We start from the raw sequence: 246,414 nt of genomic DNA on the forward strand, positions 1-246,414 counted from the left end.
AGTTTTCCTAGCACAAGCAGGAGGGAAAAGTAGTGCTGAACTAAAGCTTTCTTCCCCTTTCCTTCCAGCAATTAGCAGCTCTAACCAATAGTGACAGCAAATTAAAATGCGACTTCTCACCGAGATGAAAGAGCAGGCAACTTTCTTCCATTAGAAAGAAAATAAAAGAACTCATCTTCAAAATTTCCAAGAGTTCGGTCTAGATCCCAGACGACTCAGTAACCCTAAGCAGGTTAAAGTATTAAAAAACCAAGTCAGAGCAGACAAAATCAAATCAAACTGACCCCCTATTTTAGCTGGCTGACTGCCAAACCAGAGCAAAATCCAATTAACCAAAAGAGCTTCATGAAGATATAAGTGAGTGCAGAAGGGGCAAAAGGAGAACTTTTTTAAGAGTTCAACAATCCAGAAACAGCTCATCCAAGTGCCTGGTTTTACAAACGAAGAAGTTAAATAAGCTCACGATGAAAAAGAGACCGACAACAGTGACAGAGCTGAAAAACAAAAAATACAGAGCTGAGTGTAGAGGCCCCACCTCCAAAATGGCAGGACACACCATCACAAAGCCATCTTCTTCTCTTCACGACCAGTGACCTCTCCAACAGACTAGATTTCCAGAAGCCCACGAGCTTATAAACTTAAGTCATTCATCATGCCCCAAAAGGATACTCCCTGGAAATAGAAATGGTTTCAGAAAGGATTTGGGCAAACCTGTGAATGACAGAGCAGCCATAAATAGCTATTAAGAGAAGTTGGGTTCCACCTGACCTTTAGGATTGACGTCAAGGAACAGAGCTGTAGCCTCCAATGGTGGTATCTTAGGGATGGTGTTGGCACCCAAAGACTAGGTCAGATGGATCTGACCCAGGAGAGCAATGCCATGTGCTTATATGGCCTTATATGGCGGAGCACCCAGGACTGTGAATTAGAAGGCAAGCCAAGCTCCTGGCTCTAGCCATTTATAGCTATGTGACCTTGGGCATGTCACTCACTCAAAGCTCATTTTCCTCATCTGTAAGTTGGGGCTGATAACAGTGACAATCCCTTACCCAAAACCCTTGGGGGCTTCAGAAATCCAAACTGTTCAGATTTTAGAAAGGAACTATGGGGACTGTAATGTTCACCAGTCCCAGAGGAGTCCAGGGAAGCACTCTGTAATCAAACACATTAATATTTTTGCAGCAAAACATATGAATATTCAAAATAGGCAGGATAAATATAGCCTCACATCAGTTCAGATCAGGTTTTGCCACTAAATGAGTTTGCTGCAAACTTACACAAAGCCTTTTAGCTTTCAGAGCTTTTCAGACTACATCAACACAGATATGGAATGAGGGACCTGCACCCCCTGAGGGGAGGCTGTGAGGTTAAGAGAGATAAAGTCATGAAAGCTGCTTTGCAAAGGAAAAAGTAGAACCACCAATAAGAGGCATTATTAATATTCCTGCTGTTGCTATCATTATCCCACTGCATACTCTTTTCCAAATAGAATCTCATTTGACCTCAGAGGTGCCTAAAGCTGGCAGAATGATGAGAGAGGACCAAGAGTTCAGGGTAGCTTCTAAATTCCCCGAGTGGCCTAAGCCAAGGTCAACGGCTATTGATCCTCTACATGGTCAACCACTGAAAACCGAGCAGCTGGCCACCTGAAAGAGGTCAAGGCAAAGGGCCAGGCAGAACCCTGACGTCTCAGCGATGCGGCTCAGGCACCCTAGGGCTGGCCCTGGGAAGCCTCTGAGAAGGGCTGCACACCTGAGTGGGGGAGGAAGGCTGAGCCCACCCACGTGGTTCCTGAGCATCCCTGCAAGAACCAGGCAAGAGTTCCTACTGTGTGTGTGCAGGATACACACTGTAGCTGATCCAAGGGCTTGTCTGTAAAAGATCCAGAGGCTCCTGGGAAAGCAGATCCCACTCTGATTCTGCAGCACTAAATTCAGAAACATATTAAGAGCAAGCTATATGAGCCTGGGGAGACTGAGGACCATGAGGGCTGTGTTGACACTTAAGTCAACCACAGATCCCTGTGATCTTATCACATGTATATAACTCTAAGGAGAAGGTGCACCTGGCCTGGTAGAGCTGGTCCCTAGATCAGATCCAGACAAGGCTCCACGCAGAACAGGCCCAGCCTTTCAGGGAGAGAGAGACAGAACAGAGACTGAGTCTAGGGAAGGAGAGTCCAATCTTCCTGATGTGACCCTCCCTCCCTCAGACACTACCCTCTGTAACATAGGCCCGCTGGGATGGTTTTAGGGTCCAGCACTTACTCCTGCATCTGCCTGGATAGATCTGCTCATCTAGCAGGACTTCTGATTGTTCTGACTGCCTTCTGGATCCTTTAGGCAGGTAAGCCCTGTGTGATTTACCCAGAGAGCATCTCTGTGGGCTTTCCGTTAATCCATGGCTACATGTGACATTGCTTTTACATCTCACCATGCACTGCAGGGACCACAACTTTATAAAGTTTCATTCAAACTGTCTGTCGGGCCAGCAGGCTCCCCTCTCACCAGCTTGGGACCAAGTCGTGAGGAAAGCTACTGATGGTTTGTTGGGGAATCAAACCCTCCTTCCTGCATCCCTTCCTAACACTCTCTCCTGCCTTCCTCTCCATGCCCTTCTCTCCCCCCACCAAGAAGAAAGACAACGATAACTAGCAAGTACCTAACCTTTACCTACCAGCCTACTGGCTTAACAACAAAGTAAAATAAATCCTGTAGCCTGTTATTTCATCATGTTCATCACTGTCATATTCACAGCCAATTCCACAGCCTCCTGACATCACATCTCCCACTCCGATGGCTCTGTCTTGTTTTTTGTGTGTGTGCTACGCTGGGACTTGTGATGTGGGGGAAGGAACAGAGAGCAGTAGGAAATCGGGAAGTCTCTGCTTGTCTCTCAGACCTTAATCCTGGAGGTCTGAGAGACAGGGAGAGAGGAAAAGTCTCCCCCAAAAAAGCACACCTGATCAGGAGCCAGGGGCTGCCCATCAGAGCGAGGGCGGAGTGCACACGGGAACATTCTCTCCACCCTTGACTTCCTGAGACCTCACAGCTCTCCATCCAGGGCACAGCCCCAGGCTCCAGCTTCTTGGGCTGCAGCAGCCTACTTTCCACCCTCAGTCAAAAGCACAGTCTCCGTGTCAGCAGCCCACAGCGTGATGCCAAGGACGCCAGGACTGGCGGCTTGCCATCACAAGCTCACAAGGACGGGGATATCCTCAGCACTGCCTCACAGCCAACTCAACCCATCGATGGCAGTGCTGTGGACACTACACACTAGAACACAGAGCCAGGTGGGGTGATGCAGAGATGAGACCCAGGCGAGATGAAAGTCTCAGGGTCCCTTCCTCACCCTCCTGGTTACTAAGTGCCAGTCACAGCTCCAGGGATTTCTGGATGTTACTTCGTTAATTCAGCATCCCACCCTACAGACCACCTGCCTTTTAAAGAGGCTAAAGAAGGCTACGTAACATTGCCAAGCCCTCCCTGCTCTATATGGCTAGTTCTGCCACCCACGCTCTGACGGGGTAGACCACAGCCAGCCCTCCACCTCTCCCCAGAGGAACAAGGGTCCCACAGAATGGGAACTTGGAACCCCTGGGAGAGTAATAGCTTTTGCAGCCCTCTCAGGTAAAAAGAAGCAAGCAAGACCCAACGAGAAGCCAGAAAAAAAACCTGCTTTCCAGGGAACAGGGGCTGGGAGAAATGGGTGAAGGTAATCAAAAGGTACAAATTTCCAGTTATAAAATAAATAAGCCCTGGGGATATAACACACAACATGATGACTACAGTTAACAATACTGAAGTACATATATGAAAGTTGCTAAGAGAGCAGATCTTAAAAAAGTGCTCAAGGAAAAAAAATTCCTATGTACGGTGATGGATTTTAACTAAGTCGTCTTATCATAGTGATCATTTCATAAAATATACAAATATCAAATCATTACATTGTATACCTGAAGCTGTTACATGTCAATTATACCTCAATTTTAAAAATTACTTTCCTGGGACTTCCCTGGTGGTCCAGTGGCTAAGACTCCACGCTCCCAATGTAGGGGGCCTGGGTTCAGCCCCTGGTCAGGGAACTAGATCCCACATGCCACAACTAAGAGTTCGCATGCTGCAACTAAAGATCCCGCATGCCTCAACTAAGACCCAACACAGCCAAATAAATACACAAATAAATAAATATTTTTAATTACTTTCCACTGTACCCCATTTCTCATAGCACATAACTGAAATAATTCACATCCGGAGAAGATGATCATCTATCTGGTCAAGTTTGGGGAGAGGGTTTCCTCTTTAGGAAAGTTTGAGCAAAAACAAACACAACCTCGGTCTATTTCTGAGCAGTACAAGCATCACGAAGACACACCTTAGTGGCGGTTACTTTTCGTACCCGACCGGAAAAGGATCGGCTATGTTTAGCTCAGCAGTACTTTCCACAAGGTAAGTCTCAGAGCCCCCCCATGAAGCGGTGTTGGAGCAGGTTCCAGCTCAGCTTGGAGTAATCAGATGACCGCCAAATGCCTCCACCTCCATGCCCCCAACCCCTCTCCTTCACACCCCCTCCTGAATGGCCAACAGAAGAATGGGGGGAGGGTAGAAGAGGGCAAAAGTGAAGAATCCACCCAAGATCAGGAAAACAGCAGGCAAGAGGGTGTGCAGGGAAATGTTATCACAGATGGCAAGAGAAACTGGACTTCTTGACACCATTCGCCCGACCCAGGAACCCAGGGTAATGTGATGGGTATATCCTTACGACAGATGCAGATGAACACCAAACTCACTACAGGTTCCCTCTGTGCTTGCTCCACTTCTGATAAGCAATTTTCAAAACCCTCTGTTCTGTAGATACGATCCTCTTCGGGACCGATGACTCCAAGAGGCAGCCAAGAGGGTTAAGACCTGAATCTGAATCCAGCTCTGCCTCAGTGTCTATATGACCCTGGGAAAAGGTCTTAGTACCTTCCTACGTAAGAACGTCATCCACCTGGAAAAACTGCTGTAACAAAAACGTGACTCCATGAAAAGCACTTGAACCAGGCATGTCATGAAAGCTATTTCACAGAGAAAGAAACAGAAGCCAGAGGGAAGCCAATGCTGGCCCAAAGTGGTATTTAATTCAATGTGAGAAGGGAGGGTTAAGAATAAGGCTGCACGCTGCAAAACAATGTGTCTCCTACCCATCCTTCCCCCTTGAATTTAAATCAACTCCCTCGAAATGTGTTTACAGGGACAGAGAATGAGAAGGGAGAGGAAGCAATGTTCCTGGTGATGAATGTTCACCAGGAATGACGTTTGGAACCTGCAGCTGCTCTTGTGATCTAAGCAGCCTCCAGCCCCTCCCATCCTCCAGAGCTGCAGACAGGCTGCCTTGGCAGGAACCACCACATGGGAACTCAGGTACCTGAAACCTGGCTACGTGGCCAGATCCAGGCCATGGGCCCTTCCTCCTCACCCCACTTCTCCCTCCCTCCACTTGATGAGTCACCCCAGGCAAAGGACAACAGACCCAACAGCAGGAAAAGCAAAATGGGAGCCCAAAGGCAAAAAAGAGACGAAACAGCACAGGGAATGCCCTGGCAGTCCAGTGGCTAGGACTCTGCACTTTCACTGCTGAGGGCGTGGGGTTCAGTCCCTGGTCGGGGAAGTAAGATCCTGCAAGCTGCTTATGGTTTCCTTTGCTGTGCAAAAGCTTTTAAGTTTCATTAGGTCCCATTTGTTTATTTTTGTTTTTATTTCCATTTCTCTAGGCTGCACAGCGTGCCCAAAAAAAACAAACCAATAAAATAAAATCATATTTTTTAAAAAAGAAACTGGGCGCGTAAGTTCCCCAGTGCTTAGGAAAGACCGAGGACCCCTCGCCACACCTGAAAAGTGTCCCCCTACAAGTTGTTTTTTCGCAAATAGCAAAGACAACAGAGGAGCCAGGCCCCAGGCCTCGGGAATGGCTGCGTATGGAGGCAGGGTCAAGGCCAGAAATTCAGGGTCAGGGGGATGGGTACAGAGGGGCCTACCTGTGCTGCTCCACGGCCTCGTTGTCAGGAAGCTCCACCCCGCAGACGCTGCACTGTTCCCCGACAGTGCGGCTCTCTGCCTTCATGCCCACCGCCAGCTCCCCCAGCTTGCTGAACAGCTCCCTCTGGATGAAGCCCTGGGGCAGCAGACCCCCGTAGGTGCTGAAGTCCATGGAGACGGCCAGGGTGGGCTGCACGTGGAGGCCCGAGGTCACCGAAGACGGCATGCTCAACACGGCATCGGCCTTGTGGTTGGGCAGCACGGAATAGATGCCCAGGTGTTTCTCAGCGGGGGGCGCGGGGCGCTCCGGTCGGCCTGGGGGACCCTGGCCAACCTCGGTCAGAGGCGGCAGCTGCTCGGCGCTCTCTTCACGTCCGTAGTGCAGCTCTCTCGCGCTGGTGATGACGCTGCTCCGAGTTGGGGTCCCGGGTCCCTCCTTGCCCCTTTCCTCAACCTTGTCCCCCATCCCGGCTGAGACGCTAGACTCGGCTGCCCCAGGGCTGTCCTGGCCGGGCACCTCATCCACCTGCATCATCTCCGGCTTCACCTCGGCCACCGCAGGGTGCCGCCCAACCCCAGCCAGAGTCGGCTCCTCAGGCCTGGCAGGCAGCTGAAGAGCCCCCTGCAAGAGAGACTGTCCTATGGTCATCAAACTGTCCACTGCCGCCTTGGTGGGGCTCATGGCGGAAAGGCCAAACGAGGTGGAGACGGAAGGGCTCTGGTCCACCATGGGCCCAGGGAGGCTCTGAGCAGCTACGCTGGCGTAGCCACTCTCCTCGCTGGAATGCTTCGAGATGAAGATGTTCTTGAGGTACCGAGCCTTCCGGTCCTCTTCCTCCTCGGCCCCACCGTCCGCCATGGTTGCCTCCGTGTCATTGTCGTCTGAGGCCTGGATGGTCTCCAGGATCTTCAGGCACTGCTCCTCCAGGTACTCAATCTCCAGGATCTCAGCTGCGTAGAGCAGGTCATCCAGGTCCTCCGCCTTGGCCTGCAGCGTGGCCGTGTACGCATACTCCAGAATCTGCTGGAAGGTCTTTGGAGAGAGGAAGTCCAGAGTATAGTGCTGGCTATTGCGGTGGAAGAGGATCTCAAACATCTTGCTGGTGCAGGCCAGCACAGTCCGGTGGGCGTGGAACTCCTGGCTGTCCACCATGATGACCACATCGCACAGCGTCCCGGCCAGCCGCATCTGGTTGGCCTTGCAAAGGAGCCCCGTGGGGTGGCTGGGGTTCTGCAGCTGGATCATGCCCATCTTTGTCAGATCCATGGTGCTCCCCGAGGCTTAGGCATGAGGCTCTCTTTCCTTCCTGGCTCTGCGTGGCAGGGCAGGCTGGGTTTCCTGGGCCAGTGGACAGGGCTAAAGGGGAAGAGGGGGAAAGAGGCAAAAGAGATGCAAGAACAAAAGGAAGATTAGTTAGTGTCCCGAAAAGTAAGAATTCAAACACTAGCACCTCCCCCAAACCGGCAGCAAGACAGTCTTGGAGATTTTAATGGAGGGGAAGTGGCTTCCAGGCCCAGGGATGATGAGAGTCAAGAGAAGGGCCTGCTACAGCACATGCCTAACTCACTGCTCTACGACATCTGTTAGATGAAGTAAAATGAAAATTACAATAGAGTCTTGTGAGTCTTGGGCTTTCTTTAAGTCTGAGGATGGGGGACTCCCATGCAAAGCCAACACTGATTATGAGAAGTTGCCCAGCACTTAATTTAAAAGAATAAGAATTTAACCCCTTCCTCTAGTCAGTGTAAGCACTCAGTTTCACTCTCAACACCCTGTGCAGCAAACCTCATCTTGGAAACAAAGTTTTTCTAAATCCTGCCTCACCAGTGGTAGCCCCAAGAGCAAAACCCAGCCTAGCTGGGGCTGGCAGCCTAGAGTCGCAGCCCACAGAAATCTAAGGGCAAGGTTCTCCTCCTCCAGCCCACCTCCTCACCCTCAGCCAATGCCTTCCTGGACCTCTGTCCTTCCACTCTTCTAAGAGCTGCACAGGATTGATGAACCCATGCCCTGACCACCTCCTTAGGCACTAAGAGAAAGACACACACATGACCCATGTACTAGCTTGGCTCACTTCTGCCCACTGCCCATGGGCACCTCAGAGTGATTGTGTGTGTAATCCAAAATCTCGACTGTGTGTGCATGTACCAGCCAGAAGGGGAGAGAGAGTTAATACATGTGCACACTTATATAATATGGCACACTTATCCCCTGCCCACAAGTGCCCAGTAGTCAGGAGGATCTGTAATATGTAGGCTAGGTCATGAAGGACCTATAGAGAGGTCCTAGGAAACATGCAGCCCTAAAGCCAGGAGTGCACATGCTGGGAACATGAACTCCAAGTGTACCCCACAGGCTCCCAAGAGTGGGCAAGTCCTGTAACCCGGAGCAGTAAGTGATACTGTTAATGGCTTGGAGGTGCGAGAAGTGATATTGGCACCAGCATCTATGATGTGAGTTACATTGAATATGAAGGGAAAACAGGGCTGGAGACAAAGGACTCTCCCAAAGCGCTGTTTGGGATCGGTAACAGGGCTCTGAGACTCACAGACCTGTCTAAAGAGTGTCAGAAAGACCTCACAGGCCCAGGTCCCTCCCAGCCTCTGCCTAGCTGTGGCCAATATTGCAGTGAAATGAACTGGGAACAACGCAGAGCAAGGGCTTTTGCTCGCTCTTGGAACACTGCTGGCCTCCGCCCCCAAAAGGAACCCTATTGGCTCCAGAGCCACACATCTTACTCGGAAAGGGTTAATAGGACGACTAATCAGGACACTTTTGCTCCCACCCTGGGGTGGGAACTGAGGCCATGGGGTGGGGGTGGGGCAAGGGGTGGGAGCGGTGACCATTCACCCGCGCCTTGCCACCATGCGCTTCCCCACAGACTTCGTGGTTTCAGAGAACTAGGAGGGAGCAATCGGAAGAATGTAAGCTGGGCTACCCGAATATCTCCCCCAAAACAAGCTCCGTGGGTCCTGAAGGAAATCAGGGTGCCCTGGTCAGCCGTCCCCGCCACCCGCGGCTCGGCGCCCGCGATCCGGCTGGCGCTGACTGCAGCGCCCAGCCCCGCGGCGCGGGAGAAAGCCGGCGCTAACCCGCTCGAGCTCCGGCGATCGATCGCGCTCTCACACTGCCCCCCACCCCGCGCCCCGTTCCCAGCCGTCCCCACGGAGGCTTGGAGACGACTTCAGCAAACTTGGGGAAGCAACTTTTCCGGGGAAGCCAAACGGCAAAGAGAAAGGGAGCCGGGCTAGGGAAGAGGGAAAGCGAAAGAGACCCGGACGAAAGGCAAGAGTCCGGGCGGGCCGGACGCCTGGGCGAGAGCGGCGAGAAGGCGGACCCGCCTCGCGGAGAAGTGGAAGCACAAAAGCCCGACAGCGAGTTGTGGGAGGAAAAGCGAGAAGGGATCCGCTGGCCCTCCCTCTCCGACCCTGGGCCATGACCCCAGAGAGCGACGGGCAAGGTCCCCGGCCTCAAGTTGGTGGCGCCAGCAGCCGGCGCGCCCGGCCCAGGCACGTTGCTAGCGTCCCGGGGAGCAGGCGAGCGAGTCGGTGCCGAGCGCGTCTGTGCGTCCCAGTGGGTCCGCGGGCCGGCGAGATAGTGCGCATTTCGAGCGCGTGTTCCAGGGACTGTGCGAGCGAGCTGCCGGCGCGCCGGGGTGGGAAAGGCATCCCGAACGCATCAGGTGCAGAGCCGAGCACCCACCGAGCGCGGCCGGGAGCGCACAGCGAGCTCCGGCGCCACGGCCGGTCCAGCCGAGAGCCGAGGAGGGCCCGGAGCGCTGGAGACACTCCAGCGCTCCGCCACGGAGCCCCTCCCTCCAAAACCGGGGGGATTAAGTCCAATCAAGAAAAAAGAGTCCACCAGGTTTTTCAAAGAGAAACAAAACCCAAGTGACTCCCAGTCCTGCTCCCCTGGCACCCAGATCCACTCCTCGGATCCTCCGATTCTAGCTTCCCAGCCGATGGGCGAATAAACACACAAATAAACCACAGCCCTATCTCGCGCCCGCGCACCGGTCGGCATACATATGAGCACCCACCGGCTGCCGGCTCCTCCACCGGCCCCTGGTGGTACAAAGCCTCCTGATTCCCAACCCTCTGCTTGCGCCCTCAGGCCCCGCAGACCGCTCTGCCTCCCACCTCTCACCCCGACCGTGCCCTGGAGCGGAAGGGCTGGGGAGGCAGCTGCGCCCAAGCTGACAGCCGGGGCTCCCCCTTCTAGCCGACCCCCAACCGCCGCTGGCGACGGCTGCGGCAGCAGGAAGGGAACAAGCCGAACAAAATAAGGCACAAGCCCAGCGGCCGAGTGGCCGAAGCGAGCGCGCCCCTCAGACCTCTCCAGCCCCGGGGCGCCCCGGCGCGCTGCTATCGCTGGGCGGTGGGCCCCTCCCCGGCCCCCCACTCACCACTGCCGAGCCGGGCGCCGTGGGGTGGGTGTGCGTGCCTCTTGGGGGGGGGGTGTGCCTGTGTCGGGGAGGGGTGTTGCTGGGGAACTGTTGCTCTCGGTATCACGGCGGCAGCGGCGGCATCGCCCGGCAGTTCGCAGTACCCGCTCTCATCGCCCTCAACTCCTCTGTGCTGCGAGGTTAGCAAATCACCACCGGCTGCGGCGCCTCCGCCGCGTCCCACGTCAACGCCGAGCCCCCTCCCCTACGAGGCCCCGGCGCCTCTCCATCTTTAGTGCTGGCGGCCGAGCCCGGCTCCCTGCCCACAGCTGCCCCTCTTCCCTCCTCCCTCCCCAGCCCTCCCGCGCTGTCCCCGGGCTCAGCCCGCCCACCCCCCGCACTGGCCGAGCCGGCGCGCGCTCCCCGCCCCACCCCTCCCCTCCCCTCCCCTTCCCTCGGCTTCCCTTCCCTCCCCTTTTCTCCCCTCTCTTCACCGCGCGTCGCGCTCCAGGCTTCGCCTGACATCTAGCTGCTGCTGGGGCGCTGGCGGCCGCCGCTCACCGGCCAAGCCGAGAGGAAAGAAGGAGCTCGTGGAGAGGAGTGCCAGGGACTCGGAACCCTTAGTGGGGGCAGTGGAGGCGAGGGGCGAGGAGCAGCCCCCACCTGCAACCCCAGTTTTTTAATTTCCACTGGAAACGGGTTTTCTTTTCCCCTGCTGCTCCAGACGCGGAGTTTGGTCTCCGGCTCCAATGTTTGCCCCATTCAGTGAGTGTCATCTCTCCTTTAACTTTTTCTCCGGGCTCCGGACGGCATCCCCTGTACCCCGACATCGGTTGTAAAAGGTCGCTTTCCCGGGCCCCAAGCCCAGGCCTTTTGTGCCTCCGGGCCTTCTGAGCATCCAGGTTAGCCTCCAAGTGCAGAGTTCGCGGGCCCGGGTGAACCCGGTGCCAGCGGGTGTGCGGGGATCTATGGTCAAGGGGAGACTCCCATTTTAGCTGTCACGACCCCTGGAGGCCAAGGTCGAGTCCCGAGGGAAACTTTTCTCCCTCTCAGTCTTGGGCATTTCCTGGGCTTCGCACCCCACCCCCCGCCCCCCCTCCCGGAACCTGGCTGGAAACAGTTCCCGAGAACTGCGGTCAGTCAGTTCAGGGCAAAGTCTTCAGAGGGCGAGTGAAAGCTTGAAAAAGCTTCAGGCCCCCCAAGTGCCTCCTCTCGGCCGGCCGCTCCACTTAAGAGGGTGGAGTTGAGGTCAGTAAGCCCAGGGTAGAGCAAGCAGAAGCAATGTGCCCTTCCGCGGGCTGCGGAGAGTGCCCCTTCTCTGCCCTTTCCCTGGAGCTTGGCAAAGGTAGGAGACAAGAGGTGGGAAACGCTCTTCTGGACACAAACCTTGACTGCCGGCTAAGGGCAGTCAAGGTTTGGTGGAAAGCGCCCTCCCTGGGTCTCCGGACAGTCAGCCCTGGAGGTCGTACAGTCTTAGCAACCCGGGTGCGTCTTCAGGCACTGAGTCCTGAGTCCCCTCCGTCAGTCCCTGACACGCGGGGTGGTTCAGAAGTTTCCCGCAAGACTCACGTATGATCGCATCCCGCTGTGCGCCTCTGGCACTTGCCCCAGACCAAGAGTCAGGCCCCAAGAACTGAAGGGTCATGGAAGGTGGCAGAAGCCAACTAGAGGCAAAAAGCCACTTCCAGCCTCACAAGGCCAGTTGGCTGGAGTTTACATGAGAACTGATACGTTTCACAAGAGCTGCTAATGGGGTTCGTCCCAAAGACAGGCGATTCCATCCCAGCAAACATCGCCCGTCTCCTGCTCGCAGGGAAAGTGCTCAGACCTGCAGGAGTCATGGGAGAGAGGAAGACCCGTGAGAAGCCACTTGAAAGTGAAGGGAGGGAGTTAGTTATCCTCTGATAGAAGAGAATACAGCAACGTCTAACAGGTGCCTGGGAACACCCAGTCCCTGGGTATTAGATTAACAATAAAGTGCAATCTATGAAAGGACTATTTTTCTAGCTAAGGTCTACAGTCTGTAAGAGGAAAGGAATTTAAAGAAAGTTAAGAAAGAACTGGTCTGGTAGTTGAGCAGTTAAGACTCTGCGCTTCCAATGCAGGAGATGCAGGTTTGATCCCTGGTCAGGGAACTAAGATCCCACGGGCAGTGCGGCACAGCCAAATACAAAAAATAATAATAATAACTTAAAAAGAAGAAAGAACTGATCTGATAAACAGCAAGGACTTACTGTGTAGCAGAGGGGATTACAGTCAATATCTTGTAATAACCCATAATAGGAAAAATCTAAATATACATATATGTATAACTGAATCACTTCGCTGTACACCTGAAACTAATACAATATTGTAAATCAACTATACTTCAATTTTAAAAAAAGAAAGGACCGGTCTGCAAGGAGAGCAAAAGGAGAGAGATATAAGGAGAGAAGACAGTCCTAGAGCCTCACCAGGGAAATGAAAAGAAGAAAGAATCATTAAACTGTTGCGCTTCTGCCTAGATGGTACCTGCTAAAGGTTGCTGCCTCGCTGCCCACATCCACCTACCGGCCCCTCCTGAGTGCAGTAGCAAAAGCACACAATTAACCCCTGATCTAATCTCCTATTAATCCTCAAATCAGAGAAAGGGAGACTCTCTGGAAACAATGGGAAAGAAAGAACCATCCCTACATGGCCCTGGACCGCCCCCCTCCACCTCCATGCCATATTCACGCTATGTGAAAATCTCCCTTGCTTCATAAACTCAGCCCATTACAAAGCCCAGCCCTTGTTCGTAAGTGTTAAAGAGAGATTAATGCCCGAATTTAAGAGGTGGAGAAGGTAACAAATAGGAGGAAGGCAGGCAAGGCTATGGGCTGAGTGCCAGCATGGAGCTCCATGCATTTCCACTTAGCGCTGAAGGCTGGCTGCACAGCAGTTTGATAAGGTTTATTGGGCCCAGATAAGGCGGCAGCAGCTCCCCCACCAAAAGCTATGTCCTTGGGCCCCCGGAAGGCTGATGAGAATCCACAGTTCAGAGATTTCATACGGCAGCACTTAAACCCACAGGATGGAAAATTACAACAGAAAAATGCTCTCTCTCTCATGTTTATATGTTTGTAGTAGATTTTTTGGGTTTTGGGGTTTTGTTTTTTACTTTTTTTCCTGAAGGGTGTGGTAAGAGAAGGTGGGACATTAGTTTTGACAGATCCTAAAAATAGGATTTCAGTCTTACAGAGAGGTCATCTTGGAGACAGAAGGAGAGATGAGTTGACCTTTGGGTGGAATTCCATTGCTAAATCTTATTCCCTCATCTCCTCCTTTACTCATATACCTCCAGCTGGAAGCGGCCCTTCAGTACCCAGGTTGTGGAAGAGGAGGGTATGTCAGGTCTAAAGCGATCTTACAGGAAAGAGACAGTGGGGATAATACCTCATTCTGAGCACTGACTGTGAATCTTAACACATTACCTATATTGTTTTATTTAATCCTCATAACTCTCATAATGCAGGTACATCTTTCCCCCATTTCTGTGGATGGGAAACCTGGGGCTCAAAGAGGTTAAGTACCTTACCCAAGACTGTAGAGCTATTAAATATCAGAGCTGAGACTTTAAATCAGACCATTCCAACTGCAAAACTCAATGATCTTAACTTCTAGATTATACAGCCTCCAGTGGGATGGAGAAAAGGAAACAAGGGCTTTTAATTTCCCTTCTCCTCTTACTCTACAGAGGCCAAGGTCTCTGTAGCAGCCAGCCAAGCTGGGAACCAAACAGTTCTCCATTGAATCAGGCCACCAGGTAAGCAGACTTAGATGCCCGGATCTCTGCACTTTCTTTCCTCCTCAAAAATCTCAGGCAAGGTAGTCCCCTGGCGGCCCAGTGGTTAGGACTCCATACTTCCACTGCGGTGTTTGGGGGGGCATGTTTGCTCCCTGGTCGGGGAACCTGCAAACCGTGTGGCGTGGCCTAAAAAAAAAAAAAAAAAAAAAAAAAAAAAAACCTCAGGCAAAAGTTGAGGAGGGAGTTTTGAATTACAGTAAAACTCCAATTAAGTAGGTGCCCAGGAAGAAGGTGATTGTGCTGTTTTGAGTACTCTGCTTGAGGGTTAGGAAAATGTTACAAATCATTTTGTTCCACCTCCTTAGTTGGAAAATAGTTTTAAAATTGAAAGGTAAACTTTCCTATCATGATAAATAAAATCAAGGACTCCTACCTTTGGGGGAGAAGAAGCTACTGTGCATTTCTCAAAACCTTGTGATGGAGAAAGAATGAAGCATTTAGAGGGAGGAATGCAGGCAGTGAAGCCCCTGAATGGAAAAAAGTAGTCTCCTCCACAATGGAGAACTCCAGGTTGCCACCAGAAGATGCACCAGGTTGTCACATGTACTCTCAGACCTTTACCCCACTGGTGACTTGGGGAGAAGACATAGCAAGCCTATTGTGTCCATTTTTGGAGTCAAAGTATCTTATAATGTTGCAAGGTCATCACTGAGATATCTTCTAGGTAGATACAGATGATGTAAAAAACTAAGCAGAGTCAGGAATTCCCTGGCAGTCCAGTGGTTAGGACTCCATGCTTCCACTGCAGGGGGCCTGGAATCCATCCCTGGATCCCTGGTGAGGGAACTAAGATCCTGCAAACCACGAGGCTCGGCCAGAAAAAAAAAACCTAAGCAGAGTCAAATTTGCCCTCAGTACATATGTTGATAGTTTTCTTAGGTTTGTCTTTTTTTTTTTTTTAACTAAATTCTTCCATGTCACTTCCTTTCATGCCGCCTCCAAACAACAGAAGGGGAAATAAACAGGTGATGTGTGGGTTCTGGTTAGTTGAAGCCCAGAAAACCAAATAAAAATATGGCTTCTTGGATTATAATTGCCATCCTTTTCCCCGGTGGACACCTGGTTAGTGATGTTTACGCCTGGGCATCTCTTCCAGGTACTAAGTATGCCCTTCTCCTCTGTAAGGCAGAGAGTGACATTTCAAAGGGAGAAGATGAGGGGTTATTTCTTTTAGCCCGAGGGGCCTTGGGTCACTGTGACCCCAAGATCTTTGTGATTGAGAAAGAGAAAGCTTTTTTCTTCTTTCTTTCTCTCCCCAACATCTTGCAAATGGTATTGGGACCTAATGTTGTCAACTCAAATAGCAAACCTGAGTTGTTGTTAGTGCAAAGATCCCCTGAGGGGGTAGGCAATATGGGTGAAATCTGCAATGGATGTTATGGGGAAGTGTGTTTATAATTATAATGGGATTTAATGTACACTGGGACCAGATGATGGTAGCCATTTAAAAAAGAGATGCTTAATAAGAGAGGTCCCTTAATGACAGGCGGCAGGGCTGAGGTTATTATGGAGAAGCACAGTGTTTCACTTGGTGTCACGAACCGTGTGCCAGGTTTTATGGGGTTCCTAACAAAGCTTTGGGGTGAGACACAGCAACCATGGATGTCAGCTGTTGGGCATAATGTTTTAATGCTGTTGTCTGTGAAGAGGGCATTTGCACTCAAGAGAAAGACATTTTCTCCCTTTCAGATATACACAAGCAGAAACACACAGGCCCCAGACCAACACCGAGTCGTTTGGGCGTTTTCTTGCAATCTGATTTTTTCTGAGAAAGACGGCCTCAGTTTCAAAATTCAAATCTTGTGGCTGTCGAGGGGTGCATAGAGTGTGCATGAAATGAAGCAGTGTGACTCCCATTGCAAGGGACAGGAGTCCCACAGTGAAATCCCCAGGCACCACGCTGAAGATTAACCCCCAAGTCCTCATCAGAAACCGGGGTGGGGGGGGGGGGTGGGGGGGGGGTGGTTAACACTTTGGTATTTCTTTGTGGGGAGGCCAGAAGGAAGGGAAGTATGTAACATTTTCTTATGCTGTGTAAATAGCCAACTGTTTAACTTGTGAGGTGGTTAATGTTGCAGATTTGAATCCAGGGCAGCTGTTTTACAACAGGAAGCAGTTATGTACACAACCTGGAAGGGGCTGCAGGGTGAGGGTCACACTCCTTGAAGGTATCCCCAGAAGCACCACCGTCCGGAAATACAACTCATGTCCGAGTTGCACCATTCTGTATATATCTCACCTGACTCGAGAGAAGTACCTGAAAACTAGTGTGTTTATCTAATATAAGCTTCATCCATGGTTACTGTGTTGTATATTCACATATGGCTAGTCTCAGAGTCCTTAAAGCAGAATCTTTCCTTTATCCTGACAAAGAGAAGGGATAAAATAAGTGAATACTGAACTTCCAGTCCCATGCTCTCAGAAGTGGAATTTCTGGAGAAGTTACTCTTCAAATAAAAGTGGTATGTCGGGGGTACACAAGCCACAAGATGAAATGATTTTACTCAGTGACAGGTAATCTAAGCCAATTACGTTAAAATTATTACAGCAAAACAAACGTTGGTATCCTGTGGAGTGGAGTTCAAAATTTGTATGAATTTTTAAGATAAAATGAGAGACTGCCTTGGAGTTCTCCCTTGAGGAAAGCTCACTGCCTTTTTCCCATTAGGGCTGAGTGGGTGGGAGACTGGGGGATGCCCTGTGGGTGAAGGTGGCTATGGGCTCTGGGCCAGACGCTTTGACTCAGGCTCCCTCACCAGGGCAGGTTCATTCATCTCTTTGGGAAGTTCATTGTTGGATCTTTGATGTAATCTTCTCCACCCCACCCTCCAGTCAGAATTAATGTCTCCCTCCTCCATAAGTCCGTTCACACTGTTTAAACATTTATCATAGTGTTGACCACCATCTGCCTTGTATCTGACTGAGCTATGTGCATTCTGACCACCCCCTCCATTGTGAGTTTCTGGAAGGCTTGGTCTCAGTCTTTTTCAGCTTGGTATCCCCACTCCCAGTCCTCAGAGCCAGCACACTGTCAAGCAGAGTAGGTCTCAATAAATGTTCATGAATGAACTAATTGAATGAATGCATACATGCATGAATAAATGAATGGACATAGACACCAAGGGTTTGAGGAATTTGGGAGAGGAGGGACCATTCTGTACCCTAACGTTTAGGGCAGAATTCTTTGTCCCTATGGGTTTTTCACCTGCCTTTGAAAAATCAAAGGGATATAGGTAAGGGTTGAGGATAGCTCTTGCATTTAATTGTATACAGCTCCTTGAGGGTATAACTGGGTTCTAGTTCAGTTTATGTCTCCCTCAGCGGCCTAGAACCAAGCTTTTCTCAGTATCCTAGGAGCACTAATAAATATTTATTAACTTGCATTGAATTGAAATGAATTGATATGAATCCATACTACCTATTACTCTCACAATGGCCCTGTACTCCCAATCTCAAATGGCTGTTACTTAACCAGTCCAGGGCTGAGAAGAAGCATCTGATCTCCTGCTAGGGACCTCAGTGAGTGGAGAACTGCTGCCTGAGTCCAGAACTAGCACAGGAGATTAGGCACCAGTACAGGAAGTATTATCCAGTATGGCAGAGACTGGCTAGCTCTTCTCCAAATGTCTTCCTGAGCACACACTGGATTACATTTTTCAGCTTACCCTGCTGCTAGGTACGGGCCATGTGATTGAGTTATGGCCAATGAATGGATTGTGATCAGAAGTCCATCGTGCCACTACTGGGAATGCCCCATAAACATTCCCATGTGGAAATCTCCAAGCCCTTTCCCCTTCTGTGACGTGACCCCACGAGCCTATAGAAACCTTGAAAGCTGAGTGATGAAGATGGTGGAGCCAAGATGGAAGGAGCCTGGATCCCTGAACCACAACTTGGAGGGTGGCTACCTGTCTACTGAGAGCTCCCATTGTGGACTTTATATAAACAAGAAATAAACCGTTGATGTCTTGAGTAGGCTTGCCAAATAAAATGCAAGACACCCAGTTAAATTTGAATTCCAGATAAATAATGAATAATTTTAATATAAGTATGTCCCCAATATTGCACAGAACATAGTTATACTAAAATTATTTGAAATTCAAATTTCAATTGATGTCTTTGTTTTTACTCCATCTAGCCATCTTTAGCTATTATATACTTTAGAGTTTGTTGATTATAGTAGCTAGCATTACCTTAATTAGTGCACTTAGTTTCATTTGTCAGAAGCAGCAGGGCCATGGCGCCCGAACTGGGATTCTGGTCTGGGACAAGGGGCTAACTCCAGGTCCTCTTGACAATTATGTTACATGTAGGGCAGGTCCAATGAGAACGGAGCATCCTGTGTGGACAGGACCAAGGGGAAAACTAGGAAAGATCCCAACAGCTCCTTGTTCACCCTTTTTCCTATAAACTTAGTTTTCTTTAGCTACCTTTCCCACTAGACTGTAAGTTTGGGGAGAAAGATGATTGTGGGCTTTACCTGTGTATCTGCAGTACTTGGCAAGTGGTAGAGTTGAGTTCTTATTTGTGATGGAAAAGCTTCATGGCTGGTGGGGAAGGGCCGATGGGAAGGCATCATAATGTGTACCTATCCAAGCATTTGAGAAATAAAACTAGGACTAGCTGAGAACACTGTTAAGCCAATGATTGTGTCTTCCTCCACTTCCTCCTTTGTCCAATAAATACCCAGTGTAGCAAAAAGGCTGAGAACTTGGGCTCTGATTTACTTACATGGGTCTGTTTTCAAATACCACCTTCCATTTCCTAGGTCCTGGATGATTTGGGGTTCGTTATTTAAACTCCCTGAGTTGCAATGTCCTCACCTGTAAACTGGGGACAATAATGGTACCCACCTCACTAAAGTTGCTAGGAAGATGCACAAGGGGTGCCTGGCCACAATAAAAGTTCTGAAAATGTTAGCTATTATTAGCAGTGATGTCAGGTTCTCTTTCTTTTCACTCTCCCCCTTACAAACTGCCTTATTATAAATATTTGGTATAAGGTCTGTGAGAAATAAACTTTAAATCTCTTGAAAAGAATGAAGGGTGATCTGTGATTATTGACATACCGGTAGCTGCGAGCATCTGTTTGTAGCCCTGTTCTCCCAGTCTTGTCCCATCTATTCGGTTAGGATGAGGCAAGAAGGCAAAGGGAGAGCGAAGTGGGGAGTGCAGGGGGAGGTGTGAATTTTCACCTCGGAGCATGACGTGTTGATTAGTGTTTATTAGCGTGTACGTACCCTAAGTGCAGCAGTTCGGTTTCCTTGAGTTAAATAGCAGTCATGCCCAACCGGCTCTCCATGTACCATTACTCCAAGTGATTGAGCCAATTTCTCCCTCCGCCATAAGTTCAAGTTGTAAACCTCTGAGCCAGACAGGGAGGCAATGATGGGCTGCCTGTTGTGATTATTATGAAGCTTTAGGATTGCGCTCGCAAGACCAGGGGGTCTGCAGAGGAGCCCAGGATGAGGCAGGTGCCAACTGCAGACGCCCACCCACCTACCTCTGCCTAGTCCGGTTGTGCTGTTCACTTTGGCCTTGCAAAGAGGCTCAGGTCCACCAGGCTGGGGTGAGTAATCTCTTGTGCTGCGGAAATGGTGAAATGGCAGGGTGTCGTCTGTTGCATTTGGCTGGAGATAGGAAGGGACATTGTGGGAAATCTGGAAAAGAGTTGTTCTAGAGGTGCCATCGTATTCAGATTTTTTCTGTTGGCCATATATTTATTAGTCAGACGCTAAGTTATCCAGCTGTTACCTGCCGGGACAGTTGCTGGCTGGTTTACCCAGACCATGTCTATTTAGCGTAATTGTACTGGAGACCAAGCGTCGCAGAGGGTGGCAGGCCTGGAGGAAAGTGATAAACAAGCTCTCTCTCTTCCAGTCCATATTTCTTTTCTTTTTCTTAAAGGAACCTTCTTCCTTGTTGATTAATCAGGAATTGGCAGGGATGGCAGATCCCCGAATGTGGGCAGCTTGCTTTGCTTTTCTGAACAATTTCGTCTCTGCAAAATCTCTAAGAAGAAAGGATGCCACCCCGGAGACTTGAGGTGTTTGCGTTGCTTCTTTGTTCAAAATCCAAGCGTACCTGTGATCCCTTACTGGGTGAAGTATGCAGCCAGAGAAAAACTATTTCTGCCCTCAGACGGTTACAGTGTAATAAGCAAGGCTGGAATCAAAAAGGAGAGGTGCAGGGGCTGGGGGCAGGCGGTGTTGTAGCAGTGTGCTTTTTTTTTTTTTTTTTTTTCCAAAATAAAAGTGGATGGTGTGAGGGAGGCATTTGAGTAGACAAGCATCCTGCAAAACCTGCTTATGAGCAAAGATAACAGAGTAACCAATGAAGCGCAAATCTGACCTCTCCACTTCCTCTGATTTTGTTAAGCCCCTTCCCCCAGTCTCCTGGAGAGGGCCCTGCCAACAGGATGATAAACTCTGCAGTTTATGTAGAATGAATATTACAGTATTTGATAGGCTTAAACAAATTTAAGTCAGGCCTTCAATTTATTTTTGCCATGACACGTATCAAATACTGCCTGCAAGGTAATAACCATGGGGAATAAGCAGGGGCGCTGACCCCCGTCACAGGCCGTCTCCTTTACTCCCTCAGGTTATCCCGTGAGGTGGTACTGTTGTTATTCCCATTTTACAGCTAAAGAAACTAAGTTGGAGAGAGAAGGCAGCCTCCCTTTGGCCACACAGCTAACAAGAGGAGGCAGCCAGCTCCCAGCCTCCAGAAGCCACGTTTGGAACCACTGCCATGTACTCCTCCTCTCTGGGTTAATTTCCATTCCTGGTGGCAGAGTCTTTTGGTCTTTCATCAACAGAAGGGAAGGAGGTGGACTGAGCAGATTTGTACACCACAGAGCTTTTCCAATCTAACCACCAGGCCACTAGAAGTAGTGGGGGGAGTCTGTTTCTCAGAGACCCTCACCCACTTGCTGGGGAATAAGAGTGCAGGTCTGTCAACAAGCTTTCCCCGTGATCTGACTTTCTTTACAATTCCCTACAAACAATTAGGGAAAAGTAATTTTCCAGCATAAGCCATTGGGGAAGCAGAAGAGGAAACACTGGGGTAGAGCTTTACCAAGGAGCATCCTTAGCTGTGAGAGAGTTCAGGGAAAGATTCACGCAGCTAGCGTAACAGTGCAGGAAGCAAGAGAAGGGAGCCCAGGTCCCTGAAGGAAGTAGTTAAAGGACTGTGAAGGTGCTGCTTGTAAGGAGATGGTGCATCCTGATCTTTTTCTTTTGCAGTCTGTGTCCTCTAGGGTTAAGGGAGGAAATGAGGCAGTGGGCTAAGAGGAAAAATGGGTAGTCTGGTGGAGCTGTTGCATTTATTTCCGAATGAGGATCCACGAGGTCCTCCTGCCCGTTCATATGCATTAGGCATGACTAGAAGACAAGACAGTTAACTTTTTGATGAGCATTCTAGAGCTCAGACAACCAAATAATGGCTGCCCTCTGCAAAATGCCCGATAGACTCAAACCTGAAAGGGATTTAAAACATCACCTAGTCCAGTCTCATCATTTTACAAGAGAGGACGCAGAGCAGAGATGCAGAGCAATGCTCCCAAAGCCATGCGGTCAGTTAGAGCCAGGACTTGGGACCAGAGCCCTTTCGGGGGCCATCATGAGAATGTCATTGGAGCCATTCAATCATTCTTGGAAATTCTGTGAAATTACCTTCAAAGTCTCTCAGTTTCTGAGCTGTAAAATGGGAATCACATTTATTCCCAGCTGTCAAATGGGAATAACAACAGTACCCACCTCATGGGGATTCATAGCAGTCATCTTCTGAGCCTTCGGTTATGGCATAACTTGCCCATAAGAGTGAAGATTTGATTTTCCAAAAAGCTCAAGAAGCTGATGAAGCTGGAGAAGAAAATTTGAGGTCAGAACTAGTGGGATTGGAGGGCAGTGAAGACTGAGATTCTCCTGTGGCTCATGACCCAGCAATAATAGCCATATAGTTGTAAGAAATACATCATCTTTCCCAATGTGACCAGTTAAAAGCACATAATATACATTTGGAGATACATTATCTATCTATCTCTGTGTGTGTGTGTGTACATACATATACATACATATATATCCATTCTGACATACCAGTTTAAAACTGAATGTTATTTGATAGTCATGTTTCCTATATGCACAATCCATGAATGTGGTCCTATGGAGAATGGTGAAAACCTTATGGAGAAGCAGCATGCCACACCATCTGGGCTTTGGAATCAGACTATGTGGGTCTCAAACTCAGATCTGTCATTTAATAGTGATATAAAATTTGGCAGATTTCTTGACTCAAGTCTCGGTTTCCTCATCCATATAATGAGGATACCTAAGGTCTCTGTAACCTCAAAGAAGTTAAGGAGTTTGGCCATGATCCCACAATTTGTCAGGGACAGAGCTGGGATGTAAACCTAGGTCTATTGGATTCCCCAAACTGCCTCTTTCCTGGACGCCGCTTTGCCTGCACCGCATGCTTAGGGAAGCAGAAGGCAATTTCCTATGAGTAAGATTGGAGAGGAGGTCTGTACCCTGCCCAGTCCTGTCTTTTCAAAGCCATCTCTTACACCTGTATGAAAGAAGCAAATGGGTTAAGATCACATATGATTCTAATGATGTATATGTTAGACTTCAGTTTAAAAAAAAAAAGGCCTCTCCCACTCCCTCACCCATGTCTAAAATTAAAATGCCAAAAATATTACCAGGAAGAGAAATTTGGTGAAAAGCAGGAAAGACTATAAATTGACTGCAGAGTCTACTGCAAGACATGGATTTTTCTGATTTATTAAAGCCCCATTCTATAGGAGCTCCTTTCAAGGAGAAGCCCTCAAATAAACTGCACCAATATTTGACTGTGTGGAAGCTCTTTTCAAAGACTTAATATCCTATCTTCCCAGAAAGAGAATTTTCCTTCTTTTGAGTTTACTGCCTATTGAGTGCCCTCAGTAACAAAGAAAAAAGTAATCATGAAGAATGGTACATTTTCTTCTCCCCTAATACTTCTTTGGAACATTCTGGAATGTTTCCTTGTTGATTTTTTTTTGGTGAGGCAGATTGAAGAGAGCATGGTGAAATTACAAGAACAATGATTTCAAGTCAGAAGACCTGAATTCAACACCAGCTTTGCCAAACACTTCCTGTGTAACCCTAGGCAAGGCGTTTACCCTCTCTGTGCTTCAATATTTCCCTCTGCAAGAATAGAGATATTATATGGAAAATGTCTCTGACCATTTAAAGTGCTTGCCCAGTTCTTTGAGAAGATCCCTAAGACCTGTCCCTAATTTACTGTCTGACTTTGAGCAAGTTACTTCCCCCACCTTGGGGCCTCAGTTTCCTTGTGGAAAACATGAAAATTGCCAGCTCGAGCTATGAAATCCGATAATACTCTGTGAACTCTATCAGAAATTCGGTGCCAGCACCCTCTGATTAAGAGAAGGAATGATGTGGGCGTGTTTAAGGGCAGAAGTCTCTCTTAATCATAACTTCGATTCCCAGCATGAGGGAACCCAGGTGTTGGGGAGTCTTCTACCTCCACAAAGGAGCAGGCAAAGCGGAGGAGGGTGAGCTGGGCTTCGGCTTGGGCAGGAAATGGTAAGGTGCTTCTGTCGGTGATGGCTGTCTGTGGTTCTAGAAAGGAAAGGAAATAGCAGTCGTGAAGCCATAGCCAGGTCATAGAGGAAGGAGTGGGGGAGGAGGACAGGGCAACTTTAGTTACGGGAGGGTTCAACTGTGACCCAAATAAGGTGTCCTTGGTACAGAGAGGGGGATGGAGAATTCGATCTAGATACAGACACAGATATGCTACTTCGAATCAGGTCTAGAAACACATTTGTTCCTCTCTTGTTCAGAAATTTTGCCCAAACCATATACGCCTGACTCAAAGCAGATGACATAACTAAAGGTTGCTAGTTCCCACCTCAGGGCCTTTGCACTTGATGTCTCCCCTCCATCCACGCACCCCAACCCCCACCATCTGCCGCCCCCCCCTGCAAACCTTCCTCCCATCACACAATACACTGTTTCCAAGGTAAGAACTCAAACAGCTCCTCCGCAAAGAAATCCTCCCTACAGCTGCCTTATCTGGAGCTGCCTCCTGCCCCTGGGCCCTCTGCCCTGCTTTACTGTTTCCACAGCACTACCGGAAATAGGAAATCGTTTCCTTTGTTTATATTACAGCTTGTTTATTTCCTGGCTCCCCTCCCAATCCTCCCTAGAGCTCCCTTCTACTTAATGTAAGCTTCCTGAGGGCAGAGGGCTGGACTCTCTTTCAGGTTGCTATATCCAGAGCACCAGGACAATGCTGGTATAGTAGGCTCCTAACAAATATTTGTTCAAAGAGTGAAAGAACAAAACAAGAAATGTGCTTTTTTTCCCCCTCTCCCCAGGAAGACTTTTTTAAACAAACAGGCAACATGTTCTTGAGAGTGCGAGATTTCAGGCCCAAATCATTAACAGCCAGGGAAGTAAGAGGATACTGTCCTTCCACAGGCTCTGAGGTAGCAAGGCTGCTGGGGCCGCAGTTAGTTTTACTGATACTGCTTCCAAAAGAAAACTTCATGCATCCTGATGTCCCCATTCTCTGAGGCTGTGCCAGCCAAGGAGAAGGCGGGATGAGTGGAATTCATTCCAGGAACGCCTGGAATGTGTACAGCCCTGTCCCCAGGACTTTCACATCATTTTGCCATTTCATAAACGGGGACACCCAAGCTCATAAGACTCAACAACTTGACTGAGATCAAGTCTAGAGTCAGGACTTGGATCCAGGTCTGCACCCGGTGCTCTTGCCTCTGCATTTCAATTTCTACAGATGAACACAGGCTGGCTGGCTCCCCATACCCACCCCCGATGCAGAGATCATGAGCACCCGCCTACAGATGGGGCCAGTAATAATAAGCTCCTTAGCAGGGCCAGGACCAGAGGAGGCAGGTGAGGCACGGAGAACAGGTACAGAGTTTAAGGAGGCATCACTCACCAGGCTCTTACATGATTCTGAGAAACGCCTGGTTAAATTTTGCACCCCGTGTGTACCTCTTGCTTCATCTGGTCCTGGCCCTGCTCACTGGCGTTTTCTTTAAGTTTTCTGCCCTTTTCTCTCACGTTATATAATACTTCTTTGTCTAGAAATACCACCAAAATGACTAGAGGGTAGATTGCTCTTTGGGAAGGATTCCGCTCACTTTGCCAACTAGCTTCTAGCCGCCACTTGGCAACCTCCCCTCCAGTTGGCCACTGGAATGATTTTTCTAAGGGATCGATCTGTCACTCCCCCACTGCAAACGCTCCAGTGCCTCTTCTCATGCCTACATTGTTTTACGGCCTAAACTACTTGGCATGGCCTTTAAGACCTTTATACGCTGGCACCATTCTGCCTCCTGAATGTTACCATGCGTCCACAGCTTTGGACAGGCTGTGCCTTCTGCCCAGGGGACCCCTGCCCGGTCTGTCTGGGCCAACATCATTTACCCTTCAAAGTCTGACTCCAAGGTCACTTACATTCAAGATGGCCCAAGACTTGGAGCAGGGACTTCCCTGGCGGTCCAGTGGTTAAGACTCTGCCCTTCCACTGCAGGGGATACGGGTTCGATCCCTGGTTGGGGAACTAGGATCCCGCATGCCACGCAGTGTGGCCAAATAAATTAATTAAATTCAATAATTTTTAAAAAAATCTTAAGAAAAAAAGACTTGGAGCAAAGCTGATGTGAAGTCAGCTCACCACTAGTGGCCAGAGGGTACCTGATCTAGGAGATGAGTGCAAAGCAGAGGGCTGAGATCCATCAAGCCAGGTGGTCAGGGCCTCCCAGGACCCCTTCCCACAGTCTCTGCTCAAACAGGGGCTGTACCAGGAAGGCTGTCTCCAACCCTCAGCCTGGGCAGTGCTAACTTCATAGCCACGCTCAGTGTGACTCCAGCCTTTGAACTAACTTTATATTTTCCTGTGATAATGTGGATCCCAGTTGTTGGCAATGAAATGAAGCCAGGCTCCCAAGTACCCCGGAACCTCCCCATTCACCCAGGGCCTATTTTTCGATTTTGCCCTTTGGCATCCAGCTTCCCAAGCTGTCGGGGTCAGGGATGTTTAACTAGTTTGCAGCTTTGATACGTGGGCACTGCAAAGCCCAGCCTTCTGCCTGGCTCCCCCCACCCCCACTTATTGTCTAAGTTTTCATCTATTTGTTTTCCTTCCTCCTCTGTGTCTAACTTTTCTGTCTTCTTTGCATGATCTTGAGAATCAATCCAAAGTCAGGCTGACATTTTGGCCCAGTCTGCCCAAGTAGCTCAGATCTGAGATTTATTTTCCTGGAAAGAAAGTAAACGCATGTGTTGCTTTGGGAGAGGCTTAGAGAAGAAAGGATATCCATGCAGGCTGGATAATAACAACTATAGTAATAATAAATAACAATGATACCTACATTTGCTGAGCACTAACTACATAATAACTGTGCTGAGTGATTTTTTAATGCTTTTTCTCATTTAATCTCCTAGGTATGATTGCTATATACCCATTTTAAAGATGGTTACTATTACACCCATTTCCAAATGAGAAGGCTGAGGCTCAGAGAGTTGCATAAGTAGCCTGAGGTCAAACAGCTAGTAAGGAGGGCTGGTGTCTAGGTTGGCCCTACAGCCTTTAGCTCTTACTATTTGGGAGACCCTGAACAGGTCACTTCACTGCTCTGCATCTCAGTTAAATTGCATCTGTGACAGAGAAATAAGGAGAGCTAGTCCTCCTTACTTTATAAGCTGGTTAGGATGGCTGAACGGGTTAAGGAATATGAGGTGCTAGGTAAGTGTTAGTAATTATTTTTATGAAATCCGAGACCCCCTAGATCTGGGATAGAACAGAATTACATAAGACACTGGGAATTCTTTTTCACATATGAAAATTATTTATATGGTCCTTGCTCTGATGTGAACCTGTATCTCCTATTTTGAGAGATAAATCATCCTTTACAAGCCAGGCTCTTTGGATAGACTAGGGGACTTCATGCTTTTGCTTTTCAAACGATGGTTTTATTTGAGCCTGATGACTATTGGGGAGTTACACGGGACAAATATATATCCCCGTTCTGCAGGCAGGAAAACGGAAATCAGAGTGGCTATCAGGAGATGGCTCAGAGCAGGATCTCCTGCCGTCTACTCTGGTCCTCTCTGCGTTCCTTCCATTTCTATCCCAGGAGCCTGGGCAGGTGACAGTGTTGAGAGATGGGTAGGGCCTGGCAGGTCGGGGAGAAGGTTTTGGGGGGTGTGGGAGACAGCCCCTGGGCTCTCCTCCTTTAGGACATTAGAATATTCATAGGCCCTCATAAACATCATTTGTGTAAAACTCTACCCGGAATGTGAGCTGTGGTTACCTACTGTTATTTTGTCGTCCTTTAAGTAAGTGTTTTTAAACATTTAAAGTTTGTCATTTTCCTTTTGTGTTTAGGCGTCAGTGCAGGGTTTTGGGTGTCATGCAGGTGCTGAACTTTGATGGCCCTGGACACTTGGCCTGGAAGCCTCTGCACAAACAGCCTGGGCAGAGTAACCAGAGGCTCTACCTTGATTTTTTAATTTAATTTAATTTTTTGAGGTGGAGCTTTGGAGCTCTGGCCCAGACACATCTGGGTTTAGATCCTGTATCTGCCACTTACTGGAAATTATTAAAACTCTCAGTGTCATCTGTAAAATGGAGAGAGTGCTGCATATGTGTGGCTACTCTTCAATGTTGTTATGAGTTTTACTATAATGTATAGTAAGGTGCCTAGTCCAATGTAGTAAGTGTCTAATATTGTAGCTGTTTTTATTATAGTTTCTTGTTTTTCCCTAACCTAGTTGGACTCACGGTGATGGCTCCCTGCAGGGTGGTCCCTCTGACAGTGTTTTTCTGAGAAGGGAGAATGGGCTGTAGAACTCATCCTGATTATGTCTCTTGAGTGGTCATGAAGAGGGTTTTGGTAGAGCTCCAGGCAGTGGCCAGGTGGGCCCAGGTTAAACTCTAGGCCCTCAGACTCCTCTTGCCTCTGACTGCCCTAAATCCTTTCATTCCATTAAGGTCCAGGTTGAGACCCAGAACCACATCCACAAGGGCCCCAAATGTAGTTTTCCAGGACCCCCCACCATTACCCCATAATGGGACGGGGGCCTGGCATGTTTGTCCTTCCCCTGCTGCTGGGGTTAGTAAGGGAATCCAAGGAAATGGACTGTATAAAATAGGAGGAGGAAAGAAAGAAACTGCACTGTTGAGAGTGAACAGACCAGGTGGAAGAGAAAAGAGTATCTGAGGTTCTCTCTGCTGATGAGGAGGGCACTCCACAGCTCTCCCTGCTGGCTGGATGGAAGACTGAAGTCCCTGTGGGAGCATAAAACCCACCCTGGACCAGCCTGAAGTCAAGGTTGGGTAAAGACCCCAGCCAGGAGCTGGGGGGATGGGAGGAGGGAAGGACTTATCCGCCTGACAACTTCAAACCCTGAGGCTTTTGTCAAAAGTACGTGTCCCCGTGCTTCCCTGGTGGCGCAGTGGTTGAGAGTCCGCCTGCCAATGCAGGGGACATGGGTTCGTGCCCCGGTCTGGGAAGATCCCACATGCCGCAGAGTGGCTGGGCCCATGAGCCATGGCTGCTGAGCCTGTGCGTCTGGAGCCTGTGCTCCGCGACGGGAGAGGCCACAACAGTGAGAGGCCCGCGTACTGCAAAAAAAAAAAAAAAAAAGTACATGTCCCTGAACTCCACCCAAAAACCTGCTCAGTTATTGTTTCTTAGGGGCATGAGGCTCAGGAACCTGTACTCTTGACAGATTTCCCCCGAACATTTGAGGGTCTTTAGGGCTGAACAGAAAAGGATCTAGAACATTTTCCCTGTGGGTTGATTTTAAATACCATGCAAGTTAGACTGAAGACAAGTTTGGCAACAAACATTTTGGCTTGACAAATGTTTATCGTACACCTACCATGTGCTAGGAATGTATTCTGCCGTCGGGCTGCCTCTCAGTTTCGAGGGCTGGGTGGACTTTGTAAAGAGCCATCACCCCACCGACTTGTGGGCAGCCTAGGAGCACGCATGTGCAGTGTGCCAAGGGGCGTCTGGGAGCTGCAACTGGGAACAGGAAGGAGGAACTGGAAGCGGAGCACGGGGGCCTCTGCAGTTTTCATTTTTTGAGATCCAGTATTGCCGACAGAAGGTGGGTTACCCTGGCTTTCTTTCCCCTAGACTGAAATGTGGGGAAGCCTCCTTTCTGCCCACCCTTGACATTATACTTCTTGGACATGATGAAAGGAGAGTGAACCACGGGTTTACGTCTATTTGCTTATCTGAAATTTGGGCCCTGTGCGGTTCTGCGTACTACATCTTAGCCAAAGTAAAGGGACTTTCTGCTTTACTCTTCTCCAGCAAAAACAACAGTGAGTCAAAATAAACAACCTCTGGAATCCAAACGCTGGCTCCTCCTACCAAAAAGGCAAAATATTTCTCCTTTTATTGACGGAGGCCCTTGGTGTGCAGGGCACGGCTGTGCCCACCTTCAGCGCGCACCCACCTGCATCAGAGCGCGCTGGTGACCAGGTGGAGAAATCCTGGTGCCGAGACGCGCTCGCTGCGGGAGGCCTGGATTGAGAGCTTTTAATCAGGGATACTTTTTTTAAAATCTTGTAAGTTAAGTTGACTTTCTGTGGCTCACAGGCCCTGATCCAGCCAACAGTCCGCCTCCGCCCCCTCGCGGTGTCAGGTCTTAGTCGGGGGCCGGACCTCCATCCGCTCCAGGCCGCGGGGTGGGGCGAGAAGGCTGGACCTCTGCGCCATAGAGAGCCCAGATCCCGGAGCCGGGCGGGGTTTGTCCGGCCACTTCCTCCAAGCCCTGCTGACCTCTAGTGGTCACGCGATGGAACTGACAGGACGCTGGGCCAGAGTGGAAAGCCAGGGTTTGTCTGGAACCTCCGCGTTCTCGCCCTTGCTTTTGCACAGTAGAATCACTTGGGACCTTTGAAAATACCCCTGGGTGTCCTGTGAGTGAGCGTGTGGCTGCATGGGGTGAGAGACCTGGCTGGAACTCAGACCCTAGGAAAAGACTCAAGAAGCAAAGGGGGGCTTCCCTGATGGCACAGTGGTTAAGAATCCACCTGCCAATGCAGGGGACACGGGTTGGATCCCACATGCCACAGAGCAACCAAGCCCGTGCGCCACAACTACTGAGCCTGCGCTCTAGAGCCTGCGTGCCTCAACTACTGAGCCCGCGTGCCTAGAGCCCGTGCTCCACAACAAGAGAAGCCACCGCAATGAGAAGTCCGCGCACCCCAACGAAGAGTAGCCCCCGCTCGCTGAAACTAGAGAAAGCCTGCACGCAGCAACGAAGACCCAGCGCAGCCATAAATAAATAAATAAATAAATAAATACATAAATACATAGATAGATAGATAGATAAATAAATAAATGAATGAATGAGCGAGCAAAGGGTCCTGTCAATTTGTCCTTGAGAGTCAGAGACGATCGTTTACAGCCTTTTCTGTGCTCACAGAGTTCACACTCTTTGCTCTTAGGAAGTTCTTCCTGTTGTCTCACCTCAGTTCCCTCTCAAGAAGAGATAAATCTCAAATGAAAAAATGCCAGTTTACCTATCAGCTCTGGTAGCACTGCAGGGTAGGTAAGTCGGCCTGGGGCTGCAGTATCCACAGCTGCCTGGATGCGCCCGGCCGATATCTCCGGGCTCCGCGCTGCATCAGGCCCTCGATGAAATGGGTTGGAAGGGAGAAGAACCAACACCAGCACAATTAAATTAATTTCCAGCAGCTGCATGGGATTAAAATTACCCACTTCTCGCCGGACTCTGTTTAATGTTCCTGAAAACCATCTCCTGATCCTCCACTTCCACTCTTTTCTCTTCCTCATAGGCTCAGCTTTTGGTAAATTTACTCCTGTTGCTCTGCCCTTCCTCCCTGTGGCTGGAGGGCACAGCCCTGGTGAGACCCACCCTTCCCAGACTTGCCCAGGGAGCTGGGCAGGGGCAACATCGGGGGCAGCATGACCCTCAGGAGTGGGACAGTCTCTGTGGGTGGCTCAGCCCTCACAGAGTCCCAGGGAAGTGGAGCCTTGCACGCCCCATGCCTGTCCTTCCAGGCAGCAGAGGGAAGGCAATAGCCTACGTTAGAACAGGCGCCAGATGGGCGGAGGATGTGGGCTCACGTGCTGTGCTCGCCTTCACCAGCTCATCTCCCCTCTGAGCCTTAGTCACGTCCTCCGTAGAGAAGAGACTGTTCTCTTTACAGGTTGCTGTGAAGACTGAATTAGATAATACGTAGACAAAACGTATGTATATAACATATAGATATATAATGGATAGAACCCGACCCAGTAGATGATCATACATAATGTTGATTATAGTAATAGCTATATAAATACATAATAAATAGCACTGGTTGAGGGCACATTACAGGACCGTGTTTTAAGCTTTTTACATGTATTGTTTAATCATCACAGCAGTGTGCTGAGGCGAATCCTTTTATTATCCCCATTTACAAATGAGGAAAACAAGGTAAAGAGGTATTGGGAGACATGACCAAAGGCACACAGTTAGTAAGTGGGGGACTGATCACATGTCCTGGGAGAATGTATCACTGGGCTGTGCCCATACTGAGGCATAGTTCTTGCTTGTCTCTGTGCATGTGGGAGTGTGTGTGCACACACACACACATGTACACATACACATAAACACACACACATGCACACGCATGCACATGCATGCACACACCCAACACACATATACACATGCACACATAACGCATGTGTACATACACATATACACATACATGTATATACACACTCACATGCAAACATATACACTCACACATCCACATACATCCACACACACATACACACGTACATACACCCATGCACACATATACACACATGCACACATACAGACACATCCTTGCACATTGTCACCGTGTAACCGAAGACCCTGCACCCTTCCTCCTAGAAGAGTTTCCCTAAGGGGGCCACCTCCTGGAGAAGCAAAGGGGAAACAAATTAGTCACTGCAACTAGTAGGAGAAAACTAGCAGGAAGGGAAACCAAGTGCCTTTGGACAGAGGGAGAAATTCCCGAGGAACCAGCTGGGCCAACAGGGTCGGGCAGTCAGCCACCCACACCTCAAATTGTGAAGCAGACTCGTGAGAATAGGAACAGGCTTCCTGTGACACTGTCCTTGCCTGGATTAGCCTGTTTCTTTCTAGGGACCCCGGGACCCAGCTGTTTAGCATGAGGGGCAGTGCTCCTGATGCTGCCATGCTGCAGCCAGCTCATCCCAAAGCTTCATCCAGGGATTCCAACAAGGGGCCAGATCCTTTCTGTGTTTTTCGTGTAATTGACACTTAAGGAAATTTGTTCAATTTCGAGTTCTCCTCTGCTGCACTCTGTTCCCTTCCTCGCTGATCTGCCGAATGGAGCTGGGGGTGGGGATTTAGACTAGGGACTTGCTTCCGCCCTTTCCTAGCTGACAGCCGTGGCCACATCATTACCTTCTCTGATCAGCTCTAAGGTCCCATCCGGCCTGACATTCTCAGTCTAAGATTCTAATCAGGTCTCATCAGCCACGGCCCACTGTGGCTGGTAGGTAACTTGGGTAGTGTGTGCAGGGGGGTCATTGCATTTGTGAGCCTCAGATGACAGTGTGTCATCACAGCAGAGGAAATGGTGTGTGAACGGGGGCATATGTCATCCTGACACTACCCCTGCCCACATGGCTTGATCTCAGAGTCAGAATCAGGTTTGCAGATAATGCAATGTCGTCATGGAGTAACCTTCCCCAAATACGTCAAAGGGATAAAAGGAAATATCAGAGCAAAGAAAAGGGATAACCCAAGAGAGTGGTTCTGAATCACAGCTGCCCCCTGCATAGCACTGCGAAGTGCCAGCTACTGTCCTAGATCTTTAAGGACCAACTCATTTAGTTTTTGGAACAACGCTGCAGGGGTGAGTACTAATATAACCCCCATTTTACAGATGAAGACACTGAGCCATAAAAGGTTACACAGCTGGTAGGTGGCAATGCTAGGATTCAAAATTATAAACCAGTGTTTATAGTTTTAACCATTAAATTATGCTGCTTCCCAAGGAAAATCTCTGTCCAGGTGGAAGGAGCCTCTTGGGAGAAGGTAAATTTCCAAGTTGTCTCTGGAACCCGGACTGGATACTGCCCGTTTCAGAGGAAGATCGTGACCGGGAAGAGGGGAGCCCCTCGCAGCCAGAGCACTTGCTTTTTGCACACTAAAGAATCGACAGGGAGTTCCTCCTCTATTTAATTTTTGCTTGTAGCCCCCAGGCATATGCCTGGCACTCCCGCATCCAGAGCATAAGCAACAGCGGGATGCTTTGCCCTCTCGAGATGACATTCCCAGACTGGCCCTCTGAGACACATCTCTCCTATCCTCCTGAGGTTTCACTTCCTGCTCTGGCCACCCCCGTGCCCACCTTCCCTGTGGGAGGACTGGCAAGGCCCGGGCAGCAGAATGTCTTTGCATCATGGGCCAACCCTGGCGCCTGCGTCACTTCCCTATTTCTGCTGAAAACACACGCCGAAGATAGAACTGGGAGGCGAAGCCCCAAGACGGGTTCGAGCAGAGAAGGCAGCTGCACCCAGGTGGCTGAGCTGCGATAGAGCGTGAGAGCCGGTGAATCATGGGAGAATCCCGAGTACAGCCCTCACCGCACGGGCAGTTCACCTCCTCTCCTTGGGTGGTGCTGGCTGGAGCTGGCCTCATGCCATGGAAGTAGAGAAGGAAGAGGGGCATCACGGAAGTGAAAACAACACCAAAAGAGAGTGGAGAGGAAGATGAGTGAAAGTCCTAGCTGATGCAAATATTGACTTAACCATTACGGGAGTAAATAAAACTCCCATTTATGTTATGCAAGTGCTATATTCTTTGAATACTTCTGCTGGAGGAATGTTTTATTTCACCATAGAAGAAAAATGTTTTCATATTCTCTCCCGCCGCTCAGACCAAAAACCCAGTGAGGCCTTGTGCCCCCGAGAGCCATAATATTATTTGTTAACATTTTTATGATGCCAAATGGTCTGTAGGAGAACGGGCGCAATTCTTTAGCTGGGAAACCATATGGCACGACGAGTAATAAATAAGGTATTGTGATAGTTAATGAACCTAATTGCCAGCAAAGGCTTTAATACAGAGACTGTGCTGCTGAGAATTTAGTACCACATCAGGGATGCTGCGGAGCTCCCCTGACTTCTGAGGCTTAATTTAAGTTCTATATTGCAAACTCCAGAAAATAATTCCAAACCCTCCTGCTGGAACAGCAACCTGCTGGTAGACTGTGATTATACCGAATTACTAAAATCACAATCAATTTTATACACACAGTTAACCCTTGCCAGGAAGGACTCACAGGGAGGAGAGGGATCAAGATTGCAACCCAGGGCTTCCCTGGTGGCGCAGTGGTTGAGAGTCCGCCTTCCGATGCAGGGGACATGGGTTCGTGCCCCGGTCCAGGAAGATCCCACATGCCGCGGAGCGGCTGGGCCAGTGAGCCATGGCTGCTGAGCCTGCGCGTCCGGAGCCTGTGCTCCGCAACGGGAGAGGCCACAACAGTGAGAGGCCCGCGTACCGCAAAAAAAAAAAAAAAAGATTGCAACCCATTCTACCTGTGGCTCTGGATGGAGGAGGACAGTGAGAGGCAGGAAAGGGGTGGTGCCTGAAGAAAGGGACCGGAGCCAGGGGTCCTGGTCTGCAAAGAGAGGAAGTGAGAGAGATGCTGATAGGAGACCTAGGCACAGGCACGGTGTGTTGGATTTCTCTAGTCCTGCAGGGTCCCTTTCCCTGTGGGACAAGATGACAGAGGGTCTTGGAGACAGGGGTCTGTGCTCACCCATCACTGCCAGCAGCAGAAAACCTGGCAGAAAAAGGAACTTTGCCATTGCTGCTATTATTCCATAAGTCAAGGTTATTAACTAGAGAAGATCAAATCGTGGCAGTCAAATAACCTCGCACTGTGGAAAATGTAAATGCCAAACAGCTGCCGCTGAACTTTCAGTGGTGTCTGGTCCCTGGGCAAGAGAGGCACACGGCAACAAGGAGAGGATCCCACCCCCTTTTGGAGCCTGCAATAGCCTCGCCCACCCACCAGCCCTGGCCTGGATGGAGGAGAAGGGTCAGCCGTAGAAAGAGAGTCTACCGTAGCAGGTCAAGCCAGGCGTGGAGGGAGAGAATGCTTTGAGGCTGCGGCACCCCCTCCACAGCCCAAGGTCCATGGCAGTGCCCAGGCTGTGGTTTGGAGAGCTGCTCAGAAATGTCCTTTCCAGAGAGCACTGTGAAAGAGAGGGGAAACCTAGCACAGCTCTGTGTGCTAGGCCCTCCTGCATTCAGAGAGGGCAAGTGCGGCAGGTTGAGAGGTGAGAGTGGTTACTGGAAATAGGAATCTTCCCATAAATCAAGAAGACAGTGGAAGAAGCTCAGGTTGGAGAAGCTGGTAAAACCAAAAATGTACAGAAGAATCTGGAAGGTCATTAGAACCAGGTAGGAGGCAGAGGCAGGCCTGGCCTCAGGTATGAGACCCGTGAGGGGTGACCACATATGGCCATATGGCTCCTTCCCAGGAAGCTTAGGACAAAGCCCATTTCCTGCTGTCAACTAAGGTAGATTCAGCCTCATCTGGGATGCTGGGTGCGCTCTGGAGTCCCAGAAGTAGGGTTTATGGGACAGGCCTTACGAGCTGTGGCATCAGGTGTGAGAGGTAGGATGAGGCATTACCGTAGGTGTAAGCTTCCTGAGGGCAAGAAAACTGACCTTGGCAGCCAGCCTTCGCACACTTAGGAAGTTGAACGAGCTGAATCTCAGAGGACTAAACTCCACAGTGGACCAGAAGAGGAAGCACGTGTATCGATCCAACCAGCCGGGCGGTCGGTGTGGGTGACAGGTCCTCCAGGCAGCACTGGCAGGGTCTAAGACCCTCACGGTCTGCTAGAGAGGGTAGGACCAGCCTCACACTCAGCCCTTCTCTTGGTGCAAGACACTCCCTGCTGCCCTGGCTTGTCTTGGGTCTGTGGTGCTCAGCCGTGGGTGTGGCCCTGAAGTGGATGCTGTCAGCTGCCTTGTCTATAAATCCTGCCTCCCGAGCTTGGTGATAGAAGCTGAGACCCTAAAGTCTTTCCCAGACCCTGCCTATGGGGGTGGGGAGTTGAGAAAGGGTCGCAGGGCTCCCACAGACCCTCTCTAACCCTGATGGAACTTCAGAATCAACTGGGGAGCCCCACCCCCAAAGACTCTAATCCAGCAGATCTAAGAGTAGGTGTTTAAAGTTACACAGGTGATCTGGACACAGTACTAGATAGAAAACTATTTCTCTGCATCGTTCCTCAGCCTGACCTCACCCTCACTCTACCTTCCCCACTCAGCTCCAGACTGTGGAAGGAGAAATACATACGCTCTCCCTGGTAAGCCACTGACAGAGCACAGAGGTTCTGCTTAAACAGCGAGCGAGATGGAGGAGCAAAAGGAAGGCATTCTTAACTCCAGGGTGGTTAACCAACCCCTCGGTCAAGGGCACAGGTAAGGTTGTTGAATCTCCACATCTGGTGGCCTTTCCAGTTAGATAGATACACATCTGGAGACAGAGGGATGACCATGGCCTTCAGGTCTTTGTTGTTTGTAATTTGATGGTCTTTCCGTATTTATAGATGAGGAAAATGAAGGCCAGAGAGGTTCTGTGATTCCTACTCAGAAGGACGGTATGGAAACGGACTAGAACCCAGGTGTCTTGACTCTAAGTGTGTGCTCTTTCTAGAACAGTTTGCTTTTTCTTCCTTCAAATTGTGTACTCTGGGCCCTGGGAAGATAAAACGAGCAGAAGAAGATCTAGGATTCATGTTCATATATTGGATATGAAGGGGAAGAGAGGGTTCCCAGAGGAGGAAAATGTAAGATGCTGCAGGAGCTCACCATCTAGTTGGAGAGATTCTTACAAAATCGTAAAGCTGTTTATTAAAGTTAAGATAGTGTAGGGCTTATGGGAGGAAGGACCTTATCAGAGAATGCTTCCTAGAAAAGGACTCAGAAGTGACAAGTGATTACTGTTAATTGTGAGTTGATCACCCAGCTCTGTGCTAGAGGCTTTGGGAAAAACAAGGATATTGTGTCTGTCCACAGGGAGATTTCAGTCAAGTTAGAGAAGTAATGTGTACCTGAGAGGCATGGAGAATGCCAAGGCAAGCAGGCCCCTGAGCCTTAGCGGTGGGACCCAGACTCTCAAGTGCTGTGGTCTCCCAGTGAAACTTATTTTCTCCAGATTCTGAGAAGTGGAGAAAGATGGACCAAGTTGGACCAAGACTCCCAGTGGCAAAGGGGGTTCCGTGGGGATCCTGGGTGAAGAGTCCACAGGCCCTGGGGAAGAACTGCTTCCTCAGGGTCAGGGGGTGCAACTGGAATAAGCTCTTGCCTGGCTTCTCCATTCCCCCGGGGCCAGAGGGCAGAGCCCAGGGCCTCAATGACTCCAGCTCTCCCTCTCTCAAACAGAAGGTGGTAGGAACCCACCATGGGCCCTGAGCCCTGTCAGATCCAGCAAGTCCTGAGATGAAGAGCTGCCAGGTGTGGATTTAATACTGTACATAAATACACTTTCCAATCACAGGGAAGGCTTATTACTTTGAGGAGACCATCGAATATGTTATAGTGATGCAGATCCAGTGAGAAAAAGGAGAATAAATAAAAGGAAAGATAATTATTTGATGGATTATTATTTGATGGATATGCCACAGCAGGGAATACCTGCAAAGAATGCAGATTTCTAGAGAGACTCAGCTACTCAGGCATCAAACTAACCTTTACATTGTCCGAAGCGAGGATGGGAGGAAAGGAATGGGAGCGATCTGGGTGCACATCATGCCATCAGTACTGGGTCCCTCACTCCACCTTGCTGGCAGCAGTCTCTGTGTGCCAGCCAAAGCACAATCCCACAGAAGGGAGACGGCACCTAATAAATGTCTCTGGAAAATTACGACTGTACTGCTACAGTAAAAAGATGGCGCCATTTATCTCAGCACCATCTGCACAGGCTCATTTGTTGCTCCCGAGGCAACCCACACGCACCCAGCAAGTTTGCAACCACTTGAAGTGCTTTCCTCATGAGGATGCTCTGAGGCCTGGGGTGCTAATTCCTCTTCTGTCTCTGGGCAGTCAGCAGGAGAGAAGCTGGAAGAGGCCTGCAAATGAATGCTGCAACATCAGACCTGGACCTTGGAGTGGAGACCAGGAGCCCGGCACCCTTCCCACGCAGGTGAAGAGGAACACAGAGCATTGTTCATTATTCATTCATTCATTCATTCATTCATTCATCTATTCAACCAACTCTACGGAGGGTCTGCTACTTGCCAGGTGCTGTGATGGACATTGGGGCCACCTGGGTAGTTTGCTTGCACTTCCTGAAGGATTGGATTCAAATGTCATCTTCTCCATGAGGTCTTCCCTAGGCCCCCCCATCTAATATGGCAGCTCCCCCTTTGTAGCAGACTCCCACCCCACTGGGAGTCGCCTTTAACCAATGATTGATGGACACAAACCTCTGAACCCTCTGACACCTTTGCCCCCCAATGGCTACCACATTGTGATGTGTTTGGTGCTGTTGAAACATAAAATCTTGAGGAGGGAGTAGGTGGCTATAAAGCTAGGAATATGCACCTGCTGTGTTCACGGGATCTGTGGGCATTTAAAGCATCTGCGTTGAGCTGGTTCCATTGACAGGTTGGAGGTGGCATTGCTGAAAGCTGGTGAATGAAAGGGACAATACACCGGTGTGGAGGGATGTGGCCATGGTCTTTGCTTGGACCCCGCTCCTTTTTTTCATCCACCTGGAAGACACAGGCTGCTCTGGCACCTTTGGGAATCTCAGCACAGCAGCAGCCAAGCCCATCAAGACCATGATCCTGAGAAGGCTTGAGATGCCTCCCTTCTCCCCTTCAGGGTCCTCTGTCGATACTGAAATGGAAACCCCTCTCTTCTCCCTCTTCCCTCCCCTCCTCTCTCTGCACACAGCCCAAGACCCTCAAGTTCACATGTAATAACCCTCCTTCACTGTCTTCAGGAAAAAGAAGCACTGTTCTTTCTGTCATGTGCAGAAGCACTTGTCAGACTTTGCTTTGGGACTCAGTGAAATCACTGGTGGGGAGTTGAAGCTGGGGAAATAGGGACCAGAGTATGACGATGCTTGCTTGAGTTTTTTTCAGTGGGCAATGCAGATACCGGTGATGGTGTGAATCAGGGGCTAGAGTGAATCAGAGCTGCCCAGTGTGGACAATGAACTAGCTGGAGCCCATTCCCGAGGTGGCGAGTCCAAGGAAGGGGGTCCCTGGAATAATCGGGGTGATTGTGTAGTGTGGGTGATGGTGCTACAATGCAGGAGCCTTGAAAGCAGCACCAGAGAGGAGGGAATTGATGACAGATATTCAGGAAGTTTAATTAACAGAATTCAGTGACTGATTAGGTGTTTACGTGTGGGGAGGAGAGCAGATTTTTGTGGGAAGGAGAAATGAAGGACAGAGACAGAGGTTGAGAAAGGGAAGTGGACAGAGAGGAAAGGTAAAGAGATATTAACAGGATTATAGAAAGGGTAGAGAATGACAGAAGTCAAAAGAGAGATGGAAAAGAAGCAGTCAGAAAGAGTCAATGAAACTCCTAGTGAGACTTCCTAATTTTTTTTAACTTCTTATTTCCAATGAATTTTAGACTTACAGAAAAGTTGAAAAAACAATACAGAGACTTCCCACATACCGCTCACCCAGCTTCCTCTAATGTTAACCTTTTATACAACCATGGCACAGCTATCAAGCCCAGGACATTAACATTGGTACAATACTGATCGCTAAGCTGTAGACTTTATTGGAATTTCACCAATTTCCTACTGAGATCTGGAGAGGGAGAAGCATAAACACACAGAACCAGAGAGGGAGATGGGTTTAGACAAAAGAACTCAAGGTCCTCTTCATGGAAAAAGTTTAGAAGGTGGCCCCATCAGATCTCAAAGGCATGGACTATCTTAGGGACGTATGTTTGGTACCTCATAAGTGGTTATTTAATAAATGAATAGATTCAAGTGCTCCAGTCACAGACCAGTCATTGTAACTAGTATCCACACAACCAACCACAGTCATCAGTCTTTTTGAAGCTTCTACAGTGCACAGTGTCCAGGATCTGTGGCTTACACTGTAGGCATTTTTAAGGGGCCAAATGCCGAGGGCTTCTTCTAATGTCAGGTTCCCAGCTTCATCCTCCAGAGGGAGGTTCCTCTACTAATGCCCTCTGCTGACCTCTCTCCTTAAGTGTCTCCATGGGCGCACAGTCATGGCAGCCAGGATCTCAATCCCACTCCCTTTGAATGCATAATTTAGGGACTGAGGGAAGTTTATTACTGTCATGGAGTGAAGAAAGGAGCCTTTTACCCATCATTTGGGGTCCTCAGTAAACTCACCCTCTTCATTTAGGAGCCAGGCAGCCTAGGGATGGGTGGCTATCAATCACCAGGAGGTTCATTAGTTCTCCCCTTCTGGTTTCCTCAGGCATGGAGGGATGCCAGCCACAGCAGAGAGCAGCTGTGTGAAATGGCAACCCAAATGGGGCTCCCAGCAACCCCTTCTCTGGCCAACTTCAAAAGCCTGTGAAACTGCCCATGGCCAAACCAGCCTGCTTTCATAACAATGGCACATTTGAAGTCTTCTCTAAAAGACCCATTACTGTAGTTCTTTGTTGCATTATGGGGGAGAAATCTGCCATGTTGTCTCCTCTTGATTAAATGTCAAGAGTCCCTTGAAGAGGTTGTCCACTCTCACCACTATTATTTAACATAGTTTTTGAAGCTTTAGCCACAGCAATCAGAGCAGAAAAAGAAATAAAAGGAATCCAAATAGGAAAAGAAGAAGTGAAGCTGTCACTGTTTGCAAATGACATGATACCATACATAGAGAATCCTAAAGATGCTAACAGAAAACTACTAGAGCTAACGATGAATTTGGTAAAGTAGCAGGATACAATATTAATGCACAGAAATCTCTTGCATTCCTATACACTAATGATGAAAAATCTGAAAGAGAAATTAAGGAAACACTCCCATGTACCACTGCAACAAAAAGAATAAAATATCTAGGAATAAACCTACCTAAGACCTGTATGCAGAAAACTATAAGACACTGTTGAAAGAAATTGAAGATGATACAAACAGATGGAGAGATATACCATGTTCTTGGACTAGAAGAATCAACGTTGTGAAAATGATTATACTACCCAAAGCAATCTACAGATTCAGTGCAATCCCTATCAAACTACCAATGGCATTTTTCACAGAACTAGAACAAAAAATTTCATAATTTGTATGGAAATAAAAAAGACCCCGAATAGCCAAAGCAATCTTGAGAAAGAAGAATGGAGCTGGAGGAATCAGGCTCCCTGACTTCAGACTATACTACAAAGCTAGAGTAATCAAGGCAGTATGGAACTGGCACAAAAACAGAAATATAGATCAATGGAACAGATTAGAAAGCCCAGAGATAAACCCACCCATATGGTCACCTTATCTTTGATAAAGGAGGCAAGAATATACAATGGAGAAAAGACAGCCTCTTCAGTAAATGGTGCTGGAAAAACTGAACAGCTACATGTAAAAGAATGAAATTAGAACACTCCCTAACACCATACACAAAAATAAACTCAAGATGGATTAAAGACCCAAATGTAAGGCCAGACACTATAAAACTCTTAGAGGAAAACATAGGCAGAACACTCTATGACATAAATCACAGCAAGATCCTTTTTGACCCACTTCCTAGGGAAATGGAAATAAAGACAAAAATAAACACATGGGACCTAATGAAACTTAAAAGCTTTTGCACAGCAAAGGAAACCATAAACAAGACCAAAAGACAACCCTCAGAATGGGAGAAAATATTTGCTAATGAAGCAACTGACAAAGGATTAATCTCCAAAATTTATAAGCAGCTCATGCAGCTCAATATCAAAAAAAAAACCCAATCCAAAAATGGGCAGAAGACCTAAATAGACATTTCTCCAAAGAAGATATACAGATTGCCAACAAACACTTGAAAGGATGCTGAACATCACTAATCATTAGAGAAATGCAAATCAAAACTACAGTGAGGCATCATTTCACACCAGTCAGAATGGCCATCATCAAAAAATCTACAAAAAATAAATGCTGGAGAGGGTGTGGAGAAAAGGGAACCCTCTTGCACTGTTGGTGGGAATGTAAATTGAGGTTCCTTAAAAAGCTAAAAATAGAACTACCATATGACCCAACAATCCCACTACTGGGCATATACCCTGAGAAAACCATAATTCAAAAAGAGTCATGTACCACAATGTTCATTGCAGCTCTATTTACAATAGCCAGGACATGGAAGCAACCTAAGTGTCCATCAACAAATGAATGGATAAAGAAGATATAGCACATATATACAATGGAATATTACTCAGCCAAAGAAAGAAATGAAAATGACTTATTTGTAGTGAGGTAGATGGACTTAGAGTCTGTCATACAGAGTGAAGTAAGTCAGAAAGAGAAAAACAAATACCGTATGCTAGCACATATATATGGAATCTAAAAAAAAAAAAAAAAAGTCTGAAGAACCTAGGGGCAGGACAGCAATAAAGACACAGATGTAGAGAATGGACTTGAGGACACGGGGAGGGGGAAGGGTAAGCTGGGACGAAGTGAGAGAGTGGCATGGACATATATACCCTACCAAATGTAAAATAGATAGCTAGTGGGAAGCAGCCGCATAGCACAGGGAGATCAGCTGGGTGCTTTGTGACCACCTAGAGGGGTGGGATAGGGAGCGTGGGAGGGAGATGCAAGAGGGAGGAGATATGGGGATATATGTATATGTATAGCTGCTTCACTTTGTTATAAAGCAGAAACTAACACACCATTGTAAAGCAATTATACTCCAATAAAGATGTTAAAAAAAAAAAAAAATTCCGTTTGAAGGCTAAGGTCAGTCCTAGGGGGTTGTGCCAGAGGAAAGAGAACATAAAACTTGGATAAGCAGTAGACAGTAGGGAAAGCTGTCACTTGTCTCCACCAAGGGACCAGTGATTCCAGGCCAGTATAGATGGCCCCTGTGGAACTCTTAGTCCTAGTCTTTCTTTTCCTTTCTTTCTTTCTTTCTTTCTTTCTTTCTTTCTTCCTTCCTTCCTTCCTTCCTTCCTTCCTTTCTTTCTTTCTTTCGTTCTTTCGTTCTTTCGTTCTTTCCCAGGATATGGGAAAGGAAGGGACTGGGAACACCCATTAGTTGAGGGATTCTTAGATAAACTTAAATAAAATTACATCTCACACACCTCCAGACACTAGGAGTGTGCCCTGTATATGATCCTCTCATCCTTGCCCTTGAAGACCTTCCCATGATCCCCCCTTCTCTTCTTAGATAACTCTGATCTTTCTCTCAACCCGGTGGAGAGATGCATGGAGCAACAAACAAGAAAGAATTAAGGGCCTGAAACAATTTTTTTCAGATTTGTCATGTTCCCATATTTGACTCAACCCTCCCCAAATAATCACTTGTTGATCAGCTTGCATCTTTTTCCCTAATAGCAAGGATAAGCAAGAGTTGGCTTATATAGAAATAGAAGAAATTCCGTTTAGCTGTACTGCTGGCACAGTGCTTGACATAAAGCAGATACTCAAAAATATATGTTAACTGAATGAATTAATGAGTGGTAATACAGGGAAAACCTTTATATCTGACCAATATGGTGGAAAGAGCATTGGAAGTAGAGAGAACCAGGTTAAAACTCCTGCTCCTTCCCATGTGCCCTCAGGCAGGTTACATGACCTCTCTCAGCTTTCTCACTAAGAAAAACAAAAATGACTAGCTCCACGCTTCAGTGTTATGGTAAAAACAACAGATAATGTGTATGCAAGACAATGCACGTAGCTTACTCGGTCTCTCTGATGGTTGGTGAGATGAGGTCTGGCTTTAGAATCCCTTAGCACCACGGCCGAGTGAGAGGCTACTTCCTGCATGGAGGAGTACCCTGCGCTCTCAGCCCTCTAGCAGCAGCACTCTGGGCACCTTCTATGTGACAAGGTGATGCTTTCTGTCACATACTGCAGTCTCATTAAATACAACAACCCTGCAAAACAGATGTCTTCTCCCCATTTTCCAGATGAGGAAAGTGAGTCTCAGGGGAAATGACTTGACAGTGGTTGGAGCCTCAGCGAGCACCAGCGTCACCTGGAGAGCTTGTTAAAACTCAGATGTCTGGGTTCCAGCTTAAGTCTCTGATTCAGTGAGTCTGAAGTGGGGCCTGATAACTGGCATTTCAACAAGTTCCTAAGCGACACTGATGCTGCTGCTCAGAGACCAGAGTTTGAGGACCACTGACTTCCAGGGTTGTGGCTAGGAAGTGACAGGCCAGGCATTGAAACCCAAGGTTTCTGATCCCAAGGCTCTCCTTCCCTGTCCACCTCAGCTGGTGCCCTCTGCACAGTGTCTGGGTAGGAACTCCATCAATGCCCTGAAATCTCTCTACCTGGAAGTCGAGTAGACTGGCTGGGGCCACCGTAAATCTACAAGGCTCCCAGGGAAATGGGGTAAAGCAAAAGCAAGCTCCCGTGAAAGGGAGAAGGTCTGAGGACAGGACGTGGCCCCAGTTATGATCCTAGCTCACTGGCCCCTGGAGCTTCTTTTACAGGGTGTTTTATGAGCCAGTTTTCAGTGCCAGCATCAGGCTGTGGGGAGAGCCCAGGCCCACCAAGAGTAAACAGCAGCCTGGGCAGGCGGGCAGGGTTCACAGAGGGGCCCCCAGCACAGGGTGGTTTTAAATTGCTCCCGTATTTAATTGTTAGCCCAGGTCCTTCACTGGTTGAGTGATGGGAGAAGGGAGAGGCAGGCAGGGCCCAGAACGAGCTGTGAGAAGCTGTATTTCTCTCCATTTGGGGCTCACTGGGGATTCTGTACAAAGCAGCGCCTTGGGGCTCAGCACTGGAGTTTATGTCAACCCCTATGCTTGATGGGTTCAAGATTCGTGCCTCCTGGTGGGACCCAGGAGGCTGGGGAACCCAGCTGCTCCTGGCACGCATCTCGCCATTCCTGCAGGCAGGGACTGACTTTGACCTCTGTTGGTCCTGAAATAGAAGTCACAGCTAGTATGAGGCACCATAAAGCCTTTTGGCAGCCACATGCTGTCACCTGGCTCTTCAAGGCCTTGTCCTAGCAGAGGAAATACAAAAAAGCTGTCTGGAGGCAGAGGGATGGCCACAGAGATCTCTCCAGGGCATTGCCAGCCTGAAATCCCAAGGATCTTGTGTCTCCTGAAACTTCCTGGCCCTAAGGTGAGGGCAGGCATCATTACCCCTGAGATCAGTGCATAGTCCAGACACCTATCCATCTTTGCCTATTTCCCTCCTACTATCTTCTAACAGGAATCTAGAACCACTCCTGCCTCAGAGCAATTTAACCCAACTGAGCAGGGAGACTATTAGACTGAGGAAACCTCATCACTAGAAAATGATAGTAATGATAATTATTGCTATCACCCATTCACGGCATACTAAATGCTGGCCACTGTTCACGTACTGATGTATTTAATCGACTCAATAAACAGTGACCTGGGTACGGTTATTATCACCATTTTACAGATGGGAAAACTGAGGCACTAAGGGGTTGAGTAGCTTGGCCAAGACCACACAGCTAGAGAATGAGTGAGCCTGCAGGGCAGGAAGGGCATTTGGGGCAGGTTGAGCAAAGGCCTAGGGAGGAGGTGGCAAGGCCCTTTTGAAGGTCAACTAGGAGTTCAGTGAGGCTGGAGTGTGTGTGTTGGGGCAAAGAGGTAAGAGAAGGTATGGCGAAGTAGGGAAGGGATTAATCAGGAAGGATTTTGAATAGACGCTAAAGAGGTTAATTTTATCCTGGAGGCAATGAGAAGTCACTGAAGAAAGCTAAATATGTAAAAGACTACTTAGATTATGTTTTGGGAAAATCACTCTGAAAGTAGTGTGGAAGGTCAAAGAGGCATGGAGACTGTTCAGGGGGCTATTTCAGTAATCCAAGTTCTCCAGAGACTTGCACTCTTTTTCTATATATAAAGAGATTGATATATTTGTTTATTTTTTGCCAAGCTGGAGACCCAGAAGAGCCGATGTGTAGTTCTAGTTGGAAAGCCAGCAGACTGGAGATCTAGGAATAGCTGATGCTTCAGTATGAGTCTGAAGATCAGAAAAAAAAATGTCCCAGCTCATGCAATCAGGCAGGAGGCATTCCCCCTTACTCACAAAAATGTCAGCCCTTTGTTCTATTCAAACCTTCAACAGATTGGCTGAGGCCCACCCCCATCAGGGAGGGCAATCTACTTTACCCAGCCTGACAATTCAGAAGTTAATCTCATCCAGAAACACCCTCACAGACGCACCCAGAATAATGTTTGCCCAAATGTGTGGACACCCTGTGGCCCAGTCAACTGACACATAAAATTAACCATCACACAAAGGAGAAATGATAGTGGCTTGGATGAGAACAGTGGCCACAGCAATACAGAGGAAATTACAGATTAGAAAATTGTTAACAAGTTGAACAGGATTTGGTGACCAGTCAGTCTTGAAAGATGGGGGAGAGAGTCCATGATAACACCTGGGTTTTGGTTTGGGGAGACTAAGTGAAAGGTGGTTCTTTTTACTGGGAGAGTGTCATCTTGTTGTCCCTTAGCTTCACCAGTTTATGGGGACAAATGCTATCACATTAACAGTTAAATATCAATTTTACTGGCTCAAAGCCCCACCTGCAGATCCTTGCAAAGTTTTCTCAAAGAACTCTTGGCATCTTAAAAAGTCTTACCCACGTTCATGAATCCATCTGAGTCATCAGTCATGGGCGCCACCTCTGCAGAACAAGGATCCACTGGGCGCCCCCTCTCATTGGCACCAGCAGCCTAGTGGAGCTCTGCCCAGGTGTGCAGAAGCTGTAGGCTGTGCACATGTGTGCGGCCACCTGCTGGGAGGTCAGAGCGGGGGAGTTCCTTCCCTCTGGCAATGAGGCTGTCGTAGACCATACAGCTTTTACAATGAGATTCTTAGTTTCACCCTTGGAGCCCTTGTTCCTGAGGTGCATACCTGCCATCCCCTAGGTTCTGGGGGTTCGTCCATACCAGCTGCCCTGCAAAACCTAGATCGGTACCTAGATCACTGCCCTCCTATTACCACTGGGCACTTTTGGCGGATGTCCCTTATCATACTAGATGTCTCCATTTGTGGTGAATTCTCTCCTGGAGGCCTGGAAGTTCTTATGATTTGGCCTCTTCCAGCTACCCCCCGCCTCACACTCCACCCCTCCCACTACACCTGACGTGCCTTTATGAGCCTGGAAACCAAATGCAGATCGAGTCTCTGTCCCCACACACCAATGGTCCTCAACCTGATGGATCAGTACACAGAGATAGATGCTCAAGGACATGAGTATTGTTCAAATCTTGGGGTGGTATTTTTTGGCCTAGATTTTTTGTTTGTTTGCTTGCTTTGTTGTGGTTGTTCACTCTTTGATTTTGCTTTGGATCCTAGGTATGGAGGGTTGAGGTAACCGTAGTCCTTATTCCATGTTACAGCCACCAGATCTGTGCAAGTTCTCCCTCTTATTTATTTCTTCTTATTATTTCCATACCTAGAGCGACTGTATGTTTATTATACAAGAAAGAACACATTTGAGAAGAAAAAGAGGCATTTTAATAATCGTTATGCTGGGATCACAGCCGTAATCCAGGACAGCCGCAGGCAAACCAGGACATATGGTCCCTGTTTATTCCTGTGTCGATTTCTGTGTCCCTCTAACAACCATTCTATTTTGTCTAATTAGTGCATTTCATTTTTAAATATTTTTATAAAATGTGTATTTTTGTTTTATGCATATGTATTGTTATATAAATGATACTTTGCTATAGATCTATTTCTGTTTCTTACCTTTTTCATTAAGCACTGTTCATGTTTACATCGAATCTGTTCCTTCTAGTGAATGCATAATAAATACTCCGTGTCGTGCAACAACCACAGACATGGATGCGCCCACTTGGTGATGGACACCCAGGTGCCCAGCCTCACCCCATCATGGATCATGCTGTCGTGATTCTCCTTGTTCAGGGAGCCTCAAGAGCTGCTGGGAGAATTACTTTGGGATCTCAGGAGCAGAATTGCCAGGTTGTTATTTAAGTAAGCAGTACCAGATTGCTTTCCAAAATTTGCCTGACTCTTCGTGACTAATGTATACATTTCAGCTCCAGCCCAGCTGGGACACCCGGGGAAGAGAAGGTTGAGAACAGAAACCGAGGAAGCACCAGAGTTTTGAGAATGATCAGAGGGGGTGGATATGATGGTGGAGACTGTGGCCAAAGCTGTCATAAAGGCAGGAGGAAAAAAACAAAAAAGGCTGTAGCAAGATGAGACATGGCAGCGCAGAGCTCTGGCTCTGAGGGAGATACACCTGCACTTGACCTCAGCTCAGCCCCCAGCTAGTTATGTGACTTTAGGTTTCTTATGTGCCCTCAGCCTTGGTTTCCTCACGAGTCAACTGGGTATAACAAGTCCCTGCTTTGATAGGTTGTAATTTAGTTCTGTATCTGGCATATAAGTATCCAATAAATGTTAGGAATTTGATCCTCTAACAGTTTTTCATTCAAGCACTTATCAGAGTTTGTGTTTATTTTGTCATTTGTAGGATTATTTGATTAATATCTGTATCTTCCACTAAGTTGTATGCTGCTTTGGAACTGGACCCTGTCTACTTGATGACGACTTTATCCTTAGCACCTACTACAGTGCCTGGCACAGAGGAGACACAACAGATATTTATTGCATTAACCACTGTAAGTAAAATACAGAGGATAATTACTGGTTGTGGTAAGTGCTCTGAAGGAAAAGACATCATGAAGTAATTGAGAATAATTGAGCTGAGGGAAGAACACAGGTAGGTCTGCAGGGAAGGCTTCTCTGGGGAGGTGACATGAACTGAGACAGAAAGGTAGAGAATGGACAGTCCATATGGAGCGTTGAGTGTTTCAGGCAGAAGGACAGCATGTTCAAAGGCCCTGAGGCAGGTCAGGGCTTGACATGTCATGGGAAGTCAATGAGGGATCTTAATAGGGAAAGTAACATAATAAATGAACACAGAGAAAACAGTTAGGAAGCTGTTGCCTTTGAAAGATTATGATGACTTGTATCGTGAATAGATGAAAAAGAGAGGGTGGGCTTGGGGTACATTTTGGAAGTGGAAGATAGGACATGCTGAATGATCAGGTGTAGGACAGAAGGAAAATATGTAAATTAAGGTTGACTTGGGCAATTGTGTGAGTAGTGGAACCATTTACCAGGACCAGAAAACCTGGGAAGAAATAGGATTGGTGGTAGGGTGGGAGATTGAGACTAGAGAACTCAGATTTCAACACATTAAGCTTGAGATAACTTCAGATCACTAAAGGGAGATATTGAATAAGCAGTTAGATAGAGAAGTCTGAGACTAATTGGGAGAGGTCCTAGTTTATTTGGAGTCATCAGCGCATGAGAGGGTAAAGTCATGAGATAGGATGGGATAAACTCCCAAAGGAACAACGTATTGATAGAGGTGATAAGAAGGCCCTGCACAGAGCCTTGGGCCCTCCAGCATTTAGAGGCTGTTGGAAGGGGAGGAGCCAGCCAAGGAGACTGAGCAGGTGTGGCTAGTGAGGTGGCAGAACCTGGAGTGATGTCAGGAAAGGCAAGAGAGAGGAGGGAGTGGGCAACTGTTAGGCTGCTGGGAAGTGTGGAAGAGTGGGATAGGGAGACGAGGCCTTTGGAATTGGCAACATGAAGGCTGCTGATGTGTTTTTTTAATGACTTGTTAAAACAACAGGTTTATCGAGATACAATTCCCATGCCACAAAAATTGGCCCATTTTCAGTATACGGTACAGATTTTTCGTATATTCACAGAATGGAGCAACTGCCACCACGGTCTAATTTTAGAACACTTCCATCATACTTGTTAACAGTACTCGCCTTTCCCCTTCCCACCCCCTACCCAATCCCAGCTCCAGGCAGCTACTAATCTACTTTATGTCACTATAGATTTGCCTATTCTGGACATTTCATAGAAATGGAATCATACAATATGTGGTCTTTGCCTCTGGCTTCTTTCACTTAGTGTAATGTTTCCAGGTTTCCTCCATATTGTAGCACGTGTCAGTACTTCATTCCTTTTATGACTGACTATTATTCCCTTGTACGGATATGCCACCTTTACTGATCATGCATCAGTTGATTACAGTTTGGATAATTTCCACTTTTTTGCTATTATGAATAATGCTGCTGTGAACATTGTGTACTAACTTTTCTATGGACGTATGTTTTCATTTCTCTTGGGTAGATACCTAGAGTGGAATTGCTAGGTCATGTTAAACATGTCATTCTATGTTTAACATCTTGAGAAATTACCAAACTGTTTTCCAAAGTGGCTGCTCCATTTTATATCCTCACCAGCAATGTATGAGGGCTCTAATTTTGCCACATCCTCACCATCACTTGTTATTGTCTGTCTTTTACTTTAGCCATCCTAGTGGATGTGAAATGGTATCTCATTGTGGTTTCGATTTGCATTTCCCTCATGACTATTTCACGTGCTTATTGGCCATTTGTATATAGCTACTGGTAAATTCCACAAGGACAGATTCAAGGGAATCTGTTAAAACCAGACGAAGTTAAAAAAGAATTGAAGATGAGGAATTGGGACAAGCAAATATAAAAACTATTTGAGAAGTTCCCCTTTGGAACAGTTTCAAGGGAAGTTTCTTTGTGCTTTCTTAATAATAGGAGACACTAAAATATGTTTGTTCATGAGGATGGTCTAGCAGATCTGGTTGCTAGGTGATGCAGAGGAAAGGGAAAATAACCTCAAAAGCAAAAGTTCTTGAGCAAGACTCAGAGCATGTGAGATGGGGTTGCCTTTGAAATGATCCCCTTTTCCTGCATCTTAACCTGTGAGAATTTGGGTACAGGTATGGTCCATCTGTGGATTTGCTGGTCAGAAGATGAGGGGGTTCCTTTCTGATGGCTCAGTGAATGAAAGAATGAGGTCATCAACAAGAAGCAGAGTGGAATAGGTGTGGGAGGTTGGGGGAAAAAAACAGAATAATATAATAATTATTTGGAGAGTAAGAACTCAAACTTAAAAGAGAAATATAGGCTTGCTGGGGGTGGAGAGGGCGGTCATTCAGTGCCCATTATAGTTTGAAGCCATGGATTTATAGTAAATCCAGTCAGCTCAGTTTGATTTTCTCCAAGAATATTCAACTACTCAGATGTGGGAGCAGAGAATGTGGCTGGCTGGACTCAGCTAGGGTTGTGGCTTCACCAGGTGAATGAAGATTCATTTCTTTCCCATGTGGACACCGCATGTATTAGACAGGGAGCTGAGTGGAGGGTTGAGGATGTAAACAAAGTAGTAATTATAATAAGGGCCATGGCAGTGGTTCTCAAGGTGTGATTACTAGATCAGCGGCATCTACATCACCCAGAAACTTGTTAGATATGCAATTTGGGAGCCCCACCCCAGAACTACATAAGAGGCTAGTGTCCTCAAAGGTTGGAAGTGAAGATGGAAGGGAGTCAGCTGCTTCTAAATTGGAAGCTCCAGAGGGGAGATGAAATGGGTTAGTTTAGGAGATACGACCAGCAGTTTGGGGACCAGTGATCCACTGATAATGGATGACCCAGGAAGCCTGGACTTCTAGAGATTCCTAAAATAAGCAGGGATGTGAGGTGTGATCGGATTTACCGTGAAGAGCCCTAGAAGAAAGTGGGTGATAGTTCATTCCAGGGTCCTGAATCCTTAGCTGAGTTCTGGATGACAGCTCCTCCTGAGGCTGGGAACGGGCATCAAATCACTTCAACCACATTCTACTGATTATTCATAAAGTCACAAACCCAGTTCACATTTAAGGGGAAGGGTCTACACAAAGGCATGAATACAGTCAGGTATGGCTCATTGAGGACCACCAATGTATCAGACCACCACAACTGTTAATGCTTTTTATGTCCAGCTTAAAAAATCATTGACTGCTACAAGATCATTACGTTATTTTATGTTGTATTTTTAAAGCTTTCTGCTTTACTTTTTTTTTTTTTTTTTTTTTTTTTTGCTGCACAGCACGGACATGCAGGATCTTAGTTCCCCAACCAGGGATCGAACCCGTGCCCCCTGCAGTGGAAGCACGGAGTCTTAACCACTGAACCGCCAGGGAAGTCCCTGTTTTCCCTTTCACATTTAGATCTACCATCCATCCGGAGTGGATGTTTGTGATCGATGTGAAGTAGGAGTCAAGATTCATTTCTTTCCCATGTGGACACCCAATGTATTAAGAAGACCATCCTTGTACCATTGCTATACAGTGCCATCTTTGTCATAAATTAAGTATCCATATATGTTTGTGTTTATTTCTGAATTTTCTATTTTGTTTCATTAGTATATGTACTGTGGCTGCCCCTATTCCAGTCTGTCTTGATTACTGCAGTTATGTGAAGAGTCTTGATAACCAGTCATGGAAGTCTTACAATTTTGTTCTTCTTTGTATAAGATTTTCTTGGCTTTTAGCATTTTTACAAGTGCATTAAAATATAATAAGATAGGGCTTCCCTGGTGGCGCAGTGGTTGAGAGTCCACCTGCCAATGCAGGGGACACGGGTTCATGCCCCAATCCGGGAAGATCCCACATGCCGCGGAGCGGCTGGTCCAGTGAGCCATGGCCGCTGAGCCTGTGCGTCCGGAGCCTGTGCTCTGCAGCGGGAGAGGCTACAACAGTGAGAGGCTCGCGTACCGCAAATAAAAGAAAAAAGATAATAAAAGGATAATGAGATTGCTGTGGATTGAATTGTGCCCCCTGAAAAGATATGTGTAAGTCCTAACTCTCAGTGCCTCAGGATGTGACCTTATTTAGAAATAGGGGGACTTCCGGGTAAGATGGCGGAAGAGTAAGATGCGGAGGTCACCTTCCTTCCCATGGATACACCAGAAATACAGCTACACGTGGAACAACTCCTACAGAACACCTACTGAACGCTGGCAAAAGACCCCAGACCTCCCAAAAGGCAATAAACTCCCCACATACCTGGGTAGGGCAAAGCGGAGAGATTCCCGCACAGAGGAGCGGTGCCGAGCGGCACTCACCAGCCCGAGAGGCTTGTCTGCTCGCCCGCCGGGGCGGGCGGCACTGGAAGCTGAGGCTCGGGCTTCGGTCAGAGCGCAGGGAGAGGACTGGGGCTGGCGGCGAGAACTCAGCCTGAAGGGGACTAATGTGCCACAGCTAGCCGGGAGGGAGTCCGGGAAAACTCTGGAGCTGCCGAAGAGGCAAGAGACTTTTTCTTCCCTCTTGGTTTCCTGGTGCGCGAGGAGAGGGGATTAAGAGCGCTGCTTAAAGGGGCTCCACAGACGGGCGCGAGTCACGACTGAAAGCGCGGAGCCCAGTGACGGGCGTGGGACGCTGGGGCTGCTGCTGCCGCCGCCAAGAAGCCTGTGTGCGAGCGCAGGTCACTGTCCACACCGCCCTTCCGGGAGCCTGTGCAGCCCGCCACTGCCGGGGTCCCGGGATCGAGGGGCGGCTTCCCTGGGAGAGCGCACGGCGCGCCTCGGGCTGCTGCAACGTCACGCCGACCTCTGCCGCTGCAGGCTCGCCCCGCACTCCGTGCCCCTCCCTCCCGCCCGGCCTGAGTGAGCCAGAGTCCCCGAAGAGGCTGCTCCTTTAACCCTGTCCTGTCTGAGCGAAGAACAGACGCCCTCCGGCGACCTACACGCAGAGGCGGGGCCAAATCCAAAGCTGAGACCCAGGAGCTGTGAGAACAAAGAAGAGAAAGGGAAACCTCTCCCAGCAGCCTCAGAAGCTGCGGATTAAAGCTCCACAATCGACTTGATGTACCCTGCATCTGTGGAATACATGAATAGACAACAAATCATCCCAAATTGAGGAGCCAGGAGTCAGTGCTGTGCCTCTGAGGTGGGAGAGCCAACTTCAGGACACTGGTCCACAAGAGACCTCCCAGCTCCACATAATATCAAACGGCGAAAATCTTCCAGAGATCTCCATCTCAACACCAGCACCCAGCTTCACTCAACGACCAGCAAGCTACAGTGCTGGACACCCTATGCCAAACAACTAGCAAGACAGTAACACAACGCCACCCATTAGCAGAGAGGTGGCCTAAAATCATAAAAAGTCCGCAGACACCCCAAAACACACCACCAGACGTGGACCTGCCCACCAGAAAGACAAGATCCAGCCTCATCCACCAGAACACAGGCACTAGTCCCCTCCACCAGGAAGCCTACACAACCCACTAAACCAACCTTAGCCACTGGGGACAGACACCAAAAACAACGGGAACTACGAACCTGCAGCCTGCAAAAAGGAGACCCCAAACACAGTAACATAAGCAAAATGAGAAGACAGAAAAACACACAGCAGGAGAAGGAGCAAGATAAAAACCCACCAGACCTAACAAATGAAGAGGTAATAGGCAGTCTACCTGAAAAAAATTCAGAATAATGATGGTAAAGATGATCCAAGATTCTATTTCCAAGATCCCAAATCTTGGAAATAGAGTAGACAAAATGCAAGAAACAGTTAACAAGGACCTAGAAGAACTAAAGATGAATCAAGCATCGATTAAAAACACAATAAATGAAATAAAAAATACTCTAGATGGGATCAATAGCAGAATAACTGAGGCAGAAGAACGGATAAGTGAGGTGGAAGATAAAATAGTGGAAATAACTGCTGCAGAGCAAAATAAAGAAAAAAGAATGAAAAGAACAGAGGACAGTCTCAGAGACCTCTGGGACAACATTAAACGCACCAACATTCGAATTATAGGGGTTCCAGAAGAAGACGAGAAAAAGAAAGGGACTGAGAAAATATTTGAAGAGATTATAGTTGAAAACTTCCCTAATATGGGAAAGGAAATAGTTAATCAAGTCCAGGAGGCACAGAGAGTCCCATACAGAATAAATCCAAGGAGAAATACACCAAGACACATATTAATCAAACTGTCAAAAATTAAACACAAAGAAATCATATGAAAAGCAGCAAGGGAAAAACAACAAATAACACACAAGGGAATCCCCATCAGGATAACAGCTGATCTCTCAGCAGAAACTCTACAAGCCAGAAGGGAGTGGCAGGACATAATTAAAGTGATGAAGGAGAAAAACCTGCAACCAAGATTAATCTACCCAGCAAGGATATCATTCAGATTTGATGGAGAAATTAAAACCTTTACAGACAAGCAAAAGCTGAGAGAGTTCAGCACCACCAAACCAGCTTTACAACAAATGCTAAAGGAACTTCTCTAGGCAAGAAACACAGCAGAAGGAAAAGACCTACAATAACGAACCCCAAACAATTAAGAAAACGGGAATAGGAACATACATATCAATAATTACCTTAAATGTAAATGGACTAAATGCTCCCACCAAAAGACACAGAGTGGCTGAATGGATACAAAAACAAGACCCATATATATGCTGTCTACAAGAGACCCACTTCAGACCTAGAGACACATACAGACTGAAAGTAAGGGGATGGAAAAAGATATTCCATGCAAATGGAAACCAAAAGAAAGCTGGAGTAGCAATTCTCATATCAGACAAAATAGACTTTAAAATAAAGACTATTGGAAGAGACAAAGAAGGACACTACATAATGATCAAGGGATCGATCCAAGAAGAAGATATAACAATTGTAAATATTTATGCCCCCAACATAGGAGCACCTCAATACATAAGGCAAATACTAACAGCCATAAAAGGAGAAATCGACAGTAACACAATCATAGTAGGGGACTTTAACACCCCACTTTCACCAATGGACAGATCATCCAAAATGAAAATAAATAAGGAAACACAAGCTTTAAATGATACATTAAACAAGATGGACTTCATTGATATTTATAGGACATTCCATCCAAAAACAACAGAATACACATTTTTCTCAAGTGCTCATGGAACATTCTCCAGGATAGATCATATCTTGGGTCACAAATCAAGCCTTGGTAAATTTAAGAAAATTGAAATTGTATCAAGTATCTTTTCCGACCACAATGCTATGAGACTAGATATCAATTACAGGAAAAGAGCTGTAAAAAATACAAACACATGGAGGCTAAACAATACACTACTTAGTAACGAAGTGATCACTGAAGAAATCAAAGAGGAAATTAAAAAATACCTAGAAACAAATGACAATGGAGACACAACGACCCAAAACCTATGGGATGCAGCAAAAGCAGTTCTAAAAGGGAAGTTTATAGCAATACAATCCCACCTTAAGAAACAGGAAACATCTCGAATAAACAACCTAACCTTGCACCTAAAGCAATTAGAGAAAGAAGAACAAAAACATCCCAAAGTTAGCAGAAGGAAAGAAATCATAAAAATCAGATCAGAAATAAATGAAAAAGAAATGAAGGAAACGATAGCAAAGATCAATAAAACTAAAAGCTGGTTCTTTGAGAAGATAAACAAAATTGGTAAACCATTAACCAGACTCATCAAGAAAAAAAGGGAGAAGACTCAAATCAATAGAATTAGAAATGAAAAAGGAGAAGTAACAACTGACACTGCAGAAATACAAAAGATCATGAGAGATTACTATAAGCAACTCTATGCCAATAAAATGGACAACCTGGAAGAAATGGACAAATTCTTAGAAATGCACAACGTGCCAAGACTGAATCAGGAAGAAATAGAAAATATGAACAGACCAATCACAAGCACTGAAATTGAAACTGTGATTAAAAATCTTCCAACAAACAAAAGCCCAGGACCAGATGGCTTCACAGGCGAATTCTATCAAGCATTTAGAGAAGAGCTAACACCTATCCTTCTCAAACTCTTCCAAAATACAGCAGAGGGAGGAACACTCCCAAACTCATTCTACGAGGCCACCATCACCTTGATACCAAAACCAGACAAGGATGTCACAAAGAAAGAAAACTACAGGCCAATATCACTGATGAACATAGATGCAAAAATCCTCAACAAAATACTAGCAAACAGAATCCAACAGCACATTAAAAGGATCATACACCATGATCAAGTGAGGTTTATTCCAGGAATGCAAGGATTCTTCAATATACGCAAATCAATCAACGTGATACACCATATTAACAAATTGAAGGAGAAAAACCATATGATCATCTCAATAGATGCAGAGAAAGCTTTTGACAAAATTCAACACCCATTTATGATAAAAACCCTGCAGAAAATAGGCATAGAGGGAACTTTCCTCAACATAATAAAGGCCATATATGACAAACCCACAGCATCGTCCTCAATGGTGAAAAACTGAAACCATTTCCACTAAGATCAGGAACAAGACAAGGATGCCCACTCTCACCACTCTTATTCAACATAGTTTTGGAAGTTTTAGCCACAGCAATCAGAGAATAAAAGGAAATAAAAGGAATCCAAATCGGAAAAGAAGAAGTAAAGCTGTCACTGTTTGCAGATGACATGATACTATACATAGAGAATCCTAAAGATGCTACCAGAAAACTACTAGAGCTAATCAATGAATTTGGTAAAGTAGCAGGATACAAAATTAATGCACAGAAATCTCTGGCATTTCAATATACTAATGATGAAAAATCTGAAAGTGAAATCAAGGAAACACTCCCATTTACCATTGCAACAAAAAGAATAAAATATCTAGGAATAAACCTACCTAAGGAGACAAAAGACCTGTATGCAGAAAATTATAAGACACTGATGAAAGAAATTAAAGATGATACAAATAGATGGAGAGATGTACCATGTTCTTGGATTGGAAGAATCAACATTGTGAAAATGACTCTACCACCCAAAGCAATCTACAGATTCAATGCAATCCCTATCAAACTACCACTGGCATTTTTCACAGAACCAGAGCAAAAAATTTCACAATTTGTATGGAAACACAAAAGACCCCGAATAGCCAAAGCAATCTTGAGAACGAAAAACGGAACTGGAGGAATCAGGCTCCCTGACTTCAGACTATACTACAAAGCTACAGTAATCAAGACAGTATGGTACTGGCACAAAAACAGAAAGATAGATCAATGGAACAGGATAGAAAGCCCAGAGATAAACCCACGGTCATATGGTCACCTTATCTTTGATAAAGGAGGCAGGAATGTACAGTGGAGAAAGGACAGTCTCTTCAATAAGTGGTGCTGGGAAAACTGGATAGGGACATGTAAAAGTATGAGATTAGATCACTCCCTAACACCATACACAAAAATAAGCTCAAAATGGATTAAAGACCTAAATGTAAGGCCAGACACTATCAAACTCTTAGAGGAAAACATAGGTAGAACACTTTATGACATAAATCACAGCAAGATCCTTTTTGACCCACCTCCTAGAGAAATGGAAATAAAGACAAAAATAAACACATGGGACCTAATGAAACTTCAAAGCTTTTGCACAGCAAAGGAAACCATAAACAAGACCAAAAGACAACCCTCAGAATGGGAGAAAATATTTGCAAATGAAGCAACTGACAAAGGATTAATCTCCAAAATTTATAAGCAGCTCATGCAGCTCAATAACAAAAAAACAAACAACCCAATCCAAAAATGGGCAGAAGACCTAAATAGACATTTCTCCACAGAAGATATACAGACTGCCAACAAACACATGAAAGGATGCTCAACATCTTTACTCATTAGAGAAATGCAAATCAAAACTACAATGAGATATCATCTCACACCAGTCAGAATGGCCATCATCAAAAAATCTAGAAACAATAAATGCTGGAGAGGGTGTGGAAAAAAGGGAACCCTCTTGCACTGCTGGTGGGAATGTGAATTGGTACAGCCACTATGGAGAACGGTATGGAGGTTCCTTAAAAAACTACAAATAGAACTACCATATGACCCAGCAATCCCACTACTGGGCATATACCCTGAGAAAACTATAATTCAAAAAGAGACATGTACCAAAATGTTCATAGCAGCCCTATTTACAATAGCCCGGAGATGGAAACAACCTAAGTGTCCATCATCGGATGAATGGGTAAAGAAGATGTGGCACATATATACAATGGAATATTACTCAGCCATAAAAAGAAATGAAACTGAGCTATTTGTAATGAGGTGGATGGACCTAGAGTCTGTCATACAGAGTGAAGTAAGTCAGAAAGAGAAAGACAAATACTGTATGCTGACACATATATATGGAATTTAAGAAAAAAAAATGTCATGAAGAACATAGGGGTAAGACAGGAATAAAGACACAGACCTACTAGAGAATAGACTTGAGGATATGGGGAGGGGGAAGGGTAAGCTGTGACAAAGTGAAAGAGCCGCATGGACATATATACACTACCAAACGTAAGGTAGATAGCTAGTGGGAAGCAGCCGCATAGCACAGGGAGATCAGCTCGGTGCTTTGTGACCGCCTGGAGGGGTGGGATAGGGAGGGTGGGAGGGAGACGCAAAAGGGAGGGGATATGGGAACATATGTATATGTATAACTGATTAAATTTGTTATAAAGCAAAAAATTAAAAAATTAAAAAATTAAAAAAAAAAAAAGAAATAGGGTATTTGCAGATGTAATCAGTTAAGCTAAGGTCAGATTGGAGTAGGGTGGCCCAATACGTAGGGTGGGTCATACTCCAATATGAGTGGGGTTCTTATAAGAAGAGGAGAAAGCAGATACACAGAATGGGAAGGCCATGTGGCAACGGAGGCAGAGAGATTGGAGGGTTGCAGTGGCAAGCCAAGGGACATCAAAGGGTGATGACCACCACAAGTTAGGAAGGGGCAAGAGAGGATCCTCCCCTATAGGTTTCAGAGGCAGCGTGGACCCGGTGACATCTTGATTTCCAACTTCTAGCCTCCAGACTGTGAGCTAGTACATTTCTTTTGTTTTAAGCCGCCCATTTTGTGAGATTTTGGTACAGTAGCCCCAGGAAACTAATACAAAGATGTTACAACAAATAACTTTATTCTAATAAATTCAAAAATTTAAATGAAATAGACAAATTCCTGGGGCAACACACTGACAAAATTGACACAAAAAGAAATAAACATTTTGAAATCCTGTATCTATTAAAGAAGCTGAATCTGTAATTTAAAACAAGTTTGTCCACAAAGAAAACTATAGGCCCAGATGACGATTTTACCAAACTTTAAGAGATGCATTTTAAATCGTCAGTAATGTGGAGAATTGCTCAAGGTTAGAGTACAAGATCCCAGGCAAAAATGATGTGGACTTAACATTCTTTCAGTGAACATGGGTATGGTAAAGAGAGGATGGATAGCAGAGAGATTAGGGAGAGGAGGCAGAATCAATAGAATGTGTGGATGTTCTAGACTCGAAGGAAAGATGATGGAGTGACATCCTTGCTCAGGTGTCTTGCTTGGACACCTAGGTCAGTAGTTGTGACATTCACTGAAACAGAGAGCATGGAAAGTACAGCTAAAGGAGGGGATTGATAGGAATTGAAATTTGACCTCTTGAATTTGAGGGGACGCTCCAAGGGCAGATGTTAGATAGATACTGGATCTGTAGTTCAGGAGTGCAGTGTGGCTTGGGGATACACACTTAAGGGTTAGGGGCCCACTGAGTGATGTTTGAAGCTATGAGAGTGGCTGAGATCCCCCTAGGAAGGAGCGTTGTCAGAAGAGAAGAGGCCAAGGACAGAAGCCTGAGGAACATAAAGACCTATCGGTTGTCAGTCTGAAAGCTATTACAATTAAAAAACAAAACCAAGGAACTTCCCTGGTGGTGCAGTTGTTAAGAATCTGCCTGCCAGTGCAGGGGACACGGGTTTGAGCCCTGATCTGGGAAAATCCTACACGCCGTGGAGCAACTGGGCCTGTGAGCCACAACTACTGAGCCGGCACGCCACAACTACTGAAGCCTGCGCACCCTAGAGCCCATGCACCTCAACGAAGAGTAACCCCCGCTCGCCGCAACTAGAGAAAGCCCGCGCACAGCAACAAAAACCCAACGCAGGCAAAAATAAATAAAATTAAAAAAATTAAAAAAAACAAAGCCGAAAACAGAACAAAACAAAACCGCTATCCAACTAGATCGAATGATAAAGAAAAATTGTTATTATGCATAACAAGTGGTCTCAAGGTAGGGGGACTGTAGGGTTGGTTGATAGGTGAAAAGGATCCTATATTCATTTCCTAGGGTTGTCATAACCAAGTCGCACACATTGGATGGCTTCAAACAACAGAAACTTGTCTTACAGTTCTGGAGGCTAGACGTCTAAAATCAGCTGTCATCAGGGCCACAGTCCCTCCCACATTAAAAGATCAGTGGCTGCCAGGGCTTGTGGAGGGATGGGGGGGATGAACAGGCAGAGCACAGAGGATTTTTAGGGCAGTGAAACGACTTTGTAGGACACGATAGTGATGGATACTCCTGTCCAAACCCCTAGAATGTACAACAGCAAGAGTGAAGCCTGACGCAAACTATGGGCTCTGGGTATGGGATGTGCCAAAGTAAGTTCATCGATTGTAACAAATGTACCACTCTGTTGGGGGATGTTGATGATGGGGAAGGTAATGTGTGGGGCGGGTAGAGGGGTACAGGGGAAATCTCTGTACCTTCCACTTAATTTTTCTGTGAATCTAAAACTGCTCTAAAATAACTCTTCTTTTAAAAAAGTATATTTATAGCCATTGACTTATACCCACCTACACGTCTATACTTGGAGATACACTTGCTTCTAGCATTGCATATGAACATACACACACCTTTCTTCCTGTCTACATGTCTTTCTAGCAGCTACTGCATAAACAACAGGGAGGCACAGAATCTCTATCGGCGACACTGATGTATACAACTTTCTCTCCTTATGTAAGTGAGAGGTGTGCTAGTCCAGGTCCTCTGAGAATCAGATGCCAATATGGGATTAAATGTGCAAGGATTTTACTAGGGGGAATGCCCGTGAGGGGAACTGGGGAGGGAGACAGGGATGGCGGGGAGAGCTGTCAGACTGCTCGGTAAGTAAGTCTGGTCTGAGTGAAGGAGAGAGGGAAGGAATGAGGGAAGGAGTCTTCCTGGACTGCCAGGCAGCAGAGGAAAGGTTTGGCAAGGCTGTCGGGGAGTCCTCCAGCCCCTTGTTCATCAGAGGAATCCCCACCTCCCAGGAACGGGCTTCTCTTAGCATCCCTGCCACTCTCAGTCCCGGCCAGGGGCAGCCCTTGGGAGGCGTGGCCTTGGCACCAACACTGCTTTCAGAGCAGCACCTGGAGCCCTTGATCAATTACCCTCAGCGTAGTTGGCAGTCCAGGGGCAGGGCGTTCTTATGGCTACTGTAAGAGGTGCCCTTTTTTTTTGCACTTAATCTAATCACTCCAGATTAAAAAAACAGAAAAACAGGTCATAGTTGGAGAATTCACCTAGAGACAGAATCGCCTGTGTGGTCCTCTCTGTCACCGTGGCTTTTCGAGATGGAGCCTCTGCTCAGAGAGGCCCTTCAGGTTGGCGCCTCAGGAGGGCCAGGGCTGCCCAAGAACTTGGCTTGTGTTCTAGTCCAGGCATGCCTTGGGGAGCTCTGGCTAAGCTTATTGCTGCTGCTTCCTGGCTGCTTTCAGGGAAGATTTCCCTGCTCAAGCACAGGAGAGTTCAGGACACTCTTGGCTGGTGTCTTCGGGGACACAAACCTCAGATCAGGGACAGAGTGAGTGGGGATGCCCACTCAGGGATTCCCCATCATGTCTCCCTCTCCCTGGGGTCCGGTCCATGACCTTTGTGGCAGAGCTGTCGGTCCAGCCCTCATCAGAGGACAAGGAACGGAGGGCAGCCAACCAGGCCAATGGCTCAGTGTGAATCACCTTGTGTCCAAGGCTGAGTTCCACTGATGAAACGGCAGGGAGCCACAGTGGCCCAAGCCCAGTACTGTACAGATGAAAGTCTTATTTATGCGAAAGATATATCTACAGAGGGAGCAATAAACTGCAAAGCAAAGTATGAAGGTTTGCAGCAAATGCTGTAAAGTTTTATATTCCCGAAAACTAGGGATAAAAGATATAACCATTTAAAGCAAAGTGGATAAAAGGGGCTTCCATACGATTGTAAAACAGCCTTATAATAGTTAATTGCTAGTTGCTTATTACAGCGGAGAGAATCAAAATAGCCTTTAAAATACCCGTGGTTGGAAAGTGGGAGGGAGAGAGGACAAGGACAGGAGGGAGTGACCTGCCAGAAAGGGTTTGGGGCCCAGTCCCCAAGTGGTCTCAGAGGAGAGACCACTGTCATCCCTGCAAGGCAGTCCTGTCCCCAGTACTGAGGGCCTGAGGGCCTGTCCAACATTCCCATTCACTACCTCAGAGACCTTGAGCGACTGTGGACAAGTCATCTCGCCGCCCTGGGCCACAGCATCTTCTTAACCCGGAAGAGAGTGCACGATGACCTTGCAGGTGCTTCCAGCTCCAGTACTGTCACCACTGTCCACCCGGTGCCTCCACATTCCAGGCACTGTGTTAGGAAGGTGGCGGGGAGGACGGCTAAGATTCTGAGAATGGTGGAGAAGATCATTGAAATTCCATGTAGTATGTTGGGGAACAGAGGTATGCGTGGGTGTGATGGATGCTCTAAGAGCTCTCAGAGGAGATGACATCTGAGCTGCCTTTTGGGGTTGAGTAGGAACTTGCCAGAATGACGTACTAGGCAGAGGGACTGGCATGTGTAAAGGCCCATGACCAGAGCTTCCTGAGTGGTACACATTGGGGTCCGTGTAAATGGTGCCCCTGGGTTTATACAGTACACAACCTGTGCAGCCTGACGCAGGCACCTTATGAAGCTGGGGCCCAGGTGCATGCAGGGGGTGGTGAGGTTGGTCCCCAGCCCCAGCAGGCACTGCAGTAGACCTTCAGCTTTGGACCTCTCAACCCACCGCCATTTCCCACCGCCTCCCTTATATCAGGCCCCTCAGGGTGCTACTGCTTAAGTGTGGCCTGGCCCCAGGGGATTTCTGTTCCACTCCCAAACTCTGGGGAACCCCCAGGGAACTATGAGGAAACTAGGGAGAGGCCCAAATCCTTCCCCCTTCAGCAATACAATTGCTCTTTCTCTTTACTCTGCAGGAGGACATATGGGTTTCCTCCTCCACAAACGGGATGATTAACGAAAAGTAATCTTTTAAGGCAGTGGTTTACCCCGGGATTCCTTGTCAATCCAGCCCCATTTAGCCAACTTCCAACCCCATGGGGCACATCCCCTGCCAGCAGCGCTCCCTCCACACTGCACCCTACCCCACATATAGGCACCAGGCATCATCTCCTGCTTCGGGGGTGGAGGGGGTCCCCAGGACCTGCCCTTCAGCTCTTCAGATGGCGGAGATGGGGACCCTTGGAGCCCCTCCCGGGCTGCCTCTGCCTGCCCAGCACCGCTTCCTGCTCCAGAGTCAGCCCCTCCTTCCTGGGGGCAGAAGGGCAGAGGCCGAGCTAGGACTCGACATAGCTTTGCTGAGGACATGCGGCATTTGACCCGTGACCCTACAGGAAATCCTTCCAACCTCTGAGGCAAACCTCAGGAGGAAAACCATGACCCCAGAGTGGACAAAGGGCAGCGCTGTGCCTCTCCTCCCCTCCCCCAGCCCAAGATGGCTCAACTCTGGAACATGCAGGAGTGAAAGCATTCGCCGCCAACCAGCCCGGGTCAGGTCTCAGCCATGGAAGGGGGCCAGGGAATCCATAAAGAGGTAAGGGGCATGCATGCATCCTGCTTGCCCGGGACAGTCCATGTGTAATTAATAATAGCGCCTCCATTTCCAGGACAGAAATGCTCTGGTCTGGCTGATAATTACAGGATCATCCTAGCAGAAAGGGACTCACATAGAATCCACACCACCACCCCCTTCATTCATTCAGATATTGAGCTTCCGCCCTGAGCCTGGCACAGGTCTGGCCCTGGAGATGGAGAGGCAGGCAGTCCTGGCTGTGGGAACTCACGGATTTTGGCAGCTACAGCGCCAAACCAGCTATGGCACAATGTGGAAGTTCTGGGGTCAAGTGATTCATTCTCTTAAAGGATCTGAGAAGGTTCACCGAAGAAGTGACATCAGGGGCTTCAATGGCCAATCAGCCTCCTTAAGGCCACTCCCCCCAGATTCTCCCACGCGCTTTAGGCTGCCTGGGTCTCTCTTATGCCTTACTCCCTGCGCCTCACCCAAACTGGCAGTGATGGGAGAGGTAAAGGGTAGATTAGGGAAGGGATTGCAGGTCAGAGCTCCCTTCTGCACAGCAGATGTCTGTTTCCCCCACCGCAGCTCATCCACTCATTTGCCCGCTAAATGCCAAGCGTGGACTACATGCCAGCTGAGTGTGAGTGGTGAACGGCACGAGAAATACCGGCCTTTGGGGACTTACAGGCTGGGAGCCAAGATAAATGCTAAACAAATCACCCGACGATAAAGAAATGCATCACAGTTCTTGGGAGGGTGAAGAAATGGAGGGGATGGGGGGTTAGCAATGGGAGAAACATGTCTCTCACCTTCACGAGACTTTTGAGGGGTGAACCTTTCGTGGAAATTTTAAGCCCAATGACAAACCCATCTGGCAGATAGATTTGAGTTTCATTAGTGAGAGCCAGAAAAATGAGTCTTTGGGTGAAAAGGGCAGGGGGTGGATACATCAGCAAAGAGAAAAGGATAGAGCACAGAGCTGGAGCCTCGGGCCAAGATGAAGTGTCACCCAGATGGAAAGGCAGGATTTCCTGGACCCTAACCTGGGAAGGTCCTCCAGAGTTTATTCTCTCCATCCCCCTGCCTGTACTGCTTTCTCAAAGAGGGTGGATCAGGAGAAGGGGGTGGGTGTCTCTGTTGAAGTCTTCTGAGGGAGATGATTCTGCACCCCTTTCTGGGTTTAACACCTCTTGCCTCAAGAAGCCCCAGGGGGCTTCCCTGGTGGCGCAGTGGTTGAGAGTCCGCCTGCTGATGCAGGGGACACGGGTTCGTGCCCCGGTCCGGGAAGATCCCACATGCCGCGGAGCGGCTGGGCCCGTGAGCCATGGCCGCTGAGCCTGTGCGTCCGGAGCCTGTGCTCCGCAACGGGAGAGGCTGCAGCAGTGAGGGGCCCGCGTACAGCAAAAAAAAAAAAAAAAAAAAAAAAAAAAGAAGCCCCAGGATGATGAGAAAGCTCTGGGAGTTGCGGGCGTTGGGGAAGGTGCTGCCTTGGCCTGATCCTATATCTCCTACCAGGCTGGGGTCCTGGATTCATTGCTTTCATATCCCCTTCCCCTAAGGTCATAAAATAGCTCAAACTCATCACCATAAAGCTATTGAACAAATGAACGCTGCCTAATGGAGAGTATTATTTCTTATATAGTGTTAATTAAATAGGTCTGAAATGGACCACACCTCATTTTTCCTGTGCCAGGGCCTGGGCAGGAGGCTTCTAGATTTACGCATAAAAGCAATAAGAATACTGTAGTTAAAATTTATCAAGCACTTTCTTTGCGCTGGACCCTTTACTTGCATTGCTTCTTTTACTCCTCCCCCAAATCCCATAAGGTAGGTATTGTTAGTGTGTCTATTTTACAGTTGAGGAAACTGAGGCACAGAGAAGCTAAGCAACTTTGCCCAAGATCTCACAGGGTAGTAGGCAGAATGATGGCCCCCCTCAGAGATAACTACTTCCTAATACCCAGAATCTGTGATTATGTTGCATTACAAAGCAAAAGGGTCTTTGCAGTTGGGATTAATTTAAAGATCTTGAGATGGGGCTTTATTCTGGATCATCTGGGTGGGTCCATTGTATTCACAAAGGTCTTTATAAGGGAAAGAGGGAGGCAAAAGGGACAGAGAAGGAGATGTGGTGAAGCAGAGAGATCTGAAGCTCCTGGCTTCAAAGCTGGGGGAAGGGGCCATGAGCCAAGGAATACAAGCAACCTCTAGAATCTAGGAAAGGCAAGGAAACAGATTCTCCCCTAGAGCTTCCAGAAAGAGCAGAGCCCTGCCGATGCATTTTGGACTTCTGACCTCCAGAACTGCAGGATAATAAATTTGTGTTTTTAAATTGGTAATTTGTTACAGCAGCAGCAGAAAACTAATACGCACAGCTAGCATGGGGCAACAGCAAAGTTATGGGTGTTGCCCTAGGATGGGTAAAGAAATCATGTCATTAACCCTATTTGGGACCGACATCATCTCTTCAGTCCTTACCCCAGAGCTACTGGACGAGTGTCTCCCAGGGTCCCGCCTTCCTCATCTAACTACTCACCCCCATGCCCACCCCTACACACACCTCCCCGGCTCCTGCCCTGGGCAGCCCCTTACTCTCACTCTCCTTTTCCTAGGACAATTGAGGACCATCTCAGAGCCAGTGTGAAGGGCGGTGGAGTTGGGGCCCTAGAGACGTGGGCAGAAGAGAAAGGTGGAGAGTCATCCATGGAACTTACATGTATGGGTTTTGGGTAAAACAACGTCTTCACCATCAGGCATCAATATCTTCATCACATAAGCAGAAAGGGGAAAATAAACTGAGTGTGCAGCTTAGTGTGGGGTCCAGGCCTGAGCACAGAAACAAGAGGGGCCGTTCGTTGTTCAGGGATCAGTACTGGCACAGCCTCCACCCAGAGCATCAGAACAGGGCACCAAGCAGTCGGAAACATGATCCTTAGAGCTGGCCAAAAGGAAGGGGCTGGCCTTGAGAAAAGGGGACTCAGAGGCTCCTGAGGAGGGTTGGGGCATTTGGGGGGGACGGGGGGGAGAGAAGGGGGCAAAAAAAGGTTGCCTAATCCCCTGGATAGAATAGCTGGACTTTGCTGCCACCTTGTGGAAAGAATTTAGAAGGACCGGGTTGTGACTGTCCTTGGCCCAAGTTTGATGTCTTATTCTGGGCCTTACAGGATGGTACTTCTTTCTGAGTCTTGAGTGGGGGGTTCGCCCGGGCACATGGAAGTGAGTCCTAGGCTCCCATGGTCCTGGACGTCATATTCATGATGTGTCCCTCTGCCAGGAATTTAGGTCTCTTTGCAGACAGGGACACAGGAGGTGGAATTGAATAGGAGAGACCCAGCCAGGAGGAGGATGAGCCCCCCCAAGTTGTGCCCACTATTCACATGCTTTCCCAGAGGAGGAACTCAAAGCTGTAGTTTTAGGGAGGAACTCTGTACAAAGGAGCCCGGGAATGCACGGGGCGAGGCCGAGTGGGTAGTAATAGGAGGAAAAGGTACAGGAAGGTATGGGACATAGAGATATGAATTCAGCCTGGTGTGGACACAACTTTATCCCCTGCTGGCCTTATAGTGAATGACCAGCTCACTTCACCCTGCCCATCTCTAAAATGGAGCCAACAAGGAAAAGGGAGACGTTCCCACCCATTCAGAATGTGATGTGAGCAGACCAAGGAAGGCCCCTAAGCCACTAGACATCCCTCTACTCCAGCCTCATGACTTCCCTGGGCTTTGGCCCCATACTGGGAGTGTGGTGCCCCACAGCACCTATGAGCAGGTACTAATGTGTGCCCATTTTTCAGACGAGAAGGTTGAGGCACAGAGGAATTATGTGCTTGTCCAAGGTTTCACAGCTAGCATGTGATGGGGCCAAAATTCAAATTTGGGGTGGCCCACTCCACATGGCACTCTGATATTGTACCCAATAAATGCATTGCAGAAGGAATGGGAGTGGCCATGCTTCTGGTGTCCTAGCTCTGGTTCCCTCCCAACTTGAGCTTTGACAGTGGAAATTGAGGCAGATCTTCTCCCTGCTCTTCCCCTTCCCAACCTAGATAAAAGTTTCTCCTTCTTTTTTTTTTTTTTGTGGTACCCAGGCCTCTCACTGCTGTGGCCTCTCCGATTGCGGAGCACAGGCTCCGGACGCGCAGGCTCAGCGGCCATGGCTCACAGGCCCAGCCGCTCCGCGGCATGTGGGATCTTCCCAGACCGGGGCACGAACCTGTGTCTCCTGCATCGGCAGGCGGACTCCCAACCACTGCGCCACCAAGGAAGCCCTAAAAGTCTCTCTTTAAAGGCTTCTAGGAACTGAGTTCCATTCCTTCCCTTTCAGACTCCCAATCTCATTCATGTCAGGAATATGGCTCTCAGGAAGTTCTTCTTGAGTCTAACCTCCCACCCCTCTTCCTGCAGGTCAAGCCCAGATATAAGGTCCCAGATAGGAGAGAGGATGCGAAGCAGGCTTCTGTTTCCGAGAAGGGTATTCTTGGTCTCTAAAAGAAGGGTTTCATTCTCTAGCCGTGACAGTCAGGGCTGGCCAATCACAGGCCTTAATGGGAGAGCTTAAATTATAGAGGACCAAGTTAGAGGAAAGAAGAAGAAAAAAAAAACCCCACCCAACTCCCAACCCCTGGTACTGCAGCTGATAGGTAATTATCTGCAGTTTGTGTGTGCTGTTCGGGCTCCAGCCCTGACTGCTCAGGACGGACAGTGCGGTCTGGGGAGAAGCCCACTGAGTTAGTGTCAGGTCAAGGCAATTGAGAGGGGCCCTGGCCAGACCGTTTGCGACTTATTCCCCCCCTCTTCCACCCCTCCACTCCCCTCCAATCAGGGGAGGAGCTGCCCTCTCTTGCCTGCCACCCGCCCCCCAACACTCGGAGGAGAGAGGGAGTGATTAGCATGGGGCATTGCCCTTGGATAATGGGCCCCAGCTGCCGCTTGAAAGAAGAGACAAAGCGCCGGACCGCTCCACAAGCATTATCCCCTCGTTAAATCTCTGTTATTAGATTAGATTCAAAACGTACTGATTCAGAGGCTGGAGGGAAGTGAGGGAGGGAAGGAGGGGAATCTGGCTGGGGAATGTTGAACCGTACCTCTCCACTGACTCGCCCTCCCCCCTACCCCACCAGGCAAGTTTCCCTCCTATTCTCTCAGTGAAATCTCCCCTAAGCCCACATCCTGACTCTGAGCTCAGCTATTCTCCCTAGACCCTCCCAAGAGCCGCAGAATGTCCACTCTTGTGAGGGGCCCTGGGGTCGTTGAGCAGAGATGGCCATTGCCTAGGAGGAGAGGCAGCCTCCCTGGGATGGTGGCGGTGGACTCCACAGCTTGGAGCACCATACAGGGCGGTTCAGGCTGGGCACTTTCAAGATCTTTAAGGGAGTCTTTTGAGGGGAAATGACAGGTTTGGAAAGCTGCGTGGATGGGAAAGAAGGTGAGAACTGGGACTATTCGTAGGTGAATGGAGAAGGCTGCAGGAGAGGAGTGGAGATGAGATAGAGAGAAGCAGGATGCTTCCCAGAAGCACTGGTAAAGACATGGGTGGTTTCTGGTTTTCTCTCTCTGCCTAGGACACAAGGAGAGGGAAGGAGCTGAAGTGGCAGGAGGAAGGAAGCAAGTAAGTTCTGGGAGAGATAACAGGTGAGAGGGAGCTTCTGGGTGTTCTCATATCCCAGACTGGGTAAAGGTCTCCTTGGGAGGAGCCCAAGATCAATACTGACGGACAGGGGTTAGTACACCGGGGGATCCTCTGGCCCTGGGTCTCAGTTTCCCATCCCTGGGCAGCGCAGCCTGGATGCTGCATTGATGAGCTGATTGGCTGTGGCTAGTGGAGCGGAAGATGTTACATGTGGTGGCTCACTCTCGAGGAGGCTGATTGGCTGCCTCAATGCTGGGCTTGTTACCCCATTGATTGTGGGTGAAGATTGGGGAGGGGGAGATGGGGAATCAATAGGTTGATTAGTATCTTACTAGCTCTCTGGTTGGACACTTTGTCAATAGCCACCCACTTACTGATCAGTGGTACATCGACAGTTCCAGACTGTCCAGCTTTCTCTCTCTCTCTGGCCTGAGACATGAGAATCACCCAGCAGCATGACTGGCCCAGCAGGGCCAAGTGGAGAGTGGAGTGGGACAGCTTTGATCCCAAGACCAGGCTCTCAAGTATGGGCTGCCAGGACCATCTTGAGAGAGTTGGGATGAGCAATCCTCATCTTTAGCCCAACCTGCGCTTAGCAGGAGACAACAATTGTGAATGGGAGCCAATCTCCAGCTCCACGGTCTCCTGCTTTTTGTTGGGAAACCCTGATACCTATCCATCAGCAAAACAAACAAAAATCCTTAACTAATATCAAGAGCACATATGTCTGAGGTGGAAGTAGCAGATGAAACCTCATTCCAGGTCAATTTAGGAACCAGCAGCCGGTTAGATAATATTTAATGAGTTCTTTCGGCATGCTGGAGAAACTGGGGTGAGAAGAAGAAACTCAGAGAAGCTAAACCAGACGAGCCTGCTTCCTCAGCCTCTAGGCTTCTTCAGACATGAAGCTCTCAAGGGCCTAAGGTTCTGCCCTCCATCCAGCTTCACCGGATGGTCTACAAACTAGAGCTGCAGAGTTTGGGATCAGGGAAAGTATAGGTTCGGGTGATCCATACTGAATTCCTTGTAGTTGACCAGCCTGAAACAACTCATCCCAGGTATTTTGGGGGGTCCTTTTCTTTCAGCCTGGTAGAATTCAGTCCCTAAGAGACAGGCACCCCAAGATAGGGAAAGAGATAAAGCTGGACTGAGAAAGGGAGAACCAGAGAAAGCCTCAAGCAAACATGGCAAACATGAAGTCATCATTCCTGGTGGTTCTGGCATTCCTTTCCTCTGAATGCTTGTTAGGTGGATGGAGTGATAGAGCTGGGATGCTCCTTAGCATGTCTTAAATCCTGGTGTGTGGGAGAGGGACCAGGATCTGAGATGCAAGATCACAGACCATGCCCGGCCTCTGCCTCCGTCATGGTCCTGCTTTCTGGTGGACGTGCCAGGGGCCGGCTGCTGAGAGTTCCCAAAGGAGAAACATAAACTCAAGACTTAGCAGTTTCTGCTTTCAAACACCAAACCAGTGGGTGCTGGCTGTGGTGCTGATGTTCTTGCAGGGAGAGAGCTGGCTTCCAGCTTCACCAAGACACCGTGAGCCCAGAATGATAACAGGACTCTGTAGACCCTTCCAGCATCTTTCCAGGAGGTCACAGAACTGAGCATCCTCCTCCCCACCTCCGCACTGTTAAGTGTTCATGGTCCTGACCCTCACACCTTGAATCCCACCTCCTGTTGTTTCTTTTTCAGAACAGCCACTGTTTGGTCACTTCTTAATTCCTTGGGGCAGAGAGCATCATACATCTGAAACCACAGATAATTCCCCAACCTCATTTCCACCAGCAACTTCAGACCTCGTCTTCCACCCACCCAGCTGCTGACAAATGGTCAAGAAGAGAGTTTAGGGCTTCATAGCATTTTATTACACCCCCCACCCCCATCTGATGGATGTTCAGGGAAGTGGCCAGAGGTGAAGCGAATAGAGAGACATTAGGGTTGGATAAACCTAATGCAGAGTTCTCAGGCCCGAGTGGTAGAGAGCTGGTTTAACTTGCATCTCAAAACAAGGCTGAAGGAGTGAGCAGAATTGCAAAGTGCTAATTCAGGGGAGTGCCAAGGGGGAAATTGAGGCTTGATGCTGAGACAGAGTGAAGTCAGGGCATGCGTGGGTTTCTTCTCATCTAAGATAGTGAGTTTTAAAGCCATAATGGGCCTGTAGGAGAGTGGAGGAGGATGTAAGAGCCTTAAAGTTCTTAGGGGAAGGGTTAAGGCCCTGGTTCGGGATTGCTGAGAGACTTGGCATTGGAAACAGGCATGGAACTGTTTATGTGTTTTGAGAACGTCCCTGGCATCCCCTGGGCCCTGAAATTCCCCCATCCCCATCCTAACCAGCCTCATTACCCACCCCCTACTGGGCTGGACCCACTCAGGAATACTGCCAGATGGACCAGAGCGTGACCAGGGTGACGCTGTAGGCCAGCACGGCCAGCAGGTAGATGCGGAAGAGCAGCCTGTCCAGCACGGAGCCCACGTGCAGCCAGTCCTGGGCCACCTCTCGGCACTCCTCCTGTTTTTCCAGGAAGTGCCGGATGGAGGTCAGCTCCTGCAGCAGCCCACGCACCGCCAGGGAGGCCTCCCGCAGCGGTGGGGGAGGGCTGCCGCTGCCCCTCGGGGTCTTCTCCAAGTCCCGGGATCCCCCCAAATGGCTGCAGTGGTTTGCCATGTCTAGAAGAAGGGCACAGCATTGGCAAAGGAGGGAGGCCCAGCAGCCTTGCTTGAACACTGACCTTTATGTTTTTAAGGCCTCAGACAGTTTTATTACGTATAATCTCAGACCAAAAAAGTATAGCGAATAACTTACGTATTTGTGTACCCACCATCCAACTTAAACAAATAAAGTAAGCCAGTACAGGGACTTCCCTGGTGGCGCAGTGGTTAAGAACCCACCTGCCAATGCAGGGGACACAGGTTCGAGCCCTGGTCCGGGAAGATCCCACATGCCACAGAGTAACTAAGCCCATGCTCCACAACTATAGAGCCTGTGCTCTAGAGCCCACAAGCCACAACTACTGAACCTGTGCACCACAACTACTGAGCCCACATGCCACAACTACTGAAATCCTCACACCTAGAGCCCGTGCTCCACAGCAAGAGAAGCCACCGCAATGAGAAGTCCACGCACCACAACGAAGAGGAGCCCCTGCTCACCATAGCTAGAGGAAAGCCCATGCACAGCAACGAAGACCCAATGCAGCCAAAAATTAATTAATTAATTAATTAAAATAAATAAATAAATAAAGTATGGTTCATTAAAAAAAGAAAAAAGAAAGCCAGTGCAGTGGAAGATCCATGTATACCTCTCCTGAGTCACATCCTTCATTCCCTCCCCACATCACCAAGATCATGAATTTGATATTTATCCTTCCCTGCATTTTTTTAACCCATGGGCTTTCCCCAGCAATTTGATATCCATTATTTCATTTGAGCCTCCCAGCAGCCCCACAGAGAGACAGGGTAAGAATAATTACCAACCACACTCTTCACATGAAGATGCTAAAGCTTAGAGAGGTTGTGACTAGCCCATGGTGACACAGTTGGAGCATCATTTAAAGGGGAGGCCACCAAGGCCCAGGTATCTGGACTCCAAATCCACTGCTCTGTCCACTACATCATATTGCCTCACTGCCCTCCTCTCCATGACTTCGAATCCTTCTAGACCAGAAAATACACCTTCAGATCACTAGCTTCCCCAGGTGAGCAGTTGAATTAGGTATTAGGCTGTTGCACAAGCTCATGATGAGATGGTCTTTGATTAACCAAACATCTTCTGTATAAGGCCTGGCCCCAGCCAGGAAGAAGACACATAAGAGGGGAGTGGGGTGGAGGGTTTAAAACACCAGGTTAGAGTCAGGGGGACTTGGGTTCAAATTATGGGTTCACCACGTCCTGGCTCTGTGACTTAGGGCAAGCTATTTGGCTTCTCTATGCTTCTGTTTGCTGTTTGAAAAATTAGAGTGAAGATCCTATTGAGTTGCCATGAGAATCACCTGTGATAATGCACGGACAATGCTTTGCAAACACCTGGTAAAGTGCTCAAGAAATAAACCAGCAAACCACCCACCACCACCACCAACAGCAAGGATGACAAATTCCTCAGGGGCATGAGGAATTTAGTGTCCCTCTGTGCCCTGTCTTTCTGCCTCATAGGTGTTTGAAATTCTAATGGACCTGGTCTTTGGTTGATTTGGTTGAGAGAGTGTTAGGAACCCGGGTGCAGTGCTGAACCACATGAGACTAGACTAGCTGTCGCATAAGTGCCTGAGAGGCATCCATTTGACCCCCGCCTCGGGATCCATCTCAGGAGAGGCCACCCTCAACCCAGAGGTCTCAGCTCCTGATCTGCTCAGCCTCTGGGACTCCTAACCCCTCTCCGTCCCCACCTGGGATGATGCGCGAATACAAAGGTGAGGAAAGGGTTTGATTGATGCCTTTGGCTGAAGTCCACCGTGGGTTCACTGTGCAGGATGGTACCCACTTCCCGGGGCCTGCCCAGGCTCTCTGGCCCGGCTAGCCCTCCAGAGAATCCCTCCCATGTCCCTGCATCCAGGCCAGAAGTTCCCTCTCTCACCTGAGCAGTCATCGGTCTTGGCGGCTTGGGAGGTGGCTGGGGGCCTCCAGGAAGCCGACTGTTCCCCTAGGCAGAGGAGCGGGGCGACTCTCTCCAGGACCAGGTGCTGCAACCAGGCAGGCACTGGCTGCTGCAGGTCCTGCTTGTGTACCAGCCGCACGATGAGGATGGTCTCGGCCAAGCTGATCACCAGAAGAGCCATGCACACGACAAAGTAGACACCTGCGCACCCCGGGGTGGGGCGGGAGTGGGGGACACACACGGGAGGTAGCAGAGGGCTGGTTCCTCCATTCCTCGGTCGCCCTGAGCTCTTCCCCGGGAGCGGGCCTTACCGATGAGGGGCGTGCCGATGGCCGTAGGCGGCAGCGTGTCGGACACAATGATCAGGAAGACCGAGTAGCCCAGGAAGAGCGTGATCTTGAAGGAGACCCTCTCGCCACTGTCCGGGGGCAGGTAGAAGCCTACGATGTCCATGACCATGAGGAAAATACTGGGCAGCAGCAGGCTGACCGCATAGAATAGGGGCCGCCGGCGAATGACCACCTGGGACCAAGAGAGGAGCTCTGGGGAAGCCGGGAGCAGACGGGTCCTGCACCCAGGAACCACCACCCCATCCCAGACCACCCTGCTTCGTGGGGCTTGCAGCCTGGATTGCTCGGAGAAGGAGACGGGGCAGACCCCATATTCCACCTCCAGATCCAGGCTTGCGGCTGTTCAGAGGAAAAGTAAAGGACAATTCAGTTGCGTTTCCCCACCTACTTCACTGAGCGAAGAGTGTGAGCTGGGAAAAGGGCTATGCCTCCTTAAGTCTACCTGGGTGTGACTTTATTCATTGTTTTACCCACATCCGCTTCCTGTCCGACTCACATAGAACTTCATCTCTGCGTAACAGTCGCTGCTTTCTATATTGAACTCCTGAAACTGGGTCAGCACCCCCAGCAGCTCCCACTCGCCCTGGTTCATGAAGATGCTCCTGTCCAATTTCACCTTTTCCGGCAGGCGCCACAGGGAGATGTTGATGTCCTGGACTGAGAGAGGAGAAATCAGGCAGTGTTGGAGTCTGGGCCAGGGGTGTGCCTGTGAGGGTGGGGCAGCACCCACGTGGTGTGGCTCAAGCCTCAGCTCTTAATCTTCAACCTCAGTTTTCTCAGCTATACAATGAGTTAATAGTGCACACTGTACCTGTCTGTGAAGTGGGGCTGTAACAAGGGAGACGAAGTCTTGGGTGGAAACACAGCAAAATGCGAAGAACCAGCGAACCATTTATTAGGAAGCTCTCTTCTCTCTGTTTCTGTTTCTGTCTTTGTCTCTGTCTCTATCTGTCTTTCTCTCTCTGTTTATCTCTGTGTCTGTCTGTCTGTCTCTCTCTCACACACACACACACACACACAGCCCTTCAAGCACCTTTCTAGGTTTCCTGTTAGAATTTCTCATTTAGACGATAAGCAAGAGTCAACTTTCCTCACCTTTGCCTTGATAGAGCTGCCTGTCTTTAAAGGTGAATTAGGAAAATAAGCAAAACCCTCACTTATAGAACAGCAGTTATACTGCTCTGGATCAATACTAGAGAAACAGATATACATATGCACAAAAGGACAGGAGCATCCATTGCAGCAAAATATTGGGAAAGATCTAAATGGCTACCAATCAGGAAAATGCTTAATAAGGTATTATGCAGTTCAAATCATAAGCTATTCTACAGCAGTCAAAATTTATCAGGCAGAGCTAAATCTGCAGTAACTTGGAAAAATGTCCAAGACCTGTTGTTGAGTAAAAAGGCTCAGATACCAGTATATAATAGAACATGAAGTATTTCACATTTATGTAAAATAAAAACCTATAAGACAATTTCCAGGCACTTTCCATAGATGTGTATGTATGTGTATATATTCAAAGGATAGAGTAGGATCTGGAAGAACATATTGTGTGACGTTTATACGGATAAAAATTGTTAAGTCTTGGTGTGGGGAGTTGTTGGTAAGAGTTTGGGACTGAGAGTATAGGTCAAAGATCAAAGATTATTTGTAATTACGGCTTTAAAAAAAATTTTTTTTTGCTGCGCTGCGTGGCATGCAGGATCTTCGTTCCCCGACCAGGAATCGAACCCCTGCAGTGGAAGGGCAGAATCTTAGCCACTGGACCGCTAGGGAAGTCCCTGTAATTATGGCTTTTGTTCAAGGGAGTTAGGTATTACCTTTGCCATTTACAGTGAATGCAACAAAATCAGGATAGAACTGGAGGATGCCTTTTTGCAGTAGGGCAATTCTCACTTCACTAGACCATACTGGGCACCTAGCATTTGTCCACTCAATAAAAGTTTACCGAGGATCTTCCTTTGGGCCGGCACTGCCCTGGGGATCTAATGGTGGATAGAAATCATGTCGCTGCCCTCTCTAAGTTTCTATCTGGAGGAGTAGACATTGAACAAGTCCTTACAAGTGACTAGAACTGGGGAGAACAGGAGACTATGAAGTTGAGTGCTGGGGGTGCGTCGTCTGGGGGATGAGAGGGGGTTTCCCTGGGGCACGGACGGGGACACTGTGATTAGGAGGACTGTAGAGGAGTTGGCCCAGCTGGTGGGGGGCAGTGGGGCAGAAAGGGGAAAGAGGGAGGGAGGGGGAGGGGCACGTTGGCCTGGGGGAGGGGCACGTTGGCCTGGGAGAGGAAGCAGCACGTGAGTAAAAGAAAGAACAAGGGGCTCTGGGGCCCAGGAAGGCAGGCAGCTGGGCTGGGGAGCGCACACCAGGTGAGGCCGGAGGGGTGGCCACACTTTGTAGGGGCCTCTCAGCCAGGTAAGAGATTTGGATTGTGTCTCAGGGAAGCAGACAGTGATGTGATCAGATCTGCATTTTAATGAGACCTCCCTGGCTGCTGTGAGGAGCCTGAATGGGGAGGAGGAAGGAAGAATGAATGGGTGGGGACAGCTAGGAGGCTACTGCAACAACCTGGGCAGGAGATGAGGGTTGCTTGCACTGGGGGGAGGGTCCACCAGTGGAGGAGTGGCTGGATTTGAAAGACATTTCGTGCCAGATCCTACTTGTGATTTTGGGAAAGAATTGTCCCTGAGCATCTTGCCCTCAGTTTACACTGTCTCATTCAATCCTTATGACAACTGAGGGAGGCGTCAAGGGCAACAATGGGAGTGCCATTTTGGAAGATAAGGAAACAGAGGCTCAGCAACATTAAAAAGCAAGGGGTGGGCTTCCCTGGTGGCGCAGTGGTTGAGAGTCTGCCTGCCGATGCAGGGGACACGGGTTCGTGCCCCGGTCCAGGAAGATCCCACATGCCGCGGAGCGGCTGGGGCCGTGAGCCATGGCCGCTGAGCCTGCGCATCTGGAGCCTGTGCTCCGTGACGGGAGAGGCCACAGCAGTGAGAGGCCCGTGTACAGCAAAAAAAAAAACCCAAAAAAACAAGGGGTGATCAAGTTGGAGGAGGGAGACTGCATCCTAGGGTGTGCTCCTCAAGCGGGCACCCCGGGCGCCCGCAACATGTGCTCCTACCTCCCGAAGCCCACAGACTCACTGGTGTGCAGCCAGCTGGTGAAGGTCAGCGAGCAGTTCTGTACATCGAAGGGGAAGTTGTAGATGTCGAGGCTACAGGCGGTCACCACCTGGAGGGGCTTGTAGTTCTGGACCTCTCCATGATGCCAGACATACACGTACGGGATATTTGGAGACTTCCCCACGTCCACACTGGCCAGGGAAGAGGGGTCGGTTTGGGACTCAAGAAGCAGGTCAAGCCGTGGGAGTCTGAAGGTCTCTGAGCTACTCAGCAGGGTAGGCAACAAGACAACCTGGCAGTTTTGTCTGGCCTCCGTTTTTCCAAGCTTCTTATCTATCTTAGGCCTCCCCACCTGCCATTGCCAAGGCCACTTTCCAAGCAGTAAAGGGCATTTCTCATTTATTCCCCTGGCAACGTCACCACAAGAGGCAGGCCAGGAGTCCATGGACCCCCAAGACACGGGCTGTAAGGAGAATGCCCAGCTGTCCCCATGCGCCCCCCACCCGGACTGGGCAGACCTCAGCCCCCAGGATCGCCAGCCCGATGGTGACGGGCAGGCTTGGTGGGAGAGCAGGACCTTGGGTTCCATCCCTAGAAGTCCTGTGAAATGAAAACCGTCATTTCCGGGGTGGGGCAGAGGGGAAGGAACTGGCAAAATCAGTGAGAAGAAGTGGAACAAAACAGCAAAGTCCTGCAAACTCCATCCCGTTCTATCAGCCAACCCCGGGCCGGGCTCTCCCAAGCAACCACTGTGGCTGAGCCTCGGATCCTGAGCCTGCAGCCTTCTGTGACATCAGGTTGAGAGATGAGAAGTCAAGACCAAGGTCACTGTTTAAGCTGGAGATCCAGCCAGAAACTGGGGCTCCCCAATCCCTCCAGCCTGAACTATGCAAGGCTGGGGCTCTGAGTCAGCTGCCTCCCCAGATAACAAGATGAATGGCATCCCCTGGAATTGGGTGTTGCCGGGGGTACTGGGTGGAGGGCAACTGGCCCGCGCCACCTTCTCCTTCTGTGCATCTCCCCAGCCATCTTCCCAGACCTTGGATTCAGAAACCCAAGCAGTGGAGCCTGAAGAATGGGGAGAAGGAATATTGGTGGCTAGGAATAAAGGCTGGTGGGACTCGCTTCATATCGGGGGTGCAATGTGTGGCCAGTGAGGCACATGTGTGACTTGAAATTTTGAGTGTCTCCCGGCCCCAAATCTCCTTCGTGACCAGGAGCAGTAACCACCGCTAGCACTTCATTCCTTTCAGTAATGTAACTGTCCCTTTTAAAAACGCAGCCGTTCCTCATTAGACTCTTATGATTCAGTGTGGATTTATTCACTGGCCTCCCTTCCCGGGGAAGGGGGCCCTTGGACCAAGAAGTGCAGAGTTTTAACCTCAGACATAGAAAAAGAGGAGTTTTCTAAAAAGAAAAGAAAGGGAGAAACAAGACAAAGGGGAATTGGGGCCCGATTCAACTTTACCTATGGCTCCCCAGGTCTAGTGGGGCATCTCAAATGCAACAGCAGTGATCCTGTCTCCCACCCCCTGGCTGCCCAGCATCTGATGACAGTACTCACAACTCATTGATGAGGATGTCTGGGACCCAGATGCTGTCCGTGGGGATGGACAACTTGGTGATGTTGTCAAAGTCCTCAGGGTTCCACTGGAGAAACTCATCAGTCCAGTACTAGGGGAGGAACAGGAACGGTCACAGGCTACCCCGTCCGTCTCAGGCCGAGTCGTCCGCAACTCAGGCCAACTTCACCACTTGTAGCCCAGGCAACAGGTGGGCATCTTCTTGGGAGAATCTGGGTGTCAGTGGCACCCAGACCACTCAGTGGTACCCAGAAGTCCCCCCACCTCTGTACTCACACATCCCTACATGCGAATACAACACAGACAGATGCAGCCTCTCCCTGGGAAGGTATTCAATCATTTCTAATGTTATAAACCCCCTAGCCACCAACTGAGGGATCTTAGACAAATTGCTTCTTGGGTCTTGATCGGCACATATGTAAACAGGGATAATAGCGTGCACCTCACAGGGTAGAGACAGTTATTACTAAATTTTGATCAATGCCTCCTCCACTATCCTGCCAGAATGCCTGATCTAAAATGTAAATTTCATCATGTCACTCCTTTGCTTAAAACTCTTCAGTGGTGCCCCACTGCCATTAGGATCATGGACTACAAAGGTCCACCTGATCTGGTCTCCGCCTATCTCTCCAGCCTCATTTTTCTTGCCATGGCTCTCTGTGGAGTCTACACTCCAGCCACATGGAATTAAACATTGTCAAAACCTCTGTATCGCTGCATATCCTGCCCCCGCGCATACTGCAGTCCTGTCTTCTTTATCGAGGTGAGTCTGACTCATCCTTCCAGATGGAACCAAGGAATCTGTCTGTTGCCTTCTCCAGGAGCCTCCCATGACCCCCACACCCCAGACTGAGTTTAGTGCCTCTTCTTTGCTCCCACAATTGGCATCTTTTCTTTGCTGCATAGGAGGGGCTATCTTGCGGTGTTGCATTGTCTGTTCACATGTCTGTGGCCTCCACTAGTCTGTGAGCTCATTGTGGGCGGGATCTGAGTCTAATTTGGTACCTTAGCACAGCTTCTGGTACATAGTAGATTGACATCTCCTACTGCCGAAGCAGACAAGTGACCCTAGAGGTCCAGAGGTGGGACTTAAGCCAAATGTCCTGGGAAAGGAGCCCCAGAATGACTGTTCTGGCTTGGGTCCCTCTCTTGAGGCAGGTGTGCTGTGTATTAAGAGATTTCTCTAAGGCAGAAAGGGAGCAGGATGTCAGGAATCAGCATTCTGGCTTCTTCCTCCACCCCACTCCCTGTCCCATGAGGAGCAGGAGGGATTTAACAGAGACCCATATACACCAGGTGTGTCCTCAGAGCCTCTCTCAGATTTGACTTCTAGGAACTGTCCCCCGCCTCCTGCTGACCTCTCTTCAGCCACTTTGGTGTCCCCTCCTGCTCTGATGTCTTCCCCACAGCCTCAGGGGCTGCCAGAGCAGGACCAGCCTGTGGACGGCAGCCCGCACTGTCTCCTGCCCTCCCCCGCCAGCCCCAAGCCAGAAATGCTGCCAAGGCCTCACAGCCCTCCACACACCAATGCCTGAGTGACGTCCATCAGAAGCTGGAAGAGCGGGCAAATGGCCGGGGGTGGGAAGACTAAGTGGGTGGAATCATCCTGTTTCAATCACCCAATTTGGTTGTCGTCCAATTTGGCTTTAATAGAAGGAAGAACTTTCTAGCAATTAGAACTGTTTGAAAGCAAAGTGACTGCCTTCTGAGCTACCAGTCACTGAGGTGTTTGAGCAACAGAGGTGGGAAAAGCACTTGTTTGCGAGGCTGTGAAAAACTTCAGAAACCAGAAGGGTGTGGAGGATTTCTCCTCCACCAATCTTTAAGCCGCCTTCTATTCCCAGTTCTGAGGTCAGAGGGGTCCAGATCCAGGAGATCCTGGATCTCGTGAGTAGGCCTCCCACCTCTTCCCTCCCCTCCCCAAGGCCTCTGAGATCCTGACTCCTTTGAGATGTAGGAGCCCCTCCAGGAAGGGAAAGTCCCAGTCCGAGGAAATGGGGTGGGGGAGGGGCAGGGGCTGGTCAGCTCACCTGCCGGTACCAGATGTACGTGGTCAGCACCTGATTCTTCTCATCCTGTGGAAAGAACGGGAGCTCAGCGTAGGTGGCCCTGTGGGCTGCGGGGCCCTTGCGCACACCAACCCCAGCAGGAGCTGCTGCTCTGTGTCTCTGTTCCCTTGGGAAGTGAGAGTGAGGAAATGAGGTGGAGGAAAAGGGGTGAGCCAGGAAGAGTCGGTCTTTTACTAGGACACACCTAGAAAGAAGTTCAGTGATTTCTTTTTTAACATCATGCGTGTGTGTGTGTATCTTCTATTATCTTCTATTCTGTTGTGTATATTTCACATATACATGTATAATAACACAATAGAAGATAATGATAGAAGACATATAACAGTATCATATAGATGTATATCTGTACATTTATAAAGCGTAAACTGTTTATTTATTTATTTATTTATTTATCTTTGGCTGTGTTGGGTCTTTGTTTCTGTGCGAGGGCTTTCTCTAGTTGCGGCGAGCGGGGGCTGCTCTTCATCGTGGTACGCGGGCTTCTCACTGTCGCGGCCTCTCTTGTTGCGGAGCACAGGCTCCGGACGGGCAGGCTCAGTGGCCATGGCTCACGGGCCTAGTTGCTCCGTGGCACGTGGGATCTTCCCGGACCGGGGCACGAACCCGTGTCCCCTGCATTGGCAGACAGACTCTCAACCACTGCACCACCAGGGAAGCCCTGTACGTTTATATATATGTACCTATCTCCTACTCTAGCATGAAGTCAAGCTGTACAAAACCACACAGAATGAAAAATCCATCACTATCCCTCTCTTCGATCCAATTCCCAATTTACCTTCCTGAAACAGCCAACTGACTCCAGTAGAGACAGCCAGAGAAGTCCATTCCACCCATCCTACCCCAGTGCAGTGCCCTGAGTCTTGCAATTGCCCTCTCATTTATCTCTGCCCAATGTCCGACCTCCTCGGCTGGGCAGTGCACCCCACCCTACTTCAGTAACTGATTAATTGATTTATTTATGATTAATTCTTCAACAATGATTTAGTAACACCCGCCATGTACCAAGGACATGTGTAAGACAGCAAGGGTGTAGAGACGAATAGGACGGTCTGAACCCTCACACAGCTCACACAGGTAGGTACGATTGTGAAAACCGCATGCACTGAGTGACCCCCTGGCTGTAGGGTACAGGAGAGGCAGCCATGAAGGTGACCGCAGTTTTCTGGTTTGGGCAGCTGTCCTGTGCCGTGGTGCCAGAGCACAGGTACTGTGGGCACTTGAATGCCCACCGTGTTGCCTGGGGGTGACTTGGTCTCACATGGTCTCCCACCCAGAAGGTCCACCTCTGAGCCGGGCAGTGGGGACAGGCGCTCACCACGCTGAGGATGGCGTAGACGATGACATCAATGGACACCGTGGTCGGCGTCCTCCAGTCCCGCACAGGCCGTACACCCTTCTTGTAGTTTGCCAGGAGGTGATCTGACAGCCGCAGCAGAGCTGGCCTGGAGGCGTTCTGGGCCTGGGGGCCCCGCCTGTGCTTGGCTGGGAAGGAGAACAGTTCAAGTCAGACAGCAGAGCCTGAGTCTCCCCCAGTTCTCTGGCCCTGGTTTGAAAGCTATTAAAAGGAAAGTGTCCCCACCCTTCCCAGATACTACCACAGACTGAAATTCCCATCACTAGAGCATTTGATCTGCAGAGATTCCTGCCCAAATCCAAAGATATTGTCTCCTAAGGGTAACCTAGGCACCCATTTACATGAGAAGGGAAGCTGGGCTGTGAAAGCAGGTGCCCCAGACAGGTGAGGTCTCAAGTAGGCCAAGGGCTGAGAAGGGTTGAGAGAAGCTGCCTGCCCAGAGGAGGTGGGCCCATGGGGCCCTGCATGCGGGGCTCTGGGAGATAAAGGGGAGCTGACCCTCGGGTGTGATACTGGAAAGTGTGGCCCCAAGTGCACAATTTCTAAGCCCAATGGTCTGCCGAGGGTCAGCCTCAGCCAAGGTCACATCTCAGCGTCTGCATAGCTCATTGTCCCCTTGACCCCAGCCCGCAATTGGTAAGGAGAAAAGGGTGGGCATTCCTTCTCCCTCCTGCAAAATCTACCCCGAGGAGATCCCTGCCCCCTCTCCACACTCACAGAAACTCCTGGGGAGGGTTTGCCAGGCCTCCGTCTAGGGTAGCTTTATGGGCAGGTTTGATGGGGTTAGGAGGAGGGCTGGGCTGAGGTGTGGAGGAAGCAAGGAGAAACCAAACGGTCCCCAGAGCAGGAGGCCTGCAAAGATAAAACAGTGCAACCCCAACCCCTAGGCCCTAGCCCCGCTCTCTGGGGATTTCATGAGCGCCTCAGTTGTCCATCTGGGAAACAGTAGAAGCACCTGTTGAAAGGTGCCAGAAACATGAAGGTGAAAGACGGGATCGGAGAAGGGAGCAACTTGGAGGACCAGGGCACAGGCTGCAAGGCCGTGAGGGGCTGGCAGAGGGAGACCAGAGTCTTTCACAGACCAGGGGCCAGCAGGCCTGGCTTTCTCTCGACAAGGCTGCTTCTTCTCCCATCTCATCGATCACGTGTGGACCTCTACAGCAAGTTGGTCCTGCAGACCCTCCTTCCTGCCCCTGACCCACCTGCCGCTGAGAAACTTTCGGCTTCCCCCAGAAAGGCAGAGGAGAGCAGAGAGAGAGGAAGACAAGAGGACATTTACTGAGTGTCCCCTTTGAAAAAATATCAATGAACACATTGTTCATTTCAGTCTTAGGAGAGCCCACTGGTGTGAGTATCAAGACACCCTATTTATAGATAAAGAAGGTAAGGCTCAGAAGCCTTGGTGAGGCTCCCCAAGGCTCAGAAAGATGCGTACCGTGCCCTGCAAGGGAAGGAACTGAAATTCAAACCCAGGTCCCTGTGTGTCTTCACTACACGGCAGCTCAGATCCTATTGTCTGGGTCTCTGATCACTTTGGACAGAACAAGTCTGGGCCCTGCAGGCCTCAGAGCATAGGACCAATGCTGGGAGGGACAGAGCTTCTCTTCAGCCAAGGAAAGTCCAGACCACAGTCTAACTTGCAGCCCAGGCCTACACATCCCACTGAGTTTCCCCAAACGACAGCTCATGGGAGGAAAACCATTGTGCCCGGAAGCCCTTCAGATCCGTCCAGTTAAGCACATCCTAACTGTGCCCCAGCCCCAGCTTCAACCCTGCTCTGGATGGAGAGAAAACCTTCCCGAATGGGGAACGAATATCGTCTGCAGCAAAAGGAAATGGATCCTTTTGTGACCAAAACGCCCTGTGTCCCCAGGAGGCGGAAAGGGATGGGTGGGGGAATGCAGAGAGAAGTTTGGTGCTATTAGAGGTTAGCCCTGGAAGGAACTTTAGAGAAGCCATGCAACGAAAGCAGTGAAGTTGGGGAACCATGATGACATTCATTCTGGTCTCCACTCTCCTGCTAAGGAGCTGTGTGACCTTGAGTGAATTACTCCCCGTCTCTGGTCCACAGCACTCCCATTTATAACAAGAAAGGGCGGACCAAATGAGCTCAAAGTTCCCTTGCAGCTGCCCTTTGATGAGTTTGGGGGCAGGGCAAAAAGAGAGGAGCCCCTGTCCCAGGCCCGTCTAAGCATTTCCCACACGGCTCAGGGCCCCTCTCTGCAAGCCCTGCTCTCACCCGACGTTCAACATCCCCAATCTCTAGCTGGATCCCAGTGTGTTAAAATCCTCTCACGCTCATACGCAGTAAGATCCCCCACTTTCCTGTAGCCCCACCCACTCCCAAACCCTCTTTCCCTCAACTTTTGGAGGGGCCAAGCGTCCCCTCTCCCACCTCTGTAGCCGCCAGCCAGGTCCTGCGTGCTTTCCCACGGTCTCCTTACCTTCTCCCCGGGCCAGGAGTGTGGGAAGAAGCAAGGCAAGCAGCGCCCGCGGCCCCCACAGCAGCATGGCGAGCTTCTCGCGGGGTCGGATGCCTCGAGTGGCCTTCAGGGTGAGCCCTGCTGAGGACCAGCCTGCCTGCGCTCTGCCAGCCTCACGTCCCAGCCTGCCTGCCTCTCCCAGCTGGCTGCTCCCTGCACCTTCGGAGGCTGCAGCCTCGCACTGCCCCGGCCACCAGGGCTGGGAAGCCGCCAAGTTTTCCTGCCATCAATCCTTCAGCTGGATCAGGTTTCAGGGCGGGGAAGGAAGAAGAGGGAGCCAGTGAGAGGGGAGCCCTCCCGCCTGATGTCATGCGGCCAGAGCTCAGTCCACCCATTCAGCCAGGTGGCCTGGCCAAGTTCCCCAAGGAGCAACTTGGTGTCAGGGGGCTGCAGGAGCTCCTGGAGCAAGGGTGCAGCCCGTTCTCTGGGAGGTGCTTTAGGCTGCTGCCTTCACTTATGCCCGTCGGTAGCATCGGGCTGGGGCAGGGTAGGGTGGGGTCCGAGAAGCAGGAGGACCATGCTTTAACTCCACAGGTGACACAGTGCCCCTAGCTAAACAGGTGACTGGGCATTATTATTAAAGGGCAAATACACATTTAACTGCTCCTCTGCCACACACACACACACACACACAAGGATACAGAATGTCCCATTCTGTATCCTTGGGGCTCCCGGTGTGTAAACATGAGGCACCCCCCGCCCTGCTGTATTTTGCTCCAAGCCCAGGCCAACATGGCCTGGGGCCCATTCCTTCCACTGAGCCAAATCCTCCAGAGACAGAGAGCCAGGAAGGAGCATTAGACACTGACCTTGATCTAAAAGGGGCAGCACCAAAGTTGGAGGAAAAAAAGGGACAAGAGGAAGATGAAAAGAAACAGAAGGTAAACTATAAAAGGGGGGATCTGGAGAAGGAGAAGGGGAGAGGTAAAAAAGTAAAAGGAGGGCTTCCCTGGTGGCGCAGTGGTTGAGAGTCCGCCTGCCGATGCAGGGGACACGGGTTCGTGCCCCAGTCCGGGAGGATCCCATATGCTGCGGAGCGGCTGGGCCCGTGAGCCATGGCCGCTGAGCCTGCGCGTCCAGAGCTGTGCTCCGCAACGGGAGAGGCCACAACAGTGAGAAGCCCGTGTACCGCAAAAAAAAAAAAAAAAGTAAAAAGAAGCAGAAAAGGAAGACGAGAAGAGAAAGAATAATTGGTAGGAAACTGAGAAGGAAGAGGAAAATAGAAGTAAAAGGCAAGGAAGGAGGGGGACAAATAGAGGCAAAGAAGGAGGAAAAGAAGAGAAGGAAAAGGAGGGGAAAGGATGAAGCAGAGGCAGCAGGAAGAGGCTGAGCCGTGAACCCCAGGTGGCCTGAATGTGGCTGACCGCCCCCCCACCGAATGGGACTCTGGGCAATGGGCTCTCCATGCTGCGGTGGACCATCTCAGGGACAGTAAGGAAGCCTGGAGACCCTGTGCCACCGACCCCAAGCTTTCATTCCTGCAGTGGCTCCTGGGACCCTCTGGCACTGCCCAATTGTGTTAGGGAGGGAAGAGGATGTCTTCTGCCCAGCGTGTGCATTAGAGAATTAGCTTCTTAGGTAACAGAATTAGAGCGAGTCGGGCAGGCCACGGCCTCCAATGGAGATGTATTGCCTGTGCGTCTCTCTGATGGAGCAGCAATCAAGTTTCCCTTGAAGAAATTAATGGACTTGATGGCACAACAGACAAGGGGAGTTGGAGCCGTGGCCAGTGGCGGGGTGTAAATTGCCTCCGATGAAACTGTGGAGTCACTTTTGCCCCTTTAAAACAAGATAAGAATTAGTGTGAGGCCTTGATGAACTCTCCTTGGCCAGTGGGGATGAGGGAAAAGCAGAGGCCTGGCTAATTTGATTCCCGAGCTCTGCCTGCAGACGGCCAGGCTCCTCCCAGGGAGGCAGACACACAGATGGCAGCCATCCAGTGTGGCTAATGAAATGCTCGGAGGCTGTAGGGCCTGTAGGCCTTCCTTTGTGTCCAGATGCTCCCAGAACCATGGGAAGGAGGACTGTGTTCACGTGTGCGCTTGGAGCTTTCCACCCATTCATGATGCTGTCCCATGACATAGTCCTTTACCACTTTTCTTGCTCCCATTTTCCAGGTTAAAACACAGAGCCCAGAGAGCCTCCAGGACTTGCCTCAGTTCCCAAAGCTACTTATGCATGGAGCTGAGCTCCTCCAGACGCTTGGTTCCAGCCCTTCCCATTACAGCTGTGTGCTTCCCATCTCCACCAGTAGATTTTTACTGGTCTGTAAAACTTTTACCACTAAAGAACCTGATCTTTTAAAACCTACAAACCTATAAAAATTCTGCAACCTGTAGTAACATCTGGCCCCACTAGAGGCCCACTGCCTAGAGGAGGGCTGGGGGAAGCATATGGTTTCTCATTATGGTGCTAAATGGGAGATAGAGCTTTATCTTCCCCCAACACCTTGAGGAGAGAGATTCACGAAGCCCATTGGTTGGACACCCAGGCTTGGTTCTCACTCACGAGGCCCCTGTGAGACCCACCTCTCTTTGCTCTGGGGGTGGCATGGGGGCAGCCTTTCTACCACCCAGTTCCAGGGACCTGACACATCCTGGCCTGGAGGCTGAACAACTTAGGGGTTGTCTATTCATGGAGAGGGTGGAAACCAGGAGGATCAGTTTTCCTAGTTCCCCTGCCCAAAGGGGCAGCAGTGGCCTTTATAGGAAGGAGAGAAGAGGAACAGTGTCTTCAGACACTGGAGGGTCTCTTCTCTCTGGGTTTTTCTTTCCTCGATGTCCCATCAGGTCTCATCACGACCTGTTCTCTAATAAGGCACCGGTCCTTGGAATGGCTTGGTTCCACATGACTCCACCAACAGTACCTGCTATTTATCAAGCATACTATGTGCCAGGCACTGTGCTAAGCTCTTTATCATATTTAATCCTTACTTCCTATGAAGAAGATATTATTCCCATATTGCCGGTGAGGAAATTGAGGCACAGAGAAGTTAAGCAACCTTACATAGCCAATAAGTGGAGAACATGGTATTAAGTCTTATAGACTCGGAAGCCTGGGCTTTTAACCACCTGATTGCACTGAATCCCAGAGCATCTCTGGATTTAGACCCAGGCTGATTGGACTCTGGCTCCAATCCTGGGAATGCATGGGGGTCCACATTCTTGCCTTGATTGGTTTTGTTGAAAGGGTAGGCTCACAAGCCTGCTGATTAAAGATATTTTTATTGAGGCATGTCATAAGTAGAATATATGATAACTTAATGGACTGTTAAGTGTACTATTTTCCCCACTACAAAATGGATTCAGAAACACCGCACTCTACCATCCTGGTCCCAGCAAAGCTCTGTAAATGTCAGGTATGGGCTGCACAGTAAATGTGGAACTGGTGAACTCTGTAGCCCCTCCTCATGGTATGGACGTGATGCTAGAGTTTTTGGAGTCTGATATTACTCTGTAGAATCTGGGTGCATGAGGTGGGGCTTCATTAGAAGGATGGGGTTATTTCTTGTCTTGCCACCTGAGGAAAAGGCTTTTTTCTAGCCCTCCAACCAGACAGGATGGAGATTCTGAAGTAAGTGATACATTGGGGCTTTTTCTCTCAATATTGACTCCCAAAGGTCAAGATGACCAAGGGTTTGTTCCTAGGAAGTGGCTGCTTATATTGCCACCTTCCACATGCAGACAGGCAAGAAGTAGGAATGAAGACACCCAGGCAAGGGGCCTGTGAAGTTATGCTGTTCTTTTTGGGACTCTATGAAGCTATTTTGGGACACTAGGTCGAGGAGGAATGAGTGCCCTGTGCCCTACAAGACGGACTGTCTCAGTCTTCATGTATCCCTTTGCTTACTTCCCTCGTCTCTTCCCTTAATATGTACTCAATATGAAATGCCCCACCTTCATCCTCCATGCTAAGGGGAGGAGAAGGAAGGGGAATTTACTACTGATTAGGCCAGTGTGGTGGCAGCAGAGACGGTCTGAGAGAGAAGCACTGAGAACAGTGAAACCCAAGGGACCACGATGGGCTGCTTGGTCCCACTGCCTTGCCTGCATGGCCATCTTCCTGCTGCTAAACTTCAGAGATCAGGGACTTGTTTTCACAAGGGAGCTGGCAATCCTTCACACAGTCCATGGTGGTGGTGGTGGGGTCATGGGTGTGAGAAACAGCAGAACAGGCAGGGTCCTTCTGGCAAAGAAGGATGGAGATCTCACTCAAGTCCTAGCAAAGATCCAAGAAGGGGGTATTCCAGCCTCTTGAATATGTCTCCTTCCTAAGGATGAAATTTTTCCCCTTCCCTTTCCCCTAAATTTCCATCAAATTCTAGCTTTTTCAGCTCCTTGAGATGGAATCTCTTCTTCTGTGCCCCCCAAAACAGAGAAACGTCTCCAAGGTAGAAGGTCCTGGAAAGTGCATCTAGAATTAGCAAGCTAGTAACAAAGGCCAGGCCTTAATGGGGCTGGTTATGGGTCAGTCCATCTGGTCACCCGAGATCTAGATCTGGGGACAGAAAGTCATTTGGCTTAAATTTCTCTCTCACTCAAAAGAATTACTAAATTCCAGGGAGGAAGGGACCAGAGAGGACACCTTATTCCTAGTGAGTGCCCATTAATCCATCTGGACACCCCAGAGCTGGGCCTGGGGACGGAGATGTTTTGGCTTAAATTTCTCTCTTACTTGAATTCTAATTCCTATCAAGGAAGGAACTGGAGTGGCCTTTTTATCCATCCTCTTGTTTCCGGGAAGATTAGAGTCTTAATATATTGTTATTAGTATTTTCTGAGAAATTATCTTTTTTTTTAACATCTTTATTGGAGTATAATTGCTTTACATTGTTGTGTTAGTTTCTGTTGTATAACAGAGTGAATCAGCTATACTTACACTTATATCCCCATATCCCCTCCCTCTGGCGTCTCCCTCCCACCCTCCCTATCCCACCCTTCTAGGCGGTCACAGAGCACCGAGCTGATCTCCCTGTGCTATGCGGCTGCTTCCCACTAGCTATCTGTTTTACATTTGGTAGTGTATATATGTCAATGCCACTCTCTCACTTCGTCCCAGCTTACCCTTCCCCCTCCCCGAGTCCTTAAGTCCATTCTCTACGACTGCGTCTTTATTCCTGTCCCGCCCCTACCTTCTTCAGAACCTTTTTTTTTTTTTTTTTTTTAGATTCCATGTATATGTGTTAGCTTACGGTATTTGTTTTTCTCTTTCTGACTTACTTCACTCTGTATGACAAGTCCATCCACATCACTACAAATAACTCAATTTCATTTCTTTTTATGGCTGAGTAATATTCCATTGTATATATGTGCCACATCTTCTTTATCCATTCATCTGTTGATGGACATTTAGGTTGCTTTCATGTCCTGGCTATTGTAAAGAGTGCTGCAATGAGCATTTTGGTACATGACTCTTTTTGAATTATGGTTTTCTCAGGGTATATGCCCAGGAGTGGGATTGCTGGGTCGTATGGTAGTTCTATTTGTAGTTTTTTAAGGAACTTCCATACTGTTCTCCATAGTGGTTGTATCAATTGACATTCCCACCAACAGTGCAACAAGGTTCCCTTTTCTCCACACCCTCTCCAGCATTTATTGTTTGTAGATTTTTTGGTGATGGCCATTCTGACCGGTGTGAGGTGATACCTCATTGTGGTTTTGATTTACATTTCTCTAGCAAATTACCAATGGCATTTTTCGCAGAAGTATCCATATTTTACAGATGGGTAAACTGAGGCTCAGAGAATTATTTAACTTTTCTGAGGTCACAGAGTCATTAAGTGATGGAGCCAGGATTTGAATTTAGCCCTAGATGACTCTCTCCCCATCATCTTCTTTATTTTCTTTGAAAGAGAAGGCTCCCAGCCCTGGGCACCCCTAAGCCCTGCACCCTCTACTCCAGCCCCAACTAGTTCCAACACTTCCCCAGAGCAGCACGGCTTGTCACACCACAATGCCAGCCTTCTTAGCCTCCTCCTTAAATCTGGACCTGGCCCATCCTGACTTGACCTGCAGTAGCCCAGCCCCATATCTGACCCCTTCCTCTACCCTTCCCACCAGCTTCTCTTCAACCTGGGCAGGGGAGCACAGGGGGTCCTCAGGATTCTAGTCCAGGACGGTGTGTGCATCTTCTAACATGACGACAGGGGGGCAGGGCCTCTCTCCCAGCAGGGTTAACCTCGGGGAGACGCACTGCATTGGGAAACAGAAGACCCCAGCTCTCCTCTGGCCTCTGCACTTGAGAATAATAACCCCTCATGTTTGCAGCTTCCACCCCCTCAGGAGCTGAGTTAACTCTGCCACAGCTCCCTGCGACAGGGAGGGCCCCGGTTATCATCAACACCTCCCTAAACTCTAGAGATACTAGATGCACCTAGATACTGACATCTAGATACTCAAGCTAATAGGTGTTAAGTCAGATAATCCTGAGCTCAAATTCTACTCTTTCTCTTACTCACTGTGATGTTAAGCAAGTTATTTAACCTCTCTGGGCCTCTGTTTCTGTATCTGTAAATTTATCCGACCCTGTAAGATTATCAGGAGGACTAACTTATGTGCAATATGGGAAGTTCTCACGTTTAGTGAGTATCCCATAGGTGGTAGCTGTCAGTAATCAGTATCATTACCATCATCTTTATCACTATCTCTGGTTTATTGTTATTTTCTCCCAGCCTCATCTACAAAATGAGAGCTTTGAACGAGATGGTCTAATTCCCTTCCAAATTTGAGTGACTCCCTCAAACTCACACACACACACACACACACACACACACACACACACACCCTGCTGCTCAAAGAGGCAGCGCAGGGGACCCCAGATTTACAAAGCCACAGTGACAAGCCTCAGCTCTGCTCAGTTACCCTCAAGGGTCAAGTTCAGGCAGTAGGCAGAGTGTCATGGCGGCTGAAAGACAAGAGGGCAGAGGGTGAGGGAGAAACAGGCCAAATGCCCAGAAGGATTAGCAGGGTGCAGGGAGACCTAAGGTCTTGGAGTGCAGCCCCAGAGCCATCACTTGGAATCAGTGCCCCATAAAACCTAATGGGTGTTTGAACTATCACCAGCCAGGGAAGGTCTGGGAGTTGGAGAGAGCTTTCATCCCCCGCCGCAACTGGGGCTGAGACATGGTGGCAGGGAGACCTGGGTGGGGAGGCAGAGCTTCATCTCCACTTGAGCGTCACCTCCTCCCAGAACTGGCACCTCTGGAAGGCAGGCAATGAGCGGTGACTGCAGTACGGCGCACCTTGTCACCTGGGGCTCTTCCCGTCCCCACCCCCGGGGCCCGGCGCTTTGATACAAGATGGCAGCAAAGCGCTTGCCCCACCGCAGCTTGACCAGCTGCCTTCTGGGGAAACTGGAGCACATGTTCCTTCATCCAGAACTCCCAGTGCCCTACTCTGTGCGGGCCTGTGATTACATGCCAGATACGGTTAGGGCGACTGCAGCTCTGGTCGCAGGTGTTCTGAGGCGCCAAGCTCTGGGGAGTGGCGAGGATTTGGGTGAACAAACCTGCTCCATCTGTCAGAGGCCAATCCGTTAGAGGAAGCCCCTCCTGTGAGGGGAAGGATTCACACAATGGAGGTCCTTGGAGATACTGTGGCCATGACCTGGCCGGCAGGAGGGCTCAGGAGTTTGCTGCATTGAGTTTGCTCCACGGCGAGTGGGCTCTGGGGGAAAGGGGCCACCTGATGGTTGGTATCGGCCGCTTGGTTCTCCAAAAAAGAGGGTGTCTGCTGTCAGAGGAAGGAGGACAGTGGAAGGGGCTTTCTCTTCCCTTCACTGCCCTCTCTCTTTGGACAGCATACACAGAGTCCTCTCCGGCATCGGCCCACAGCCTGTAATTCAGCCACCCAGCTGCACTGAGTGCTTGGCTGCTCTGGTTGTGGGGAGGGCAGATTACCGAGTGGAGTGCAGTGATTGGCAGGTGCCTGGGGGGCCCGGCTGCCCTGGTAGCAGAGGCAGGCTCCACGTGACGCTGTACTGCCCGAGAAGCCCCAGCTCCCGGGACGCCTGTGTGTCCCCTTCCCAAAACTCAGACCATCCCCCTTTCCCTTCATCATTCTTTAGATCCACGCTTCTCCAACTGTTATAAGCAAGTGAATCATCTGGGATCTGGTTAGAGTTCAGATTCCAATTTAGAGCCCAAGATTCTGTATTTCTAACCAGTTCTCGGTACTGTTGCTGCTGCTGCTGCTGCAGGGACAATGCTCTGAGTAGGACATCTTTAGGATTTTCATAGCATTATTATGTATATGATCTCTGCTCTCATAACAGCCCTGTGGAAAGATTAATAATAATAATAATAAAAATAATAATAGTAGTAGCATATATCATTCTCATTGCCTCCAATGCAAGACACTGAACCCCGAATTTCATAAATCCTATTTCAATCTTCACAGCACCTCAGCAAAAGAGCTCTTTCTCAGAATTTACAGATGAGAAAAAAGTTGACATTCTGAGATAACTTGCCGAGGTCATGAACCCAATGAGCGGTGGAGTTGGAATTCAAACGTCCAACTTCTAACACTGGTCCTTCCTCTATTTATATATAAGGTTGGCAAATTTAAGCTTCTTTTAAAAAGTAATGGCCAAGGGTGTAAGCTCTGGAGCCAGAGTGTGTCTGACTTTAGCAGAGAGCCCAAGAATCTGGACCCAGACTCTTAAGATTTGAATGCTAGCTTTGTCACTTGCTAGCTTAATGATCTTGGGCAACTTACTTAACCTCTCTGTGCTTCAGTTTCTTTAACTGAAATGGGAATGATAATACTAGGGTTATTATGAGGATTATACAGTCAGCCTTCTGTATCTATGGATGTGGAACCTGCAGATACAGAGGACTGACTGTAAGACACTTGAGCATTTACAGATTTTGGTATCCAAGGGGGTAGGGTCCTGGAACCAATCCCCCTCAGATACCGAGGGACATTGTAGATACTATCTCATTATATATGCATCTCATAATATATATAATCCTCATAATAACCGTAGTATTATCTATCTATCTATCATTGACCTTAAACAAATAGACAGTTATTTCTTCAGCAGTACATGGGTTTATTCAGGATCAGCAAAGAATTGTAATTTGGGGTCTGCAAGCATGGTGAGCCATGTATAAGTCTTGTGCAACAAAGAGAGGAGAACTCTTCTATAGAGGGGGAAAGGAAGCTGGGAGGGCTATAGTAAACTTGGAATCCATTGGAGGAATTGAGAGTTCAAAGCATAGTGGCTTTTCATTGGCTGAGCTCCTGCCAGCCTAGAAGAGAAAGTTTTTCTTCTTCCTGTAGGGCTCTGCTATCATTCACGGTGTGAGAACTCCTCCTTCGGACTTCCCAACTCGATTTTCATTGAGGTCTCTGTTTATTCATTTTTATATTATCTGTCCAATGAGATTATAGACAGAGAGCACTTAGAAAAGTGTCTGGCACAAATATCAGTGATATGATTACTTGTGAAATGGGGATATTGATACTAAAGATAAAGACTTTCATTCAATCAAAGACTTTGCAAGTGTCAGACACTTTTCTACATGTAGTAACTCATTTATTTCTCATAATAATTCTATAAGCTAGGTTTAATATTAATCACATTGTATAGATGAGGAAACTGAGGCACAGAGTTTAAATGACTTGCCCCAAATCACATAACTAATAAGTGACAGAGCCGGAATTTGAACCCAGTGTGGTTCATGCAACACGTATTGACATATTGATTGAGCGTTTACAGTGTGCCAGGCACTGCTGTAGGCACTGGAAATACAGCAGTGAACACAATAAACCCCCTGCTCTCTAGGGGTCCTAGACTAATACCTCCTAAGCACTCAGCACAGTGCTTGGCACATGGTCCTAGACTAATACCTCCTAAACCCCCTGCTCTCTAGGGGTCCTAGACTAATACCTCCTAAGCACTCAGCACAGTGCTTGGCACATGGCAAAACCCTCAATGAACACTAGCTCTGCTTGTCCTCTTACCCTTCTCTTGCCTGTGGCAGACATCACTAATTGATCACAGCATTCTTTCCCGCAGAGCCTGCCTCTGTCCAAAAAACCTGTCTCAAGACAGCACTCCAGGCAGCCTCTGTCTGCACTGAGACCAAAGCTAATGTCAGCCCTGAGTAACCATGCTATCGTGGAACAACTGAACATTTCTGACCTCAAAGCCTGTGGTGTCAGCACCCAGGAGGAGGCAGATGGGACAGAGACAGAGGGAGGTTCATATGGGGAAGAGCTGAGAAGCCAAGATTGACCAGGGAGGTGGGGAGGGAAAGCACTACCAACAGCTGCTCAACTCCCTTGCTCTCGGCCTGGAGCTTTCCAAAGAGGATGAGCAAGAAGACTGGGCGGGGGTCTGGCCATCCCCATGCAGGTCTGTCCCTAGTGACACCAATTAGGGCTGATAATCCTGCTAGGCCCTCGTGGGCCCCAGGTCTTTGGAGCCTGGCACTAGGCTTGGGGAGAGGTGGAAGGTGAGGTAAAGGGCGAGCAAAGGGCTCCCCACCCCCGCTCTACTGCCTGCTATCGAGCCCACCTACTGCCCAGCAGTCCCCTCCTGCCCAGCAGAAAGCCTGGCTGCAATTCCCACGTTATGGCCTCTGCCAAATGAAGCACAAACTTAACTACATCACCCCCCTGACAGGACAGGGAGGGGCTGGAGTGGAACGCTGGGCGGCTTCAGCCCCTAATCTAATCACTGGCATGGGTCATTTCAATTCTGCATGCCAACGGAGTGTGCTGGGGGCGTGGCAGCTCCCAAAAGCCTCCATGCTGGTGCTCAGCTAATTGTGAATCTCTTACTGTCTCCCAGGTGAATAACTCAGGACTAAGAGCTTCTGGCTGCTGAGATGGAGTGTGAGCTGGGGAACCGGACAGGGCAACACCTGAGATGGGCCCTGGGGCACAGATGGGGTTGCAGGGAGGGAGGCACAGCCTTCCTGGACGGGACACAGGAACTGCTGTCCCTGCCCTGGGGCGACCACCCACCATCTGGGAACTGGTCTTAAAACCCAAGACCTAGAAACAGACTCACAGACACAGAGATCAGACCTGTGGTTGCCAAGGGGGAGGGGGAGGGGGGAGGGAGAGGGATGCACTGGGAGTTTTGGGTTGGCAGATGCAAAGTATTACATTCACAATGGATAAACAACAAGGTCCCGCCGTAGAGCACAGGGGACTATATCCAATCTCCTGGGATAAATCATAATGGAAAAGGATATTTTAAAAAAGAAAGTCTATATATGTATAACTTTGCTGTACAGCAGAGATTGGTACAACATTGTAAATCAACTATACTTCGATTAAAAAAAAAAAAAAAAAAAGAAAGAAGGAAAAAAGAAAACCCAAGACCTGAAGTTTTCTGGAACCTCAGAGCCACAGGGTAGGGTAAAAATTTAAGTTCCACCCCTTCCTACTAACCTTGCCTTTAAATATATAATTAGATCCCTGAGAAGTGAGAGGGCCCTGGAAGCCTTGGGACTTTACCGAGGGGAGAGCTAATGCCTTCGCGCAGCTTCAGGCTGGCTGCCTGCAGGACGGCTCTTTGGTTCATTTATGGGTCTGGCCCATAGAGGCTTAAAGCTGGACCCCGGGAGACTGGCTGAGTCATGGAGATGTAAGAGGTGAGGGGCTCAGCATCCTTAACCACACAGCTCCTCTCCTCTAGGACAACTGGAGAAGGAGGTGGGGATGTCTTGGGAGGAAAGTGAGACCTCTACCATCGAATTATTGGCCATCCAACAGGCTGCAGAGACTGTGGGAGATTGTAGCAGCAGCCCTTGGAAGTTTTTCTGGATATAATGACAAATAGAGGGCTGCCTGTCTAGCCAGGGGCTGTGCTTAACTAACTCTTTATTCTAGATGTTAGTGAAGTCCCCAGAACTGGAGCTGTGATTTCTTGGTGAGTGCTGAAACTACCTGAGATTCTGGGAAACAGCAGATGGAGGAGCATTCACAGCTGGGAAAATCCCATTTTTGCTCTGTTCCTCAGTTTCCTCCCTTTATGAAATGGGAACCATGAAAGGTATAAACACTTGCAGAGGCTGAACTAACGCTGCTCTGTAAGTAAGGGCTGCTGGTGCCCTATCTTCGTCCCACTGCCGAGGGACACTATTCCAGGAGGAGGGCTCTAGTGCCATTCGCTAATGATAGCTTTGCTTCAGGATGCAGACCTGACCCAGGGCTTAGACTGAGTCCCTGGCTGCCATGTTGACATCAGGGCCACTTGGCACTTGGACAGAGGAGGTCCACACACTGGGGCCTGGCTCAGCAGTCAGGCTTCACTCCTGAAGGCCTGCTGACATAGAGAGGCTGGGAGATATTCCCCAAGGAGGAAGCCAAGGTGAGCTGCATGGGAAGTGAAATGGGAAGTCCCTTGGGCAGCACCCACCCCCACCCCTTGCCCGGCCCGCAGCCCAAGTCCCTGACAAGGAGGCATATGGTGGCTTCAGTCCTTGACCTTTGGATTCTAGAATAAAGGCCCTTCTGGGGAATCCAGTCCATAAATGGATTCTGATAGAGGTAGCTGGAAGAGGACCTCACAGCAAAGACTAAAGAATGGAATCCGTCTGTTGATAGCAGGCAGGTCTTTTTATTTCACGATATATGATTTACTTTTCCAAGTACTCTTGAATACATTGCTTCATTCTGATCCTCAAAATTCTGTGATATGGGTAGAATAAGTATAAGCAGCCCCGATGTCAAACAGGGTAAGCTGAAGCTCTGAGAGGTCAGTCTCAAGGTCCCCTGGCTAGGTAGTGATGGAGCCAGGAGCAAAGTCAGGTGCTTTCTCCAAGACAGAGGTGGAAAGGAAGGAGACTGTAGTGGGGACCTCACCGCAGATCTTTTCCTTTTCTAATAACCGAGACAGTGAAGAAAGATTTGGGATCAATTTAGAGGCTAACTGAGCCGGTCGAGGCAGAGGAGACCAGGAGCAGGAAGTAGGAAGCGAGGAGGGAAACAGGTGGACATTTGCATGGACACTTCCTGTTCACAAACTTCTTACGCTCCTCATTTCATTAACAGCAGCAGCGGAATTTCATGGACAATTGGCGTTGAGCACTAACTGGGAGGTAATGAGAGAGGGAGGATGCGGGTAAAGGCTGTTTGAATTTAAATTCTTTTCCTTTGGGGGGATGGGAGGGCAGATTTTTTTAAAGGCAATTTTAGTGCTGGAAAAAGTTCCCAGCAAACAGCAGTCCTCTGTAAGCAGTGTTAGGAGTAATGCCTTACCCTCAGCACACTGTGTTCTTCTACCCACCAAATCCTGATGGTTGTCCTGAGTGAGGGATGCTGAGGGACTGGGTGTCTGACCCTGGGCAGATTCAGTCCCTCAGACTTGGGGAAACACACTGGTAGATGGTAGAAATGTGTCTACCATCAGCCATGAGCTAGAATGAGTTTCTCTGCAATAGTTATGGCAGAATCACCATGAAAAAAACTCTGTATGGACCTGGGCAGAGATGAGGATGACTTATAAATAGAAAACAAGATTTCTGTTTTAGGAGTGTGCAATCTAGTTGACAAGCGATACACACACACACAGAGCCACGAAACATTCAAGGGGAGAAGGATAGGAGATAATGTAAGTCTGAAGTTAGAGGAGAGGGGACGGAGTTATGGGGTGATCAGGTGGTAAGGGTGGGGATGGAAGACTGTTCTTTGAGCCAGGTCCTTAGACAGGGACCTACAGATTGGTGAAACAGAAGAAGACTGTGCCAACTAGAAATAGAGGCTTAGATGGAAATGAACCCCTTCCTGAGCAGGATGGTAGGCAGGCTGGCTTGGCTAGATTGAAGGCTCTGTAATAGAAAGCAATGAGAAACGAAGAAAGTTAAATATAAGGGGAGGGAAACTTTATGGAAGGCTTGAATTCTAACCTTAGGATTCAGGTTATGAGGCCACAGGAACTGCCATAAGATAGGATAATCAGTACAGAATTGGCCACTGAGGAGAATGAACCAGAAGTTGATTAGTTACCCGAGTGCAAGGTGATCAGGGCTCTTCTATCTGGACAGATGGCTGTGGGCACAGATGGGAAGCTAAGGGGCCATCGGGACTCTGATGGCTAACTTTGTGTGTCAACTTGGCTGGGCCACAGATATTTCTTCAAACATTATTCTTGATGTTTCTGTGAAGGTATCTCTTAGATGTTTAAAGTCTTTAAACCAGTAGACTTTGTGTAAAACAGATTGTCCTCCAGAATGTGGGTGGGCTTCATCCAATCATTTGAAGGCCCTAATAGAAAAAGACCAACCTCTCCAGAAGAAGAGAAAATCCAGCCAGCAGACCGCCTCTGAACACAAACTGCAATTCTTTCCTGAGTCTCTAGCCTGCCAGAATACCCTACAGAGTATGGATTTGTCAAGCCTCCACAATCATGTGAGTGTTATGGGCTGAACTGTGTCCCCCCAGAATTCATATGTTGAAGTCCTAACCCCCAATACGACACAGTGGGACTGTATTTAGAAACGGGGCCTTTAAAGAAGTAGTTAGGGTTACATGAGTTCATTAGGGTGGACCCTGGTCCAGTGTGACTAGTGTCCTTAGAAGAAGAGGAAATTTGGACACATATGTGCCCAGAAGAGAACCACAGGAAGAAGGCAGCTATCTACAAGCCAGGGAGAGAGGCCTCAGAAGAAACCAACCTTACCAACACCTTGATCTTGGACTTCCAGCCTTCAGAACTGTGAGAAAATCAATCTCTGTTTAAGCCACCCAGTCTGTGGTATTTTGTTATGGCAGCCAGAGCAGACAAATACAAGGATAGCAGATTATAATAAACTCCTTGAACCCAAGGGCCATGCATTATGCCTATCCCCCAGCTCAGTGCCTTACACATGGTGCGTGTTGATGAAATGTTGTGCTAGATCTGGATCCCCTCCAATAGGAATGCACTGCTGAGAAGGCACAGGGGAAGATAGACTCACCTGGGATTAAGGGAACAAGAGCTCCAGGATATAGATAAGGTGGGAACTTTGTGTTCTGGTTGGAACAAGGTTCCTCAGGGATCAAGTCAAGTGAAGAACGATCTGAAACGGACTTATTTTGTACTCTCTGGTGTGCCTAACACAAGGCCTAGGACTTAATCAACACTCAATACAAGTTTTGTTGAACGACTGACTGAATAAGTGACCAAGACAGGACTGGGAGATGGAGTGCTCTTACACCTTTTAAAAAACTGTTTAAACACACATGTATGCTTGAATGTGCTAGAAATTTTCTGAAAGAGGTTGCTAACGGTGGTTACTTCTGGGGAGCAAACTGGGTAAAAAGGCAGGATTACTTTTCACTGGATACCTCGTACTGTTTATGCATTTTCATCATGAATGCATTACTCCTGGGTCATTCAATAGCTAATTCGATGATGTGCATCCCTGGGCTGAATGAAAAGAGGCAACGGGGGCTGGAGAACTTTTTACCCCATCATTTGTCCCCTTCCAATATCCCCATAAAAACTTTTCAGCCTTCCCCAAGTGCCATGCAAACACATTGATGGAGACCAGCAAACTTGGGTCTTCATAAGCCACTCCACAGCACCCAGAGGGAACACAGGGTGATAGTGTAGAACCCCAGCAAAACAAGATAGCTTTGGAAGAGCAATCAGTCAAAGCGTTCCAGGAGGGCCAGCCACCCAGCCTCCTGTCGGTCCGCCTGGTCCTGGGTCTGGAAGTAGCTGCTGATAGATTGAAGCTGGGACCAGACTTTCCTCAGGGTCCGTGGCTGGGCCTGGTGCTCCTGACAGATGGGGGGCTCTACATGAGAGGAAAACACTCTAGGTGAGCCAGGGGCTACCAAGGCTCCCCCGGCCTTCCCATTGAAGCCGATGGCCTCAACCTTCAAGAAAGGTGGTGGGCAAAACTGGGCAGTGGGTTAGTTAGGATTGGGGACACTCTCCCTACCTGCTGAGGGGAGGCAAGACTGCGCTGAAGGAACCCCTGGAGAACACAGCAAGTAGGGTGTTGTGTAAGTAGGGTGTCGAAGCTACATCTATCCGGGAGATTTTTCTGAGCTAGCAGCCAGCCCACATTGACTTAGAGCTTTAGGGGCTGGAATGGTTCTTTTTTTTTTTTTTTTTTTTTTTTTGATTGAGGTATAATTGACATATTATATTAGTTTCAAGCATACAACATTATGATTCAATGTTTGTATATATTGTGAAATGCTCACCACAATAGGCCTAGGTAATATCCATCACCACACAGTTACAAATTTTTGTTCTTGTGATGAGAACTTTTGGAATGTACTCTCTTGGCAACTTTCAATGATACAGTGAAAATATGGACTGCTTCATGACTTTGCATGTTATCCTTGCACAGGGGCCATGATAACGTCTGTATCATTCCAGTGTTAGTATATGTGTTGCCAAAGGGAACACTGGGATGATTTGTATACTTTTGCACATTAAGCGATCAGATCCCAAATGTATACAAACTATTTGTGTGTGTGTGTGTGTGTGTGTGTGCGCGTGTGCACGTGTACGCACTCTGCTATTCTGGAGTCAATGGCTCCAAACTGGAAAATAAAACAAGCTAAGGGGACTGAGGCCCTGATCTCTAGGCTGACACGTGGCTTTCTGGGAAGCCAGCAGGAGACGGTCTTCAGTCTCCAGGGAGGTAATGTAATATGCAGGGCGAGGTTAAGAAGCAGGTGTTTCCATTTTTTTATACAGCTAACTCAAGACGGCCTGGTGCTCCACCCATGGGAACTAAGGCTGAGGGTGATAAAGCAGAACCAGGCAGGGACCTCAAGGCTTCTCACAAACCTGTTACCCCAATGAGCTGGGCCCAGGGATCCATTCTAGGCCCTTCCACATCGGTGCCCCCTCGAAGGCACAGGAAGGTCCACTCCCGCCGGCTGCACTGCTCATCATGGAGGAATTTGACCAACAGGATGGACTTGGATAAGCTGAGGACCAAGAAGGCCATGCAGACCGTGAAGAAGACCCCTGAGGGAAGGAGCCAGAGGAGGTGGAGTTAGCAAGGGTCTCTGGGCCTCTTCCTTCCCCATCTGAAAGGCAACATCAGATCTTGGACAGAAGTAGTGCAAGACAGGTACCTAGCGACCCCAGAGCTGCTTACCAATTAGAGGGGTGGTCACTGTGCTCTTCGGCACCTCATCAGACATGTTAACCCTGAAGACGGTGTAGCCCACCAGCACGCTGGTCTTGAACACAATCCTGGCGTGGAAGGTGGGTGGGAGATAGAAGCTCCCCAGGTCCACGAGCATTAGGAAGATGCTGGGAATCAGCAGGCTCACAACATAGACCAGTGGGCGCCTGCGAGTCACCACCTGGACAGGGATGAGGAATCTGTTGACAAGAGGGTCTAAGCCAATGGACAAATGTTTGGCCAAACCCCTAGCCAAGAACACTTTCTGCCATCCCAACATTTCTGCATAATATGAGAAGTCTATGTAGTTTAGAATAGGAGATTATCTTGCGGTTTAGAAAATAGAAAAAAATCCTTTAAGCTTTTACATAGAACTAATATTAATATTATTAATCATTATAAGAAGAAGCTACCATTTATTTAGCACTTGCTCTATGCCAGGCACTGGAATAAGTGTTTCATATGATTTGTCTTATTTAATCCTCACAACAACTCTGAGGGCTGCTCTGAGGGCTGGGTATTATTATTTTTTTTTTTTAACGATTTTATTGGAGTATAATTGCTTTACAATGGTGTGTTAGTTTCTGCTTTTTAACGAAGTGAATCAGTTATACATATACATATATCCCCATATCTCTTCCCTCTTGCATCTCCCTCCCTCCCACCCTCCCTATCCCACCCTTCTAGCTGGTCACATAGCACCGAGCTGATCTCCCTGTGCTATGTGCCGGCTTCCCACTAACTATCTATTTTACATTTGGTACTGTATATATGTCCATATATATACTACCACTCTCTCACAGGGCTGGGTATTATTATTTCCATTTTACAAACCGGGAAACTGAGATTCCTAGAGATTAAATTGCTTGTCCAAATTCACATAACTGGTAAAGAGAAACTGTTTTAAAACCAGGTTTTACACCATAATCTTTCTTTTTAAACCATTTAGTTTGCAATATATTGTATTGGTTTTGGTTTAGTCTCTCTTCTTACCTGGAACGCAAACACTTTAGTACCTGCGTATCTGTCAGAGTCCGGTTAGGAACAAATAGCACAGTTAAACTGGGAAAGTAGAGAGAGCTTGACAAAGTGTGGGCAGGACATAGAGAAACCACAAGGAAGAGGACAGTGCCCCAGGGATTTGGGGGACTGCGTCAGCTGTTCCTACCCTTAGGCCTGAAGGACCAAAGACCAGGAATGTGGTTAGAACTTGAGGGGACAGAAAGCTGGTTGGACTTGTGGCTTCCTCTTAGGAGCACAGCCAGCTGGTGGGGACACCGTGGGGTGGGGAGAAATGGAGAGATAAATGCCCCACTCACTCTCCCCCTCCTTCCAGTCTCCTGCCACTGTCTCCCCTGCCTGCTATTGGCCAAACATGACCAGGAGTCCCAACTCTACAGGCCGTAGACCAGCCTCCAGGAGCAAAAGTAGATGTGAGGTGGGGGCAACTGCAGATACCCAGCAGGACCTGCAGCATGGCTGGGCAGAGAGCTGCTGAGCAGGTTTTTTAGCTGGTAATTTAAGACTCATAAAATTACAATGATTGCTGTTGCCATTTTGTTATACCTAGCTTCTCTGGGATGGGAATAGGAGATGTCTGTAATTAACAGAAAATCTATTCTCATCTTTCCTGGAGAGAAACTATGATATGACAGGGCTGTTTCCCCCATCAGACACTTACTGCTTTGCAATGACCGTTTGAGGGTGAAAATGGCATGTTTTTAATCCTTCATGGGGCCAGAAATAATACCTATCTTACAGTGGGTATTCGATAAATGTTTACTGAACAAGTGAATGTTCTGGGCCATGTTGCTGTTAGATTTGGAGAAAAATAATGTCTGAAATCTCCCATTTCTCTGATTCACCAAACAGCTGAATGATTTCTATGTGTCAGATAGTGTGCTAGACACTTTTTCACATAGGATGTGATTTATTTACTCTTCACTGTCCGTTTGTTGGGAGGTAATAGAGCATCCCCACTTTATAGATCTTTAAAAATAAAGCTCAGCCCCCTAAGTAAGCTGAGTAAGTGGCAGAGCTGGGATGTGCTCCCACATCTTCTGGTTCCAAGCCCTGTGCTCTTTCCCATACAGCCTACTCTTGGTCTCATCAGACCTCTGAGCTGAGTTCAGGGTCTTCTCTCTCACCTCTGCCTCCCTCTCTGGATGAGGATCCCATAGACGGGAGCCAGGGCAGAGACCAGGGAAAGAGCAGAAGGTGGTGGGCGAAGAGTCTGGCTGGGTGAGACCAGATGTCACCTTGCTGGTGAGAGCAGGGCCTCCCCCGCCTTTGGGTCTGGAAGCATGTCCTGACTCAGTGGAGTTCTGCAGACCAGAGCCAGTCGGTGGATTGTAGTCTGGTTATTGTCTTTCACATGAGACATAACTGGCTGCAAATAGTTAAACCAGAGTGACACTCACTGCTTTGCAATCATTTGGTTAAAATACATTTTTACCCAAGTGCAGTCAACACGGAAGACCATGACCTGTCACCAACCTGCACCTTTCTACTCCCTTCATTGTGCTGTGACGGACATAGCCGTGGCTAGGAGGTACAGGGGGAAGGGAGTCGAGGGGCCAGAGTCCACAGGGGCTCTTGTGTTGCGAGCCCCGCCTGGGCTGTTGGTGATCTGGCCATATGGGGAGATGGGGCCCCCCAAGACTGCTGTCTCTGGAGGGTAGAGGTGGGAACAGCACCAGAGGCTTCATGGTGGACAGTACGGAGAGGAAGAAGAACACCACCCCAAAGGGAAGTACCAGTAGGCATGTTGGTGAAGCAGAAAGAGCTCAGGCTTAGAGTCAAAGGAACAGCAGAGTTTCCAAGCCTCTCAATTTGAGGTGCTGGTTTAAGTGATTCTGGATGGTATCGAACCTCTCCATGCCTTGATTTTTCCCTTTTTAAAAAAACAGGTTACTTTTGCCTTGCCAAGCATCTTGGGTACAATTGAGATTAGCGGTTGTACTCTTTAAATAAAGTGTCTGTGTAAATAGCACATGCTGAGATGACTCTTCTCCACCCAGAGGCTGATGCAGAGAGTGAATGGAAATCTGGGACAGAACCAAAGATGGGCAGTGTGGCTCCTTAGGGTCCCTGGTTCCTAGGAAAGTGCAGTTTCACCAAACCTCATGCTCCCCAAGGTGCCAGGGGAGAGGCGTGGCAAGAGCTAAGAGGCTGAGAGGCAGGCCAGCTTCATGCAGTCACAAGGAGTCCTGCACTGAGATGGGCCCATGCTTGGCTTTGTGCCATTTTGAGATTCTTAATAATTTTTAAACAAGGGGCACTGCATTTTCACTTTGCAGGAGGCCCCACAAAGCATGTAGCCTGTCCTGTTGTGAGGATACTCCTCACTGGCTATCAACAATAGCTGAAAGTAAACAGGTAGGTACAGGGGTGGACAATTAGCTTGGGCTGTGACATAAAGCAGAAAGCTCTATGTCTATGTTTGGCTTGTAAAATCGTAAAACTAGATAGACCCTCCAGAACTACCTTAGCCATTTTTCTGCCTTTTAGCAAGGATGTTCCAATTCCGAAGACAGATCAAATAATTCCTACAGTTTTGGTTTTCTTCAAGCACAAAGGACCCACCTTTTCCTTTAAGTTGATCTGGGGGCAATGTTACCTATGGACTAGACTAATTTTCTCTACAAGCCCAATGCAGCCTAAAGAAACTCTGATTTTATCCCACAGTTTTCAGAAATGTTTTGTTTTCATGATCTCCTTTGATCCTCAAAGCCCTTTGTTCCCCCGATCAAGAAACATGAATTGAGCATGAACAGAGTATCAGGCACTATCCTAAATGATAGAGTTAGACCTGGTGACAGGACAGGTCTCTACTCTTGCCCCCCAAACCCCCAACCCACGTCTTATCGGATCACGAACCAGATTCTGATGGGTAGATATTTCACAAGTCTGCAGATCGAAGTTTGCCCCAGAATGGACCATACCAAGGGTCTATACTTGATTTGATGACAAGATTTGGGACTTTCTGAGTTTATGTTTAGGTGATATTCTGGTCTTAGAATCAGTACTGGAATGGGTTAAGACATTTGGGGATGTTGGGATAGGGCGTCTATATTTTGCACATGGGACAGACATGAATTTGGGGGAGTCAGAGGGTGGCAGATGGTACTGGGTTGAATAATGCCCCCCAAAATTCGTGTCCTTCCAGAAGCTCAGGATATGACCTTATTTGGAAATGGGATCATTGCAGATGAAATTAGTTAAGGTGAGGTCATATGGAATAGGGTGGGCCCTTAACCCAATATGACTGATGTCCTTGTAAGAAGAAGAAAAAATGGATATCCTTTGTATCCATACAAAGGATAATGCCATGTAAAGATAGAGGCAGGCATTGGAGCAATATGTCTACAAGCCAAGGAAAGCCAAAGATTGCTAGCAACCACCAAAAGCTAAGGGAGAGGCATGGAGCAGTCTCTCCCTCAGAGTGCCCAGAAGGAACCAACACTGCCAACATCTTGATGTCAGATTTCTGACCTCCAGAACTGTGAGAGAAGAAATTTCTACTGTTTTAAAGTGGTACTTTGTTATAGCAGCCCTAAGAAACTAATACAGGTGACTTGGCCAGTAACACACAGTGGAAGGATGCCACAGACCGGACTGGGATATTACTGCTTATCTTTAGTTGTGTGTCACCATCATATAGGATTAGGCACATAGTTTCTGGAGTCAAGTCCAGGCTCCACCAGTCACCCTATAACTTTGGTTAAGATATTTAACTTCTCTGCACCCCAGTTCAAACACTTGTAAAAATGTGGATCCTTAGAGGCTGCATCTCATGGAGATGTGAGGGTTACAGTATGACCTCTTAAAACAGTGCCTGATTTGGAGTCAGTGCTTGGTTTTGTGGTTACTGTTACCATGTCTCCCTGGGTAGATTTTGAGGCCCTTGATAGGAACCAAGAGTCTTGTTTTATTCATGCTTGTGTCCTCAGTGCTCAGCACTGAGCTTGGTGCATAATAAGAGCACAAAAGGTGTTCAGTGAGCTGTATTAGAGTCTGTTAATAATGCTTCTTTTAGCTCCAGTAGGGTGGGAGAGTGGAGTGAGCCCAAAGGGGGGCTCTTGTCTTAAGGTCAGTGTTCTGAGGGTCACCTAGAGAGGTAGGTCATGTCAGGCAGTGACCCCTGTATGCCAGGGGACAGTATGTCACCAGCTCAGTGAGACACCACTCTCTGCAGAACTGCCCCTGCCTAGAGCCCATCATTTCTAATGGACTAAAGGAGCTGGTGCCTTTAAATTCCACAGAAGGGGAAGAAAAAGCACTTTGGTTTCAGTCCGTATTCTCCATTAGACACCCTTCAGGTGTTAGCAATATTATGCCACAATTTCATTATCCATTAAAGCCAGGTAATAATAAGTACACAAAGGTATTTGGAGCCTATTGATGTTAATGAAAGAGATCAATCTAATTCAGAATGTGTATGTGGAGAGCTCCTTGGAGATGGAATAGGCCCCAAGGTTAGCCTCTAATTGCCTCCTTGATGGTAGACCTCACCAGTACTCAATTTTGCATGACCATCTTTATAACATAGTTGGAATTTTGACGCCCAGACTCAAGCTTCATACAGAAGCCCATTTTCCTCCTCTCCCAAGCCCCTCCTAACATTTCCAATTCAGAAAGAATAGGAAAGTTGCGGCCATTTAAGTAAGATCCTTGCACAAGAGTGAGAGTTTCTTGGATCTAGACCATGGGTCGGGTTGTATTAGCAGAAAGTCTGTGATTCCAGGGTTACTTGAGTGACCCTGGAAAGGTTTCTAGGGGTCTAAATTCTCTCTCTCTCTTTCTCTACCTATCTATCTATCTATCTATCTATCTATGTGTGTGTTGTCTCTCTCCTCTCTTTCTCTCTCTCTCTGGAGTGACCTAATAGAGCTTAGAAGGATCTTCTATCAAGTTTCTGAGCTGCATTCAATAGATATCTCAACGAAATTAATCTACCCTATCTAGAAAGGAAAATTATATCTGAAAATGAGGGTAAACAAGGCGCCTTTCTTTCCCAGATGCCCCTCTGCATTTTTCTAGGAGTCCCCTGTGGGCCTCCCAATTCTGACCGCATGAACATTTAGTCAGTGAGAGGACATCTGTGGTCGGGCTCACTTTAGTTCCCACAACGGTCCGCCCTTTTCTATCCAGCGTGAGTTCTCAAATTTTATTTCTACCGCCTCTCACTTCTACCCTCATTCTTTAACAAACAAAAAAGAAACAAAACACTACCATATAGAAATCAAATGTTCATCCTGCTGTTTCTGGGAACCAGCACCTCTGACAATGTATTGGAGGAAACCTTCCCTCCTATGGCTGCTGGATGGGGTGCGAGGCTGCACACAGACATCCTGGTAGGCAGAGGTGCCTGTGCTCTGGGCCCCCTATGGAATGCAGCCTGACTCCAAAGTGTCAGCGGTGTCCTCTGATCAACAATACATATCCTGGAGCTGCAGACAGGATTTCACGTTAGCCGTAACTAATGGGGCACCCGGAGCCTTTGGTTCAGTATCAATGGCAGCATGTACATCAGGCCCAGGCTGATGACATACTTAGAATAGATCTTTGTTCCTCCTGCCTGCCCCACCTAGCCTGGACTTGGACATAGGAGGTGATTAGATCAAGAGGGAGCTGGCCCTTTGCTGTCAGGACCCTGGCAGCCCATTGTTGGCATGGAACTGGGCTCTGAATTTCACATTATTGGCTAAAGGTCGTTGAAGGACACCAGGGTGACTTGATTGCTAAATTCAGAGTAGGATGTCTGGCACAGAGTAGGAGAACATGAGCAGACACGGTGCACATAGTGGGAATAGGGAGTCAGGGAGGCTGAAAGAGGTCAAGGGGGACAAAGAACTGAACTGGAGAGTCATTCAATCTACTTTGTCTTCCAAAGTTGCAGGAATGCTCCTGAGTCTGGCTCCCTGCCTTACCAAACACGATCTGTGTCTCTTCTCAGGATTCTTTCCCTACTCTGTTCCCGAGGGCCAGGGTGGAAGCCAGCCTGCTAGATAACCAACCTTAACCCCCAGGGCAAAGGTCCCCAGGGAGAAGTTCCAAGAGCATGAAATCTCGCATCGATGTCCCCTCCAGCCCCACTCAATGTAAACACTGAATGGAAAAGAAGGGTGGCAGTGAAAACAACAAAGGAATGGGACCTTGGTCCCTGAGATCCAGGGAGGAGATCGTCTCCTCCCTTTAACAATCTTTTACACCTCTGTTCATCATATTTAACACGGAGCTAGGACATAGCAAACCTCTTGCCAGGACTTCCCTGGTGGCGTAGTGGTTAAGAATCCGCTTGCCAATGCAGGGCACATGGGTTTGAGCCCTGGTCCGGGAAGATCCCACATGCTGCGGAGCAACTAAGCCCGTGCACGAGCTACAACTACTGAGCCCATGTGCCACAACTACTGAAGCCCGCACACCTAGAGCCCGTGCTCTGCAACAAGAGAAGCCACCACAATGAGAAGCCCACGTGCAGCAACAAAGAGTAGCCTTCACTCGATGCAACTAGAGAAAAGCCTGCGCACAGCAACAAGGACCCAACACAGCCAAAAACAAACAAACAAACAAATAAATAAATAAAGTAAAAAAAGAAAACCTCTTGCCACTGTTGAGAAGACAATTAATATTTAGGGTAAAGGGTGACATGTAACTACAAATAATGGCTGCTCTATGGAGAGAATGAGTTTGTGCGCACGGGAACACACACTCCTGTTTACCTGCCCTGTCTCCCATCTTTGTCTCCTCCGTGCAGTGTAGGTAATGGTGTGTGCAGCGTTCTCCAGAGTGCTTGATAGGTGACTGTGTTCCACCTTGCATGTGCTACTCCCTCACATTTCCCTTTAATGCTCTCCATTATTCGGGCTGCATTAATAATGTTTGCGGGCTGATATCTTTAAAATTAATGAGGTGTTTACTCTTAGCCAAGAAACTCATTGAAATTAAAAAAGCTTTCTTTTCCCCCTCCCTTTCTCTTGGTAAAAAAGTGGACAAACAAGCCACAATGAAAGCTTTAATAAAAACCAAGCAGGATAGGCAAGAACCCAAGCCCTACCTCAAGGAAGGTATGAATTGGGATTAGCTCGTGCCCGGCGTTATACATTAGTCAGGTTCAAATCACAGCTGTGTCTAAGAGGCCTTGATTTAACAAGAGCATTGCTAGAAAGCTGCATACCACACCTTTTAACCAATGGAGGACTTCTGTGCCCTTAATAATCGCTTATTTCATCCCCACCACTCCCCTTAGCATGTGATTATCCATGGTAACCATAGCACCTTAGTCTAGTCTGACTTTTCCTTCCTATTCAAAAGGTTTGTTTCCAGGAGACTTCATCTGTGTGAATTCACCTGTGCAATCCTGACCTGTCTGTAGTCTCTACTTTTCAATCAGATTACCTGGCATGAAAGACCTTCCCACTGCCCCCAGCTCCCACCACCAGCTGACTTTGTGCAGAAAAGCAGGGCTGAATACTAATGACAAGTCTGCCGGCTGCAGAAACTTGCTGCAAAGTATCAGGCTTCACTGTCCTGCTCCAACTGCCTCCCAGGTGTCTGCTGGACAAATTTCCCCAGGAACAGTGCAGCCAAGGGCATTCCCGGTGGCACATCTGAGAAGTTCCTGTTCTTATCACGTCGTTCTAGAGTAGTTGTTCTCTCTGATCCAGAAACCACCAGTGGTCTCTGTGGATCCTGCAGATGATTTGTTAGCTAATCCCTCAAGATACTCAAGTTAATAATATGATAATTTTATGCATTTGAGTCTGGGATTAATTAGTAATTTACTCAATTGCAAACAGGACATTCATGTTGAAGAGACACTCTTCTCCCAATTTTTTGTTGCTGTTGTTTGTGGGGTTTTTTTTCTCTCTCTTTCAGTAGCAATTAAAAGTGAGGACGTTACATGTGTTGAAGGGCTTGAAGATTCCTGCTGTAGTGGCTGGTTCAGGTCTCTGTCTGAAAACCCTTCTCTTTATATTCACATATGGAATAGCTACAGCAGGAGTCCAGGATCTATGGCTGAATCTCTGGTCTCTGAAATGCCAAAATGCAATTTGATGTTGGAACCATTGGAATCTCCTGTACTTAGGTGGTAATGAATGAGAAGATGCAGGAGAGAGACTACTCAGCCCAATAGAGAAGGTGAAAGACTGCAGAGAAGTGGGCAACAGGGACAGGAAGGGGGAGGACTTACATTCAACTGAATCTGTGCAAAATCTCCAGCGCTGCTCTGCAGGATGTTGTACGTTGAGGACACAGAAGGAAGTTCCCACTCATTGTCATTCAAAAATGCTTTTTGGTCATGTGTAATGCCTTCTCTGCTTCTCAGGAAGGCCAGGTCTACATCTTCCACTGAAAACAACAGAAACAGTTGACTTCCCATGGAGAGAGGCACCAATATTAAACCACTTTTCCAACTCGCAATTCAAATCCTTCCTTTTTACTCCTGTCCCCACATGGACAGTCTTATGGAGATGGGGTTCAATATACCATTTTGAATTAGGGGTAGGGATGGGGGATAAAAACTTTCTGGTCATGAAAAAAAGCAGCTATGAACTGAGGGTTTGTACTCCATTGTCTATAGAATGAGACTTCTATAACATTCTCAATGGCAGTAGAGGCCTAATATTGTATTTTCAAACCAACAGCAGCAAAGGGCAATATCTCTGGGCACAATACTGTACTTAGTCTGAATTACAGCGGGAGCCAAATAACTGCAAGAAGAGATTTAGATTTATAAAAAGTCAATTATGTGCAAGAATAAAATAGACCTGAGGGACAGCATAATATAATAATTTCACCTATGTGTGCCAACCCAGCACAAGTGTGTTTGCCCACTAGCAGGCTACACCTCTCATGGCTTACCTGTGTGCAGAATGCTATTGAAGGTTAGGCTGCAATTCTGGATATCGAATGGAAAAGCGTATGTCTCTAAACTGCATGCAGTGACTAGTTGGATGGGCTTAGAGTGCTTAATGGTCCCAGATGAGTTCACGTAAACATAGGGAAGATCAGGTGATCTTTCAATGTCCACACTATATGAAACACAAAAGATCTTTGTTACAGAAAGGGCTTTAGTCATTCCAATACACAAGCAGAACTGATTATGAGATGATAGTGACCGTAACACCCAAGACTAGCCTAGAAGTGCAAAGACAGAATCACACTTTACATGAGATAGCCACCCTGGCAAAGGTGGGTTCAGCAATGACAGCCTTATAAGTCAACTCACTTGCTAATGCTAAAACACAGACATAGGACTTCCCTGGTGGTGCAGTTGTTAAGAATCCGTCTGCCAATGCAGTGCACACGGGTTCGAGCCCCGGTCCGGGAAGATCCCACAGGCTGTGGAGCAACTAAGCCTGTGTGCCACAACTACTGAGCCTGCATGCCACAACTACAGAAGCCCACATGCCTAGAGCCCGTGCTCTGCAACAAGAGAAGCCACTGCAATGAGAGAAGCTCATGCACCGCAACGAAGAGTAGCCCCCGCTCCCCTCAACTAGAGAAAGCCCACGCGCAACAACAAAGACCCAATGAAGCCAAAAATAAAAAATATAAATAAATAAGTAAATGTATAAAACAAACACACACACACACACACACACACACACACACAGAGACATAATCCATGAGTAACATCAAGCATTAGCAATCAAATCTGTATCTTAAATGATGTCAACTCATGGTACTTCTAACCTGAATATTCCCAACAGTATGCCCTTCTTCAAGTTGAGAAACAAAAAATAGTAACAATGACTTAAAGGAAGCAGCAACCAGCCTGAATATTCTAAGCAGTCTAAACCCCACAGAAACACACCCCAGCACACTTACAACTCATTTATGATGATATCAGGAGCCCAGACGGCACTTAGGGGTAGGGAGATCTCTCTAATCTCATCAAACATGCTGGAGTTCCAGGATAAAAACTCATCATCCCAAACCTGTAGCCAAAAAGGAAACATCACAAAGGGGCAATGTCAATCTCATCAAAGAACTGGAGAGGGATTCGGATGAATAACTCAATTGATCAGCCCATTGGTTCTATCTGTCAGGGAAGAAGACTTTCCATTCAACTCCTAAAGAGAGTTGCCCCAACCAGAAACCACAGCCATGTATCTTACTCAGATTCTAATAAATCAGGTCTGCTGCAGACATAAAGAACTAGAAACACAAGATAGTATCTAGTTCTTCGAATAATTACATCTTGCAACAGATCGAATTCAGGAGTCCAGCATGCATGGAAGAAAACATAATCTTTTACCTCACGATACCATACACTTGTCTTTAATTTTTGATTCTGTGCATCCTGCAAAGCAAAAAGAACATCCACACCAAATCTTAGAGTGTCACTAAGTCAAAGCCCAATTCAACAGTATGACAATTCAGAGGAAGAAAATCAAATCCAATGAAATAATGCTGATTTTAGAAACATTAACTTGGCTCTTCAATATCTGAGTATTTTCAGTTCTTATTTGTTACATACACCTGTCGCTATGAGCTTTACTATATTATCTATGATAAAATGACACACTAACTGCACTTGACATCTTAAATGATTTGCTAATCTCTTTCCTACTCTAATTGTTACTCTGCCATTAATCAGACTAAAAGATGATATGTAGTCGTAGCCAATTTTGGACTAAAAAGATGAGACCACGCTTTTATTTGTAATCAAGATGTTATTCATAATCTTTCAATGAGTGTTATCTCAACTGCCATTGGCAGCCATTCCTGTTGTTACCTTATGCTTGGATTTCTCTGCTTATAAAACAGACTGAATGAGCTTAATCCAAGTGAGGTATATTTTTGGTGATATAAATAGATGTGGCTTCCCACGTCTGCAATGAGTCAGTGATTAAAAAAAAAAAGATCTCCCCAAACAAACAAAAAAACCCACTTTACTATTTTTTTTTCATATTGAATCTAGTAAAAACATGCTAAAATGATTGTGTTCTTAGGGATTAAAAGAAAAGGAATATCTCATACCATATACAAGCATTAACTCAAAATGGATCATAAACCAAAATGTAAGAGCTAAAACTATAAAACTCTTAGAACAAAACATAGGAGTAAACGTCATGACTTTGAATTAGGCAATAATTTCTTAGATATGACACCACAAGCACAAGCAGCAAAAGAAAAAGTAAACGGGACTTCATCAAAAGTTAAAACTTTTGTGTTTGAAAGGACATCATCAGGAAGTCAAATGACAACCCACAGTATGGGAGAAAATATCTGCAAATCATATACCTAGTAAGGGGCTTGTATCCAGAATATATAAAGAACTCTTACAACTCAACAATAAAAAGATAAATAACCCAATTTAAAAATGAGCATCAAAGGACACAGTCAGGGCTTCCCTGGTGGTGCAGTAGTTGAGAGTCCGCCTGCTGATGCAGGGGACACGGGTTCGTGCCCCGGTCCAGGATGATCCCACATGCCGTGGAGCGGCTGGGCCTGTGAGCCATGGCCGTTGAGCCTGCGTGTCCGGAGCCTGTGCTCCGCAATGGGAGAGGCCACAACAATGAGAGGCCCATATACCACACAAAAAAAACAAAAACAAAAACAAAAAAAACCCACAGTCAACAGAGTGAGAAGGCAACTCATGGAATGGAAGAAAACATTTGTGGATCCTATATCTGATAAAGGGTTATTATCCTGAATATTAAAAAACTTCTACAGCTCAAAACAAAACCAATATCCTTATTTAAGAGTGGACAAAAGACTTGGATACACATTTGTCCAAAGTAGATATACAAATGGCCAATAAATACATGAAAATATGCTCAACATCACAGTTATGGACCAAACTGTGTTCTTCCAAAATTCATATGTGACTGTATTTGGAGATACGACTTTTAGGAGATAATTAAGGTTAAATGAAGTCAAAAGGGTGGGGCTATCATCCAATAGGATTGGTGACCTTAGAAAGAGAGGAAGAGAGAATGATCTCTCTTTCTCCTCCCTGTGAGGACACAGTGAGAAGGCAGCCATCTGCAAGCCAGGAGGAGAGCTCTTACTAGGAACCAAATTGGCTGGAACTTTGATCTTGAACTGCCCAGCCTGCAGAACTGTGAGAAATAAATTTCTGTTGTTTAAGCCACCCAGTCTATGGTATTTGTTATGGCAGTCGGAGCTGGCTGATGTAATCTCTAATCATTAGGGAAATATAAACCAAAACCACAATGAAATACCATTTCACTCTCATTAGGATGGCTACTATTTTTTTTTAAAGCAGAAAATAAGTGTTGGTGAGGATAATTGGAATTCTTGTGCACTATTGTTGGGAATGTAAAATGGTGCAGCTGCTATGGAAAACAGTATGGCAGTTCCTAAAAACTTAAAAATAGAATTACTACATGGTCCAAAAATTCCTCTCCTCGGCATTTACCCAAAAGAATTGAAAGCAGGGACTTGGACAGATATTTGTACATCCATGTTCATTATTCACAATAGCCAAGGGGTGGAAGCAACCCAAGTGTCCCTCAGTGGATGAATGGATGAACAAAATGTGGTATTATATATGCAATGTAATATTATTTAGTCTTTAAAAGGAAGGAAATTCTGACACATGCTACAACATGGATGAACCTTGAAGACACTATGCAAAGTCACAAATAAGCCAGTCACAAAAGGACAAATAGGGCTTCCCTGGTGGCGCAGTGGTTGAGAGTCCACCTGCTGATGCAGGGGACACGGGTTCATGCCCCGGTCTGGGAAGATCCCACATGCCATGGAGTGGCTGGGCCCGTGAGTCATGGCCACTGGGCCTGCGCATCCGGAGCCTGTGCTCCTCAACGGGAGAGGCCACAACAGTGAGAGGCCCGTGTACTGCCAAAAAAAAAAAGGACAAATATTTTATGATTCCACTATATGTAGTCTAAGTACCTAGACTAGTCAAATTCATAGAGACAGAAAGTAGAATGATGGTTGCCAGGGGCTGGGGAATGGGAAATGGGGAGCTGGTGTTTAATGACTGTAGGGTTTCAGTTTTGGAAGATGAAGAGTTCTGGAGATGGACAGTGGTGATGTTTGTACAACAATGAGCATGTACTTAATGCCATTGAACTGTACACTTAAAAAAGGTTAAGATGGAAATGTTAAATTATGTGTAGTTTACCACAAGCAAAATTAATAATTTTAAAATAAGCAAAGGACTTGAATAGATATTTCTCCAAGGGAGATATATAAATGTGGCCATTTAACACTTGAAAAGATGCTCGACATCATTAGTTATTAGGGAAATGCAAATCAAAACCACAATGAGATACCAATTCACCCCACTAGGATGGATAAAATTAAAAAGACAGAAAATAAGTGTTGGGAAAATGTAGAAAAATTAGAGCTCCCCTACATTACTAGTGGGATTATAAAATGGTGCAGCCACTTTGCAAAACAGTATGGTAGTTCCTCAGAATGTTAAATATAGAGTTACCATAGGACCTAGCAACTGCACTCCTAAGTGAATAACCAAGACTCTTGAAAACAGAAGTACACACACACACACAGTGTGTACAGGAAAAAAAGCAAACTTGTACAGGACTGTTCATAGCAGCCAAAAAGTAGAAATAACCCAATGTCCATCAACTGATGAATGGATAAACAAAATGTGGTACATATCCATTCAATAGAATATTTTTCAGCACTAAAAAGTAGCAAGTTCATACATGCTGCAACATGGATGAAACTTGAAGACATTACGCTAAATGAAAGAATTCAATCACAAGAGGCCATTTATTGTATGATATCATTTATATGAAATGTCTGGAATAGGCAAATCTATAGAGATAAAAAGTAGATTAGTGGGACCTCCCTGGCAGTCCAGTGGTTAAGACTTCACCTTCCAATGCAGGGAGTGAAGGTCTGATCCCTGGTTGGGTAGCTAAGATCCCACATGCCTTGCAGCCAAAAATAAAAAAACTACAAAACATAGAACAGAAGCAATATTGTGACAAATTCAATGAAGACTTTTTAAAAAATGGTCCACATCAAAAGAAAACTTAAAAAGTAGATTAGTGTTTGCCTAGGGCCGGTGGGGGTGGGGTGCAGGATGCGGCTGCTAATGGTATGAAATCTTTGGAAGTGACGAAATGCTCTGAAATTAGATAGTGGTGATGGTTGCACAGCTCTGTGAGTATACTGCAACCACTGAATTATACACTTTATTTGTTTTGTTTTTTTGTTTTTTGCGGTACACAGGCCTCTCACTGTTGTGGCCTCTCCCGTTGAGGAGCACAGGCTCCGGACGCGCAGGCTCAGCGGCCATGGCTCATGGGCCCAGCCACTCCGCGGCATGTGGGATCTTCCCGGACCGGGGCACGAACCCGTGTCCCCTGCATCGGCAGGCGGACTCTCAACAACTGCGCCACCAGGGAAGCCCTGAATTATACACTTTAAATGGATGAGTTTTGTGATATCTCAATAGAACTGCCATTTAAAAAGTGTATTAATAAAGAAAAAGAAAATCATTATTTTTTGGCCACACCATGTGGCATGCAGGATTTTATTTCCCTGATTGGGGATCGAACCCATGCCCCCAGTAGTGGAAGCATGGAAGCTTAACAATTGGACTGCCAGGGTAGTCCCAGGAAACCATTTTTGAAGATGTTTCAGGGAATGTATAAGTAAGAAGGCTGGTACAAACTACTGATGAAACCATTCCTTTCCAATTGTATCCTTCAAAGAGAATAAGAGGCATGAAAAATCCAAGATGAAAACATGTGAAATAAAATGTGTAAAACACTTCCTTACTGATTTTGGTTCAAAGCTAAGGAGTCATTTAAATAACATTTGTATTTCTGTAATATTAAGTATAATACCAATTTCAGTAAAATAATAGAATTGGGGAGTTATGGCATGAAAGCAATAACAGCTCCATTTTCCTCCCCAGAACAAAGTATATTAAATTAATTATCCAGTCAGTTATCCAATCACATCAAAAATATATAATCTTTGTGCATAGGGTCAAGACTACCACTCTCTTCAATCCAGGTTGGGTGGGGGGTAGGGAGGAGCCATTGATATTTACTTCTTGTGGGGGGTGCACCTGGAATTGTGTAGTGCTCAGACTATACAGGTGTACACAGGATGGCATCATTTGAAAGAGAAACAATACACTTTTTAAAGTTCCCCCTTTTTGCAATCAAAAAAGCAAGTTGTTATTGAATAAACATTTCTAGGTACCTTGAGAAAAAAGGGATTGTGCACAGATACAGAGGGACTCTACTTCCGTGGTTCAGCAAAGGTTAGTCTGAGTGAACTTGCTCTGCAGATTTTTATGAACTTCAAATAGATACTTGAGAAAGGCAGGTTTTAAAATGGTATACAGTTGTCCCTCAGTATCCATGCGGGATTGGCTCCAGAACCCCCTCAGATACCAAAATCTATAGATGCTCAAGACCCTTATGTATAAAATGGAGAAGTATTTGCATATAACCTACACACATCCTCCAGTATACTTTAAATCATCTCTAGATTACTCATAATACCCAATACAATGAAATGCTACGTAAATAGTTGTTGAAGCATGGTAAATTCAAGTTTTGCTTTTTGGAACTTTCTGGAATTTTTAAAAATAAATTTATTTATTTTATTTATTTATTTTTGGCTGCCTTGGGTCTTTGTTGCTGCGTGCGGGCTTTCTCTAGTTGCAGAGAGCAGGGGCTACTCTTTGTTGTGGTGCCCAGGCTTCTCAATGCAGTGGCTTTTCTTGTTGCAGACCGCGGGCTCTAGGCACGTGGGCTTCAGTAACTGTGGCACATGGGCTCAATAGTTGCGGCACACGGGCTTAGTTGCTCCACAGCATGTGGAATCTTCCCGGACCAGGGATCGAACCCTTGTCCCCTGCATTGGCTGGTGGATTCTTAACCACTGAGCCACCAGGGAAGTCTCTGGAATTTTTTTAAAAATATATTTTCGAGGCACAGTTGGTTCAATCTGCAAATACAAAACGGATATGGAGGACTGACTGTACAAAATGAAAACACTGAATTCACAAGTATTTCCCCAAGAAACAGCTTGGAGGAGGTACAGAGAGGACTCCCAGCCAAGATTGGCTCTGAGGGGCTCAGGGCAGTTAAAAAAAGACCTCTACTGAGAGCCCAAGATTGGGTGACACCACTTTCTTCCAAGTTTTACTGGCTGAGAGAGCCTGAAATAGATCATATCTCACCCACTAGCACACAAAAGGCACAGTTCTAGGCTTAGCTGCAATCAAAGAGGGTCCCCCCTTAACAGGGGAAAAAGTACAAAATGTTGTTTCTATTACTGAGAAATATAGCTTTTAGCTACTCTTTCATAACAAATATACTTTTACATCTATGAAATGTCCCAACCAGTTTCTTTATCACTGTCATGTCAAGTTGTGAACATAACTCGTTGACTCAGTCATGTGGCTGGGGAGGAAGGTCTCTACGTATTAACGTTTCATTTTCACTGTCATTTTATCTAGTTGGTTCTTATTAACTGCCATGTTGATGCCTTCGCTTGTTTTTCTCCTCCTGCCAAGCTCTTTGTCATGTTACACGTAACAATAATGTTAAGAATTTTTTCCCTAATATCTTACGTGGGTGTCTGGGAGGATTTGTCATTCAGCCCTAAAGAACACAATGTCAAAAAGAAGTTTGAGGCTAAAACTGAAGTTTTTTTTTTTTTGTCAAGGGAAACAAGTTTCTCAATGCCAGCTGGTGAACATAATTGGTTCTCTGGTGGCATTATTCGCAGCTTTTCCCTCTGTGCATCTCTTTCTTTTATTTTTTTCTTTAGATGCCTTCCATCTTGCTTGTTAAAAGCAAAGGATATTTCAGAGAATTGGAATTCATTAGTCTACCTAACAGAGGGAGTCTATTTAGATCTAAATTGGTGGTTAGCAAATATACAGATAATTCCCACACATTCTTATTTATCTTTCCCAGTTCCAAAGGCTATAGAAACAGATGCCTCAACGTCTGGCTGGGAGGCTCTAGTCAATGGACTGGAATACAAAGGAATCTTGGATTCAGAATTGACAAAACTCAATAGAAACAAATGGAAACTCTTCCCTGTTAGTAGATTATCTCTGTAATCAGATTTCCCTAAGGTACACATAATACCCAGAAATTCTAAGACAAGACTGTAGTCTTTCATGTAAACAGAACAGGAGGCAAAACATAACGGAAGGGAGGTGCACTGATGAAAGCTGGGCTGAAAGCTCTTCACTCCAAACAAAAGTTGCCAGCAGTTCAGCTGCTGGTAGATGCATCCAACAAGTTATCTATTCACATTGGGAGTGTCCTTGTCTGAGCAGAATTTGTGAGCAATTTTCATCAAGTCCTTCAAACCAGCCCTGCCTCTGGAACAAACTTTAGGAACAGCCCACCTGAATGTAATAGAGACATTTGCAAAGTATATTAGACTGAGTCATTCATAAAGACAACCCTAGAATTTTACTCACATATCTTAATTAATTGGTTAGACAAATATCTACCCAGTAGCTTTGAAGTAAGATATACTATGCTGCATATTGTGGGAAATAGGATTATGAGTTAGAAAATCCTTCCCTCAAGTAGCTATTAGTGTATGTGACATTTTAACAATTAACTATGGGCATTAAGAAATATACATACTTCGTTGGATTCAAAAGAGGGAGACATTGCTGTCAGTTTGGAGAATTGAGGAAAATTTCTCTTAGGAGCTAGATTTGAGGACTATAATATTTGATAGATGGCAAATGAAGAGGAAAACACATTCAGTGGAGGAAATAGCAGAATTAACAGCATATAGGCAGGAAACAAAAAGTTCAGGTTCATTGTAGCATTGAGTACATGTAGAAGATAAAGTTAAGACAGTAGATAGGGATAAAATTAGAGGGATGGAATATAAGATTTTTCCATATTTCTGAAGGCAAGTTTTCCATATCCAATAAAATATGTCTAACATATTCTTGTAAAAAATTAGTATATTTCACAACAGCGGAGAAAATCATATCTTTGAAAAAATAATGGTGTTCTCCTTACCCACCATAAGGGATATAATTTTATTTTCTTTTATTGGGGTAAGAAGAAAGAGTTAGATTAAAACTTTCAATTTGATGCAGTTGTTCCAAGGGAATTAGTAATATAAAGACTTTATTCCTTTTCTTTATCTCCAAATAAGCCTCTAAAGGAAAGCCTGAGCCGTTCTACTTCACTTTCACCAATATGAAGTCAGAAAGTACAAGAATGAGGAGAGACCTAGAAATCTGTCTTCAGCTCTTAACTCAAGGCTGATTCTATCTCTTCCCTGGAGTTTCATATAACATAGTTCATATCGTGTCTTTATTCAAATCAAGCTTTTCCCATTGGACAATGTCCGATAAACAATATAGACGTAATAACCCACTGACAACTAAATAGCAAGGACTAATATCTCTTAAGTAAGTGAAGATGCAGCCCCAGAAAATTGTCTCCAAAATTCTAGTTCAACATCCAAATAGAAAAGACATTTAAAGGAGTTTTCTACTGAAGGTTTGTGTAAGACTAGGTCTTTTGGAGAGTAAGGGTGGGTGTTTTCTGGCATTTAATTAAACAGTATTTTCTAGGATCTTAGATATAGTACTTTTACTAGTGTGAGTGGGAAAATAAAGCTGAGAAAAGTGAAATTGTGTGTTAAAAGGAGGATTTTTTGTGTTTCATTTAAATGTACCTACTTATGGCCACATAGCACAGGGAGATCAGCTCCGTGCTTTGTGTCCACCTAGAGGGGTACGATAGGGAGGGTGGGAGGGAGATGCAAGAGGGAGGAGATATGGGGATGTATGTATATGTATAGCTGATTCACTTTGTTATACAGCAGAAACGAACGCACCATTGTAAAGCAATTATACTCCAATAAAGATGTTAAAAATAAATAAATAAATATACATGCTTATGAAGAAATAATGAGTAGGGGTTTATCTAAGCTCGAGGAAAATTATGCTAAAATAACTTCATTGGATAAAAAATAATTTAAACCGTGTTATAACAGAAAATTTATACTTTCAGTTTTAAAGTATTTTTCATCAATTTCAATACCTGAGTCTCAGTCAAAAAATCAGAGTCTATGATTCATGGTGCAGCACTAAGATATTAACATAGAGAAGCACCTCCATTAAAATAAATTAAAATTATTGAATTATTTTTTAAGTACATTAAAATAACATTGTATTGTAGGGCGTATTATGTATGTAAATGTAAGGGGAACAGGTAACTAGAGTTTTACTGTTGTAAGATTTGTACATTTTATATGAAGCGTAATAACATTAATTCTAAGTACATTGTATTAAGTTAATGATGGGTATGGAAATCCCTAAAATAACATCTAAAAACAATACACAGAGGGATTGCAAAAAAGCTAATTTTATTTTAGAGGAACTAAAATCAAATATTAAAAAATATTTAATTTATCCAAAATAAGGCAGGATAAGAAGAGCAGAAAACAGAAAACAGATGAGACAGCTAGAAAACAAATAGCAAGATGGTATTGGTAAATGGACAAAACACTTCCATTAAAATGCATAGATTGACAGGTTAAAATAGCAATACCCTGGAATACTACTCAGCAACAAAAAAGAGTGAACTATTGATACACACAACAACTTGGATGAACTTGAAGGGAATCACACTGAATGAAAGAAGCCAACCTCAAAGGTAAGATACTACATGATTCCATTTATATAATATTCTTGAGATAACAGAATTATAAAGATAGAGAAGGGATTTATTGGTTGCCAGGGGCTAAGGGTTAGAGGGGAGAAAGGATTGCGGCTGTAAAGGAACAGTACCAGGGAGCCCTGTGATGATGATTGTGTAGCTTGATGTGGTGGTAGTGGTGGTTACACAAAGCTACACATATGATAAAATTATAGAGGAACATACACACACATGCACTGGAGAAATTTGAATAAGCACCAAAGTCCATTTTCTAGTACTGATACTGTACTGTATTTATGCAAGATGTTAACATTGGGGGGCAATGGGTGAAGGGTGCACAGAACCTCCCTATAAATTTATTAGCAACTCCCTGTAAATTTATAGTTATTTCAAAATAAAAAGTTTAACAAAATGAAAGACCAAACTATATGCTCTAAGAGATTACTTTGAGTACCACAGAAATTGAAAATAAAAAGATGGCAAAATACATACCATGCAAAAAGTAAGCAAGGAAAAAACTTCAAGAAAAAGAATATTACCAGAGATAAAGAAGGGTGTTTTATAATGGCAAAAGGTTCTGTTTGTTAAGAAGACATACGATCTTAAATGCATATGCATCTAATAACAGGGCAGAGAAATAGACAAACCACAATTATAATTGGGGATTGTTATACCCCTCTCTATGAAATTAATAGAACAACTGGACAAAAAAATTGTTATAGGAGATTTTAACAATACTATAAACACATTTATTGAATTTACATTTATAAAAGAATGCACCCTTCTATTCAACATTGCACTAGAGGTTCGAGTCAGGGCGGTAGGCAATAAAAGGAAAGAAAAGCTATAAAGATTGGAAAGAAAGATAACAGCTTTCATTATTCGCAGACAACATGATCTTCTACAGAGAAAATTTGAAAGAATCTACAAAGAAGACTCAAAAATTAATGAGATGGCAGGGTCACAAGATCAAGGCCAATATATACAAATCAGTTATATTTTTGTATGCTAGCAAGTAACAGAGACCCAAAATTAAAATACATTTATATTATTAAAATTTTAATTCTTTCTTATCAAAAAATATCATTTATAATAGCATCAAAAATGTGAAATACTTAGGGATAAATTTAACCAGATATGTGCAGAACACTGAAAAACACTAAACATTATGCAAAGAAATTAAAGAACTAAACAAATGGAGAGATACACTATTGTCATGGATTGGAAGCTTATTGTTAAGATGTTGATTCTCCTTAAATTGATCTATAGATTTAATGCAATCTCAGCAAAAATCTGATAGTCTTTAAAATAGAAATTGATGAATTTTCTTACGTTTATATGGAAATGCAAAGTGCCTAGAAGAGTCAAAACAATTTTAAAACAGAGGAATATGTTTGGAAGACTCACACTATCTGATTTCAAGACTTCTGTAATGCACAGTAATTGACAGTGTATTGGTGTAAGGAGAAATATATTGATTAGTTGGACAGACTAGAATCCAAAAATAGACCAAAACTATATAAAGAACTTCTGTAACTCAATAATAAGGTAATAAACAACACTATTTTTTAAAAAGTAAAAGATTTGAGTGAATACTCTATTTTAAAAGATATACAGTTGACAAGTAAGCTCCTGGAAAGATGTTCAACATCATTAGTTTTTAGTGAAATGAAAGTTTAAAACCACATCGAGATATCACAAATTTACTTTGTGGTGACAAATCTACTAGAATGGTTAAAATTTAAAGAGATTGACAATATCAAATGTTGGCAATCATGTGGAGGAACTGAAACTCTCAGACATTGCAGGTGGAATGCAAAATAACACAGCCACTTTGGAAAACAGTTTAGCAGTTTCTTATAAAGTTAAACATAGACTTATACAACACAGCAATCCCACACCTAAGTATTTATCCAACAGAAGTGAAAACATATGCAAATGTTTATAGTGACTTTATTCATAATTGCTCCAAGTTGGAAACAACCCACATCACATGTCCAACTGGTAAATAAGTAAACAAATTGCAGTACATTTGTACAATAGAATACTACTACTGATATATGCAACAACACAACACTGATAGCTCTCAAAGGCATTATTCTAAGTGAAAGAAGCCAAAAACAAAGAATAAAATACAATATGATTCCATTTATATGACATTCTAGAAAGGCAAAACTACAGGGAGAAAAAAGAAAATCTGTGGTTGCCAGAGACTGGGGCTAGGGGGAGGGGACTGTCTTAAAACAGATGAGTTTCAGGGACTTCCCTGGTGGTAAAGGAGTAAAGAATCCCCCTTACATTGCAGGGGATGCAGGTTTGGTCCCTGGTCAGGGAACTAAAACCCCACATGCCGCAGGGTAACTAAGACCATGAACCACAACTACAGAGCCCAGGCACCCTGGAGCCCATGCAGCACAACTAGAGAAGTGAAAACCCACATGCCACAACTAGAGAGAAGCCCACACACTGCAACAAAAGATCCTGCATGCCTCTATGAAGATCCGCATGCCGCAACTAAGACCTGATGCAGCCAAAAATAAATAAAATAAATAATAAATAAATCTTTTTAAAAAAGATGAGTTTCAGTCTATATAATTTATACCTCAAATTGTAAAATGCATCAAAATTTCATAGGATGCAGTTAAATTAGTGCTTGGGGGAAAACTTATAACTTTAAATGCTAAAATTATAAAAGAAAAAAGGTTTAAAATCAATGATATAACTTTCCACTTTAGGAAACAAGAGAAAGAAGAACAAATTAAGTACACAGTAAGTAGAAGAAAGGAAATAAAGATAAGAGTGGATATCAGTGAAATAGAAAACAATAATGAAAATTCAAAACCAATATTTGGTTCTTTAAAGAAATAAATTGATAAACATTTGGCAATATTGGTCAAGGGAAAATAAGAGAAAACACAAATTACCAATATGAGGAATGAAAGAGGCAGTATCACTGGAGATCCTTTGGACATTAAAAGAATTAAAAGAGAATATTATGAACAAATAAATTTGCAACTTTGATGAAATAGACAAATTCCTTGAAAAATACAAATTACCAAAATGGACACAAGAAGAAATAGAAAATTTGAATATTCCTATATATATTAATGAAATTGAATTTATATTTAAATACCTTCCCACAAAGAAAACTCCAGTCCCAGATAGTTTTACTGGTGAATTTTATCAAACATTAGGGAAGGAAATTATCCATGTTACACAATTCCTTCAGGAAACTGAGGAGGGAACACTTTTCAACTAGTTTTATAAGGCCAGCATAACCCTGACACCAAAACCAGACAAATACCTTACAAGAAATAAAACTATAGCCCAATACTCCTCATTAACAGAGATGCAACCTACAATAAGTAGGAATTCAAATCCAGAAATATATAAAAAGGATAATATATCAAGATCAAGTGGAGTTTACTCTAGGAATGCAGGGGTGGTTTAACATTTGAAAATCAATCAAAAATAATTTACCATATTAACTGCATAAAACAAAAAAATCATATGATCATTCAAATTGAGAAAAACTTTGATGTAATTTAGTATCATTCATGATTTTTAAAATATCTCTCAGCACATAGAAAATAGGAGGGGACTTTTTCAATCTGATAAAGATCATCTATGAAAAATCTATAGCTAACATCAAACTTAATGGTGAAAGATTTTTCTGTAAGAATGGAAACAAATAAAAATGTCTGCTCTCACCACTTCCATTAACACTGTAGTAGAGGTCTTAGGCAATGCAATAAGACAAGAAGAATAAAGGGCACACAGATTAAAAAAGAAAGAAGTAAAACTATTTGCAGATGAAATGATTGTATATGTAGAAAATATTAATCTGAAAAACTACTAGAATTAGTAAGTGAATTTTGCAAGGTTACAGGACACAAAGTCAACATACAAAATGAATCTTATTTCTTTATAATGACAACAAATAACTGGAACATTTAAATTTTTAAGTAATATTTATAGCCACATCAAAAATACTTTGGGATAACTTTAACGGAAATATGTATAAAACTTCTACATTTAAAATTATAAAACACTGCTGAAGACCCAAATAAATGGAGAGACATACCATATTCAAAGACTGGAAAACTCAGTATTGGTAAATGTCAATTCTCCCCTAAATTTCTCTGTGGGTCCTACAGCATGCCAAGCAAACTCCCAGCAGTTTTTTTTTTTAATGAAGTGTGACAAAATGAATATAAAATTTATGTAGAAGTACAAAGGTTCTAAAAAGCCAAACTATCTTAAAAATGAAGAACAAAGTTCAAGGACTTACACTATCTGATTTCAAGATAACAGATAGTCTGACACTTATAAGTTAACTTCCTTTTCAGCCAAGACATCAAAGCAATTCAACGGGGAAAGGAAAGACTTTTGAAAAAATGGTGTTGGAAAAAATCCTTTCTAAATGCAAAACCAAAAACAAAACAAAACAAAACACAAAACAACAGCAAAAAACTTTGAACTATGCCTCACACCATTACAAAAATTAATTCTCAAGATCACAGAACTAAATCTAAGGAACTAAAAACTATAAATCTTCTGAAAGAAAATATAGGAAAATATTTTGGTAAACTTGTAGTAGCAAAGATTTCTTAGACAGTACCCAGAAAACACTAACCATAAATAAAGAACTGGTAAAAAAATAGACTTCATTAAATTTAAAAATTTCTGTCCATCATAAGACCCATTAGGAAAATGAGTAAGCAAGCCACAGACTGAGAATAAACATTTGCAATACATAGATGACAAAGGACTTGTGTCCAGAATATATAAGCAATCCCTATAAATCTATAATAAAAATACAACCAACACAATAAAAAATAGGAAAAGACTTAAACGGGTACTTCACAAAGAAAGATGTGTAAGTGGCCAATAAACACATAAAAAAAAGAGCCCCTAATTATTAGCCATGGGAAGTATAAAGAAAAACCATAATGAAATATCCCTACACACTTACCAGAATGGCTAAAATTAAAAAGACTGATAACACCTAATGTTGGTGAAGATGTGGGGAAATGGGAACTCTGATAGCTGATAGGCGGGAGTATACAATGTACAACCACTTTGTAAATCAGTCTGGCAGTTTCTCATTAAATGTACATCTATCCTATGAGAAGTGGCAGTTATTCCACTTCTAGGTTTTACTGAAGAGAAATAAAAACATATATACACCAAAATACTTGTACAGAAATGTTCACAGCAGCTTTATTCATAATACACTAAAACTGGAAACAACCCATATGCCTATCAACAGGAGAATGGATAAACAAGTCATGGTATAGCCATAAACAAATACTACTTATCAATAAAAAAGAAAAACTACTGATATGCACAACAACATGAATGGAGCCCAAAAGCATTATGCTGAGTGAAAAATCCAGGCACAGTAGGGTACATACAGTAAAAGTTCATTCTTATGAAGTTCTAGAACTGGCAAAAATAATCTATGATGAAAGAAATCAGAACAGTGGTTGTCCTTGTGGATGGAGGGGATGATGATTGACTGGGAAGGAAATGGGGGATCTTTCTGGGGTGATGGAAATGTTTGACGTATTGATAGGGATATGGATTATGTGGGTGCATGCAATTATCAAAACTCATACTGTGCATTTCAATATCTGTATATTATACCTCAATTGGAAAAAAAGTTTTGAGAAGTAAATTGAAAAACAATTATTAAACTACTTTAACAAACAAGCTCAGTAAAGTCTGCTTTTAAAAGAAATCAAAAGAAATTTGGGATCTATTGATATGGAAGACTTTGTAATTAAGAAAAAGGAGAAAGAAGAAGCAGAGATAATTATACGGGCCATCACTGAGGGTTTCCTAAGACCTCTGCTAACTGCTTTACATGCACTTTCTCATTTAATACCCACAACAACCCATTTTTCAGACATAGTAGGAAAGATGCGCTTTAATAAACAAATCTTCCCACTACCCTTAGCAAATATCTTAGGCATAAATTCCTGTAAAAACTCAGGATAGCAAGGCACTTTTTTCCCTCTTTTAAAATTTCAGGCAGTAAGTTGTAGAAGTTGTTTCATAAACCTACTACTATCACTAAGAAATGTGAACCATAGAAAATAATACCTATTGCCATTTTTGGTTTCAGCAATGCTCATAAAATATGTTCTGTGACCTATGACCACAATTCTTAAAACATCTTATTTCTGTGAAATTCCTATTTCTAGACTATCTGCCCTTACAATGTAAGTTGGGGGCTAGAAAGCATGATTTGCCTAATAAATATCTACCCCAGGCTCACTGCTGAGTCTAGCACAACTTCTCTATCAGCTCAACGAGAGTTTCAAGAATAAAACTTCTCCTAGACCCCTGCATAAACAGCAGGTAGTTTTACAAAAGAATGATGGGACTAGGAGATGGTAAGATGGTCCTTACCACATCCAACACGGCGTGGACAAACACATCCAGGTATACTGTGGTGGCCTGGGTCCAGTTGTGAACTGGCCTCACTTCCTTGCGATATTTCTGTAATAGCTGCTTGGTGAGATGATGCAGAGCAGAACTCCTGGGATGAGGGGTATCTATGGCCAGGATTCCTGAAAAAGAAAACTATCATCGTTTTCATCATTTATGAAAATAAAAGGAACTTAGCATCTTTAGGACACTTCAGACTGCTCAGGACTCAGTGGCTCCTAGCAGGATATGGTGTTCAGCTCATCCAAACTGCTTAAGTTCACAGCCAACTAGCAGGCTTATTGGCAGACACTTATTTAAAGTAAGCTGATGACATAGAAAATAAACTTATGGTTACCAAACTGGAAAGAGGGGGAAGGGATAAATTAGAAATTTGGGATTAACAGATACACACTACTGTATATAAAATAAACAACAAGGACCTACGGCATAGCACAGGGAACTATATTCAATATCTTATAATAACCTACAATGAAAAAGAATCTGAAAAAGAATACATGTGTGTGTGTGTGTTTGTGTCTATAACTGAATCACTTTGCTGTACACCTGAAACACTGTAAATGAACTATACTTCAATTAAAAAGCAAAAAAAAAGAAAAAAGCAAAAAAGCAAAGTAAGCTGATGGTCTAAGTGCCCAATGGAGAAATCTCATTGTAAAGATAAATAAATCAACCCCATCTCTGAGGATGCAAACTTTCACCTACAGTTCCATTTTTACAACAATCTTGCATATTGGAGACAACATCCTTTCTTTTTTCCTGTATCACCCCCTCCTGGTACATAGGAGAAAGCTTCCTATGCACTTAGCCAACATTTAACTTCCTCTTTGGATTTTTCTTTTGATTTTCCACTCGTAATTCAAAATCACATAGAAAGCCCAAGCAGAAACATGGACAAAACAGTTGAACACAAAGATTTGTGTGGATTTCTGAATAATGGGATTAGTGAGATTCCAATTCATATTTTTCTCCTCAAAAATATATCTGTTCTCTCACTCTGCCTTAAAATGCACTTGTCAGAAAATGAGATCTTCATTTTGGGAAAATTCTCTGTGGTTCCAGGGAACAACCATTTCCTACGACCCAGGAATCTTGATTTGTAGGGGAGCCGTGATTGGTGTTGAGGCCAGGAAGGCCAGGGGAAAGCAAGCAAGAGAAATGAGCACCAGCAATTGGAAGTGACGAATCTGTGAGGGCTTTCTCAGAATTGCAAAGATATTTTGTTCACCAGCTTTGCCGGCCCCTGGGGGATTCAAAGCTTCGCTAAGTCATTGGACTGAAGCAAATTGCACACCTCCCGCCAACAGCACCTGAGTGAAATCTATCTGTAGTGTCCTGCACGTGAATTCACCTCGGCTCTCAGCGGTTTTGATGGTTATTTTGATGAGCTGCTGAAGGTACGCGGGATCCAGCAGGAAACTGTAAATGAGATATCCTCTCCCCATGCGACAATCCTGTTTATACCCATCTCTTTATGAATGATGCTGTGTCACTTGCTGCCGCAGGCAGCAATTTCTATATTTATCAATGTCAGTGTGACCAAAATGCTAACAACGGTGCTGGAGGTGCAATTCTAGACTCATTGTGGGCAGTGGAATATTCACTTTCATTACCATCTGAACTGGGAATCTAATTAGCATTTTAACTCCCTAACTATTCACCCGACAAGACGCCAGAAGTGGCAACAGCTATTCTGGCGTGCGGGACTAAGGTGGGTGGCTCGCATCAGGCATCATCTTTAGTTTTTGTGAACTGAGGGCCTCAAAAAATGTGCTGTGAATCTCTCTACCTGAGACTGTTTCTTGCTGGCGGACGCTGTGGGGAGAGATTTCTGGAGCCCAAAGCAAAGCTGGTCTGGTGCTTTTCCTGAGAACTTCGCTTCGGACAAGTTCACTCTTACCTCCCTTGGAAGCTCCCAATTCAAGCCCCAGTCGCGGAACCATTGAAATGTGCCTGTTTGAATACAGGAAACCACTTGAGACAGAGTTAAGACATAATTCTGAGAAGTGAATATGTGTTCCCTATACCCTCTGTTCATGGAGATTCAAATTCCCCTCTGATACCTTTTCTAGGAAACAATCCATAGGTCCCCTATGGATAAACACATACTTTCTAGAACGTGTCAAAGTCTTTGGGTAAAAAGAGAATGTTCTGGAAGCTGGAAATAGGAACAAAAGCGAAGCAGGCAATGATTGGAGAAAAATCAGAAGCGAATGGAAGTATGCTTAAATAAACTACAGAGGGAAAGAGTTCTTTGTTTAAAATGGGAAGAAATAATAAATTACATTTCTACTATGAGTGCAAATTTGCCTGAGGAGAAAGATCAATTAGAGGAGAGAGATTAAGGATTTAAGTGACCATTAATTAACAGTAAATTATGCCCCTTGAAAGCTAATGTGACATTCACACAAGCACTAAATGACTCACAGTTCAGTGATGTTTCAACAGACACTGATGGAAACTATCAACAGACCCAGGAAAGATTCCTCACTAGCTCTGCCTCCTTGAATGCTAATAATCAGCTTCAAATAATTCACCTATGAAACTTCTGGAAAGTAGAATGTGTTAGGAACTGAGCTGTGAAGCACTTTTGGTGAAGAGAGATTTAGAAAAGATAAGAATACAATAGAATTATTCCATTGTTTTCCTTATTTCAACGAGTTACACACACGCCTATCTTAGAATGTTCTGGGCACTTTGATGAAAAGAGCTCTTTTTGCTTTAGTAAGTATACCACCTTTAGGATTATAAGAGAATGATACTGAGACAGGCTGGGACCTGGGACCTAGGACCCTTTGTTGCAATGCTTACACCTGGACAAACGTCTCTTTAAGAAGCAAAATACAAAGAAATTAAAGGGACTAAAAATAACTGCGTGCATGTGCAGTTAGGGCAAATTATGGACAACAAGATACAAAAAGACCAAAAAAACCCAACTGCCACTTCTGAAGAGCAGGGAGCAAAAGCAGGGTACTGCACATGCCCCTGCACACAGCACCACCAAGGGGGTGGGCAGACCACCTAAGCCTCCCCTCTGGCTGGACCCCTGGACACACCCCTACCCTCACCCCATGTAAGGAACCAGCTCGTCCCACCTCAAGGAGCAAGCAAGGGAACCTGTTACTTGTTTTTGCCCCTCCCTGCTATAGTAGGGGTCCCAATAGAGCCTTGCCTGAACTTCTTGTCTGGCCTCTTATCAATTTCTATTGATTAAGGAAGGCCAAGAAACCTGGTTGGTAGCAATACATATATCTGAGATGTTACAAGGAAACAGAGGTTTGGGGGCATGGTACTACTGAATACCTAATACTGATTAAATAATTTGCTGTGTGCCAGGCACTGGGCTAAGAGCCCTTTACATGAATTATCTCATTTAACTTCTACAAGAATAGGTACTCTACAGCCCCGTGAAGGGTCACTTACAGGTGAGGGACTCTAGGCCTAGTGAGGTTAGGACCACTGAAGATCACACAGCTTGTAAGTGAGGAGGCCGGAATTTAAACAAGACTGATCTGGATGCAAAGGTCAAGCTCTTACTCTGGCACTACCCTGAACTGGTTCCCTGAGAATACTAGGAACAGCCGTGAGTAACCCTTCAAAAGGAAGAGTTGTGGGCTTCCCTGGTGGTGCAGTGGTTGAGAGTCCGCCTGCCGATGCAGGGGATACGGGTTCATGCCCCGGTCCGGGAAGATCCCACATGCTGCAGAGCGGCTGGGCCCGTGAGCCATGGCCACTGAGCCTGCACGTCCAGAGCCTGTGTTCCACAACGGGAGAGGCCACAACAGTGAGAGACCTGGGTACCGAAAAAAAAAGGAAGAGTTGCATGTTGTACATTTTTGGACAGAAACAGCTCATTGTTATTTTCTGTGTTTGTGGGTTTTTAAAAAATATTTATTTATTTGGCCGTGCCGGGGCTTAGTTGCGGCACTCGGGACCTTTTAGTTGCATCACGTGAACCCTTAGTTGCTGCCTGTGGGATTTGTTCCCTGACCAGGGACCGAACCTGGGTCCCCTGCATTGGGAGCACGGAGTCTTAGCCACTGGACCGCCATTTGTGTGTTTTCAGGTCAGTGATATCTTATATTTGCATTGCACCTTACAATTTCATAATGCTATCTTATTCGGTCTTCATGAATACACAAAATAAACAGTTAACTTACAGGGAAACAGAGTCTCTAAGAGGTTAATTGACCTGCCCGGGGTCACATGGCTGGTGAGTAGAGTGGCAGGAACTAGATGCTTCTAATCCAGGCCTCCTACCTTACAACACTGTCTCCTGGGTGCAGCGGTGAATTGGTGGTTGGTTCAGGGCTTTAATGTTTACAAATCATCTTGATATTAAACCAGTAAAAATTCCAAAGCATGAATTTTTCTGCAACAAATGTTCTCAGTATGATTTATGGTCAAGCACTGATTACGAGACACTATTAAAACACTTTCTCTGCCACAGTTAGAGCAAAAATCAAGCATAATGCAAAACATTAGAAAGAGAAATCATTAAGAAGAATTTCTTCTGTTTTCAAACCTTCATTTTTCTATTTTATCTTACTTAGTTTAATGTTCACAATTATTTTCTGCTAAGAAACCCATTTGACATGTAATGAAATTCCCTCTGTTTTCATTTTTATAATTAAGATATGCTTTTATCCTTTAAGTTCAACACCCAGCATTTTTATACTTTAATGATAAGTGGCTATTTTTCTTCTCTACCCAATAAAAAAATCATTGCCAGCTGCTTGGCTACCAAATTCCTTCCTCGTCTCCATAATTGACTCATTCCACTTTCAGTTATATTTTAAGACATGGAAATTCAGATAGGAACTCTAGAAGAACCCTCAAGAAAATGGGGTGTTGGGAAACACCAGCATAAACATAAATTTTTGATTTGTGTATACTTTCTAAGAACCAATTGTATCCTATTCAAATGGCTCAATTCAGTAGAGTTAATACTGGCACTATGGAATTTTAGTTTCAGAAATTTAGGGAAAGAAAACATATATATATATATATATATATATATATATATATATATATATATATACACATATTAGTTTCTAAAGTATTTTTAAGGGGAATTGTAGACTCAAAACATGCAAGTTTATAGAGCTCGTCTTTAGAGAAACACTCATCACCTACACAGACTTTGTACAGCTGGATGTAAAGCCCCTAATACCAAAATGACATCTGTAGCTATGATGGATCCAAGGGACTCTCTCCCTGGGCTACTAAAAGCCAAGACTACTTTGGATAATAAAAATATACTATTCAGACATAAAAGTAAATCTGAAAGAGAATACCCCAAACTCTTAATGTCAATTGTTGTAAAGAAAGCTTGATTTCTAAGGAAGCAGAAATTTATCAGACAATTATAACATTTCAGAGCATATTTTCAGCCATGTGTAAAGCCCCACTGTGTGATCCTATGTGTATATACATCTATAACTGTAGGAGCAAAGTTGTAACAAATTGTTGGTCTCCACGTAGCTTCACAGGACTGACATTTTACAGATGGTAAATAAAAACAAACACTTGTGATGAGTTATACAGCACAACGTAGAAAACCATGTCTCTAGCTTCTAGGCGTTAATATTCAAAGCCTAGTAATATCATTAAAGGATTCACCTGAGGCGGCCACCAGGACCAAGGGCCACAGAGGGGCCATTGAACTTGCCAGTGTTCCCCAGGCACTTCCAGAAGATGAGAAACACAAACTTGCCTATTGGATGGAATGCCACTCAATCTTTCCTAAAAGACCTCCTTTCCATTCCGTTCTTCTCTGTTTGCCAGTTTATGCTGTCCTTGCTGGTGCTATTTTGTAAACACTAAATGGGACCAAAGGCAGTACCAGCACCACACAAATGTTTTGGAATTGATGCCATTGCAATACCTCTTAACTTCTCCATTTGGTTCTGCCCCAGGATCAGATCTTGGCCAACATTTCAATTTCCCTGACAGGAGATAGCTAAGTGAATAATGTAATCTAAGAGGAGCCCCTAAGGAGGGGAAATTCCACACTAATGTGATTTCCTTTACAGCCTTTACCTAAGGCAGTGGTCTTGCTGACATTTAGGACACTAATTTCATTAATAACTGAGATCCAAATAGCTGATCTAAATCAGACTTATGCAGTAACATCTTCAGCATTTGACTATGATCATTGGACTCTTGAATTACACTAAGCTAATGGAAACCTGGTATTGTCAAATGAAGAGCAACTGCTAACAGTACAGTGGGAAGAGTGCCTTTTGTTTCTCCTAAGCCCCTTTCATTAAAAGAAACATTGATTTTTGATAAATAGAAATGCTTCTTAAATTCTCACTGCCCACAATTCAGAAAGTAACTACATAAGAGAGAATGCGTCTAGGCTTACTGAAGATGAAAACTACTAAAGTTTAACATCGCTCAATAAAAACTGTTTTTTTTTTCACTTTTTGATTGAGCCCCATTCACTTTTCATTATTAAGGAAAAAGATGCATCATTCCACATAACTCTATCTTGCATTGGTAGACCCCTAGATGCTCTAGAAACAAAAATTAAATTTCATACCATTTCCGACATCTGCCCGCTTTTTACTATAGATGGAATGTAGAGGTACAGGTTTGAGATAAGTTTTCACAGAACAAACTGAGGGGGAGGAAGTATACACCTGATACCTGTTCTCCTAATCATTTGGTCCCTTTGTTTAGAATCCATGAAGCTCTCTTTTTAATTTTCATCTACCAGTAAAATATAGATGTTAGTGAAAGCAGTTACAAATATGGAAAGGGAGAAAACTAGGATGAACCCTGTAGTGTTGAGTTGGTTTTGGAAGTATCAGGGTGAACTCTTGGTTTTCGATACATGTAGCTAAATATAGAAATACATACAAATGTAAGTGTGTGAGTACATGTGTTCATACATGCATATGTTCCTAGCTCTATCCACTAGAGCGCCTGAGAGCAGGAACAGCCCAACAAAAATGAGTACACCTAACACCCAGATCTTGGTCTCTAAATAGCATACATACCTACAAGGAAGAAATGGAGAAATGCGTGATGCCAGGGCCAGGGCAGGAAAGTAGAAAAAGAGCCTAGAATGCCTCCTTGTATCACAAAGTAAAGAAGTGCTAAAAGAATCATGGGGACAGGATAAAAGGACAGAGTCAGCTTGAAGGGGCTCCCACTGGCCAAATCTGTGATGATTCAAGCATCAAAATCAATAATGATGGCAAAGAATTATAACTCATGAAGTAGAATAACAATCCATGAGTCCATCCTGATTTAAATAAAGAGATGAATGGGAAGAAGAGGAAACTTTTCCCTTAAATTAGAATTGCCAACTAATAAATGTAGAAGAAATAATGGAATCTTTATAGTGATAATTAGTTCACAAAAGAAACATCAATGGGTGATAAAAACTAGTTGGCAAAAGTTTGATGAGGAACAGGACATTAACACAAAATACTTATTAAATACAAAGATTTTAAAAAATCTTTCAGGACTTCCCTGGTGGTGCAGTGGTTAAGAATCCACCTGCCAATGTAGAGGACACAGGTTCAAACCTTGGTCCAGGAAGATCCCACATGCCACGGAGCAACTAAGCTCGTGTGCCACAACTACTGAGCCCGCATGCCACAATTACTAAAGCCCGCACACCTAGAGCCCATGCTTTGCAACAAGAGAAGCCACCGCAATGAGAAGCCCGCGCACCGCAACAAAGAGTAGCCCCCGCTCGCTGCAACTGAGAAGACCCAACGCAGCCAAAAATTAATTAATTAATTAATTTAAAAAAATCTTTCAGTGGAGAAGTCTGGCAGACAACACCTTAATCAAATGATGAAAATTAGCATCACCAGTTATGGGAGTTGTGCACCATGAGATTTGAGAAGACGCAGCAGCCCTTCTGTTATCATCCTGCCAAAAATTCATAACTTGAATCTATCCAGTAGGAAACCCCATATTGTGGGACATTCTACAAAACAGCAGGCGTGTAATCTTCAGAAGTGTCAAGGATATGAAAGTTAAAGAAACTGTATCAAACAAAAGGAGATTAAAGAGGCATGACAACTCAGTGCAATGTGTGATTCTGCAGTGGATCCTTTTGTCATAAGAATATTTTGGAGAGAACTGGTGAAACTCAAATGGGGTCTGTGGATTAGATGGTGGTAATATAGCAATGTTGAATTCCTAATTTTGATTGTATTGAGATTATGTAAAATAATGTCCTTGTTTGTAAGAATAATGCTCTAAGTAATCACAGGTGAAGGGTCATCATGTTGGCAACAAACTCTCACATGGCTGGTGGGGGTGGACAGTTCTTTCTACTTCCTGTGCTTCCAGTTTTGCTGGGCATTTGAAAATACTTTTACTTTTTCAGAAGAAAAAGTAAAAAAAGAAATATAACCTGGTAGAGGAAATTGGATACAGAGTTATGGAAAGTTTGAGAAATACCATTGAGATAGGGTAGAAAAATAAATAGGGCTTCATCAAGAGGTAAGATCATGAAGGACTGACTCCGCCATCAAAATCCCATCAATGCTTTGAATTGTTGGCTTCTACCTATGAGATGAATTAGGACAGGAGAAAGGCAAGCTGCAGGCAGCAGACCATTTTTCTTTGTGGGCAGGTAACACAGAAGCTTGCCTTTATGCAAAGGTTTAATTGAGATGGTAATCAACATTATCTTCTTGCCACACATTTTAGTAAGCCATGACTCTAAGTCAAACCTCCTGGGACACGCTTGCCCTCCCTTCCGGCTCACTTTCTCATATACCCATCTGTAACTGGAAGGCCACTGCTAATGACGTGTAATACAGGTACGTTACGACCTTCATTAGCTAATTTAACAATAGTCTGGTGATCCTGCCCATTACAGCTCTTTATTGGCTGATGAATTTTGCAAAGACAAGAAAGGTTTGTGTGAGTGACTTGTCTTCAAAGTAGTTTATATACAGATCTTGATCGCCCTGCTCTGCACAACCAGATGACTCAGAGCTTTCTTTTCCCAACCTTACTGTCCTGTCTAGGTTTAGTTTATATACTCAGTGCCTTTACATTTGGTGTCTGTCCCTTGCTCAACCTTTAATTTTCCATGAAAACCATCTCTTCACAACTCCTTAAATTCAATACTGTTTACTCACATTATTTCTTGCAATCTATTAGTCAAAGATTTCATCCCCCTTAGACATCTCTTTAGGAAGGATGAATGCAGGGTGGACCCTGTTCAGACCCTTCAAACAGATCAGGGTATTAAAGTAAGGAAAATGGAGTTGTCAGGGGATAAGCATTCAGGCTTCTTAAATATCACCTGGGAAAAAAAAGACTTATTAATCTGAAGTTTGAATCTGCCGTTCTCTGAGAGCAGTTCAGGCCAGGCCTAACATTAAGAGAGTACCTAGAAATATATTTATTTCAGAAGTCCACTCTCTACATTCCCATGAGCCCTTGCACTTTGTTTTTCCATTATTTCCAAGTAAGATATGACACCTCTTGGACCAGTTTTTTGGAAGAAGCATGGGGAGAGTGTTTATTATGCAAACATAATAAGGAAGTGTTTATTATGCAAACAGCAACTGAGTTATGTGTCCTTTAAGACTACTAAATAGTTTTTAATTACCGCTATATCAGTAAATCCCATAAATATGCAAATGCAATTAGTTGACAAAATAGGCCTTAAATATCTTTTTTCCTCTCCAACAAAGTTCTTTGAAGTTAATCGCTAACTCTCTTTGTTCACTCCCTTGGCAGTAGTGCTAAAATTGACAGGAATTTTGACAGATGTACATATTCAGGGAGAACCAAATTTTCTGAGCACATCTGGTCAGGCTGGAGGAGAAAAGCAGAAATGGACACTCTAGCCAAACTCAAATATTTAATGAGTAGAGTCCCATATGAAATTTCTTTTATTTAATGAGTAGAGTCCCATATGAAATATCTTTTATTCCATAGCATTGTCTTCTGAAATAAATATCAAGGTAACCACTTGGGTACCACTTCAAGTTCAAAGCTACATTGAACATTTGCTTTTTTTTCTGGCACAGGATTTCATTTTTTAGTAATAATGCATATTTTCTGGTCCCTAAAAATAAACAAAGAAATATGGTCCGCCATGACCCTGGCCTTTCGTGGTTATGTGACATTGTTTTCCATGAGAATATAGGAGCTAAGGTTCCAGGCTTTGGAGTCAGACAAACCTCATTTTGCCTCCCAGCTCCATCACTTGCTAGATGCTCATGGCCTTGGTCAAATTGCTTACTGTTTCTAAGCCTCAGTTTTCACAACTGTAAAAAGGGTATAATAGGCTCTGTTTAGTTTTCTATGGTTGCATAACAAATTGTCACACACTTAGCAGCTTAAAACAAAGCTCATTTGTGAGCTCAAAGTTCTGTAGGTCAGAAGCCCAGGCACAGCAGGGATAAATTCTCTGCTCAGGATCTCACAAGGCAGAAATCATGGTGGTATGCTGGAGCTGGCTCTTACTGCATCAAAAAAGGCCAACTGTGGGGACTTCCCTGGTGGTACAGTGGTTAGGACTCTGCGCTTCCACTGCAGGGGGCACAGGTTCAGGGAACTAAGATCCAAAAGGCAGCCCTGCACAGCCAAAAAAAAAAAAAAAGGGTGGGGGTGGGGGTGGGGGTGGGGGTGGGGGGCGCAACTGTGTACATCCCTTCCCAACTCTGTGTTCAGGTTAGTAGCTTGAAATCAGCCATGACGGAAGTATCTGCCACACGGGAACCAGCAAATACTAAAAATCAGGTCTCCTCTGACCAGCTGGTTACTAAACACCCACTAGCACCCCAGGGCCCACTCCCTTGAACTTACAGGGCTTCATAGACACCTCCATTATGGCACTTAATTCAAGTGTATTATGACTACTTGTTTACTTTCCTATCTCTTCCAGAATTCTGTGGATTCCTTGAAGGCAGAGCACTGTATCCTATTCATCCTTCTATCTCCAGCACAGAGCCTGGTACCTAGTGAGTGTTCATTAAATGTCTGAGAAGGATGGAAAGAGGAGAGGAAGGAAGGAATTAACAAACAGGCAGAAAAGAATTTTGGTTTATGCAGGAAAGATGGCACCAAGGGCCTAGCTTTTTCACAACCACATATAATATGCTATCCTTTCACTACCCATCTCAAAAGGATGGTGAGAACAATGACTTGGGTTCAGATCAAGATTGCTTTTATTTAGTTTGCTCCAGAACTGGTCAGCAAGCCGTGAGAAGGATAAACATGGGACACAAATGCAGGAAGTTCATGCCTCTCTTTGAGTCTCTCAGAGGGTACCTAAAATTCGGGGGTCTTGTGATCACCAGGAGTGAGATGTCCCCCCAGAAGCCAGAGGAATGTAGACCTGGGGGCTTGTTGCTTCTGTGTATTCCTCCAACGACAGCAGTTCCAGGAAGCTGCTTAGACTGCTGTGTAAAGCAAATAGTCTGACTCACGATGCCATGCTGGTCAGGCCTTCTGTACAGATCATGAGCCTTCAAGTCTTGCTGTGCCAGCACTAGGGAATCTCTTGTGACCAGTGGCTCACCGCAGAGCCCAGGACTTTTCCATTTAGGTTCATTTAGGAGTCTTCTGTGGAGAGGCCTGGATACGGTCAATCACAGAAACCAGTAAGATATTCTGGTTTGGTCTAAATTTCTGGATATTTCTTTTTTCTTTTTTGCATTACGCGGGCCTCTCACTGTTGTGGCATCTCCCGTTGCGGAGCACAGGCTCCGGATGCGCAGGCCCAGTGGCCATGGCTCACGGGCCCAGCCGCTCCGCGGCATGTGGGATCTTCCCGGACCGGGGCACAAACCCGTGTCCCCCGCATCGGCAGGCGGACTCGCAACCACTGCGCCACCAGGGAAGCCCTGGATATTTCTGTCTCTGCTGTGGACTCAAGATGGCAAGGGCTTTGATCTTTTAGAGCTTGCTTTATTCATTCATTCATTCACTCTGTGGAGAATTGTGGTAGACACTGGGGATATAAAGATAAGGGAGTTCAAGGAAATTGGGGTGGAGGTAATAGGTAAGAAACACCTAGAATACAATGAGATAAATGCCAGCAGATGAGTGAAGTGGGGGAAAATAGAAGTAAAAAAAAAAAATGGAGCCCAGATTTGGGGTGAGGTGAGGAGAGGCTTTTCACAAGTGACATTTGTGCTGGGTAAAGATAGGTAGGTGAGGAGAGAACTAGGAGAGCAGAAGGAATAGCATATGAAAAGGCTGGATGGTGAGATGAAAGAGCATGATAGAATGAAATAATGCAATTTCAGCAACATGGATGGACCTAGAGATGATCATACTAAGTGAAGTAAGTCAGACAGAGAAAGACAAATATCATATGATATCACTTATATGTGGAATCTAAAAAAGTGATACAAATGAACTTATTTACAAAACAGAAATAGAGTCACAGACATAGAAATCAAACTTATGGTTAACCAAAGGGGAAAGGTCAGGGGGGAGGGATAAACTGGGAGTTTGGGATTGACATGTACACACTACTATATATAAAATAGATAACTAATAAGGACCTACTGTATAGCACAGGGAACTCAATACACTGTAATGACCTATATGGGAAAAGAATCTAAAAAAAGAGTAGGTATATGTATATGTATAACTGATTCACTTTGCTGTAACTAACACAACATTGTAAATCAATTATACTCCAATAAAAACTAAAAGAAAAGAAAGAGCATGGTACTTTCCAGGGAGCTGCAAGCCTCACTGTAAAATTGGGAGGCAGATAATTCCAGATTCACGTGAGTTGAGTGGATTAATAAGTTCGTGTTAAAAAGCGTTGAGGAGAGAATAAAACGGAAAAGTGAAATACTGTATAAGTCTGTATAAGGGCTGTTGTTATAAAGCTGTCTCCAAATGGCCTGTACCAATTATTCTAAAATGCACAACAGTTGTATTTGTCCCCTTTCTGCCATTGCTGAAATTTACACTGTCATTGCGGCAGGAGGAAGGCTTGGCACTAATTATAGGCTGGCTGACTATGGCTGGAGTGTGACAGACCTCTAGTCAGAGCCCTTAAAGACTGCAGAGTGGGAAAAGGGAAAGCTACTTGGAAGTCAAAGTGAATGTAATCAGAGCGCTGCCTTGTGGCAGCTGTCATACCTGCAGCCCCAGAAAATGCCAAGCTGTTTTCTATTTTATTACACAGTGCACTTTTACGTGACTTGAAAGTCACGTCCCGCCTCTATTCGTGTCACCACTCTTTTTTCTTTGTTCTGACCATCCCTCTTTAGATTCCCCAATATCAACTCACAGCAACCTGTCTAATCTATTTCCACTCTGCTTACAAATGTCAACCAATTCCTCCCTGCTCACTTACTTTTGTTCCTCCAAACTCTTTGCTTCTGGGAGTTTCCCAGTGACTCAGTGGCTTCCCTACTCTGTTCCTAAGAGCAGGAATAAATAAAGCCTTGATGCCCCTTATCTGAAAAGTTATAAACATTATTATTAAAAGTCATATAGAATTTTAATATTAGACAGAAAGTGTAAAATTCCATAAAGCTGAATGTCTTAGATTGGGTTTTCCTGAAACATACCTGAGATAAGGATTTGTGGACACGTGTTTATTGTAGAAGTACTCACAACAGAAATAGCTAAGGAAAAACAGTCGTTATAGCCTCACACTGCAGGGAAACTGATAGAAAGCTACACTAAGAAGTTGTTCATTAGTAAGGGAGCCTGGTGGCATACTCCCACCTGTCTGTCATTGGCTTTGGGCCTGGGGGCAGGGGTGACAGGGAGTGAACTCCCAGGCATTTTCTGCTCTTTTCTTGGGCAGACAAAACTTCAGTAGCTCAAGGAAAGTTCAATGAAAGTTCTAGGTATTGGCATTTGGAAGAAATAGCACATAGAAGTTGAGATAAGGGAGCACAGAAACAGTAAAAAGGGATCTGAGAAGAGCTGGGAAGATCACTGAAGGTTTCCACTGAAGAGTCAGCAAAGATTTGTGGGAGATACTAAGTTTCTTATTTTTCCAGAAGACTATTACATTCTAAGGAACCTGATGATCAACTTTGTTTCAGAGCCTAATCATACAGAAATATAAAAAGCTACCTTTCACACCTGAAAGTAACACAACATTGTAAATCAACTACACTCCAATAAAATTAAAAAAAAAAAAAAGGTACCTTCAAATCAATACTACCCCACCCTGAAGGAAGCTCTTCTCTCCCCAAAATACTCAATGATGATTTTGCCATAAATTTTAGCAGAGGCACACGATTCGTAACTTGATCACATCCTTTAAGAATAATACATGAAGGGACTTCCCTGGTGGTCCAGCGGTTAAGACTCTGTGCTCCTAATGCAGGGGGCCCAGGTTGGATCCCTGGTCAGGGAACTAGATCCTGCATGCTGCAACTAAGAGCCTGCATGCAGCAACAACAACAAAAAAGAAAGATCCTGCAGGCTGCAACGAAGATCTTGTGTCCTGCAACTAAGACCTGGCGCAAACAAATAAATAAATATTTTTAAGTATTAAAGAATAAGATATGAAACCATAAAATCGTAAGTCTAAACTATAATGGCATGAAATCTAAACAAGAAGTTTGCAACCCTGGCAGCACACTGGGATCACTGGAGTGCTTAAAAACTTTAAAAAAATTATGTGGGGGTCTTCCCTGGTGGCGCAGTGGTTGAGAGTCTGCCTGCCGATGCAGGGGACACGGGTTTGTGCCCCGGTCTGGGAAGATCCCACACGCTGCAGAGTGGCTGGGCCAGTGAGCCATGGCCGCTGAGCCTGCGCGTCCGGAGCCTGTGCTCCGCAACGGGAGAGGCCACAACAGTGATTACATGGGCCCCAACTTCACAGATTCTGATGTTAATGTAAAAGGTGGGAACAAGGCACTGGCATGTTTTTGAAACTCCACAGGTGACTCTGATGTGCAGCCAGGTCTGAAAATCACAAGTTTAAATCAGTGCAAATAGATGCACTTGTAGACGGATGGAATGAATTTCCCTTCATTCAATTATTATTGAATTCTACTTTGATGCTTGTAAAAAGAAACTGTCAGGATATTTGCCCTGTGTACACTTCCCTTCTTTGATAATTGCCTCCTTCTCCAGTTCCCATGGCCATGTGTGTATTGTTTTCCCAACCACTCTGACCAAAGCCAATAGGACAAGGGGTGGACATCTGGTCCAAGTGCACCACTAGACTCTCTCCCAGAACTTGGGGCATGAAGTTCACCAGCAATGAAGGAGAACTCCTGTTGCTCCACATCCTCACCAGCATTTGGTGCTGTAGTATTCTGGATATTTTTTTATCGTGGATTTACAATATTAGTTTCAGGTGAAATACAAAGTGATTCAATATTTTATAGATTATACTCCATTTAATGTTATTATAAGATATTGGCTATATTCCCTGTGCTGTGCAACGTATCTTTGTATCTTATTTGTCTTATACATAACAGTTTCTACCTCTTAATCCCTCACCCCTATCTTGCCCCTCCCCTCCTTTCCACACTGGTCACCACTAGTTTGTTCTGTGAGTCTGTTTCTGTTTTGTTGTATTTATTTGTTTGTTCTATGTCTTAGATTTCACATATAAGTGATAACATAGAGTACTTGTCTTTCTCTGTCTGACTTATTTCGCTAAGCATAATACCCTACAGGCCCATCCATGTTGTTGCAAATGGCAAATTTTCATTCTTTTTTATGGCTGAGAAGTATTCTGTTGTACATATACACCATGTCTTCTTTATCCAGTCATATGTTGATGGACACTTAAATTGCTTCCACATCTCAGCTACTGTAAATAATGCTGCTATGAACATAGGGAAGCATATATCTTTTGAATTAGTATTTTCTTTCCTTTTTTTTCTTTTTTCCGATATATACCCAGGAGTAGAATTGCTGTATCATATAGTATTTCTATTTTTAGTTTTTTGAGGAAGCACCATACTGTTTTCCATAGTGGTTGTACCAATTTATATTCCCACCAACAGTCTGAGGGTTCTCTTTTCTCCACATCCTCACCAACATTTGTTATTTGTGGTCTTCTTGATAATAGCCATTCTGACAGGTGTGAGGTGATATCTCATTGTGATTTTGATTTGCACTTCCCTGGTAACTGGTGACACTGAGCATTTTTTCTTGTGCTCATTGGCCATCTGTATGACTTCTTTGGAAAAATATCTGTTCAGGTCTTCTGCCTATTTTCTGATCAGGTTCTTTGTTTTCTGATATTGAGTTGTATGAGCTGTTTATATATTTTGGATATTAACCCCTTATCAGACATATCATGTGAAAATATTTTCTCCCATTCAGTAGGTTGTCTTTTCATTTTGTTGATGGTATTTTTTGCTGTGCAAAAGCTTTAAGTTTAATTAAGTCCCATTTGCTTATTTATTTTTTTATTTTTTATTTTTTTTTGCGGTACGCGGGCCCCTCACCGCTGTGGCCTCTCCCGCTGTGGAGCACAGGCTCTGGATGCGCAGGCCCAGCAGTCATGGCTCAGGGGCCCAGCTGCTCCGCGGCATGTGGGATCTTCCCGGACTGGGGCACGAACCCGTGTCCCCTGCATCGGCAGGCGGACTCTCAACCACTGCACCACCAGGGAAGCCCCCATTTGCTTATTTTTACTTTTGTTTCCTTTGCCTGGGGAGTGAGGTTCCCCAAAATATTAAATATTGCTACGACTTATATAAAAAGTGTTCTGCCTATGTTTTCTTCTAGGAGTTTTATGGTTTCTAGCCTTACATTTAGGTCTTTAATCCATTTTGAGTTTATTTTTGTATATGGTGTGAGAAAGTGTTCTAATTGCATTATTTTACATGTAGCTCTCCAATTTTCCCAACACCACTTGTTGAAGAGACTGTCTTTTCCCCATTGTATATTTTACCACCTTTGTCGTGGATTAATTGACCATATACGCATGGGTTTATTTCTGGGCTCTCTATTCAGTTCCATTGATCAATATATCTGTTTTGTGCCAGTCCCATTACTGAAACTTTGTAGTATAGTCTGAATTGATGGAGCATGACAACTTCAGCTCTGTTCTTTTTTCCAAATATTGCTTTGGCTATTCAGAATCTTTTGTAGTTCCATATAAATTTTAGGATTATCTGTTCTAGTTTTGTGGATAATGTCATGGGTATTTTGATAGGGACTGCATTAAATCTGTAGATTGTCTTGAGTAGTATGGACCTTTCTTTTAAAGTGTTTTTTTTTAATTGAATTTGTTACAATTATTGCTTCTGTTTTATGTTTTGGGCTTTTTTGTCGAAGAGGCATGTGGGATCTTACCTCCCAGACCACGGACTAAACCCGCACCCCCTGCATTGGAAGGCAAAGTCGTAACCACTGGACCACCAGAGAAGTTCCCTAGTATGGACATTTTAACAATATTAATTCTTATAATCCATGAACATGGGATATCTTTCCAATTCTTTGTATCATCTTCAAACTCCTTCATTAACATTTTATGGTTTTCAGAGTATAGGTCCTTTGCCTCTTTGGTTAAATTTATTCCTAAGTGTTTTATACTTTTGGATGCAATTTTAAATGGGATTATTTTCTTGCTTTCTCTAATAGTTGATTATTATTGTATAGAAAGACAACAGATTTCTGTATATTAACCTTGTATCCATCAAGCTTGCTGAATTCATTTATTAGTTCTAATAGTTTTGGGGTGGAGATTTTAGGGTTTTCTGTATATACTATCATGTGATTTTCTGCTCTGATCTTCATTATTTCCTTCCTTCTGCTAACGTTGGGCTTTGTTCTTTTTCTAAATCCTTTAGATGGTAGGTTAGGTTGTTTCTTTGAGATTTTTCTTGTTTCTTGAGGAAGGTATGTATCACTGTAAACTTCCCTCTTAAAACTGCTTTTGCTGTGTCCCATAGATATTGGAAAGTTGTTTATTATCATTTGTCTTGAGGTATTTTCTGATTCCTTTTAATTTCTTTATTTACCCATTAGTTTTTTAGTAGCATGTTGTTTAGTCTCCACATGTTTGCATTTTCCCCACTTTTTCTTCCTGTAATTTATTTCTAGTTTCATATAGTTATAGTCAGAAAAGATACTTAGTATAATTTCTATCATCTTAAGTTTGTTGAGACTTTTTCTTTGTAGCTTAGCATGTGTTCTATCCTAGAGAACATACCATGTGCACTTGAAAAGAATGTGTATTCTGCTGTTTTGGATGGAATGAATGTCTTGTAGATATCTATTAAGTCCAACTGGCCTAATGTCTCAATTAAGGCCACTGTTTCCTTATTGATTTTTTGTCTGCATGATCTGTCCATTGATGTAAGTGGTGTGTTAAAATTCCCTACTATTATTGTATTGTATTGAATTGAATTGAATTGTCTATTTTTCCCTTTATGTCTATTAGCACTTGCTTTATAAGTTTAGGTGGTCTTACCTTAGGTGCACATACATTAAAAGTTATGATATCTTTTTGTATTGATCCCTTTATGATTATGTAATGTTCTTCTTTGTCCTTTGTTATAGACTTGTTTCAAAGTCTACTTAGTCTAATATGAGTATTGCTACCTCAGCTTTCTTTGCATTTCCATTTGCATGGAATACCTTTTTCTATCACCTCACTTTGAGTCTGTGTGTGCCTTTAGCTCTGAAGTGAGTCTCTTGTAAGCAGTGTATAGATTCATCTTTTATTATTATTATTATTATTCAATCAGCCACCCTTTGTCTTTTTTTTGTTTTGAACTTTATCTTATTTAATTTTTTATACAGCATGTCCTTATTAGTCATCAATTTTATACACATCAGTGTATACATGTCAATCCCAATTGCACAATTCATCACACCACCACCACCACCTCCCTCCAACTTTACCCCCTTGGTGTCCAAACGTTTGTTCTCTACATCTGTCTCTCAATTTCTGCCCTGCAAACCAGTTCATCTGTACCATTTTTCTAGGTTCCACATATATGCGTTAGTATACGATATTCGTTTTTCTCTTTCTCCCTTACTTCACAGTGTATGATAGTCTCTAGACCCATCCACGTCTCTAGACCCATCCACGTCTCTACAAATGACCCAATTTCATTCCTTTTTATGGCTGAGTAATATTTCATTGTATATATGTACCACATCTTCTTTATCCATTCGTCTGTCGATGGGCATTTAGGTTGCTTCCATGACCTGGCTATTGTAAATAGTGCTGCAAAGAACTTTGGGGAGCATGTGTCTCTTTGAATTATGGTTTTCTCTGGATATATGCCAAGTAGTGGGATTGCTGGGTCCTATGGTAATTCTACTTTTAGTTTTTTAAGGGACCTCCATACTGTTCTCCATAGCGGCTGTATCAATTTACATTCCCATCAACAGTGCAAGACGGTTCCCTTTTCTCCACACCCTCTCCAGCATTTGTTGTTTGTAGATTTTCTGATGATGCCCATTCTAACTGGTGTGAGGTGATACCTCATTGTAGTTTTGATTTGCATTTCTCTAATAATTAGTGATGTTGAGCAGCTTTTCATGTGCTTCTCAGCCAGCTGTGTGTCTTCTTTGGAGAAATGTCTATTTAGGTCTTCTGCCCATTTATGGACTGGGATGTTTGCTTTTTTAATATTGAGCTGCGTGAGTTGTTTATATATTTTGGAGATTAATCCTTTGTCCATCGATTCATTTGCAAATATTTTCTCCCATTCTGAGGGTTGTCTTTTCATCTTGTTTATGGTTTCCCTTGCTGTGCAAAAGCTTTGAAGTTTCATTAGGTCCCATTTGTTTATTTTTGTTTTTATTTCCATTACTCTAGGAGGAGGATCAAAAAAGATCTTGCTGTGATTTATGTCACAGAGTGTTCTTCCTATGTTTTCCTCTAAGAGTTTTATAGTGTCCGGTCTTACAGTTAGGTCTCTAATCCACATTGAATTTATTTTTGTGTATGGTGTTAGGGAGTGTTCTAATTTCATTCTTTTACATCTAGCTGTCTAGATTTTCCAGCACCACTTATTGAAGAGACTGTCTTTTCTTCACTGTATATCCTTGCTTCCTTTGTCATAGATTAGTTGACCATAGGTGTGTGGGTTTATCTCTGGGCTTTCTATCTTGTTCCATTGATCTATGTTTCTGTTTTTGTGCCAGTACCATATTGTCTTGATTACTGTAGCTTTGTAGTATAGTCTGAAGTCAGGAAGTCTGATTCCTCCAGCTCTGGTTTTTTCCCTCAAGACTGTTTTGGCTATTGTGAGTCTTTTGTGTCTCCATACAAATTTTAAGATTTTTTGTTCTATTTCCATAAAAAATGCCATTGGTAATTTGATAGGGATTGCATTGAATCTGTAGATTGCTTTGGGTAGTATAGTCATTTTCACAATATTGATTCTTCCAATCCAAGAACATGGTATATCTCTCCATCTGTTTGTGTCATCTTTAATTTCTTTCATCAGTGTGTTATAATTTTCTGCATAAAGGTCTTTTGTCTCCTTAGGTAGGTTTATTCCTAGATATTTTATTCTTTTTGTTGCAATGATAAATAGGAGTGTTTTCTTGATTTCACTTTCAGATTTTTCATCATTAGTATATAGGAATGCCAGAGATTTCTGTGCATTAATTTTGTATCCTGCTACTTTGCCAAATTCATTGATTAGCTCTAGTAGCTTTCCGGTGGCATCTTTAGGATTCTCTACGTAGAGTATCATGTCATCTGCAAACATTGACAGTTTTACTTCTTATTTTCCAATTTGTATTCCTTTTATTTCTTTTTCTTCTCTGATTGCCATGGCTAGGACTTCCAAAACTATGTTGAATGATAGTAGTGAGAGTGGACATCCTTGTCTTGTTCCTGATCTTAGAGGAAATGCTTTCAGTTTTTCACCATTGAGAATGATGTTTGCTGTGTGTTTGTCATATATGGCCTTTATTATGTTGAGGTAGGTTCCCTCTGTGCCCACTTCCTGGAGGGTTTTTATCATAAATGGGTGCAGAATTTTGTCAAAAGCTTTTTCTGCATCTATTGAGATGATCATATGGTTTTTATTCTTTAATTTGTTAATGTGGTTTATCTCATTGATTGATTTACGTATATTGAAGAATCCTTGCATCCCTGGGATAAATCCCACTTGATCATGGTGTATGATCCTTTTAATGTGTTGTTGGATTCTGTTTGCTAGTGTTTTGTTGAGGATTTTTTTTTTTTTTTTTTTTTTTTTTTACTGTACGCGGGCCTCTCACTGTTGTGGCCTCTCCCATTGTGGAGCACAGGCTCCAGATGCTCAGGCTCAGTGGCCATGGCTCACGGGCGTAGCCGCTCCGCGGCATGTGGGATCTTCCCGGACCGGGGCACAAACCTGTGTCCCCTGCATTGGCAGATGGACTCTCAACCACTGCGCCACCAGGGAAGCCCGAGGATTTTTGCATCTATATTCATCAGGGATATTGGTCTGTAATTTTCTTTTTTTTGTAGTACCTTTGTCTGGTTTTGGTATCAGGGTGATGGTGGCCTCATAGAATGAGTTTGGGAGTGTTCCTTCCTCCACAATTTTTTGGAAGAGTTTGAGAAGGATGGGTGTTAGCTCTTCTCTAAATGTTTGATAGAATTCACCTGTGAAGCCATCTGGTCCTGGACTTTTGTTTGTTGGAAGATTTTTAATCACAGTTTCAATTTCATTACTTGTGATTGGTCTGTTCATATTTTCTTTTCTTCCTGGTTCAGTCTTGGAAGGTTATACCTTTCTAAGAATTTATCCATTTCTTCCAGGTTGTCTTTTTTATTAGCATAGAGTTGCTTGTAGTAGTCTCTTAGGATGCTTTGTATTTCTGCGGTGTCTGCTGTAACTTCTCCTTTTTCCTTTCTAATTTTATTGATTTGGGTCCTCTCCCTCTTTTTCTTGATGAGTCTGGCTAATGGTTTATCAATTTTGTTTATCTTCTCAAAGAACAGCTTTTAGTTTTATTGATCGTTGCTATTGTTTTCTTTGTTTCTATTTCATTTATTTCTGCTCTGATCTTTATGATTTCTTTCCTTCTACTAACTTTGGGTTTTGTTTGTTCCTCTTTCTCTAGTTCCTTTAGGTGTAAGTTTAGATTGCTTGAGATTTTTCTTGTTTCTTCTGGTAGGCTTGTATAGCTATAAACTTCCTTCTTATCCACCATTCTGTCTTCCAGGTCACTTATCCGTTCTTCTGCTGTTGATTCCTTCTAGTGTAGTTTTCATTTCAGTTATTGAATTGTTCATCTCTGTTTGTTTGCTCTTTAATTCTTCTAGGTCTTTGTTAAACATTTCTTGCATTTTCTTGATCTTTGCCTCCATTCTTTTTCCGAGGTCCTGGATCACCTTCACTATCATTATTCTGAAATCTTTTTCTGGAAGGTTGCCCATCTCCACTTCATTTAGTTGTTTTTCTGGGGTTTATCTTGTTCCTTCATGTGCTACATAGCCCTCTGCCTTTTCATCTTGTCTATCTTTCTGTGAATGTGTTTTTTTTTTTTCCACAGGCTGCAGGATTATAGTTCTTCTTGCTTCTGCTGTCTGCCCTCTGTTGGATGAGGCAACCTAAGCGGCTTGTGCAAGTTTTCTGATAGGAGGGACTGGTGGTGGGTAGAGCTGACTGTTGCTCTAGTGGGCAGAGCTCAGTGAAACTTTAATCCATTTGACTGCTGATGGGTGGGGCTGGGTTCCCTCCCTGTTGGTTGTTTGGCCTGAGGCAACCCAACACTGGACCCTACCTGGGTTCTTTGGTGGGGCTAATGTTAGTCTCTGGGAGGGCTCAGGCCAAGGAGTACCTCCCAGAACTTCTGCTCTCAGTGTTCTTGTCCCCATGGTGAGCCACAGCCACTGCCCTCCTCTGCAGGAGACCCTCCTACACTAGCAGGTAGGTCTGGTTCAGCCTCCCCTGGGGTTACTGCTCCTTCCCTTGGGTCCTGATGTGCACACTAATTTGTGTGTGGCCTCCAAGAGTGGAGTCTCTGTTTCCCCCAGTCCTGTTGAAGTGCTGCAATCAAGTTCCACTAGCCTTCAAAGCCTGATTCTCTAAGAATTCTGCCTCTCGTTGCCAGAACCCCAGGTTGGGAACCTGACGTGGGGCTCAGAACCTTCACTCCAGTGGGTGGGCTTCTGTTGTATAAGTGTTCTCCAGTCTGTGAGTCACCCACCCAGCGGTTATGGGATTTGATTGTATTGTGATTGCACCCCTTCTACCATCTCATTGCGGCTTCTCCTTTGTCTTTGGATGTGGGGTATCTTTTCTGGTGAGTTCCAGGGTCTTCCTGTTGATGATTGTTCAGCGGTTAGTTGTGATTCTGGTGCTCTCGCAAGAGGGAGTGAGCGCATGTTCTTCTACTCCGCCATCTTGGTTGCTAATGTCTCTCACCCTTTGTCTTTTTTTTTATTATTTTTTTATGCTTATAAAGTTTTTTTTTTACATCTTTATTGGAGTATAATTGCTTAACGATGGTGTATTAGTTTATGCTTTATAACAAAGTGAATCAGTTATACGTATACATATGTTCCCATATCCCCTCCCTCTTGCGTCTCCCTCCCACCCTCCCTATCTCACCCCTCCAGGCGGTCACAAAGCACCAAGCTGATCTCCCTGTGCTATGCGGCTGCTCCCCACTAGCTATTTACCTTATGTTTGGTAGTGTATATATGTCCATGCCGCTCTTTCGCTTTGTCACAGCTTACCCTTCCCCCTCCCCATATCCTCAAGTCCATTCTCCAGTAGGTCTGTGTCTTTATTCCTGTCTTACCCTTAGGTTCTTCATGACATTTTTTTTCTTCTTAAATTCCATATATATGTGTTAGCATATGGTATTTGTCTTTCTCTTTCTGACTTACTTCACTCTGTATGACAGGCTCTAGGTCCATCCACCTCATTACAAATAGCTCAATTTCGTTTCTTTTTATGGCTGAGTAATATTCCACTGTATATATGTGCCACATCTTCTTTACCCATTCATCTGATGATGGACACTTATGTTGTTTCCATCTCTGGGCTATTGTAAATAGGGCTGCTATGAACATTTTGGTACATGACTCTTTTTGAATTATGGTTTTCTTAGGGTATATGCCCAGTAGTGGGATTGCTGGGTCATATGGTAGTTCTATTTGTAGTTTTTTAAGGAACCTCCATACTCTTCTCCATAGTGGCTGTACCAATTCACATTCCCACCAGCAGTGCAAGAGTGTTCCCTTTTTTCCACACCCTCTCCAGCATTTATTTTTTCTAGACTTTTTGATGATGGCCATTCTGACTGGTGTGAGATGATATCTCATTGTAGTTTTGATTTGCATTTCTCTAATGATTAAAGATGTTGAGCATTCTTTCATGTGTTTGTTGGCAGTCTGTATATCTTCTTTGGAGAAATGTCTATTTAGGTCTTCTGCCCATTTTTGGATTGGGTTGTTTGTTTTTTTGCTATTGAGCTGCATGAGCTGCTTATAAATTTTGGAGATTAATCCTTTGTCAGTTGCTTCATTTGAAAATATTTTCTCCCATTCTGAGGGTTGCCTTTTGGTCTTGTTTATGGTTTCCTTTGCTGTGCAAAAGCTTTTAAGTTTCATTAGGTCCCATGTGTTTATTTTTGTCTTTAGTTCCATTTCTCTAGGAGGTGGGTCAAAAAGGATCTTGCTGTGATTTATGTCATAGAGTGTTCTGCCTATGTTTTCCTCTAAGAGTTTGATAGTTTCTGGCCTTACATTTAGGTCTTTAATCCATTTTGAGCTTATTTTTGTGTATGGTGTTAGGGAGTAATCTAATCTCATACTTTTACATGTCCCTGTCCAGTTTTCCCAGCACCACTTGTCGAAGAGGCTGTCCTTTCTCCACTGTACATTCCTGCCTCCTTTATCAAAGATAATCACCCTTTGTCTTTTGATTGGAGCATTTAGTCCATCGACATTCAAAGTGATTACTGACAGATATGTACTTTTTGCCATTTTATTACTTGTTTTATGGTTGTGTTTGTAGTTCTTCTGTTATTTTCTTCTTTTAGTCTTTTTCCTTGTGGTGTGACAATTTTCATTAGCACTATGCTTGTGTTCCTTTTTCTCCAGTTTTGGTGTATCTAGTGAAGGTTTTTTATTTGTGGTTACCATAAGGTTCATGTATGTTGACGGATAACTATATCCACTTGTTTTAAACTGGCAGTCATTTAAGTTCAAACACTTTCTAAAGGTCTACATTTTTTACTCCCCTCCCCCATGTTTTGTGTTTTTGATGTCATAGTTTACTTCTTTGTGTCTTTCACTTAACTGTTTATTGTAGTTATAGTTGATTTTACAATTTTTGTCTTTCAATCTTCATACTAGCTTTTTAAGTGGTTGATCCACAGCCTTTACCATATATTTGCCTTTACTAGTGGGATTTTTCCTTTCCTATAAATTCTTCTTATTGTAGCCTTTTTCCACTTAAAGAAGACCTTTTCACATGTCTTATAAGATCAGGTTAGTATTTATGAAATCTTTTACTTTTTACTTGTCTGAGAAGTTCTTTATCACTCCTTCAATTCTGAATGATAACCTTGCTGGGTAGAGTATCCTGGGCTTAGGTTTTTACCTTCCAGCACTCTAAATATATCATGCCACACCCTTCTGGCCTGCAAAGTTTCTGCAGAAAAATCTGCTGATAGCTTTATGAGGGTTCCTTGTATGTGGTTCTTTGTTTTTCTCTTGCTGAATTTAAAATTCTCTCTTTATCATTAACTTTTTGCCATTTTGATTATGGTACATCTTGGTGTCGGTTTGTTTGGGTTCATCTTGTTTGGGACTCACTGTGATTCCTGTACCTGGAAATCTGTTTCCTTCTTCATCTTCAAGAAGTTTTCAGCAATGATTTCATCAAATACATTTTCTATCCTTTTCTCTCTTCTCCATCCAAATTCTAGTATGCTTGATATGGTACCATAGGTCCCTTAAAAGTCCTCATTTTTAATTTTTATTTTTTTTGCTATTCCGATTGGATGATTTCCATTATTCTATCTTTCAGATTGCTTATTTATCCTTCTGTATCACCTAGTTTGCTGTTAATTCCTTCTACTGCATTTTTCATTTCATTTATTGTATTCTTCAGCTGTTTCTTTTTTATATTTTTTAGTTCCTTGTTAAAGTTCTCACTGTGTTCATATATTCTCTTTCCAAGTTCAGTTAGCATTCTTATTACTATTACTTTGAGCTCTTTATTTGGTAAATTATTCAGTATTTATCTCTATTTCATTAGGGTTCTTTTGGGGGGCGAGGGTTCTTGTTCTTTCATTTGAAACATATTCCATTGTCTTCTCATTTTGCTTCTCTTTCTCTGTCTCTATGAAATTAGGTGAAATGGTTACCTATCCCAGTCTTGAAGGGGCATTCTTGTGTGGGAGCATCCTTATATAGTCTGCTTGTGCCTAGTGGCTTTAGTGGAAGAGCTGAATCTGAAGCAATCATGGGCTAAATCTTCCCCAGGGTATGCTGGCAACTACCACCTTGGTAGGAGGTAGGGCTGGAGATGGAGGGCTAGGGCCAGAGACATGTGTAAGCCAGGACTTCTCCTCTGCTCAATGGCAGTCACTGCCTTCTCAGGGATGGGAGTGGGGTTCAAGGGACTGGAGTGCAAGTCCTGAGGGTTATGTCTGAGCCAGCTCCATTCCCTTTAAGTGTGCACACTCTCCTTGGCAACAGCACTTCCACACTAGCAGAGCCAGAGCAAGAGGGGCCAGAGCAGGTGCCTGATATGGACTGGGTTGCATGCTGGGGTGGTCCCAGCAAGTTGGTCAGAGCCCAGGCAGTTTTCAACCTGCTGCCTCCATGCTCTTCCTGGGGGTAAGCAAGTGTGTGTGTGTGCACTCCCAAACAGCAGAGTCTTGGTTTCTTACAGCCCTCCTGTAAGTTCCACTGGTTTTCAAACCAGCTAAGGGGACTTGTCTTCCTGTTGTTGGACCCCAGGGCTGAGTTGCCCAAAATGTGACTTGAACCCCTCACTCCCCAGGGAGGATCACCAAGCCCAAGATATTCCCCTCCTCCTCTGTGTCCCCATGCTAGGAGTGTGGTTCCTGATCCAATTGCTTCTCCTCCCTTTCTACCTGACTGCATGTGGATCTTTTTTTATAGTCTTGGTTGTTGAAGAGCTTTTCTGCCAGTCTTCATGTTATTTGCAGTGAGAGATGCTCCACATATAGATATATTTTGATATGTTTTTGGGAGAGGTGAGCTTCGCATCCTCCTACTCCGCCATCTTGATCCACTATTCTGGATTTTGACCATTCTAATAGGTAGGTACTGGTACCTCATTGTTGTTTTAATTTGCATTTCCCTGATGACATATGAAGTGGAGCAGATTTTCATATGCCTGTTTGTCATCTGTATATCTTTGATGAGGTTTCTGTTAAGGTCTTTGGCCCATTTCTAGTCAGGTTGTTTTCTTATTGTTGGGTTTTAATAGTTCTTTGCATATTCTGGATAACAGTCCTTTATTAAATATGTATTCTGCAAATATTTTCTCCATGTTTGTGGCTTATCTTCTCATTCTCTTCACATTGTCTTTCACAGAACAGTTTTAATTTTAATGAAGTCCAGTTTATCAATTATTTCTTTCATGAACTGTGACTTTGATGTTGTATCTAAAAAGTACCTGAGGTCATCTGTCAGTGTTTTCTCCTATGTTATTGTACAGGAGTTTATAGTTTTATGTTTTACATTTAGGTCTGTGACCCATTTTTGGTACTTTTTTGTGAAGAGTGTATGGCATGTGTTAGGATTTTTTTTCTTTGCATGTGGATGTCCAGTTGTTCCAGCACTATTTATTGAAAAGAGTACCTTTGCTCCATTGTATGGTCTTTGCTCCTTTGTCAAAGATCAGTTGACTATATTTTTGTGGGTTTTTTTCTGCACTCTCTATTTTATTCCATTGATCTATTTGTCTGTTTTTTTTCTGAATCTACACTGTCTTCATTACTGTAGCTTTATATTAAGTCTTAATGTTGGGTAGTGTCAGTCTTCCAACTTTTTCTTTTTCAATATTGTATTGGCTATTTTGGGAATTTTTGCCTCTCCATATAAACTTTATAATCAGTTTGTTGATATTCACAAAATAACTTGCTGGGATTTTGATTGGGATTCCATTGAATCTATAGATCAAATTGGAGATAACTGACATCTTGACAATATTTACCATTCCTATCTACAAGCATGGACTATCTCAACATTTATTTAGATCTTCTTTGATTTAATTCATCAGAGTTTTGTAATTTTTCCTCATGTAAATCTAGTACATATTTTGTTAGATTTATACCTAAGTATTTAATTTGGGAGGGAGGGAGTGCTAATATAAATAGTATTGTGCTTATAACTTCTAATTCCACTTGTTCATTGCTGGTATATAGGAAAGTAATTAACTTTTATATATTAACCAAGTGTCCTGAAACCTTGCTATAATCACACATTAGTTCCAGGAGCTATTTTTGACAATTATTTGGATTTTCTACATCGATGATCATGTCAGATTTATTTCTTCCTTCCCAATCTATATACATTTATTTCCTTTTCTTGTCTTGTTGCATTAGCTAGATCTTCCAGTATGTTGTTGAAAGGAAAGGTGAGAGAGAACATCCTTGCCTTCTACATGATTTTGTTGGGAAGTTTAGAGTTTCTCACCACTTGGTATGATGTTAACTGTAAGTGTTTTGTAGATAATCTTTATCAAGTTGAGGAAGTTTTCCTCTATTCCTAGTTTACTGACAGTTTTTATCATTAATGAATGTTGGATTTTGTCAAATGCCTTTTCTGCATCTACTGATATGATCATGTGATTTTTGGAAACAGGTTTTTTTGTTTGTTTTTGTTTTTTTGTTTTTTTGGCCATGCTGCATGGCATGCAGGAATCTTAGTTCTCTGACCAGGGATTGAACCTGTGCCTCCTGCAATGGAAGAATGGAGTTCTAACCACTCAACCACCAGGGAATTCCTATGGAAATGGTTTTTTAAAAGGCTTTTATTCTAGTTTTCACCCTCAGTTTGGCCAGCTCACTTTTTAATTCTTTAACTTTTAAATTCTTCTTTTTTATGCTTTGTTGTTACTGTAAAATGGAGATAATAATTTACATATGCTAAAATGCACACATCTTAAGTGTACAGGCTGATGCATGTTGAAAAATGTATACATTCCTGTAACCAATATCCCAATTAAGATACAGTACATTTCCAAAAATTTCCTTCATGTTCTTTTCCTGTTCTGTTTAACACATCTTTGCCTTTAGAATTTCATATAAATGGAATCATATACAGTATGTACTCTTTTGTGCCAGGCTTCTTTTTCACAATTAAGTGTTTTTGAAATTCAAATATGTTGTTAGGTATAACAATAATTCTTTGATTTTTATTGCTGAATGATATTTTATCATATGGATATTACACAACTTGTTTATCCAATCTCCTGTTTATGAACATTTCAGTCACTTCCAGGTTGGTACTATTATGAATAAAGATACTATGGACATTCTTGTACAAGTCTGTTTATGGATGCACACTTTTCATTTCTCCTGGGTAAAAACCTGGAAATGCTCCTCTTTGTTTATTGTCTTACAGTGGAACAGTAGGTCATTGATTTAAGACCTTTCTTCTTTGTCTAACATAAGCATTTAAAACCATACATTTCCTCTAAGCACTGCATAAGTGACATTGCACAAATTTTGATATGTTGTATATTTACTATTTTTCAGTTTTAAATATTTTCTAATTTCTCTTGTGATTTCTTTCCTGAGCCTTGTATTATTTAGAAATGAGTTGTTTTTAATTTTTGGATGTTTTCTAAACTTTGCATTGCTTTTGATTTCCAGTTTAATTTTGTTTTGGTCAAAGAACATACATATATATGATTTCAATAATTTCATTCTGATTGAGAGTTGTTTTATGGCATAGCATATGATTTACTATTGTGAAAGCACCATGTACACTTGAAAGGACTGTATATTCTGTCATTGTTGGTTGTAGCATTCTGTAAATATCACTTAGATCAGGGTGGTTGACAGTATGTTCAGATTATATTTTTACTGATTTTTTTTGGTGGGGGGTGGTCTATTGTTCTACCCCTTACAGCAAGGTGTTAAAATCTCCTGCCACTATTGTAGAATTGCCTGTTTCTCCATTTTATTTTATTCTTTCAATTTTTGCTTCATGTATTTTTGAAGCTCTGTTATTAGGTGCATACACATTTATGATTATTATGGCTTCCTGATGAGTTGATGCTTTCATCAGTATAAAATGACCCTCTGTGTAATGAGATCTATTTTGTCTGATATTAATAGCCACTCCAGCCTTCCTATGGTTATTTTGCACTATGTCTTTATTATTTTGGGCTGCTAAAACAGAATACCAAAGACTAGGTGGCTTATAAATATTATTTCTCACAGTTCTAGAGGATCGATGTCCAAGATCAGGGTGCCAGCATGGTCAAGTTCTGGTGAAGGCCCTCTTCTGGGTGGCAGAATACCAACTTCTCTGGTATCCTTATATGGTAGAAAGAGGACTAGAAATCTCTCTAGGGCCTCTTTTATAAGGGCACTAATTTCATTCATGAGGGCTGTACCCTCATGACTTAATTACTTTCCCAGAGGCCCCATTTCCTAATACCATCACATTGGGGGTTAAGATTTCAACATATGAATTTTAGGGGGACAGAAACATTCAGTTCATTTTCCACCCCCTTTTTCCAATCCAGTTTTTATATTTAAAGTGCATCTCTTGTGTATAGCATAGTTGGGTCTTGCTTTTAATTTTATTTTGTTAATTTGTGCCTTTGATTGGAATGTTTGATCCATTTAAAGTAATTATTGATATGGTTGGATTTAGGTCTCCCATTTTATGATTTGTTTTCTATATTTTTCTGGTTTTTTTGTTCCTCCTTTTCGATTTTTTTAAATTCCCATTTAAGATTACCTATTGACTTTTTAGCTATGTCTTTTACATAATTTTCTTAGCGGTTACACTAGGGATTAAAATATTCATTCTTAACTTTTCACAGTCTACTTTTAGCGTTAGGACTGTAACTTCCCATGAAATGTAGTAATCTTGCAATCACTTAGTTCAATTTACTAGCCCCTGCTATTGTCATATGTATTCTGTTTTATATACTCCATGTGAAAATATTAAAGTTTTTCCTTTACATAAAAATATGTAGCCTGTTATAAAGCCAGTTCAATTACTTTATTTCAAATACTGAATGTTTTAAGTTCTAAATTTTTCATTTGGTTCTTGTTTGTATTTTCTAATTATCTGTTGAGGTTTTCCAGTTTTTCATTTATTACATGTATGTTTTCCTTTACTTCATTAAGCATAGTTATCATAGACACTTTAATTTTTTTAAAATTTTTATTGGAGTATAGTTGATTTACAATGTTGTTTTAGTTCAGGTGTACAGCAAAGTGAATCAATTATGCATATACATATATCCACTCTTTTTTTTTTCAGATTCTTTTCCCATATAGGCCATTACAGAGTATTGAGTAGAGTTCCCTGTGCTACACAGCAGGTTCTTATTAGTTATCTATTTTATATATATATTAGTGTGTATATGTCAATCCCAAAGTCCCAATTTATCCCTCCTCCCCCTTATCCCCTGGCAACCATGTCAGGGGATAAGGGGGAGGAGGGATAAACTGGGAGATTGGGATTGACATATACACACTAATATATATGTATATAAAGTAGAAGTAGAGTCTCCATGACTCTACTTCTGTTTTGTAAATAAGTTCATTTGTACCCTTTTTTTTCAGATTCCACATATAAGCAACATCACATGATATTTGTCTTTCTCTGTCTGACTTACTTCACTCAGTATGACCATCTCTAGGTCCATCCATGTTGCTGCAAATGGCGTTATTTCATTCTTTTATATGGCTGAGTAGTATTCCATTTATATATGTACCACATTTCTTTATCAATTCCTCTGTTGGTGGACATTTAGTTTGCTTCCATGTCTTGGCTGCTGTAAATAGTGCTGCAATGAACATTGGGGTGCATGCATCTTTTCAAATTGTGGTTTTCTCTAGGTATATGCCCAGGAGTGGGATTGCTGGGTCATATGGTAGTTCTAGACACTTTAATGTTTTTATCTGAAAATTCCAACATCTTAATCTGGCCTATTGATTGCCTTTTCTCTTGAGAATGAGTCACATTTTCCTGGGTCTTTATATATTGAGTAATTTTTTATTGTATGTTGCACATTATGTTATTTTGTTGAGACTCTGGATTCTGTTATATCTAAAGGAGAGAGAGGTGTCCGTGTGTGTGTGTTGTTTTTGTTTTAGCAGCGAATTAACTTGGTTATATTCAAACTGCAAACTATTTCTTCTAAGGTGGGTAACAGTTCAAATCTCAGATGATTTCTTTTGTCCTTTTTGAGGTGCTTTGTGTCTATGGTATAAGAGTCAGCCAGAGACTTGGGCAGAGTCTACACAAGAACTCAGGGATCTTCTTCTCTACTTATCTCCTTTTCACAATTCCCTTTCTCACTTTTGAGTGGCTGTATTTAAATATCCCAAGCTCTAGTTTATCATTTATCAGTCCAGAAACCTGGTTGGTTTTCTATAAGTGCTTCAACCACCCTTGTCATGCTGAAATTGTGGTCTGTTGTCTGAGTAATGCTGCAAAAATGGGGCACACGCCCCTTCTCAGAACTTTCTTTCACATTTTGATTCCCTTTTAAAAACTATGTTCAATTTTCAGACGCTTCAAGTAGTTGTTTTTATTTTGTCCAGAGTTTATAACTGTTATCTATTGGGGGATAGGTTTTTTAAGATTTTATTCCTCCACATCAGAAGTAGTACTCTTGATTGATTCACTTTTTAGGTTTATTTTAAAAGTCAACACCGTATCAGTAATATAGAAGGAAAATGAGTATCACATGCTGTGGACTGAACATAAGCATAAAAATAACAATGATTAATTATTACTAATTTTTTAATCTGAAAGTAAAAATAGATAAGAACTATAAGAAATAAATCTTTAAAATATAAATTCCTTTATGAGAAAAATGAAACTATTTTTAATCTGTCATTTTTAAAAGAGAAAATCAGCTCTAGTAGCTTAGTTTAAGACAAAGATGATATCTTACAGCATTGAATGCTTCAGATTTTTAGTTTTTACCAATAGAGAGATTCCAAACTAACATGTGTACATGGATGGAAAAGGCAAAAGATATGTCATAGCTTTTCTAGTATGGCTAAATACTGCTAACCAAGAAAGGAAACAAAACTGTCACTTTAACAAACTTTTGCTTCAAGAAATATCTCTCAAGCAATCTCTAGAATTTGCTCTGAAGGTGTAGGCTTATTTGGTAATGTCCACAGGCTGATGGAATAGGGGTTCTTTAACTACCCTATCCAGTTTGAGCAATGAATGCATATTTAGCATTTGTAAAAATCAAAACATTCAAGTGTCAGTTCATAATGTCACAATATTTTCATGTTCATCAGATGAGCTCAGAACCAGCTCATTCAGAAACAAGTCATAGTGTTGGTTTGCCCTCAGCCCATTCTCTTTGTCTTGCCAATGAAATAATGAGATTTAGCATAAAATAATAGTCATTGGGATCACTGCTCATCCTTTCATAAAGCTGAAGGAACAAAAGTTGAGAATCCTCTACTTCAAATAACGTGACTAACAATTTTAAGCTGAAACACTTTCCTAAATCTTTTTAACTCCTTGGTACTAGAGCTCCTTGATTTGCAGAAACCAACTCTAATCTGCTGGCCCCAGTAATGCAATACTTACCTGTACTCCCTAAAGACACTGTCACCCATTCTATAGGGCTGCAGCTCCTCACAAAAAATGGTTGGATTCCAGACAGTCTATTCAGCACCCCATTCCTTTGGTTTTAAGTTGCTTGCTATGGATTACTCTGGAGAAGTGTAAGAGACAATAAATACAATTGTTTCAGAGCTTCAGAGTTCTTACCTTTGTCTCCTCAGGTCTGAAATTCTAAACTCTTCCTCCAACCGGGACCGAAAGCCCCATTCAACTTCTGCCCTTAGCTTTTACCCCTCTGGCAGAGACCATCAATTATTACCTGCCAGCGCCCCCCCCCCCCGCCCCCACTCCCCACAACTCCACAAAGCTCCATCTCTTCAGGGATGGCCTTGAGGCACCTAGGCCTTAAGTGCCAGTAGAGGTTGGCTTACAAAAGTGAAAAAGCTACAGTCCCTTAAGGGCATGAACTCAAGGCAAGGAATTCACTCACTCTAGGGTACCCTCTCTTCCCTCTGGCTGTGTTCTTTAGAAATGAAACAAATTCTTGTGAATGATGCATGCTTATCAGACTTAGCTAGTCTGAAAGACTTTGGGAAATACTATGGTAAAATTTTCTAGGATCACTGCTTAAATTAAGTTCAGGATAAAACGCTCCATAAGGAGGGTGAACACGTAATTTATCATCCAAACCTGGAAGCTTGAGGAAGGTGGAGCTACTAATAATCATGTGGGGAAAATAGGGGTAAATCAGAATTGCACCAGGCAAACTGGGACCTGTGTTTACCCCAACTATAACTGGTCTTCTGAGTGCCTGGACTCCCACTGTCTTTCTCTCAGCCTTCCCTGTCTTTCTCAACTCAAATAGCACCTCCTCAGAGAAGTCTTTAGAGGCTGTTTCTCCTCTAATTATTCATCTTTCCCAGACTGGGTTTCTCTAAGCCAGGATCTTCTTATCTTTTACCCAGGCTACCGAAAGAGAGCTACATTGCTTAGCTTAGAATCCTGGCTCTACCTTTATTAGTAGAGAGACTTTGGGCAAATTAACCTTTCTGTGGTGGTTTTCTTATCTGTGAAGCAGGGAGTAAATAATAATAGTACTTACTTGTGAGGATAAGATGAGTTCATATATGCAAAGCACTCAGAACACCACTTAGGCTGTAAGTGCTCAGTACTGTTAGCTATCACTTCCTCTAAAAATATTTTTTTTTCCTACCAGAGTCAAGTATCAGATCACTAAAAAATTTGCATTTCTAAAGGCAAAATTGTATAAGTTACTTTTACCTCATCTATTCTTTCAAATCCTGATATTTTGAGGAGGATATTTTCCTTCAGTGGTGGTCCTGAGTGAAAAAAAAAAAAATAAGTCACCTGGAGTCACAATTTATGTCCCAGTATTTGCTGCATTATACAAGTTTCTATTTGCTTTTCCTGGGTGGCTTTCTGGTTTTTATCCTAAGTCATGTTTTTGGTTTCTGTAGCAAGGCCCCAGCTTTGACACATGTGGAAAAAGAAGGTCCCACCTGCCATTTTAGTAAACAAAGGGTGTTGCAGCCATAAAGCCATCAGCCACTGTAGCCCCCGCTGGTGTGCCCTGAGGGGAATTCAGGATGGAGGAAAACAGGGTACTGGCCCTAGATAGTTAAGATGCATATCAGAGGAATAATTTCAGTGAGCCCAGACTTGCATTTTTCCATACCTAGAAAAGGACTAAAATCATCTTGAGATGTCTTTATTTTTAACTGAAGTATAGTTTATTTACAATACTGTGTTAGTTTCAGGTTTACAACATAGTGATTCAGTATTTTAATAGATTGTACTCCATTTAAAGTTATTACTAAATAATGGCTATATTTCCCTGTGCTGTACAATATATCCTTGTTGCTTATTTATTTTATACATAGTAGTTTGTATCTCTTAATCCCCTTTTTTGCCCCTCTTCTCTTCACTCTCCCCACTAGTAGCCACTGGTGTGTTCTCTATATCTGAATCTGTTTCTGTTTTGTTATATCCATTTGTTTTATTTTTTAGATTCCACATATAAGTGATAATATAGAGCACTGGTCCCCAACCTTTTTGGAACCGGGGACCGGTTTCATGGAAGACAATTTTTCCACAGATGGGGGTGGGGCTGGTTCAGGCGGTAATGCGAGCGATGGGGCGCGATGGGGAGCGGCAGATGAAGCTTCCTTCGCTTGCCCACCACTCACCTCCTGCTGTAGCCGGGTTCCTAACAGGCCGCGACCGGTTGGGGACCCCTGACGTACAGTATCTGTCTTTGTCTGACTTATTTCATTTTTCACTTAGTTTAGATATGTGATTCTCAGCTGGAGGAGAATTTGCTCCTTAGGAAACACTTGACAATGTCTGGAGACATTTTTAATGGTCCTACAACTTGGCAGGGGAGAGCTACTGGCATCTAATAAGTTGAGCCTCCACAACAAAGAATTATTGGGCCCAATATGTTAATCATGCCAAATGAAACCGGAGGTTTGTCCTAGATACTAATATGTTACCAGTTATATGTATTGTAAATATTTTCTCTCTGTTGACATTTTCATTTTTCCTGTGGTACCTTTTGATGAAGCAAAATTCTTAATTTTAATGTAATTTAAGTTATCAATCTTTTCTTTTATGGACTGTGCTTTTGTCTCTGATTTAAGAAAGCTCTCCTCTGCCCTAAGGATAGAGACTCCCCAGTGAAGTGTCTCAAAAGTTTTAAATTTTGCTTTTTTACATTTAAGCCTTTCATTACATTTGTTTATAATGTAAGAGTCCAAAACTAATTTTTATATGAAGAACTGAGGACCATTTATTAAAAGTCTATCTTATCCCCACTAGGTTACAATGTTGTCAAAAATCAAGTTTGCAAAGATGGACTTATTTCTAATTGTCTATTTTTACCTTTCCATCTGGAGGCTAAAGTTGTTTTCACTTTTTTATAAAAGGAAAATTGAATCCCAAGAGTTTAAGGTTTTCATGTATTTCATGAAAACAGATTTCAGTAGGTTTTTTTGTTTGTTTTTTTAGTGTTTCTCTATATTTTCTAGAGAAACAAAAGGAAGGAAACCTGATGTTGTTATTTTGAATACCAGGGCCCAATATTTCTCAAATTAAAATGAACTCATTAACTTTATTGAAAGTTGTTTCAATTCTCCACAAAATACATTGCCTATAGTACACACTTCAGAAAGGTTGGAAACACATTTGTTTTTCAACTAGCAAAAGAGAGCTTTTTCTGAAAACTTTTTAACACCTATATTTAACCTTACACATCATCTAACTTTTTCATCTAGGGGTTATAACAGAAATACCCATATTCTTTCCTCCATAGTAAGAAAGGCCATTTTCCTAACTGCTGAGAAGTTGGCTCTAAGGACATTCCTGTCTAGATCATTCCTGGAAAGGAATCCATAGCTCAAACAACAGTCACACCTGTTAGTCAGCCTCAGCCATCAGCTTTCAAATCCAGTTGCTCTGAAGCTAGAGGCAAAACTATTTACGGAGTGAAGCAGAGAAGAAATATAAGTATCCATTGCTTTCTTTTCCCTTTTTTCCTTTCCTAACATTTCCCCTTCTCATTTAGCCCACACAAGCTCCACACCAGTATTCAATAACATTGAAATGGGATCATCTCATTAAAATAAACTATACTTTGGAATTGAGGTAAATCAGAGGCAGAAATATAAATTCATTGACTCAGAAAATAATTTAGCATTGGGACAAGAAGTTTTCCAGGAGAGGAAATTTTCTCTTTGGAAAAATACTCTGGAAACGATTCCTTTTTTAAACAAGTCAATTATTTGCTACTGCTTGTTATTATTTATTTTTTTCCTGAATATTCTTGAAATGATTATCAACTAACAATGCAATTATTCTGGAGCCTTCAAGTATGGTTTTAAGGACAAATGAGAAGGGGTTTTCTGTAGTGACGTTCCATGATACCTACTTTTTATATTTGATCACCATGAAGATTGCCAACTGATGGCCAAGCAATGACATATTCATTAAATACTCTGGTTGGACAGGGGGTCTCTAGCTGATTACCACATCCAGGACCAAGTGGTAGTTAAACCCAAGGGGGCTAAGAGGATTTACCAGATCTACGGCTCTCAGATTATAACAAATTTATTAGATCTGGAGCCCTGTTTAGAACCATATAGCAGAAAGACACTTAATCAAAACTCAGGGGCCTGTATTTACAAAATGGCTATGCATACCTCTTTCAGATATATGGGTGTAGAAGGTCTCTGGAGGTCTTTTAAGGAAATTTTCATAAACAAGAGTTATAGGTTTCCACCGCATTTAAACACATTAAATAAGCAATTTCCTAAAATGAATGTGCAAAGGCAAACGAGTTGCTCCAGAGACATGGTAAAGACACACAGAAATAGAGCTTTCTGGCAATGTAGAAGTATGCAATGCTGCAAAGAAAGTGGACTGAGAAATCAACTTATTTTGCTATGGCCCCCAGGTTGAGGCCAGGAACACACGTTTTGATTACCCAGGAGGAAAAAAAAAAAAAAAGTCAAAGCCACAGCATAAAGAGTCCTACAACCATCAGACATAAACACATAGCCGCTGAACATGGAAAATTATGATCACGCTGCCAGTTTACCTGCCAGGGAAAGGGGACCCCCTGAATCTCCAGGTGAAGGAAGTAGCAGCCGTCGTGGTCTAGGCTCCTGAGGCTAATCAGGTCTCCCATGGGAGCTGCACCTGATCTGTACCTGTTTCCTTATGCCTCAAGTTGTGCTTCCATGCAGACTAGAAATGCCTGCAGGTGAAACATTACAATCACATGGACAACGATGCCAGGAGCACAGGAAAGGCCACCATCCACATAAAATTCACACTGAAGGTACTGTCCAAGGGCTAGACCAGGGCAACCAGATAAGCACTACCCTCTAAAAGAGGCCCTTCCCTACCCAGCCTCCACACAGATTTGGACCAGTCCAAAGTATGCCAAGTGGATTGTCACTGCGATACATGTGAATAAACGTGAGACAGGGTTTAGCAGTTACAATTTCCATCAAATTGTTGAAAACACAACCCAATTGAGGGCACCTTAGCGCTTAATGTGCCATCATAAGCATCTGGCTCAAACTTAAAACCCTATGAAATTTTAGTTTGAACGCCATAAAATCTAAAATGGGAACTGGGCAATTCTTGCTCCCCATGCCCAGGTCGGTGTTAGGGCACTTCCCTGAGCGTCAGTGAATACAGGCTCTGGTCCGTTTGGTTAGCTTTACCCGTCAGACCACTCCATTCAGCCTCTGCCTTTCCTTTTCTCAAGGATGATAAATTTTTCGTGTCACTGGACTTGGAAATGGCTCCACCGCCAGGTGGAAAACCTTCTATTACGCGGTCACTAGACGCGTTCCCCAAATGCGGAGCAGCCTGAACTCGTCTGTGAGGAGTCTTGAGCCGGTGGTGAGTCCTAGAAATGAGCAGGTTTGAGGGACGACGGCAGAGAAGGAGACTCGGGAAAACAGGGTCCACACTCCACAACACCATTTCCTGGTCGTCAACCGCCCGGAACACACCGCTCGGGCGCAGACGCTGACCGTTAGGCGCGGGCGGGGCCGGGGTCACGTGACCGGCGCCGGGTCATATCCCGGCGTATGCGGGAGCACGCAGAGAGCGGCTCGGCCCTCGGCCGCGCGCTTGGCGTGCGCGCGCAGGCCGGGGGCGGCGCGCGGCGGGGCGGAGGCGGGGCCCTAGCAGGGTGGAGGGCGGAGGCGGGACCTACTCCTCCACCTCCTCCTCCTTCTTCTCTTCTTCCTCCTCCTCCTCCTCCGGCGGGGCTGGGCTGGCCGCGGCGACGGGAGGCGGGTGACCCGCGGAGGGGCGCCTCGGCCATGACTGCGGAGCTGCAGCAGGACGACGCGGCCGGAGCAGCCGATCGCCACGGCTCGGTGGGCCCCGCGGCGGCGGGCGGGAGCCGGGGGGCTGGCTCCGGGTCCCGCGGGAGTAGGGGGTGCGGGGCCGGGATGGGAGCGGCGCGGGGCGCGGGCGGGCGGGCGGGCCTGCGGGGCTCTCGCTCGGGGCCAGGCAGGAGGGGGCTGCGGAGGGCGCCCGGGCCCAGCTGGGGAGAGGTCGGCGCGCCTGCTGGGGTGAGCCCTGGGGCTCGAGGAGGAGGGTGAAGTCTCTGCAAGGCTCGGTCGCAGAGATTGAGGACTCTTTTCGGGTTCGGGGACGGGCTGAAGTTCGAGGGAGATTAGCTAATTTGGAAAATCAAATATAAAGGGCTGGACGTGGGCTGTCTGCATCAGGGATCTCTAAGAAGAGCGCTCCTGGCCCCCGACCAAGGTTGAGAAACTTCCGAAAGGGGCAGCTTTGGTGGTTTTTGTTTTTGTTTTCGAATCCGTTTTAGGGCAGTGCTGTTCTAAGAGTCTAAAGCAGACCGAAGTTATCTAAGTTAAAGCCAGGATTTATCTACACCGTGTGAAAGACCAGGGGTCCTTGTTACCACTTCATGCCTTCCACACACACCCCTATTTTTTTAAGCAGAAAGCAGCCTTCCCAATTAATGCATTCATCACTCTAGATTTTTAAGGAAGGGGGAGGAGCAGAACAGCGCGATGAATACAAGGTATGCTGATAATGCTTTCCCTTTTCTATTATCTAAGAAGATTGAAATCTATACGAGGATTTCTGGGCTAAGGTGGTGAGAGTAAAAGAATACTGGTTTGAGAGAAAATCAAACGGCTAATGTCTGTGCGAAAAAAACTTGGGAAGTGGGCAATTTGAGAAAGTCTTCTAATGTTACTTTGGAATGTTATAACTTAAGACTACCCGTCACCCGTCAAGTGCTAAGCTGTTTCAAGACAGAATTGGAACCCTGTACCAAGTATTTAAATGCGAGTTTGGAAGTGAGGAATTTCATAAAATATTTACAGTACAGAGCTGTCAGATACTTCCACGTGAGAAACCGTTTATGCCTTTTTGTTCTTCCTCTTCAGGCACTCGGGAGACCAATAGTGTGTAAAGTGACCGCACTTACTTTTTAAACTCCTGTAGTAAAAGATACCTCCGGGTCGTGGACTCAAAAATGAAAGTAGGCAGATGGTGTTTCATGTGCTGATTTGTCATAGAAAAATTGTTAGGTGTTTACCAATGTCTGTTGGAACCTGAGTCAGGATTTTCTTTGGTTTCAGAGATCAGTTCTATTTGTTTTTAGGACAGTGAGTTAAAAACAGGTGGGAAAATCTTAGCTTTGAGACAGTCATGTTGATTTGGAGAAGAGACTATTTTAAGGGAGAGCAAGTCATTTAAATTCGTTGGTTGACACCATGTGCCTTTTGGTGAGCAGCAACTGCATTTACCTCTGCCGCAGTTTGATAGGTGACCATTGTCTCAGCACTCTCTGTTTAAGAGTTCATATGTGAGGTGTTTGATGAACACTTGTATATAAGTCATAGCTATTTTTGGAAAGCTTTGGAACTCCAGTGGCTGTGGCTAGCTGGAGGACCCTGATTCCTGGCAACCTGCAGAGTGATGACATTTACCGTTCTTCTCAGTGATTCGCCCCATACAGACAGATGATAAGCTTGGAATGCTTGATAATGTTTGCCCTTTATGTTTTTGCTAATGTAAAATGCTTGAAGTTAGCAGACTAGGCTGAAGGAGTCTTATATGAGGAAATTACCTTTCACATCTCAGAGGACAGATTTTAATATCTTCTTCCTAACCTTCATAAGTTTCATGTTAGAATGGACTCTATTTTGAATTCTCTGAAGCATTCTACATTGCCCTTAAAGGATCTTTAATTGCTGTAATTGAGGGGAGCTCTCCTCCCCTGACACTCAATCTATTTAAAACCTAGAATGCTTCCCTTCCATTATTGGTCATTTGTACATGGAACAGGCAGAACCCATTATAGCCGTCCAAGATTTGAGTGCAAGAAAAATGTATTACTCTTGAAATATGTTCTCAGTATGTACTTGAGTCTGAAAGAGAGTACTCTTTCAATCAATTCTTGACTTAGATGAAAACCAGCAGCAATGTTTACTGTTATTGTAGGTTAAACAACTTGAAGTCAGGTTGGCTCTTAGAAACCTGTGGTCCTTGGCAGCTATACCAGGGCTCATCACACATTCTGCTAACTGAAGCCCTGTGAAAACCTGTCAGTTTCGGTGAAAATTTAATGCTTTCTTTTGATTTTTTGGCTTTACACCCTCTTTTACCTTGTCTCATTAATTGTGATTTTTGGCACATCAGTAAGTCAGTGCTTGGTTGGCTTCCACAACTCTCATGCCTCCAGCTACAAACAGTTCCTATTCACACAGTACTTTTAGTAAATTTATAAAACACATTGACAAGTAACACCTCACCAGGCAAGATCTTTCCATGTGTTTTGTTTCATCCAAGAAATTTAAAGCAATAGCCAAGTGAAACATTTTTCAAGGAAAATAATGACTCTGATAATAGTAGTAGATAACATTAATTGATCATGTACTATATGCCACACTCTGTGCTCCGAATTTAACATATATTATCTCAGTACTTATGACAACTCCAGGAAAGTTTCTTGTTTCTTGTTAAATAATTTGCCGAAGGTCACCAAGCTAGTCAATGGTACAGCCAGGACTGAACCCAGGCACTTCTGACTCCAAGGAGCCCAGGAAGTCCCTGATCCTACTTCTTAGTCAGTGGACCCATTGTTTTGGGTCAGATCCTTTCTATTACTCTCTAGAACTCTCTTCCTGATGTTTTAAACTTTCAGTTCTCCCTGCACTCTTTCTAAATAGATAACCTTCCTTTCTACTTAACTGAGCTTGCTGATACCTTAAGAGCTCTCTGTCTCATATTTGGGTTTTTTTCCCCCCCTCTTCAGCATCCCTTTTTCTCTCAGTGGAAGAGGTACCCTTCCCTTCTCCCTTCATTTCTTAGAGATGAATCTAAATCATTGGTGTCTAGAGACCTTTTTGATTGTGACTACTGGTCTCGGGAGAATGCTCCAGTAGAAGCCAGGGATGCTACTAAACATCCTACAGTGTACAGGATAGTCCCCCCTAAACAAAAAGCTGTCTGGCCCCAAATGTCAATAATTTTGAGCTTAAGAAACCCTGATTTAGATGTCTCTCCTCACATGCCTAAGTTTTCTTACATCTTCCTTATCCGAGCCTAACCCCCAGGCTCCTTCACTGACTTCTGCTCCCTTGTGACTCAGAATATGGTCCATGGACCAGCAGCATCCACATCACCTAGGAGTTTGTTAGAAATGTAGAAATTTGGGTGTGCCGTAGCTAGCTTGTACTTGTCCTGTATCCAGACTTTTTTGACAATTTATGAAGCACTTTAACATTTATTCTCATTGAATCCATATAGCAATCCTATGAAGTAAAATTTAGTGCGACTAGGAAGTAGAATTTGCAGAGTGACACAGCTAGTAAGTGATAAAACCAAAACCCTGGCACAGGCAGTTTTCTCCTAGGATATCAGTTTGTTTTTTTTTGTTTGTTTTTTTTTTTTTTGCGGTACGCGGGCCTCTCACTGTTGTGGCCTCTCCCGTTGCTGAGCACAGGCTCCGGACGCGCAGGCTCAGCGGCCATGGCTCACGGGCCCAGCCGCTCCGCGGCATGTGGGATCTTCCCGGACCGGGGCACGAACCCGTGTCCCCTGCATCGGCAGGCGGACTCTCAACCACTGCGCCACCAGGGAAGCCCTAGGATATCAGTATTTTTACTACAACCTCTAGATGAGTTTTGTTAGATGGGCAGGTCACAGTATTTTACATTTAAAAATCATTTTTTCATTTTAGTAACAGTTCCTGTATTCATTACTTCATTTCATAGTCACACCAGTGCTGTCAAGGCTTATGGTATACTTTATTTTCCAGGTGTGGAAATTTATGTGCAAGAAAGTTGACATTTGCCTAGAGGCTAATGTGTGCTAAGAATCTGGGCTACTTAGTGCTATTTCCACCATCAAGGCTTTATAATAAAAAGGGAGGTCAAAATACCAGACATTCAAAGCCAAATAAAAGATCTGCGTGAATAGGTGCTGGCAGCTGCTGCATGATGGTTGGTAGTCAGGTTAAACTTGAGATGTCCTAAACAAATATTTCCTTTTTCAATATTCCAGCTCAAGTTAGTACTTTCCTGGTGTCTTTTTTCTTCGTGTGTGTGTGTGTGTGTGTGTGTGTGTGTGTACGCACGTGCGCGCGATTGTGCAAAGCTTTTCCTTTTTATTCAGTTGAATAAATTCATATAATATAAAATTAACTATTTTAAAGTGTACATTTAGTATAGTCACAGTATTGCACAACCACCACTTCTGTCTAGTTCCAAAATATTTTTAACACCCCAAAAGAAAACCCACTAAGCTGTCACTCCCTATTCCCCCTCCCCCTGGCAACACCAGTCTGCTTTCTGTCTCTGCATTTACCTGTTCTGGATGTTTCATGTAAATGGAATTGTATAGTACGTGACCTTTTGTGTCTGGCTTCTTTCACTTAGTTTAATGTTTTCGAGGTCCATCCAAGTTATAGCATGTATCAGTACTTCATTCCTTTCAATAATGGCTAATATTCAACTCTGTGTATCTATTACATCTTATCTGTTTTTCCATTGGTGGACATTTGAGTTGTTCCCACCTTTTGTTTTTTATGAATAGTCCTTCTGTGAACATTCACGTACGAATATTTTGAGTACCTGCTTCCAATTCTTTTGGGTATATACCTAAAAGTAGAATTTCTGGATCATAGGCTAATTCTATGTTTAATGTTTTGAGGAACTGCCAGACTTTTCCACAGCAGCTGTACTGTTTTACATTCCCACCAGCAACGCACAAGGGCTCCAGTTTCTCCACATCCTCCCCAAACACTTGTTATTGTCCATTTTTGCTTTTTTTTTTTAACATCTTTATTGGAATATAATTGCTTTACAATGGTGTGTTAGTTTCTCCTTTATAACAAAGTGAATCAGCTGTACATATACATATATCCCCATATCTCCTCCCTCTTGTGTCTCCCTCCCACCCTCCCTATCCCCACCCCTCTAGGTGGTCACAAAGCACTGAGCTGATCTCCCTGTGCTATGTGGCTGCTTCCCACTAACTATGTATTTTACATTTGGTAGCATATATAAGTCCATGCCACTCCCTCACTTCCTCATTTAGTTTTGCTTTGCATTTTCCTAATGGCTAATGTTGTTAAGCATCTTTTCTTATGCTTATTGGCCATTTGTATCTCTTCTTTGGAGAAATGGCTGTTCAGATCCTTTGCTCATTTTTGAATTGGGTTTGTTTGTCTTTGGTGGTTTGAATTGTAAGAATTTTAATATAATCTGGATGCTAGACCCTTATCAGATTTATGATTTGCAAATATTTTCTCCCATCCTGTAGGTTGTCATTTCACTTTCTTGATAATGTCCTTGGATGCACAAAAGTTTTTAATTTTGATGAAGTGCCACTTACCTATTTTTTCTTCTGTTGCTTGTGCTATTGCTATAATATAAAAAGAATCCATTGCCAAATTCAAGATAATGAAGATTTACCTTTAATTTTCTTCTAACAGTTTCATAGTTTTAGCTCTCATATTTAGGTTGTTAATCCATTTTGAGTAAGTTTTTTAATATTGTGTGAAGTAGAGGTCAAACTTTACTCTTTTGGAAATGGATATCTAGTTGTCCTAGCACCATTTTTGTTTGTGGTGTGTGTAAATTTAAGGTGTACATTATGTTACTTTGGTAAATTTGTATATTATAATATGTTTGCTCCTGTAATGATATTTATCATATAACATACTTATAGTGCAATATTATTGTCTACGTTCAATAAACTGTACATTAAATCTCTGTGACTATTTTGGTACTTGTTACAAGTTTGTACTCTTAAACACCATCAATCTTATCCCTACAGCATCCCCAGTACCATTTTTTGAAGAGAATATTTTTTCCCATCAAATGGTTTTGACACCCTTGTCAAGAATCAGTTGACCATAGATGTATGTTTTTTTTCTGGACTCCCAATTCTTATTCATTTGTCCATATGCCTGTCCTTATGCCAGTACTACACTGTCACGATTACTGTAGTTTTGTAGTAGGTTTTGAAATCTTAAAGTGTGAGTCCTCTAACTTTGTTCTTTTTCAGTATTGTTTTGGCTATTCAGTGTCCATTGAAATTCCATATGAATTTGAGGATCAGCTTTTCCATTTCTGCAAAAAAGGTCATTGGAATTTTGATAGGGATTACACTGAATTTGTAGATCACTTTGGGTAGTATTGATATCTTAACAATATTAAACCTTTGTGATGATTAGTTTTATGTGTCAGCTTGACTAGACCAGGAGGTGCCCAGACGTTTAGTCAAACATTATTCTGGGTATGTCTTCGAGGGTGCTTCTGGATGAGATTAGCATTTGAATTGGTAGGCTGAGTAAAGCTGATTGCCCTCCCTAGTGTCTGTGGGCCTTACTCCTTCAGTTGAAAACCTGAATAGAACAAAAAGCCTGAGTAAGAGGAAACTTTACCTACCTGACTGGGTGCAGGTCTTCTCCTGTCCTCAGACTGGAACTTATATCATCAGCTCTCCTCGTTTTCAGGCTTTGCAGATCTGACTGGAATGACACCCTTGACTGGTTCTCCAGCTTGCCAACTGCAGATCTTGGGACTTCTCAGCCTCCATAATCCCAAGAGCCAATTTCTAATAATAAATTTCTTAATTCACACGCACAGGAAACTAGGAATACAGGGTCTCTTCATGCGCTCGCACACACATGTGCCCTATTGGTTCTGTTTTTCTTGAGAGCCCTGACGGATAAAGTCATCCAATCCATGAACTTGGATGTTTTTCCATTTATTAAGGTTTCCTTTAAGTTCTTTTTCAGTGTTACGTAGTTTTTAGTGTACAAGTCTTTCACCTTCTTGGTTAAATTTATTCCTAGGTATTTTATGCTTTTGGATATTATTGTAAGTGTAATTGTTTTCTAAATTTCCTTTTCAGATTGTTCATTGCTGCTGTATAGAAACACAGCTGATTTTTGCCTGTTGATCCTGTACTCTTCAGCTTTGCTGAATTTATTTATTAGCTCTAGTGACTTTTTTGTGGATTCTCTGGGATTTTATATATCATGTCATCTGTGAATAGAGATAGTTTTACTTTCTCCTTTCCAGTGTGGGTGCCTTTTATTTATTTTTCTTGCCTAATTGCTCTGGCTAGAACCTCTAGTATAATGTTGAATAACATTGGGCTTCTTTGTATTCATACTGATTTTAGGGGGAACTCTTTCAGTCTTTCACCATTGTGAATGATGTTAACTGTGAGTTTTTTTTAATAAAGGCTCTTTATCATGTTGAGGAAATGACCTTCTCTTCCTAGTTTCCTGATTGTTTTTATCATCAAAGGGTGTTGGATTTTTTCTGCATCGACCAAGATAACTGTGTTTTTATCCCCTTCATTCTGTTAGTGTGGCATATTACATTGGTTGGTTTTTACTGGTTTCCTTTCATGTCTTCGTCAATCACGTTCTCTTAGGCATCCATTTTCAAATATTTGGCTAAGCTTTATCTCTTCATTCCTTGAGATGTGGAGAGTATACTCTACCTTTCCATTTCTCCTGCCAGCTTCCTACCTCTGTCGTCACACTTGGTTTATTCAGTAGCCCTGTAACTCATGGTTAAGCTTTCTTTCCCTAGTGTCATCCCACTTTAAACTAGTTGTTGACATGTGCTAGATGAATCCCCTTAAAGTACCTTTTTTACCCCTCATATTTCTTCCCTGCTGAGGAACCTGTAATTTTCATTGTTCATTAGATAAAGTCTAAACTCATCCTGACATTTAGAACCTTTCATAATCCAATCCCACATCACCTCTCTGGTCCCTGTTATTTATCAAAAATGGAAACTACACACTGAGGCCCATCTAATAATAGCTTAAAATTTTACTTTTAGATTTCTAAAACTATAACCATGTAAACTTTTGCCATATTTTCTTAGTTTCTCAGTACACCTTAGCAGTAGATTGCTGAATGGCATTTTCTTTAATTTTTGGAGATACATTTCATAAGACCATATTGTAACAGTTTCCTGGCCTCGTTTCTTGTATTTAGTTGGGGCACATATGTATTTAAAGAAATGAAAAAAATATTGTCTTAATGTATTCAAAAGTAAGAAAAAAACAAGGTGCAGGACATGATGTATAGTATGAAAGAATATATTTGTGTGCATAGACCATTTCTGGAAAGATATGTCAGAAACTATTAATAGTGGTTAGTCCTGGGAAATGGGACTGGATAGGAGGAAGAGGGAAATTTCCCTTTCATTTTATATCTTTTTGTGCTGTTAGAATTCCCTACTCAGTGAATGTGAAAAAAAAAAGATGAAAAAATTTGAGTAAATAATGATTAGTTCTTTTTTTTCTTGCTTTTAATTTTAGTTTAAACCCCTCTATACCATTTAGAATTGGCTAACTTTTAAAAACTTTTAATGCTTTTTAAAAACTTTAAGCCAGTTGATGAACTGAAACAGTGATTTTCATCACGTACCTAATTTTTGCACCATTAAAATAAGTTATCAAGTAGTCCATTTCGGGGGATTTAGTTTCATCCACTAAAAAAATGCTATTTGTCAATTGTAGAGTCATAAGGCACTTCAGATTTCTACGTTATGAGTAAATTGGACCAACATGGAGTTGTTGCTGGGAGAAAAACTGAAAAAATACCAGGGCTTTTGTGGACTTGTTCCTTGTTTCGTGGAAGTTGGAAAGGTTAGTGGCAGTCTCAGACTGTGTTGTTAAGACCCTGTTGTATAGGTTGGGTTTCTGGAGTTGCTGCTGTATATTTTCTTTGACTCCTAAAGTTATTCCTTTGCTTTCCTTGGGTATTTAAGTTTTATTTTAAAATTAGAAAACCAGATCTTTAACTTTGGAGGGAATTTTATTAGGCACACCTTGGTAGTTCTTTGGAGCAAAGTAACATTTATCAATTATGTACTTAGTTTTAAATTTAGAAATGGCTTTGTAAAAATAGTTGAGATCAGGAAATGTGTGCATGAGAATGATGAAAATAGCATCCCTGTTTGAAGGAATGGAATAATCTAGAAAGCACCTCATCACAGTGCTAAACTGAGTATTTGAAGATTGTGAGATTAGTAATCTCACTAATTTGCTGATCAAAGAGTTTTAATTTAGTTGCAGTAGGATTAGGACTATAAAACTTCATAGTTTAATGTTTTACTGGGTGACTAATCCTGTTTATTGCTTACTATAAGGTGAGTTATTGTCTTTGCTTTAAGAAAACCTCAGTTCTGAGAAGTTTTGCACCAAAACCACGGAGTAGTTGAGGTCAGAAAGCTTGAGTTCCTTCTCTCTAGAGATTTGTGTGTGCCTGTCTTTTTTCACTGCCTCTGGGCAAGAAAAGAGAGTACTCTTTGCTTTATGAAAATAATGTGTATTTAGCTAGGGAAATGCAAACATGTTGGCTCTTGCCAGTTATTTGATTTCATTATGACTGGAGCACAGGCTTTGTCTTGTCTCATGTTGGGTGTGTACTTTATATGTAGCATCATAGTTAGGGTGAAGTTAATATTTAAATCAGCTTCCTGTGAAGTTCCAGAAGAAACTGTGAGTTAGTAATACAGTAGGATCCTAATGAGCTTAGCTTGTCTGTTGTGGTAAAATTAACATGTCATATATAGTACTGATCAGGATTTGCGTTGTCTGTGTGAGAATTTAGGTTTACCTAAATATTTATAAGACTGAGTCATGTCATAGCAGTTGCTGATGTGTATCACTAGCATAGCTTAATCCTTGTGAAACTTGTTATTCAGACTCTTAATAGTTACTTTTGATTAATCTTTTAATTCAAGACACTTGATGACAAAATAGGTTTTGTAAACCTTAGTTTTCTAATTTGCACAATGAAGATAATGATTCTTAACTTTTTTAGGGTTGTTCCAAGGATTACATGTGTGTGTGAGGCATCTCAGGTTCCTGACAGAAAGGCGTTCAGTAAGTGTTAGTTACTTGTTAATAGCACTGTCCTAGGGCTAATTCAAATCAGGTAGTGTGTTGTGTGATTCTTGCCTTTACAGAGGCAGGAATTTCACTTAAAACAGTTAGGAAACCACATGGTGAGAAATACCAGGTAAAGCCAGTAAGTCCTATTCCTTCGCAGGCTCATTCGTTCCCTCAGCATGGGAGGGGGAGAGGATAGTAAGGGACCAGAGTTCTTGAAGGAGGTAAGATGAATATAATGTCGCTCTTGACACTGTACAAAATGATTTTATGTAGCTGTCATCTCTGCCCAATAGCTTTTAAAAAAGGGAAACTAAGAGTTTATTTTCCTTTCCTGAGTGTATTATTCTAGATGTGTTAATGTCCACTGCTACCTGTTACAAAGTGGAGACACAGGAGTGGGACTTTAACCCACAGCCAAATGTAATGGTTAGTAAATTATTTATCATTTCAATACCGTATTTCATTGATTAGCATTTATTTGGCATTCTGAGATCTCTGAAATTGAGATGGTCCTTACATTTACTATCATGCAAGTAGCACATGTGGTGTAGTTACCATAGTCTGTACATGTGTGGGCTTAGCCATAGCTGTTCTTGCCGTCATGGCAGTCGGGTTATATGCACTCTTGGTACCGCATGGTTAGTTTACTTGCTATTTAAAAGGGCTTTAAAAGATCGAAAAAACTGTGAAGAAAGGCACAGAAATAGAACAGCAGGGTACAGATTTGATTTCATGTGAAGTAAAATATTTGTCATTGGAGGAATGATCGCAGTTTCAAATTTTCTTGCAAAGCTACAATCAAGTGCATTATGGGACCTCAGAAAGGAAGATACTATAGGTGTTTTAAGCTTTTTTTTGTTGTTGCTGAGAAATATGCCAAAGAATTATCTATTGCATGCCAGGCAGTGCACCTGGAAGTAGGGTGAATTGCTCTATTTCTCAACATAAATGAGACATTTTGGAGCTACAAGAAGCTGATGTGACCAATTCATGTGTCTCCTAGGACTGTCATGAAGGCGTTGGCTCCTAGGACTGTCATGAAGGACTTTGTCACACTTCACTGTCATGAAGGCATTTAAGTGGCAGCCGTTTTTGTCTTTGGTGGTGCATAAAATAATGGTGCTTTTTATAACTGATGGCACCTTATATTCCGTCCATTATAGTGTTTACCTCTCTACTTCCTGATGATAGCTTATTTGGAACTGATTGTACTACTAAGTAATCAAACTTGTGATTATATAAGGGCAGCTAAAATAAAAATAGGAAACTTGTTAAGATGCAGAGATCAAGGTCAAAGTATAAGAATAAAATGTTTGCATTGTTTTGCATTAAATAGGTATTCTTGCCTGTTTTCTTTGTCTTCTCAGATACAGCATGGCATAGAGGTTAGAGTGCAGACTCTGGAGTCAGGCAGCCTGGGGTCAAATCCCAGCTCCACCCCTTACTAGCAATAACTTTGTGTAAGTTACTTAACCTCTCTATGCCTCAGTTTTCTGTCAAATGGGCACAGTGTCTATCTCACAGGTTTGTTATGAGGGTTAAATGAGTGAATACATATGAAGTGTTTTGAACAGCACCTGGCTAAAAGTAAGCAGTGGGTGTGAGCTATTATTTTAACTGGGATTGTCTTCTGTGACTCCTGCATCCGTTGGTACACAGAGTAATTTGAGGTGAAGATGTGATTGTCTATCCCACTCTTACCTTCTTGGTTCCAGTTCAGGGCTGATATGCTACCCATTTCCTCTTCCTTTTATTCCACCCTTTTTTGGGTACATTGATTTGGATTTTTTAGAAAATTGGTTATGATTGACCTATATAGATTCACACACTTTTACACAATACGATCAATGGAATTAGAATTTGTTTGGAAACAAACTTTTTAATACTTTATTTTTCTAAAAATCATATGCTGTGTTTTCAGTGTTTTTCAAGGTTAAATCTGGATACCTCTTAGTGTGAGAGTCACTCTAGCAATGCCCAGGCGGTGACTGCCTTTGACAGACTCAACAGCCTCCAGGACTGCTGGGCTCAGCAGGGTAGGGTTCCATTTCTAGCCTATGACGATGACCTGTGACTAGAACAGAAAGACTGTTGATGCTTTTCCAAGGACTGTACAGGGGTGTTTCAGTTCGTTATTTCTAGTGGTGTGCTGCTTGAGTGTTGCATTGGGCCCTCAGCTGTTGAAGAACAGAGGATACTGTTTCTATTACAGCTGGCGGTGAACTAGACTGCCCCTTGGACACATAGTACTAACTGAAAGACAGTTAATGGTCAAGCATCAAGTATTGAATCGGGGCTTCATTCCAGTACAATGTTAAGAATAAATTAGATTTCTTCTCGCTGGATTAACTTTGAGCTATTTCGTTTTCAGTACTCATCTGTAAGATCACTGTGTCTTCACTTGGGCCAGCCAATTGTTTAAATTGTTTAAAAGCTTACTTGTAAATAGGTTTTTTGTGTTAACTTGTCTGTGTTAACTTGTCAGTTGAAGACTTTAAGGCTGAAAAGGGTTATAAACTGATCTTGTAGCTGGAAGTTAATAAGAAAGGTTTTTCCATGATTCAGATTAATGAAGAGAAAACATTCCATACTTTATTCCCTCCGCAATTGTATTTATAATTCAGAAAATTCTAGCTTTATCTATACATTTTTTTAAGAAATCAAACCTAAAGTTTCAAATATGACATTGGTGGTATCGTTCGTTAATTACATGATTGGAAACTTAATGTCAGTGAAAAATGACACACACAAATGGCATGTGCAGTGAAGCTTAAAATAGCACATCTTCACATCCATGCAAATTCCCTGGACTCCTTATAATGACCTACTTACATACTGCTCACAGAGAGAAACCTGAGGCACTTGAAGCGTCCATTAAGGCTAGAATATTACATTTAAATGTTTTATGTATTTGTAGTTTTGCTATTTACTCATGTTTTGTCCACAAATGCCAAAAGCATTTTCCATGATTAAGCTTTTAAAAGAGCAATACATTTGGCATTTCAGAATGTGTCTGACAGTCAAGTACCTTGTTCCTTGGAGCTTGTTGGTTTTTTAAAGTAAACAATGCAAGTCTCAAGCCTGTTTACCCAAGATGCTGGTGTCTATTCTTTAAATGTATCCAGATTTACTTTCCAATTGACATATGTCTGTGTTCTTTCTGTTTCTCAAATACAGAGCTGCCAAATGCTGTTAAATCAACTGCGGGAAATCACAGGCATTCAGGACCCTTCTTTTCTTCATGAAGCTCTAAAGGTTAGTCTCAAGGCCTCTATTCAACAGGTTTTAAAACTGTTATTCAGGGCTTCCCTGGTGGCGCAGTGGTTGAGAGTCCGCCTGCCGATGCAGGGGACGCGGGTTCGTGCCCCGGTCCGGGAGGATCCCACATACTGTGGAGCAGCTGGGCCCGTGAGCCATGGCCGCTGAGCCTGCGCGTCCGGAGCCTGTGCTCTGCAATGGGAGAGGCCACAACAGTGAGAGGCCCGCGTACCGCAAAAAAAAACAAAAAAAACAAAACAAAAACTGTTGTTCATATCATAGTTATGTCAGTTCAAGCTATATTTATGCCAAAATGAAAGTGCATACGTATAGGACAGAAGTTCTGAAGGTCAAATGACCCAGTATCTTCAACATGTAAATTATAAGAGCAGGAAAATGTTGAAGAGGGGAGAGACTCACAGTGCGGGGGAAGCCTACAGAGATTTAAGGTACCTATCAACTAACTGCACTGTATGGACCTTTTGTGGATCCTGATTCGAACTACAAAGTATTTGAGTCAGGGAAATTTGAACTGGTTATTTGTGTGAGGATAGCATTATGGGTTATATTTTTTTAAAAAATACATTCTGAAATGTTCAGTGATGAAATGATAAGACACTTAGAATTTGCTTCAGAGTATCCGGGGGAGGAGAGGCAGAATAGGTAAAATAAGATCGACCAGGGCTCGGTAATTATCGAAGCTGAGTGATGGGCACATGGGGTTCAATTATACATTCCCTCTCCTGTTGTGTATGTTAGAATTTTTTCCCAAGAAAAGTTTAAAAAGTTAAAATGAAATAGAAGTATGGTCATCACGACAGAATATGATAACTGTTTGGCACCTTTACTGTAGGGGCTGACTTCATTTAGAATCTGTGTCAATCGCCAGCCTCCTTTTTGATACATCATGCCTTAGCTATTCTGTGAAATCAGGCAGCATAGTGTCCAAAGCAGTGAGATTTCATTCTTGTTTGCGTGTTGTGGGAAATCAGAGCATGGCAACTCCCTTCCTGTAACTAGGAGTTTAATAGCAGTGCTTTAAGCATAATAGACCTACTATCCTCCACTGTACTCTGTTTCCTCCTTTATACCCTAGAATTATGCCTAGACTTATTCAGTATGTCCCCAGGGTAATAAGAGTTATAACCCCCAAACTAACTTGCTGCTTATTTTAAATGCTGTGATGCTTTACTTTTGAAATTTCTATTTTTTTCCTCCCCTCAGGCCAGTAATGGTGACATCACCCAGGCAGTCAGCCTTCTCACTGATGAAAGAGTTAAAGAGCCCAGCCAGGAGACTGCTGCTACAGAACCATCTGAAGTAGCGGGCAGTGCTGCCAACAAAGAAGAATTAGCAAGTAGGTATATCCTGGCTTGGTCCCGCTCTGATCTAGCGGAGAGTAAGAGATGAGTTTACGTGAGTGTCCTTTCCATCACACCAACCCTTCGGAAATAGTAGTAATAATGGCTAATTACTAAGCCATTACTAGGCGCCAGGCACAATTCTCAATGGTTCCATTCATTCAGCACTTATTTAATGAACCCCTATTATTGCCAAGCACTCTTTTAGGCACTGGAGATGAACAAAAGAAACAGGAATTGCTGCCCTGTGAGAGATGAGGCCATTGAGGGAACAAATGGGAGGCAGATCTTGCAGAGCCTTCATAGCTGCTTGGCATTTACTCTGACTTAAGAGGACTAGCCATTGGAGAGCTTGGTGCAGAGGAATGCTGTAAACTGGTTTCCTTTGGCTAAAGATCATTCTGGCTGCTCTGCTGAGAACAGAATGTGTGGGAGGGAGTAGCGAGCACGGGGCAGAGCAGGGAGCCCAGGACGACTCAGGAAGCTATCGCAGATGAAGGCGGTGTGGGCCAGGATGCAGTGGTGGAAGGGTGACAGGTGCTTGCTCTACAGGATTTGCTTACAAAGGATCTGAGGGTTGTGGAAGAGAGAGGGGTTAAAGATGACTCCAGGTTTGTTTCCTAAGGAGCTGAAAGGATGGAGTTGCACTTAACTGACATGGGAATAATTGCAGATGGAGCAGATTTGGGGTGGAAAATGAGGAGATCGGTTTTGGCAATATTAAGTTTGAGATGCCTGTTAGACATCCAGGTGGAGTATCCAAAAGGCAGTGGAGGTCCAAGTGTGCAGTTCAAGGGAGAGATCTGGGCTGGAGTTGGATAAAACCTGGAATCATAAACCTGTAAGTGGTACTTAAAGTTATGAGAAGGGATGAGCTCTCCAAGGGAGTGGGTATAGAAAACAGAAAAGGTTCAGTGACTCAGAGGTAGATCTTCCAGTGTGGAGATGTCTGGGCGGGGGGCAGGGGAGTAGGAGGAAGACCAGGAGAGTGGTGCTCTGGAGGCCATAGAGGCTTCCAGGAGGAGGGATCTATCAGCTGCGCAAGGTGCTGTTAATGGATATTTGAGCTGTTGGCAATTTTGAGGTATTCTGAATAATGCTGCTGTGAATATTCTTGTATGTGTCTTTTGGTGCACGTAGTGACTTTTTCAATCCACATTTTTCTTTTCTAGACGCATCCATGTTGGTTGTACCTGTAGTTATTTCTTTTGACTGATGTGTAGTATTTCTTGGTCTGAATATACAACAGAATTGAAATATTTGTTGATTGACTTTGGGGTTGTTTTGAATTTTTTTGCTGTTGTAAACAAGGCTGCTGTGAGCTATTTCGATTTATGTTTCTTGTGCATGTATGCAAGAGTTTCTTCAGTGTATATGCCTAGCAGTGTAATTGGTGAGTATTAAGATGTGCTCATCTTCAACTTAGTAGCTATTATTAGTGACATTATTTTCCAAAGTGATTTTTAAAAAATATTTATTTATTTATTTGGTTGTGCCGTGTCTTAGTCGTGGCATGTAGGCTCCTTTAGTTGCGGCAGGTGGGCTCCTTAGTTGTGGCATGCGACCTCTTAGTTGCGGCATGCATGTGGGATCTATTTCCCTGGCCAGGGATCGAACCTGGGCCCCCTGCATTGGGAGTGTGGAGTCTCAACCACTGCGACACCAGGGAAGTCCCCAAAGTGATTTTTTTTACATATTTATACTCCCACTAACAGGGTTTGAGAGTAACTCTTGCTCTCAAATTTGTTAGATTGTAAAATTGTTGCCTGTCTTTTTGATATGAAATGATAATCTTGTTTTTAATTAGAATTTTTAAAAATTAAATAATGAGATTGAGCATCTTTTCCCTTTTGACCATTCATGTTTCCTCACGTGAAATTTCTTTTTGTGTCTTCTGCTGGTTTTTCTGTTTGTTTGCCTCTTTTTATTGATTCTTGATATTCTTATTGATAATGACCTTGTATTCTTGATATTAACCAATTTTTCTGCACTTGGGTGTTGCAGATATCTTCTCCTTGTTGATGACTTGTGTTTTTACACTATGGTGATGAGCTAACAAATAGCTTTCATTTATTAATCTTCTGCTATGGTTTGTGTTTTTTGTTTAAGAACTCCTATACCGTGAAGTTATAGGACATTCTGTTATATTTTCTTCTAAAATTATAATGTTTTGCTTTACACATTTATATCTTTAATTCCTCTGAAGTGGATTATCTTGGTAAGGCATAAGATAGAAACATAGTTCGATCCACCCCCCCACTTCCTTCAGCTATTCAGTTGGTCCAGGACCTTTTATTGAAAAGGCTATACTTAGCCACTGATTTAGAGTATTAGCTCTGTGTTATATCAGATTTTCATGTTTTCCATTCTATTTCATTGAGTATCTGTTTTTAGTTGTTTGGGATATATACCTAGGAGTGGAATTGCTAGGTCATATAACAATTCTGTGGTGTTTAACTTAAAAAAAAAATTCTAAAAGAGGACTCTTTTTTCATAACTACAACAATATTATCACACTTAAAAATTAATAACAATTTCTTAATCTCATCAAATACCGGTGTAGAAATGTCCCTGATTGTCTCACTAACAATATGTTTGTAATTGGTTTGTGAGAATAATGATCCACATAAAATGAAAACATTAAAGTATGTTTGAAATGTTTTTTAAGATCCCTTTTATCTATATAGTCCCCCTCTCTTTTTTTCTTGCAGTTTAATGTTTGAAGAAATAAAGTCCTTTGTTTCAGGATTTTATTTGACAGGATTTGCATGATACCACATGATTGCATTCCTGTGGTATCCTTTAATGGATTTTTATGTCCTCTGTCTTTCCTATTAATTTAGATGCTTAACTGGCATGACAAAGTCATAGGTAGTGTTGTGTGTATTTCTTCTATTTTCTTGTATCAAGAAGCAAATAATGTCTGGTCCCCGTCTTTGTGTGCTGTTAAAATTGTTAGTGTGGGCTTCCCTGGTGGCGCAGTGGTTGAGAATCTGCCTGCTAATGCAGGGGACACGGGTTCGAGCCCTGGTCTGGGAGGATCCCACATGCCATGGAGCAACTAGGCCCGTGAGCCACAACTACTGAGCCTGCGTGTCTGGAGCCTGTGCTCCGCAACAAGAGAGGCCGCGATAGTAAGAGGCCCGCGCACTGCGATGAAGAGTGGCCCCCGCTTGCCACAACTAGAGAAAGCCCTCGCACAGAAATGAAGACTCAACACAGCAAAAATAAATAAATTAATTAATAAACTCCTACCCCCAACATCTTCTTTAAAAAAAAAAAAAAAAAAAGAAAGAAAAATTGTTAGTGTGTTCAGATTGTTAGTTTGATTAATTTATCATAAAATTCCCCACATAGTATTTCCAGCCACCATTGGTGATTATTGATTAGATTCTTTATTTTATTGGATATTTCAAAATGGTAATATTTTATCTATCATTGCTTCATAATTTATTAGTTGGAATTCTTTTTTTTAAATTGTAGTTTAAAAACACATTAGGGCTTCCCTGTGGCGCAGTGGTTGAGAGTCCGCCTGCCGATGCAGGGGACGCGGGTTCGTGCCCCGGTCCGGGAGGATCCCACGTGCCGCGGAGTGGCTGGGCCCGTGAGCCATGGCCGCTGGGCCTGCGCGTCCGGAGCCTGTGCTCCGCGACGGGAGGGGCCGCAACGGTGAGAGGCCCGCGTACGGCAAAAAAATAAATAAATAAATAAATAAATAAATAAATAAAAAATAAAAACACATTAACATAAAATTTACATTTTAATCTTTAAAAAAAATTTTTTGTCATGGATATTTTTGAGGGGGGCATCAATTTTAATTAATTTATTTATTTATTTATTGGCCACGCCACATGGCATGCTGGGTCTTAGTTCCCTGAGCAGGGATTGAACCCTGCCCGCTGCAGTGGAAGCAGAGTCTTAACCACTGGACCGCTAGGGAAGTCCCACATTTTAACCATTTTTAAGTGTACAGTTCAGTAGTGTTAAGTATATTCACATTATTGTATAAAAGATCTCTAGAACTTTTTCATCTTATAAATCTGAAACTTTGTTCCCATTAAACAACCCTTTTCTCCCTCCCTGCCCCAGTAACAGCCTTCTACTTTCTGTTTCTGTGAATTTGACTACTTTAGATACCTCATATAAGTGGAATCATACAGGATTTATTTTTTTGTGACTAGCTTATTTCACCTAGCATAATGTCCTCAATGTTCATCCATGCAATGGCATGTGACAGGATTTCCTTTTTTTTTTCCTTTTCAATTTTTTTATTATGGTAAAATACACATCACATAAAAGTTACTGTCATAACCATCTTTAAGCTCAGTGGTATTATGTACATTCATGTCATTGTGCAACCATCACCACCATTCATCTCCTGAACTCTTTCTTTGTCTTGCAGGACTGAAACTCTCTACCCATTAAACAGTAACTCCCCATTACCCCGTCCCCCAGCTCCTAGCAAGCACTATTCTACTTTGTTTTCTATGATTTTGACTACTCTAAGTACCTTATATAAGTGGAATCATACAGTATTTGTTCTTTAGTGGCTGGCTTATTTCACTTAGCATAATGTCTTCAAAGTTCATTCAGATTGTAGCACATTAGAATTTCCTTCCTATTTAAGGTTGAATAATACTCCATTGTATGTATATACCAAATTTTGTTTATCCATTTATCCATCAATGGATATTTGGGTTGCTTCCACCTCTTGGCTTTTGTGAATAGTGCCATTTGAACGTGCATGTGCAAACAGCTCTTTGAGACCCTGGTTCTTCATTTTGGATATATTCCCTGAAGTGAGATTACTTGATGATATGGTAGTTCTACTTTTAATTTTTTAAAAAGTGTGGGAACCTCCACACTGTTTCCCATGGCATTTGCACTATTTTATAATCCTGCCAACAGTGCAAAAGGGTTCCAGTTTCTCCGCATCCTCGCCAATACTTGTTATTTTCTGGTTTTTGTTTTTCTGATAGCCATTCTAATGGATGTGAGGCATTATCACATAGTGGTTTTAATTTGCATTTTCTCTGATGATTAGTGACATTGAGCATGTTTTCATATGTCTGTTATCCATATTATATCATCTTTGGAGAAATGTCTCTTCAAGTCTTGTGCCCATTTTAAAATCAGATTAGTTGATTTTTTGTTGTTGTTGGGTTGTAGCAGTTCTTTGTATACTCTGGATATTAACCCTTTATCAGATACATGATTGGCAAATATTTTCTCCCATTCCCTAGGTTGCCTTTTGACTCTGTTGATTGTGTCCTTTCATGCTTTAAAGGTTTTAAGTTTGATTTAGTCCCATTTGTTGATTTTTGTTTTTGTTTGTCGGTGCTTTTGGTGTCATATCCAAGAAATCAATGTCATGAAACTTTTTTTACGTTTAACTTTTTGAAGAACTGCCAGCCTCCATTCTTCTAACTTCCACAGCAGCTGCACCATTTTACATTCCCACAGGCACTACACAGCGTTCTAACTTCTCTACATCTTCACCAACACTTGTTATTTAGCCATCCAAGTGGGTGTGAAATGATAATCTCATTGTGGTTTTGATTTGCATTTCCTTAATGGCTAATGATGTGGAGCATCTTTTCATGTGCTTATTGGCCATTTGTGTATCTTCTTTGGAGAAATGTCTAATGAAATTCTTTTCCTATTTTTAAATAGGAAATGGGCTGTTTGTCTTTTTATTATTCAGTTGCAGGAGTTTATGTATTCTGTATATAGCTTCCTTACTAGATACATGATTTGCAAAATTTTTCTTTCATTCTGTGGGTTGTCTTTTCACTATCCTGATGGTGTCCTTTGAAGCCCAAAGATTTTTATTTGATGATGTCAGATTTACCAATCTTTTCTTTCACTGCTTGTGCTTTTTTTTTTTTTTTTTTTTTTTTTTTTTTTTTTTTTTTTGTGGTACGCGGGCCTCTCACTGTTGCGGCCTCTCCCGTTGCGGAGCACAGGCTCCGGATGCGCAGGCTCAGCAGCCATGGCTCACGGGCCCAGCCGCTCCGCGGCATATGGGATCCTCCCAGACCGGGGCACGAACCCGTATCCCCTGCATCGGCAGGCGGACTCTCAACCACTGCGCCACCAGGGAGGCCCCCACTGCTTGTGCTTTGATTGTCATCTGGAAGATGCCATTGTCTAATCCAAGGTCATGAAGATATACCTGTTTACTTCTAAGAGTTTTGTAGTTTTAGCTCTTATCTTGAGGGCTTGATCCACTTTGAGTTCATTTTTGTAAATGATGTGAAGGAGGGGTTAAAAGCCACTCTTTCCCTATTGAATTGTCTTGGTACCTGTGTTGAAAATCAGTTGACTATAACTGTGAGGTTTATTCCTGGACTGTCAATTCAGTCCCACTCATTCTGTTCCATCAATCCATATGTTTGTTCTTATGCCGGTAGCACAAGGTCTTGATTTTTAGTTTTGTGTTCTTTGTGGTTTTTTTCTTTATAAATTAAGTATTTCATTGCTCATATATAGAAATTCATTCAACTTTTGTTCATTGATCTTTTATCTAACCATCTCTCTTTTTTTTTTTTACATCTTTATTGGAGTATAATTGCTTTACAATGGTGTTAACCATCTCTTATTAATTATAACTATTTTCCATAGATTATTTTGGGTTTCCCTTGTAGGTGATCATTATCTGTGAATTATGACAGATTTGTTTCTTATTTTTCAATCTTTATTATTTTTTAAAATTTATTTTATTTTGTTATACACTGCCTGGAACTTTCAGAACCATGGTGAATAAAAGCCCTCAACAACAGACATCTTTGTCTTAGTCTTGGTTTTAAAGGAAATGTATGTAACATTTCACGATTAAGTGTAAAATTTGCTGTGGGCTTTCCATGGATATTCTTTCTCAGTCTAAAAATATTCTTTTCTCTTCCTACTTGGCTTGGAGTTTTTATTCCTTAATGGAGGTTGAATGTTATAAAATACTTTTTCTGTGTCTATTGAGATGATCATTTTTTCCTTTAACTGTTAAGATAGTGGATTTTACTGGTCTATTTTCTAACATTAACTCAGTATTTCATTCCTACAGTGAATTCAGCTTGGTCTTAATATATAATCTTTTTTGGTGTGTTAGCTTTTATTCAGGCTTTTATTCAGGCTCTTTGCATCTGTGATCATGTGTGAGTTTGTCATTTTTCCTCTCTCTTACTGTTCTTGATTGGTTTGTGATATACCAAGGTGTTATGCTGACTTCATAAAATGAGTTGAGGAGTATATCCTCTGTTCTCTAAAATAGTTTGTGTGCGATTGAAAATATCCATTCTTTGAATGTTCAACTTTTAGCTGATATTTTACAATGATAAGTAAAGCGACTATTTAACCTACAGGTATGGGATATATTTCTGACTCTGTGAAGTAAGACTGCAAAAGGGGGTATTTGATTCATCGCATTTTAGCAGCTTGTTATTACTGTACTGTTAGCTAATCATAAGGTTACAGTGTAGCTGTAAGTTATTCATTTAACTCTAGCATAGAGTAATAAAGTTGTTTTTACACAGATGAGCCATTGTATTGAGAGTTAGGGAGTGTATCTAATTTTGTGAATGCTTTTACCTTTTTTCCTACAATGCAAACAGAAAGGCAATGTTTCCTGCATGTAGACTAATTAAATTTCTATTTATCTTACAGAAGTAATAGACCTTACTCATGATAACAAAGATGATCTTCAGGCCGCCATTGCTTTGAGTCTGCTGGAGTCCCCCAAAATTCAAGCTGATGGAAGAGATCTTAACAGGTTATTGATTTAATTTATAATCTTTGCTCTGCACATTAGTGTGTAGGTCAAAGGCAGTATCTCTGTGAAACAGTTCTGCCAAGCTTCTTTAATTGCACCTAAATGAAATTTGTTTTATAAGAAAATTTAAATTCACATTTGCTTACTTACTCTTTGGTTCACTTTTCAAGAAGCTAAATCTGATAAGGGTCTTATTGCAGCCTGTGGTCTTTGGGTTGAGTAGAAGCCTGCAAGGTTTTGTAGTTCACATTTGCTAGTGGGGAGAAAACCGTCTAGGGCAAATATCTGATAAATATGTATTCTCTTTATTAACTTTGAGCCTTTGTAAACTTTGAATGTTTTGTTGTTGGCTATTGAAAATGAAAGTTATCACTCAGCTCCCCTAGGACTAGGGGGATATATGTTTTGAACTGGTACTGATTTGGTGATTGTCTGGTATTGTTCACAGATATCCAGTTCCAGTGGTGGCCAGTCAGTTTCCAGACACGTTTATCCCCTCATACTGCCAAGTTGTTTCTTTCAGGGAAACATAGGGCCATGGTTTGTGTGCTAAGCAATTTCGAGGCTCTTATCTTTAGCAGAGTGTCTCTCTTGCCTCTTTCAATGTCAGGGTCTGAGATAAGGCACTATTGTTGAAATGTAAAACTTTTAATATGGTAGCCATAAATAGTCTTGAGTCTCAACTCAGTTCCATCAGGGCCCTTGTTAGTAATAATCTCTGTTATGGCAGGATTAACAACTCGATGTATAAACCTTTTCACTTATGTTGCAACCTTATAGTTATTATATAGCCAGTGGTTACCCAGTAAATAGTTTATCTGGCGTTTTGAGTTACCTGTGAAAGCTTACCTACATCCACCATATAGTATATTGTTGTTTAACTCTTTTCTTTTTTGATGTGTGATATGTTGGCACAATATAGGATGCACGAGGCAACCTCTGCAGAAACTAAACGCTCAAAGAGAAAACGCTGTGAAGTCTGGGGAGAAAATCCCAATCCCAATGACTGGAGGCGAGTTGATGGTTGGCCCGTTGGGCTGAAAAATGTTGGCAATACGTGTTGGTTTAGTGCTGTTATTCAGGTATGGTATTAAGAGACAACTGTGCCTTCTGGCAGCGATTTTGTAATTTATTAAACTGAAATGTGAGAAACATAGCTTTAAAAAAAGGGAAACAGATAAATAAAACTGGAGGGTTTTCCCTATGGCATTATTGTGTTTTGGTTGCTTTCTTGTGTTTTGGACCTAGATGCTCTTGTGTCTTAATTGGTCAGTACTGAAAACAGAATCTTCTGTGGTTGTAAATAGGTTGAGGAGGTGTTTTGGTGAATGCTGTATTACAGCAGAGCAAGAGCTAATAAGGAGAAATCAGTCTTTGGGAGGCTACCATAAATGACCAGGCAGGAAGGAAATGATGGTGGCCTGGAATAGAGAAGTGGCATAAGCCATGGAAGGGAGGAGTCAAAGCATTCACGAGGTATTTAGGAGATCAGATCTATAGGATTTGATAAGCAACCTGGTCGGGATATGTGCAGGAGGGGCTGAGAAAGACTGCAGGGTTTCTAGCTTGAGGTATCAGGTGGACGATAGTGCCATTTAACACTGGAGGAGGAATAATTTGCGTGAGTGTTAAACAGGGGATTTCAGTTAGTTTTAAACATGCTGAGTTTGAGGGTCCACGTGGAGATACCATGTAGGCAGTTATCTATGTGAATCTGTTGTTCAGTAAAAAGATCTGGGCTGCAGATGTAGTTCTGGGAACCAGTAGTATGTAGATGGTGATAAAGCCAAGCTAGAGGATGAATTCCCCTGGGGAGCGTGTTGCCTCTTAAACTTCACGTGGCTGCAGTGCAGTACCTGATCCCGCCCGGCAAGCTTCTCCTTCACAGTACTTGACACTGACCCAGCTGCTTAGCCAAAAATGGAATCCTCCGTTTCCACACATAAAATCCATGGGTTCCTTCAGCTTACTCTGTGCCTGGACTGTTTTAGCACTGCGGAAACAGCAGTGGATAAAACAAAGCCCTCACTCCCATGGAGTTTACTTGGAAAAGAGTGGGACCGACAGGAAACAAAATATATATCAGATGGCGATAAATGCTATAAAGATGAATGAATGAGAGCAAGAGGGGCTAGAAAGGGTTCAGCTAGAGAGGGAAGGGGTGCTGTTTATATAGGGGGGTTAGGTATGGCCTTTCTGCTAAGGTGGGCATCTGAGTAGAGGCCTGACTTAGGCGAGGGAATGAGCCATGTAGTTCCATGAAGAATGTTTCATATAATTATATAGAGGACACTGCAGACAGGGAACAGCAAGTACAGAGACTCAGGTCAGGAGCTGAGAAATAGGAAGAAGGCTGGAACTGAGTGACCGAGGAGGGGGAACAGACGGCTGTGAGTGCAGGGAGGTGGTGGAGGCTAGGGGGGCAGCTTGGGGTCGTGATGAAGGTTCAGGAATCATGTGAGGTGGGAAAGTATTGGAAGGCTTGGAGCAGACAAGCGCTGTGATCCTACTTCCATTTTAAGAGGCTCACTGGCCTCTGCACTGAGAATAGGATGTCGGAAGGTCCTGGGGAATGAGGGACACGAGTCAGTTCTTTCCTTTTGAGAGAGAGGGAGAGGTTGAGATTGAGACCGAGACCCTTCCCTGGATTCACTTCCCTCCTGTGAGAGATGGTGAAAGAAGCGAGCCTATGGAGGGGATGACTGAGAAGGGCTTCTGAGGGAGGACAGGACAGAGAGCAGGGCCTGTGGGGAGGGCTTCGCCTCCAACAGCAAGAGGGCAAGAGGGTAACGGGAGGACAAGGAGGAAATGATGACTGCCAATTAAAGGTGAAATAGTTCCTAGTAGTCGTTTTTTCCTCTGAAATAAGCAGCCATTTTTTGAGGCAGAGTGGAAGAGTGACAGAATCAGGTTTTAAAGGGAGTGAAAGTTTAAAACCGTTGTTGTAAACAGCGGGAAACCAGTTGGCACCAGAATACAATGGTAGGATTTCTGAAAATGTGAAGGTCTACTTGAGGTGGTAGACCTTAAATGTAGAGTGGTATCCACGTGTCCAGTTTGATCGGGACTTTTTCTCTTAGCAGTTCTCCAAAACGCTTAAGTGGAAAATTAAATTTAAGTTGGAGGATTTGCTGGGTATGATGAAAGGACAAAAGAGCAGTTTGAGGGACTTCCCTGGTGGCACAGCGCAGTGGATAAGACTCCATGATCCCAAAGCAGGGGGTCCGGGTTCAATCCCTGGTCTGGGGAACTAGATCCCACAGGCATGCTGCAACTAGGAGTTCACATACCATAACTAAGGAGGCTGCATGCTGCAACTAAGACCTGGTGCAACCAAATAAATAAATATATAAATAAATAAAAGCTAAGAGATTGTTTAAAAAAAAAAAAAGAGCAGTTTGAGAATTTAATGAAAGATGGGTAGAGACCATGGAATCAAAGCTGGGGAGAGGAAGAAATGAAGACAGGAAGGGAGGGCAGGAAAGAGGTCTGTTTGCTTGGGTTCCTGATGACGTCAAAGCACAGGTGTCCTGTGGGTCATTGAACAAACGAGCCAGAAGACAGGTTATGGTTCAAGAGGAAGTTTTTCTGAATTTGTGATCTGAGAAGCGGCCGTATTTCCGGTATTGACATATCCTGGGTATGTAGAGATGGAGTGGAGGAATAGGTCATGAGATGTGAGATGCTCAGGGAGCCGGGGGGTCCCTCAGCTGAACAAAAGTACCTGTGTTCCCTGAGAAAATGTGAATTGGACTCCTGCTGTGTGCCTAGCACTGTTCTAAGCCCTTGAGATATAGAAGTGAACCAAAGCAAGACAGAGCCTTGCCCTTAGGGATTTAGATTCTTGTGAGGCAAGACAGACAAGGAGCAATAAATAGAAAATAAATAGTTGAAATAGGAATCAATAAATAGTTGAAAAACTAACTAGTTAACTACATAGACGTTTATATAGTATGTTAAACTCTGGTCCGTGTGGTAGAAAAGAGAGCAGGGTAAGGGAGACTGGAGCTGCTGCAGGAGCGACGGGAGCAGGTTCCAACATAAACTACGGTGTTAGGATAGGCCGCGCGAGGGGATGAGATTGGAGCAGAGACCCGGACGCGGCAGGCGAGGGAGTGAGCCAGGCAGCTGTCGGGGGAGAACATTCCATGTAGAAGGGAAAGCACCAAAGAGTGGCCACAAGGTGGGAGTGAGCTTGGCGTGTTCACAGGACATCAGAGTCCCGAGTGGCTGGAATGCTGGGAGCGGAGGCAAGGATCACTGGAGGTGGGGCTGGAGAGGTAACTTGTCTTGTGCTCTGAGTGAGATGGGGAGTCATGAGGGTTCTGAGCAGAGGAGTAATGGACTCTGACTCAAGTTTTAAAAGGCTCCCTCTGGCCACTGGGAGGAGAGCAGAATGGAGGGGGCGCGGATACAAGTGGAGAGACCTTGTGAAGGGGGCCGCTGCAGTCATCACTGAGAGGCCGTGCTGCCCTGGACCAGGCTGGTAGCCATGGAAATAGAGAAGAGGTTGGAATCTTGATTTATTCCCAAGGCAGAGCTGACAGGATGTCCTGTGGATTGGGTACTGACCAAAGTCACCTAGTAAGGATGGCAGACTTGGGATAGCAGAGCTCTCACCATATGACAGTCTTCAGTGAATCAGGTGCTTTATTTTGGTTACATTAGAAAGATAGTTAGAAGGACCTGTGTGGAGAGTGGGCTGGTACAGAGGAGGTTCTAGAGGCAGGGAGACCATGTACCGTGATCCAGGTGAGCAGTGATGGGAGTTTGATTAGAGCAGGTGATAAGGACTGATAGAGAGGAGGTGGTTATGAATAAAATAGCGCCCCAGAGGCAGAGTGCCAGGGACTTCTTACTGGATGTAAATGGTTGATAAAGGGAAAGGAGTCAACGATTATTCTGAAGTTCTAAACTTTGATGCCTGGAGTAGGAGGATGTAATTAATGATACAGAGACTACAGGGGAAGAAGCAGATGTTGGAGGATCAAGTTGATATTGGTTTAGGAAATGAGTAACATTAGCTCACACTGTTGTAGTTTTTAAGAATAATAGCATCTTGGGGAAAAGCCAGATTTTGGTGACGGTGAGGAGGTGGAGTGAAGGGACTTGAGAACGTAAAGCCATTTTTCTCAAGGTAGAACAGAAGTGCTGGAACATGTTACAGGATAGTCAGCCGAGTAGGGATGAAACCAGGAGGAATGGAGATGTGCTAGGTAGACATGGGAGGTGGGAAGAGAAGAGACTGGGCTGCTTGTAGAGCTGAGCATCCCAGCCCTGGCTCCAGATAGAACTTTGGTATCACATCCTAACCTGACTTAAGTTCCCAGTCCAGGTGTACACTCCTTCTATTGGCTGGATCCCAGTAGAGCTTGTAGTGGAGTGGGGGAAGTCGGAGGCTTATAGTCCACCCAGGATGCTGCTTCAAGAGTTCCAGTCTGTGGGCTGGAGGGCTTTTCATCTGAGGATTATGTTGGGATAAGGAGTTATATCCATACAAGAGATTTTTTAAAACATTAACTTTCAAAAGATATTCATAGTTGGAAAAATGCATGATTTACAAACAGTAAAAAGGAATTCCTTTCCCTAATGCTGCCAGCCAGAGATATCTGTTAAAATTTCTTAAAATACAGTATTTAAGGCAAAGAGTGGCGAATAGTAAGCACCACTGTACTCACCACCAGCTTTAGAAAAAAATGTTCCAAATCCCTGTACTATTGAGTCCCCATTGTACCCATCGCCCGTCATACCACCCCCTTCACACAGCTACACCCACAGGTGTATGTAACCCTAAACAATGTATCATGTTGTTTTATACGATTAAACTTCTTATGAACAATATAATACTCTATCTGTCTACACCGTTTTCTCACACAGAATGTTTCCGAGATACATCTATGTTGATACATGTAGCTCCTGATCATTCATTTTTCCTGTGTAGTTGTCCTTTTATGAAAACATTGTTTCTACAGTATTATTTTAATGACTATATAATAATCTGTTATACAGATGTGCTATAGTTTATTTAATCTTTTCCTGCTAGCCATTAGGTTTTTTCTAGTTTTTTCCTAAAAAGGATTAACATTCTTTCGGCGAAATTTTTATGTGTAGCCATTATTATTTCCTTAGACATAGTAGAATTACTAGGTTGACAGTTTTACATACTTTTAAGGTAAAAACTATTTTTTTGCTGAAGTTATTTTGAAAGAAAGGCCATTAATCCATTTCTTTATTTCAGTCTCTGTTTCAATTGCCTGAATTCCGAAGACTTGTCCTCAGCTATAGCCTACCACAGAACGTACTTGAAAATTGTCCAAGTCACACGGTAAATTGGTGTCAGGGAATCTTCACTGTTGTTTAGTCCCATTCTTCCCAAAGGCCTTTTAATTTTGGTTAAAGCTGGTTACTGCGATGCTCTTTAGCTTGTGCAGCATTTGTTTTCATTTCCAAATGGCTCTTTTTCTTTCTTTGTGACAAGAAATAATGTAAAGTTAAGCAGGAATAAAATTCTAAGAAAGTGGCAGGTCACCCTGATGGCCTCAGCTTTTCTGCCTCTGGGTGGGAGATTTAGAAATCCCTGTCTGTTTGCGCCTTCTTCAGGCTCCTTTAGTCACTTGCGCTGAGGGATGCAGAGTGGATGACCTGATGCCGGGAGGCCTGGGCCTTCCTAGAAGAGCCTTTAGTCCATTCTTGCCAAAGGATATAGCCTCCTGCTAAGATCTAACCCTTCCCAGGATTTTCCTTGGTGATGCCTTTCCCAAAAGGAGGGATGGCAGCGGTTTTAGAAAATAAACACTTTTGCTTTCTGACATTACTCTCTCTCTGGCTTCTACATAGATATTCTCGAGTTTAGGGCAGTCCCCTACACAGACTTTATCAGAGTACCTATAACAGTTTGAGACCTGATTCCAGTCTAGAACTTTGGAAATATTAATTAGGGAGAGATTGTTGACCACTTTTTTCTTTATGTGTTCAAATTTTCCAAATCTGAGGTTTTAAGAGTACACATCGCTATCTTTCCTGCAGGAAAAGAGAAATATCGTGTTTATGCAGGAGCTTCAGTATTTGTTTGCTCTGATGATGGGATCAAATCGCAAGTTTGTAGACCCTTCAGCAGCCCTGGACCTCTTAAAGGGAGCATTCCGATCGCCTGAGGAGCAGCAGGTACAGGAAGCCCATAGTCCTCGTTCTTTCCCTCGACTCTGGAGTTTGCAGTGATGCCTTGTTAACTACTACTGTGATGTTGCCTTGTTTCAGCTGCGTAATAAGCTATGAACGTGACTATGCAGGACTCCGGGTGCCTGCTTTTGCCCTTTGTAATGCCTAAGGAACAAGTAAAAGAAAATGTGTGTGCATGTACATGTTGTGTGGGGGAGGCTGGCTGTTTTAAAGGAAAGAAGAAAAAATAGTAGAAAGAATAGAATTTTCCAGGGGCTGTTGAAGTAGAAAGGAGGAGATTGGAAAATATCTCAGTAAATCATGGCAGAGGGTCACCAAGAAAAGGAAAGTCTGTCCTTTATCTGCACCTTTGTCTTGGGATGGCCCAAATAGAAATCCTTTTTTTTTTTTTTTTTTTGCGGTACACGGGCCTCTCACTGCTGTGGCCTCTCCCGTTGCGGAGCACAGACTCCGGACACACAGGCTCAGCGGCCATGGCTCACGGGCCTAGCCGCTCCGCGGCATGTGGGATCTTCCCGGACCAGGGCACGAACCTGTGTCCCCTGCATCAGCAGGCGGACTCTCAACTTCTGCGCCACCAGGGAAGCCCAGAAATCCTATTTTTAAAACAATCTAAACCTGAGTTCAGTAGCTTTTCTGAGCAGTCTTTCTCTTCTAGACTCTAGTACGTTCCTTTCCCTACCTCCTATTCAGATCAAAGCTATCACTATTAGAGCAGCTTCTTCTTCATAAAATTACTTTTTTTCTCTATTTGTCTAAAGGTCCTGCAGTTCTACAAAATTCTCAAAACATTTCATAAATGTTTCCTTTCTCCATTCAGATCTCATATTGTTCTAGAGGACTTCAGTCTGTCCTTTGGACCTCTTTTTAAAGGCCTAACTGGAAGATTTTGTTTGTTAGTTTGTTACAAATAAATGTGGCTGGAAGGGGTAGTGTTCCCATTTCCTCCTAATCAGAAATCGCCCAATGGGTCTTGTGTGTTGTCTGCAGCAGCTGCATTCCAATGTTCCTTGTATCTTCACGATACTTGGACCTGAAAAAGAAATCCTTTGTAGTAATAGAATCTTAATCATTGGTGGGATAAGGGCAAATTTTCATTTCCCTAAGTATACTGTTGGGTCTAACTCATGCAATTTGTGCATCTGTTACAGCAAGATGTGAGTGAATTCACACACAAGCTCCTGGATTGGCTAGAGGACGCATTCCAGCTAGCTGTTAATGTTAAGTGAGTGTTGAGGATTTGTTTGTACATCCTTCCTACTCACAGCGGGCCAGTGGGAGTTACGATTTGGGGGGAAATTATTCTTCTCAAGCAGAAATTGCTGATTTTTACCAAACCCTGTGGGGTAACCACTCATATTTGTCATTGCTTATCCCCCTTGCCTTTGGTTTTCCCCCTGTAGATAATCATATTAACCTGTAATGTTTTTTCTAAAAGGGTCATAGCTATTAACTTTTTAAAAGTCATCACCTGTGCTGTAAAAGTATTGAAAGATACAAATCAATCCTTGATGTGAGAATGGAGGTATAATATGAATACATTGAATTTAATTATTTCAGTCACTGACAGAAGTAAAATTCAAAGCAAAGAACATAAATAGCCCTTGCCAAATACAGATGCAGAGATACTTGCTTCCTAAGTTTTTTTTTTTAAACTCATAAAACAGCTTTCCAAATAGCATCTTATGTAGTTAATTTAAGATAGGCTTATGGAAATAAGCTGTTTTCATTCCATCTCTATTGTGCCACCAGGAAAACATCTTCATATTCATTTGGAAAACTGCACAAGAGCGTTCATTCTTACTTTTATATGACTTCTATACCTTATATATTTCTGTCACTGGATATAGATGTATATATTGACTGTACACACACACATGTATTTGCATGTATGACTCCCCTCTTAGACTTTCAGTTCTGTAAGGCCAGGGATCATGCCAGTATTGCCTTTGTGTCTCCAGAATTTGATACAGTGCTGGGTATATACTTGTTTAATGAGGGTTTTTTTTGTTTTTTTAATTTTCTTTAACATCTTTATTGGAGTATAATTGCTTTACAATGGTGTGTTAGTTTCTGCTTTATAACAAAGTGAATCAGCTATACATATACATTTATCCCCATATCTCCTCCCTCTTGCATCTCCCTCCCTCCCACCCTCCCTATCGCACCCCTCTAGGTGGTCACAAAGCACCGAGCTGATCTCCCTGTGCTATGCGGCTGCTTCCCACTAGCTATCTATTTTGGTAGTATATATAAGTCCATGCCACTCTGTCACTTTGTCCCAGCTTACCCTTCCCCCCCGCCGTGTCCTCAAGTCCATTCTCTACATCTGCATCTTTATTCTTGTCCTGCCCCTAGGTTCTTCATAACCATTTTATTTTTTTCTTTAGATTCCATATATAATGTGTTACCATACGGTATTTGTTTTTCTCTTTCTGACTTGCTTCACTCTATATGACAGACTCTAGGTCCATCTACCTCACTACAAATAACTCAATTTCATTTCTTTTTATGGGTGAGTAATATTCCATTGTATATATGTGCCACATCTTCTCTATCCATTCATCTGTCGATGGACACTTAGGTTGCTTCCATGTCCTGGCTATTCAATAAGTTTTTGAACTGAACTAATCCGTTACTTATTTTAGAGCATACTTAGATCTTTGAGGGTTGATGAAAATGTATTATTTTTGCTTTTGAATGGTGGTTTGGCTTCATGTATTGCTTATCTGATCCAAATGATACAGAATTGTTTCCTTGTTTTAAAAGCAGCAATCCCAGGAACAAATCTGAAAATCCAATGGTGCAGCTATTCTACGGTACTTTCCTCACTGAAGGGATTCATGAAGGTAAATTCTCTGCTCTAAATGTTAATTCTAGACTTGTGACCACATCTGTATTACTGTGAAATGGCTTGAGAGTCAGACAAATGCAGATCTGAATACTGGTTCTGCCTCTTAGTATGTGTGTGATTGTGGACAAATTACATGAGATCCTGGATCCTCAGTCTCTTCATCTGTAAAATGGGCACAGTGTTCATCTCAGAGTTGCTATATTGAATTGTGTAATATTTGCACAGCCTAAATATGGTATTAATGTCAGACACACACTGATGTTAATCAGTTTTCTCTGTTGTTTTATCTCATCTCAAGGTTTCATTGAGTCAGGCTGCCAAAAGTGTGTCTACTCTAGGGCCTTATCTAAGCTGCATGTTGGACACCTTGCCAATCATTCTCCATCTAACACCTGTCTTCTTTTACCCCTCTGATAGCCTTTGTAAAACAATCTAATCCAGGGACTTCCCTGGTGGTCCAGGGGTTAAGACTCTGTGCTTCCACTGCAGGGGGCATCGGTTCAATCCCTGGTCAGGGAACTAAGATTCCGCATGCCATGCCGTGTGGAGAAAAAAAAAAAAATCTAATCCACTGTCACTCCCAAAAAACAGCATTTCTTGATATCATATAACTAGTCAAGTGTTCAAACGCCCAATTTGTTTTACAATTTCATGTGTATATACATATATAATTTTACATATGTAAAAGTAAATACACTTCCCTATATGTATACTTTTTTACAGTTTGTTTTAATCAGGATGCAAATGTGGCTCATTTATGATTGGCCTTTTAAGTTCTTTTCAAAATCTGCAGACTGTCCCTTCCCTCCATTCTTTCTTCCTTGAAATATATTTTTTAAGAAATTAGGTGGTTTGGGGCTTCCCTGGTGGCGCAGTGGTTGAGAGTCAGCCTGCCGATGCAGGGGACACGAGTTCGTGCCCTGGTCCGGGAAGATCCCACATGCCGCGGAGCAGCTGGGCCCGTAAGCCATGGCTGCTGGGCCTGCGCGTCCGGAGCCTGTGCTCCGCAATGGGAGAGGCCACAACAGTGAGAGGCCCGTGTACAGCAAAAAAAAAAAAAAAAAAAAAAAGAAATTAGGTGGTTTGTTCTCTTATGTTCTCTACAGTCTAAAATTTTGCTGCTTGCGTATCTGTGACATAGTTTAACATGTTCCTCTTTGCTCCTCTTTTTGTAACTTGATAGTTGGATCTAGAGTTTGACCAGATTCAGGTAAGGCTTTTTAATTAGTCAAGACTAATTCGTAGGTGGTGGGACAGTCTTTGATCAGGAGGCATAGTTGGTTGTCTTTCTTTTTGTGATGTTAGCAGTTGTTAATGATCTATGCCTGGATCCGCTGGTTCATTAGAGGTAGCCATCCAGCTAAATATACTTCTAACCAGTTCTCAGCAAGTTGCTGAATTAAGAAGATACTCTCTCTCTGGTGCCAGGAAAAAAAGCTTTCGATAGCAGTAGTGATGTCTTTAAAAAAGCAATCTGTTTCTTTGCCTAGGGAAGCCCTTTTGTAACAATGAGACCTTCGGCCAGTATCCCCTTCAGGTAAATGGTTATCGCAACTTAGACGAATGTTTGGAAGGGGCCATGGTGGAGGGTGACATTGAGCTGCTTCCTTCCGATCATTCAGTGAAATATGGACAAGAGGTGAGTTGGATATTTTTATTTGCTTTGCCAAGACAAAGCCAGTTAAATAGGACTGAGCTTTTGGGCAAACTGTTTTCACATCACATATTAAATAACTTTACACTAACAGGACTTCAACTAGTCTGAAGTCTCTCATGAGTTGATAAGAGTTAGTGAGTCTTAGTGTTTGATGAATAAATTCTTGTGTGAATTTGAGTTAATCATATAAAGGTTGTATGCTGCTTCTGACGTTTTAAGTATGATCAAGTTTCTCTCTTTCTGTTGAAGCCTACCTGTACCTGAGTAGGGAGAACCACTGCCTCCATATTTTCGGAGGGTAAAAGTACAGTGATTAACTCCTATGGTATGCCATTTAGAATATTTTCCCTATTATAGTGTTTACTTTTCTCAGTTGTAAATTCTGCCTTTGCTTTAAAAATTTTTTAAATGTAAGATTCATTTATTTATTTTTGTGGGTTGGAAAGAAAGGGGGAATTACAGGGCAAGCAAGGGTAATTAATATCTCAAAGTTACCGTTAAGAATTAGTTACATTGTAGCATAATTGCCAACACCACACAGCTTGGATTATTCTCCTTTCATCATACATTTTGAACAGAATTGTGCCTTATATGAGTCCAACTCAGTAATTACTTATAAGAGAAAGAAAATCTTTCTTGAATTAAATAGGGAGCCTGACATGAGCCTTGTTGTAGAGCAGTGTTGGAACTGGGAGAGAGCTACTGCCTCCCTAGCTTTCCAAGGAAAGTATTAATTCCTGATTGGGAGGCATATCATCTGTGCCATCTGTGCAGAGCTGATGCTTGCTCTTACAAAAGGCAAGGAGTGTTCATTAGCAACTTAGACCTCTGGAGACCTCTTTTCAAGAATGGGACCTCTCTATTAAAAAAAAAAAAAAGAAAATTGTGCCTATTTAGGTATAGCTCTGAGGTGGTCAGGCAGGCTGTCTAGATTCACCTCATGCTGACAAGGGTATGTGGAGGGAATATAGCTATTTGCACCTTTGGTAAAGGGAACATTTTAAAGCTGTTCATACAGACCTCTGGCATACAGGTGAATTGAACAGAAATGCCTTTCCGGGTTTAGCTTTTTCCTCATCTACTATCAGTGACAGTTGAGATCTTCTTTATAATTCAGTGCTTTCTGTTCTTGAAACTCAAGGCAACATTATAGGTTGATTTGACTAAGTCCTTTGTGAGATCTGTAAATTCTTGGAATTCAGAGATTTTCTCAGAAACTTCAGAACTCATAATCATGAAGCTATTTCAAGTTTCCTTTTTAGAAATAAAGGGGATTCAAATTACGGTTAATAGACTGTAAATAAATAGTATATAGTATATGTACACATATTAATCTTTCTGGACAATTTCTAGTTCTTTGGTTAGGCTAGCCATTTTCTCCAGGTTTTAAACCTCTTGAATACTGATGATACAGTGAATGATGTGTAGATTCTTGGTGAAGTTTACATATTTAAGGGTCGTCATTTCTGAGGATGATAGTTGAGTTAAAATGTTATTCATTGGCTTGTAAATTTGGAGTCTTGAGAAGTGTTTAGCCATATTCTCTAAGAAGGCATGATTCTAAGTGGTCATTTTACTGTTTGGAATAAAAAAAAAGAACTCTAGTATGAGTTTGATTACCAAAGGAAGAAAGTCTGATGAGGGATAGTTTAAATCTGGCTATTGCTATTTCCTAAAATTAACTTTTCTCTCCCGCATTTCTACTCCTGACATAGCGTTGGTTTACAAAACTACCTCCAGTGTTGACCTTTGAACTCTCAAGATTTGAGTTCAATCAGTCCCTTGGTCAGCCAGAGAAGATTCACAATAAGCTGGAATTTCCTCAGATCATTTATATGGACAGGTGAGTTCTGTGGTTGATTGTCTTCTTAATGTGTTGTAGCAGTAGAAGTGAGCATATACTAAGTGTATTGTACATAGGACTCACCTGGAGCTCTTGATAATATACATATTTGGATTCAGTGGATCTAGGTTGCGACCTAAGAGTTTGCATTTCTAAGAAGCTCTCAGGGCAATGCTGTTTGATGCTTCTGATCTCTGGACCACAATTTGAGTAGCTAGGCTTTAGGCGAAAGCCCTGCTGTCTGGTGAACAGTATCTGGAGTAGCTGCTGTGTATTTCTTTCTCATTTAATACTATTTGTATTCCTGAAAAAAGAAAAAAATCCTAGACAGACTTACATTATAGAATTTTAATCTTCTTAAAGTCTGTTTTACTGTTTTATTGACATATAGTTTACATACAAAGAAATGTTACCATTCTTAGGTGTACAGCTGATGAATTTCAGCGAATGTATACAGCCAAGTAATACCACCATCACCCAGAAGGTGATATAGATATAGAACATTTCCATCACCTGGAAGGTTCCCTCGTGCCCCTTTGCAGTCAGTCCCTTCCCTCCACCTTCAGGCAACCACTTGTCTTCTGGCCCTGTACTTTTGTCATTTTTAAAATGTCATAATTAGGGACAATATTCAGCATGAGCCCTCTGGTGGCCGTCATCTTTCACTTAGAATAATGTATTTGGAATTCATCCATGTTGTTGCATATATCAGTGATTTCTTTCTTAATATTATTTAGTATTACATTGTATGGAGGTACCACAATATTTTTTCCATCAACTAGTTGATGGACATTTCAGATGTATCCAGTTTTAGGCTATTATGAATAAAGCTGCTGTGAACTTTCACATAAAAGTCTTGGTGTGGTTTTAGTGCTGCTGGGTAAAACACCTGGGAGTGAGATTGCTATTGTATGAAAAGTATATTTTTAACTTTATAAGAAATTTCCAAACTGTTTTCTAAAGTGGCTATACAGTTTTGCGTTCCTATCAGCAGTGTATGAGAGCTACATTTGCTCCAAATCCTCACCAATACTTGGAATTATCGGTCTTTTAAATTTTAGCCATTCTCTTGGGTTTGTAGGAGTATTTTCTTTTTTTTTTTTTTTGCGGTACATGGGCCTCTCACTGTTGTGGCCTCTCCCGCTGCGGAGCACAGGCTCCGGACGCGCAGGCTCAGCGACCATGGCTCACGGGCCCAGCCGCTCCACGGCACGTGGGATCCTCCCAGACTGGGGCACGAACCCGTGTCCCCTGCATCGGCAGACGGACTCCCAACCACTGCGCCACCAGGGAAGCCCTTATTTTTCTTTTGATTTATAGTTCCCTGATAACTAACAATGTTGACCATATTTTCATGTGCTTAATTAATGGTCATTTGTATATTTTCTTAGGTGAAGTGTCTGTTCATATCTTTTGTCCACTTTTTAATTTGGTTGGTTGTGTTCATACTGAGTTGTAAGATACAAATCCAAATATTTTCTAACTCTACTTGTCTCTTCCATTTCTTTACTGGTATTTTTAGAAGAGTAGGGGTTTTTGGTTGTGATGAAGTCTAATGTATCAAGTGCCCTTTTATAGTTTGTGTTTTTTGTTTTCTAATTAAGAAATCTGCCAACCCAAGGTCACAAAGTTTTTCTTTGATATTTTTCTAGAAATTTTTAAATTTTAACTCTTATGTTTATGTCTATGACCCATTTAGAGTTTATTTTCATATATGGTATGAGGTAAGGGGATTTTTTTTGCAGGGTGGGTAAGGCGGCATGCGGATGTCCAATTATTCCAGCATCATTTGCTGAAAAGACTCTCTTTTCCCCCATTGAATTACCTTGGTACTTTTTTCAAAAATTAGTTGAACTTGTATTTGTAGGCCTTTTTCTGGAGGTTTTATTCTGTCTATTGTATAATCTTATGCCAGTGCTACATTGTCTTGACTACTGTGATTTTTTTTTAACATCTTTATTGGAGTATAATTGCTTGACAATGGTGTGTTAGTTTCTGCTGTATAACAAAGTGAATCAGTTATACATATACATATGTTCCCATATCTCTTCCCTCTTGCGTCTCCCTCCCTCCCACCCTCCCTATCCCACCCCTCTAGGTGGTCACAAACCACCTGACTACTGTGATTTTATTGTAAATCTTGACATCAGATAGTGTAAACCTCCCACTTTGCTATTCTTTTTAAAAAATTGTTTGGGCTATTATGATCCATTTCTATCTAAATATTAGAAGCAGCTTGTCAAAACCCCTAATAGCTATTAGGATTTTGATTGGGACTGTGTTGAACCTATAGATCAATTTGGGGAAATTGACATCTTAACAATTTTTAGTCCTTCAATCTATGAATATGGTATAGCTCCATTTACTTGAGTCTTTGCTAATTTCTCTCAACAGTGATTTATAAATTTTTTGTGTACAGTTCTTGAACATATCTGATTGTTTATCCCTAAATAATTATCGCTTTTGATATTATTATAAGGCTTTTTAAAAAACTTTACTTTTTGTTTGTTCTTTACAACTATACAGCAATGCAATCGATTTTTTTCCCTTTCTTTTTAAATTGACTTTGCATCTTTTGACCTTATGAAGAAATTCACTTATTAGTTCTGATGCATTTTTGTAGATTCCTTGACATTTCCTATGTAGATGATCATGTTATCTGCAACTAAAGGCAGCTTTACTTCTTCCTTTTCTATCTGTATGACTTTTACTTCTTTTTTTTACCTTACTGCACTGGCTATGCCTCCAGTAAAACACTGAATAGAAGAGGCAAGAGTGGGCATTCTTGGATTGTTCCTGATACCAGGGGAAAGCTTTCAGTCTTTCAGCATTAAATATGATGTTAGCTCTGTGTTTTCATAGATATCCTTTGTCTGATTAAGGCGGTTTCCTTGAATCCCAAGTTTGCTGAAACTTTGTGTCATTAATGTTTCTAAATATAAATTGTGTTTGTGGGATTATTATTTGCTTAGGTACATGTACAGGAGCAAAGAACTTGTTCGAAGTAAAAGAGAGTGTATTCGAAAGTTGAAAGAGGAAATAAAAGTTCTGCAGCAAAAACTGGAAAGGTAAGTCACCGACACCTTTGTACTTAGAAATGTGAAAGATAGAGTAGGGTATTAAAATCGGATAATTTGCTTTTATCTAAAAATTCAGAGTTTTAAGTATTAACTAGTGTTATTTTATAAAATAGATAAGAAAAATGTGTCTCTAAGTGGGAAGCTGTCTTTAAGATGTGCAATAGTAGTCCCAGGGAACATTAGTGACCCAAGTCACACAGTTGGCAGTGTACTGAAGAGCACCCAGGTTCTGATTTCACAGCTCTTTACTTTTTCTGCTCTCCTTGCCATCTTTTTCACAAACACAGGAGAGGTAACTGCCACAAAACTCTAATCCCTTTGTCTTGGGAAAGCAGTTTTGAGGTGCCTGGGGAAGGTAAAACAATGGTGTTCTCTCTAGAGTGGTGCTGACTCAAACTGAAGGCTTGTATTTGTGACACATACCAAGTCCTTTCTCCTGTGGAGGGCTCTTTCCCTTTTTGTTCATCTGTTCTGCAAGGAGTATTTCTGTGAAATCGCCACGTGACTTCCTAGGGAGGAGTCAGTGTCATTTCTCTCTAGTAGAAGAGAGCCCATTGATTTAATGTGCAGGAAGGAAATCATAAGTACACTGTCAGTGGCTTTTCCCCCTTTATCTACTTAGCATCTTTGCTGCTACCACCCCACCTCTACCCACTTCATTGTTAGCTCAGTAATTTCCCTGACGGGCAGAACCTTCCATACCAGCGCGAGGCAGACCCTGTACCTATAGGTGCCCCTCCCCAGCTCCCTCTCTCTTACTTAGGAAGAACTTATCCAGGAGGTATTATGATCCATCATCTAGTTGTCTAAATATAGACTTAAGCTGGGGATTGATTCCTCACATACTCCTGGAAGTGACTTATGGGACTTTATACCTGTGGCAATATTTTACTTTTAAGGTTTTAGTGATACTTTGTAAGATTGGAAAGTTCTGTGTTTATACAACCAGATATACGTGATGCACTATAGCTCAAAAATGCTCAATTTGCCAGTAACCAGCAAGGCATTCTGGCTTATTTAGATTTTAAAATAGTGTACAGGAGCATTTTCTATAGTATGATACTACTTTCTTTTTAAAATAAAGTGGCTTTTAAAATTTCAGATAATTTTACTTAGGTAATTTTTTTAAAAATTGCTTGTCTGTGTGTGACATAATCCTGGGAATCTATACAAGACACTGTTAATGGATACCATTAGGTGGTAGAAGTGAGATGGGGGTGGATGGCTTTTGTGGTTTGTTTTACACTTTTTGTATTTGTTTTCTTACCAGGTGCATGCATTACTTTTATTATTTAAAAAAATAAAAATGTTCACCATTTCTTCTATAAGGTACTCTAATATTAAAAATAAGATTTCTTGTGTACAGTGTAGACATCTTTTTTGAAACTACTTTTGCTCTGATTCTACTAAATTAATACAAGCGCTGCATTGTATGAAGTAGTTGGTCTAAAGGAATTCAGTAGAAGAACAGAAAAATGATCGTCATAAAATTGAAGATAAGTTTCTTAGAGAAAATTTTTTCCTGAAATTTTATATAAGTATCACATTAAAATACAGCAAACCTGACTGAGAAGAGTTACAGATGTAAAAGAATGACTTAAAATCTTATGACAGATTATCAATGCTGCAGTGCTAGTAAGAAGATGTTTCCTTTGGTCCAAGCCAGTGCTGTATTAATAACTTCTTTCAACAATCACTGAAAGCTTAAGAAGACATGTTAACCATGTCTATGGGATAGACAAGAGGTTTAGTTCATGTACTGTAGGAGTTCAGAGAGGGGAGATGTTCCTTTGGCATTTGGGGGCATGGCATATGGAGAGGAGACTTCATGGAGAAAGTAGGTCTTGAAAGACCAGTTGAGTTTAGGTAAGCTGATAGCTGAAATTAAGCCAAGGAAATAGGAATGTAAGGAATGGAACAGTTCTTCAAAGTTCTTCTAGTTTTACATATTTAATATCCTTTTCAGTGAAAGCTGTAACTCTCTGTGGCAGGCAGATCCACAGGAGAAATCATTCTAGTTCTCCTTTCAGTTAGAGTAACTGAAGTGTCTTTGCTGCATACCCTCTAACGTGGTTCATTTTGAGTCGCATTATATATATTTTTTATTTCATAATGTCCTCTTTGATATAGAAACAGACAATTTTCCTTCTTCCTAGTTTTATGCCTGTTTCTTTTTTCACTTTCTTTAGAGAAATGTGAAGTGACTCTATCCTTTTATAAATGGAATCCCAGGATTATAGTTTACCTGTACCAATGAGTCAGCTTAATTATGTACCATTTAGACTGTCTTCTGCAGTGAGCTGTAGAATTCACTAAAGTAAATCTCTTTACTGAGTGTAGCATATGCTAGTAATGGCAGAACATTGGGTACTATTAAAATAATTAATTAGTTGTTTTGGTTACGTATTGAAGACATTTATTATTTACTAATCCCAAAGAAATCTTCAATAATTTATTCCTGGCCTGTGCTGTTGAATGATTATGTGAATAATAGGGTACGTAGGACTCGGCAGAAGAAAGATTTGCCTTTTCTTATCTCTGACCTTTGTCAATACCTGCTTCCCATTTCCAGATTTCTCTCTCTCGTTTTTCCTAATTTCAGAGTACTTGATCTAAAGGGCAGCAGAGAAGAAACCCTTGGGTACTAGTTCACCAGCATTATTTTCAGATTTGAGTAATGATAACATATCTCTTTTGCTTTAAGAAACAGAATTTACTTTTATGACAAGAGCCTAAATGATATGAATCAAGAGGAAGCATCACTGGCGTGACTTTAACTAGGAACCCATTTTAAATGCTTTTTGCCAGGTGTAAAAATTCAGGTTATTGTCAGTTTTCACTTTTGTAGTTAGAGAACTTTTTGCTCTATAGATTAATATATTAAATATTGTATGGCTTTTAGGAATAAGCCTTTCCATTGACTCTCCAGAAAATAACAGATCTTTTGTCAGAGAGCCTGAAAATACAAGGCAGCCTTGGCAGTAGAGTACCACTGTCTCTGCCTCCTAGGTATGTGAAGTACGGCTCGGGCCCAGCTCGGTTCCCACTTCCGGACATGTTGAAATATGTTATTGAATTTGCTAGTACAAAACCTGCCTCAGAAAACCCTGCATCTCAAAGTGATGCACGCATGACGTTACCACTTTCTTCTGCGCACTGCCCGGCTTCTGACCTGATGTCCAAGGAAAGGTAATGCAAACAAGTTTTAAAAATAGTATATAATGGGTTTTTTGGTTTAATTTGAACTGTGCACCATCTTTCCACCTGATTAACACTCACCCCGTAAGAGCTCAAAGGCCGTGAGCTCTTTGTCTTAAAGGGAGGGATTTTGCCAACTGTCACTTGGGTGAATTTTTCATAATAATTCCCACCGGTGCCTTCGTCTTGCCCACAGGATAGTTGGGATTATTTCAGAGGCGTTTTGAACTATTTGGAATAGTGTTCATTCTCCAGCAGGCCCACCTTGCTTTGAGCTTGCTATAAGCTAGGTGCCACAAAAGGCCTTCCTCAGAGGAAACCTCAGCCCCTGATCTTCTAAAACATATCGTTTTCTCGTTTGCTGAAGAAGTGTGCATGGCTAAGTAAACATCAAGGGAAGGGAAGCTTACAAATAGAAAATTAAGATATGGAAAAGAACTTGCTAGAAATTGAAGAGGACAGCCTAAAGGGGTTTATCCAGTAAAGAGACAGCGAGGCCACGTCACATGAGCCCTTGATTCTCTTGCAGCTCAGCCGTGTACAGCACCTTCTGTGGCCTGGAGGAGCCACTGGGGCCAGCGCGGATCAAATTTGATGTGTGTGTCCTGGCTAACAAAAACACTAGAACCTATAGAAAAGGTTAGACTCTGATGTTAAAAAAACAAAACAAAACAATCATTCTTCCAGCTCCCCCCGCCGCACACACACGTATTAATATTCATTCATTGATGTGTGTGCAGAAGTGCATATCTGGATAGAACATTCCAAATGGTAGGAGTGATTATCTCTAGGGGATGGCGTGAGGCAAGGGGTGGGGGGTTCTTTTACTTTTATACTCTACCTGTGCGTCTTTCTTTGGAGTTTTGTAGAATATTTTTATGTCCTTTGTAAACTGTAAATGGTTTTCATTTTTTAAAAGTGGTTTAATCTGTTTAATAACATAAAATAGTACTGCCTATATTGGATTTTAAAGTGCTCTGTGTGTGTGTGTAATCTTTTCTGAGATTGAGATGTCTGCTCTTTTGCTTATATTGGGCTTATTTTTCCATGTATGGGTCCTTAGGGAAAAGAGGTTTTCTCCATTACTCTGTGTATGGGAGAAAGGCAGGTGGGAAAGGCAGAGAGGGTTTCTTTTAAGTCAGAGGTAGGAAGTTTGTATTCTTCAGTTTTGGTGTGAAACAGAAACCTAAGTACAATCACAGGATTAGTTTATATTCCTGCTGGTTTGTCTATGTGCAGTTTGTTTGGCATTAGTTAATTAGTAGATAAATTAACATTTACTTTACATACTTTATTCTTGGTTTACAACAACAATGTAAAGAAGTTAACATCCCACATTTCATAGCTGAGGTATTAGATTACTTGCCTGAGGCTACTAACTTCTCCTTGGGTATTTGGCTAAGGCGTGGTAGAGCTGAGATTGTCTGCGTTTAAGTCCTGCACCCTGTGCTCTCCCAGGGGGCCACCTATTTGTATTCCTGTGAGTTGAATGTTGAGCTGATACTCTTTTTCTTCTGTGTATTTTGTTCCTGGATCTGTCTATCCATCTCACTTTAGTCAGTTGCATCTTGGAAACACTATAGTTGATTCCTTGATTATTCCAGTCCCAATCTTCTCTTTTCCATGTTCTTTCTCATCCTTTCTTCATGAAAAGGCAAGTGGTTAGAGAGCAGGAGGCATAGACTCTTAAACCCAGGCAGATCTGGGTGTAAATCCCTCTCTGTCGTTTACTAACTGGGTGAACTTGGATACGTTGCTTTATTTCTCTAAATCTTAGGTTTGTAGTTGGTAAAATAGGGATGGTCATAGTACCTGCCTCATGAGCAAGTTGTGTTAAATGAGATGATGCTTGTAAAGGAAAGGTTTGGCTCAGTAACTCTGCAGAGTAAACACTAAGTTATAGCTGTACTTCTCCACGTAGCAGCTTGCTTTAGAAAGCGCATTAGGCCAAGGCATATTTTGGAAATCATCATCTGAGCATGTTTTTTATCTTCCTTCAGTACAAGTAAAGAGAGCACGTCTCAAGATGCTGAAAGTACCTTTTCTTCTGAAGATTCTGTACACAAGTCTAAGGTGGCGAATCAGCCACTTACACCTTCCCGATCTTCCATGGAAATGCCCTCACACCCAGCTCCTCGAACGGTCACAGACGAGGAGATAAACTTTGTTAAGACCTGCCTTCAGAGGTGGAGGAGCGAGATTGAACAAGATATACAAGGTTGGCTCTTTCAATACTTCCCAGTTACTCTTTGCCTTTTCTGTTTGTTTGAATATGTGGAAGTTAGGTACCTTGGGTACATGTCCTGCCATTGCCATGTATACTGTTAAATTTTGGGGATTGTGACCTCTTTGGTACTTTTTGTTCCCTGTGAGATTGGGTCACACGCTTCTCTTTTCCAACCATGAAAAGATTCCCCCCTGGATTCCGTCCTCAAAATTTCTGGGAAATCCTGGGTAGCTTGGACACTCAAGACACTTAACCTTTGGCTGAGAATTGTCTGCATCTGCTGATTTTCTTTTCCCATAGTTTATCTGAACTCTGGCTTCAGTTGACCCAAACTTAGAATTTTGTTTTCCTGAATTACCACTTTTAAAGTCTTTTCTACATGAAGTATGCTTTATTGAAGGTTAATGAAGCAAAGACTATTTGAGTAATGCACGCAATGTAAAGTCGTATTATTCAGCATTCTGTTCCGAAAATCCTTTGGCCTCGTTGTCTTGTTGCTCGGACTTCCCCTCCTCCCCTTCTTTCTCCTTTTATCCAGAGAGCAGTAAATAAAGAAGGAATACAAATCTCGATTCCTCCCAGGTTCTTATTCATAGAAATCTGGCCCTGCCTTTTGTTCCGCCTTCTCCTTTCCGGTCCTGTCCGTGGGACATATATTTTACACCCAGGTGCCCCATTAAGGTCTTTTTCTAGAAACTGTTTTCTCTCTAAGACATTCTGGTGTGAATTATAAGAGGTGATTTTTTAAAAATCTTAATGTAGTTATATTAAACTAAAAGCCTTTGTAACCTAAAGCTCCACCTACTTTAAAACTGCGTCCTTCTTCGTGGTTCATAGCGTGAAGGTGAACTGGTCAGAACCCCAGGTGCAGAGAAGCCGTACTCTTTGCAGAGCTAAAGCTGCCTGGCTGACGTGTAATGAAATCATTTTAACTAAGTATTCTTTTTTTTTTTTTAACAGATTTAAAGAACTGTATTGCAAGCACTACCCAGACTATTGAGCAGATGTACTGTGATCCTCTCCTCCGTCAGGTAGAATGAAAATTGATGGGAAGGTAGTCAAGGCATGTTCTAATGGTGCTAATGGTAGATACAAAAAGAAAAGTTGATGGTTTTCTTTGAAACTGAATGGAAACTTCCCTGAGATATAAAAATAACTTTAGGAAAGAAATAGCTAGTATTCTATATTTTAGGCTAAAAAAAAAAAGCAGTGTATCTTCTGTCACCAACAGAACCTAAAATATATTTGTTTTGATTCTGCCACATGGTATTTTTTTCATGTATTTGAAAGGTTTGTCATTAAATATTAATAAAAATTTCTCATAAAATGGTAACTTAAGTAGTGCAGTGGGGGCAACCTGACCAGGGTCTGGTTCCCCATCCTTTCCAAAGTACCATGATCCTTCGTGATCCTTTGTTTAGCAGCGTGCTTTCAAGCTTTATATCTCTAGTAATTCCAAAAGGGAGGTAGGCAGGGCAGAAATTTTAGTTTCCACATATGTTTTTGTTTAGAGTAACATTCTGGGCATAGAGGGGAAAGAGGCTCCAGTTAGGGGCCTGCCCTCCACTGGCTTCTGTGTGAACGATAGGCTGTGGGAGGAGAGCTCTGTTTCTAGGGTCGCGTGGAGGCACAGTCGTGTTGCACAGCAGGAGTGCATCATGCAAATCTTGGCTGTTCCCCATTTTCTCTTTTCTATTATTTAAAAAATTTCACCACCAGTAAAAACATGTCAAGGTACTGATTAAATGTAAGTTTACTTTGATTCAATGGCTGACTTTCCTTTCTTTCACCAGTACTTACTTGGCACTTAAGCATTGCTCTATTTTCCCCATATTGGGGGAAAAAAGGCTTTTCACATGTTGAAACAAACAAGTATGTGGTTAAAAGGGTCTTCACCCCCAGATAAGTGGATGATTACTTGCAAGAAGAAATATAGAGTCCACGAGACTGACTCATAATGAAATATGCTAACTTAGATTTTGTTAACAAATAAAATAGGCATAGAACAAGATAGCTACTAAACTTGTTGTAGGTACCAAGTGTGGTAAACATCTTCACAACATGAGTAGTCATGGTGATTCTGTTTTTAGATAAACTGAGTTTGGAACTCGGGGGATAAATAGGTCTCAGTTATCTTTCGTTTTAGATCTGTAACCATAGGAGTTTAGAGTTGAAAGAGGCCTCAACGAGGTCATCTAGTTCAATTGTCCGATTTTAAAGATTCAGGAACCAAGACATAATTAGGAGATTCCAAGGCTGTGTTTTCGTTAGTTCATCTTGAATCAACAAGATGTTTTGATGTGAACCTAACATCAAACACTTGTATAAACAGGCAGTTTTCTGATGTCCAATAGTTGGGTATACTTTTGAATTTTAGTAGCCTAAGTCTTGTCAGATTATTTTGCTTAACCTGATACAGGAATTGCTTTGTGATTTGCAGGTGCCTTATCGTTTGCATGCAGTTCTTGTTCACGAAGGACAAGCAAATGCAGGACACTACTGGGCCTTTATCTATAATCAGCCCCGACAAGTCTGGCTCAAGTACAATGACATCTCTGTTACCGAGTCTTCCTGGGAAGAACTTGAAAGGGATTCCTATGGGGGCCTGAGAAATGTTAGTGCTTACTGCCTGATGTACATTAATGACAAGCTACCCCACTTCAGTGCAGGTAAAAACACCTTAACAGAAGCCTGGGGTGGGGGAAATCTGTACTGCTCAGGGAAGGGAACAATCTTGTAGTTTAAAATAAAAATTTTAACTCAGATTTATTATAAAGTAATCATGTATTTAAAAAATACAAATAGTATAAAGGAGACTAAAAAGGAAAAATAAATTTGCTTTCCTACATCCGTCCTTGAGCCCAACGAGCATCCATTCTTAGGTTTCATGTGTAGTCTTCAAGAAATGTTCTATGCAGAGGCTAGATTTTATCTATCGATATCTATCCCACACCCAATTTTTCCCCCCAAAGGGGATATTTTTCCATTCTGTTCTCCCTCTTTTTCATTAATTGTTTTTCTTAGTGATCTCTATATTTTTATAAATAGAACCAACTTATTCTTTTTAACAACTGCATAATGATTCCATTGCATGGAATATGTATATAATCTATGAAACCAGCCTCCCATTGACAGACTTTTAAGTTGCCTCTAGTTTCTTTTCTCTTGTAGTGACATTATTGCACGCATATTTTTACACCCTTTGGAGAATAGCTAGATGTTACAAGTGGATTTGCTTGAACAATTTCATACTTCTCATAATACTACTGCTAATGCTAAGAGCAATCATAATTATCATTTATGTTGGTACTTTAATCCTTACTGCACGCTTTCAAACTTTATTTCTCTAATAACTTATAACTCTAAAAGGGAGGTAGGCAGGGCAGGAATTTTTTTTTTTTTTTTTTTTGCTGTACGCGGGCCTCTCACTGTTGTGGCCTCTCCCGTTGCGGAGCACAGGCTCAGGACGCACAGGCTTAGTGGCCATGGCTCACAGGCCCAGCCGCTCCGCGGCATGTGGGATCTTCCCGGACCGGGGCACGAACCCGTGTCCCCTGCATCGGCAGGCGGACTCTCAACCACTGCGCCACCAGGAAAGCCCCTGTCTGGAGTCTTATAGCCAGTAAATATTCTGATTCCAGGTTCTGTGCTGTTTTCCATTTATATTACTCTCTCTTTCTTTCTTCCTTTCACATCTGAGATCATGGAAGGCATCTTCTTTTAGTGTTCAGACTTCACTGTGTTGCATAAGTAAGAAAACACGTAAGGCATTTTGTCCAGGCAGCAAATGATCTTTCTGGTTTGTTAGTGTGTGCTTGAGGGATAAGGGATGGAGAGAATGATCACTTAATGGTAACTGATCTTCATAATTGCATGTTTTCAGTGTGAAAGCAGGAACAGCTGCTCGTGGGAGTTACTGTACAAATAATTGTGCTGGCTGTTGGTGGTATATAGGAGCCTTGTTGTTACACGTATGGCTCATTTTTATATTACAGAAACAGACAAAAAGTGGAAACTGTCATTTGCTTAGTGAAAAGACTAGTTAGTAGCAACCAGTACATGGATGTGCTATTCTGCTGTAGGTTTTTATGTTTTGTTTTGGTCACAGGGTTAGAAATGAGATTTAATATGTCCTTGATATCCTTGCCACTCTTCATCATAGCCTTTAATGAACCAGGTATTATTGACCATCTAACCTTTGTATCAGTTTGCTTTCTTATAGCACTTGATTGTGTGAAACTTAAGGCAGTATAAATGTCTTGGAATTCATCTCTAACCGTCTTGAGATGGATATTCTTATCAGTAACAGGAGCATTGGTTACACTGATAAAACGATCTACCTTGAAATATCCATTGGATCTCATGATTTTCTCAGTTTCCAAGAAATGTTTGGTTTGTTCTTGCTGCTTTGTCACTGATTGGCCTCTATTCCAAATCCTTAGTCATTATCGTCGATTGATTCATTTAACAAATATTCAATGTGCCTACCTACTGATATGCCAGGCACTGTTACTGGGGTGCTGTGACTGTTGGCCTGATACTGTCAGTGCTTCAGATGGATTATGTACGTGTGTATGTATTTTTCATTAGGAGTAAGAAAAAAAGACAAAGTGTCTTATTTTCTTTCTTTCTAGAAAGGACCTTTGGATTCCTTGAGGCCTTTTGCTTGGTGGCACTTCGTTTAAACCCTGTCTTTGTTCTTCCTCAGAGGCGGCCCCGAATGAATTAGATCAGATGTCAGGAGAAGTGGAAGCCCTCTCTGTTGAACTTAAGCATTACATTCAGGAAGATAACTGGAGGTTTGAGCAGGAAGTAGAGGAGTGGGAAGAGGAGCAGTCTTGCAAAATCCCTCAAATGGAGTCTTCCAGCAGCTCAGCATCACAGGATTTCTCTCCATCACAAGGTACCTGAGAAGGGCATGTATGCCGGTGATCTGGTGGGATTCATGCTGCACTCCAGTAGCCAGTCCCGTGCACTTCATCTGAGAGAGCCGTGCCACGGTCTGCACACTGGAGTTCAGATAGAGTTGGTGTTGCACAACCTGACGGCCTAGCCTGTGGCTCTAGACTGTCATTTCTGCTGAGCAGAAGTAAGAGCAGGAAGACTAGCTACCTGTACTTTCACTCTGTTTAGCTTTTTGCTTATTTCCCAGGTTGCAGGAGAAACTACGTAGGATTAATAGGTAGATTTTATGAAAACTATTCTCCAAAGGTGATTTCCTAACAGATGGTCGTTCGTAGGAAGGCTTCTTGGCATAAAGAAATATGACAGCATCAGGAGCACATTAAACTTTACAGCATCATCAGTGGCTTCTTGCTAAAGTAGCCATTTCTTTTAGTCACTAGTTTCTAGGGGAAAGTTGCATAGGTTTTTTAAAAAGGTTTGTTAGAAGGTTTGCACATGAAACATTGTATCAATCCTGCTTGCCTTTTACAGAGTGTTCTAGAGGTTACTTCTCATCAGATGCTAATTCCTTTGTGCGGTTCTTTATCAGAGTCTTCAGTCGCCTCTTCCCACGGGGCTCGCTGCTTGTCCTCCGAGCATGCTGTGATCGTGAAGGAACAGACCGCCCAGGCTATTGCAAACACGGCACGCGCCTACGAGAAGAGTGGTGTGGAAGCAGCGCTGAGTGAGGTGAGAATGGCTTAGAAGCCCAAGTGCAAGAGGGGTGGGCTCTCGGCAATAACGGCCACAGTTTCTCGCATTTCTGTTATCCTGTGCCTGCTGCATTTAACCAATCCCTCTTTATTTCTTCTGTTTTTTTCTTACTCTTTCTCTCCATTCTGCTGCCACAGCTTAAGGAAGCTGAACCCCAGAAGCCCATGTCCCCGGAAACAGACCTTGCAGAGCAGCCCGAGCAGCCCGCACAGGCTCATGACGCAGAGTCTGCTGCCCAGCCTAATGCTGAGGTCTCTGAAGTCGAGATTCCCAGTGTGGGAAGGATTCTGGTTAGATCTGATGCAGATGGATATGATGAGGAGGTACAGAGATGAGTCAGGGTTTAGCTGTCTGTTGTCAGTCTTGTATTTCCTTCTCACGTGACTGAATAGAGTTGTGTGAGGTGTTTGGCAATAGTTACTGTTTTCTCATTGACACAAATAATGGGCAAGAGAGCCTATATCTCAGTTACCACTGTACACTGCTGCCAGTATATACCTACCCAGACCTGTCCTTATGAGGGCCGCTGCGGAGTCCAGATGGCTCAGAAAGGCAGAACTTAGTTTTTTGTTTGGTATTATGAGCAAAGAAATTGCCTTTAGGAGTCTTTGTCTTTGGTAATATTAGTCCATTGTGTCTCCTCCAAATATAAAGTTTTCAGTTGTCTAGTGAGCAAAAAAACAGATGTGACTTGAAGGTGTTTTTAATTCTGAAGCTTTAGGGAGAAGCTGTAGAATCCCAGGTTGTTCATTGTCTGCCGCCTGTACAGTTGTCACCACACACTAACTGTCGGGAATCCCATCCTCAGGTTTCCGTTTTTTCCTGTGGGGCACTTTTTTAATCATTGTAAGAGTTTCACTTTGTAAAGTGTTATCTGTGTATCCCCTAGTTTCCAGACTGTTTAAAATGTGCTCGTCATCCTAGTAAAACTCTAAAATAGGGCTTTCCTGGTGGCGCAGTGGTTGAGAGTCCGCCTGCCGATGCAGGGGACACGGGTTCGTGCCCCAGTCCGGGAAGATCCCACATGCCGCGGAGCGGCTGGGCCCGTGAGCCATGGCTGCTGAGCCTGCGCTCCAGAGCCTGTGCTACGCAACGGGAGAGGCCACAACAGTGAGAGGTCCGCGTGCCGCAAAAAAAAAAAAAAACAAAAAAACTCTAAAATACTGGTGTATTTAGGATATACACCCAAATTACAGAACTCAGTTGGAACTCTCGCCTCAGACACTTCCCCTCTGAGAGTTGTAATTTAACTCAATTCTGTAGTAGCACCACATCGCAGGTATTTTTAGACATACATCTTTATTCATTGGCTAAATTAGAGAGAATATGTAGGAATAGCTTGTCATGGGCAAAGTCTTGACATTGTGCAGAGGGCCAGGGCTGTGAATGTGTGTAGGACCCAGTGTGTGAGCCTTGCCTCGCAGTGGGTTCCAGCCGCAGAGCACGCTGCCATGCTTCCCTGCAGCCGTCTGTTCACCTTTCTTTCATACAGTCTTCTTTTGAACCTTTCTTCTCTTCTTTTTCTCTCTGTTTTGTGCCCTCTTGTGGTAGGTGATGCTGAGCCCTGCCATGCAAGGGGTCATCCTGGCCATAGCTAAAGCCCGTCAGACCTTTGACCGAGATGGGTCTGAAGCAGGGCTTATTAAGGTATCTCTGTTTTTTGAATTCTCATCCTTATACCACAGGTATCATAACACGGGGCAGTAATTTCCTTAGATGCTAAAAAATGGGATTAAAAGGTTTTCATCGAAGTAAAACATAGAACTTCCTTTCCTGCCTGGCTAACGACCCAGCCACCTCCCAGCACTGATGGCTTCTCCTCTCTTGGCACTGACGCGGCTTTGGTGTTCTGTGTTACACCTGGCCTGGAGGGCTTGTTGTTGTTCTTAGGAGCCGTCTGTTCATAAAGCTGTGAATGGGACCTTGCCTTTGTAATTTGGGGGCCATAATATAATAATGAAGGCCATGCTTTTTAAGGTACTTGAATAAAATTTAAGGTACTTGAAGAAATTGCATTCATGTAGATTTTTAAATTTCAGATCCTTGGTACTCAAGGATATGCCTGAAACAATTAAAACTAAATATTTGTTTTTCTGAGAACTTTATGAGGAAAATGAGTTTCTTGTGAGTACAGTATGTCTTTGGTGCCAGAGGAGTTTTATCCTTATGAAATGAAAGAAACTTTCAGATTCCATAGTTGCCTCTGTCATGTCTCAGTAAGAAGGACTTCTCAGAAGTCTTCTTAGAGTGATGAAAACCTCTGTAGCACTTAGGCATCAGTTTCTGTGTGTTGAAGGTCACAGTGTGCACCTTTCTAACCACCAATTCTGTCTTCGACAGGCATTCCATGAAGAGTACTCCAGGCTCTATCAGCTCGCCAAAGAGACCCCCACCTCTCACAGTGATCCTCGACTTCAGCATGTGCTTGTCTACTTCTTCCAAAATGGAGCGCCGAAAAGGGTAGTAGAGCGGACCCTTCTGGAACAGTTTGCAGACAAAAATCTTAGCTATGATGAAAGGTGAGGAGGGGCTACTTCGGTGAACCACCCTTCCTTCTGGGTCTAGCTTGACTAACTCCTCTGAAGGGGGAGCTTTCATTGCTTTCTGAACTTTGTTCACAGGTCAATCAGTATTATGAAGGTGGCTCAAGCGAGATTGAAGGAGATTGGTCCAGATGACATGAATATGGAGGAGTACAAGGTGAGATCTTCTCTTTACATCTACAAAGCAAACACATTAAGGCCAAACCAACAATTTTATATTATCACAGACTGACCACCCGCCACCCACCCCCCCAAAAAAAGCTGGGTGAGAATGAATGAATGATCTTTTCTTACCCTTAGAATGGCCAGTTTCTTTATTCCATTGTTCTGTTAGACTGAATCAGCACTTCATTTCTCTTAAATACCCACTTTAGCCCTGTTCTGGGCAATAAAATTCTTGAATTCATGGCTTTGGTTTGCTTTAAATAATTTAGTTCTCTAACATTTCTATATCAGAAATCAGATTTTTACACATTAAAATACATGCATGACTACAGGTTTTCAAAAAAGGCATCGTGTTGTAGGAAAGACACTGTCCTGTGCCACCTAAAGTATGTCACCACCCCCACTGAGCTTAGTGTTGTTCTCTGAGGTTGGAATGGCCGTGTCCCCCCGTCTTCCATCATCTGGATGGTTTTGTCAGAACTCGGGAGGCCGTTCATTTAGACCAGAGCTGAATGACTTTGACGTGGGTGATGGAAATTAAGATCCTAAATTCTAAAGCTCATATGAAGTGAGTATTTCTGTTCCTTGGTGGAAGGAACAAGACATGGAAAATTAAGGTCAGCGGTAGACGTTAATTCTAAATGTCGAATACTTTATTATCTGAAAGCCTTTGTGTCTCCTGTTCTTGTGCCTGGCCATATGTGCTCAATGAGTATTTGTACTGAGTTTGAAGTTTACTGTGGTGGAAAGGGTAGAAGTCGTGGTGGTCATAATCGTGAACGGCTGTCATTCCTTTTCAGAAGTGGCATGAAGATTACAGTTTGTTTCGAAAGGTGTCTGTGTATCTCCTGACAGGCCTGGAACTCTATCAGAAAGGAAAGTAAGTTGGCCTCTTATGTCACTGAGATTACTGGTCAGGACACTTAGTTATTGATGCCTACCAGGAATTCAGAAGACCACAGCACCTTCACCCCCCGCTTCTCACATGTACCCTATGCCTCTACCTTTTTCCAGTGTTTCACTTCACTTTTGCTCTGAACGTCACACATGTTTTTTCATCCTTTACATAATGATAGATTTCTTAGTTGAGAGATATAATGGCCAGGTTTTCTTTGTGATAAACGAAAATGAACTCAGAAAGTGAATTTTAAGAGTTGGTGTGGACCTTAGTGAGCCTCTCGTCCACTTCTTTGTTTTAGAGTTGGGAGAAACAGAAGCCCGGGGACGTTCCATGATTTGCCTTGGGTTTCTCGGCCACTTTGCAGAGGAGCTGAGACTGGCTGTGGTCTTTGGCCCTCAGGCTTTTCCCAGTGCTCCATGCTGCCTCCATCATTAAGACTTTTCCATCATTTCAGCCAGTTGCATTCTTGTATTAGGGAACAGTGGGGACTAAGCCCTGGATTTGGGGAAGGAGCACTGAGCTGCTTTTTGTCTACCACTTTCTAATAAGGTACCAAGAGGCGCTTTCCTACCTGGTGTACGCCTACCAGAGCAATGCCGCTCTGCTGATGAAGGGGCCCCGGCGGGGCGTGAAAGAGTCGGTGATCGCTTTATACCGAAGAAAATGCCTTCTGGTTTGTACTGATTGTAAAGCCTTACGACTATTTTATTATTTTATTGTGTTTACCTCTGCTCCTTGAAGCCATGAAGAAATACAACTTAAAAAAATCTCCAGGGGCTTCCCTGGTGGCGCAGTGGTTGAGAGTCCGCCTGCCGATGCAGGGGACACGGGTTCGTGCCCCAGTCTGGGAGGATCCCACATGCCGCGGAGCGGCTGGGCCCGTGAGCCATGGCCGCCGAGCCTGCGCGTCCGGAGCCTGTGCTCCGCAACGGGAGAGGCCACAACAGTGAGAGGCCCGCATACAGCCAAAAAAAAAAAAAAAAAAAAAACCCCAACAGGTTTTCGATTTTTCCAAACTCTGAAGAGTAGTTTTATACTGAAACAAATTATTTTAAGTTACTTCAGTGAATGTCATTCTTCTTCCACCCCTGATAGAAGTTAGGTGAGAGTCACTTATCCCCATTTCGGTGCCCTTTATATGTACTGCATTATAGCTTTTATCACATGGCCTGTCTACTAGATTGTGAGTTCCTGAGCACACAGTTCCTCTCCTTATTCAGCTGTTTTCTCGGTGTCTGGCCCAGAGTAAACGTGTAAGACACGTGTGTTTTTCCTGTGTTCCCTGCTAAGCTAGTAGATGAGAGTTTTAGTGACTTCTAAAGAGATTCCAGTTTTTTTTAAAAAGGTATGAACCATCAGGATTGGTCCTGCCATTCTGTTAATATCCTCGTCATACACCACTGGAGATCTATCCTGACCTATTTTGCATTTGGCCGCCACGTGGGAAGGAGACCCATATCCCCTCTGCCTCCCCAGGGGTTCCTGCAGGTGCTTGTCCTTCAGAAACTACAGAGGCGGCTTTCCCAGACCCACGTGCTTGCCTTTAGCCCCTCTGACTCCCGGCAGGATCACCCTTCACGGGAGGAGTCAGGCCAGCATTTCTCCCACTGCTTCTGTTAATACCAAGCGGAGGAGATTAAGTCATGACATATTTATCTCAGAAGCTTCATTTTCTGATTAGACTTGGGTTCCTGCATCAGTTATAGGTATGGCAGGGCACTCTGAAGCTGAAAAAAGGGTCTTGTAGATTTGATGGACCTAAATTTTAGTAAAGACATGCTTTTATTTTTTAAATCACCAAATACGGATTACATTTTGAATGTCCCACTCTGCTGCCACAGGGAGACAGTACTAGGGATTTAGATTCTTTCCACCTCTGGCTCTCAACCCCCAGTGTGCGTCAGAATCGCCTAAGGAGCTTTCACATGATTGGGGCCCAGGCATCTCCCCAGACAGTTAAACCAGTCTCCTGGGGAGGCGCCTGGACATCAGCTTGCCTTCTGCAGGTGATTCTGATGTTCAGTAAAGATTGAGAACCATTGAATAGGCCTTTTGATAGAAGCGGGTGTTAAGTGTGACCTTGACTTGTAAGTTTAGGCCACTGGGTCAGAGACTTTGCTGCATTCGGATCACCTTGGGAGCATTAAAAAAAAAATCCCAGTGCCCAGGTCACCCAAATACCAGTCAGTCAGCTTGCTTGGGTTGGGGCATCAGTAGTTTTTAAAGATCCCCAGGCAATTCCAGTGTACAGTGAAGTTTGGGAAGTACTTGTTTAGGCTCTTCTAAAATAGATATTTATCTTCTCTTTCAGACTTTTACTTTTGTTCACTCTGTTGTTTATCTATAGGAGCTGAATGCCAAAGCGGCTTCTCTCTTTGAAACAAATGATGAGCACTCGGTAACAGAGGGTATTAATGTGATGAATGAGTTGATCATTCCCTGCATTCACCTTATCATTAATAACGACATCTCCAAGGATGACTTGGATGCCATTGAGATCATGAGAAACCACTGGTGCTCTTACCTTGGGCAAGATATTGCAGGTGTGTTGTTGTTGCCGCTTCCAGTGATTTCCAAGGCCCTTGAGAATTCTAGAAATTGCAGTGGACCCAGTCTGTAGTACCGGTTGTCAAACCATTTTAAGGCACTGGAATCCCCTAGAATATAAATGAGTCAAAAGTGCATCTACTCTATTGAAACAAGGAGTGGGAGCCTGCACCCCTGTCCTTCTCAGCCTCCCCGTACCTCCTCTGTGGCTGCTGAATCACCTCCACAGCCAGCCAGCCAGCTCTGTTTGAAATAAATCACTGCTCTCCAGGAATGTCAGACTGCTGTTACTTTTTCATCTGCCGAAATCTGAACTTTAATTTTATAGTTTAAAAACAAAAATCTATTTATGCAGCTTGATTACCTGTTGGTGCCATAATTAAATTTTCCTGTGACTTGAAGTTGCAAGACATAAACATATTATTAACTATGATGCCTTCAGGGTTAACAAATTAGTAAATGGAACGTCTGTGCATGTCCAAAGCATTTTGGAGAGGGAGCCTAAAACTAGGTATTTTTAGGTGAGTTTGATAGATTGAGAAAGTCGCTATGTATCCTAATACGAATCCTCTTTGTTAGTTTCTCGCTGATGTAGCGATATTCTATTGACTTGTTAAAGTGTTCAAGTTTATAATATTTATTGAAAAATTCTATAATAATTAGTAGCTATGAATTTTGTTTCAATGCCTTCCATTTTTATTTAGACCATGCGTGATATATAGCTTTACATAGTGCCATGTACACACTGGTATATTTTAATTACTTGAAGGAAAAGAGCAGCATTGTGTTTACGGCAATAGTATATTTACGGTACATTATATTTACGGCAATAGTATATTTACGGTACACTATATTTACGGCAATAGTATATTTACGGTACCTTATATTTATGGTACTTTCTCAAACTTTAAAGGATGATTGATTGGAAGACGTGTCCATAATGAAGTGAATATATAGTGTTATTCTGCCACACGTCACATGGCTTGAAACAGTGACGTAAAACTTTGGTATATTTGGCAAATAGGTCTTTGCTACTGGTTTGGCCTGGAGGAATCATCATTTGTCATTAGCTGGCCAGAACAATGCTTTAACCTTTCAGGCTGGGTGATGGCGATATGAAAGACCTTCTCCTATCATTGCAGACTTATTAGTTTTTACTCAGAGATTTATTTAGCTGTATAGTAACCATCCATTTTTCCTCCACAGAAAATCTGCAGCTGTGCTTAGGGGAGTTTCTACCCAGACTTCTAGATCCTTCTGCAGAAATCATTGTCTTAAAGGAGCCTCCAACTATTCGACCCAATTCGCCCTATGACCTTTGTAGCAGGTTTGCAGCTGTCATGGAGTCAATTCAAGGAGTGTCAACTGTGACGGTGAAATAAGCCCCCACGTGTTCAAGTCCCACCCTGGTCTTTGGTTGACTGCCTGTTGCACAGAAGTCTGTTGTCACAGTGTTTACCTTGGGAAAGGGATTAGGTGGAAAAGTAAGATTCAGGTCCAGACCCCAACCATGCTGTGTATGTAAAGAAGGATTGAAAATAAAATTGCACTTTTTAGGTACAGAATCATGAAAGCGATTTCACTAAAAAAGGCAGGAACCAGTGTATTAAGGTATTGATTTATGGCAGAAGACCTGAAATGCCTCTTGTACCTACAAGCATGCTTGGGCTTTTCTAAGCCTCTTGACACTTTTAACATGATCCTTCAGGCATAAGTATTTTTGACAGCAGAGTAGAAGGGTGATTCATCAGAACCTGAACCATAAGAACAGCTACTAGTTATTTTATCCAATACAGATGACATTAAAAAATTCTTAACTGCAAGAGAGGAGAAGTATGCACCTTGCCTGGCTCTTGACAGGAGATGACAAAATAGGTTGTTGATGAACCACTACCCTTTCACACGTGGGTAGAACATAAGGTCACGCATGTGGCAGGAAGATGTTCAAAAGTCAAAAGAAAGCTGCCTCTCCTTTCTTTCTTCTCTCTTTTACTTTATATTTTTAAATAAACCAGAAAACCTCATACTCAGTCCTGAGTGAAAGAAAGGAAAGCATTAAGGACTTCAGACGGAGTAACAGCATTGTGAAACTTGACTAAAGATCACATTTTCATAGTTAACCATTTAGGTAAAATTTTCTGGTGTCTGAAAATTGTCAAAACCCATGTCTAAGGCTGCTGCTGGCCCAGAAGAACATTTTGATGCTCCTCCCCTTTTTTGCTTTTAACAAATAAGGGATGTGGGTTTGTAAAAAGAAAAAAACATCTATATATATATATGTATATGTATATGTAGAGAGAGAAATATCCCCTGTTGATCATTTTTAAAAGGCTCCATATTGGGTATCCAAATTTTAAGATTAATGAGGGAATCGTGGGAGGGAAAAACACTGACTACAACAATGCAGATTTTATAAATGTGCAATAAAAGTATTTGTTTTACCTTTGGTATGCAGTATGGCCTTTATTTAAATATATATTTTCTATTTTGGAAATGGATGGACTCAATAAGCATTTCTCACGTTTCAGTTTTTCCTCTTGAAAAGAAAAAGGCAGATGAGAGCATTGAGAAGCTTGATGGGGATGAAAGGCAGTGGTCACTTCTTGAGCAGCACCTAGTGGTGACTGATCTCTTTTCATCTCATTTGCTAGTTGCATTGCATGTAAGTGTATCCACTTTGTAATTTTTCTGATTTAGAAGGCAAAAAAATTACTTTCTTGAAACCAAATTCTTATATTTTGGATAAATTAATGGTTAGGCCATCTTTTACAGATGTTCGGAGGTGCTTCTGTGTTTTAAAGCTCACTGCAAAGATCTGTTTCATGGGAAATTGATCAATTTTCTTACCCATTGATTACCTTTTACTATTTAAAATTCTAGGCAGTAGCACCATTTGCCTTCTGCTTTTAAATAGCTGTCATTACTGATTACTGTGCACAGTTATAGAACAACCCTGGGATGAAAATGGGGACTATGGTTTGCCCAAGGTCATAGGTGTCCTAAGTAGTGGAGCTAGGACACTAACCCTTGGTGTGTCTCACTTCATAGCCTGTGCTATTAACAACTGCTTGACTGCCCTTGGAAGTCTTGTAAAATCTTTTGCTTTGTACCTTTCCACATTAGTTATTTCCTGATGAGCTTTTGAGAACGTGCAGTTGGTGAAGAAAGGAACAGCTGTACATCTGTAGTGGTGGATCCACTCAGACGACCATGGCGGGTACTGGTGCTGCCTTAGGTACAGCTTAGTTTCTTTCAGGGTCAGCAAACTGTCTCAAGCTAAGAATGGCTTTACTTATTTAAAGGGTTGTGAAAAAGGATGAGGGGAAGGGATGTTGGGGGTGGGGTGGGAGAAAGAACCAGTGTGACCCTTAACCAGAAATGATTTCAAGAGTTTGGGCAGGGTACTTGACCTCAGCATAAATTCCCTGGAGACTGGGTTTAGCCTTTCCCTGGTTAACTGGAATTGCAATCCTTTTCCATTTGGGTTTGTTAATTAGCTCTTTCAAGAACTATGGAGCATATAAACTCATTGTTACCCTACCCACTTCAAGAAAGAGGTGTGAAGTGGATACATAGAACAATTTAAATAATGAATGAAGAAGAGGCAAGGATTGAATGAAGGGCTGGGATGTAGCAGGGATAGGATAGAAGGGAGAATTAACTGCAGCTGTAGTTTACTCATTTTCCTTGCTTGGTTTATTATATTTCATTGAATGAATATACCTTACAATTTATTATGCTAATTGTCATTTGAGTGTTTCCAGTTTTTGGCTGCTACCCATAATGGTACCAGGAACGTTCATGTACGTGTCTTTTGATGCACCCAAGAATGCGTTTCTGTTGGTATGTAATTCTGAGTGGAATTACTAGATCATTAGAATATATGGGTCATAGGAATAGGTAGACGTATCTTTATGAGGTTCTACCAAACAGTTTTCCGAAGCAGTTACACCAATTTAAACTCCTACCTGCAGTTTATAAGAGTTCCAGTTGCCCCATATCCTTGTCAAGATTTGATTTTGTCAGTATTTTTAATATAGCCATTCTGGTAGACACGTGATGATATCATTTTGATTTGCACTTCCCTGTGTCAGCTGAAGAAAAATGCACAACCTACAAGTTGCAAGTTATGTTTTATTTAGGGACCTTACTGAGGACTGTGGCCCTGGAGGCATACTCTCAGATAGCTCTCAGATAGTTCCAAAGAGGTAAGGGAGGGAAAAACATGTAGTTGAACATTAGAAGACTACTACTAATCACAAAAACACCAGACATTTCAAGTTAATGATTTTTAGCGCTTTTCTACCTATGAGAAGATGTGAGCCTCATTGAAATTTTTCCTTAGATATGCATCTTAACTATCTAGGGCCAGTATCCTGTTTTTCTCTGTCCTGAATTCCCCTCAGGGTGCACCATCAGGGCTGGCTGCAGTGGCTGATGGCTTGATGGTGGGCAACATTCCTTTTTTTCCTGGGATGGCAGGCAACATTCTTTTGTCCACATCTGTGTCCTAAGGGTGTCCAGCATCTCTTAATATACGTATTGGCCTTTAGCTATTCTCTTTTTTGAAATACGTATTTAAGTCTTTTGCCCACTTTTTTTTTCTTTTCCTTAGTGATTTATAGAAGTTTTTTGAAAATACAGTCCAGTTACGGAAACTTTTTTGGTTATATGCATTGCCTATATCTTCTCCCACTCTGGCTTTTCATTTGATGTCTTTGGGTGAAAACAAGTTTCTAATGTTAAGGTTGTCTAGTTTATCAGTCTTTTCCTTCATGGTTAGTGCTACTGTGCCCTACTGAGGAAATTATTTCCAAGGTCATAAAGATATTCTGTGTTATATTCCAGAAGTTTCACTGTTTTACCCTTCACATTTAGTGGACTGACCCTCACCATTTATTGAAAACACTTTGTGTTTCCCAGTGCTATGCCTTTGTCATAAGGTGTCTATGTAGGGTTCTGCTTCTGGGCTCTTTTGTCTGTTCTATTGGCTTGTTTGTCTGCTTTTACCAATATCACATTGTCCTAATTAGTGTAGCTTTATAAGTCTTGATTTCTGGTACAATAAATTGTCCAGTTTTGGACACCTTCAACATCATCTTGGCTATTCTTGATTTTTTTATATTTCCGTATAAATTTTAGAATCAGTTTGTCAATTTCACACATGCATACACAAATCTCCAGGGATTTTGATGTGGTTTATAGTGACTATAGATAATTTGAAGAGAATTGACATCTGATCTATGAACATTGTATACACTTTTTATTTAGGTTTTCCTCAGTTTCTGTATGAAGGTCTTCCACCTCTTTCATAAGATTTATTCCTGGATCTTTGATGTTTTTCAGCCTATTGTAAATGCTGTGATTTTTAAAAATTCCATTTTTAATTGTTTGTTGCTGACATCTAGAAACAAATGGATGATTTTATATCAAGCCTGTAAGAATTACTTATTAATTCCAATAGTTTATCAGTTTTTTTTTAGATGTTCTATATACACTATGTTATCTGTGAATGATGACTTTTATTTCAAGTCCTTACAACATTTCTTTTTCTTGACTGGTCACACTAGGACCTCTGGTATAATGCTGAATAGAAGTGGTGATAGTGGGTGTCATTATCCACCCCCCCATATCAGGGAGAATGGTTTCAGTATTTCACCATACTGTAGGCTTTTTATAAATTCTGTTTATTAGATAAAGAAAGATTCCTTTTATTCCGAGTTTGAGTTTTTTTTAAATTATGAATGGGTGTTGAAATTTATCAAATGCTTTTTCTTTATCTATTGAAATGATTACATGGGTCTTTTCCTTTACTCTGTTCATGTGTGAATTACATTTATTAATTTTAAACCAACCATGTTGCCAGAAGAAACTGAATTTGATCGTGATATATTTTTTATATGCATATGGAATTTTTTCATATTCTGTTTAGGACTTTTGCATGTATATTCGTGAGAGAGATTGTCCTTTTATTTTCTTTTCTTGTAATGTTCTTATCAAAGTTTTGGTGTAGATTATTCTGGCCTTATTGCATGAGTTGGGATGTTCTCTCATTTTCTATGCTCTGAAAGAGTTTGTATAAGATAGGATTATTTCTTCCTTAATTTCTGGCAGAATTCATTGTTGAAGCCATCTGATCCCAGAGTTGTTTTTTGTGTGTTTTGAAAAGATGCTTTTAAGTATAGATTCAGCTTCTTTTATACATTTAGGGTTTTCAGACTTTTTTTGGTTACTCCTTGTGTCAGTTTTGGAAAATTATTAGAAATTTGTCCAAAAAAAAGAGAAATATGTCCATTTCGTCTAAAATTTAAAATTTACTTGGCAAAAAGTTTATAATAATGCCTTGTGTGTGTGTGTGTGTGTGTGTGTGTGTGTGTGTGTGTAATGGCTCCAGGATCTTAGTGATGTCCCCCTTTTCATTACTGATACTGGGTGACAAGTATCTTCTTTTCTTTTTGGTTAGTATTTCCAGAGGTTTATTGGTCTTTTCAAACAACTTTATTTTGTTTTTATTTATTTTTCTCTTTTGTAAGTTTTTTCCTGCCTTTTTATTTATTTATTTTTGGCCATGCCATGAGGCTTGTGGGATCTTAGTTCCCTGACCAGGGATCGAACCCGTGTCCCCTGTAGTGGAAGAACAGAGTGTAACCACTGGACCTCCAGGGAATTCCCTTTTCTACCTTTTTAATTCAGAGCTCTTCAGCAGTGATTCCTAACCCTGGTCACCAATCCAGAATCAGCTGTCACTTTAAAAATCCCAGTTGCCAAGGCCTCAACCCTGTAGATATGGACTAATTAGACTTCCGCTGGACCCCAGATGCTTTTATGCTTGGAAAGCAACACAGGTTCTGATAAACATACAGTCACAGCTGAGAACTACTTCTTCATAGAACTTCCATGCCTACTAGTAAGGTGGCTTTTACATTGTCCTCAACACACTGAGTTCTGTGGTTTCATAAAGTCTGTAGAATCTTCTGCAATGATAGTTTACAGGCTTTTATGCTTTCTGAATTAATATAACTTTGGTGTATTCCTCATGCTGTGAAGCTCAACTTTGATGGAGATATAGAAAAATATATTTTTTTCTATGTAATTAACCTTTCTTTTAATTACTGTAAACACATCAGTTCCTTAAAGTTCGCTCTCAGGCTCAGCTTCTCAGCTATTCAGTCATTACATTGCTTTTCCCTGAACCTTTAAAAAAATTATCCACATTCCCTCAGGCTATTAAACACTAAATTGACATTGTAATCTACTACAAATCAGAGTGGAACTGCCTTAAGAGATTTTCAGGGCACTTTCATGTCCTCCTCCTTTCAGCCCTCTTGTTTGCTGCATTGCCCAATAGGCTGTTGGCTAGTTACCTGATCCGGCAACCTCCTTGTTGTGTGTAACTGATTGGCCATTTACAGACAAGTGAATGGGTCTTATAAGGTAGAGACCTGGTCTCCTCCCTTCTCAGATAAGATAAGCCTGGATTGTTCCTGCTATGAGGAAGACAAGAAATTGTGATATTAAGCAATGAAGCAGGAATATTAACTTTGAGTAGGAGAAGGGGACAGAAACCTTCTAAAGAATTTAGGTGACCTGGGCTACGAAGAGTAGCCCCCACTCGACACAACTAGAGAAAGCCTGTGCACAGCAGCGAAGACCCAGCTCAGACAAAGACAAAATAAAAATATTAAAAAAAAAAAAGAATTTAGGTCACTTGGAATTGATAAGCTGCTACATAAGTACTCAGGGATTGCCAAGAGTGAGTTTTGAGAATTAAATGTGTGTGGGTCCTGGTATTAATCATGTTCATGGAGGTATGACCAGTTTTCTATCTAGAGCCCTAACGGTGGGCTAGAGGTATCACTCATGCCAAAGATGGTCTTCCCAAATTAGCATTTAGATTTTAACAGTAAAGATAGAACCCCCAATGATGACCCGGGAGTAGCATCATCATTCACTAAGTCATCTTGACCATCTCTACTTAGGGAATAGCCAGATCTCATTCATGAGTTGAACAGTTTTACAGCTTTCCTGATTTATAAATCACTGCTGAATCAATGTGTCTCATGAAGATGTAGTTCATGGAAAGAATATTGGCATCGTTATCTAACAACTGAGTTCAAATCCTGGCTAAACCTATTTTCCTGGTCTATAAAACGAAATATCCTTAACCTTGCTGTTATGTTCTAAGGGTTAAAAGAAACAGTAGAAGCAGCAATGACTTGGTGTAAAGTATTGTTAGCTGCAGGTCTCGTGTGGAAATGTATTGTGGGGCAAGGTCTTTAAGGCTTCTCCTTGGCCTATGTAGGGCTCACAGGTGGATGCTAAATAACTGGGACGTAATGTAGACATCCAGGGTGCTGTAGGTCTCTGGCAAGCAGATGTGCTCGTATTAGCCAGTCTGACTGGAAGAGAGATGCTGAAGGGATCCGGGCCTATGCTGGATAGAAAAATTACAGTATCTCCTATCGGATTCTTTTCTTGCTTTGGGTATATTTTTTCTTTAATCGTTTTATTGAATGGCCTAAACTTGATAGGGAACAGTGAGTCAATAGCTTTCTTTTTGTTTCCATGGCTACCTTCCAGCATGATCCTTTGGCTCTCCTTTCCCTGAGAACTTTATTGTCACGTTTGAGTATGAAAAGAATAGTTTTCATGTATTACAGCATCTGGACCAGTCTAGATCAAAAGTTCACTCTCATCCATTTGCTTCAGTGCTTCTCCCCTCATCTGAGTCCAGGCCTCAGCCTGAAGTTCAGGGGCTAGCAGTAACGAAGGAGCCGTGGGATGTTTTTCTACTCCCCAGCTCCGTTCCCCTCCTAACCCCCAGCTCTGGCAGCCCTAGAGCTTGGGGGAGGAGAGTTTATAGCAGAAGAAGGCAAAGGACAGTGTTTACTTTTTAAAGAAATAGTTTTGGAGCCGGAGGAAGATGGCGGAAGAGTAAGACGCGGAGATCACCTTCCTCCCCACAGATACATCAGAAATTCATCTACACGTGGAACAACTCCAACAGAACACCTACTGAACGCTGACAGAAGACCTCAGACCCCCCAAAAGGCAAGAAACTCCCCACATACCTGGGTAGGTCAAAAGAAAAAAAGAATAAACAGAGACAATAGGATATGGACGGGACCTGCACCAGTGGGAGGGAGCCGTGAAGGAGGGAAGGTTTCTACACACTACAAGCCCCTTCGAGGGCGGAGACTGCAGGTGGCGGAGGGGGAAAGCTTCGGAGTAGCGGAGGAGAGCACAGCAACAGGGGTGAGGAGGGCAAAGCAGAGAGATTTTGGCACAGAGGATCGGTGCCCTCAGGCACACACCAGCCCGAGAGACTTGTCTGCTCGGCCGCCAGGGCGGGCGGGGCTGGGAGCTGAGGCTCGGGTATCGGCTTTCAGTCGGAGCGCAGGGAGAGGTCTGGGGCTGGCGGCAGGAAGAGAGCCTGAAGGGGTTAGTGCTAGCCCGGAGGGAGTCCGGGGAAAGGGTCTGGAGCTACCGGAGAGGCAAGAGACTTTTTTCCCTTTTGTTGCCTGGTGCGCGAGGAGAGGGCATTCCCCTCCCTCCCCTCTGCCTGAGTGAGCCAGAGCCCCCGAATCAGCGGCTCCTTTAAACCCGTCCTGTCTGAGCAAAGAACGGACGCCCTCCGGCGACCTACGCGCAGAGGCGGGGCCAGGTCCAAGGCTGAGACCCGGGAGCTGTGAGAGCAGAGACAGGGAAATCTCTCTGTGCAGCCTCCGAGGCAGCGGATTAAAGCTCCACGGTCCATTTGATGTGCCCTGCGTCTGTGGAGTGCATGAATGGACAGCGAATCATCCCAAATTGAGGAAGTGGACCTTGAGGACAAGATTTAAGACTTCCCCCCCCCTTTTTTTTCCTCTTTTTACAACGAATTATCTCAAATTAAGGAGGTGGACTTAGCAAGATTTCAGACTTTTCGCCCTTTTCCTCTTTTTACAACGAATTATCCCAAATCGAGGAGGCGGACTTGGAGAGCAAGATTTTTGATTTTTCCCCCTGCTCTCTTTTTGTGAATGTGTATGTGTAATCTTCTGTGTAAGATTCTCTCTGTATAGCTTTGCTTCCACCATATGTCCCAGGGTTCTTTCGGTCCGTGTTTTTTTTCAATAATTACTTTTTAATTTTAATAACGCTACTATATTTCATACTTTATTCTATTGTACTTTACCTGCTCTTTCTTTTTTTCCTCCCTTCCCTTCCTCCCTCCCTCCGCTCCTCCTTTCCTTCTTTCTTTTTCTTTCCTCCATCCCTCCCTCCCTCCCACCCTTCTTCTTTCCACTTTCTTTTTCTTTCCTTCCTCCCTCCCTCCCTCCTTCCTGTCTTTCTTTCTTTCTTTCCTTCCTCCCTCCCTCCCTCTCTTCTTCCATTCACTCTTCCTTTTGCTTTCATTCCTCCCTCCCTCCCTCCTTTCTTTCCTTTCTTTCCATCCTTCCTCCCTCCCTCCTTTCTTTCTTTCTTCCTTCCTTCCTTCCTTACTTCCCTTCTTCCTTTCTTTCAATCTCTCTTTCTTTCTTCTACTAATTATTTCTTTCTACTTTTTCTCACTGTTATTCTGAGCCGGGTGGATGAAAGGCTCTTGGTGCTGCAGCCAGGAGTTAGTGCTGTGCCTCTGAAGTGGGAGAGCCAACTTCAGGACACGGGTCCACAAGAGACCTCCCAGCTCCACATAATATCAAGCAGCGAAAATCTCCCAGGGATCTCCATCTCAACACCAGCACCCAGCTTCAGTCAACGACCAGCAAGCTACAGTGCTGGTCACCCTATGCCAAGCAACTAGCAAGGCAAGAACACAACCCCACCCATTAGCAGAGAGGATACCTAAAAACATAATAAGGCCACAGGCACCCCAAAACACACCACCAGACGTGGACCTGTCCACCAGAAAGACAAGATCGAGCTTCAACCACCAGAACACAGGCATTAGTCCCCCCCACCAGGAAGCCTACACAACCTACTGAAACAACCTTAGCCACGGGGGACAGACACCAAAAACAACGGGAACTACGAATCTGCAGCCTGCAAAAAGGAGACCCCAAACACAGTAACATAAGCAAAATGAGAAAGCAGAAAAACACACAGCAGGTGAAGGAGCAAGATAAAAACCTACCAGACCTAACAAATGAAGAGGTAATAGGCAGTCTACCTGAAAAAGAATTCAGAATAATGATAGTAAAGCTGATCCAAGATTCTATTTCCCAGATCCAAAATCTTGGAAATAGAATAGACAATATGCAAGAAACAGTTAACAAGGACCTAGAAGAACTAAAGATGAATCAAGCATCGATTAAAAACACAATAAATGAAATGAAAAATACTCTAGATGGGATCAATAGCAGAATAACTGAGGCAGAAGAACGGATAAGTGAGGTGGAAGATAAAATAGTGGAAATAACTGATGCAGAGAAAAATAAAGAAAAAAGAATGAAAAGAACAGAGGACAGTCTCAGAGACCTCTGGGACAACATTAAACGCACCAACATTCGAATTATAGGGGTTCCAGAAGAAGAAGAGAAAAAGAAAGGGACTGAGAAAATATTTGAAGAGATTATAGTTGAAAACTTCCCTAATATGGGAAAGGAAATAGTTAATCAAGTCCAGGAGGCACAGAGAGTCCCATACAGAATAAATCCAAGAAGAAATACGCCAAGACACATATTAATCAAACTGTCAAAAATTAAACACAAAGAAATCATATTAAAAGCAGCAAGGGAAAAACAACAAATAACACACAAGGGAATCCCCATCAGGTTAACAGCTGATCTCTCAGCAGAAACTCTACAAGCCAGAAGGGAGTGGCAGGACATAATTAAAGTGATGAAGGACAGAAACCTGCAACCAAGATTACTCTACCCAGCAAGGATCTCATTCAGATTTGATGGAGAAATTAAAACGTTTACAGACAAGCAAAAGCTGAGAGAGTTCAGCACCACCAAACCAGCTTTACAACAAATGCTAAAGGAACTTCTCTAGGCAAGAAACACAACAGAAGGACTACACCTACAATAACGAACCCAAAGCCATTAAGGAAATGGGAATAGGAACATACATATCAATAATTACCTTAAATGTAAATGGACTAAATGCTCCCACCAAAAGACACAGAGTGGCTGAATGGATACAAAAACAAGACCCATATATATGCTGTCTACAAGAGACCCACTTCAGACCTAGAGACACATACAGATTGAAAGTAAGGGGATGGAAAAAGATATTCCATGCAAATGGAAATCAAAAGAAAGCTGGAGTAGCAATTCTTATATCAGACAAAATAGACTTTAAAGTAAAGACTATTAGAAGAGACAAAGAAGGACACTACAGAACGATAAAGGGATCGATCCAAGAAGAAGATATAACAATTGTAAATATTTATGCACCCAACATAGGAGCACCTCAATACATAAGGCAAATACTAACAGCCATAAAAGGGGAAATCGACAGTAACACAATCATAGTAGGGGACTTTAACACCCCACTTTCACCAATGGACAGATCATCCAAAATGAAAATAAATAAGGAAACACAAGCTTTAAATGATACATTAAACAAGATGGACTTAATTGATATTTATAGGACATTCCACCCAAAAACAACAGAATACACATTTTTCTCAAGTGCTCATGGAACATTCTCCAGGATAGATCATATCTTGGGTCACAAATCAAGCCTTGGTAAATTTAAGAAAATTGAAATTGTATCAAGTATCTTTTCCGACCACAATGCTATGAGACTAGACATCAATTACAGGAAAAGATCTGTAAAAAATACAAACACATGGAGGCTAAACAATACACTACTCAATAATGAAGTGATCACTGAAGAAATCAAAGAGGAAATTAAGAAATACTTAGAAACAAATGACAATGGAGACACGACGACCCAAAACCTATGGGACGCAGCAAAAGCAGTTCTAAGGGGGAAGTTTATAGCAATACAATCCCACCTTAAGAAACAGGAAACATTTCGAGTAAACAACCTGACCCTGCACCTAAAGCAATTAGAGAAAGAAGAACAAAAAACCCCCAAAGTTAGCAGAAGGAAAGAAATCATAAAGATCAGATCAGAAATAAATGAAAAAGAAATGAAGGAAACGATAGCAAAGATCAACCAAACTAAAAGCTGGTTCTTTGAGAAGATAAACAAAATTGACAAACCATTAGCCAGACTCATCAAGAAAAGAAGGGAGAAGACTCAAATCAGTAGAATTAGAAATGAAAAAGGAGAAATAACAACTGACACTGCAGAAATACAAAAGATCATGAGAGATTACTATAAGCAACTCTATGCCAATAAAATGGACAACCTGGAAGAAATGGACAAATTCTTAGAAATGCACAACCTACCAAGACTGACTCAGGAAGAAATAGAAAATATGAATAGACCAATCACAAGCACTGAAATTGAAACTGTGATTAAAAATCTTCCATCAAACAAAAGCCCAGGACCAGATGGCTTCACAGGCGAATTCTATCAAACATTTAGAGAAGAGCTAACACCCATCCTTCTCAAACTCTTCCAAACAATATCAGAGGAAGGAACACTCCCAAACTCATTCTACGAGGCCACCATCACCTTGATACCAAAACCAGGCAAGGATGTCACAAAGAAAGAAAACTACAGGCCAATATCACTGATGAACATAGATGCAAAAATCCTCAACAAAATACTAGCAAACAGAATCCAACAGCACATTAAAAGGATCATACACCATGATCAAGTGGGGTTTATTCCAGGAATGCAAGGATTCTTCAATATACGCAAATCAATCAATGTGATACACCATATTAACAAGTTGAAGGAGAAAAAACATATGATCATCTCAATAGATGCAGAGAAAGCTTTCGACAAAATTCAACACCCATTTATGATAAAAACCCTGCAGAAAGTAGGCATAGAGGGAACTTTCCTCAACATAATAAAGGCCATATATGACAAACCCACAGCCAACATTGTCCTCAATGGTGAAAAACTGAAACCATTTCCACTAAGATCAGGAACAAGACAAGGCTGCCCACTCTCACCACTCTTATTCAACCTAGTTTTGGAAGTTTTAGCCACAGCAATCAGAGAAGAAAAGGAAATAAAAGGAATCCAAATTGGAAAAGAAGAAGTAAAGCTGTCACTGTTTGCAGATGACATGATACTATACATAGAGAATCCTAAAGATGCTACCGAAAAACTACTAGAGCTAATCAATGAATTTGGTAAAGTAGCAGGATACAAAATTAATGCACAGAAATCTCTGGCATTCCTGTACACTAATGATGAAAAATCTGAAAATGAAATCAAGAAAACACTCCCATTTACCATTGCAACAAAAAGAATAAAATATCTAGGAATAAACCTACCTAAGGAGACAAAAGACCTGTATGCAGAAAATTATAAGACACTGATGAAAGAAATTAAAGATGATTTAAATAGATGGAGAGATATACCATGCTCCTGGATTGGAAGAATCAATATTGTGAAAATGACTCTACTACCCAAAGCAATCTACAGATTCAATGCAATCCCTATCAAACTACCACTGGCATTTTTCACAGAAGTAGAACAAAAAATTTCAAAATTTGTTTGGAAAAACAAAAGACCCCGAATAGCCAAAGCAATCTTGAGAACGAAAAACGGAGCTGGAGGAATCAGGCTGCCTGACTTCAGACTATACTACAAAGCTACAGTAATTAAGACAGTGTGGTACTGGCATAAAAACAGAAAGATAGATCAGTGGATCAGGATAGAAAGCCCAGAGATAAACCCACGCACATATGGCCAACTTATCTTTGATAAAGGAGGCAGGAATGTACAGTGGAGAAAGGACAGCCTCTTCAATAAGTGGTGCTGGGAAAACTGGACAGGGACATGTAAAAGTATGAGATTAGATCATTCCCTAACACCATACACAAAAATAAGCTCAAAATGGATTAAAGACCTAAATGTAAGGCCAGAAACTATCAAACTCTTAGAGGAAAACATAGGTAGAACACTATGACATAAATCACAGCAAGATCCTTTTGGACCCACCTCCTAGAGAAATGGAAATAAAAACAAAGATAAACAAATGGGACCTAATGAAACTTCAAAGCTTTTGCACAGCAAAGGAAACCATAAACAAGACCAAAAGACAACCCTCAGAATGGGAGAAAATATTTGCAAATGAAGCAACTGACAAAGGATTAATCTCCAAAATTTATAAACAGCTCATGCAGCTCAATAGCAAAAAAACAAACAACCCAATCCAAAAATGGGCAGAAGACTTAAATAGGCATTTCTCCAAAGAAGATATACAGACTGCCAACAAACACATGAAAGAATGCTCAACATCATTAATCATTAGAGAAATGCAAATCAAAACTACAATGAGATATCATCTCACACCAGTCAGAATGGCCATCATCAAGAAATCTAGAAACAATAAATGCTGGAGAGGGTGTGGAGAAAAGGGAACACTCTTGCACTGCTGGTGGGAATGTGAATTGGTACAGCCACTATGGAGAACAGTATGGAGGTTCCTTAAAAAACTAAAAATAGAACTACCATATGACCCAGCAATACCACTACTAGGCATATACCCTGAGAAAACCATAATTCAAAAAGAGACATGTACCAAAATGTTCATTGCAGCTCTATTCACAATAGCCCGGAGCTGGAAACAACCTAAGTGTCCATCATCGGATGAATGGATAAAGAAGATGTGGCACATATATACAATGGAATATTACTCAGCCATAAAAAGAAACGAAACTGAGCTATTTGTAATGAGGTGGATAGACCTAGAGTCTGTCATACAGAGTGAAGTAAGTCAGAAAGAGAAAGACAAATACCGTATGCTAACACATATATATGGAATTAAAAAAAAAAAATGTCATGAAGAACCTAGGGGTAAAACGGGAATAAAGACACAGACCTACTTGAGAATGGACTTGAGGATATGGGGAAGGGGAAGGGTAAGCTGTGACAAAGGGAAAGAGAGGCATGGACATATATACACTACCAAACGTAAGGTAGATAGCTAGTGGGAAGCAGCCGCATAGCACAGGGAGATCAGCTCGGTGCTTTGTGACCGCCTGGAGGGGTGGGATGGGGAGGGTGGGAGGGAGGGAGATGCATGAGGGAGGGGATGTGGGAACAGATGTATATGTATGACTGATTCACTTTGTTATAAAGCAGAAACTAATAAAAAAAAAATTTAAAAAAAAAAAAAAAAGAAATAGTTTTGTTTCTAATACACTCTTGTTCTTTGTTATGGCAAGAATCCAATTACTAGCTCTTGGGTGGGGTATTTTATGGGTTCTTCAGAGAGCTCTGTAGAAAACTTCCAGATCATTCCCTGATATGACTTTTGGACTTCCAGGCTGGCCTCCTCCAGTCCCTCTCAGCTCCTGCTCTAGTCATTCACACCGTCCAGCAGTGCTCTGGGACAGTGTCACCCAGACTGCCTGCCCCAGCACCCATCTGGGCTACAGAAAGCTTACCATCCTTGCCCCAGTAAAAGGCAGAAGGGCAGGTGCTGCCACTCTGCCCCACTCGAGCCAGCCCCCTGCTTCGGGCCGCTCCGGTGGTGGTCAGGCACCCTCCTCTGTGCCTCCACAGCCCAGGAGTTTGTGCAGCTCAGCACGGGTGGTGTGGGTGTGTTTCAGATACCCATCTTCCCTGCTGGGAACAGCTCCATCTGTGAGTGGTTCTTCTGAGGTCCACTGAAGGGTAGAGACATCACAGTCCTCCCAACTGTTACGAATTCCCTTCCAGGAAGCCTCCCTAATGAGTCTGGATGTTTCTCTTATGTAGGTGTTGGGTGTGAAGGCTGACCACCAGTTCGGTTACTTCTTAGCAGCAGGGTGGTGAGCCCCTGTCTTTAGAATCCAGGGCATGTTTCACCCGTGGGATTTGGCTTTAAAGCACTATTCAAAATTCTGGGCAACAACAAAACAGTCTGTGCACATACTGTAAATGTGGACAAGGTAGCAAGAACAACTGGCTTAAAAAAATAAATCCATCAGCTAGTAGAGTGGAATGTGATCCCAGCTTCTTTTAGTTCCGTATCAGAGGCCAGTGACTGCAGACATTTCCCTAACTCTGAGTTTTGTATTCTCCTAACCCTCCCTGGCTGCTAAGACACATCTCCTGTCCAGAAGCCCATAAAACTATGTCTTACTTTCCTCCCATCCCAAAATGTGTCTAACCCTTGGGACTTTTCCCTTAGAGCTAGTCTCAGAGGCTCAGAAGGGTAACAGATGAATGTTTTGATAGGGACCTTCTGGAATGCCTTCTCTGCTAATGATGAAATGTTCAAACCCAAAGGAAGGCCGGTGGAGAAGACAGCACCAAACATATCAAATTCTAACTGCAAATTCCAACTGCATCATGTTTGGCGAGTCCCCGGGTTATTTTCTTACAATGCTTTGCACATAATAAAAGCTTTTGCCTTGAAACATCGATTGATTGATGTCCCTTTCTGTTTCTAATACATATGACAACACACCTCTCCATGTGTAACCACAATAAAGAAATGTTTTTAATGTTAATTTGCCACAAATGCATGAGAAAAGGCTGAACTGAAGCTAAGATTTAATTAGTTCTATTTTTATTTCTCATTATTTTCCCTACAACGCAGGTAGATAAAAACAGTGGCAGTGTTTGGTGAAAAGCATCTTATTCCTCAGACTCTTTCTATAAAAGTAGATTCTGGCCAGAATGCAGATCACCGTTCCTTCAGGGGATGACATGCTATTGACTGCTTGGGAATCAATCAACAGTCCCTGCTCCACTCCTATCGTTTTAAAAATTGCCTTTGGGGACTTCCTTGGTGGTCCTGTGGGTAAGACTCTGAGCTCCCAATGCAGGGGGCCCGGGTTGGGTCCCTGGTCCAGGAACTAGATCCCACATGCATGCCGAAACTAAGAAGTCCACATGCTGCAACTAAAAGATCCTACGTGCTGCAAGTAAGACCTGCCGCAGCCAAAATAATAAGTAAATATTTTAAAAATGCAGACCTTTAAAAAAATTTTTAAATGCCTTTGTGTCCTTTATAAAGGAGAGTTAGGAAAACAGGCTGTTTTTTTTCTTAATAAATCTTTAGTTTGTGTCCAGTTTCTTTGCAGAGGAAGCCATAATCACATGCTGATGAAAAATAACATCAGCGCCTGCACACGTGGTATTAGGATGAAGGCTGCAGGTCAGCAGCAGGACCAGGTGAGCCACCTGGCAACAAAGATCCCGTTTAGACCTGAACAAACAGAGCACCAAGATTTTTTTTTAGGTCTTTGTTTTTTTCTTCTGCTGGGGTGCTAGTTTTTCCTTTGGTAGGTGGATTGTCTCAGCCACCCATCCCCATGAAGCAACAGGATGGGGTAGGTGACAAAAGCCTGCCATGGCATCCAAGCCTTGGATTCAAGTCTCAGCCAGCTAATTAATCACCGTGGGCATGTAGCCTAAATTCTTCATTTTCTCATTAGCAAAACAAATATCTGTTCTCCCAATCTCAAAAAAAAAAAAAAACCCTCAATATAACAGTAAATAAAACACAAGATATGTGAAAGTGCGTTGTCATCTCTTAAACCCTACACAACTGTGTGGTAGGGATACGGCCCAGGGACAAGGTGTTAGGAAAGGCGGAGCAGGCTACTGTTTCGATCAGCTGAGCTCCTGTTCCTGGCCTCATGCTTGGCTTCCCTTGGTTCTGAGAACAGAGACAACATGCTCCTTCCTACTTCACCAGCCTTGTCTTTTACTTTTTTCTCTCTCTATCTAGAATTGCTATCCATCCTTTAGCTTGTAGGCAGTTATCATTTCCTTAGGGTACCCGCTCATTTAACCTGACTAGGTTAAATTGTTCCTATTGCATGATCTTATAGAACCATGTACCTTTCCAGATTTGTAAAGTTTGTCACAACTACAACTTGCATTGATGTGATTTCCCATTAATATTTGTCTCCCCTAATTGCCTATATGAGGGGCAGGGATACATTTTGTCCTACCGTTTTATTCCTGGTTGCTAGCACAATGCCTAGCACGTGGTAGGTGCTCAATAAATATTTGTTCAAAGAGTAAATAAATGGCCAGATGGATGAATAACAAAATGAGTCCTTCTTGTAGGTCCTATGGGATCCAAGGATAACTCTTGGAAATTTGAGCTTCACCCGTGATTGAAACTTGGCCTAAAGATCCTTGAAACATAATCAAGAAGGGGTAGTTGATAAAATGGGCATTGGAACCAGAGAAGGCCAGAATACAGATTTGATGCAAACTGCTCTTTTATACTCAAAAATTTATTTACCTAAGAGTCATTTGGATTTGTGTATGTCAAGTGGACATATACAAAAGGACATACTGGGAAAGGAGCTTTCTGGAGAAACTGTGGCTCCTAGAGGATGCTCTTCTGGGTGAGAAGGTGACTGAGTCAGGTGCTGAAGACGAAGTTGCACCTGAGCAGACTCATCTCCTCAGAAAAAAAAATAAGGGAACTGGTCTGGGCTATGCCGGCAGACTTGTTTATTCTTGTGTTGGTGCGTGCGTATTCTGTGATGGCTACCTCAAGATGCCAGGGCTATGCCGATGTTATTTAATTGAGAAGGAGAGGCATCTGAGCACAAGCAGTACAGCCTCAAGGCAAAGCACAGTACCGGCGTGTGGGGCGGGGGAGCTCCTCAGTCCTGCGAGCAAAAGGTGCCTCTGAACTTGGAAAAGGGACATATCTGGGGACACCGGGAACCATCACCCTTAGTTGTTCTCCTGTGGGAATTGTCGATGGGGTCAGTGGTGACTCTCAACTGATGAAGGCAGTGGGAGGCAGATGGTAGCTAGAGGATCAGGGTGGACACGCAGGGTAGTTTCAGCTGATGAGCAGGTTTATGAGCAAGCGGGAGGCTCCTCCTTGAGGACTTGCAGAAACGCCTGAGGAAGACCTGGGCCAGGCGGTCAGGAAGCAAAGGAACTTGGGTCATTGTTGTGAAAGGGACTTTACTGGTTGCCACAGCCTAGGTAGGTCTGCTGACATTTAGGTTAAAATTTAAGGGATTTATAATGTGATTTTGCATATGGTAAAAGACATTTCCGAGGAGCTGATAATTCTCTCCACACGTATGCCCACATTGGGCAGTCCTTGGGTACAGCCACAAGGACTGATATATGGTGAAGCTCCCTTTCAAATCGTGCACCCGAGACTGAAAATGAACCCAAGGAGGGTCCCTGTCCTGAGGTGATATTATAGGCCAATAATTCATTTGCATTTGCAAAGGCATATCTTTAGATTTTCTATCTTCATATCCAGTAGACTAGGTTTTCTAGGTTGAACGCTATTTTGT

The 246,414-nt window shown here is 43.6% G+C and overlaps 4 protein-coding genes across 6 annotated transcripts in view; 1 reads left to right on the top strand and 3 right to left on the bottom strand.

Annotated features, from left to right (window-relative positions):
* Positions 1-7,287, bottom strand: part of ZBTB16 (zinc finger and BTB domain containing 16) — a gene marked incomplete at its 5' end in the record, with an annotated part of 187,250 nt that extends 179,963 nt beyond the window's left edge. For both annotated transcript variants that reach the window (XM_079708363.1, XM_079708362.1), the window contains one exon: positions 6,020-7,287. In XM_079708363.1, the coding sequence (XP_079564489.1) occupies positions 6,020-7,287 (1,268 nt within the window). The remainder of the gene's footprint in view (positions 1-6,019) is intronic.
* Positions 7,288-72,892: 65,605 nt separating this feature from the next.
* On the bottom strand, positions 72,893-86,113 carry HTR3A (5-hydroxytryptamine receptor 3A; the record flags this gene model as incomplete). 2 transcript variants are annotated; one of them, XM_079708375.1, is made up of 9 exons in its annotated part: positions 72,893-73,191; positions 75,095-75,316; positions 75,427-75,637; positions 75,962-76,122; positions 78,618-78,787; positions 80,161-80,270; positions 82,210-82,254; positions 83,564-83,730; positions 86,047-86,113. In XM_079708375.1, 9 exons carry the CDS (start codon positions 86,111-86,113, stop codon positions 72,893-72,895), a joined length of 1,452 nt encoding a protein of 483 aa, XP_079564501.1. The 2 variants fall into 2 exon arrangements, with proteins under 2 accessions (XP_079564501.1, XP_079564502.1); XM_079708376.1 differs by having other exon boundaries at positions 83,564-83,707; positions 86,039-86,113.
* Positions 86,114-101,672: 15,559 nt separating this feature from the next.
* On the bottom strand, positions 101,673-135,949 carry HTR3B (5-hydroxytryptamine receptor 3B; the record flags this gene model as incomplete). Its single annotated transcript, XM_079708251.1, has 9 exons — positions 101,673-101,824; positions 102,835-103,017; positions 103,151-103,361; positions 112,377-112,534; positions 113,048-113,217; positions 114,017-114,126; positions 114,447-114,491; positions 130,249-130,409; positions 135,910-135,949. The coding sequence occupies 9 exons, from the start codon at positions 135,947-135,949 to the stop codon at positions 101,673-101,675; spliced, it is 1,230 nt and encodes a 409-aa protein (XP_079564377.1).
* A 33,827-nt stretch (positions 135,950-169,776) lies between these two features.
* USP28 (ubiquitin specific peptidase 28) lies at positions 169,777-227,535 on the top strand (the record flags this gene model as incomplete). The annotated part of the gene is given in 27 exon segments (XM_079709008.1): positions 169,777-169,884; positions 169,886-169,888; positions 183,053-183,130; positions 184,358-184,490; positions 192,154-192,259; positions 193,182-193,341; positions 198,498-198,584; positions 199,286-199,423; positions 200,590-200,663; positions 202,208-202,287; positions 203,783-203,931; positions 205,665-205,792; positions 208,765-208,860; positions 211,882-212,061; positions 214,071-214,288; positions 215,258-215,328; positions 216,738-216,966; positions 219,006-219,200; positions 219,792-219,931; positions 220,093-220,278; positions 221,507-221,602; positions 222,296-222,474; positions 222,577-222,655; positions 223,464-223,543; positions 224,114-224,237; positions 225,912-226,107; positions 227,318-227,535. Coding segments are annotated over 27 exon segments (3,489 nt in total). The 3' UTR covers positions 227,494-227,535.
* Between the last annotated feature and the right edge of the window lie 18,879 nt (positions 227,536-246,414).

The sequence above is a fragment of the Hyperoodon ampullatus genome (assembly GCF_949752795.1).
Source record: "Hyperoodon ampullatus genome assembly, chromosome: 7".
NCBI lineage: Eukaryota > Metazoa > Chordata > Mammalia > Artiodactyla > Ziphiidae > Hyperoodon > Hyperoodon ampullatus.